This window comes from Salvelinus alpinus, chromosome 1 (assembly GCF_045679555.1).
Source record: "Salvelinus alpinus chromosome 1, SLU_Salpinus.1, whole genome shotgun sequence".
Classification (NCBI taxonomy): Eukaryota; Metazoa; Chordata; class Actinopteri; order Salmoniformes; family Salmonidae; genus Salvelinus; species Salvelinus alpinus.
This window is the reverse complement of record NC_092086.1, coordinates 56966256-57203358: the sequence shown is the minus strand read 5'-3', so window position 1 is coordinate 57203358 and position 237103 is coordinate 56966256. Positions and strand designations below refer to the sequence as shown.

Here is a 237103-nt window from a genome sequence, read left to right as displayed (position 1 = left end):
CGGGCAGTGATCGGTTGAAGAGCATGCATTTAGTTTTACTTGCATTTAAGAGCAGTTGGAGGCCACAGAAGGAGAGTTGTATGGCATTGAAGCTCGTCTGGAGGTTAGTTAACTTCTTCGGGGTAGGGGGCAGTATTCGGAAGTTTGGATGAATGAGGTTCCCAAAGTAAACTGCCGGTTACTCAGGCCAAGAAGCTAGGATATGCATAGAATTGGTAGTATTGGATAGAAAACACTCTAAAGTTGATAAAACTGTTAAAATAATGTCTGTGAGTATAACAGAACTGATTTGGAAGGCGAAAACCCGAGGAGAATCCATCCAGAATCCAGAGCTCACCACTGATTATAATGGCTCTCTATGGGAATATAAAAGGAATACCTCCCAGACTGCAGTTCCTAGGGCTTCCACTAGATGCCAACAGTCTTTAGAAAGAGTTTCTGGCTTGTTTTTTGAAAAATTTCCAAGAATTTTTTGTTTTTGTAAGTGGCTCCCATTTTGGCTGTAGTGTTTTCACGGGTGCGTGGATGAGAGCATGCACTTTGTTATTTATCTCCGGTAATGAACATACTATTCTCTGTCTTAAATTTGATCGTTTATTAACATATTAGGGTACCTGAGGATTGATTAGAAACGTTGTTTGACTTGTTTGGACGAGGTTTATTGGTAACTTACAGGATTCATTTGTATGCATTTTGAACGAGGGAAACCTGTGGATTACTGAGTCAAGCGCGCCAACTAAACTGACTTTTTGGGATATAAAGAAGGACTTTATCAAACAAAAGAACCAGATGAAGATCTTCAAAGGTAAGTGATTTATTTTATCGCTGTTTCTGACATTCGTGACACCTCTGCTTGGTTGGAAAATGTATGTAATGCTTTTGTGCGCGGGGCGCTGTCCTCAGATAATCGCATGTTGTGCTTTCGCCGTAAAGCCTTTTTTAAATCTGACAAAGCGGCTGGATTAACAAGAAGTTAAGCTTTTAAAAGACGTATGACACTTGTATTTTCATGAAAGTTTAATATTACGATTTTTGTCATTTTAATTTGGCTCTCTGCAATTTCACCGGATGTTGGCCAGGTGGGACGGTAGTGTCCCACGTACCCCAAAGAGGTTTAACACAGTGTCCAAAGAAGGTCCAGAAGAAAAATGTACCTGCTGGTCTAGTGGTAATGCTGCTGACTCTGGACCACACATGTCCCTTTGCGGCATGGATTCAAACCCTGCCTACGCCTTCATATCTTTATTCCTCTACCTTTCTGTCACCCCCCTCTCATTCATAACTTGATATCTCAATAAAGAAAGAGAAAATACTAATATATATCAAGAAATTAGTAATTTCAAGACCATGTACTACCCAGACATGGTGAAGGCAACATAAATAGAATAACGGGTTTTGACATTGGTGGTGACTTTCTGAACTGTTATAGTTAGACCAACAGCTTAAAGTAATACAGAAAAATATTGGTATTTGAGTTCTGATTGACTACATTGACAACATTTTCAGAAAAGTTGTTGTATTTTCCCTTAAATTCACCAGAAACAACCATTCACAGCTATTTGTTTAAAAATGCCTCAGTAAGTTACACAGTATATGTAAGTTACATATTATAGTATATGTTCCTGCTGTTCTATCCCTCTTCGTTTTTCCTTTTCTTCAAATCTGGTATCAGCCGGTCTTCGCCCATTCATCACCCCTCATGTTTGTTTTTGCAGTCACAAAACTGCACCTCCTTCCACCACTGGCACTGTGATAACAGAACAGAACTACATTGAGACCAAAGATGGTGGATAAATTAAGATAGTTCACTCAGGCCGTTTACCACTGTCTGCTTAAGGAGGTGGCTCCTTAAGCAGACAACAATGCGATAGTGGTCTGCTTAGTTAATTGACTTCCATTGTGGGGGGGAGGGGGTGAAGGAGTGGGCTGTCTCGCTTCCTCTTCCGTCTCTGCTTGAGACTACAGAATGCCGAGTCACAATGACAAGGCAGAAACACAGCCAGGGCAGAGCCTGAGTCTACTGTAGTAGAACCAACAGGAGGTTATGACAGGAATAATCAGGGGTGCAAATTTCACTGGGGACAGGGGGACATGCATTTTTGCCCCCCCCCCCCCCCAGCTTTATCATTGGAATGTGATACAAAACGAGGCAATTGTGTGCTTTAGGACCATGCGGATGCCTCCGAGCAGTCGGGAAGGCTGTTTGCAGTGTTTATTCAAACCCCCCAAAATATAAACATATATGTCCCCCCCACTTCTAAAACGAAGTTGTGCCCCTGGTAATAATAGTGGGAGGGAGAGACAAATAGGGAGAGAGGGGGAGGGGGAAAGAGTACAGACTAAAAACACTGTGTCACCCTTCAGAACTTCAATAGAAAGAGTTATGTAATGGTTAACCATTTACAGTATTACTTACTGTTTATAACTTTGTGCGGCTGGTCACATGATGGACCAGTTCATGACTTTTACAACTTAACACAGGTTCTCGGGGTTGAACATTACAGAAGAGATTTGCGTTAAAAAATTAAGACAATTCTTTGTCAATTTCAATTGTAATGCTATGTTTTCCCTTCTGTTGATCAAAGTAACAGAGAGCAGGGCACATACTTCACAGATTATCTATGTTGAAGACCCTTACCCCCATTTGAAGCAGCTTCATAATTTCTCAACAAACAATGAACCTAGATAGTAGCTATGACAAACTGATAAATAGTCTGTTTTGGATTACATTTGAGGAAAAAGGGGGTCCTGTTCTCAAACAATTGGAGTAGAAGCACTACCTTACATACTAGGCCAGGAAAGACCAGGGGCTGTATAAATCAGTGGAGGCTGGGGGGAGGAGCTTCCCCATCCATGTAATGTTATTCAATGTGATCTAAAAGGCAAAACTGATCCTAAATCGTCACTCTTACTCTGAGAGGCTTGATGCATACTGCCCCAAAAGACCTAAGCTATGTTCGAATACCCATACTAACATACTATATACTAAATACTTAATGAGTACATACTGCATAACATATACTATTAGTTCATAGCGCTCCCGAGTGGCGCAGCGGTCTAAGGCACTGCATCTCAGTGCAAGCGGCGTCACTATAGTACCTGGTTCAAATCCAGCATGTATCACACCCGGCTGTGATTGGGCCCAGCATAGTCTGGAATAGGCCGTCATTGAAAAAAATAATTAGTTCTTAACTGACTTGCCTACTTAAACAAAGGTTACATTTTAGTTTACTGTAAAAGAACGGTATAATTTTAGTTTACTAGCGCCTCGCCAGTGTACCAGAAGCTTATGCTGTTGATATGCAACCTCTTGCTAGCTTGTTAGCATAACAAATTACTAGCTAGACATCATACGATTTCGGGGGGTTCGTAAATTCAATCTGGAGTGCCAGAGTACGCTCTGGGCGTTCGTAAATTCAGAGCGTTGTCAGATTGTCCTTTCGTAAATTTTTACTTCGCCCAGATGTATGTAGCTACTGATTTTGTGTAGTTATTTCTAGGCTAATGTAATCAACTTTGATATACCATTTGTCAACTACAATATGTCACTTGAAACCGAAAGGTGTATCATCAAACACCATTTCTACAAAAGCCAGCCTTTCTTTCTCTGTCCACTACTGTATTCCCATACCTCATATTGAACATTGAGTTTATATGAAAAAGTGTGATAACCCTACAGTTTTTCTTTTGACTGCATTCTGGAAAAGGTAAATAATTAAGCTACATGTGCTATTGAAACATGTGCTCTTAGAGAATGAAACAGAAGTTTACAGAACTGCGTCTCAAAGTTAATTTCCTTTTATATCTTAAATCAAATGTAGACATAGATTATTTCTCAAATAGCCTAATATTAGAATGAATATTCCAATTATTCTTATTTTCTTCTAAGGATATAACACACACACATTTTTCAACCATAACCGCTGTAGTTAGACCTGCACTGTAGCATTTTGCCTGATACTACTGCTTTAGGTGTTACCAATAAAATGTTACTTTGTAATAAACAAAGTAAAAAAAAAAATAAGAACAGACCGAGATGAAGAAGTCAAGGCGAGAGCTTTTATTTCGCCCAAAATCTGTCCGCGTGAGATAAGCCAGTTTTATTTTCTAATCACTTGTGGATTTTGATTGAATAGAAGTTTCGTAATGTTTAAGCTTTTACAAATGTACTGATATATGTGGATGCACGTGGCATTTCGGCAACTTTGAGAAAAACAACGTTTAGTTGTGCATGTTGTTCACACACGTACCTGCCCTCTCATTGGCTAGAATGGTCCCCATCTGTTCCTGTCTTCAATCACTGAGGACATGTATTTCCATTGTGGTCACTCGGCTCTCTTGTCAATATAATAAATAATCTTTACCTCTGGTCATGTGTATGAGTGGGATCGTCATTTTTTTATTATTTATATATATTTATTTATTATTATGAACACAACAATACAAAAAATATACAAAGACGAGTAGATAAACCTAACAGACAGGGAGGAGTATTACATATCAAGATTCCTTTTCAATTTGTTAAACACTTTATATTTAATGTTTTTACTTCACCTTTATTTAACCAGGTAGGCCAGTTGAGAACAAGTTCTCATTTACAACTGTGACCTAGTCAAGATAAAGCAAAGCAGTGCAACACAAACAACAACACAGAGTTACACATGGAATAAACAAACATACAGTCAATAACACAATATAAAAAAATCTATATACAGTGTGTGCAAATGAGGTATGATTAGGGAGGTAGGGAAATACATTGGCCGTAGGGGCGAAGTGATTACAATTTAGCAATTAAACACTGGAGTGATAGATTTGCAGAAGATGAATGTGCAAGTAGAGATACTGGGGTGCAAAGGAGCAAAAAAATAAGTAACAATATGGGGATGAGGTAGTTGGATGGGCTACTTACAAATGGGCTATGTACAGGTGCAATGACCTGTGACCTGCTCTGACAGCTGATGTTTAAAGTTAGTGAGGGAGATATGAGTCTCTTTATGGTGCATATTGCTTCTTTGTTTTTAAATTTACTGATCTTTTCAAAATAATATTTAAATTCTATCTTAAATAATGTGAAGAGGGGTTTGTTCTCTGCCCACTTCATTTTATGCATAAAGAATCTTCCATGAAACTTAAACAATTTAACAATGAAAGTTAAATCAGGGTCCATATCATTTGGATCAAAATAAAACGTAATCTCATGGTCTCTCAAAGTAACATTAATAGTCGTTTCTTTTAAGATAAAATCTTCTAACTCACTCCAACATCTTCTGACATAAGAACATAAGTATACAATCTGGAAAAATAAAGACATAAAACACAAAAACAAGTCTTTATTTTTCCAAGACTGGTTTGACAACAACATTATTTGGATTAAACAATTATTAAATAATGATAACTATATGATTATCAAGAATTCATGAGAACACACAATGTTACATTCACTCCTGAGGAGTGGGATCGTCGTCAAATGATCCAACTAGTTCCTGTTGAAATTCTAAAGGTGATTGGCTACGCTCTGTGAGGGTGGATTTCACTGACGCGTTCCGTTCGGGAACAATAAATAGAGCGATCAAGGCTCCTTCCAGTTCACAAGTCTGAGAAGACGCATGAAGAAGTTCTTGCTTCAACAGTGATTGAACGGAACTCCTCTGCCTTCATCCCGCATTATAGAACATTCCGGATTGATAACGTAACACTTACTTGAACTATATTAGCAAAATAGTCGAAGAAACTCTATTTTGTACCGTTCATTTTGATATAAAAGAAAATCTCCCAAAATGGAGTCTCAGATCCGCCAGAACTATCACCACGATTGCGAAGCTGCAATCAACCGGATGATCAACATGGAGATGTTTGCCTCCTACACCTACACGTCAATGGTAAGGAGTCTACTATGATGACCGTTTTGTTGATCTACCTGTTATTTTGCCTGAGCCTAAATGCCACTTTTCACCTGACTTTTCTGTAGTCCTAGACAATTAATAGCCAATGAACTCAACTCCGTGAAGTACATATTTGAGTTTTACTTGGCTAGGCTATTAAGAGTTTTCAGGGAGATATAGCATCCAAATGAAGCCGGGAATCTATCCTACCTTGGACAGAGCGCATAAAGACTCATTGACAGTTTAATTGTCAGGTTACCAAGTAGACTACGGACTAGACTATACTGAATCATGCTTTTGTCATCAAGTTTAGGTGCCACAACAAGAACATAATGCTGTCATGTTTGGCATGTTTTTTTTCTTCTCTAACCACACTGTCTTGTTTATCCACCCAGGCTTTCTATTTCTCCCGTGACGATGTGGCTCTGTCTGGCTTCGCGCATTTCTTCAAGGAGAACAGCGACGAGGAGCGCGAGCACGCCGACAAGCTACTTTCTTTCCAGAACAAGAGAGGTGGACGCATTTTACTCCAGGACATCAAGGTGAGCCCCTCAGCATCGAAAACACCATTTTAGATTGTAGACATGTCTTTACTTCATGGAGGAGAGTGTCTACAGAGTTGATCTAGAGAACCTGGAGTAGTCCTGAACATACTGCCTCTAACCACTGAACTGAGTGAGGGGTGTAACTCTGTTCACTTTATCCTAACCTTAATGTCTGCTAGTAGTCCCTAACACTTCTGTGTTCATTCTGTCCTGTGTAGAAGCCAGAACGTGATGAGTGGGGCAATGGGCTGGAGGCCATGCAGTGTGCTCTGCAGCTGGAGAAGAATGTGAACCAGGCCCTACTGGACCTGCACAAGATTGCCTCTGGCAAGGTTGACCCCCATGTAAGTTGAGGAACCGCACATCACAGTTATGTATCACATAGAAGACAGGTACTGTCTCAGGAGATGATCAGGTTGTTGTAGCTCTGATTAATGACACAGGATTGTGTGACCTGCTTCTTCACACGCACACAATAGTCCACAGATGCACGCTATACACACAATGCAGCTAATGCATAATTTTGCATAAAGGGTGGCAGGTTGCCTAGTGGTTAGAGCGTTGGGCCAGTAACAAAGGTTGCTGGCTTGAATCCCCTATCTGACCAGGTAAAAATATGTTCTGCCCCTGAACGAAGCAGTTAACCCACTATTCCACGTTAGGATGTCATTGTAAATAAGAATGTGTTAAATGACTTGCCTAGTTAAAAAAAAGCTGGAAACATATTATCTGCACTTATGCCATTACCACCAGGCTCTTGTGTTACTGTATCTACAATAGTCTGTAGTCATTCTCATGTCTGACCTGTGTTTTCCCTCTTTAGCTGTGTGACTTCCTGGAGACCCATTACCTGAATGAGCAGGTGGAGGCCATTAAGAAGCTGGGAGACCACATCACCAACCTCACCAAGATGGATGCTGTCAAAAACAAGATGGCAGAGTACCTGTTTGACAAGCACACCCTGGGAGGCCAGAGCTAAACCACTTCCATCCCCAGGCTACAGCCTCAGTCCAGGACTCCTGGCTTCTCTGATAGATCCTACTGGCTTTGCATTTATAGGGAGGGGAGAGTGTTAAACTGGTGCAGTGCAACACAGCTGTAATATTGAGGTGTTTTGTTGACAACACTACTGTATTTTGGAGTCAAGGCTTCTTGTAAAAACAATGAACAATATCACTAAAGTTTATTTTCTAATTGTTGACCATGGATGTTGTATCAGTTTATTTGGGTTCTTTGCTCTGTCTTACTGAGAATCTCAAATTCCTGGTGATAAATACTGACAATTGAAGACCTATCAGTGACTGAGGGTCATAACAATAAAGAAAGTTTAACATGAGGTTTATAAAGGACATTACCTCTGACCACAGAGCGTGTCCTCTACCGTATCTTGTGAAAGTGCCATGTCAACTCCAGGGCCGTAAGAGTGAAATGGTTAACTACAGTTGACGTAGACCTTTACTCTGCATCACAAGTTTATTAGACGGCCTAGAGGTCAATCAAAGCCGTTAGCCAGCTGTTATGGCGCAATTCTCTAGTGATGGAAGTTTGTTTCTTACTGAGAAATTAATCTTTAATCATTGTGTTTATTTCAGTTAGTAATGCCCAATAGTTCCCCTACAGCAAACTATGAACTGAACACAAAAATAGTAAGGATTATACAAGCCTCTCGTTCAACATAAGGGGCTTATTGGAGCTGTCATGTGGTTGCAAAGCTACTGGTAATTTACTGAAATTACTAAACACTTTCATTTTGGTAATTAACAGGCAAGCTTAACTTTAATACTTTAACTGACAAATATTGACGTTTTTAATGTGTCCATATAGTTACTGAGTTTCTGTTTGGTTAAAGGGGAAAATGGCCTAATGAGAACAGTCTAATCAGCATTGGCATTTTCAATAACTATGCAACTATTGTCTTTTCACAACTGCCACCAACATTTGCAACCAAGAAGTATTGACATGGTAAAACAATTGAGTACATTTGTATGGTACTCAATAACTTGGTTTATATTTAGGGTAACGTTTCACAGCTTTGTCAAATTATTTGAAAATATATTTTACAGAGGGCCAGAGATTTGTAATCATATGTACCCAAAAAGTCCACTAGATGGCATCTGATTAAATTGCATATTCCTTAATTTACCAACATTTGTATTTATGGATCCCTATTAGCTGCTGTCAAGGCAGCAGTTACTACTCATGGGGTCTGACAAATTAAAGGCAGTTCTATACAATAAAACTAACATAACAATACTAAACAGATTTCACAACACATTAAGGGTTTGCACTCAGGCCACTACTCTACCACATATCTGCAACACAAAATCCATGTGTGTGTGTATCTATAGTGAATATGTTATTGTGTTTTTAAATATGATTTTACTGCTTGCATGAGTTACTTGATGTGGAATAGTAGCCATGTCATGGCTCTCTGTAGGACTGTGCACCTCCCATAGTCTGTTCTGGACTTGGGGACTGTGAAGAGACCTGGTGGCATGTCTTGTGGGGTATGCACTGGTGTCTGAGTTGTGTTTTAGTAGTTTAAACTAACAGCTCGGTGCATTCAACATGTCAATACTTCTCACAAATACAAGTTGTGATGAAGTTAATCACTCCTCTACTCTGAGCCATGAGAGATTGACATTCATAATATTAATGTTAGCTCTCTGTGTACATTTGTGAGTGAGCTGTGCTGCCCAGTTCTGGGCCAATTGTAATTTTCATAACTCCTTTTTTGTGGCACATGACCACACGACTGGACAGTAGTCCAGGGGCGACAAAACAAGGGCCTGTAGAACCTACCTTGTTGATAGTGTTGTTAAGGCCGAGCAGTGCTTTATTATGGACAGATCTATCCCCATCTTAGCTACTGTTGTATCAGTATGTTTTTACCATGACAGAAGTTTATTCTCAACTTGTTACATTTCCACATTATCCATTACAAGATGTTGTTGAGGTTGAGGGTTTAGTGTATTAATTTTATGTCCCAAATACAATTCCTTTAGTTTTTGAAATTCATGTATTTAGGACTAACTTATTTCTTGCCACCCATTCTGAAACTGACTGCAGCTCTTAAGTGTTGCAGTGATTTCACCTGCTGTGGTAGCTGATGTGTATAGTGTTGAGTCATCAGCATACATAGACACACACACAGGCTTCACTCAGCACCTGTGGCAAGTCATTAGTAAAGATTGAAAAAGTAAGGGGCCTAGACAGCTGCTCTGGGGAATGGCTAACTCTACTTAGATTAAGTTGGAGAGGATTCCATTAAAGAACACCCTCTGTGTTCTGCTAGACAGGTAACTCTAGATCCACAATATAGCAGGGGATGTAAAGCCATAACACTTACGCTTTTTCCAGCAGATTATGATCAATAATGTCAAAAGCTGCAGAGAAGTGCTTTATTTATTTGTAATCTTTATTTAACTAGGCACGTCTGTAAAGAAACATGTCTTATTCACAATGACGGCCTACCAAAAGGCAAAAGGCCTTTCACGACAAGAGAGACAACACAACACTACATAAAGAGAGACCTAAGACAACAACATAGCATGGTAGGCAGTAACAGAATTCTGTTGTAATAGATAGGCCTACATTATTCAGTGTTTATACATCCTTGGCTGAGTACCAGTGGAAAGTTTGGGACAGTCAAGTCAGCAATAGCCTATGTTGCTGGCAACAAGATAATGTTTTGAGTTTATGATCTAGCTCACTGGTTTTTCAATCCTGGTCCTGGGAACCCAAAGGGTTGCACATTTTTGTTTTTGCCCTATCTCTACACAGCTGATTCAAATGATCAACTCATCAAAAGGCTTTGATGATTTGAATCAGCTGTGTAGTGCTTGGGAAAAAACTAAAATGTGCACCCCTTTGGGTCCCCAGGACCAGGATTGAGAACCAGTGATCTAGCTAATGATTAGCACACTGGGGTAAATGTAGATGGGCAACCCCATAATACAGGGTATCATGCTTGTTGCTAAATTACACACCTGCCTGATAATATGGACCCATATGGTTATTGAGCATTTGTTTTTAGTCATTGCAGGCTAAAGGTGGCAATACCAGTTATTGAGTGTAAAGGGGCAATTACTTTTTCACACAGGGGAATTAGGTGTTGCGTAACTTGGTTAATTAAATAAATAAAATAAGTATATCTTTTTTTTGTTATTTGTAAACCTATGTTCCCTTTATCTAATATTAGGTTTTGGTTGAAGATCTGATAACAAAAATAGAGAAAACCAGAAAGGGGGAAATACTTTTTATGGGACTGTATATATATACTCTGAGAGTATAAAACATTAAGAACACCTTCCTAATATTGAATTGCAAACGCACCTTTTTCCCTCAGAACAGCCTCAATTCGTTGGGGAAAGGATTCGATCTATAAGGTGTCGAAAGCGTTCTACAGGGATGTTGGCCCATGTTGACTCCAATGCTTCCCACAGTTGTGTTAAATTGGCTGAATGTCCCTATGTGAGGTGGATCATTCTTGATACACACAGGAAACTACTGAGTGTGAAAAACCAAGGGGTTTGTTGATGATTTTCTAAACTGTTAGTTAGACCAGCAGTTTAAAGTAATATTGAAAAATATTGTTATTTGAGTTGTGATTGGGGTATATTGTCCAAATTATCAGGAAAGTTGTTGGTGTATTTTCCCTCCAACGTTCATCAGAAACAACCATATTACAGCTATTTGTTTAAAAATGCCTTAGTAAGTTACATAATATGTTACTGCTGTTCTCTCCTAGTTTTCGCCCACTCACCACCGCTCAAGTCTGTTTCCACAGTCATGAGACCTAGTTTCCTTCCAGCATTGTCACGGTGATAGCGGAAAAGAATGGCCTTCAGGCCAAAGATGGTGGGTAAATGAAGGTAATTCACTCAAGCCATTAACCACTGTCTGCTTAAGGGGGGTGGGGGGGTTGCTCTCCATAGACACCAATGCGATAGCTGTCTGCTTAGTCCTTGACTTCCATTGAAACAGAACCATTGAGGGAGTGAACATCTTGCTTCCTCTTCCGTCTCTGCTTGAGACTCCAGAATGCTGAGTCACAATGACAAGGCAGAAATACAGCCAGGGCAGAGCCTGAGTCAGTCCATACTGTATTACAACCAACAGGAGGTTATGACAGGAGAAAGAGTGGGAAGGAGGAAGAGAAATAGGAATAGAGGGGTGTCACCCTTCAGAACTTCAAACGAAAGAGTTCTGTAATGGTTAATCTTTTACAGTGTTACTATCACTTCTGTTTATAACTTTAACTTGAGAACATTCTTAGTTTTTACGATAAAATTGTAATGCTAAGAAATTGATAAAATGTACAGGCTGGGTACCTGGAGGAAAATGGGGGAGGGTCATGCATTTTTAATTTCAGTCAAGGGGAGGGATTAGTATTTTTAAAATCTAGACCAGGGGAGGGTCATGTAGTTTGTAATTGAAGAAATTTGAATATTTCTCAGTGTTTTAGAATTCGTTGCTTATTAGGCTATATATCGATGTATTCCTGATTCCACCCGATTCTCTGCTGGAAATGCAATATGAAGTGTACCTATAGGCTATTTAGCGTGGTCTCAATCAATTGATTCATAGCCTATAGGCTATAGGCTACGAAGTGCATGCTCAGAGAAGCACAGAGCAAAGTTATATTTCTAAGATAGCTGCTGGGATTGCGTAAATAAAACTAGACTGCATTACACACTGCAATGGATATTCCAACCCTGAGTCCTGCTCTGCCCTTGCTGATCAAAACCGTTTTTTTGTGCAGGCTAACCAATGCTGTGCTGTGTAGGCCTACAGTGGCAGTTCAGGAGGAGAGTCAAAGAATTCCTCAGAAAATTATTACTGATTAGGCCTAGTCCAAAAAATGCAATATCTTGCACGTGGACTAGCCTATAGCTTATGTTCTGTAAAGTTTGAGAAGGAGAGCGTGAAGATGAAGACCGGAGGTCAACTTTGATAGCTTGCTACTACTATAATTGATTTGAAGAAAAACAATATGTTTCTTGCCCATTATGTATTTATCCAACTTATTGACATCACAATAAGCCAGATTTAAGTTACTTACATTGTGGTGCTGAAACTTGAAGCAGCAGTCGTGACACAATCAATTGGAAATGGACAGCTGATGGTGCTGAAAATAGGCAAATTGGAGAAGGAATAATTCATTTAAACCGTCTTCATTTTAATTAGACTTTACTAACAACAAGAGGGCTTTGTGTTGGAGCCTATTTCTTCTTTTCTATTTAAGAAATAAGAGGTAGCTCTACCTGTTTGACAGACAGAATTAGGCTATAGGCTGCTATATCCATAGATTTGTGGTTCAATTCCTCCACCCACCATGCACTCTTTAAATAGCCTCCTCCATGTCAGTGAATGGCTGTTAAAACCAGTACTGGAATTGAGGGTGTATGAGAGGGTATGCCATAGGCCTACCTTTTATTGGAAAACTGGCAAAAATCAAGTGCCTACCCATTGTTATCTTAAGATTTGGAATAAAATTAAACAGATCCGATTACATACAGTGATCTATAACAGCACTTTGGTCCGTTATGATTTATGCAAAAAACAAGCTGAAAATACCCTGGAAAAACATGACTTCGATCCATATGGGAATATCATTGTTTAGTTTCTTTGACATTCAGAGTCTGAGCTACAATCTCTTACAGTGGAGGAGGCAAAAAAAAAATATTTGCTTGAGAAGTAATCTAATTCTGTCACTTTCCATTGATTAAGCTATTCACTTTCTGTACAACAGATGTTTAAACCCAGACAGCTTTTAGGGAAACCCTTGTGACCTGTTGTTAAAGAAGAATAGCCGTCTGTTAAATCTTACATTGTTCTGCGTCGGTAGGCCTACTGTCTGGGGTGGAAAGGTAGGCCGGACTTTTGAAAGGAAGTACCATGTTCAGATTCCTAACAGGGACAGTTCCGTTGCAAACAAGACACACTGATTTGGCATTCGAGAAATATGATAAGATCACTGGTGGGGCAAACTCCCCCACAAAAATGTAGATGCATGCCAGCAAAGCACTAAACAATACGTTAATTGCACTATAACGGTGCCCAAACTGTTAGGGCCTAAATAAAGCTGTTCCAATAGCAGTCTCAACACCTTACCATTGCTACACCTGGCAGCAATACAGTTAATTCAGCCTCAATTACTGCCTTTATTAAAAACAGATAGCTGGTATGGCTAACTTGCCATATCAGTTGTTTCTACTGACAATGAGAAGCACAAATGATGGCATAAGGGGACAACGAAAGTGATAAGAGGCAATGTGTAATTTCGATTAAGACATTAATATGCAAAGTAGGATGAACGTAGTCAATATAACTATTTGGTCAGCACTTTTGAAATGTACAGCGGCAGAATTCAGAACATGGGCCGTTCTTACAGTAGTCTCCCTGTGCACCAAGTCAGAACTGTAGGATAAACAAAAGGGGCATATAAGCAGACAATGAAAGCCCTTACAATATTTGTTGATGACATTTCTCTAAAACAGGCTATAGGCTACATGTGCACCACCAAGTGAGAACAGTAGGCTAAGTTATGAGGGGGAAAATGACCCAATTATTAGAGTAAGGGACATGGGCTACTAACAGCTTACGGCCCCCCTCGTGGGCAAATCTTGTCATCAAAGTCTGGCATTCTCTGGATTTATGGTGCTTTCAAGACAACTGGAAACTCTACAAAAAAAACAAGGTCGAATCATGAAGTCAGTGATCTTCAGGTCGGAGCTCTAGAAAGATGCCTGAGTTCCCGACTTGGAATTCCAAGTTGGATGACCGTTCAAAACGTATTTTCCCAGTCTGAGCTTTCTGAGTTCCCAGTTGTCTTGAACTCACTGAAGTCTGAGATTTCCCAGTTCCAAGTTTCCAGTTGTTTTGAACTCGGCCAATGGCATGGCCAATGTTGAATGTTTATCCTTTTAGGCTTGGAAAAGAGGACCTTAACCCCAGACTTGGACCACACACCAACTCAACTGAATAGTAGGCTAGTGATTGCTTTGTAATGTTTGCAGTTAGCCACTGATTCCTTCCAAACCACTCATTGTTGAATTTGCGATTACCAATTTGTTGTGCAATGTTTATGTCCAATGGCCGATTAGCACCGATACGTTTTATCTATAATTTCTCTTCACAATTTCCTTCATATGACAAGGATTGAAAAGGATTTGCCAGTAGATTGTCAACTTAATTCATGATGATGACTGCTAGCTTGCTAACTAAGATTTTGAAAGTTTGATGTTGACATGATCAGTCCAATCAAAGCTACGGTAGATATAACGTGATTTGAGGTCATTTTATCTGCAGTCAATGACCTTGAGCCTTCTTAGATGGGCACTTCTAATGTAACTATATGGCAGCACCCAAGGGGCTTGAATTTCCGAGCTCTCCCCATACATTTTTCTGTGACGTAGTGTCCCCATGAGTGACAGAACACTGAGCCAATCATGGCGCAAGTAGAGAACATTACCAACCCCTATGCTCTGTATCTTCTGGCTGCCCCACCACCACAGAAAGCACTGAGCTAGGCGGAAACACCTGCATTTTGGAGCTGCCTTACTGAAGAAAGCAAGAAAAGAGACAATGTTTGTATGTGGCTTTATTAACTCAATGCTTTTTCTTTTTTATACATTGTTTGCAAACTGATATGTGACACGTATTAATGCCAGAATAACATGCAAAACAGGTGAGGCTCAAACAAGATGAAAAACAAAGCTGCCCTGAATGACAGGTCATCACTGGATAAGATGAACACATAGGGCTATCTCCATGTCCATTCTTAGCCTGTAATTTGAGTAATTTGAGTAGTATACAAAAATATTCTGCTAATATGTAAAATTACGTAGAGTTGCATGAATTGTTTATAAAGGCACATTTTTCTCGGACCTGCAAATACAATGATAGACTCATGCAATGCTTTTACTAGGAATTAGATCTTTCCACACTTACTCTTGCCCATAGGGGTCTGTGAACACACAACCTTCTATATTTGCTGTGCTAGACCTAAGGGATAATGTTAGCTTCATAATTGTTCTTTTATGTTCAAAATCTAGAAAACCATGCCAGATTTCTAACTAAATTAGCCCTGGAGCATTTAATATAGCTATAAAACAAAACAAAAATATGTTTGGAGATTTGTATTACACATTTATGAATAATCTAAATGTTAGCATTAAACAATCAAGGCCTTTAAACACTTGTTTGACTATAATTGTACAAATGAAATGCCTTTTATGGTGTCTGACGGAGTTGACATAAATCCACTTAGTTGCATTTAATGAAAAAATAGGAGGTTGTTCCTTTACATTGTGTTAATAGCTGATACTTTGGTCTGTCAAAATATAAACTTCACATTTTGTTAATATTAAGACAAATGTTTGTAGAACAAAAGTTGACAGTCCCATCTTTTAAGAATCCCTGAGCTCTAAAACATTTTTATCTCTGCCCCATGGCAAAATAATCCATAGCTTGTAGCTACACTAGATATGATATAACAAAAGATTGTTGTTATCCAGCATTTCTGGACATTACAGGTTTGCCAAATCAAAACACTGCAGTAGATTCTACAACTAACCTGGTATTGGCAGTACTGTCTTCGTTCCCAATTCTGGAAACCAGTTATCTTACACATGTCCGTGTCCAGTTGCAGGTGGTTTTAGAAATACCAGAGAAAACGCAGATAGATAGCAAATAAAAATATATTTCTGAGTTTTCTCTAGTGTTTGTGTATTTGTCTGTTACCTTTTCTTTGTTGCCTTATACGTTTTAGTGCAGGAGTATTCAACTCGTAAAAAAAATTGCACACACCTGGTGTCCAGGTCTAAATCAGTCCCTGATTAGAGGGGAACAATTTTTAAAAAACAGTGGAACAGGCTTCTAGGTTCAGAGTTGAGTTTGAGGGATATAGTGCATTTTAGAGTTGAAGAGCACCAACCACAGATACACATGCTCTCTAGACCATCTCAAAGACTACATTTAATACAGAATCAGTGTGACGAGGTGACAAAGAGATTGTTTTACTATTGTAACATGTAGTGAATAGAATTCTGTTGTCCTCTGGTTTATAAATCAAACTCTGGTTCTCTTATTGCAGACCAAATTATATACATTTTTCCCAGCTGTTTTTTAGAGGACATTGTATTGCAAGGTATGCTACTGTATATGTGTAGGATATGCTGTGTTGGCTAATTTGCATATGCATCTTAGTTTTTAAACCTACATTCTAGCATACATGACACACACATCTTTCTAGCTATACGCTTTTATTTGGCTTTCTAACCAAACGTATATGATTGAATGTTTCTTTAAACCTGCAGTTAGCTAGTTGAAAAGAGACATATCATCAGGCCAAAACATGATTTTAAAAAATGTCACTGACAGAAAGCTAATGGAACACTAGGCTCATGAGCAGGCAAATTGACATTTACAGTAGCAGGCTAGGCTAGTCAAACTAACATTGGCTAGCTTTTTAAAAAATGGCTAAATGGTCAACGGAGTTACCTCTTCATGGGACAATTTGTAAATTACATTTTCGTCTTTTGAGCTTCTAGTCATGTAATCTATGCAGCCTACTCAATCACTTTTTATAGCCACTGTTTACAGGCATCCTGGTGCGATATACAGCCTTCCTCACTGAGTTCCCTGAATTCCTATCAGACCTTGTAGTCATAGCAGATAATATTCAAATTTTTGGTGATTTTAATATTCACATGGAAAAGTCCACAGACCCACTCCAAAAGGCTTTCGGAGCCATCATCGACTCAGTGGGTTTTGTCCAACATGTCTCTGGACCTACTCACTGCCACAGTCATACTCTGGATCTAGTTTTGTGCCATGGAATAAATGTTGTAGATCTTAATGTTTTTCCTCATAGTCCTGGACTATCGGACCACCATTTTATTACGTTTGCAATCGCAACAAATAATCTGCTCAGACCCAACCAAGGAGCATCAAAAGTCGTGCTATAAATTCTCAGACAACACAAAGATTCCTTGATGCCCTTCCAGACTCCCTCTGCCTACCCAAGGACGTCAGAGGACAAAAATCAGTTAACCACCTAACTGAGGAACTCAATTTAACCTTGCGCAATACCCTAGATGCAGTTGCACCCCTAAAAACTAAAAACATTTGTCATAAGAAACTAGCTCCCTGGTATACAGAAAATACCCGAGCTCTGAAGCAAGCTTCCAGAAAATTGGAACGGAAATGGAGCCACACCAAACTGGAAGTTTCCCGACTAGCTTGGAAAGACAGTAGCGTGCAGTATCGAAGAGCCCTCACTGCTGCTCGATCATCCTATTTTTCCAACTTAATTGAGGAAAATAAGAACAATCCGAAATTTCTTTTTGATACTGTCGCAAAGCTAACTAAAAAGCAGCATTCCCCAAGTGAGGATGGCTTTCACTTCAGCAGTAATAAATTCATGAACTTCTTTGAGGAAAAGATCATGATCATTAGAAAGCAAATTACGGACTCCTCTTTAAAGCTGCGTATTCCTCCAAAGCTCAGCTGTCCTGAGTCTGCACAACTCTGCCAGGACCTAGGATCAAGAGAGACACTCAAGTGTTTTAGTACTATATCTTTTGACACAATGATGAAAATAATCATGGCCTCTAAACCTTCAAGCTGCATACTGGACCCTATTCCAACTAAACTACTGAAAGAGCTGCTTCCTGTGCTTGGCCCTCCTATGTTGAACATAATAAACGGCTCTCTATCCACCGGATGTGTACCAAACTCACTAAAAGTGGCAGTAATAAAGCCTCTCTTGAAAAAGCCAAACCATGACCCAGAAAATATAAAAAACTATCGGCCTATATCGAATCTTCCATTCCTCTCAATATTTTTTGAAAAAGCTGTTGCGCAGCAACTCACTGCCTTCCTGAAGACAAACAATGTATACGAAATGCTTCAGTCTGGTTTTAGACCCCATCATAGCACTGAGACTGCACTTGTGTAGGTGGTAAATTACCTTTGAATGGCGTCAGACGGAGGCTCTGCATCTGTCCTCGTGCTCCTAGTCCTTAATGCTGCCTTTGATACCATCGATCACCACATTCTTTTGGAGAGATTGGAAACCCAAATTGGTCTACACAGACAAGTTCTGGCCTGGTTTAGATCTTATCTGTCGGAAAGATATCAGTTTGTCTCTGTGAATGGTATGTCCTCTGACAAATCAACTGTACATTTCGGTGTTGCTCAAGGTTCCGTTTTAGGACCACTATTGTTTTCACTATATATTTTACCTCTTGGGGATGTCATTCGAAAACATAATGTTAACTTTCACTGCTATGCGGATGACACACAGCTGTACATTTCAATGAAACATGGCATGAAGCCCCAAAATTGCCCTCGCTAGAAGCCTGTGTTTCAGACACAGAAAACGTTCTACTTTTAAACTCGGACAAAACAGAGATGCTTGTTCTAGGTCCCAAGAAACAAAGAGATCTTCTGTTGAATCTGACAATTAATCTTGATGGTTGTAAAGTTGTCTCAAATAGAACTGTGAAGGACCTTGGTGTTACTCTGGACCCTGATCTCTCTTTTGACGAACATATCAAGACTGTTTCAAGGACAGATTTTTTCCATCTACGTAACATTGCAAAATCAGAAACTTTCTGTCCAAAAATTATGCAGAAAAATTAATTCATGCTTTTGTTACTTCTAGGTTAGACTACTGCAATGCTCTACTTTCCGGCTACCCGGATAAAGCACTAAATAAACTTCAGTTAGTGCTAAATACGGCTGCTAGAATCATGACTAGAACCAAAAAAATTGATCATATTACTCCAGTGCTAGCCTCCCTACACTGGCTTCCTGTTAAGGCAAGGGCTGATTTCAAGGTTTTACTGCTAACCTACAAAGCATTACATGGGCTTGCTCCTACCTATCTTTCCGATTTGGTCCTGCCGTACATACCTACACGTACACGGTCACAAGACGCAGGCCTCCTAATTGTCCCTAGAATTTCTAAGCAAACAGCTGGAGGCAGGGCATTCTCCTATAGATCTCAATTTTTATGGAATGGTCTGCCTACCCATGTGAGAGACGCAGACTCGGTCTCAACTTTTAAGTCTTTACTGAAGACTCATCTCTTCAGTGGGTCATATGATTGAGTGTAGTCTGGCCCAGGAGTGTGAAGGTGAACGGAAAGGCTCTGGAGCAACGAACCGCCCTTGCTGTCTCTGCCTGGCCGGTTCCCCTCTCTCCACTGGGATTCTCTGCCTCTAACCCTATTACAGGGGCTGAGTCACTGGCTTACTGGTGCTCTTTCACTTGAGTGGGTTGAGTCACTGATGTGATCTTCCTGTCTGGGTTGGCGCCCCCCCTTGGGTTGTGCCGTGGCAGAGATCTTTGTGGGCTATACTCGGTCTTGTCTCAGGATGGTAAGTTGGTGGTTGAAGATATTCCTCTAGTGGTGTGGGGGCTGTGCTTTGGCAAAGTGGGTGGGGTTATATCCTTCCTGTTTTGCCCTGTCCGGGGGTATCATCGGATGGGGCCACAGTGTCTCCTGACCCCTCCTGTCTCAGCCTCCAGTATTTATGCTGCAGTAGTTTATGTGTCGGGGGGCTAGGGTCAGTTTGTTATATCTGGAGTACTTCTCCTGTCTTATCCGGTGTCCTGTGTGAATTTAAGCATGCTCTCTCTAATTCTCTCTTTCTTTCTCTCTTTCGGAGGACCTGAGCCCTAGGACCATGCCTCAGGACTACCTGGCATGATGACTCCTTGCTGTTCCCAGTCCACCTGGCCATGCTGCTGCTCCAGTTTCAACTGTTCTGCCTGCGGCTATGGAACCCTGACCTGTTCACCGGACGTGCTGCCTGTCCCAGACCTGCTGTTTTCAACTCTCTAGAGACCGCAGGAGCGGTAGAGATACTCTTCATGATCGGCTATGAAAAGCCAACTGACATTTACTCCTGAGGTGCTGACTTGCTGCACCCTCGACAACTACTGTGATTATTATTGTTTGACCATGCTGGTCATTTATGAACATTTGAACATCTTGGCCATGTTCTGTTATAATCTCCACCCGGCACAGCCAGAAGAGGACTGGCCACCCCTCATAGCCTGGTTCCGCTCTAGGTTTCTTCCTAGGTTTTGACCTTTCTAGGGAGTTTTTCCTAGCCACCGTGCTTTTACACCTGCATTGCTTGCTGTTTGGGGTTTTAGGCTGGGTTTCTGTACAGCACTTTGAGATATCAGCTGATGTAAGAAGGGCTATATAAATAAATTTGATTTTTCAAGTGCACTCAAAAACAGATGTTTATCTTATTTCACTCTTTGGGAGTTCATCAAACACATACAGCAAGCAGTTTGACTTTTCAGACCTCAATTGAGGCTGTGTTTACATCCTAGATAGAAGCCGTGTTAAACTATACTTTTATGAGACAATGTGCAAGATAAGTTATAGTTATTATAAGAATGTTTAACTGTCGTATACAAAAAATCTGCTCCTCCCTCGATGGGGATCGATCAACTTCACGTTTTTCCGGCTTCCGCCCACAACCTATAATCTACTATATATTTGAATTAATACTTGAGTGAGTAGCCCACCATTCACATTCTATTCCATATTCTGAGCCATAGGCCTATCCAAGCCTTTACACTTAATGTAGTTGGTCCAAAGTTGGCATCACGACACTCACTTTAATTGGATTGATCATGTATTTCTATCCCAGTTCACTTTCACGACAACAAAGTAATCAGCCTCTCTTTCAGGTAGACTAACACAATACTTGTTAAATTTCATTCATTATAGAATCTTCAGCTTATTAGGACTGAACATGATTTCCTTTACAACCATGTATGTATACTTTTTAATGAATTGATAGTGCAATTAAAGTGTAATCAAGTCAGCAGTTTCTTGATTTTGAGTGCCTCGACTCCTTTTAAGTTAATTGAGTATTAGACCTTATTAATTTTGTGCCATAGTCTGGTCTAGTGGTAATGCTGCTGACTCTGGACCACACGTGGACCTTTGCGGCATGGATTCAAACCCTGCCTACGCCTTCATATCTGTATTCCTCTACCTTTCTGTCACCCCCTTCTCATTTATAACTTGATATCTCAATAAAGAGAGAGAAAATACTAATATATATAAAGAAATTAGTAATTTCAAGACCATGTACTACCCAAACATGGTGAAGGGAACATAAATAGAATAATGGGTTTTGACATTGGTGGTGACATTCTGAACTGTTATAGTTATACCAACAGTTTAAAGTAATATAGAAAAATATTGGTATTTGAGTTCTGATTGACTAAATTGACAACATTTTCAGGAAAGTTGTTGTATTTTCCCTTCAATTCACCCGAAACAGCTATTTGTTTAAAAATGCCTTAGTAAGTTACACAGTATATGTAAGTTGCATAGTATAGTATATGTTCCTGCTGTTCTCTCCTTCCGTTTTTCCTTTTCTTCAAATCTGGTATCAGCCGGTCTTTGCCCAAGATAGTGAAGATAGTTCACTCAGGCCGTTTACCACTGTCTGCTTAAGGAGGTGGCTCCTTAAGCAGACAACAATGCGATAGTGGTCTGCTTAGTTAGTTGACTTCCATTGAGGGAAAAAATGAAGGAGTGGGCTGTCTCGCTTCCTCTTCCGTCTCTGCTTGAGACTCCAGAATGCTGAGTCACAATGACAAGGCAGAAATACAGCCAGGGCAGAGCCTGAGTCAGTCCATACTGTAGTAGAACCAACAGGAGGTTATGACAGGAATAAGCAGGTGTGCAAATTTCACTGGGGACAGGGGGACATGCATTTTTGTCCATCCCACCAGTTTTATCATTGGAATGTGATACAAAACGAGGCAACAGTGTGCTTTAGGACCATGCGGAAGCCTCCGAGCGGTCGGGTAGCCTGTTTGTAGTGTTTATTAGACAAAAAATATGTATACACTACCGGTCAAAAGTTTAAGACTCATTCAAGGGTTTTTCTTTAATTTTACTATTTTCTACATTGTAGAATAATAGTGAAGACATCAAAACTATGAAATAACACATATGGAATCATGTAGTAACCAAAAAAGCATATTTTATACTTGAGATTCTTCAAATAGCTACCCTTTGCCTTGATGACAGCTTTGCACACTCTTGGCTTTCTCTCAACCAGCTTCATGAGGTAGTCACCTGGAATGCATTTCAATTAACAGGTGTGTCTTCTTAAAAGTTAATTTGTGGAATTTCCTTCCTTCTTAATTAGTTTTGAGCCAATCAGTTGTGTTGTGACAAGGTAGGGGGGGTTCCGAAGATAGCCCTATTTGGTAAAACACTAGGTCCATATTATGGTAAGAACAGCTCAAATAAGTAAAGAGAAATGACAGTCCATCATTACTTTAAGACATGAAGGTCAGTCAATCCGGAAAATTTCAAGAACTTTGAGTTTCTTCAAGTGTAGTCACAGAAACCATCATGCGCTATGATGAAACTGGCTCTCATGAGGACCACCACAGGAATGGAAGACCCAGAGTTACCTCTGCTGCAGAGGATGAGTTCATTAGAGTTACCAGCCTCAAAAATTGCAGCCCAAGTAAATGCTTCAGAGTTCAAGTAACATACACATCTCAACATCAACTGTTCAGATGAGACTGTGTGAATCAGGCCTTCATGGTTGAATTGTTGCAAAGAAACCACTACTAAAAGACACCAATAATAATAAAAGACATGCTTGGGCCAAGAATCATGAGCAATGGACATTGGACCGGTGGAAATTTGTCCTTTGGTCTGGAGTCCAAATTGGAGATTTTTGGTTCCAACAGCCGTATCTTTGTGAGTGAACGGATGATCTCTGCATGTGTATTTCCCACCGTAAAGCATGGAGGAGGAGGTGTATGGTGTGGGGGTGCTGGTAACACTTAACCAGATCGGCTACCACAGCATTATGCAGCGATACACCATCCCATCTGGTTTGGGCTTACTGGGACTATCATTTGTTTTTAAAAAGGACAATGACCCAACACACCTCCAGGCTGTGTAAGGGCTATTTTACCAAGAAGGAGAGTGATGGAGTGCTGCATCAGATGAACTGGCTTCTACAATCCCCCGATCTCAACAAAATTGAGATGGTTTGGGATGAGTCGGACCGCAGAGTGAAGGAAAAGCAGCCAATAAGTGCTCAGCATATGTGAGAACTCCTTCAAGACTGTTGCAAAAGCATTCCAGGTGAAGCTGGTTGAGAGAATGCCAAGAGTGTGCAAAGCTGTCATCAAGGCAAAGGGTGGCAATTTGAAATATATTAGCTAGGTGGCTAAAGTTAGCTAGGCTAGGGGTTAAGAGTTAAGGTTAGGTCTAAGGTTAAGGTCAGGAGTTAGGAGTTGGGTTAAAGGGTTACGGTTAGGGGAAGGTTTAGCTAACACGCTAAGTAGTGGCAAAGTAACTAAAAAGTTGTAAATAGTTGCAAAGTTGCTAATTAGCAAAAATGCTAAAGTTGTCTGTGAACTGAAGCAACCTTTGGAATGCTAGACGTTCGCGTTATATGCTCACCCAAACGTATCCTTTAAAAAGGAATGCCAAGCATGTCGTAGAACAAGGTACATTTTTTAAAACAGATTAAGATGAAGAGGTCGAGGCGAGAGCATTTACTCCGCCCAAAATCTGTCCGCGTGAGATAAGCCCGTTTTTGTGTGGAGGTATATAACAAGAGTGTCAAATTACTTGAGGATTTTGATCGAAGTTTCGTATTGTTTAAGCTTTACAAATGTACTAATATATGTGGATGCACGTGGCATTCCGGCAACTTTGAGCAAAACGACGTTTAGTTCTGTGTGTTGTTCACACGCGTACCTGCACTTTCATTGGCTAGAATGGTCCCACCTGATCTTGCCTGTCTTCAATCGTTGCGCAAATGTATTTCCATTGTTAGATTGGTCACTCGGCTCTCTTGTCAATATAATAAATCATCTTCGCTTTAGGTCATGTGTATGAGTGGGATCGTCATCAAATGACCGCCTAGTTTCTGTTGAAATTCTAAAGGTGATTGGCTACGCTCTGTGAGGGTGGATTTCACTGACGCATTCCGTTTGGAACAATAAATAGAGCGAACAAGGCACCTTCCAGTTCACAAGTCTGAGAAGACGCATGAAGAAGTTCTTGCTTCAACAGTGATTGAACGGAACTCCTCTGCCTTCGTCCCGCATTATAGAACATTCCGGATTGGATAACATAACACTTACTTGAACTGTAATAGCAAAATAGTTTAAGAAACTCTATTTTTGTAACATTCATTTAGCTATAAAAGAAAATCTGCCGAGATGGAGTCTCAGATCCGCCAGAACTATCACCACGATTGCGAAACTGCCATCAACCGGATGATCAACTTGGAGATGTTTGCCTCCTACACCTACACGTCAATGGTAAGGAGTCTACCAAGATTACCGTTTTGTTGATCTACATGTATATTGTAATGCCTGGGATTAAATGGCTTTTTTTCACCTGAATTTTCTGTAGGCCTAGAAAATTAATAGCCAAGAATCTCAACTCCGTTAAGTATATAATTGAGTCTTACTTTGCTTGGCTATTAAGAGCCTCCAGGTAGATATAGCTTTCAAATGAAGCCGGGAATCTATCCTACCTTGGACAGAGCGCGTAACAACTCCTCGACAGGTTAATTGGCAGGTTACCAAGTAGACTACGGACTAGACGGATTCATGTCTATCAAGTTTAGTTGCCACAACAGAATGTGTCATGTTTGGGATGTTTTTTTCTCTCTAACCACACTGTCTTGTTTATCCACCCAGGCTTTCTATTTCTCCCGTGACGATGTGGCTCTGTCTGGCTTCGCGCATTTCTTCAAGGAGAACAGCGACGAGGAGCGCGAGCACGCCGACAAGCTACTCTCTTTCCAGAACAAGAGAGGTGGACGCATTCTACTCCAGGACATCAAGGTGAGCCCTGAGCATAGGAAACACATTTAGATTGTAGACTAATAGAAAAAAGGTTTATTCTACATAGACTAGAGTTCTCAGTTGAAGAGGTTCTTCATGGACAAATGGTTCATCTAGAGGGGCAAATGAAGAACCCTTTATGGTTCTAGATGGGTTCTTTTGTTCTCTTAACTGTTTACGTCAAGTATGTGTTATTTTGAGTGAGTAGTCATTAATGGTAATGCTAAGTGATTTCATTTTGAGGTGTGCCGTAAGTGACTGCCCTGGTATTAGAGAAAGGCGGCTGAAGATGTGGCCATACTGCTAACTGTAGGCTTATGAGTACAGGGATTTGAAATCATTGGATGGACGCCCTAAGCGTTCTTTTTTCCGAAGGAAGTCTTAAGTGGGGGGGGGTCATTTTTATTATTTTAAAATGTATATTTCTGGGATGGCGAAGCCCACATTATAAATTAAAACCACATTTTCTGTGCTGCATGGCAATATTGACTTGGCCATGTGCATACATTTTATGTATAGTTGGCCCCAGCAGGAAGTGAACCATTGGCATTGCGAACGTCATGCTCTACCGACTGAGCCACACCCTATGTGCTTAATAAACTAAAGCATATGTGGTTAAATTGACCCTATCTTTACTTTTTGTTTCATTGTTTCCAGTTTGTTTGATCCCTTAATGTGCCAGATATACTGGCTAACTGTGACTGTTAGTAGGTATGCATAGAAACATCTGCTAGTTGTCCCTAACCCTCCTGTGTTCATTCTGTCCTGTGTAGAAGCCAGATCGTGATGAGTGGGGCAATGGGCTGGAGGCCATGCAGTGTGCTCTGCAGCTGGAGAAGAATGTGAACCAGGCCCTACTGGACTTGCACAAGATTGCCTCTGACAAGGTTGACCCCCATGTAAGTTGAGGAACCGCACATCACATGTATGTATCACATAGAAGACAGGTACTGTCTCAGAAGCTGATTGGGTTGTTGTAGCTCTAATGACAAAGGATTGTGACCTGCTTCACAAGCACACAATAGTCCACAGATGAACACTACACACAATGCAGCTAATGCAGGAGTTAGACATCTGCAAACACCTCATTGAGTTGTCTGTCTGCCCTTATGCCATTACCACCAGACTCTTGTGTTACTGTATCTACAATAGTCTAGTCATTCTCTTGTCTGACCTGTGTTTTCCCTCTTTAGCTGTGTGACTTCCTGGAGACCCATTACCTGAATGAGCAGGTGGAGGCCATTAAGAAGCTGGGAGACCACATCACCAACCTCACCAAGATGGATGCTGTCAAAAACAAGATGGCAGAGTACCTGTTTGACAAGCACACCCTGGGAGGCCAGAGCTAAACTACTTCCATCCCCAGGCTACGGCCTCCAGCCTCAGTCCAGGACTCCTGGTCTTTCTGCTCTATTCTGCTGCCTTTGCATTTATAAGGAGGGGAGAGCATAACAGCTGTAATGTTGACAAATTTGTTATTGGAGGGGAGGTATATTGTAAAATGATTGAGTTTCTGATTTTGTCCTATTCTGTTGCGTTGTCTTACTGAGCATTTCAATACCTAAAACACAAGGATCCTCTTCACTAGGTGTGACTTCTCATTTTTCAAGCTGAAGAATAAAACCTTTTTTGAGCTGGATTCACTGTTTGTTACTGTGTATGAATGACACATGGGACTGATACATGTTGCGTTTATATATGTTTGTCCAATTGTCACGAGCCCAAAGTCTACCATCTGTGCATTAATTTCTCCATAGAAATGATAAATACTGACAATTTTAGGCTTACTACAGCGACTGAGGGTTAATTAGAAGTTTGACATGAGCTTTATAAGGGCTTTTACATAAAATGTAATGGTGCAATGTATATTCTGTTCCATAACAGCTGGGTCATTAACTGTGAAATGGGTAACCAACTTCACTACAGTTGCTGTAGCCTTTAACCATAGGAATTTAAAAGTCAGGTCGTTCTGTGAAATGTGCGCAAGTAAACTAGCAAGCTGTTATGACCCACGGGTTGCTGGTTGAAGGACAATATTTGCTATCAGTATATTTAAATGACACGCTACTGCTCATTTAAATTCATATTTGAGTAGCCTTTTCACATTCTTCCATGTTTTGATCCATATGCCTATGAATAAGGCACTTGGACTGTAGAGGGATACCTGGGAAAATATGACAGCCTTACTCCAACTTATTGTGGGAAGCCTGTAGAAGGCTACCTGAAACGTTTGCCCCAAGTTAAACAATTTAAAGGCAATGCTATAAAATTCTGAACTTCTGGCCCACTGGGAATAACCTGAAATCATTCTATTCTGACATTTCACCTTAAAATAAAGTGGTGATCCTAACTGAACTAAGACAATTTTTACTCTTATGTCAGGAATTGTGAAACTGATTAAACGTATTCAGCTAAAATGTATATCTATATAAATTGCAAAATAGTTGAGATTTTCGATGTACCCATTCCATGGCACATGGTTTATGAATTGATACGCAAAACAACGCCTGATTCAATACTTCGAATTTTTCCATTTAAATAACTATACAAAATTCTTGCAACTAATAGAATGTTATATATATGGGGGATACAATCTTCCCAGCTCTGCAGATTCTGCTGTGAGGAGGCAGAGTCATTAGATATTTATTTTGGTATTGTCCATATGTAGCTCGTTTTTGGTCACAGGTCCAGGAATGGCTGAAGAATTGCAACATTTGCCTAGAACTAACGCTACAGATAGCAATACTGAGTGATTTGAAAAGCCATAGTCAATCAATAATATAATTATTTTTGCAAAAATGTTTATTTTTAATTTACAATCTGTAGAAGCTATAAGAATAGGAAGGTTCAATTCTTTTGTGAAGTATCACAGCACAGTTGAAAAATATATGGCAAATAGAAATCCGAAATGGATGATGTTGAGAGATAGATGGGAGGGGTTGAATGGAGCTGAAGGGTGGGACTAATCACAAGATAAACAATGTAAAACATACGGGATCTGTAAAATGTATATAGGTTCGGAACTTTTGTGAAATAGCATAGTTACAAATAGAAATCAAACTGGATGGACAACAGAAATAGAGGAAGGACTAAGAACAAACAAGAGAGAACTATTGTAAAGTAGGCTGTGTCTGTAAAATGTGTATAAGATGTATAAGTTGAAGGTAAAAGCAGAAGTGTTTATTAGTTTACTCCAATTGGGGGATCGGTGGTAGGGTTTGCGGGGAATAATAATAAAGGTATATTCTTTAAAAAGTATGTATGTCTATATAGGTATGCGTATGTATATATGCGTATATGTATGCATGCGTGTATGGATATATATATTTACCAAAAAAATATGGGGGATTGGAAATGATGCAGACAATTACATTGGAAGCAACATTCTTTCCGAAATATTAAGCTGATCCACCCCTTTAAACATTTTTTTATAAAAAATAAAATAAAAATGTATATCTTCTTTTGGATTAACACTAAACAGCCAAAAATGCAATTTCAGAATGTGTGGGGGACATGTTCCCATTTCTCTCCCTCCTTCCCACTCGTATTCCTGTCCTAACCTCTTTGTTCTATGTGGACCGACTCAGGCTATGCACTGGCTGTATTTCTGGCTTGTCATTGTGACTCAGCATTCTGGAGTCTCAAGCAGAGAGAAGAGGAAGTGAAACATCCCACTCCCTAATGTTTTCTGTTTCAATTGTAGTCAACGCAATGGTATCTATGGGACAGGCTGTATCACAACCGGCCGTGATTGGGAGTCCCATAGGCCGGCGCACAATTGGCCCAGTGTCGTCCGGGTTTGGCCGGGGCAGTCCGTCATTGTAAATAAGAATTTGTTCTTAACTGACTTGCCTAGTTAAATAAAGGTTCAATAAAAAAAATAAAAAAATGGCCTGAGTGAACTACATTCATTATCCAACATATTTGGTTTCAAGGCCATTCTATTCTGTTATCACAGTGACAATGGTGGAAGGAGGCGGGGTCTCGTGACTGGCGGTGGTGAGAGGGTGAAGACCGGCTGATACCAGATTTGAAGAAAAGGAAAAAGGGAAGGAGAGAACAGCAGGAACATATACTATACTATGTAACTTACTCAGGCATTTTTAAACAAACAGCTCTTAAATGATTGTTTCTGTTTAAATTTGGAGGGAAAATACATCAACAACTTTAGTGATAATTTGGTCAATATACCGCAATCACAACTCAAATACCAATATTTTCTGTATTACTTTAAACTGTTGGTCTAACTCTAACAATTCAGAAAGTCACCACCAAACCCCTCATATAACATTTAAATGTCAAAACCCATTATTCTATTTGTGTCCCCGTCACCACATATACATATACCTAGTACATAGTCTTGAAATTAAATGTTTCAATTTCTGTGAAATTGCTTTCTGTGGTGGGACATGCCAGCAGAAAATACGGAGCATGCACCATGATTGGCTCAGTGTTCTGTCACTTATGGGGACACTACGTCACCGCCAAGTCTAAAGGTAGAGCTCGAAAATTCCAGCCCCTTGGGTGCTGCCATAGAGTTACATTAGAAGTGCCCATCCAAGAAGGCTCAAGGTCATTGGCCACAGATAAAATGACGTCAAATCATGTTATATCTACAGTAGCATTGATTGGACTGATCATGTCAACATCATACTTTCAAAATCTTAACTAGCAGTCATCATCATGAATCAAGTCGACAAACAACTGTTAACTCGGAACTGCAAAATCTGACTTGAGTGAGTTCAAGACAACTGGGAACTCGGGAAAAACGAGCTACGACTGGTAAATACGTTTTGAACTTTCATCCAACTCGGAATTGCAAATCGGGAACTCTGGCCTCTTTCTAGAACTATGACCTGAAGATCACTGAAGTCATCATGATTCAACATTTTTTTCCCCCGAGTTCTCAGTTGTCTTGAAAGCACCATAAATCCAGAGAAAACCAGACTTTGATGACAAAGTTTGATGACAATATTTGCTAACAAAGGACCGCTGCGCCACCTTCCTGTTCAAGTGAGCACAGCACAACAAGTCCAAAAATGTCTTGTATACTGCTGCATAAATTATGTAATATGAAGGGGAGAAACAGTTGAAGTCGGAAGTTTACATACACCTTAGCCAAATACATTTAAACTCAGTTTTTCACAATTCCTGACATTTAATCCTAGTAAAAATTCCCTGTTTTAGGTCAGTTAGGATCCCCACTTTATTTTAAGAATGTGAAATGTCAGAATATTAATAGAGAGAATGATTTATTACAGCTTTAATTTCTTTCATCACATTCCCATTGGGTCAGAAGTTTACATACACTCAATTAGTATTTGGTAGCATTGCCTTTAAATTGTTTAACTTGGGTCAAACATTTTGGGTAGCCTTCCACAAGCTTCCCACAATAAATTGGGTGAATTTTGGCCCATTCCTCCTGACTGAACTGGTGTAACTGAGTCAGGTTTGTAGGCCTCCTTGCTCACACAGGCTTTTTCAGTTCTGCTCACACATTTTCTATGGGATTGAGGTCAGGGCTTTGTGATGGCCACTTCAATATCTTGACTTTGTTGTCCTTAAGCCATTTTGCCACAACTTTGGAAGTATGCTTGGGATCATTGTCCATTTGGAAAACCCATTTACATTTACATTTACATTTAAGTCATTTAGCAGACGCTCTTATCCAGAGCGACTTACAAATTGGTGCATTCACCTTATGATATCCAGTGGAACAACCACTTTACAATAGTGCATCTAACTCTTTTAAGGGGGGGGGGGGGGGGGGGGTTAGAAGGATTACTTTATCCTATCCTAGGTATTCCTTAAAGAGGTGGGGTTTCAGGTGTCTCCGGAAGGTGGTGATTGACTCCGCTGACCTGGCGTCGTGAGGGAGTTTGTTCCACCATTGGGGTGCCAGAGCAGCGAACAGTTTTGACTGGGCTGAGCGGGAACTGTACTTCCTCAGAGGTAGGGAGGCGAGCAGGCCAGAGGTGGATGAACGCAGTGCCCTTGTTTGGGTGTAGGGCCTGATCAGAGCCTGAAGGTACGGAGGTGCCGTTCCCCTCACAGCTCCGTAGGCAAGCACCATGGTCTTGTAGCGGATGCGAGCTTCAACTGGAAGCCAGTGGAGAGAGCGGAGGAGCGGGGTGACGTGAGAGAACTTGGGAAAGTTGAACACCAGACGGGCTGCGGCGTTCTGGATGAGTTGTAGGGGTTTAATGGCACAGGCAGGGAGCCCAGCCAACAGCGAGTTGCAGTAATCCAGACGGGAGATGACAAGTGCCTGGATTAGGACCTGCGCCGCTTCCTGCGTGAGGCAGGGTTGTACTCTGCGAATGTTGTAGAGCATGAACCTACAGGAACGGGTCACCGCCTTGATGTTAGTTGAGAACGACAGGGTGTTGTCCAGGATCACGCCAAGGTTCTTAGCACTCTGGGAGGAGGACACAATGGAGTTGTCAACCGTGATGGCGAGATCATGGAACGGGCAGTCCTTCCCCGGGAGGAAGAGCAGCTCCGTCTTGCCGAGGTTCAGCTTGAGGTGGTGATCCGTCATCCACACTGATATGTCTGCCAGACATGCAGAGATGCGATTCACCACCTGGTTATCAGAGGGGGGAAAGGAGAAGATTAATTGTGTGTCGTCTGCATAGCAATGATAGGAGAGACCATGTGAGGATATGACAGAGCCAAGTGACTTGGTGTATAGCGAGAATAGGAGAGGGCCTAGAACAGAGCCCTGGGGGACACCAGTGGTGAGAGCACGTGGTGCGGAGACAGATTCTCGCCACGCCACCTGGTAGGAGCGACCTGTCAGGTAGGACGCAATCCAAGCGTTGGCCGCGCCGGAGATGCCCAACTCGGAGAGGGTGGAGAGGAGGATCTGATGGTTCACAGTATCAAAGGCAGCCGATAGGTCTAGAAGGATGAGAGCAGAGGAGAGAGAGTTAGCTTTAGCAGTGCGGAGCGCCTCCGTGACACAGAGAAGAGCAGTCTCAGTTGAATGACTAGTCTTGAAACCTGACTGATTTGGATCAAGAAGGTCATTCTGAGAGAGATAGCAGGAGAGCTGGCCAAGGACGGCACGTTCAAGAGTTTTGGAGAGAAAAGAAAGAAGGGATACTGGTCTGTAGTTATTGACATCGGAGGGATCGAGTGTAGGTTTTTTCAGAAGGGGTGCAACTCTCGCTCTCTTGAAGACGGAAGGGACGTAGCCAGCGGTCAAGGATGAGTTGATGAGCGAGGTGAGGTAAGGGAGAAGGTCTCCGGAAATGGTCTGGAGAAGAGAGGAGGGGATAGGGTCAAGCGGGCAGGTTGTTGGGCGGCCGGCCGTCACAAGACGCGAGATTTCATCTGGAGAGAGAGGGGAGAAAGAGGTCAAAGCACAGGGTAGGGCAGTGTGAGCAGAACCAGCGGTGTCGTTTGACTTAGCAAACGAGGATCGGATGTCGTCGACCTTCTTTTCAAAATGGTTGACGAAGTCATCCGCAGAGAGGGAGGAGGGGGGAGGAGGGGGAGGAGGATTCAGGAGGGAGGAGAAGGTGGCAAAGAGCTTCCTAGGGTTAGAGGCAGATGCTTGGAATTTAGAGTGGTAGAAATTGGCTTTAGCAGCAGAGACAGAAGAGGAGAATGTAGAGAGGAGGGAGTGAAAGGATGCCAGGTCCACAGGGAGGCGAGTTTTCCTCCATTTCCGCTCGGCTGCCCGGAGCCCTGTTCTGTGAGCTCGCAATGAGTCGTCGAGCCACGGAGCAGGAGGGGAGGACCGAGCCGGCCTGGAGGATAGGGGACATAGAGAGTCAAAGGATGCAGAAAGGGAGGAGAGGAGGGTTGAGGAGGCAGAATCAGGAGATAGGTTGGAGAAGGTTTGAGCAGAGGGAAGAGATGATAGGATGGAAGAGGAGAGAGTAGCGGGGGAGAGAGAGCGAAGGTTGGGACAGCGCGATACCATCCGAGTAGGGGCAGTGTGGGAAGTGTTGGATGAGAGCGAGAGGGAAAAGGATACAAGGTAGTGGTCGGAGACTTGGAGGGGAGTTGCAATGAGATTAGTGGAAGAACAGCATCTAGTAAAGATGAGGTCAAGCGTATTGCCTGCCTTGTGAGTAGGGGGGGAAGGTGAGAGGGTGAGGTCAAAAGAGGAGAGGAGTGGAAAGAAGGAGGCAGAGAGGAATGAGTCAAAGGTAGACGTGGGGAGGTTAAAGTCACCCAGAACTGTGAGAGGTGAGCCATCCTCAGGAAAGGAACTTATCAGGGCGTCAAGCTCATTGATGAACTCTCCAAGGGAACCTGGAGGGCGATAAATGATAAGGATGTTAAGCTTGAAAGGGCTGGTAACTGTGACAGCATGGAATTCAAAGGAGGCGATAGACAGATGGGTCAGGGGAGAAAGAGAAAATGTCCACTTGGGAGAGATGAGGATCCCAGTGCCACCACCCCGCTGACCAGAAGCTCTCGGGGTGTGCGAGAACACGTGGGCAGACGAGGAGAGAGCAGTAGGAGTAGCAGTGTTATCATTGGTAATCCATGTTTCCGTCAGTGCCAAGAAGTCGAGGGACTGGAGGGAAGCATAGGCTGAGATGAACTCTGCCTTGTTGGCCGCAGATCGGCAGTTCCAGAGGCTGCCTGAGACCTGGAACTCCACGTGGGTCGTGCGCGCTGGTACCACCAGGTTAGAGTAGCAGCGGCCACGCGGTGTGAAGCGTTTGTATGGTCTGTGCAGAGAGGAGAGAACAGGGATAGACAGACACATAGTTGACAGGCTACAGAAGAGGCTACGCTAATGCAAAGGAGATTGGAATGACAAGTGGACTACACGTCTCGAATGTTCAGAAAGTTAAGCTTACGTTGCAAAAAATCTTATTGACTAAAATGATATAGTACTGCTGGCTGGTGAAATAGGCTAGCTAGCAGTGGCTGCGTTGTTGACTTTGTTTGAAAGTGTAGCTGGCTAGGTAACCTCGACAATTACTCTAGACTACACAATTATCTTGGATACAAAGACGGCTATGTAGCCAGCTAAGATCAAACAAATCAAACTGTTGTACTGTAATGAAATGAAATGTAATACTACCTGTGGAGCGAAGCGGAATGCAACTACTCGCTCCAACCCGGAAGTGCGTATCGTAGAGGGAGAGGCAATTTGCGACCAAGCTTTAACTTGCTGACTGATGTCTTGAGATGTTGCTTCAATATATCCACATAATTGTCCTCCCTCATGATGCCATCTATTTTGTAAAGTGCACCAGTCCCTCCTGCAGCAATGCACCTCCACAACATGATGCTGCCACCCCCGTGCTGCATGGTTGGGATGTGGTTCTTCGGCTTGCAAGCTTCCCCCCTTTTCCTCCAAACATAACGAGGGTCATTATGGCCAAACAGTTCTATTTTTGTTTCATCAGACCAGAGGACATTTCCCCAAAAAGTATGAGCTTTGTCCCAATGTGCAGTTGCAAACCGTAGTCTGGCTTTTTTATGGCGGTTTTGGAGCAGTGGCTTCTTCCTTGCTGAGCGGCCTTTCGGGTTACGTCGATATAGGACTCGTTTTACTGTGGATATAGATAATTTTGTACCTGTTTCCTCCAGCATCTTCACAAGGTCCTTTGCTGTTGTTCTGGGATTGGTTTGCACTTTTTGCACCAAAGTACGTTCATCTATAGGAGACAGAATGCGTCTCCTTCCTGAGCGGTATGACGGCTGCGTGGTCCCATGGTGTTTATACTTGCGTACTATGATGTCAAGCAAAGAAGCACTGAGTTTGAAGGTAGGCCTTGAAATACATCCACAGGCACACCTCCAATTGACTCAAATAATGTCAATTAGCCTACCAGAAGCTTCTAAAGCCATGACATCATTTTCTGGAATTTTCATAGCTGTTTAAAGGCACAGTCTACTTAGTGTATGTAAACTTTTGACCCACTGGAATTGTGATACAGTGAATTATAAGTGAAAAAATCTGTCTGTAAACAATTGTTGGAAAAATTACTTGTGTCATGCACAAAGTACATGTCCTAACCGACTTGCCAAAACTATAGTTTGTTAACAAGAAATTTGTGGAGTGGTTGAAAAACGAGTTTTAATGACTCCAACCTAAGTGTATGTAAACTTCTGACTTCAACTGTATATGTCCCCACCACTTCTAAAACCAAAGTTGCGCCCCTGGGAATAATAGTGGGATGGAGGGAGCAATAGGAAGAGAAGGGGGAAAAGTACAGACTAAAAACGCTGTCTCACCCTTCAGAACTTCAACAGAAAGAGTTATGTAATGGTTAATCATTTACAGTATTACTTACTGTTTATTACTTTGTGTGGCTGGTCACATGATGGACCCGGTCATGACTTTAACAACTAAACACAGGTCACGGGGGTTTTAATACTATGTTTGGTCTTCTGCTAAAACAAAGGTAACTTAGAATGAGTGAGGGTTGCTGCTGACTAACAACAGTTCATAAGGGTTGCTGCTGACTAACAACAGTTCATAAGGGTTGCTGCTGACTAACAACAGTTCATAAGGGTTGCTGCTGACTAACAACAGTTCATAAGGGTTGCTGCTGACTAACAACAGTTCATAAGGGTTGCTGCTGACTAACAACAGTTCATAAGGGTTGCTGCTGACTAACAACAGTTCATAAGGGTTGCTGCTGACTAACAACAGTTCATAAGGGTTGCTGCTGACTAACAACAGTTCATAAGGGTTGCTGCTGACTAACAACAGTTCATAAGGGTTGCTGCTGACTAACAACAGTTCATTAAGGTTGCTGCTGACTAACAACAGTTCATAAGGGTTGCTACTGACTAGCAACAGTTCATAAAGGTTGCAGCTGACTAACAACAGTTCATAAGGGTTGCTGCTGACTAACAACACTTCATAAGGGTTGCTGCTGACTAACAACAGTTCATAAGGGTTGCTGCTGACTAACAACAGTTCATAAGGGTTGCAGCTGACTAACAACAGTTCATAAGGGTTGCAGCTGACTAGCAACAGTTCATAAGGGTTGCTGCTGACTAACAACAGTTCATAAGAGTTGCTGCTGACTAACAACAGTTCATAAGGGTTGCTGCTGACTAACAACAGTTCATAAGGGTTGCAGCTGACTAACAACAGTTCATAAGGGTTGCTGCTGACTAACAACAGTTGAGATGACAGAAATGACAGAGACATTTGTCCTTTTGTGATACTATGAAACTGACTCAAAATCTCAATCCTCCTGATCTGAATCATGGATTACTATCTCTCCTGGCCCACAGACTAGGCCTACTGTCAGTGTATGGATTTATAACTAGGCCTATATGCTTGACTTTTCACAACAACAAAAAAGGAATGCCAAGTATGTCACAGCCCTTTTTGTAGCACCGGTTTAAGCATAAGTCTACTGTCACTCCCAACAGTCTGAACAGGCTTCGACTCATTGTCTCCAAAACTTTGTTTGCACTAATAATGAAAACATTACGCTATGAAGGGAGGTTCAGCCTAGAAGAGTTGGTCAAACGGAGAGCACACATTTCAAGGATTATCTATGTTCAAAGACCCTTACCCCCATTTGAAGCAACTTTATAATTTTTCAACAAACAATAAACCTAGATAGTAGCGCCAGATAGATAGAGCCTGTTTTGGGTTACATGTTAGGGAAAAGGCAGTTCTGTTCTCAAACAATTGGAGTAGAGGTGCTACCTTACATATTAGGCCAGTACAGACCAGGGGCCGTATACAATTTAGCAAGCCTGTTGTCAGAGTAGGAGTGATGATCTAGGATCAGGTCCTCCCTGTCCACGTACTCTTGGGTCCATTACCTGTAAAAAAAAATCTAAGGCAATGTTTATATGACACCATTTCAAACAGCCCCTTATTTACCACATTCTTGCAGTTATACACTTTTTATACATGTCAGTGGGTAACTGGCAAATTGGGAGGGGTGGGAGCATGGGGGTGTTGTTAAACCATGGGGGCTGTTTGCATCAAATTAGGGATGTGTTAAACAATGGACATGTTAATGAATTTAACTACAAATAATCAGAGAACCATTCACACAGACCTGATACCTGTCATTTGGTTACAGGGTCTGTATAAATGCAGTTATAATGACTAGGTCTTTAGGTGGGTTTTGTTCTTCTTCGTTTTTTTACCACCTACCCCTTTCACAAAAAATCTGGCAAAAAGAAGCAGGCATGGTCAATTAGAGGGAATCTGTCTTTGTATGAAAGGGATATTATTCATTAAGATCTAAAAGGCAAAACTGATCCTAACTCAGCAATCTTAGTCTGAGACGCTTCATACATACTGCCCCAGAAGACCTAGTTCTTATGAATACCAATGATGTTTCAACTACATGTATGTATTGAGCAATATCCCAGCACCCTGAAAGCACCCTGTCAACAGTTGTGGAAGATCAGGTCATGTGAACTGAAGTTGTTAGGAAGGTTACTTTATTACTGTAGTCTTTGACTTTCATTAGCTGTAAAAAGTTTTCCACTTCACAGTTTTAGCTTAATAACCTATGTATGGTTAGATGTATGTAGCTGCTGATTTTGTGGAGGCTTTATTTTTAGGCTAATGTGAGCAACTTTGATAGGCCACTTGTCAACTACAATATGTCATTTCAAACCGAAAGGTGTATTGTGAAATAAAATGCAACAAAAGCCATCATATCTGTCTCTGTCCACGTACTGTATTCCCATACCTCATACTGCAAATTGAGTTTATATGAAAAAGTGTGATAAACCCAACAGTTTTTCTTTTGACTGCCTTCTGAAAAAGGTAAATAATTAAGCTACATGTGCTATTGCAGTTTACAGAACTGCGTCACAACCATAGAGGAGTAAAGTTCAATTCCTTTAATAGCCTAAATAAAATGTAGACCTAGGCTATTTCTCAATTAGCCTGTTATCAGAAATAATTGTCAAATTAGCACTATTTTCTTCTAAGGATATAATACACACATTTTGCAACAATAACAGCTGTATTTAAACTGTAGCACTGCTTTTGGTTGATACTGTTTTAGATGTTGCCAATAAAATGTTACTTTGTAACAAACATTGATTTCTTCAGGTCAATGTGTATGAGCGAGATCATCAAATGATCCGCCTATTTCCTGAGGGTGGATTTCACTGACGCATTCCGTTTGGAACTATAAATGCAGCGAACAAGACTCCTTACATTTCACAACTAGTGATGGGCATTCCGGCTCTTTTGGCTCCCAAACGGCTCTTTAAAAAATATATGTTTTGTATTTTTTCAAGTCAAACAGTTTTGTGATAGTTTGACTATGATTGGTGTTAAAACAATTCTAATTCAATTATTAGATGAAATAATACTCTACCTTAACCACAATGTAGTTAAAAATGCATTGGTTTGTTATTAAAAAGAATGCCGTTAAACATTTGCATTTACTGTATAACTTTTTTAATGCTTCCGACTCATTTTCCAGCTGTTGTTTTCACAGCTGTCCTTCCTCTCTGTCCTCGGCTGCTAAGTGTGTGACAGTGAGTGAGTTGGCTCTGTCCTCCCTCACGTATCTTTGGTTCATTGGTTGACACTGCGTGTCTGATGGACAGGAACAACAGATGAGGCTGTTAGTCTGAGCAGACAGTCAGAACGAATGTGTGTGCGCTTGAGCATTTAGGCCTATATTATTGTATATATTTTTTCATTCTTTGAATTAGTTATTCATTTAAATCTTTTGATTATTCGTATCTTTATTTTATTGTTTTTTTTTTTTAAATAGAGCCGGCTCCCAACGTTTACCTACAAGAGCCGACTCGTTTGCGAACGACCCGTCACTATTCACATCTGTGGGTAGACGCATCTAGAAGTTCTTGCTTCAACAGTGATTGAACGGAACTCCTCTGCCTTCGTCCCGCATTATAGAACATTCTGGATTCATAACTTAACACGTACCCGAACTGTAATAGTAAAATGGTCTAAGAAACTCTATTTTTTGTTCCGTTCAGTTTGATATAAAAAATAAAAAATCTGCCAAGATGCAGTCTCAGATCTGCCAGAACTACCACAGCGGCTGCGAAACTGCCATCGACCTGATGATCAACATGTTGATGTTTTCCTCTTATACATACACTTCAATGGTAAGGAGACTGCAATTGGCTACCAAGGGGACAATTGTCTTGCTCTACACAGTAGTGTATGATTATGCCAGATCGTGATGAGTGGGGCAATGGGCTGGAGGCCATGCAGTGTGCTCTGCAGCTGGAGAAGAATGTGAACCAGGCCCTGCTGGACCTGCACAAGATTGCCTCTGACAAGGTTGACCCCCATGTAAGTTATGAGGAACCGCACATCACATGTATGTATCACATAGAAGACAGGTACTGTCTCAGGAGATGATCAGGTTGTTGTAGCTCTGATGACTAATGACACAGGATTGTGTGACCTGCTGCTTCACACAAACACAATAGTCCACAGATGCATGGATGCACACTATACACACAATGCAGCTCATGCAGGAGCTGGACAGCTGCCAACACCTCATTGAGTTAGCTGCCCTTTTGCCATTACCCCCAGGCTCTTGTGTGTTACTGTATCTACAATAGTCTGTAGTCATTCTCTTGTCTGACCTGTGTTTTCCCTCTTTAGCTGTGTGACTTCCTGGAGACCCATTACCTGAACGAGCAGGTGGAGGCCATTAAGAAGCTGGGAGACCACATCACCAACCTCACCAAGATGGATGCTGTCAACAACAAGATGGCAGAGTACCTGTTTGACAAGCACACCCTGGGAGGCCAGAGCTAAACCACTTCCATCCCCAGGCTACGGCCTCCAGCCTCTGACCAGGACTCCTGGCTATTCTGCTCTATCCTGCTGCCTTTGCATCTTTAAGGAGGGCGAGTGTTGAACTGGTACAGAGCAACACAGCTGTTTCAGTTTGACAACACTGTACTAGATTAGGGAGGGAATGCACCTTGTGAAACAATTAAGTAAAAAGATCATAAAAGTTGTTGCTTTTGAGTAATGCATGTATCAGTTTATTCTGGTGTTTGCGCTTACTGAGTAGCTCAATACCAAACAAGGGTCCTCTTCACTAAGTGTATAACTGGTCATTTTTAATCTGCACTGAATCTGAAGAATGAAACATTTTGAGCTGGATTTACTTTGTTTAACTCAAATGCTGGTTGCCCAAAGTCTACATCTACATCTATTTATATATATTTTAAATGATAATACGGACAATTGTAGGCCTACAGTGACTTCGAGGGTCATAAAATGGGGAAAGGTTGACTTGCGGTTTAAAGGACACTACCTCTGATGAACACAGAGTGGCGCCATTACCGTATCTTGTCACGGTGCCTTAATGCGTGGCCGATAAAACAACCGTCAACTCTAGGGCCATAACGGAGTGAAATGAGAGCCACATTTACTAGATCAAATGGTGGTCTGTGGAGACGTATGTTATATGCATAATAAAATTTAAATATGTACATGATAGCAGACATCCTTTGAAATTGTGTATCAATAAGTTGGGCTCTTTACGGTATTCACTGGCTCCCCTCCCACAGTCTGAAGATGAACCAGAACACAGGATGACAATAGACCAAGGGGGAAAAAATCCCAGACTGACAAATGGCCTTCAAAGTAGTTTTCTCTTTCACAGCAATGGATAGTTTTTTCCAGGCATTGCACAAGAGAAATAATAGCCAAACAGATGGGGATGGAAAGATTAATTTGAGTGAAGTCGGGTTTTGGTGTTTCACACGCGTTTCGAGAGCGAGTGACCAATGGCTTATAAAGTGGATGATAAGTAGTTGGCACAGCGATATTAAGGAAGATTAACGGACGGGGGAGGGAGAACGCGACTGGGGGATGGGGTGGTGCGGCAGCGCAACAGTTCTGTCAACACGGAGTCCATAATTCATCGTTAACAAAAGGAAGACGTTTGGGTTTAAATTGGGGATTGCAATCGGGTGAGTTCTGTTGGTGTATGTTCACGTGGTAGCCTTTACTCCACACTGCATTTTAAAAGTGTATAATTAGACAGCCTAGAGGTCATTCAAACTCTTGTGCTATGCTCGGTAAATCTGCTAGCGAGAGCGCCTATGGTGAATGGGACGTCCAGTGTTACCGGTTGATGGGCACAATATTTGCCATATCTTATTAACATATTTCTTGACATACGTATGTCTGACATACGCTATTCCTGCTTTGAATTAATACTTGAGAGAGTAGCCTGCCATTCACATTCTATTCCATATTCTGAGCCATCGCCTATCCACGCCTTTACGCATAAGGTGCTTAGCCGTTTCCACTGGTCCAAAGTTGGCGACACTTATTTAATTGGATTGATAATGTATTTTTATCCGTTTACTTTCATTAGGTGAAAAGCAACTATTTTACTGTCGCTACCTCACCTCTGATTTTCTGTGTGTGCATATGTCTAATGTCCACCCCTCTCCCTCCCCTCCAAAGCTCCCTGCGTGCGTGACAACCAGCCCATATGAAATATCGAAGTTGGAGCTTATTTTGGGTTAAAATAATTTTTCGACGGGTACATTTGTGTCTTGTGCCATGTTTGCTTGGTAAGCCGTTAAATCCTGTAGTTGTATCTGTTAGTGGAGCCAAAAGTACCAAATTGGAGGAGACGTACTTCTATGATGTTGGTTACAGTGTGCACCACGCATGCGCATTGCACGAGGCAGGCTTGATGATGATGACAATGGTGATGATGAAGATGAGACAGTGCACTCCAGTCTCAGATGGTCAACTTCCTTTTTTTTACTGACTCGCACAATAGAGAGGGCCGTACAGTCAGCCATAAGCACCACATAGCTGCTAAGCCTTGAACCCGCTCAAAATCCCGCTGCCAGCTGTTCACCTCTCCTGTCATCTCTTTACCACCGCTAGCGCGCTACTCTGTCCTCAGTTCCCATGTTTGTACCTACTTGTTTTGCATTGTGTCTGGTCGCCTACTTGTTTTGCATTGTGTCTGGTCTGTGCTCCCATGGAAATATGAGCCAAATCACCAATCCCAAAACTAGTCCCTCCCCCTACAGTTTTGGGGCGGAAGGTAGCCTAGTGGTTGGGACGTTGGGCCAGTATAACCGAAAGGTTGCTGGATCGAATCCCCGCGCTGACACGGTCAAAATCTGTCGTTCTTCCCCTCAAGTTAACCCACTGTTCCTCAGTAGGCTGTCATTGTAACTAAGAATTTGTTCTTAACTGACTTGTCTGGTAAAATATGTATATTTTTTAAAGACAGCTGGATGGGTGTAAACAATAGTAGCTTGTTCTGTCTAACCCACAAAACAGACAGGTGTGATGATGATGTGTGCCATGATTGTTTCCTACATACTCTTGTTGTTCAGGATCTAAACATAGAAGGCAGATAAATGGCATGTTTTCCAGAGGAAGTCAGAAACAATTCAGATGATCAAGGTCTCATTTTGTGATGGACACTCAAGAATTTGGGTTGATGAAGTCATGTTGGAAAGTTCCGGCCTGGATTCAGCTGTAATCTTTTCTCCTTTTCAAATCATTTAACACCTGCTTTACTTGAAGTCCTACTCCAGTCTCCTTTGCAGCTAATTTACCACACAATTTACTTAACAAAAGGCACAACTCAATAGATGGTTCAGGTAAGTCATGACATGGTACAAGGTGGGGATGCGGGGCTTTCCTCTTTTGTTCTTTATTGCTCCTCTATTGTTCCTCAAGCAAAAGGGGAGGACGATGACATCACAACTTCCCATCAAACCAAATCAAACCTTGAATGCCCTACTCCTTGAAGTTTTCAATTGTGTCTAAGAAACACTATTTTGCTCAAAACATGTTTTTTTACCAATAGTGTGTGTACTTTTCAAAAGTAAAAAAAATCTATGGAGGACGTCTTTAAGGCTAGGATCGATTGGGGATGGAGTACTGATGTTGTGACAAATAAGGAGGGAACTGTCACAGGTATTGATCACAGGAAATGCACAACTATTGTATATATACAGAACCAAAATATAAACGCAACATGCAAAAGCTTCAAAGATTTTACTGAGTTAAAGTTCATGTAAGGAAATCAGTCAATTGAAATAAATTCATTAGGCCCTAGTCTATGGATTTCAAATGACCGGGAATACAGAAATGCATATTTTGGTCACAGATACCTTAAAAATAGTTAGGGGCGTGGATCAGAACACCGATCAGTATCTGGTGTGACCAACATTTGCCTCATGCAGCGCGACACGTTTCCTTCGCATAGAGTTGATCAGGCTGTTGATTGTGGCCTGTGGAATGTTGTCCCCACTCCTCTTCAATAGCTGTGCGAAGTTGCTGGATATTGGCGAGAACTGGAACAAGCTGTCGTACACGTCGATCCAGAGCATCCCAAACATGCTCAATGGGTGTCATGTCTGGTGAGTATACAGGCCATGGAAGAACTGGGACATTTTCAGCTTCCAGGAATTGTATACAGATCCTTGCGACATGGGGCCGTGCATTATCATGCTGAAACGTGAGGTGATGGCGCAACAATGGGCCTCAGGATCTCATCACGGTATCTCCGTGCATTCAAAATGCAATTGTGTTCATTGTCTGTAGCTTATGCCTGCCCATACAATTAAACCCACTGTTACCATGGGGCACTCTGTTCAAAACGTTGACGTCAGAAAACCATTCGCCTTTCACGACGCCACCCATGGAGTGTGCGGTTGTGAGGCAGGTTGGACGTACTGCCAAATTCTCTAAAGTGACGTTAGTGGCGGCCTATGGTAGAGAAATGAACATTCAATTCCAATTCAGTGCCAATTGCACACTCCCTCAAAGCTTGAGACATCTGTGGCATCATGTTGTGTGACAAACTGCACATTTTAGAGTGGCCTTTTATTGCACCTGTGTAATGATCATGCTGTTTAATCAGCTTCTTGATATGCCACAGATGGTTGGATTATCTTTGCAAAGGAGAAATGTCTTCTAACAGGGATGTAAACAAATTTGTGCACAAAATTTGAGAGAAATAAGCTTTTTGTGCATATGGAACATTTCTGGGATATTTTATTTCAGCTCATGAAACATGGGATCAACACTTTACATGTTGCGTTTATATTTTTGTTCTGTTATTTGATCGATTTTTCTGTTATTCCAAGGGTTTTATACAGTACCAGTCAAAAGTTTGGACACACCTACCCATTCAAGGGTTTTTCTTTATTTGTACTATTTTCTACATGGTAGAATAATAGTGAAGACATCAAAACTATGAAATAACACATATGGATTCATGTAGTAACCAAAAAATTCTTCATCAAATAAAATAAAGTAGCCACCCTTTGCCTTGATGACAGCTTTGCACACTCTTGGCATTCTCTCAACCAGCTTCACCTAGAATGCTTTTCCAACACTTGAAGGAGTTCCCACATATGCTGAGCATATGCTTTTCCTTCACTCTGCGGTCCAACTCATCCCAAACCATCTCAATCGGGTTGAGGTCAGGTGAGTGTGGAGGCCAGGTCATCTGATGCAACACTCCATCACTCTCCTTCTTGGTCAAATAGCCCTTACACAGCCTGGAGGTGTGTTGGGTCATTGTCCTGTTGAAAAACAAATGATCGTCCCACTAAGCACAAACCAGATGGGATGGAGTATCGCTGCAGAATGCTGTGGTAGCCATGCTGGTTAGTGTACCTTGAATTCTGAATAAATCACCAACAGTGTCACCATCACACCTCCTCCTCCATGCTTAACGGTGGGAACCAGACATGCGGAGATCCGTTCACCTGGCTGTATCACAACCAGCTGTGATTGAGAGTCCCATAGGGGGTCTCACAATTGGCCCAGCGTCGTCCGGGTTTGGCCGGGGTAGGCCGTCATTGTAAATAAGAATTTGTTCTTAACTGACTTGCCTAGTTATATAAAAAAAGTCCTCGCATCCCTGACCTTTGCGAACTGCAAATGTATAACTGAATCTAGATAGGCACTTTCCAACATGAGTTCATCCATACAAATTCTTCAGGATATTATTTCATCTGGACTTCACTGCAGAATAACTTGAACTGCCAATGGCCCAATAGAATCAACCAGGAGCCTGTTTAGCTAGGCCTATTCCACTGACCTTGGCCAGCACAAACCAATCCAAAGGCTTATACTATTATGTGACCATAAAACCCTTGGAATAACAGTGACTTTCGCCAAGACCGGAAGCGAAAAAAGAACCCTCCAACAGAGTGGTCAGTCAGGCATGAAAACCCTAACCACTGACACAGTGATCTACCTGTCAACCAGTATCTAATCAGCAAGGCCCTGCCCTTAATCCCTGCATTCAGCCACCATGACCAGCTTAAGGGAGCGTACCACGGTGAGTGAGAAGTGGCGGCCGACCCTATGCTACTCAACCAAGCTAGCCTCCGTCTCACCGCACTGTGCGTGTGCTTGTGTGTGTGTGTGTGTGTTAGCGTGCGTGCGCGTACGTGTGTGATCTTGACTGGTGAAGTCACAAGCCTATTAGCCAGCAGTCTATAACCTCTTATGTTTGCCTCCCCTCACTCACCATCACATAGCTGTGCTTACTAATCCTGCGCCGTTCACTCTACCTGTTGGGATTTAACGGGTTGATTTGACAAGCCCCAAATTAGATATTGTCATGGAAATGTGATTATTGGTTTGGATAACTAGGTGGGATCTGTCTGTGTGACAGCAGGTGATGTTGTGGGGGTTAATGGTAGTGGCTTAGGGTGGATAAGGGATAGTAGGGAATAGGACAGGAACGGGAGCAGAGAGCGAACTGACCTGTCCCTAATTTAGTTAAGCTCTGGGATTTGGGGATTACCTTTGGCAATTAATCTTGTTACGTGTCTGTGCACAGTGAGAGGAGGACAGCAGATGTTGGAGGGTCAGAGTGTGTGTGTGGCATAATGCAGCCTTGCAGGGAGGTATTCATATGCATATGTAACAGAGCTGGTCTTGTGTGCATGTTAGTATGTGTGTGTGTGTGTGTGTGTGTGTGTATGTGCTTGTGCATGCATGTGTGTGTGTCAACAGCCAGCCTGTGATGGAGTCAGGGGGATTAGTGATGGACACTATGAACCAAGATAGGAAGGAGGGAGGGAGAGGAGGAAGGGAGGGAGAACGACATAGGGGGATATGGAAGGGAGGAGAGAGAGAGATAGAGAAAGGGTTGGTGAGAGGGAGGCAGCGGGTGAGGAGGGAGGGGATACCGGACACAGACGGGATGAGAGCGAGGGAGTAGATAGAGAGATTCACTGATGAGAGGAAGGGGTGGAGTGAGAGGGAGGCAGGGGGTGATGATGGGGGAAGAAAGTCTCAAGAGGAGAGTGGGATTTAGAAGAGTCAGGAATAGAGGGATGAGTAGGAAGTTTAGTATCGGAGGGGGGGAGAGAGTGTATAGGAAGTAAAGGGAGAGGGAGTGTGAGGAAAAATAGACATATGGAGAGAGATATATTGATGAACTGGATAATGGGTGCTAGAAAGGGAAAAGCAGACAAAAAAATCATAGAGAGAGAAGGAGAGAGAGACAGACAGGGAGATTTTATTTGATTTAGGATCTCCATTAGCTGAAGCCAATGAAAAAGACATTACAGACAAAAATACTTTACAATCTACATACATTTAAAACCATTAATATGTAGACATTCCAGACGTGTGTGTGTGTGTGTGTGTGTGTGTGTGTATCTATCAGTTACACAGACATGTCAGTACATACACACACAAAGTAGGAGAGAGAGAGAAAGAGAGCTAGAGGGAGACAGATTGGGAGCCAAGGCAAAGCCTTATCCCTTAGGCTTTGTTTTAAATGAAGGGACAACACGAGAGCGAGAGATGGTTGCCTTCCAATTGTACGTTGAATCAACGTCAATGCCATTTTGTTCAGCAAACTCACAATCCTGTTGCAGCTGGTTGCCTTACAATTGTACGTTGATTCAAACCTCAATGCTGACTTGCAAAGTGATGTGTAATTCCTAATGAAATCCAGAGTGAGGTTATCCAACAATTGGAATGTTTAATCACCAGCAAACCTGCATTGAGAATGACTGTAAGGAAGATTGATTATTGAGACTACCAAAATCAGATAAACTGGAACAGCCACCCCAGTGACAGGTGCAAAAAGTCCAACTACTAACAGATTGAATTAGATTGGAAAATGTATCTTATTTATGTTTGTGTAATCAACCAATTAATGTACATGCAACATTTTTTTTTTTTAAACAATTCTGAAAATCAACCTGCAATAGAGCATGCTGGGAAATATAACGACGGCCGTGGTTTTGAGCAAACATACTGTACATTTGTAGTCTTACCTAACAAGCTTGTTCAAATTCAGGTCACTTCGAGCAGTTTGTTGATACAACGTAGAATTATGAGGCAACCCAGCTGCAGTAGGATTGTGAGTACACAAAACTTTGGGCATACAGCTGACCCAACATACAGTGTTGCCTACCGAAGGCAAACATGGATTTGTAAATTTACCCAAGCTTTTTCAAATTCAGCTCACTTCGAGAAAAGTTTGTAGAGTGAACAAACGTTCACACATTAGCTACATTTCTTGTCCTTCTGAAGTCCACCCAGTTCACAGAACAATGCTGATTAAGTTAAGTTGGCTTTTTTACAGTGAAGACAAACATGAATTTGTATTTTGACTCAACAATTTTTTATACATTCAGCTTATGCAAACTTTGTTGAGTGAACACATTAGCTCAATCTATTGTCTTATGTCCACCAAACTCACAGAATAATGCTGATTAAGCAATTGGTTAAGTTGGCGCTATTCTATCACAGGGCCTTACCTACCAATCTGTCTCTTTAAAGCTGACTGTCAAGCGAAGGTGCATTGACTCGGTTCTTACTTACCATGTTTCGGGAAAAATGGTATGACTCAGCAGGATACACTCTAAAATAAAGGTGCAATTTGAATCCAAATAAGGTTATTGAGAGCAATTTCATAGGGTAACCATTTTAGGATCTCTAGAGAACCATGAATGGGATGGTTGTTTGAAGAATCATACAAAAATCCTAAACCAGAAATGTTTCGGCCCTCCAGGACCGCAATTTAATAGCCCTGCTGTAGGGTTTAAGCCTTATTTGCACATTTCCCAGGGTGCCTTTCCAGTTCATTTTAGTTTTACAGTACCACCTATGACTGTGTTTGCTGGTGACAGAGACATGGTTGTTGCATTCATTCATTTTCAATCCTGTGGCAAAGTGAGAGTAGGGACATCCAACATATATTGAAAAAATCACCCTCAACCTGCATTCAGAATGACTGCCACGGTTGGGAAGACTAAGATATGAGACTACCTTAAACATATCTAAACTGGAACAATCATTTCAGTAACGGGCGAAGTAAATCCAAGTAACAGATTGGAATAGTTTAGGAAAATGTATGTTATTTATATTTGAGTAGCATGAGATTAATTAATGAATCAATGTTCATGCAAAGATTTACCTGCAATAGAGCATGCTGGGGAATATGATAATAATACCAACACTGAGGTTCCTTTATACCAATGAGTGCTAATTTAACTCTTGAATCAACACTAGAAATGTTACATTGGAAAATAAACAGTTAGCACTGGCCAATTTCCTATGAATGGGACACATCTGCAGGCTTCCACACATTTCAAGAACCTTTTAGAATTGTGAAGAACCGTAGATGCCAGGTCAAGGACCCCACACTTAACTCAAAGGTTCTTTAACGGGCATAAGTTCTCCAAGGAACCTTAAGAGCTGAGGAAGAACCATTTAAGAACGTTCAGTCACCGGGCCGACACTCAAACCACAAGGCCACTGAGTTGGTTAAGCTGCAACCCTAACCCTATCTAGTCGACTTACCTACCAGGATGTTTAAAATTCATGGCATATTAAAATATTTCTTACACAGCTCTTAATGATTGCTCTTTTGTCTCCTCTGCCGTTTAGTTGAGCTGCGATGCGATCGGCCAGTGTGCAAGCGCGGGCTCGTCGGGCGGCTGAGGAGAGAGAAGAGCCGCCCCCAGGCCCCGCCCCTCCCTCCACCCACCACTCTGATCACCAGTTCAAGAACATGAAGAGCAAGTTCTTCAACGAACTCACCCACATGCCAAGTGAGCCCTGAACACAATGAGCACACACACACACACACACACACACACACACACACACACACACACACACACACACACACACACACACACACACACACACACACACACACACACACACACACACACACACACACACACACACACACACTGCTAATTCTCTGTAATTTTGTTTCACATAATGTCCTCTCATCATTTCTTCTCTTTCATTCCATCCCCTGCTTTTCCTCCACTTATCCCAGATCATAAACTCAAAAGTAAGTTCATATTGTTTTCCCATCGCCTGTGCTCTCCTTTCCATCCCTCCTCACAATAACATGTCAGATGTTATTATTCCATAGCCTAAGGCCACACGAGGCCTATGTATGTTGTGTTATACACTATGTGTACAAAACATTAAGGACACTTTCCATGACATACACAGACCAGGTGAATCCAGGATGACAGCTAGGATCCATTAGAATGTTTGTTTTATAAAGTCTTTATATAATGTATAGTCTGTATTCCCCTGACTGTTGTTTGTAATGTTTGGAGAGAAAAAAAGCCATGATGCCTTATTGATGTAACTTGTTAAATCCACTTCAACCAGTGTAGATTAAGGGGAGGAGACAAGTTAAACAAGTTATTTTTAAGCCTTCAGACAATTGAGACATGGATTGTGTAGGTGTGCCATTCAGAGGGTGAATGGGCAAGACAAAAGATTTAAGTGCCTTTGAACAGGCTATTGTAGTAGGTGTCAGGTGCAACAGTTTGTGTCAAGACCTGCAATGCTGCTGGATTTTTCCACACTTAACGGTTTCCCGTGTGTATCAACAATGGTCCACCACCCAAAGGACATCCAGCCAATTTGACACAACTGTTGGAAGCATTGGAGTCAAGATAGGCCAGCATCCCTGTGGAATGCTGTCGACGCCTTGTAGAGTCCATGCCCCGACGTATTGAAGCTGTTCTGAGGGCAAAAGGGGGTGGGTGCAACTCAATATTAGGAAGGTGTCCTTAATGTTTTGTACACTCATTGTATATGTCATAACCCTACATAAGGCCTATGTACAGTATGTTGTATAATAGATGTCATAAAGGCTACATAAGTATTCTATGTATGTTATATGTATGTTGTTATGTATGTTGTATTATAGATGTCATAAGGCTACATAAGGCCTATGTTTGTCTATCCTCCAGTGCCCATGTGGGCAATAGGAGCCATAGTGGTGGTGGTGCTGGCTCTGGTGGCCTGTCTAGGTTTCTGTATCTGGAAGAAGTGCATCAACAAGGGCAAGAAGCCCAAGAAAGTACGCGAGAGGAAAGGAGGCCGAGGCAGAAGAAAGAAGGAGGGAGCCGGAGAAGGAGAGGAGGGCAAGGTGAGAGGAGACGGAGGGAGGGAGGGCAATATAGTGTGTGGTGTAATGCGTTCAAGTACCTCATTCGCAACTGGTTTTGAAATGATCTGAAGTGATTTCCAGATGTAGCGTCAGTAACTGTGTGAAGGGAGAGACTAAAGCAGTGGCTGTGTAATGATACCTGTGATAAATGATTGATGTGATGTTCTCTCTCATTAAGGAAGGAGAGGGTAAGGAAGGAGAGGAGGAGGAAAAAGAGAATTTCGGAAAACTGGAGTTCACCCTGGACTACAACTTCACTGACAACCAGGTGTGTGTGTGTGTGTGTCCGTGTGTGTGTTTGTGTGCATGTGTGTCTTGTCCTCCCTGACATTTGACCTAATTGATGTGAAGTGTCTGACTAATGACACATCTAAAGGCTCTCTGACCACAGCTTTAACCTCTGACCTCTTATTTGTGTCTTCAGTGACCGTTTCCTCTTAACGGCTCAGCATTAAGCTGTGGCCTTTAGAGGGGACATTGTCTATCCACTAAACCACTCTTACATTTAAAAGTCAGTTTAAGTGCACCGCGCTATTATGCAGCTTGAATTGAATCCCGGTAAACATTGCATATATGTGACAAATGAGATGTGTACTGCAGAAGCACTCCAAAATCATTTTTGGGGATGAAGTGCTGTGCCATTGTTTTGAAGTGTTATGTTTGAGTTTGGTCAAATCTCAGGTATGTTATCGCAATAGCCCTATATGGATTGAATCCCGGCCTAAATCCGCCTGAATCATCACCGCGTTCAGTTCCTACGGACGTTGTTAAAAATATTTTGACGGCCATTGCTTACCTCTGACCTTTTCCCCCTCTCTGCCCCCTCTTCCAGCTGATCGTGGGCATCCTGCAGGCTGAAAACCTGGCAGCCATGGACATGGGCGGCACCTCAGACCCCTATGTCAAGGTATACATGCTGCCAGACAAGAAGAAGAAGTTTGAGACCAAAGTCCAGCGCAAGAACCTCTGCCCCGTGTTCAACGAGACCTTCATCTTCAAGGTCAGTCTGTGGTGCTGGAGAACAGATGGCGATAGAGAGATGTGGTATTCATTCATGTGTACATGTATAACCCTTAGAAAAGCGCTTACAGTACTGAGGTTTCTGTAGTCGAGAACGCTCTGTCCTGACCGTCTCCTCCCTGTTCTGTGTGTCCCTCCACAGATCCCCTACCAGGAGCTGGGCGGTCAGACTCTGGTCCTGCAGGTCTTTGACTTTGATCGCTTTGGTAAACATGACGTGATTGGACAGATCTCCATCTCCATGAACAGTGTGGACCTGGCTCAGCCACTCCACGAATGGAGGGATCTGGTTGGAGGAGAGAAAGAGGAGGTGAGGAAGGGTGTATACAGTCTGTTTGGGTTTTGGGTGCATGTTTTCTTTACGTCTACCTGTATGTGTCTGTCTGTCTGTCTGTGCATATCAAACTGTATCGAACTGTTTGTTTTAATACATATTTCTGTCTTTGTGCCTGTGTGTGTTTGTCTGGTCACACAGGTAGAGAAGCTAGGGGACATCTGTATCTCTCTGCGCTACGTCCCCACGGCCGGTAAATTGACCATCAACATCATGGAGGCCAAGCACCTGAAGGCGATGGACTGTGGAGGCTTGTCAGGTGACCTTCTATTAGTCCTTACACTCTCCTAACCAATACCAGCCATGCTGTGGCTTTACACTCAACTAGTTAATACTAGCCATGCTGCGACATTACACTCGCCTAACCAATATTAGCCAGTTGTGACCTGTTAATGACATCTGGTTGCCTAAATGTTGTTGAAGTGATTCAACATGAACCACTGGGCAGCATTACAGAGTTGCAGACACTACACATGACTCTACTGCACAATCATGTGTCCTCAGTGTTCTTCATCCTGGCTCACCCTCTGTTTGACCTCTGTTTTCCTTTAACTGACATGCCTTTCTGCCACGTGCCTCCTCCTACCAGATCCCTTCGTTAAAGTGGTGCTGCAGCACCAAGGCAAGCGGCTGAAGAAGAAGAAGACGACAGTCAAACAGAACACTCTGAACCCTTACTTCAACGAAAGCTTCAGCTTCGAGATCCCCTTTGGCCAAATACAGGTATGCAAACGTCCCGTAAGGAAGACATCTTGGGGTCGTTATAACAGGTTTTCCTGTGTGTTGAACAACACTGTACGTGTGGTGGTATTTTGATTTCACCTGACGCTTTTTAACTTGATGCTTTTTCCACTCTTCCCTTTCCTCTCGCAGAAAGTCCAAGTGTTGATCACGGTGTACGATTACGACAAGCTGGGCAGCAACGACGCCATCGGGAAGGTTTGGATCGGCTTCGGCGCCTCTGGAGTGGGCCTCCGCCATTGGTCAGACATGCTGGCCAATCCAAGACGTCCCGTGGCCCAGTGGCACGCCCTGTGTCCTGAGGAGGAGGTGGATGAGGCCCTGAAGAAACCCCTCCGCTAAACACACACACACACGTACGTCACTGAACATTCCCGTACATGTTAAAACAAAACAGCATAAGACCTGAAAATGTACACAACAGTGAATAAGCTCAATAGTGGTGATCATGACACAACGCACTACTCAAATAGAAACTCCCAAGAAAACCAAATTGAACTACCACTCAAACACTACAACCCACCTGTACATCGCTGCAGTGCTGGATTGCCATTTCGGATCATTTTGTGTACTCTCTCCTTCCTTATTATTCTTTCGTAACTTTTTTTTGCGTATTAACTAGTTGTGCAGTATGATGTTAAGTTATTATCGTGTGTACGAATGCGCGCGCGCGTGTGTGTGTGTGTGTGTGTGTGTGTGTGTGTGTGTGTGTGTGTGTGTGTGTGTGTGTGTGTGTGTGTGTGTGTGTGTGTGTGTGTGTGTGTGTGTGTGTGTGTGTGTGTGTGTGTGTGTGTGTGTGTGTGTGTGTCTGTGTGTGTCTGTGTGTGTCTGTGTGTGTCTCTGTGTGTCTGTGTTCGTGTTAAACCGTAGTACATGAAAGCTTTCTCTGGTTTATTTCCTGAATGTAATGTGAGTGGTTGTAAATAACGGAAATAAATCATTCCCAAAATGACCAGATGGATGGTCAGATAGATTTGCCAGCTGGAGTATTTATTTATTGAACCTTTATTACAGAGGAGCCCTGAGTTGCGTCAATTACAGAAAGTACACACATCAAAATATCAAATCAAAATGCAAGCAGGAAGAGAAACAGTATGAGTATGAACACACGCCCCTTACGGAAAAACCACATGAATTTCACATGTGATCTTGAGTGACAACATGCGAAAAGAGGATCTCATGTGAAATAAATGTGACAACATGGGAACGCAACATTTGAGCATAAGTGAAAACCCAGATGTAAAATATTCTCAATGACATTTGACATTAAAAGGCATAATTTACATTCATTCAATCAGTCATGGTCCCCCATCATATTTTGTCTAGCTCACATTCTGTTCCAGGGCTAGAGGCATCACTACAGACCCTGGTTTGATTCCAGGCTGTATCACAACTGGCTGTGATTGGGAGTCCCATAGGGTGGCACACAATCGGCCCAGCGTCATCCGGGTTTGGCCGGGGTAGGCCGTCATCGTAAATAATACGTTTTTAACTGACATGCCTAGTTAAATAAAGGTATAAAATAACATTGCGTCATGGTTCCCTAGATTACATAGGACTCAAATTCATTTGGGATTTGAACTCACAACCTTTTAGTTGCCAGATATGTGAAGTTCCTGTGCACCACCAGGTCTGTAAAAACAACAGTGATTGGCTATACATATATTGCCATGAATATATTTTTACACTTTGCCTAAAGTATATACAACTTGAAGGTGTTACTGTATGTACTTGGTAACAAATAACCATCTATAGGCACTGCTGAGACATTAATGCAGGGACCAAAAGGTTACAAGTTCAGATCCCGAGAGCATTTGTGCACAGTTAATATCAAGTCTCTCTGAGCACTGCAAAAATGTTGTTGGTGTTGTCAGATAATCACACAATTATTGTCTTGATTCTGGGCATCTTTTAGAAGTGCAGAAATGCATTCTTGCCAATAAATATGTGGCCAATCTCTGTCATGGCCTAAGAGCTGAAATTCAGATGGCTGGCATCCACTTTAAGGAAAAACCACATGATTTCACATGGGAAATTACACATGTGAAATCATATGAAATGTGGTTTGGAACACTTCACATGTGATTTTCCACATGTGAAATCATGTGGTTTTGGAACACTTCAAATGTGAAAATTCATATGTGAAAACGTGTTTTTGGAATACATCACGTGACATTTCACATGTGAAAACGTGATTTTGGAACACTTCACATATAAAATTATGTTACAAAGTGGTTTTGGAGCACTTCACATGTGACGTGATCATGTAAAATTCATGTAGCTTTTCCGTAAGGATTAGGAACATGTTACGATGATTGATTTACCAGGAACATGTTACGATGATTGATTTACCATACACAGACATGACCTTAGGTAATTGACCTATAATACATCTCAGCGCTTTGCAAACGAGTGACATCAGCACTGCTATTTTAGTTATCAATTAATCTGACTCTCTCATAATTTAATTTACTTGTTATTTCAGCAATTTGAGAGTTTTCTGTATTGTCTAAAGTCAGTGGGGCATATTAATTTGTTTAAATGTTACTCCTGAATCAGTATGATAATTATATTCGTTTTTCTTGAGTTTATTTTTAACAAAACTGAGATTCACTTTGAGGCCCAAAATATAGGAATAAAGGTGTAATCAGTTATTAGCAGGGCGTTGTGGTTTAGCAGAAAGATTGGAATGTTGGGAGATCAAATCCCGGGTGAGGACACGTTGAATAATTTTTACTCTATAAATAAACGTACACAATGTAGTCCTGTACGTCAAATGGGTAAATTGAAAACACTGTATGTTACAAGCACGTTGTGTATCACAATAACAATTTTTTTTTTCATGTGTAGCGTTCCAAAAACATGTTTTTCAGATGTGAAATGTCATATGAAGTGTTCTAAAAACAAGTGAAAGAATGTGTTTTTTTCTGCAAGGGGACACACACGCACACACTCGCAGCCACACATACACGCTACACTGACATTGGACCAATCGCTAAAACACGGGAACGTTGCCTTCAAAAGAAATTCACGCTGTAACGCTGATTTTCTGCGATACGGATTGATTAGAGCCCTAATTTTCATGGATGGTTCAATCCGTATCGCAGAAGTATCGCGGAAGATGAACATTTTAAGATCGTTTCATATTGAGCCGATATATGCAGCCTTTACCATGAATGCAATCTCCGCGAATGTGGGAACGTTTCCTTTAAATTTCAATCAAACTATAACGCAGACCTTCCGTGATACGGATTACGATACGGACTGAACCCATCCCTTAAACACACTGAAATAGAAATGGCGTTCAAATTTAAATTTAATCCAATCCCATATCATCATACTATTACTATATATCCAATCCCACTTAGATTAAAAGAGTAGGGATACCTCACCCAAAATGACCGCATACACATTGATGGTCATTAATTAAAACAATTTAGAAAGTGTGTTCAGTACTGTATCTTGTAGTATTTTCTATCTTGTTAAAAATGGGTGGTGAATTTTCCACAGTGGTCGAGTTGTATTTACAATTTGAGTTTCTGAGCGACATCTGTGGGATGGTTGCATGTGAGAGGGAAAAGACTGGATTATTTCTGTGTCCTCTTTCCTCCCTCTCTGTCTGTCTGACGCACTGGACTGGACTGGACTGGCCTCAGCCAAACATGTGAGCAGGGATTTAGAGAGAGAGGGAAAGAGAGGGGGGAGAGGGGAGGAGGAGCTGGGGAAGATATACAGTACCAGTCAAAAGTTTGGACTCACCTGCTCATTGAAGGGTTTTTCTTAATTTTTACTATTTTCTACATTCTAGAATAATCGTGAAGACATTAAAACTATGAAATAACACATGTGGAATCATGTAGTAACCAAAAAAGTGTTAAACAAATCAAAATATATTTTATATTTGAGAATCTTCAAAGTAGCTACCCTTTGCCTTGGTGACAGCTTTGCACACTCTTGGCATTCTCTCAACCAGCTTCGGTAAACGCTGCTCATTCGGAAATTACCATTACATTTCTATCGCAGAATCTGTTACGCTTCAGCGATACAAATTAAATGGGGCGTGTGTGTGTTTATGTGTTCCTCAACACATGAGACAGACAGTGTCATTACTGAGCTCTCTGCAAGTAGATCAGGCCTATAATTCCCTTCTGCCTGTCGAGTAACGTTATGTGTTGATGATTACTAGTGTGTGCTGTAATAATGGTTTATAGTGTCAGCTAATATGTGTGTTTAAACCAATGAGTGTGTCTAATTAGTGGTCACCCGGGTGTACAGGGTATTGTATGTAGCTCTACTGTATGTAGCTCTACAGAGGGTGTTACACATCTCTCCAGCAGAGGGCAGTGTTTCCCTAGTTCAGTAATGTGGGAGTAGGATGATGTTGGCCAGTCTAGACACTGATCTAAGGTCGATTTTGAGTCATTATACTTTCTCCCACGCTCCCAATAAAGTAATAAAAGTGTGTGTGTGTGTGTGTGTGTGTGACAATTTCCAGAGGCACATCAAACTAGCAATCTCAGCGAGTGTGCACCGTTTTATTATCAATACATTTTATTATAACTTGTATTTTGCAATGAAACACATGAGGACATGCCAATGAAGAGGGTGGCCACAACAAGAGAGGAAATATGGAAGAGGGGATGGTGGGATCTCCCTCCTTTCTTGTTCCCTCCAAAGTCGTCTTCTCCCTTCTGCTCTATGAGAGCGGGAGCTTCTTTTACTTCCACCGACCGCCAACCTTCCCCTTACCATGGACCTTTTTACTACAGGGGAGAGAGATAGGGAGAAAGAGAGCAATTACTTGTAGATAAATGCACATACCATACAAACACATGTTACCGAAAAAAGTGGCTAAAATGTTCATATAAAGAAACCACGAAATTGAATAGGGTTACTGTACTTACAATTTCTGGGCACTCGTGATTCTATTCAAGAGAACGATAATCTGCACACACAAAAAAAAATGACACGAGATCACATTGCATCAGTGACTTCGCGAATACTACACGACAGACGTACACAGTCGCTCACACACGAGCCTAAACATCTACGGATTCTGCCTTCGGTACATGCGTCCAGGTCTTCCCACCTGATATTTCTGTTTCTTCATGTGGTCAATGAAGTCAAACTTATCCGACTCCAGCGCGTAGATCCAGTTCCACATCTCCTGAGCTTGTTGCCTGGGAGACCAAGAGAAGGTGGTGGGGGGGTTACAGGTGGTAACCATAGCAACACAGTTGGCAGCCAGCTGTGTGGGCTTTGGACGTGAATTGTAGAAAACTCCAATGTGGTGGTGTAAGGAAGATTTTGGCCCATGTGTATTTGGCTCGGGGATAAGGTGAGGTGTGTGTGATCGGCCCGGGACTCACTTCAGGGCGTCCTCTCTCAGGTTGTCGATCTCCAGTGTGGGTCGTCTCTCGGACAAGGTCTTCTTCTTGATCTCTCTCCCCGTTAGACGCTTCCCTCTCCCGCGATGCTCCGCCTGAAACATGTCAAGCACGCCTAGAACTTCACAAACTCCAAAACTACATCGAATGTTCTGATTCTCTCTGTATGCTCACAACAGTCTGACAGAACATTTGACCCGCAACTGTAAGTTGACCAACAACGTAGATATTTTTCTTAATGAAACACATTTACTGTATGAATCGAAATAAATCTGTTCCTAAAGCTAACAAGCGAATGACAGTGGACATAAGTACCTTTTGCAGGAAGCCCCCAAAGTTGGCCCCCATGTTGGAAAGAACTTTCTTCTTCTTGGCCTCGTCTTCGTTCTTCTTTTTAGCCTCCTCGTCTTCCTTTCTCTGCCGTTCTTCCTGAGCACGAGAGAACGATGAAGTTAGAAAGGAAAAGTACATTCCGAACACGACACAAGTCTATCTGTTGCTTAAAACCAGGAGTACCACAGTGGTGTCTGTTTGTCCCTACCACAATCCTGGTGTACCGCAATAGTGTGTTTTGGCCTACCGCAATCCTGTTCTGCCGGTCCCGCTCCTTCTCCGCTCGAACTCGCTGCACCTCTGCCCTCTCAAACCGACGCCTCTCCTGTGGGGATGAGAGAGGGAAAGGATGAGAGGAAAGGACATTGGACTTTTTCATATCAACTTTTTTTTTTATCATGAGCTTGTGCGCTCCTTGACCAGGGTCGTGTTCTGTTGGGACCAAACTTAATAAAAAAAAACAAAACATGAGCATTGTTATTGGACAAGTTCATGTAGTTAAGGTTGTACTTCCTCTGTTCCATTTCAACATGAAGTATACATTAAGTTGACTCACAATTCGGTCCTTCAGCCCAATGAGCTCCTCCTCCTCCTTCTTCCTCTGGTCAAAGTGGACATCAATCAGACTCTGCAACTCAATGAGGTCCTTCTCCATCCTCTTCCTGTGGATGTCCTGAGAGAGGGAAAGAGAGGGGATTGAGATGAAATAGATTCTTATTCAGAGATGGGGTGGAATGCGGAGCTGCATCAAACTAACATCAATATTACTGTTCAGTGGTGAATTTGGGCCAATTCCTTAATGGGCCAATTCCTTAATATGAGATGACATCACTCACATCAAAGTCCACCCTATCCCCCTCTGGAATCTTGGGAGGGGCTAGCTGGGGCACCATGGGCCTGAGCGAGGGGGGGAATAAGTGAAATAGAGGATGAACAGAGAAATAAATGTTTTAACCTATTTGTCACACAACACAAAGCAAAATTGCCACAAACAAAAGTCAACATACTTGGGTATGGGGAGTTTCTCCTCTGTAGAGAGAGAGAGAGAAAGAAGTATTAACACATGAAAGCATGGAAATATATATTCTTGCTCTCATTCTGAAGATGTCATATGAAATCCATCTTCCTGAAGACAATAGAGGACACAAATCTCAAAAACAGGACAAAACGACAAGGCCATATGTTTTGCGTAAATCACACATTGATATCAAAAGGGTGCACAAAAAAAAGATTTGAGTTATGCCTGCAGATCTGAAGTTAGTATTTGACCTCCAGAGTACAACAGGAGCAACAGCATGCACTATCATCATCATCATCATCATCATCATGTGTCTGTGTGTGTAGCTACAGCAACAGTACAGCTTTGTTGATGAGGTCATGAGTTAAAGAGTTAGAACATGCGATTCCTTCTTCTTACAGGCATTTCAAATGTAGGTTGGATTTAATGTGATTTTTTTATTTTTTATTAAAAAAATCTATGTGTGCGTCGGGTGTGTTAGAATCACTCCCACAATCACTCTCACCTTCCTCCTCCTGAGCTTCCTGCTCTGATGTGCCAAAGGCAGAGAGAGAGCGAGAGAGAGAGAGCGAGAGAGAGAGAAAAAAGAGAGAGAGATATACAGTAGATATTGAGAGAGAGAAAGAGAAAGGGAGAGAGAAAGAGAAAGAGCGATAGACAGAGAGAGAGAGAAAAAGAGAGAGATATACAATAGATTTTGAGAGAGAGAGAGAGATGGGATAAAAGATTGAAGCAGAAAATGTATAAGAAAGGAGGAAAATAAGGAGAAACAGAGGGAAGGAGGGAGGTGCAAGAAGAGAGATATGGAACGATTGAAGAGAGAGTAAGTTTAATGCAGTGGTGCCGACAGACTTAGGAAAACTCACATTTCCCATCATGCACTGAGGGCAACATCATTGACTACAATTGTGTGACCCCAACAGCTACTAGAGGGAAATGTAGTTTTCTGAGACTTGAACTGTACAAGCATTCATAATTACTTATATGCACACGTTCACACATGTACATACAATAAGTAATTGCAAATGTTCTACATATGAGCATATACACAGTGTACAAAACATCAGGAACCCCTACTCTTTCCATGACACAGACTGACCAGGTGAATCCAGGTGAAAGCTATGATCCCTTATTGATGTCACTTGTTAAATCTACTTCAAGCAGTGTAGATAAAGGGGAGGTTACAGGTTAAAGAATGATTTTTAAGCCTTGAGACATGGATTGTGTATGCGTGCCATTGAGAGGGTGAATGGGCAAGACAAAATATTGAAGTGCCTTTGGTAGTAGGTGCTAGGCGCACAGGTTTGAGTGTGTCAAGAACTGCAACACTGCTGGGTTTTTCACGCTCAACAGTTTCCTGTGTGTATCAAGAATGGTCGACCACCCAAAAGACAGCCAGCCTGTGTAACACTTAACACCTTGTAAAGTGCATGCCCCTACGAATGTTTTATTTTTTATTATTTTTTATTTAACTAGACAAGGCAGCTAAGAACAAATTCTTATTTACAATAACGGCCTAGGAACAGTGGGTTCAGTGGGTTCCTAGGCCGTTCCTAGGCCTTGTTCAGGTGCAAAACGACAGATTTTTACCTTGTCAGCACGGGGATTTGATCTTGCAACTTTTCAGTTACTAGTCCAATGCTCTAGGCTACCTGCCTAGGCTACTAGCTACTAGTAGGCAGCCTAGTACGCAGGTAGCCTACCTGCCGCCCAAGTCTAAAGTAGTGTTGTGTTGTAGGGGATATACGAATAGAGGCTGTTCTGTGGACAAAAGGGTTGCAACGTAATATTAAGAAGGTGTTCCTAATGTTTTGTTCACTCCATGTATATTGTCTCCACATAAGGAAGTGCAGAGCATAAAAAAAGTCGAAAACTAAGCAGCGAGCAACAAAAACAAGCAGTTAAACACTGAAAAGTACTGCAGCGATAACAACAACTGTAAAACCCATACCGAAAATAGATTGAGGCTAAATAGAACGGAATAACCCTGTATGTAATCTGTAGATATAGATCATATCATAATTTTTTTTTGGATTGGCATTTATTTATTTAATATTTTTGTTGATATAATGTGTTCTCACCCTACCTGTGTACTCTTATTTCTCTGATAGCCAGGACCAGCACAGGGTCAGCCAATGGAAGCGGGACATAAGGGATATTGACAGGTCAGAGTGCATCACCCACTAGTCCGGCATTATACACAGAATACCTTGCTCATTAAGATACTAATGTCATCCGTATCTCATCTGAGTGACCTCGGCTCTGAAGTCAGTCTGATTGGACAGACAGGTTCTGTCGCTGATGATGATTTGTGAGGTCTGTTCATCTCTAGATTCTGATTGGCTATTTCTACACAGTGGGCTAATCATCATTTGGCATGACATCCTAGGCAATTCCCATGTAATCAAATCAAATCAAAGTTGATTGGTCACGCACACAGTTTAGCAGATTTTATAGCTGGTGCAGCGAAATGCTTATGTTACTAGCCCCTAACAATGCAGTAAAATGTCAAACAAGTACACAAATGATTTAAAATATATATATATATATATGTAGAAACACAACAAGAAATCAGGAAATGTCCGAACGAATCCAATTAAGAACCCAAATAGCATCAATGCACTACCTCTAGCCAACGTCACATAGAGCAAGTCACATGGTTCTAGTCTAAAGTGTTATACAGGATCTGAGGTGTCATTTGAGACAGCCATTGCTAAGTTAAAGTAGTAGAGTGTTGTCGGGGATTTAGGGTGTAATTTGGGACACAGCCAGTCTAAAGTAGTGTTGTGTTGTAGGGGATATAGATTGTCATTTGAGACACAGCCAAAAGTAGTGCAGTGTTATTGTACATATAGTGTGTCATTCGAGAGACAACTACTCTCACCTCCTTCATCCTCCTCCTGCGGATCTTCTTCTGGCTCCTCCTCTGGCTCCTCCTCGGCCTCCTCTGGAGAGAGAGAAAGCGAAAGAGAGAGAGAGAGCGAGGAGAGGAGAGGGGGGGTGCAAATGGAGAGAGAGAAAGTCAGAAAGCAGTTTAGAGGACACGAGAAGGGACATGGGGCAATGAAGAAATCCAGGCAACGCGGCAGACATAGGGGAAAAAAACTAAGAAAGACAAGTGTGGAGAGGAAAAAGACACATACGAGACAAGGGGATGGGGAGAGACATTAGAATGATGACTAAAGAGATAGAAGATGAAAGGAACGGAGGGAGATGAAAAGAGAGAGGGAGAGTGTGTGGCTAATAGAGGTCAGAGGCTTGGGGCTTTAAAAGACATTTGTCAGCAGTGTGCTGAAAGCAAAAGGAGCTGAGAGAATAGGCTAATAATAACAGGGCCATGGACTGCCACATGCAAGGCCAAGTGTGGTCCAACATGAATGACAACACTAACACCTCAGCTCAGCAACCCACTCACCTTCCGCCTGCTCCCCCCTACCAGAGAGAGAGAGAGAGGGGGAGAGAGAGCAAAAGTGTGTGTGTGAGAGAGAGAGAGAGAGAGAGAGAGAGAGAGAGAGAGAGAGAGAGAGAGAGAGATTCAGTTACCAATTCAGTTGGCAATAAATTCCAAATTTAAACCAGGAAAGTGGCCATCACAGCATTACATCGGTAATGTATATTATTTCCATACTCACTCGTATTCCTCCTCTACATCAGACATGGCTGCACTAGGAGAAAACCGAAAAGATAGTCGATATACATTTCATACGTAATCACCAACCTCTTTACAATACAATTGTCTAGTAAACTATCACGCATTACCACGACACAAAAATAAAATAGGTGATCTCCTTCCTCTTTTGACAGGCAATTTGATGGCTTAACCATCCCCCCTTGCTCAGTTAGGTTTAATTCAGTTCAAAGTCTTGCACAGAATTCACTACATCAAAGCAAAACGTAATAATTTTTTCGCCCCCCATACACACATGATATGTGTGACGGACACCACATTTCTCCCCGCTGATCACACTCATATATTTCATCCGTGCTCTAAGCTGTCAGAGTATTGGTCATCCTTTGTCACGAGCCTCTCTAAAGTTCTTGGTCTTGACCTGTGACCTTGCCCTTTGACAGCAACGGTTGGAGTTCCATCCGTGCTGCGGTCTCACCAAAAGTAAAGCAGACGTTGCAGCATGCTGTAGCCCTCCGACAGATCTTACTTCACCGGATGTCCTCCAAACCACCCACTGTATCAGCCTGGTTGAAAGACCTAATGTCTTTTCTTCGTTTAAGAAAAAAAAAAAAACACTCAGAGGACGTACTGATAACTTTTTTCCTGAGATGTTGACCTTTCGTTTCCTTTCTTAAACAATTACCCTCTATCGGTCAGGAGTAAGAACTAGGGCCGACAGGGGACAGGGGACAAGATGTTGTGATATATTTTAATATTATTTTCATACTGTATGTTTTATTCCGTGTGAGCCTTTTGTTTGTTTTCACGTTGCTGTTTGGCATTATATGTCCAATAAAAATGTAAGAAAATAATGGTTGTTCAGATGACATAGAGAAAGACACACACACTCACAAGGGGATTATGCATGTTGGACCATGGGGGTTTCTGCTATAAATTGTCCCATGTCGCTGACATCTTCCTGGCTGACAAGCAGAGAGATTGACAGTGTGAACAGGTGAGAATGTTACGGCCCTAAACACAGAGGGAGATACAGTTTCTATCACTTTCTTCAGTTCCCCTTCTTTGTTTCTCTCCTCTAATATCCATTCCTATTTGTCATCTTGAACAATAGACCAATAGATGACTTGTGTGAAGGAGTAGAGAGTAAACTTGATTGTACACAGCAAATTTGCCAGTGTTGATTGTTCAATGTCACATTTCTAGTGTTGATTCAGGAACTAAATTAACTTTGTAAGAGTGAAATTAACACTCAGTTGTGTAAAAGAATCCCCAGCGTTGGTGTTAATAGCCAAAATGATTGTTTTACACTTTGAAGAGTAAAACAGTCCCGTCAAAACCACACCCACCGTTATCATATTTCCCAGCATGCTTTACTGCAGGTAGATTTTTTTAGGACTGTTTTTAGTATCTGTGTTTTTGCATGTACATTGATTGATTGATGAATCTTATGCTGCACAAATATAACTAACATATTTTTCTGAACTAATCCAATCAGTTAGTAAGATTTATTGCACTCGTTACTGAAACGGTTGTTCTGGTTTAAATGGTTTACGTAGTCTTTTTTTTAAATCAACGCTGAATGCAGGTTAATAAAAATGACAACTGTATGACATCCTAACTCTGGCTGGATTCCAATAGGAATTACTCATTACTTTACCAGCCAGCATAATATGACCAGGAATGTCCTAACTTCACTGTGTTGGAGTAAAACTAGGCCATCAAAGCAAGGCCTTATGATATATGTAATGCAGTGTCATAAAGTTTAATGATAACATTCACCTAGGTACTCATTTGGTGAAAGCCACAGGTCTTAAAATAGAAAGAATTCAAAAATTGCCTCGGTAAATAACAAATACAGTCATGTGTGGTATCTCTACAATTGTATTTCATTTTATTTAACTAGGCAAGTCAGTTAAGAACACATTTTTATTTACAATGACGGCCTGCCACGGCCAAACCCTAACAACGCTGGGCTAATTGTGTGCCGTCCTATGGGATTCCCAATCACGGCCGGTTGTGATGCAGCCTGGAATCAAACCAGGGTCTGTAGTGACGCCTCTAGCACTGAGATGCAGTGCCTTAGACCGCTGCACCACTCGGGAGTGGCTTCATTCGAAAAGAAAAGGCACCATGGGAAATATGCAAATTGGGATTTAGACCATAGTGTTAAAACAACACTCAAAAGGACTGTTTAACACTAATAGGACTTAACTCTAGATTAAAACTAGAGTTGAATATAAATAACACAGTGTTAATTAACCCTGTTAAATTTGCATAACACTGGCAAGTGTAATGCAGAGTACATTTTTTACACTACCAAGTGTTACATTAACACGCAAAATGTAACACTATAATCAGAGTACCTTTTACACTCTGTAGAGTGGGCCCATGTGTTATCCGTGGCAGTGTTAAAATGTACTTTAAGTGTTGATTTAATACTGCAAAAATGTACTGCGATAGCCGTGGTTGGTTATACTTGGGTTTGTATAATCAAAACCTATAGGTCTAGTCCTCAGCAATACATGTTGTCATTGAATAGAAGGGCTTTATAAAACTTCACACGTGTGGCATGGGGTTGGTTTCAGCACATTAGACAATTAGATTGACTCCTGGTCCTTCTTTCCCCAGTCCTTCTTTCTCATCTTCCTCTTATGTCTATCAACCCGTATTCTTTGTTGTGTCTATAAACCCCTATTCTCTTTTCCCGGTGACGTCTCTCTACAATGGTGTCAGCTGAAACAATTTATAGCATAGCATTGCCCAGGAAATATTTATAGGGCACATAGGTGTTGTCGCGTCTCTCCCTCACTTGGTTTTGTGCCTGAAACAATGTCGGCCATCCTAAAATGCCATCGGCGCCTCGCGGAGATTAATCCATCCCTCTTTCCAACGGGTGTCACGGCTAATGAGTTACTCAGCGTGTTTACCTAGCCAACGGAGGGGCCAATGAGACGCACTGACGGATGGACGAAGGGACACATGGTGGGTGACAACATCGGTGGAGGTCCAGTGCTGATAGAGTTGGTCCTGTCATTACCTTGCTTCCAAAGCTCCACTGTGTTGTGTTTGACTTCTCATGCTCGTTTGTGGTACTACATTGTCATGAGTTGATTGACGTTTTTAATTTTTTTCATTCAGTAGACTGTATTTTTCCAACGTATTGGGTTAGTTAAATGATGTGCTCCTAAAAGCTAGTCATGGATCTGCTTCCCTCTCCCTAACCATTGCCACATTCACTTTCAGACAATTATCAACGCTAGATCAGTTCTCCCTGTTTTTACCGGCCAAACATCTGAAATCCACCATTGTTTAAGACCTGACTCTAGGCCTGTACCCAAGCTTATTCCACTCCAACCAGGAACAGGGTCATGGTCATTAGGCACTAAGGTAAAAAAAAAAAAACAGACAAACGGGGAGAGACAACCTGGAATTGTCCAATAAGATGGTGCAAAACATTAAAACATTTTATTGCATGCCCCAATGACCAACCCAGGAGAAGCCAGCATGGATATGGAAAAAGGGTGTGAACTCCAGCTGAGGGAGGGAGGGTTAAGAATGCCGGCCTAGCAGTAGGCCTACCAGGCGAGGCAGCAGAAGCCCACCAGTTGTAGCTAAATGGCAGTTGGTTGGTAAGCGGTCCGGCAAGACAGCCAGGATTTGAGGCAGGTGTAAAGTTTCTCCGGGACATCAGCGGAGGGAGCATTAACGGTGGAATTCTGATGGGTTAATTTTAGTCGAGGACGCGGTGGGATGGGAGGCAGGGTGGGGAGACGGTGGGAGATTAGAGTGAGTCACACCGGCTCGTTATCACTGCTATAGGGTAGAGGACCGTATTAATAGTCCTAGGGAGGGAGGGAGAACGGGGATCACTGCTCCTAGCTATCTGTCTGTCAGAATGTCTATCTAACCCGGTGGGAACGAGGAGGAGGGAGGAAGAAGAGGGCTGACATTAGGGCTGGCTACAAGAGCTACAAGGTCAATGACGGTCCTGGACTTATCCCTGGACTTATCCCAGCCACTGCTATTAAAGTACAATCCATAATCATCCACAGGAGACAATATATCCAAAACACAAACCATCATACATGACCAGGCCTACATTGATCAGTACAGGCAATACATACAGTTGAAGTCAGAAGTTTACATACACCTTAGCCAAATACATTTAAACTCAGTTTTTTACAATTCCTGACATTTAATCAGAGTAAAAATTCCCCGTTATAGGTCAGTTAGGATCACCACTTTATTTTAAGAAAGTGAAATGTCAGAATAATAGTAGAGAGAATGATTTATTTCAGCTTTTATTTCTTTCATCACATTCCCAGTGGGTCAGAAGTTTACATACACTCAATTATTATTTGGTAGCATTGCCTTTAAATTGTTGAACTTGGGTCAAACGTTTCGGGTAGCCTTCCACAAGCTTCCCACAATAAGTTGGGTGAATTTTGGCCCATTCCTCCTGACAGCGCTGGTGTAACTGAGTCAGGTTTGTAGGCCTCCTTGCTCGCACATGCTTTTTCAGTTCTGCCCACAAATGTTCTATAGGATTGAGGTCAGGGCTTTGTGATGGCCACACCAATACCTTGACTTGGTTGTCCTTAAGCCATTTTGCCACAACTTTGGAAGTATGCTTGGGATCATTGTCCATTTGGAAGATCCATTTGCGACCAAGCTTTAACTTCCTGACTGATGTCTTGAGATGATGCTTCAATATATCCACATACTTTTCCTGCCTCACGATGCCATCTATTTTGTGAAGTGCACCAGTCCCGTCCCTTTGTGAAGTGCACCCCCACAACATGATGCTGCCACCCCCATGCTTCACGGTTGGGATGGTGTTCTTCGGCTTGCTAGCCTCCCCCTTTATCCTCCAAACATAACGATGGTCATTATGGCCAAACAGTTATATTTTTGTTTCTTTAGACCAGAGGACATTTTTCCAAAACGTACAATCTTTTTCCCCATGTGCATTTGCCAATTGTAATCTGTCTTTTTTATGGCGGTTTTAGAGCAGTGGCTTCTTCCTTGCTGAGCGGCCTTTCAGGTTATTTCGATATAGAACTCGTTTTACTGTGGACATAGATACTTTTGTACCGGTTTCCTCCAACATCTTCACAAGGTCCTTTGCTGTTGTTCTGGGATTGAATTGCACTTTTCGCACCAAAGTACGTTCATCTCTAGGAGACAGAACGCGTCTCCTTCCTGAGCGGTATGACAGCTGCGTGGTCCCATGGTGTTTATACTTGCGTACTATTGTTTGTACAGATGAACGTGGTACCTTCAGACGTTTGGAAATTGCTCCCAAGGATGAACAAGACTTGTGGAGGTCTACAATTTTTTTTCTGAGGTCTTGGCTGATTTATTTTGTTTTTCCCATGATGTCAAGCAAAGAGGCACTGAGTTTGAAGGTATGGCCTTGAAATACATCCACAGGTACACCTCCAATTGACTCAAATTATCAGAAGCTTCTAAAGCCATGACATAATTTTCTGGAATTTTCCAAGCTGTTCAAAGGCACAGTCAACTTAGTGTATGTAAACTTCTGACCCACTGGAATTGTGACACAGTAAGTGAAATAATCTGTCTGTAAACAATTGTTGGGAAAATTACTTGGGTCATGCACAAAGTAGATGTCCTAAAAACTCTGTTTTTTTAACAAGAAATTTGTGGAGTGGTTGAAAAACAAGTTTTAATGATTCCAACCTAAGTGTATGTAAACTTCCGACTTCCAACTGTATGTGCACCAACTAAAAACAATGACAGGGTGTAGGTTTGATCTAACAGGTACAAAAACTGATGCCACAGACAGATAAGTATATTTTTGTTAGGAATATCTTAAGATGCCAGTTTCCCAGACACAGCTTAAACTGAGTCTTGGACAAAAAAAAAACTTTAGTCCAAGACTAAGCTTAATCTGTCTGAGAAATTGACCCTACATGACCAAAACTGAGAGAGCAGCATCAGGAGGTGAAAGGTCATTCAGAACCTGGATGTACAGAAGGAAAGTTGGAGAAAGACTTACCGAGAGCAAGGTGAGGTTTCAACGGTGTGACAGGCAGATAGACAGAGGAGCCCGGGAGAATGACAATTGTAGTAAGAGACAATGGGAGTTTTATACAAGGGAGGGGTGGTGATGGGCAGTGTGTGTATGTGTAGGGCAGAGGGCCATGGGCGGATTAGGAAAGAACTTTGGGAGAAAGACAACCGCCTACTGGGATTAAGAGAACGAGGGAATGACCTCACTGAACAAAAGAGGGGCAGGTGGACGAGAGAGAGAGACAGAGACACACAGAGAACGAAAGAGAGAGAGAAAGGGGAGACAAAAGAGGGATGGATGAGAGGAGCATACCAGGGCCAGAAATAAATGGCCAGAAATAGGTGGGATGAGTATTTTCTTCCATCCCTTTCCACGAATAGGGTCTTCCGTTCATAGAGGGACTCCCGGAAACAAGTAGTAAAAAAAAGTCAAACCCATACTAAAGAGACAGTTGAATGGGGTATTGTTGGGATACATGTCGACTAACTGCAAGAGTGTTCGAAGGACTGTTATGGCTAAATATGGCTGGTGTGATAATGAGAATGCATGGCTAATGTTTCGTGTGATAACGCTTCATTTATCAAAGATGAACTGAAGCGATTTGAACGTAAGCACTCACAGACCGTGATTAAAAATAACAGGTTTATTTTCATACACAACAAAAACGGATAGATATCTGACATTCAGTGTCTTCACGAAGACACCACCGGCATTGTCACTGTGAGAATCTGTGCAGAGAGAAAGGGGAGGCGGAGAGAGCGAGAGAGGAAAAAGAAAAGAAAAGAGTATCAATATCAGACACCGTGTGTCAGTAAATAGGTGTACTGTGTTTTAGAATGTGTGTGTATGTGTACCTGTGTGTTGGTGTTGTACTGTGCTACGCTGTCCTCCTGGTCAATGAAGAAGGGAATGAAACAGTCCAGATGAAAGAGGGAGGGCCGGACATTCAGGACAAGCCTGTCCTCCCCAAGGTCCAGAACGAGGGAGAGAGAGGAGGCCTGGAGAAGGGAGGGAGTGAAGGAGAGAGGACAAGGGAAACGTTGCTGGCTTACGTATTAATGTCATAACAAGCACCCAAAGTTGACCAGTAAAAAACTCTGTGTCCTATTAATCACTGCCACGTATGTTGATTGGATAGTTATTTGAAAAAGGTGTGTTGGTGCTGGGCTGGAACAAACCCCAACACATCCTGTGGGTCCCCAGGACCAGCTAAGAAGAACACTGGCATTGGGAGGGAGTGAGGAAGCAGTTTAACACATTGATAATATGAAATTAAGAATGGGTTGAACAATAGTATATAGATTATACATCTAGGGTTGAGGAAACAGTTTGAGTATAAGTGGTAAAGGATGGGTTTAGGACCTAGTCTATAGGGCAGGGGTGTCGAAACTGTATAAATCATAATGATATGATATGGCTTGCGAGGGGGTATAATCCGGCCCCCGGGTTAAATAAAAAAAACACACTCAATATACTTTAAAATAACTAAATAATGGACAGTCATACAGTTTCTCGACTGTGTCCAGCTCGCTAATAATCACTAAATAGTCAGAGAGCATCGAACATTCCAAAAAACAATGGATAGAGAACTATTCGTTGCAAATCTTGAAGGTGAAGAAATAACCGATTTTTAGTGCGGCCCTCCGAATGCAGCCCCCGAGACAAAATGACTGACACCCCTGCTATAGGGGAAGAGGTTAAACACAGAGTATAGGGGGAGAGGGATGTGTTCAGGACTAGGCTTGTGTCTCACCACTCCAGGCAGCTGTATCTCTGCTATCAGAAACTCTGGATCACCTACAGGGGGCTCCACCAGTAGACAGAACTCTGGCCTGGAGATGGGTGAAGAGAAGAGACGAGAGGGAGAGAGGTGGGTTAGTGCAAGAGAGTGAGAAAGAAGGAGACAATATGTTCCAGTTTGGTATGTGACAATCAAATCCACAGCGGACAATTCAGACAGACCTACCGTTTGGCTGGTTCTGGTGCTGTGCAAGTATCCCTGTGGAGAGAGAGAGCGAGAGAGAGATTGAAGGGGGAGAGAGGGAGAGAGAGGAGATTGAACTTTTCCACATACAGACTGTAGTTAAGTCTACACCACCCTCTAGTGGTGAATTACTGATAACAGAAGTGAGTTTTGTGTGGTGTGTGTGTGAGAGAGAGTGAGATTACAAGAAGAAAAAAAAGAGAGCGTGAGAAAGAAAGAAAGAGCAAGCAAAAACATACTTGGGGTCTATTTCCTGAATCACAGGTTTGCTCTTGGTGCGAATATTCTGTTCGTTCACAGAGCCCAGAAACTTCCTGTTCTTCAGAACCTTCCAGTCTGGGAGGGAAGGAGAGAAAAACACAGGAATTAAGGAGAAACAGATGGATATTACCTAATCTGCAGCAGAACACACAGAACATGGGTCTGATTAATGCTTACTCACACGAAACAAATCCATATGGAAGCTTACATGCACACTGAAGATACAGGCATACATACCTCGGCTGAGCTCCAGGTTGTATTTGTTCTCCAGCCCCTCTAATGACACAGCGATCAGAAACTGCTGGAATAGAGGATCCTTCTACAAACACAGAGAGAAGTTACACACACACACCCCCGCGCACACACACACACCAGCGTGCACACACACACACACACACACCTGGCATTTCTGGAAGAACTCTTCACTGATGACCACGTCGTAGGCTGTGCAGCCTTGGGAGTCTGAGGGTACAGGACAGAACCAAGTCACTATTTCTCGAGTCACAAGCAAGTCTTAAGGTCCGAGTCTCAAGTCGAGTCCCAAGTAGAACAGGTAGTCTCTCGAGTCAAGCCCAAGTCATTCATTCTATGAGTTAGTCAAGTCACAAGTTTGTTCAAGTCAAGCTAATAAATGATCTATACATGCAATGACTGAAAATCTTTGATTAGCCTATGTAATTGTAAAATAGGGACCTTGTAGCAGTGGTAGGAGAATGAAATCAGCAGAAGGCAAGGCAGGTTGACGTGCTGAGTGTATATTATTTACAGGTCTTGGTGATCCAATGGTAAAAACGCCATTATTACAAAATATACAACTCGATTGACCAAATATACACGTTCATAAAAGATTGCTTCTGTATCAGGCGTGACCTGTCCTATCTAAACGGACACAGGTAGAGGGCAAGACTGCACAGCCTCTCCTTGAGAAACCAAATCGAATCTGTCTAACAGGAGCTCAAACAGGTACAGTGCATTCGGAAATTATTCACACCCCTTGCCTTTTTCTACATTTTGTTGTGTTACAAGGTGGGATTAAAATGGATTTAACTGTAATTTTTTGTCAATGATGTACACAGAAAAATGTATATATCTATCTATCTTGATTACATAAGTAGTCAACCCCCAAGTCAATACATGTTACGATCACCTTTGGCAGCGATTACAGCTTTGAGTCTTTCTGGGTAAGTCACTAAGAGCTTTGCACACCTGGATTATACAATATTTGCACATTTTTCTTTTAAATTATTCAAGCTCTGTCAAGTTGGTTGTTGATCATTGCTAGACAGCCATTTTCAGGTCTTGCTATAGATTTTCAAGCCGATTTAATTCAAAACGTTAAATTAGGCCACTCAGGAACATTTTTATTCATAAAAACAACCCAACTCCTTGCCGATGACAAGCATACCCATCACATGATGCAGCCACCACCATGCTTGAAAATATGAAGAGTGGTACTCAATGAGGTGTTTTGTTTAATTTGCCCCAACATAACACTTTGCATTCAGGATATAAAGTTCATTTCTTTGCCACATTTTTTTCAGTTTCACATTAGTGCATTATTGCAAACAGGATGCATGTTTTGGAATATTTTTTATTCTGTACAGGCTTCCTTCTGTTCACTGTCATTTAGATTAGTATTGTGGAGTAACTACAATGTTGTTGATCCATCCTCAGTTTTCCCCCCATCACTGCCAATAAACTCTGTTTAAAAAAAGTTACCATTGGGAACCTTACATATAATTCTGTGTGGGGTACAGAGACGAGGTAGTCATTCAAAAAATCATGTTAAACACTATTGCACGCAGTGCGAGTCCATGCAACTTATTATGTGACTTGTTAAGGACATTTTTACTACTGAACTTATTTAGGAATGCCTTAACAAAGGTGTTGAATACTTACTGACTCAATATACACTGCTCAAAAAAATAAAGGGAACACTAAAATAACACATCCTAGATCTGAATGAATGAAATATTCTTATTAAATACTTTTTTCTTTACATAGTTGAATGTGCTGACAACAAAATCACACAAAAATTATCAATGGAAATCAAATTTATCAACCCATGGAGGTCTGGATTTGGAGTCACACTCAAAATTAAAGTAGAAAACCGCACTACAGGCTGATCCAACTGATGTAATGTCCTTAAAACAAGTCAAAATGAGGCTCAGTAGTGTGTATGGCCTCCACGTGCCTGTATGACCTCCCTACAACGCCTGGGCATGCTCCTGATGAGGTGGCGGATGGTCTCCTGAGGGATCTCCTCCCAGACCTGGACTAAAGCATCCGCCAACTCCTGGACAGTCTGTGGTGCAACGTGGCGTTGGTGGATGGAGCGAGACATGATGTCCCAGATGTGCTCAATTGGATTCAGGTCTGGGGAACGGGCGGGCCAGTCCATAGCATCAATGCCTTCCTCTTGCAGGAACTGCTGACACACTCCAGCCACATGAGGTCTAGCATTGTCTTGCATTAGGAGGAACCCAGGGCCAACCGCACCAGCATATGGTCTCACAAGGGGTCTGAGGATCTCATCTCGGTACCTAATGGCAGTCAGGCTACCTCTGGCGAGCACATGGAGGGCTGTGCAGCCCCCCAAAGAAATGCCACCCCACACCATGACTGACCCACCGCCAAACCGGTCATGCTGGAGGATGTTGCAGGCAGCAGAACGTTCTCCACGGCGTCTCCAGACTCTGTCACGTCTGTCACATGTGCTCAGTGTGAACCTGCTTTCATCTGTGAAGAGCACAGGGCGCCAGTGGCGAATTTGCCAATCTTGGTGTTCTCTGGCAAATGCCAAACGTCCTGCACGGTGTTGGGCTGTAAGCACAACCCCCACCTGTGGACGTCGGGCCCTCATACCACCCTCATGGAGTCTGTTTCTGACCGTTTGAGCAGACACATGCACATTTGTGGCCTGCTGGAGGTCATTTTGCAGGGCTCTGGCAGTGCTCCTCCTGCTCAAAGGCGGAGGTAGCGGTCCTGCTGCTGGGTTGTTGCCCTCCTACGGCCTCCTCCACGTCTCCTGATGTACTGGCCTGTCTCCTGGTAGCGCCTCCATGCTCTGGACACTACGCTGACAGACACAGCAAACCTTCTTGCCACAGCTCGCATTGATGTGCCATCCTGGATGAGCTGCACTACCTGAGCCACTTGTGTGGGTTGTAGACTCCGTCTCATGCTACCACTAGAGTGAAAGCACCGCCAGCATTCAAAAGTGACCAAAACATCAGCCAGGAAGCATAGGAACTGAGAAGTGGTCTGTGGTCACCACCTGCAGAACCACTCCTTTATTGGGGGTGTCTTGCTAATTGCCTATAATTTCCACCTGTTGTGTATTCCATTTGCACAACAGCATGTGAAATGTATTGTCAATCAGTGTTGCTTCCTAAGTGGACAGTTTGATTTCACAGAAGTGTGATTGACTTGGAGTTACATTGTGTTGTTTAAGTGTTCCCTTTATTTTTTTGAGCAGTGTATTTCAGCTTTCCATTTTTAATTAATTTGTAAAAACATAATTCTACGTTGACATTATAGGGTATTGTGAGTAGGCCCCAGTCAAAGGTTGTTTGCACTATGAAGCGAGTCCCCATCAAGGATTTGCCTGTATTTGGCTCCATTCATTGTTCCCTCTATCCTTACCAGTCTTCCAGTTCCTGCCGCTGAAAAGCATCCCCATAGAATGATGCTGCCACCACCATGCTTCACGGTAGGGATGGTGTTACACGGGTGATGAGCTGTGCCTGATCTTCTCCAGACATTTGCATTCAAGACAAAATGTTCAATTTGTCTCATCTGACCACATAATCTTATGCGCTGAGTCTTTCACGTGCCTTTTTGCAAACTCCAGGCGTACTGTCATGTGCCTTTTTCTCAGGAGTGGCTTCTGCCTGGCCACTCTCCCAAAAACGCCAAATTGGTGAAGTGCTGTAGAGACTGTTGCCCTTTTGGCAGGTTCTCCCATCTCAGCCAATGAACTCTGTAGCTCTGTAGGAGTGGTCATTGGGTTCTTGTTCACCTACCTGACCAAGATCCTTCTTGTCCGGTTGCTCAGTTTGGTCATATGGCCAGCTCTAGGCAGTTTCATATTTTTTCAATTTCCCACTGTGCTCTTGGAAACACTCCAGAAATAGTTTTATACCGTTCCCCAGATATATGCCTCATCACAAATCTATCTCAGCGCTCTGACAACTGTGGGACCTTATATAGACTTTAAGTCTTTTTCTAAATCATGTCCAAACAATTGAATTGGCCACAAGTGGACTCCAATCAAGTTGTAGTGACATCAAGGATGATCAAAGGAAATTGTTTGCACATGAACTCAATTTGGAGTGTCATAGCAAAGGGGTGTGAATATTTATGTAAATGAGACATTTTCACATTTCGTTTTCAATAAATTAGCAACAATAAATAAATAAAATGTTTTCACTTTGTCATTATGGGGTATTATGTGTATATGGGTGAGATACATCTATTTCATCCATTTTGAATTCAGGATGTATCACAAGAAAATGTGGAATAAGTCAAGGGGGTTGAATATGTATAGCAAACGGGTACTTTTTCCACCACCAAACATTTCAACAAGAGAACAAGCGCTCTCCACTGGTGGGAGTTTGGAGAGCGCAAATGGAGAGACGCGCCAACGGCAATTTTGACATACCAAAAGACCAGTAGGCCTATGATAGTAGGCCTAATTGTTGCTTGATGCTCCATTGCTGGTGAGCCTGCTAAGTACACAGTTAATATTCTTGATCATCAAACTATTTTTGGAACTGCATATTACTTTATATATGGCAATCCTCTCTCCCTACAATTTGACGTTTGCACTGCACCCAATCCTATAGCTGTGCAGCAAATCAGTAATCTGTTCGCTAGCTCACCCGACCTGTGTTTATTGACAGTTTGCTGATCCAATCAGAGGGTCATATGTGCGTTTCACTAGCCAATCTGTTGCAAGTTTTTTTCGCAAGGGAGATGCTGCAGCTACTGTCTCTGGCTGCGTGGAGAGTAATCCGTAGAGACACAGTGCCACAGAATACATGACAATATCAGGCCAGATAATTACAAGTCATCAGTCTCAAGTCAAAGATGAGTCCCGAGTCTTGAGGCTCCAAGCCCAAGTCTCAAATTATTTTATATCAAGTCGAGTCTCAAGTCATCAAATGTATGACCCGAGTCCAAGTCATGTGACTCAAGTCCACAACTCTAACATAAACCAGGTTTCCATCAAACCATTTCATGCGGATGACTTACCTGACGCATGAAAAAAGTCACGACCTTGCTGATTGAAACAGGAAATGCAGGTACAATTTTATAAATGTCAACAAACTATTTGTTGGTTCGATACGGTGGGATCTTTGTCTGTAAAATGAATTATGTGAGAAATGACAGTGGAAACGCACCTATGCGCAAATTAGGCCTGACCCCATTTAGTCGACCAAGATTTTTTTAGTCTAGTAATCACAAATCGATTTTTTTTTTCATGGCACACAAAACACCTGTCTGATTCACGCCTGTCTCAGTGGACTAATCCATCATGGAGGCCGTGGGGATGACATGGTCCAAGAACAAGGGGAGTGTGGCTAAGATGCACAAGGCACGTCTCTCTCCACAATGCACTCTCTCCCGCCATTTTGTGCGCATTCATTGTTTCATAACTTAATTGTGTGAATTGTATGCCCTTTGATTGTTAGTGGTTATCAATTTCCCATTACATATCACCAGTAGTACATTTACCGTTAATTCCCATAATTTATCATTTACAATGTTTGTTTGGTTATGGTTATTTCTGTTGATGCATTCAATATATTATTATTACAGTTGTTTACCAGACTCATTGTCGAAGTGGACACGTTGTTTGCAGAGCTATACTTGTGAGAAACAAGTTTTGGTTTATTTCACTCCATTTACGAATTTTGTCAATTGATTGTCTTTTGTTTGGTATGCTTCTGTCAATGTTGAGTAAGGACACGTACCTGATTTTGCATATAGAAGTAGGCCTAGGCTACCTGGCCTGCACGCAAATATAGGCCTATAAATGTGCCCATTTGGGGATGTCTAACAGTATTTCTGATTGTCTTAACTCACCACCACTAATGAGCTGTGGAGCTTCTCAAAAGTAATTTTTCTTCACGTCAAACAACAAGTAAACAAAGTCTGTTTTTAGAATACATTGAGAATGACAATAGTTCCTTAATGTATTTTTTAAATATTTGAATCTCTCTCCCTTTCGATAACCATTCGTAATGAAAGGGGAAAAAGTAATGCTCTGATCCAGTGGAAACGTCTTAAAATACCTGATATCGCTTGCCCAGAAACCCAGAGGGCCCCAGAATATTTTATGCAATGTTGTAAGTTAGCTAGGGCGAGCTTAGGGCCAGATCCATTTGATATTTGATTAAAAAACATTTTGTTGCAGACATTGGCGTAGCCAATTAGATTTATAGGATATTTAAATCAGGATATTCACTACCTGCAGGATGCAATGTTTTTATTTGTTGGCTTTATGTAGGCTATTTTTATATAGTTGCCAATTGCAATAGAAGTTACTTTTAGATTTGTATAATTATCATTTAGATAGAATTCAGATTGTCATGTGGTTAATGATAAAAAAAAAAAAAAAAGGAAACTTAAGGAAAATCAGAACTGGCACACAAATGGAAAAGGATTGCCGACCCCTGGTGTAGCCTATTACCGGCAACTTCAGGAGCATAAAGCAGAATCTGCGAAGACAAGCAGCAGTGGGAGGGGGGGGGGGGGGGTCGAGAACAGTTTTTTTAAATTCTGGTTAAGAGACACAAATGACTCTCCTCAAGTAATTTGTGTCTCTTAATTATTTAATCAAACAGTGTGCTTAAAGCATCAGACAAGCACAGTACATACCGTATAGGTAGGTGAAAAACACACCTTTTAAAATTTCAACCAAACTTTCTTTGGTCGAAAGAACAGACAGCTCTCGGTCCACCAAGATATTTTTTAGTCGTGGACAGCCATACCGCAAATATTTATATGGCATATATCATTATTGATATAACCATCATATCAAAGTAAACTTGGAAGTGACGTGATGATATGTTGTGTGGTCCTCCCACTACAACTCAGGAAAGCATGCAGTTTTTTTAGGCTACACATTAAATAAGTTATAATAAATATAGAGGGGTCTTATTCTGGTGACATGATTGATGCTTGGCTGCCGTTTGACAAAAAAAATACAATCTCACTCTTATCCTTAATGATCTCATCATGTAGGTAGACTACCCATGCCAGGACCAGAATGGGCATTATTGTGTATATAATGCAACAGTTGTTGTGACAAAACCATCAGTAGAGTTGAAAACTTGATGGAAACCGATTTAACTTGGATTTTTTATTAGGTACATGAGAACTTACATGCAAAAGTTCTTACGTGCCTGAAACTAACTTTTTGGTCCACCGGACACAGATTTTTTACTAGACAAAATATTTGACATAAAAAAAAAGATAAATGCTTTGTAATGTTTCTAAAACAATAAATGTGTTACTAGTTAAAAGTGGTATATTGCTCAATTTTATAAAACATTTTGTGACCCGACGAGGCAAACATTTTCAGCTACTCCTTTAAGGGCAGGTTACCGTGGCGATAAGGGGCACTCGGTTGCTCTAGTCATCAGTGACAGTGTGCCTGTGAGATTCTGACTAGTAGCAGTTTAAGTAAATCCCAAACTTGGAAAACAACCTAAGTAATGTATTATTGGACAAAGTCTCACTTTAGCAGACTTTCAAGTAAATTAGACCAACTTTTATGCCTGTGCACAGCGCTTCTAAAAATTAATCTTCAGCACCTCAATCACGGTGAGCACAGCTCCCCTGCCAGGCAGTGTGTTGCTGCGGTGGGATATATTGTAGGATTCGTAGTTCTTTGTGTGATTATCTACCAACTATGAAACAAAATGACAGAAAAACTTTGAAAACAGCTACTGCAGCATTTATTTTGCTATAGTGTATATAGTGTAGCCGATTGAATACCCCCGATTTAGGGTAAAGGTTTGGGGGGTGAAAAAACGAATGGTTGGGAAGAACTGCTCTGGTACAAGTACACACTTCAGGGATAAGTGAATCGGGTTGAAGGAGAGTATTAAACAAGGAGAGGAAGTCATGCCGGAATATTGGGATACATGGCTGAGTTCCAATTCTCTACTGTTCTCCAGATGTGTGCACTCCTTCCCTCCCTCTCTTCCCTCCCTCTCTCTCCTGCCGTCTTCATCGACCTGGCCAAGGCTTTCGACTCTGTCAATCACCATATTCTTATCGGCAGACTCAGTAGCCTCAGTTTTTCTAATGACTGCCTTGCCTGGTTCACCAACTACTTTGCAGACAGAGTTCAGTGTGTCAAATCGGAGGGCATGTTGTCCGGTCCTCTGGCAGTCTCTATGGGGGTACCACAGGGTTCAATTCTCGGGCCGACTCTTTTCTCTGTATACATCAATGATGTTGCTCTTGCTGCGGGCGATTCCCTGATCCACCTCTACGCAGACGACACCATTCTATATACTTCCGGCCCTTCCTTGGACACTGTGCTATCTAACCTCCAAACGAGCTTCAATGCCATACAACACTCCTTCCGTGGCCTCCAACTGCTCTTAAACGCTAGTAAAACCAAATGCATGCTTTTCAACCGTTCGCTGCCTGCACCCGCACGCCCGACTAGCATCACCACCCTGGACGGTTCCGACCTAGAATATGTGGACATCTATAAGTACCTAGGTGTCTGGCTAGACTGCAAACTCTCCTTCCAGACTCATATCAAACATCTCCAATCCAAAATCAAATCAAGAATCGGCTTTCTATTCCGCAACAAAGCCTCCTTCACTCACGCCGCCAAACTTACCCTAGTAAAACTGACTATCCTGCCGATCCTCGACTTCGGCGATGTCATCTACAAAATAGCTTCCAACACTCTACTCAGCAAACTGGATGCAGTTTATCACAGTGCCATTCGTTTTGTTACTAAAGCACCTTATACGACCCACCACTGCGACCTGTATGCCCTAGTCGGCTGGCCCTCGCTACATGTTCGTCGTCAGACCCACTGGCTCCAGGTCATCTACAAGGCTATGCTAGGTAAAGTGCCGCCTTATCTCAGTTCACTGGTCACGATGGCTACACCCACCCGCAGCACGCGCTCCAGCAGGTGTATCTCACTGATCATCCCTAAAGCTAAAACCTCATTTGGACGCCTTTCCTTCCAGTTCTCTGCTGCCTGCGACTGGAACGAATTGCAAAAATCTCTGAAGTTGGAGACTTTTATCTCCCTCAACAACTTTAAAAATCTGCTATCCGAGCAGCTAACCGATCGCTGCAGCTGTACATAGTCCATCTGTAAACTACCCACCCAATTTACCTACCTCACCCCCCATACTGCTTTTATTTATTTACTTTTCTGCTCTTTTGCACACCAGTATCTCTTCTTGCACATGATCATCTGATGATTTATCACTCGTGTTAATCTGCTAAATTGTAATTATTCGATTTATTGCCTACCTCATGCCTTTTGCACACATTGTATATAGATTATCTTTTTTTTCTACCATGTTATTGACTTGTTTATTGTTTACTCCATGTGTAACTCTGTGTTGTCTGTTCACACTGCTATGCTTTATCTTGGCCAGGTCGCAGTTGCAAATGAGAACTTGTTCTCAACTAGCCTACCTGGTTAAATAAAGGTGAAATAAAAAAATATATAAAAAAAATAAAATAAAAAAAAAGGTGCACAATGTGTTCGGAACTCCATGATCAGAATAGAAAAACTGCATTAACTGTCAAGTCAAGACATCCTCAGAAAGTAGCCTCACTCACTGTTGTCCACCTCTGTGTGGGCCTCTCCGATGCTCATGGGTACTCTGTATCCTGTGGGGTCTTCTGATTCGAGGAGCTCCACTAGTGCCTCCTTGGAGAGGGGGGGCGGGGGCGGGACAGCAGCAGACTGACAGATGTTGACAAATACCTTCCGTTTATCAGGCAAGGTGAAAGTCTTCACACACAGACCTACGGATTCAACAAACACACAACTGTTGTTTACACGCGTGTGTGTGTGTGTGTGTGTGTGTGTGTGTGCCAAAGGGAGACTGACCAGGCTGTGGCCGAATGACTCTAGAATCACGAGGATTTTCACTTTGCATTTTTCCCATTGTCTAAAAGAGAAAGAGAGAAAGAGTAAGACGAGCGAGAGAGAAAAAGAGAGAGAAGCAAATTGATTCAATGCCAGGCACATTCTCAGTACAGATTTATAACAGCTCTTAGCTTTGCGTTGCAGAGGCAGTTGCAGTCAGGTGCATACTTTGGATTTGCATCAAATTCGTGCAGATTGCTTGGCAGAAATGGCATCAGAAGAGGAATATGAATCTTTTCTTGCACACATATCCAGATGATGCCGTGCACCATTTTGCACAATGACACTGTAGGTCTGATCAGGGCTTAACGGTGAGGATGAATAGATACATGCAGGGATAAATGTTCACACAGTTGACTTTTGAACAGAAAATTGGATTGGGACCAGGATTATGTGCCAGGGGTATGTGTATGATACTAAAATTACAAACGGATGTTTTTCTAATTTCAAGAGCTACAGCTCAATTACAAAATCTTCATCCTTCCTACGCTCATGGTTGAAGAACAATTGGAATGGCCACAAACGCATTTAACCTAGGCCCTCATATCCAGCTTCATTGAGAGCCAAAGCCAAAGTCATAATCTTGATAGAAGCTGTCAAAACAACATCATAAATGGCAATATATACAGTGCCATCAGAAAGTATTCACATCCCTTGACTTTTTCCACATTTTAAATTAATCAAAAGCTGAAATGTCTTGAGTCAATAAGTATTCAATCCCTTTGTTATGGCAAGCCTAAATAAGTGCAATAAAAGTGTTTAACATGACTACCTCCTCTCTGTACCCCACACACAATTATCTGTAAGGTCCCTCAGTTGAGCAGTGCATTTCAAACAGAGATTCAATCAAATGCATAGCAAAGAAGGGCACCTATTGGTAGATGGGTAAAAACAAGAAAAAAACAGAAAAAAATATTGAATATGCCTTTGAGCATCGTGAAGATATTAATTACACTTTGGATGGTGTATCACTACACCCAGTCACTACAAAGATACAGGCATCCTTTCTAACTCAGTTGCCGGGGGGGAAGGAAACCACTCAGGGATTTCACCATGAGGCCAATGGTGACTATAAAACAGTTACAGAGTTGAATGGCTGTGATTGGAGACAACTGGGGATGGATCAACAACGTTGTAGTTACTCCACAATACTAACCTAAATGACAATGAAAAGAAGGAAGCCTGTACAGAATAAAAATGTGTTATGGGTATGCTTGTCACCAGCAAGGAGTATGGAGTTTTTTAAAGATAAAAATAAACGGAATAGAGCTAAGCACAGGCTAAATACTAGAGGAAAACCTTCAGTCTGCTTTCCAACAGAATTCACCTTTCAGCAGGACAATTTATTTTTATTAAAATAACCTAAAACACGAGGACAAATATACACTGGAGTTGCTTACCAAGATGACATTGAATGTTCCTGAGTGGCCTGGTTAGTTTTGAATTAAATATATGGAAAGACTTAAAATGGCTGTCTAGCAATAATCAACAACCAACTTCACAGAGCTTGAAGAATTTTTAGACTAATGTGCAAATATTGTACAATCCAGGTGTGCGTCGCTCTTAAAAGACTTACCCAGAAAGACTCAATGCTGTAATCGTTGCTGAAGGTGATTCAAACGTGTATTGATTCAGAGGGTTGAATACTTACAGTTGAAGTCTAGAAGTTTACATACACCTTAGCCAAATAAATTTAAACTCAGTTTCACAATTCCTGACATTTAGTCAATTTAGTAAAAATTCCCTGTCTTAGGTCAGTTAGGATCATCACTTTATTTTAAAAATGTGAAATAATAATAGTAGAGAGAATGATTTATGATTTATTTCAGCTTTTATTTCTTTCATCACATTCCCAACGGGTCAGAAGTTTACATAAACTCAATGAGTATTTGGTAGCATTGCCTTTTGTTGAACTTGGGGCAAACGTTTTGGGTAGCCTTCCACAAGCTTCCCACAATAAGTTGGGTCAATTTTGGCCCATCCTCCTGACAGAGCTGGTGTAACTGAGTCAGGTATGTAGGCCTCCTTACTCGCACATGTTTTTTCAGTTCTAACCCACAAATATTCTATAGGATTGAGGTCATGGATTTGTGATGGCCACACCAATACCTTGACTTTGTTGTCCTTAAGCCATTTTGACACAACTTTGGAAGTATGCTTGGGGTCATTGTCCATTTGGAAGACCAAGCTTTAACTTCCTGACTGATGTATTGAGATGTTGCTTCAATATATCCACATAATTTTCCTCCCTCATGATGCCATCTAGTTTGTGAAGTGCACCAGTCCCTCCTGGTGTTCTTCGGCTTGCAAGCCTCCCCCTTTTTCCTCCAAACATATGGTCATTATGGCCAAACAGTTATATTTTTGTTTCATCAGATCAGATGACATTTCTCCAAAAAGTACGATCTTTGTCCCCAGGCGCAGTTGCAAACTGTCACAAGCCGGCTCATAGCCTGTGACAAAAATGAGGGGACACGAACAACAGGTATAGGCCAATTTAAAAGTGTTCTTTATTATAAACAAACTATTAACTTAAACTAAGAAAAATGAATGAGGTGTGGAAGTATCATGATGTAAGGTGTATGTAAAGTGCATGGATGCGTGAATATGTGTGTGTGAACATGACTGAGTGAAAACTATGCAAAACTACAAAGGAACAAACAAATCATGAGCATACCTGGAGGAGCAGAGAGAGAGAGAGAGAGGTGATTAGTAAGCAGTTTTATACCCTGAGCCCAGGTGGCTCCAATCACTAACGACCCTCCTCTGCCTGCAGGAGGAACCGCCCCCTGCACTGCAGAGGAGGAGCCGTGACACAAACCGTAGTCTGGCTTTTTTAAATGGCAGTTTTGGAGCAGTTGCTTCTTCCTTGCTGGGCGGCCTTTCAGGTTATGTCGATATAGGACTCGTTTTACTGTGGATATAGATACTTCTGTACCTGTTTCCTCCAGCATCTTCACAAGGTCCTTTGCTGCTGTTCTGGGATTGATTTGCACTTTTCGCGCCAAAGTACGTTCAGCTCTAGGAGACAGAACGTGACTCCTTCCTGAGCTGTATGACGGCTGCGTGGTCCCATGGCGTTTATACTTGCGTACTATTGTTTGTACAGACAAACGTTGTACCTTCAGGCGTTTGGAAATTCCTCCCAACGATGAGCCAGACTTGTGGAGGTCTACAATTTGTTCTCTGAGGTCTTGGCTGATTTATTTTGTTTTTCCCATGATGTCAAGCAAAGAGGCACTGAGTTTGAAGGTAGGCCTTGAAATATATCCACAGGTACACCTCCAATTGACTCAAATTATGTCAATTAACCTATCAGAAGCTTCTAAAGCCATGACATAATTTCCTGGAATTTTCCAAGCTGTTTAAAAGGCACAGTCAAATTAGTGTATGTAAACCTCTGACCCACTGGAATTAAAAGTGAAATAATCTGTCTGTTAACAATTGTTGGAAAAATGACTCGTGTCATGCACAAAGTAGATGTCCTAACTGACTTGCCAAAACTATAGTTTATTAACAAGAAATTTGTGGAGTGGTTGAAAAACAAGTTTTAATGACTCCAACATACGTGTAAGTAAACTTCCGACTCCAACTGTGTGTGTATATATATATATATATATTTTAAATAAATGTTTGAATTTTTCTTCCACTTTGACAGAGTATTTTGTGTAGATCGTTGACAAAAAATGACAATTAAACATTTGAATCCTATTTTGTAACACAACAAAATGTGGAAAAAAGTCAAGGTGTGAGAATACTTTCTAAAGGCACTGTAGGCCAGAGTCACATATGACTTTGGGCATACCCAATGTGTATGCCCACTTGGCAGGCAATTGGATGTCAATGGTGTTCATCTTTAATAAAGCGCACACTTCAAATTTCTTTTAACACATTCATCCAAACCTGTAGCAAAAGCTGTTGGTAGAGCTCCTCTTGCTGCTGCAGTTCCATTTCCGAGCTCAGGAGAGACGAATCTGCCTCCATCTTCTGTTCTACGAGAGAAAGTGCGAGAGATTAATCCGGAAGAATCTTCACCAGATCCCAAAGGCTACTTCTTAGGGCCAAACACTGATACTAGAAGATATGGCATTATATGTTCTCTCTGCTATCGCATGGCAAGCAGTACTGGAACGCCAAGTCTGGGAGACCAAAAGGCACCTGAACAGCCCCCCCCACCAAAGCCATAAGACTGCTGAACAGTTAATTAAACGGCTACCCGGACGTTCTGCTCTTCTGAACAGCCCCCCCCCCACCAAAGCCATAAGACTGCTGAACAGTTAATTAAACGGCTACCCGGACGTTCTGCTCTTCTGAACAGCCCCCCCCCCACCAAAGCCATAAGACTGCTGAACAGTTAATTAAACGGCTACCCGGACGTTCTGCTCTTCACCCCCTACCTACATGTACATAGTATTTCAATTAATCACCTTACCAAAACTACAAGCACATATTACCTCAATCAATCACCCCAACTACCTCGTACCCCAACACTGACCCGGAACCTCCTTGTATACCTCCTTGTATATAACCTGTATATAGCCTTCCCTGGAACTAAGGGACCTAGCCCGAACCATGAAAAACAGCCCCAGACCATTATTCCTCCTCCACCAAATTTTACAGTTCGCACTATGCATTGGGGCAGGTAGCGTTCTCCTGGCATCTGCCAAACCCAGAGTCGTCTGTCGGACTGCCAGATGGTGAAGTGTGATTCATCAATCCAGGGAACGCGATTCCACTGTTCTAGAGTCCAATGGCGGCGAGCTTCACAACACTCCAGCCAACGCTTGGCATTGGGAATGGTGATCTTAGGCTTGTGTTCGGATGTGATACAGCCTGGAATTGAACCAGGGACTGTAGTGACGCCTCTTGCACTGAGATGCAGTGGCTTTGACCGCTGCGCCACTCGGGTTACCGACGTAATTACAAATGTTTTGTCATACGTATGGTATATGGTTTGATATACCACGGCTTTCAGCCAATCAGCACTCAAAGCTCGAACCACTCAGTTTATAATTAAGCAATAAGGCCCGAGGGGGTGTGGTATACGGCCAATACACCACTGCTAAGGGCTGTTCCAATACACGAATCAACGCGGAGTGCCTGGATACAGCTCTTAGCCGTGGTATATTGGCAATTAACCACAAACACCTGAGGTGCCTTATTGCTGTTATAAACTGGTTACCAACGTAATTACTGTAGAGCAGTAAAAATACATGTTTTGTCATACCCAGTCTGATACATCACAGCTTTCAGCCAATCAGCATTCAGGGCTCGAACCACCCAGTTTATGATTCAGAATGCATTGTTTTGAATTATAAATGACCCAACCGAAACCGGGTGGGCGGTTTGTCACCTTTGACTCCTCGGTCAAAAAGTTTTTGTCATGAGTTCATTTGAATTGGAAGACTCTGACGCTTTACCATACATGAATTAGACCAATTCATCCACTTATGGAAACTTAACATCGCTATCACGTCTATAAATCTCATTATAAACTGGGTGGTTCGAGCCCTGAATGTTGATTGGCTGACAGCCGTGGTATACCACGGGTATGACAGAACTGCTCTAATTACGCGGGTAACCAGTTTATAATAGCAATAAGGAACCTCTGGGGTTTGTGGTACATTGGAAATATACCTGGGCTAAGAGCTGTGTCCAGGCACTTCGCGTTACGTTGTGATTATGAACAGTCCTTGGCAGTGGTATATTGGCCATATACCACACCCACTCGGGCCTTGTTGTTCAAATATTTGTGTGCGTGCACAGTCTTTTCAGAAATTGCGCGAGCTGATTACTGTAACATTTACTCAACTGTTATAAATGAGGACCACAGGAGAGCGTTGCTAGGGACAAGTTAGCAATGTACGTTAGCTAGCTAGCCCAGCTAGCATTAGCTAGCTATGTAACAGCTGTCGAACAACAAGTATTTAAACGTCAGTAACGTTATACACATGTGTGAACACTAAGAAATGCATTCGAGTTAGTTCGTTTTCAATGAGGATAACACTTACATTATTTCACGTCCTGCTTGATTTCAGCAACTAGCTACAACTTCTTCTTCGATGGGGTTTATCAGCGGTTGGCATCCAACGTTATGGTACATTACCGCCACCTACTGTACTGGAGTGTGGGCCAGAGACAGGGACAAACTAAATCCTACCTGTCAGCCCCGTTGCTCTTAAAAAATATAACAACATATTTTAGAATATATCTAAATGACGTTCTCCTCAATATATTCTAAACTAATTTCCTGTATCCCCTTCTCCCTCATACTAGATCTCAGACTCTCTCTTTCCCTCTGATACTGCCCACACTGTAGCAATACATGCTCCATGGTGTCACGTTCTGACCTTAGTTCCTTTTTTATGTCTTTATTTTAGTTTGGTCAGGGCGTGAGTTGGGGTGGGCATTCTATGTTTTGTAGTCTAGGTTTTGTATTTCTGTATTTGGCCTGGTATGGTTCTCAATCAGAGGCAGGTGTCAATCGTTGTCTCTGATTGAGAATCATACTTAGGTTGCCTGTTTTCCCACTATGGGTTGTGGGAAGTTGTTTTCTGTGTCTGTCCATACAGAACTGTTTCAGTCTCGGTCATTCGCTTTTTGTTTTGTCATTCAGTGTTCAGTTGTTTTCATTAAAATGTACACTTACCACGCTGCACATTGGTCTGATCTTTCATACTCGTCATCAGACGAGTACGAGTACCGTTACACACGGCCTCTCTTTCCTGGCAATAATCACACTTTCCTGTTGGATGCTTTCCTATCACATTTAAGGACTTATTCAACTTGCTGTGCCCCACCCTTAAACTTCTGTCCTTTCTGTTATGTTTGTTCCTTATATAATGACAAACCGGGGCGTAGGTTTAACTACTTTTAATGAACATATACTTCAGCTAGAAAACTCCATGTTTAGCCATGCAAGGCATTCTTTAACCATCTCCCGCGCCCGCATAGCCTGCTGCGTAACGTAGTCTAAATGTTATTAACACATAACACACATTCCTGCCGTCCTTCCCTCCCCAACTTTCCTCTGTACTTGAAATAAATGCCTGCCCTTAGTATCCCGGAAGTTTAGCGTTACAGCATGATTGAGATTTAAAGGCAATGTTCCCACATTAGCGAAGACTGCATTCACGGTAAATGTTGTATATGTCGACTCAATCTGAAATTACCTTAACATTTCTATTGTGCAATCTGTAACGCTTCAGTGATACAGATTGAATAGAGCTGCGAGTACAGATGCTGGGAGACGAGAAGCAAATACAGGGAGTGAAGAATTAATGGATAAACGGACATGTAACAAAACAAGAACAGCGTCTGGACAGGGGGAACAAAACATTAATGCAGACACAGGTAATAAACTGGGGAAGTGACAGATATAAGGGTGGTAATCAATAAAGTAATAGAGTCCAAGTGAGTCCAATGAAGCGCTAATGCGCGTAACGATGGGCCGCATTGTTCCCTCGAGCGCCAGAGATGGGGAGCGTGAGCAGGCATGACAAGAGCCCTTAGTCTGTGAAATCTTACCCTGTAAACAGACTATGGACAAGGTATGACAGCAATCAATCCTTTGTTTTTGTTTACTTTGAGACTGTTTCAAATGAACATTTTGTAACATTTGTTGCACAAATCCAATGCAAGTCAATGGGAACAACATTAGCATTTTCAAGCTTCATATCCAAATCATCTTCCTAAAGTATAATCACCATGATACTGGGAAAATTCCCCCTGATTAACTCTTTAGTCATATCCCAGTTCACCTACTTGCTTATGGCCCTGCCTACACCTAACGACCTTTTTTTAAATGTATTATATGAACCAAAAATATTCAATTTTATTTGGAATGGCAAACCAGACATAATTAAACAGTCCTGTTTATATAATGAATATGAATTCGGAGGGCAGAAAGGATTAAATATTAAAGCATTAGACCTCTCAATAAAAGCTGCAGTCATACAAAAGCAATACTTAAATCCAAACTGGTTCTCTAGCAGATTAGTAACAGTGGCTTTTCCCCTTTATTCAGATTACAACCTCTCACTTTCAGTTATTTGAAAATGAAATCATCTCCAAATTGCGATTTACATTTTTTTTTTTTTAAGTTGGTTGCAATTTCAGTTTAAGCCACCAGAAAACAGAACAGAACAAATATTACAACAGATATTATGGTTAAACTCAAATATAATAATTGATTTAAAAATAGTAAAATATAAAAAACATTATCAACTTTGTAAATTATATCATGAATAGGACTGGTGGAGTTATGTCAAACATGCAGCTAACAAAATATATGGAAATGTCTGTCCTATCCAAAATTACAACCAACTAATTTCAGCATTTCAGCAAAAATTAAAGAGGAAACGGCGTTAAAGACCAAAACTGGTTAAAGAAAAGTGTGATAAATAAAAAAGTATACTAGCTTCATTTAAGGACCAAAAAATTTACAGCTGTGCTATACAGGTTGTAAATAGTTGGGAAGAGATTTTCGATTTACCGATTCCATGGCACATGGTTTATGAACTGATACACAAATAAACATCGGATTCAAAACTTTATATCCTTCAATTTGCAGCCATATGACTGGTTTCACATTTGTCTCCAGCGATAATCATGTAAAAGAGATCGAAAACAAGTGTAATTTGTATTTACAATTCCCTTATCCAAAATGATTATTCATTTACCTAGCTCTTATCAAGTTTAAATTACAGTGCATGGAGAACGGTGTTATTTATATCGTAAAAAATAAAGTTCCACTTGGAATCAGTAGGTTCACTAGACCTTATTCATGGTTTCCTCGCGCGTAAAGGTGGTGGAATTATTAGGGTATTAAATAAAAGTCGGAATACGGCATATCTGTGGATACACCTCCGCAGGTTATATGAAAAACCACATTGATATGGTCTATAACCAACACAGTTACAATACCAGAGCTAGTGTTACGTCTTGTAAAATCCCAAGAGTAAACAGTACTGCGAGGAGAACGTTTTTCTATACAGGCATTTGTCTATGGAATAGCCTTCCCTTAGAGATCAAGCAAAGAAAAAGTAGAAATAGATTTAAAAAGGTCATGGTTTTCATTTGGACAAGGTTGAATATAGCTCTAAACCTAGTCCTGGAGTAAAAAGCATGCTCAATGGAGAATATCCATGGAAGTAAATGTTTAGTTTTGGATTAGACTTAATTTGTGTCAGGGAAACCAGACCAGAAAGTATGTTAAACAGATCCTGTATATAAAATACTTATTAACAAGCTATTTAGATGTAAAGATTCTTTACAAATGGCATACAGCACAACAATAACATCCCCTTTCAATAAAAAATTGTTGGGGCTTTTGAGTCCCGCCAAAAAAAAAATATGTCTTGGGAAAACACTGATAAGGAAAAAACAGCATCTCTCACTGCTCCAAAAGAGAACATAGGCCATTTAAACAGTGTTCACACACACACACACACACACACACACACACACACACACACACACACACACACACACACACACACACACACACACACACACACACACACACACACACACTCTCTGTACAGTCTCTGCAACACATAGACATGGTACAAACGTTTTATGTTGCTCGTAATGCTTATGACAAGGTGCAGATATCAAAGCAAATAGTTAAATAGAAAAAATATATATATACACACATTACCATTCAAAAGTTTGGCATCACTTAGAAATGTCCTTGTTTTTGTCCATTAAAATAATATCAAATTGATCAGAAATACAGTGTAGACATTAGTAATGTTGTAAATAACTATTGTAGCTGGAAACGGCAGATTTTTTATGGAATATCTACATAGGCGTACAGAGGTCCATTATCAGCAACCATCACTCCTTTGTTCCAATGGCACGTTGTGTTAGCTAATCCAAGTTTATAATTTTAAAAGACTAATTGATCATTAGAAAACCCTTTTGCAATTATGTTAGCACAGATTAAAACTGTTGTTCTGATTAAAGAAGCAATAAAACTGGCCTTTAAGCTAGTTGAGTATCTGAAGCATCAGCATTTGTGGTTTTGATTACGGGCTCAAAATGGGCAGAAACAAAGAACTTTCTTCTGAAAGTAATCAGTCTATTCTTGTTCTGCGAAATGAAGGCTATTCCATTTCCATGAAAAATTGCCAAGAAACTGAAGATTTTGTACAACGCTGTGTACTACTCCCTTCACAGAACAGCGCAAACTGTCTCTAACCAGAATAGAAAGAGGAGTGGGAGGCCCCGGTGCACAACTGAGCAAGAGGACAAGTACATTAAAGTGTCTAGTTTGAGAAACAGACGCCTCCCAAGTCCTCAACTGGCAGTTTCATTAAATATTACCTGCAAAACACTAGTCTCAACGTCAACAGTGAAGAGGCGACTCCAGGATGCTGGCCTTCTAGGCAGAGTTGCAAAGAAAAAGCCATATCTCAGACTGGCCAATAAAAATAAAAGATTAAGATCAAAATCAAAATGCATTTTATATTTGAGATTCTTCAAAGTAGCCACCCTTTGCCTTAATGACAGCTTTGCACACTCTTGGCATTCTCTCACAACCAGCTACATGAGGTAGTCACCTGGAATGCATTTCAATTAAAAGGTTCAATTAAAAGGTGTGCCTTGTTAAAAGTTAATTTGTGGAATTTCTTTCCTTCTTAGCATGTTTGAGACAATCAGTTGTGTTGTGACAAGGTAGGGGTGGTATACAGATGATAGCCCTATTTGGTAAATAAATTGCTCAAATAAGCAAAGAGAAACGACAGTCCATCATTACTTTAAGACATGAAGGTCAGGCAATGTGGAAAATTTCAAGAACTTTGAAAGTGTCTTCAAGTGCAGTTGCAAAAACCCATCAGCGCTGAAACTGGGTCTCATGAGGACCGCCACAGGAAAGGAAGACCCAGAGTTACCTCTGCTGCAGAGGATAAGTTAGAGCTAACTGCACCTCAGATTGCAGCCCAAATAAATGCTTCACAGAGTTCAAGTAACAGACACATCTCAACATCAACTGTTCAGAGGAGACTGTGTGAATCAGGCCTTCATGGTTGAATTGCTGCAAAGAAACACCTACTAAAGGACACCAATAAGAAGAAGAGACTTGCTTGTGCCAAGAAACACGAACAATGGACAATAGACCGGTGGAAATCTGTCCTTTGGTCTGACGAGTCCAAATTTGAGATTTTTGGTTCCAACCGCCTTGTCTTTGTGAGACGCAGAGTAGGTGAACAGATGATCTCCGCATGTGTGGTTCCCACCGTGAAGCATGGAGGAGGTGGTGTGATGGTGCATTGCTGGTGACACTGTCTGCGCTTTATTTAAAATTCAAGGCACCGTTAACCAGCATGGCTACCACAGCATTCTGTAGCGATACACCATCCCATCTGGTTTGCTCTTAATGGGACCATAATTTGATTTTCAACAGGACAATGACCCAACACACCTCCAGGCTGTGTAAGGGCTATTGACCAAGGAGAGTGATGGATTATTGCATCAGATGACCTGGCCTCCACAATCACTGACCTCAACCCAATTGAGATGGTTTGGGATGAGTTGGACCGCAGAGTGAAGGAAAAGCAGCCAACAAGTGCTCAGCATATGTGAGATCTCCTTCAAGACTGTTGGAATAGCATTCCTCATGGAGCTGCTTGAGATAATCCCAAGAGTGTGCAAAGCTGTCATCAAGGCAAAGGGTGGCTACTTTGAAGAATCTCAAATATAAAACATATTTTGATTTGGTTAACACTTCTTTGGGTACTACATGATTCCATATGTGTTATTTCATAGTTTTGATGTTTTCACTATTATTCTACAATGTAGAAAATTGTCAAATAAAAAAAATGAATTAGTAGGTGTGTCCAAAAGTTGACTAGTACTCTAAATATATACACACTTTGTACATAAAATGGCCTTCACTTTATTTCTTTCATCTTTTATTCTTCACTGATTTACTCCTTTGATATTTTTCTTTCCCTCTGCGTCATAAAATCCCCTTTCATCAAGTAACACAGCCACATCATCCAAACACAGTCAGGAATGGATGCAGGTTTTGTTCGTAAAGTACTGTACTACAGCAAAGTACAATAATACTCAATATCGGCCCATCTTAGTTCTAATGTATGCCCCTAAAGGGTCCATCTTATTGTTCATCTCACTGTTTTCTTCCCATTCACATGAACATATTATCTTTGGGCTGAACGGACAGCTGAAGGCAAGGGGTGACATTCAAGACCACCGTGTTCCCTTAATCCAAGTCTTGTTTTTAGAGACTCTTGACAGACGGACATTTATTAGTTCTCCCATTCTCCTCATTAAAACACAAGGAGGGGAGCTTTTATTCATGTCTGCAACAGTAACTCCAGAATGCCAGTGGCAGGAGAAGAAGAGTTGTGGCCTCAGCCCTGGAAGTGTGAAGTGTGAAGTGTGAGTGAGGGTGAGAGTGAGAGTGAGAGTGAGTGTGAGAGTGAGAGAGAGAGAGAAAGAGAGGACTGTTGGCTCCTTTTCTTTGGCTCAGGATATATATTTGTCCGTTGTCATCTGGTAAAGTGAGGGGAAAATGGTGGCAGATGGAAGAGAGCTGGATTATTCCTCTGAACGGGGTCAGTGCTGCAGAGCATCTCCGTTGTCGTTCTGAGAGAGAGAGAGTGACAGAGAGAGACTTTGTTGACTACATGCAAATCCAAACGCTCTTGGGTTCAATTGAATAGTGCTCTAAGTCATCGATCCGTAGCATTCTGAGAATATTACCTGCATCAGATGATGTACCTCTACTGCGTTCAATACTGTCAGTTCAGGCATTGCAAGAGACTAAAAAATACAAGAAGCACTTTAGCCACAGAAAGCACACACTCATGTACGCGCGCACACGCACACACACACACACACACACACGCACACACACACACACACACACACACACACACACACACACACACACACACACACACACACACACACACACACACACACACACACACACACACACACACACACCACACTCACCACGCCCTCATGCTGGCGTCTCCCCCGGGTCCGCAAGATCAAGATGACAACACCCAAGAGGAGGACATTAGCTATCAGAGAGATAGCTAACAACGTACTGACTGATATGACCTTCCCTAGGAGAAAGCAAAGCGGAGAGAGATGAGTATACAGTATCTATCTATTTATAGTATCTTAGTATGTACAGTGCATTCGGAAAGTATTCAGACCCTTTGCTATGAGACTCGTAATTGAGCTCCGGTGCATCCTGTTTCCATTGATCATCCTTGAGATGTTTCTACAACTTGACTGGAGTCCACCTGCTGTAAATTCAATTGATTGGACATAATTTGGAAAGGCACGCAGCTGTCTATATAAGGTTCCACAGTTGACAGTGCATGTCAGAGCAAAAACCAAGCCATGAGGTCAAAGGAATTGTCCGTAGAGCTCTGAGACAGGATTGTGTCGAGGCATAGATCCGGGGAAGGGTACCAAAACATTTCTGCATCATTGAAGGTGCCCAAGAACACAGTTGCCTCCATCATTCTTAAATGGAAGAAGTTTGGAACCACCAAGACTTCCTAGAGCTGGCTGCTTGGCCAAAATGAGCAATCGGGGGAGAAGGGCCTTGGTCAGCGAGGTGACCAAGAACCCGATGGTCATGGAGATGGGAGAACCTTCCAGATGGACAACCATCTCTGCAGCACTCCACCAATCAGGCCTTTATGGTAGAGTGGCCAGACGGAAGCCACTCCTCAGCTAATGGCACCTGACAGCCCACTTGGAGTTTGCCAAAAGGCACCTTAAGACTCTCAGACCATGAAAAACATGAATCTCTGGTCTGATGAAACCAAGATTCAACTCTTTGGCCTGAATGCGTCACATCTGGAGGAAACCTGGTTTTTCAGCGACAAGGACTGGGAGACTAGTCTGGATCGAGGGAAAGATGAACGGAGCAAAGTACAGAGAGATCCTTGATGAAAACCTGCTCCCGGCGCTCAGGACCTCAGACTGGGGCGAAGGACCTGAACCTGATCAAACATCACCAGAGAGACCTGAAAATAGCTGTGCAGCGACGCTCCCCATCCAACCTGACAGAGCTTGAGAGGATCTGCAGAGAAGAATGGGAGAAACTCCCCAAATACAGGTGTGCCAAGCTTGTAGCGTCATACCCAAGAAGACACAAGGCTGTAATCTCTGCCAAAACTGCTTCAACAAAGTACTGAGTAAAGGGTCTGCATACTTTCAGAATGCACTGTACCTACAGTATCTATCTACTGTACCTTAGTATCTGTCTACAGTATCTATCTACAGTATCTTAGTATCCGTCTACAGTATCTATCTACAGTATCTATCTACAGTATCTTAGTATCCATCTACAGTATCTATCTATAGTATCTTAGTATCCATCTACAGTATCTATCTATAGTATCTTAGTATCCATCTACAGTATCTATCTACAGTATCTTAGTATCTATCTACATTATCTTAGTATCTATCTACAGTATATATCTACAGTATCTATCTATAGTATCTTAGTATCTATCTACAGTATCTTAGTATCAGTATCTACAGTATCTATCTACAGTTTCCACATACTTTTGGTAATGTAGCGTATCTATAAACAAGGCTAAAACACTTACTTTGTAATCGCTGCTCTTGTGACTCTAGAAAAAAAGGAAAGCGATAATATCATGTCATAATGCACCACATTATTCATTTGGACTCAAAATCTGAGACGAGGTAAGCGGAGGTTTTAACTTGGCTGGCACAATGTCAGACATTCTTCACACTAACTGAGCTCTAATAATCATTAAAGGATTAAGGAAACATTGCAAAGTGTCCTACCCATGTTGCCGCTGTTTGATATTGTTGACAATGGTGGTAGTGTTGTTGATGATGACGTTTTGGGCGGGATCGATGATGTTTCTAAAACAAATGTCAGAAAAAATATTGACTTTCACCTAAAATATTATTTTATCAAGATTTTGAATTCAGATTTTGAATAAAGAAGGTACAGCATTGTATGACAAAATAGAGAGAGATGCCTCCTGTAATTTATGGTGGGTAACGTGGTTGTCTATATTGTTGGAGTTTTTGTATCTAAAAAGATGTAAAGAAAAAGGTTTGTATACTGAAGAAAAAAACATAAATGCAACATGCAACAATTTAATTGATTTTAATGAGTTCCAGTTCATACGGGGAAATCAGTCAATTGAAATAAATTTGTTAGGCCCTGATCTATAGATTTCACGACTGGTCCCCATGGTATTTCTATGCTTTTCTAATTGCCATCAATAAAATGCAATTGTGTTCATTGTCCATAGCTTATGCCTGCCTATACCATAACCCCACATGATGCCATACACGTGTCTGCGGTTGTGAAGCCGGTTGGACATACTGTCAAATTCTCTGAAACGACATTGGAAGCGACTTATGGTAGAGAAATGGACATTCGATTCTCTGGCAAAAGCTCTGGTGGAGTCAGCAGGCCAACTGCACGCTCCCTCAAAACTTGAGACATATGTGGCATTGTGTTTGTGCAGTTTTGTCTTACATTTTATTTCAGCTCATGAAACCAACACTTGACATGTTGCGTTTCTATTTTGGTTCAGTGTAGTTATTCACTAATCATTGATGCCTTTGAAACTGAGATCAGACAGCAGGAAATATCAAACAATTGACCTCCACCACACACACCCCAATGTCCACAGATTCCACACCCACTGCTTCCATACACCCACACAGCGGATACCCACTGTTACGGATACAAGTGTTCTGTGTGTATCCTGTGTTTCTTTTCTCTCCTTCTCCCCTACTCACAGGTGACCCTCATCATTCCCCAATCAGTCATCAATCAGTCGCTAATCAGAAGACACCTGCTCCTTTTCCCTTACCCAATCACAGTCCCTTTCCCTTGGTTTAAAACCCCTGTCAGTTGTTTTCTCCCCAGCTCAATCTCTTTTGTAAATGCCTTCTGTCTGTAGGTCGCTTGTGTGTTTTGCATCTACATGTCACTTGGTCCCCGTCTGTGAGTATTGTTTTTAGTTATGGTGTTTGAGTGTTTGTTTGATGGTGGGAAAAGGGGGTAACCAGACAAGTTGCCCTTGGGCTACACTACCCGTAGTTAAACAATTGTTAAAAACACTAGTTAGAACTGGGCGGACCACCCCCTGTATTTTTGGTTAGTTAGTTAGCTGTTTGTGAAGTAGGCTAGTCTAGCTTAGGGGTGTTTTGAATTATTATTCTTTCATTCCTTGGGTCCCGCTCAGCCCCTTTTCCTGCTCCCCCCATTTACCGTGTGTTTATAAATAAACATTTAGTGTTTGACGGTAATTAAGTTGTCTGTGGTTATTTTTGTTCTCACTGTTACGTTGTCACGATAATAATTTGCATGAGTTGTGTTACGGGTCCCATTACCATCACTCTTAGCTTGTCGGGCCAAAGGGATTCGTAACACCCACACACAATGCCAGTACACACACATGGTGGCGGGCCCTCTGGCCATAGAAGCAGTGAAGAATTCCCAGCCCAGCCAAGAGAATACTGTAACTAACCACAGAGAGAGCGAGACAGAAATAGCAAGTAAGCGAGAGTGCAAGAGAGAGAGAGAGAGAGAGATGTATGTGACAGGATGAGGATGGCATGATGGTTAATAATACAGTCCTTTGATAATGCTTGGCCCCTGGGTGTCACACACACAATGACAGTACACACACATAGTGGCGGGCCTTCTGGCCATAGAAGCAGTGAAGAATTCCCAGCCCAGCCAAGAGAATACTGTAACTAACCACAGAGAGAGCGAGACAGAGAAATAGCAAGTAAGCGAGAGTGCAAGAGAGAGAGATGTATGTGACAGGATGAGGATGGCATGATGGTTAATAATACAGTCCTTTGATAATGCTTGGCCCCTGGGTGTCACACACACAATGACAGTACACACACATAGTGGCGGGCCTTCTGGCCACGAAAGCAGGGATTCCCAGCCCAGCCAAGAGAATACTGTAACGAGCGAGACAGAGAGAGCGAGACAGAGAGAGAGAGCAAAGAGAGAGAGAGAGAGAGAGAGACAGCAGGCAGACAGAGAGAGAGCAGGCAGACAGAGAGAGAGAGAGAGCAGGCAGATAGAGCTCGAGAGAAAGAGAGACTCAGTGAGCATAGCCTTGCTATTGAGAAAGGCTAGACCTGGCTCTCAAGAGAAGACAGGCTATTTGCAAACTGCCCAACAAAATGAGGTGGAAACTGAGCTGCACTTCCTAACCTCCTGCCTAAAGTCGGACCATAATAGAGACACATATTTCCCTCAGATTTCACAGATCAGCAAAGAATTCGAAAACCAAAGTTGATAAACTCCCAAATCTACTGGGTGAAATACCACAGTTTGCCATCACAGCAATATGTGTGACCTGTTGCCACAAGAAAAGGTCAACAAGTGAAGAACAAACAACATTGTAAATACAACCCTTATTTATGCTTATTTTTTCCCCCTTTTGTACTTCAACCATTTGCACATCGTTACAACGCTGTATATATACATAATATGACATTTGTAATGTCTTTATTCTTTTGGAACTTCTGTGTGTAATGTTTACTGTTCATTTTTATGGTTTATTTCACTTTTGTATATTATCTATTTCACTTGCTTTGGCAATGTTAAAACTTCTTATGGCTGCAGGGGCAGTATTGAGGGGCAGTATTGAGTAGCTTGGATGAAAGGTGCACAGAGGTGCCCAGAGTAAACGGCCTGCTCATCAGTCATAGTTGCTAATATATGCATATTATTATTAGTATTGGATAGAAAACACTGAAGTTTCTAAAACTGTTTGAATTATGTCTGTGAGTATAACAGAACTCATATGGCAGGCAAAAACCTGAGAAGAAATCCAACCAGGAAGTGAGAAATCTGAGGTTGGTTGATTTTCAACTCATCGCCTATTGAAAACACAGTAGGATATGGATCTGTTTGCACTTTCTACGGCTTCCACTAGATGTCAACAGTATGTAGAACGTTGAATGAAGCTTCTACTGTGATGTTGAGCCGGATGGGAGCTGTTTGAGTCAGTGGTCTGGCAGAGAGCCAAGTCCTGGTCCCGCGCATTTCACATGATAGGGACTTGCGTTCCATTACTTCTATAGACACAAAGGAATTCTCCGGTTGGAACGTTATTGAATATTTATGATAACAACATCCTAAAGATTGATTCTATACTTAGTTTGACAAGTTTATTCGAGTTTTAACTTTTTGAAGTTTTCGTCCGACATTAGGCGGTACCTGCACGAGCGTTTGGATTTGTGTACTAAACGCGCTAACAAAAGTAGCTACTTGGACATAAATGATGGACATTACCGAACAAAACAAACATTTCTTGTGGAAGTGGGAGTCCTGGGACTCCATTCCGACGAAGATCAGCAAAGGTAAGTAAAAATGTATAATGCTTTTTATGAGTTTTGTTGACTGCACAATTTGGCGGGTAACTGTATGGCTTCCTTTTGTGGCTGAACGCTGTTCTCAGATTATTGAATATTGTGCTTTTGCCGAAAAGATTTTGAAATCTGACACAGCGGTTGCATTAAGAACAAGTGTATCTTTAATTCTATGTAAAACATGTATCTTTCATCAAAGTTTATGATGAGTATTTATGTTATTTGACATGGCTCTCTGCAATTTCTCTGGATATTTTGGAGGCATTTCTGAACATGGCGCCAATGTCAACTGAGGTTTTTGGATATAAATATGAACTTAATCGAACAAAACATATATGTATTGTGTAACATGAAGTCCTATGAGTGTCATCTGATGAAGATCATCAAAGGTTAGTGATTCATTTTATCTCTATTTCTGCTTTTTGTGACTCCTGTCTTTGGCTGGAAAAATGGCTGTGTTTTTCTGTGATTTTGCGGTGACCTAACATAATCGTTTGGGGTGCTTTCGCTGTAAATCCTATTTGAAATCGGACACTTTGGTGGGATTAACAACAATATTACCTTTAAAATGGTATAAGATACATGTATGTTTGAGGAATTTTAATTATGAGATTTCTGTTGTTTGAATTTGGCGCCCTGCACTTTCACTGGCTGTTGTTATATCATCCTGTTAACGGGATTGCAGCCATAAGAAGTTGTTTAACATACAGTGGGGAGAACAAGTATTTGATACACTGCCGATTTTGCAGGTTTTTCGACTTACAAAGCATGTAGAGGTCTCTAATTGTTATCATAGGTACACTTCAACTGTGAGAGACGGAATCTAAAACAAAAATCCAGAAAATCACATTGTATGATTTTTAAGTAATGAATTTACATTTTATTGCATGACATAAGTATTTGATCACCTACCAACCAGTAAAAATTCCGGCTCTCACAGACCTGTTAGTTTTTCTTTAAGAAGCCTTCCTGTTCTCCACTCATTACCTGTATTAACTGCACCTGTTTGAACTCGTTACCTGTATAAAAGACACCTGTCCACACACTCAATCAAATAGACTCCAACCTCTCTACAATGGCCAAGACCAGAGAGCTGTGTAAGGACATCAGGGATAAAATTGCACAAGGCTGGGATGGGCTACAGGACAATAGGCAAGCAGCTTGGTGAGAAGGCAACAACTGTTGGCGCAATTATTAGAAAATGGAAGAAGTTGAAGATGACGGTCAATCACCCTCGGTCTGGGGCTCCATGCAAGATCTCACCTCGTGGGGCATCAATGATCATGAGGAAGGTGAGGGATCAGCCCAGAACTACATGGCAGGACCTGGTCAATGACCTGAAGAGAGCTGGGACCACAGTCTCAAAGAAAACCATTAGTAACACACTACGCTGTCATGGATTAAAATCCTGCAGCGCACGCAAGGTCCCCCTGCTCAAGCCAGCGCATGTCCAGGCCCGTCTGAAGTTTGCCAATGACCATCTGGATGATCCAGAGGAGGAATGGGAGAAGGTCATGTGGTCTGATGAGACAAAAATAGAGCTTTTTGGTCTAAACTCCACTCGCCGTGTTTGGAGGAAGAAGAAGGATGAGTACAACCCCAAGAACACCATCCCAAATGTGAAGTATGGAGGTGGAAACATCATTCTTTGGGGATGCTTTTCTGCAAAGGGGACAGGACGACTGCACCGTATTGAGGGGAGGATGGATGGGGCCATGTATCGCGAGATCTTGGCCAACAACCTCCTTCCCTCAGTAAGAGCATTGAAGATGGGTCGTGGCTGGGTCTTCCAGCACGACAACGACCTGAAACACACAGCCAGGGCAACTAAGGAGTGGCTCCGTAAGAAGCATCTCAAGGTCCTGGAGTGGCCTAGCCCCGAAACCTGAAGGATCTGGAGAAGGTCTGTATGGAGGAGTGGGCCAAAATCCCTGCTGCAGTGTGTGCAAACCTGGTCAAGAACTACAGGAAACGTATGATCTCTGTAATTGCAAACAAAGGTTTCTGTACCAAATATTAAGTTTTGCTTTTCTGATGTATCAAATACTTATGTCATGCAATAAAATGCAAATGAATTACTTAAAAATCATACAATGTGATTTTCTGGATTTTTGTTGAAGTGTACCTATGATAAAAATTACAGACCTCTACATGCTTTGTAAGTAGGAAAACCTGCAAAATCGGCAGTGTCTCAAATATTTGTTCTCCCCACTGTATGTTTCCCATGCCAAAAAGACCATTGAATTGAATAGAGAGAGAGAGATGCATAAGAATGTCATGATGGTTAACAATACAGTCCTTTGATAATGTTTGGCCCCTGGTCATCACACACACACCCCAATGTCCACAGATTCCACACCCATTGCTTCCATACACACACACAGCGGCTACACACACACAATGACAGTACACACACATGGTGGCGGGCCCTCTGGCCATGGAAGCAGTGAAGAATTCCCAGCCCAGCCAAGAGAATACTGTAACTAACCACAGAGAGAGCGAGACAGAGAGAAAGTGAGAGCAGAGAGACAGAGAGAGCAGGCAGACAGAGAGAGACAGAGAGAGACATGGAGAGCAGGCAGACAGAGAGAGACAGAGAGAGCAGGCAGACAGAGAGAGAGAGAGAGAACAGAGCAACGGACACCCCGCCGAGACCTGCAAGACCCCCCCTGAAGGACTTGCACCGAGAGAACCCACGCCAAGAGGACCTACACACAGCATCACCAGCCACACCCCAAACAAACCCTGGCCACATACTATATAGGCCCCCCCATATCAGACCTATACCCCTTCTGCCCTCACCATGCCCCCGCCCCTGCGGCACGGACCTCAACATGACAGCAGGACAACATGACAGCAGCCCAACCCCCACTATAACACACCCACGCAAGCCCCATCCTGTGACCTAAGAGGTATGTATCAGATGCTCAACATGCTCTGCTGTGATGGTCCGGGCCTAAACCACACAAAAACAACACTAGACACTATGGAACACAAAGATTTTACCATCTCATCCTAGAATATACAAGGTCTGAGATCATCTGCCTTTGGCCTAAAGAGCAGGAACCCAGACTTCATCAAAGAAATTGGAAATACAGACATTGTCATCCTACAAGAAACATGGTATAAAGGAGATGGACCCACTGGTTGCCCTCCAGGTTACAGAGAGCTGGTTGTCCAATCCACCAAACGACCAGGTGTGAAACAGGGAAGAGACTCAGGGGGTATGCTAATTTGGTATAGAGCAGACCTAACCCACTCTATTAAATTAGTCAAATCAGGAACATTTTACATCTGGCTAGAAATGAATAAGGAAATGATCTCAACAGAGAAAAATGTGTCATGTGTGCTACCTATATCCCCCCCAATAGAATCCCCATACTTTAACGATGACAGCTTCTCCATCCTAGAGGGGAGATCAACAATTTCCAGGCCCAGGGACATGCACTAGTCTGTGGTGACCTAAATTCCAGAACTGGACAATAACCTAACACCCTCAGCACACAGGGGGACAAACACCTACCTGGAGGGGACAGCATTCTATCCCCCACATGCCCCCCTAGGCACAACTATGACAACATAAGCAAAAAAAAACGGGTCACAACTCCTGCAGCTCTGTCGCACGCTGGGTATGTACATAGTCAATGGTAGGCTTCGAGAGGACTCCTATGGTAGGTACACATATAGCTCATCTCTTGGCAGTAGTACTTGTAGACTACTTTATCACTGACCTCAACCCAGAGTCTCTCAGAGCATTCACTGACACCCTTATCAGATCACAGCAAAATCACACTACTTGAACAGAGCTTTGCTCAATCATGAGGAATCAAAGCCAAATGAGCTGAATAATATTAACAAATACTATAGATGGAAGGAGAGTAGTGTGGAAATCTACCAAAAAACCATTGGGCAACAACAAATTCAATCCCTTCTAGACAATTTCCTGGACAAAATGTTTCACTGTAATACTGAAGGTGTAAACCTGGCAGTAGAAAACCTAAAGAGTATATTTGACCTCTCAGCTTCCCTCTCAAATCTAAAAATTTCAAACAGAAAACCGAAGAAAATGAACAACAATGACAAACGGTTTGATGAAGAATGCAAAATACTAAGAATGAAACTGAGAAACCTGTTCAACCAAAAACATAGAGACCCGGAAAAACTGAGTCTACGCCTTCACTATGGTGAATCACTAAAATAATACAGAAAAACACTACAGAAAAAGAAGGAACAGCACGTCAGAAATCAGCTCTATGTAATTGAAGAATCCATAGACTCTAACCACTTCTGGTAAAATTGGAAAACACTAAACAACACAAATAATTATCTTTCCAAAATGGAGATGTATGGGTAAACCACTTCTCCAATCTTTTTGGCTCTATAACAAAGAACAAAGAACAAAGAACAAAGAGCAAAAACATATACAGTTGAAGTCGGAAGTTTACACACACCTTGGCCAAATACATTTAAACTCAGTTTTTCACAACTCCTGACATTTAATCCTAGTAAAACCTCAGTTAGGATCACCACTTTTTTTAAGAACTTGAAATGTCAGAATAATAGTAGAGAGAATTATTTCTTTCAGATTTTATTTCTTTCATCACATTCCAAGTGGGTCAGAAGTTTACATACACTCAATTAGTATTTGGTAGCATTGCCTTTAAATTGTTGAACTTGGGTCAAACGTTTTGGGAAGCCTTCCACAAGCTTCCCACAATAAGTTGGGTGAATTTTGGCCCATTCCTCCTGACAGAGCTGGTGTAACTGAGTCAGGTGTGTAGGCCTCCTTGCTCGCACACGCTTTTTCAGTTCTGCCCACAAATTTTCAATGGGATTGAGGTCAAGGATTTGTGATGGACACTCCAATACCTTGACTTAGTTGTCAACTTTGGAAGTATGCTTGCGGTCATTTTCCATTTGGAAGACCCATTTGCGACCAAGCTTTAACTTCCTGACTGATGTCTTGAGATGTTGCTTCAATATATCCACATAATGTCACGCCCTGACCTGAGATATCTCTGTTATCTTTATATTTTGGTTAGGTCAGGGTGTGACTAGGGTGGGTACGTTAGTTTTTGTATTGTCTAGTTTTTTTTTTGTATGTCTATGGTGGCCTGATATGGTTCCCAATCAGAGGCTGGTTATCGTTGTCTCTGATTGGGGATCATATTTAGGTAGCCATTTACCCTTTGGTGTTTGTGGGTTCTTGTCTATGTGTAGTTGCAATCAAAGGAGATGATTGTGGACTTCAGGAAACAGCAGAGGGAGCTCCCCCCTATCCACATCGACGGGTCAGTAGTGGAGAAGGTGGAAAGTTTTAAGTTCCTCGGTGTACACATCACGGACAAACTGAATTGGTCCACCCACACAGACAGCGTTGTGAAGAAGGCGCAGCAGCGCCTCTTCAACCTCAGGAGGCTGAAGAAATTCGGCTTGTCACCAAAAGCACTCACAAACTTCTACAGATGCACAATCGAGAGCATCCTGTCGGGCTGTATCACCGCCTGGTACGGCAACTGCTCCGCACACAACCGTAAGGCTCTCCAGAGGGTAGTGAGGTCGGCAGAACGCATCACCCGGGGCAAACTACCTGCCCTCCAGGACACCTACACCACCCGATGTCACAGGAAGGCCATAAAGATCATCAAGGACAACAACCACCCAAGCCACTACCTGTTCACCCCGCTATCATCCAGAAGGCGAGGTCAGTACAGGTGCATCCAAGCAGGGACCGAGAGACTGAAAAACAGCTTCTATCTCAAGGCCATCAGACTGTTAAACAGCCACCACTAACATTTAGCGGCCGCTGCCAACAAACTGACTCAGCTCCAGCCACCTTAAAAATGGGAATTGATGGAAATTATGTAAAAATGTACCACCAGCCACTTTAAACAATGCCACCTAATATAATGTTTACATACCCTACATTACACATCTCTTATGTATATGTATATACTGTACTCTATATCATCTACTGCATCTTGCCATCTTATGTAATACATGGACCACTAGCCACTTTAAACTATGCCACTTTATGTTTACATACCCTACAGTACTCATCTCATAGGTATATACCGTACTCTATACCATCTACTGCACCTTGCCTATGCCGTCTGTACCATCACTCATTCATATATCTTTATGTACATATTCTTTATCCCTTTACACTTGCGTGTATAAGGTAGTAGTTGCGGAATTGTTAGGTTAGATTACTTGTTGTTATTACTGCATTGTCGGAACTAGAAGCACAAGCATTTCGCTACACTCGCATTAACATCTGCTAACCATGTGAATGTGACTAATAAATTTGATTTGATTTGACCTTGGTCCGATTCATACGACGAACGTGACACATAATTGTCCTTCCTCATGATGCCATCTATTTTGTGAAGTGCACCAGTCCTTCCTGTCACGTTCCTGACCTGTTTTCTGTTAGTTTTGTATGTGTTAGTTGGTCAGGACGTGAGTTTGGGTGGGCAGTCTATGTTTTCTGTTTCTATGTTGGTTTTGGGTACCTGATATGGTTCTCAATTAGAGGCAGGTGGTTTTCATCTCCTCTGATTGAGAATCATATTAAGGTAGGTGTTTTCACATTGTTTGTCGTGGGTGGGTGTCTCCTGTGTCTGTGTCTATGTTGCACCATACGGGACTGTTTTCGGTTTGTTTGTTCGTTTCGTTTTATGTAGTCATTTTTCCTGTTCGTGCGTTCTTCGAGTTACATGTAAGTTCTTACGTTCAGGTTTGTCTACTCCGTTTGTTGTTTTGTTTAGATTCAAGTGAAGTTCGTGTTTGTCGTCTTTACTTAAATAAATCATGTCAAATCGCAACGCTGCAGTTTGGTTCAATCCCTGCTCCTCCTCTTCGGATGAAGAGGAGGAGGAACGCCGTTACACTTCCTGCAGCAAAGCACCCCCACAACATGATGCTGCCACCCCCGTGCTGCCACCCCTTTTTCCTCCAAACATAACGATGGTCATTATGGCGAAACAGTTCTATTTTTGTCATCTGACCAGAGAACATTTTTCCAAAAAGTACAATCTTTGTCCCCATGTGCAGTTTCAAACCGTAGTCTGGCTTCTTTATGGCGGTTTTGGAGCAGTGGCTCCTTCCTTGCTGAGCGGCCTTTCAGGTTATGTGGATATAGGACTCGTTTTACTGTGGATATAGATACTTTGTACCTGTTTTCTCCAGCATCTTCACAAGGTCCTTTGCTGTTGTTCTGGGATTGATTTGCACTTTTCGCACCAAAGTACGTTCATCTCTAGGAGACAGAACTCCTAGAGTTCAGAACTCCTTCCTGAGCGGTATGACGGCTGCGTGGTCCCATGGTGTTTATACTTGTGTACTATTGTTTGTACAGATGAATGTGGTACCTTCAGGCGTTTGGAAATTGCTCCCAAGGATGAACCAGACTTGTGGAGGTCTAAAAAAAATTCTCTGAGGTCTTGGCTGATTTCTTTTTATTTTCCCATGATGTTAAGCAAAGAGGCACTGCGTTGAAGGTAGGCCTTTAAATACATCTCCAGGTAAACCTCCAATTAACTAAAAGTATGTCAATTAGCCTATCAGAAGCTTCTATAGCCATGACATCATTTTCTGGAATTTTCAAGCTGTTAAAAGGCACAGTCAACTTAGCGCATGTAAACTTCTGACCCACTGGAATTGTGATACAGTGAATTATAAGTGAAATAATCTGTCTGTAAACAATTGTTGGAAAAATTACTTGGGTCATGCACAAAGTAGATGTCCTAATCGACATGCCAAAACTATAGTTGGTTAACAAGAAATGTATGGAGTGGTTGAAAAACGAGTTTTAATGACTCCAACCTAAGTGTATGCAAACTTTCGACTACAACTGTACATGATCAAATACAAATCTTAGAATCAACTATTAAAGACTACCAGAACCTACTGGATTCTCCAATTACCTTGAATGAACTACAGGACAAAATAAAAACCCTCCAACCCAAAAAGGCCTGTGTTGTTGATGGTATCCTCAATGAAATTATAAAATATACAGACCACAAAATCCAATTGGCTATACTAAAACTCTTTAACATCATCCTTAGCTCTGGCATCTTCCCCAATATTTGGAACCAAGTACTTATCACCCCAATCCACAAAATTGGAGACAAATTTGACCCCAATAACTACCGTGGGATATGCGTCAACAGCAACCGTGGGAAAATCCTCTGCATTATCATTAACAGCAGACTTGTACATTTCCTCAGTGAAAACAATGTACTAGGCAAATGTGAAATTGGCTTTTTACCAAATTATCGTACGACAGACCAAGTATTCACCCTGCACACCCTAATTCACAAACAAACACACCAAAACAAAGGCAAAGTCTTCTCATGGTTTGTTGATTTCAAAAAAGCCTTCGACTCAATTTGGCATGAGGGTCTGCTATACAAATTGATGGAAAGTGGTGTTTTGGTGGAAAAACATACGACATTATAAAATCCATGTACACAAACAACAAGTGTGCGGTTAAAATAGGCAAAAAACGCACATTTCTTCCCACAGGGCCGTGGGGTGAGACAGGGATGCAGCTTAAGCCCCACCCTCTTCAACATATATATCAACGAATTGGCGAGGGCACAGAACAGTCTGCAGCACCCTACTAGAATCTGAAGTCAAATGTCTACTGTTTGCTGATGATCTGGTGCTTCTGTCACCAACCAAGGAGCGCCTACAGCGGTACCTAGATCTTCTGTACAGATTCTTCCAGACCTGGGCACTGACAGTAAATCTCAGTAAGACCAAAATAATGGGGTTACAAAAAAGGTCCAGTCGCCAGGACCACAAATACAAATTCCATCTAGACACCGTTGCCCTAGAACACACAAGAAACTATACATACCTTGGCCTAAACATCAGCGCCACAGGTAACTTCCACAACGCTGTGAACGATCTGAGAGACAAGGCGAGAAGGGCCTTCTATGCCATCAAAAGGAACATCAAATTTGACATACCAATTAGGATCTGGCTAAAAATGCTTGAATCAGTTATAGAACCCATTGCCCGTCATGGTTGTGAGGTTTGGGGTCCGCTCACCAACCAAGAATTCACAAAATGGGACAAACACCAAATTGAGACTCTGCATGCAGAATTCTGCTAAAATATCCTCCTCATACAATGTAAAACACCAAATAATGCACGCAGAGCAGAATTAGGCCGATACCCGCTAATTATCAAAATCCAGAAAAGAGCCGTTAAATTCTACAACCACCTAAAAGAAAGTGATTTCAAAACCTCCCATAACAAAGCCATCACCTACAGAGAGATGAACCTGGAGAAGAGTCCCCTAAGCAAGCTGGTCCTGGGGCTCTGTTAACAAACACAAACAGACCCAACAGAGCCCCAGGACTGCAACACAATTAGACCCAACCAAATCATGAGAAAACAAAAAGATAATTACTTGACACATTGGAAAGAATTAACAAAAAACAGAGCAAACTACAATGTTATTTGGCCCTTAACAGAGAGTACACAGTGGCAGAATACCTGACCACTGTGACTGACCCAAACTTAAGGAAAGCTTTGACTATGTACAGACTCAATGAGCATAGCCTTGCTATTGAGAAAGGTCGCCGTAGGCAGACCTGGCTCTCAAGAGAAGACAGGCTTTGTGCACACTGCCCACAAAATGGAGGTGGAAACTGAGCTGCACTTCCTAACCTCCTGCCAAATGTATGACCATAATAGAGACGCATATTTCCCTCAGATTACAAAGACACACAAAGAATTCAAAAACAAACCCGATGTTGATAAACTTCCAAATCTACTGGGTGAAATACCAGTGTGCCGTCACAGCAGCAAGATTTGTGACCTGTTGCCACAAGAAAAGGGCAACCAGTGAAGAACAAACACCATTGTAAATACAACCCATACTTATTTATTTTCCCTTTTGTAATTTAACCATTTGCACATCATTACAACACTGTATATATACATAATATGACATTTGCAATGTCTTTATTCTTCTGGAACTTCTATGAGTGTAATGTTTACTGTTCATTTTTATTGTTTATTTCACTTTTGTATATTATCTACTTCACTTGCTTTGGCAATGTTAACATATGTTTCCCATGCCAATAAAGACCCTTGAATTGAATTAAATTGAGAGAGAGAGAGAGAGAGATGTATGTGACAGTCTGAGGATGTCAAGATGGTTAACAATATACAGTCCTTTGATAATGTTTGGCCCCTGAGAGGGATAGGAAACAGTTGCTTTGCGAGGTATCTCTACCTGAAAATACATGATCTAAGTGATTGGTAGTTGGTATTCAGAAATCATAAAAGTCTGCCTTATTTACTTTAAAGAACTATTAAAATTGTGATATTTATCAGACAGCATAGGCAGCAGCTCTATAGAGATGAGATGATGACTTGGATTGAAATAATAAAGACATCAAATATTTTATTAAAGTAATGTGAATAAATTATGGTTAATAAGTGATAAGCAATAATGGTCGTCACTACCATCATGGGACTTTTATGAATTGCTTTATTTGTGTTGTTACAGCATTCAACCCACATAACGCATGTGCATCTAATGTCTAAAAATAAAATCGAAACGCCCAAAACTGAAACTGACCTCAAAAAGCCATAATCACGGGGCCTCCCCAGCGACGCAGCGGTCTAAGACACTCTTCGCAGTGCTAGCGGCGTCAATGCAGGCCCTGGTTCGATCCCAGGCTGTGGACGCGACCGGGAGACCCATGAGGAGGCGCACAATTGGCTCAGTGTCGTTCGGGTTAGGGGAGGGTTTGGCCGGCCGGGATGTCCTTGTCCCATCGCATTCTAGCGACTCCTGTGGCGGGCCGGGCGCATGCACGCTGACATGGTCGCCAGTTGTACGGTGTGTTTCCTCCGACACATTGGTGCGGCTGGCTTCCGGGTTAAGCGACCAGTGTGTCAAGAAGCAGTGCGGCTTGGTAGGTTCGTGTTTCGGAGGACACATGGCTCTTCGCCTCTCCCGAGTGCGTACGGGAGTAGCAGCAATGTGACAAGACTGTATTGGATATCACGAAATTGGGGGTAAAAAGTACAAAAAAAGGATTTAAAAAAAAAACGCTAATCGCTCGGCACTGATGGTTGATAGGGTAAGGGTTACATCTAGGGTTAGTTGAAATGTTATTGATCGTCTGTAGAGCATCTATAGATGGACAATCCAAATAAAGTGTTACCACACACACACACTTACCAAGTGTAGTTGCTTTTTGGCATCTCACTGCATCAACTAGAGAGGAAAAGAGAGAGGTGAAGAACAATGGGTTAAAACTACTAGTTATTGAAAATAAGCATATTTCCCACAAAGTGTTACCACACACACACACACTTACCAAGTGTAGTTGCTTTTTGGCATCTCACTGCATCAACTAGAGAGGAAAAGAGAGAGGTGAAGAACAATGGGTTAAAACTACTACTTATTGTAAATAAGCACAATTCATAAAAGTCCCATGATGGTAGTGACGACCATTATTGCTTGTACAGAAGGCACACACACGTGCATACGTACGCATGCACACAAGCGCACACACTTAACCGGTGTAGTTGCTTTTGGCCATCTATCTGGATCACATAGAGAAGGAAAGGTAAAAACCATCCATCTTTTTAATAAGCATATTTCACACACACACAGACGCGCGCGCACACACGCATGCACACACAAATGCTTACCAAAAACATCAGCACATTCTGTAAACAAAACACAGGGCATATAGTAAGAATGGAGATGCGTTGACAATATACAATATACAGTGCTTTCGGAAAGTATTCAGACCTCTTGACTTTTCCCACATTTTTTCAATCTACACACAATACCCCATAATGACAAAGCAAAAACAGGTTTTTAGAAATGTTTGCTAATTTATATATATATAAAAAAACATAAATATCACATTTATATAAGTATTCAGACCCATTACTAAGATGCATATTGGGCAGCGATGACAGCCTCGAGTCTTCTTGGGTATGACGATACAAGCTTGGCACACCTGTATTTGGGGAGATGCTCCCATTCTTCTGTCTTCTTCAAGCTCTGTCAGGTTGTATGGGAGCGTTGATGCACAGCTAACATCAAGTCTTTCCAGAGATGTTCGATTGGGTCCAAGCCCGGGCTCTGGCTGGGCCACTCAAGGACATTCAGAGACTTGTCCTGAAGCTACTCCTGCATTGTCTTGGCTGTGTGCTTAGGGTCGTTGTCCTGTTGGAACGTGAACCTTCGCCCCAGTCTGAGGTCCTGAGCGCTCTGGAGCAGGTTTTCATCAAGGATCTCTCTGTACTTTGCTCTGTTCAGCTTTCCCTCGACCCTGACTAGTGTCCCAGTCCCTGTCTCTGAAAAACATCCCCACAGCATGATGCTGCCACCACCATGCTTCACCGTAGGGATGATGCCAGGTTTCCCCCAGACGTGACATGACGCTTGGCATTCAGGCCAAAGATTTCAATCTTGGTTTCATCAGACCAGAGAATCTTGTTTCTCATGGTCTGAGAGTCTTTGGGTGCCTTTTGGCAAACTCCAAGTGGGCTGTCATGTGCCTTTTACTGAGGAGTGGCTTCTATCTGGCCACTCTACCATAAAGGCCTAATTGGTGGAGTGCTGCAGGGATGGTTGTCCTTCTGGAAGGTTCTCCCATCTCCGTAGAGGAACTCTAGAGCTCTGTCAGAATGACCATCGGGTTCTTGGTCACCGCTTACCAAGGCCCTTCTCCCCCGATTGCTCAGTTTGGCCGGGCAGCCAGCTCTAGGAAGTCTTGGTGGTTCCAAACTTCTTCCATTGAAGAATGATAGAGGCAACTGTGTTCTTTGGGACCTTCAATGCTGTAGAAATGTTTTGGTACCCTTCCCCAGATCTGTGTCTCGACACAATCCTGTCTCGGAGCTCTACGGACAATTCCTTCGACCTCATGGCAGGGTTTTTGCTCTGACATACACTGTCAACTGTGGGACCTTATATAGACAGGTGTGTGCCTTTCCAAATCATGTCCAATCAATTGAATTTACCAAAGGTTGATTCCAATCAAGTTGTAGAAACAATAAACAAACAAAAAAAACAAATCTCATAGCAAAGGATCTGAATACTGATGTAAATAAGGTATTTATCTTTTAATTATTTTTATACATTTGCAAAAGAAAATCAAAACCTGTTTTTGCTTAGTCATTATGGGGTATTGTGTGTAGATTTCTGAGGATTTAATCCATTTTAGAATAAGGCTCTAACGTAACAAAATGTGGAAAAATCCAAGGGGTCTGAATACTTTCCGAAGGCACTATCGATGTACTTCATGTAATATTATTATTTTATGCACTAGAGGTCACGGAACCAAAGGTATTTTAAACATACCGTCCTCTTGTTCTTGTGATGAATTATATTTGTGATTGAATGCATCTTCAACCAGACACTTGAAGCCTTTCAAACTGACCAACTCCACCTCAGCTAGACTGTATGTGACATTGGAGACACACTCAGGTTCCTGTTATAGAGGGGGAGGAAGAAGAAGAGGCTCAGTACTGGAGGAACACACACACACACACACACACACACACACACACACACACACACACACACACACACACACACACACACACACACACACACACACACACACACACACACACACACACACACACACACACACACACACACACACACACACACAGTGACATAGACCTACCTCCTCATGCAGACAGTTCAGTAAGTAACATACAGCAGAATTTGTTGTGTCTTCAGGGTAATCTTTGCATTCAAAGTCCTTCTCACAGTTCTCCCAATAGAACCTGCTAAGGGCTTTTGCAACTCTTTCAAATGTTTCCTGTAATAAACATGTGGAAATGACAGAAGTTAAGTTTCTAATCCTTTACGGCCAAATCATAGCTTGAGATAAGCTTGCATAACATTGACCTTTTCATAACATTTTGCCTGTACGTCAATGGATTCAAGTTCAATTTACACTTGCAGATTTCAAGTTAGGAGTCAGGCTTTACAGATAGAATGTACAGAAATGGAATGGAACCCATACCTCACTTTTGTTCACTCTGAACAAATAGTCCTTTGGCAGACGGTCTACCTTGAAGGTAAAAAGGCAACCAGTTACTTAAAGGTTCAACATCATATTATGGGGTGGCAGTGTAGCCTAGTGGTTAGAGCGTTGGACTAGTATTCGCAAGATCGAATCCCGAGCTGACAAGGTACAAATCTGTCGTTCTGCCCCTGAACAAGGCAGTTAACCCACTGTTCCTAGGCCGTCATTGAAAATAAGAATTTGTTCTTAACTGACTTACCTAGTCAAATAAAGGTTAACATTTTTTTCTAAAGAATTGTGATGAGTAACTAGTGACTATCATTTACCATTTCTGTCAAATATTCGTTATACATGCCGTCAGACCCTTCACACAGACAGGCTCTCCACAGGCACACCTGTTGAGGAGAGGAGAGAGAGAGAGAGGAGAGGAGAGGAAAGCAGAGGAGAGGAAAGGAGAGAATCAGTTCGAGTACACTATTTATCTGTTAATAACCTGAAGAGTGCAATTTGCATGGTTAAATAATCATTAAATACTAGTGAATACCTAATTGAATTATAGGCATTTTCACTACAACCACATCAGATAGAATTCAAACTTTGTTTCGTTCATATACAGCTAAACAACGTGCACATAAGTAGTAGGAGCTGTGTGTGTTTCAGGGTTGCGGTCAAACCTTTTCCAGTCAATTCAGGGTATCAAAGATTCATGGCGGACTGTTTTATATGATAATGTGAGCGAAACCCAGATGGGTACTGGTATCTCCAGCTGCAGGTGTGCCTGTCAGTGGTGTGACAGCTTGAATAGTGTCGGTGAGAAATGATGAGGCAATATAGAGTCTAGAACTCACAAAGAGACAAGCTCTGATGATCCATGCCAAGTCACTTGTCATGTTGCCTTGGTAACCATTAGGATTCCCCCTGGGCAGAAAGAGATGGGGGAGGGGAGGGTGAGGGAGAGAAAATAAATATTCTTCCTTCAACAATTCTCCCTGCAAAACTTCCTCAACTGTGAGTTAGTACTGGTTTATCCTGACAGAAACATTAATGACAGACAATTTTTTTGCCTGCCCTTAATTTGAGGAACAGAATGTTTTTCAAGTGTCACTTCCATTCTTTGTGTGTGTCATCAGTGTGATTGTCTATACCGTTAAGCACATTTCATGTGTTGTATTGGTCATGATCAAATACTGTAGATATTTCAGGATATTTCAGGAGGTAAGATAGGTCTACTAGTGGCATAACAGTAGGAATGGATTTATCTAACTTTTAATGTGTAACCAAGCAGTTAATATCCTACCAACTGAACATGATATTTACTCATGCATGACCAGTGGTGGAACAAGTACCCAATTGTCATACTTGAGTAAAATTATAGATCACATGGTGGAAATTACAACATTATGTTATTCACATTACTTTATATTAGAATGTATTCTTGTATTAGTACTTTCACACTCTGTCTGTTCACCTGAGAGGAGCCTCTGATGCTTAACGCTGACAATTGATTTTCGATGCCGTTGGTGATAAAACCTAGACTGCATTCCATTCCATGATTAAACCCTCCCTGCAGTGTATTTCTCCCACATCGCAGATGAATACTGGACTTCATCATTTGAGGGAAGGACCTAGTGTCCTGTGTTACATTAGTATTTCTGTATAAGCAATAACCTAGAGACAGAAACCTGGTGCAATGTAAATCTTACTGTCTGTTGCTTGATATCACAATGTACCTTTGTATAATTCTACACATCTGTTATTTGTCATGAACATTCAGGAGGATGCACTTTGCTATAAAGAGCAGTTACCCAAATCTGCTCATTGGGCTCTCAACAATTACCGATGGGTGGTCGCTGATCAGCTCCATGATTGCAATTCTTAATCGATAATAAAGTTGGATTGTTTTGAAGAAATCTAAAAGTCTCTCTCCTTTGAATCCGAAACATTCCACGGCAATAAATGTATAGAACGTTACTCAAGTAAAAGTGAAAGACAGCCAGTAAAAAACTACTAGAGTAAAAGTCTAAAAGTATTTGGTTTTACATATACTTAAGTATAAAAAGTAAATGTAATTTGCAAATTACAAATTACATGTAATTAAGCAAAGAAGATGGCACCATTGTTCTTGTTTTAAAATGTCCGGATAGCCAGGGACACACTCCAACACTCAGACATTATTTACAAAATATACATTTGTTTTTAGTGAGTCCACCAGACCAGAGGCAGTAGGGATGACCACGTGTTCTCTTGATAAGTGTGTAAATTAGACCATTTTCCCATCCTGCAAAGCATTCAAAATGTAATGAGTACTTTGAAAGTACAATATTTTCTTTAGGAATCTAGTAAAAGTTATCAAAAACATAAATAGTAAAGTACAAATACTACAAAAAATTACATAAGTAGTACTTTCAAGTATTTTTTACTTAAAGTACTTTACACCACTGTGCATTACAAAGTTGTCTTGAAGACCAAACTCAGGATCATATACTGTACATCCCTGTCACAAGGCACTATTCCTTGTCAGATCAATTGACTTATGTTATGACCTGTTTTACTCAAGAGAGGGGAAAGTAATGTATCTGTATTTAAATAAAGAGATTTATTGGTTGCTAAAGTCGTCACTTAGTCGTCACTCAGTCGGAACAGCTTTGGTGACAGTTGCAAAACGCATGCCCTACCCAAGTCTGTAGCCTGTACACAACAGCCATTGTGATACTTTGCCACAAGCGTTTGTTGACTGAGTGTGGGCTGGACTAAGTCCAGGATTAAATCCCATTATGCTTTTAAGCTAAGCACCTTTTAATTGCAACGTTCTCAAGCTCATGTGAAAGACAAAGGGTCAAGGCGTCAGAGAGAAGAAAGGCCCTGAAAAAGGTCACCAAGTTTCAAAGGCCATTAAAATGGGCCTGTGTCACCTAGGGGGTTGAATCAACATGGAAAACTAATTGGATTTGCAAAAAGTCATCAACGTAAGGGCATTTCGTCTTTTTTTCACCCAACTTTTACCCTAAATCCAATGACATGGTGACATTTGTTTTGTTGATTTCACGTTGAATTCACATTAGTTGACAACTCAACCAAATGTGAATCCAAACTAGACGTTGAACTGACGTCTGTGCCCAGTGGTTACCTTGATTACTATGGAGATACATTTACAGTGTACAATGTACTTGGCAGATGTTGCATTTCACAACTGCTCACTCATTGAGCTTAGTGGCTTTGAGTTGGAGAACCAGCTGCAGTGGCTTAAATGTTCCAGCAAAAGCCCACGGTGTGACTGTCTCAATGAATCCAAGTGAAACATACCGCCAAGAACATCCAATTGTACATCAAATTTAGCACGTGAGATGGTTGCGTCCTCTTCCAGGAAATATATGCATTTTTCTAATAAACAAGAGACAATGGAGGGCTTGTCTGTGATGTCATTCACCATACTCAAACGGACAACTTCCACCAGAGTCTCTGGGTTCGCGCCCAGGCTCTGTCGCAGCCGGCCGCGACCGGGAGGTCCGTGGTGCGACGCACAATTGGCCTAGCGTCATCCGGGTTAGGGAGGGTTTGGCCGGTAGGGATATCCTTGTCTCATCGCGCTCCAGCGACTCCTGTGGCGGGCCGGGCGCAGTGGCGCTAACCAAGGGGGCCAGGTGCACGGTGTTTCCTCCGACACATTGGTCGGAGGCCAGGTGCACGGTGTTTCCTCCAACACATTGGTGCGGCTGGCTTCCGGGTTGGAGGCGCGCTGTGTTAAGAAGCAGTGCGGCTTGGTTGGGTTGTGCTTCGGAGGACGCATGGCTTTCGACCTTCGTCTCTCCCGAGCCCGTACGGGAGTTGTAGCGATGAGACAAGATAGTAATTACTAGCGATTGGATACCACGAAAATTGGGGAGAAAAGGGGGTAAAATAAAAAAATAAAAAATAACATTTTTTTTTTTTTTTTAAATGGACAACTTCTTCATTTTCCCACGTGCCTCCAAAGACTTCCACATCGCAAGTAGCTCAAATATCCACAAAACGCAAAATAAATAAAATATTTCTCCCGAGGACCTCATCAGCAAGGCTGTGTCTGCAAACTATTGGAATAGTTTGGTTTGCAATTATGGCTTATATTATATTGTATATGTAACGGCTTTCGTCGGTGGAAGGAGAGGACCAAAACGCAGCGTACTTAGTGTTCATCTTAATTTAATAAAATTCAAAAAACAGAACACTTCAAAATACAAAACAACAAAAGTGAAAACCGAAACAGTTCTATCTGGTGCAAACACACAAAGACTGAAGACAACCACCCACAAAACCCAACAGAAAACAGGCTACCAAAATATGGTTCCCAATCAGCGACAACGATTGACAGCTGCCTCTGATTGAGAACCATATCAGACCAAACACAGAAAACCAACACAGAAATAGAAAACATAGATTACCCACCCAACTCACGCCCTGACCACACTAAAACAAAGAAAATACAAAAGAACTATGGTCAGAATGTGACAGTATAATAATGTATATTTCCCCAGGTTTTAATCTCAGAGGATGTGGGCCAGAGCAGTGTGGATGGAAAATGAGAAGGAAGTACATGTTAATCCAGAATACTGGATCAAAGACCAAACAGTGTGGTGGCTCCCAAATAAATATGACAACACAATAAAGGATTGGCTCACACCCCTCTCTGAAATGGAAGTCATTTCAGCTTCCAAGAATCTGGTACATAGCAGATACATTACACTTAGTAAAAACAACTGCTGGTTGTTAAAAATGACTGTTAAATTATTCAAACCCTCACCCCACCATTCAGAATCAAAATAGCAATGTTGAAATCACAGAAGCCAGTGAAACAGAGGAGATTTTCGAAGAGAAACTGAAAGAATTTAGAACTGGTACGTTTTAACACACATTGACAGTTTGTGTACATTCAATTTACTTGGCATGGTGTTTATTTCTGTATACTGTCGTGTGTTTAGAATTGCATGAGGAATGTAATCTGCCACCTCTAGCCACTACAGCCCCCAAGTTATGAAGGTATGTTAGCCTGCAATGCTGATTAGTAAATTGACCCCTTGTCCCTAAACCATAGCCACTGAACAACCACCTTGCCTTTTGATAGACTGGGGGTACATTGTACCGTATTACTTTTGCTGATCTGTTCAAATCTACAAGTACGTGGGTAGCGGGAAGGTAGCCTCAACCCAGACAGAATCCCTCCACGTTTCACCATTGTTGGACTAGCGAAACAAACATGACACTGAGCTGAAATCCTTCTGGATTTCCAGGCTAAGGACCAGGGAGGTTAACTTTGGCATGTTGTCGAATTTTGTTTTAAAGTCTGGTCATGTGTTAAGGTTGTTTTCATATGACAAATGTGAGTAGAAAAGGGCTGGATGTTATTTTACACTTGCATGTTTATTTTCAGGCAAATGCCTACCCAAGCCCCACAACAAAATATGCCCCGAAGCACTGTGCCACTGCTTACAAGATACAAAAGGCTAAAACGCAGTAATGACGGTGAGGACGACCCAACTCCTTATTCTTCATCATTATATTTGAGAAAGGTATTCTAATTGTAAAAACAATTGGCATGATGTTGTCCAATCTTTTATTCCAAAGAATCATCTTGGTCTCTGACATGGCTTAAACCTGGAGCATGAGGCCTCGAGGTCTCCTTTTGCCTTCTTAATTGAGGGATTTCCCCACACTAAGTTGCTGCAAATGGACGCAAGTATGAAACGCTCCATTTCGAATTTTGGTTTAAAGTTTGGTAAACATTTGATTGTGTTTAGGTTGTGTAGAAAAAAGCGGGACGTTATTTTACACTTGCATGTGTTCTGTTTTTAGGCCTACCCAAGCCGCCACTAAAATCTGCTCCAAGGCGCCAGGAAACATGTGCCAGAGCCACTAAGAAGCAAAAGGTTAAAATGCCGGGTAAACAACCCCTGATTCTCATTCTTGAACGATGTATTTGGGAAAGGTATTCTAATTGTACCAATAATTGCCATTATGTGGTCGAATATTTTACTGCAGAGAATCTTGAGCCTTCATGCTCCAAGAAGGAGACTGAGGTCTCCTTCTGCCTCTTCAGATGAGAGACCCCCCCCCCCCCCCCCACCAAAGTGCTGCAAAGGCTCAGACCCTTGACTTATGCCAGAAGCAAGTATGACACATCATTTTTTAACTATTTGAATGATATAGAAATGAGGTTGTTATATTTGGATGGGAACAAATGTAAAACTATATTCAGTACTTTGAACTCCTTTATGAGATCTGTGACCTTTTTAAAAGGACAGTCACTCGAGTCCGGTTGAGGAATTCGACTTCAACCTGAACAAGACGGAGGAAGATATACTAAAGACTGGGTATTTTATTAGAAACCCCAAACCCCTGTTATGAAAGCAGCAGCTACTCTTCCTGGGGTCCACACAAAACATGAAACAGAACATTATTAGACAAGAATAGCTCAAATAGGGGAGAGGCGTTGTGACGTGAAGTGTGGCTTTATCTGTTTGTTTTTTAAACCAGGTTTGCTGTTCATTTGAGCAATATGAGATTGAAGGGAGTTCTATATATAATACTGTACACTTTCTTTAATTTGTTCTGGATTTTGGGATTGTGATGGGGTAAGTGGGTGTCAAAGCTGTGTGTAAGTTGACGACGCAAACAATTTTGAATTTTCAACACATTAATTATAAAAAGAAGAAGTGATGCAGTCAGTCTCTCCTTAAATCTTAGCCAAGAGAGACTGGCATGCATAGTATTTACTAGAGGTCGACCGATTATGATTTTTCAACGCCGATACCGATACTGATTATTGGAGGACCAAAAAAGCCGATACCGATTAATCGGACGATTTTTTAAAATGTATTTGTAATAATGACAATTACAACAATACTGAATGAACACTTATTTTAACTTAATATAATACATCAATAAAATCAATGTAGCCTCAAATAAATAATGAAACATGTTCAATTTGGTTTAAATAATGCAAAAACAAAGTGTTGGAGAAGAAAGTAAAAGTGCAATATGTGCCATGTAAGAAAACTAACGTTTAAGTTCCTTGCTCAGAACATGAGAACATATGAAAGCTGGTGGTTCCTTTTAACATGGGTCTTCAATATTCCCAGGTAAGAAGTTTTAGGTTGTAGTTATTATAGGAATTATAGGACTATTTCTCTCTATACGATTTGTATTTCATATACCTTTGACTATTGGATGTTCTTATAGGCACTTTAGTATTGCCAGTGTAACAGTATAGCTTCCATCCCTCTCCTCGCCGCTACCTGGGCTCGAACCAGGAACACATCGACAACAGCCACCCTCGAAGCAGCATTACCCATGCAGAGCAAGGGGAACAACTATTCCAAGTCTCAGAGCGAGTGATGTTTGAAACGCTATTGGCGCGCACCCTACTAACTAGCTAGCCATTTCACATCGGTTACACCAGCCTAATCTCGGGAGTTGATAGGCTTGAAGTCATAAACAGCGCAATGCTTGAAGCATTGCGAAGAGCTGCTGGCAAAACCCACGAAAGTGCTGTTTGAATGAATGCTTACGAGCCTGCTGGTGCCTACCATCGCTCAGTCAGACTGCTCTATCAAATCATAGACTTAATTATAACATAATAACACACAGAAATACGAGCCTTATGTCATTAATATGGTCGAATCCGGAAACTATCATCTCGAAAACAAAACGTTTATTCTTTCAGTGAAATACGGAACCTTTCCGTATTTTATCTAACGGGTGGCATCCATAAGTCTAAATATTCCTGTTACATTGCACAACCTTCAATGTTATGTCATAATTACGTAGAATTCTGGCAAATTAGTTCGCAATGACCCAGGCGGCCCAAACTGTTGCATATACCCTGACTCTGCGTGCAATGAACGCAAGAGAAGTGACACAATTTCACCTGGTTAATATTGCCTGCTAACCTGGATTTCTTTTAGCTAAATATGCAGGTTTTAGCTAAAAGAAAAATATATACTTCTGTGTATTGATTTTAAGAAAGGCATTGATGTTTATGGTTAGGTACACGTTGGAGCAACGACAGTCCTTTTTCCGTGAATGCTCACCGCATCGATTAAATGCAACGCAGGACACGCTAGATAAACTAGTAATATCATCAACCATGTGTAGTTATAACTAGTGATTATGATTGATTGATTGTTTTTTATAAGATAAGTTTAATGCTAGCTAGCAACTTACCTTGGCTTCTTACTGCATTCGCGTAACAGGCAGGCTCCTCGTGAGGCAGGTGGTTAGAGCGTTGGACTAGTTAACCGTAAGGTTGCAAGATTGAATCCCTGAGCTGACAAGGTAAAAATCTGTCGTTCTGCCCCTGAACAAGGCAGTTAACCCACCGTTCCTAGGCCATCATTGAAAATAAGAATGTGTTCTTACCTTTATTTAACTAGGTAAGTCAGTTGTCAAAAATATATATAAAAAAATAAAAAATAAACGGCTAAATCGGCGTCCAAAAATACCGAATGTTTCCGAATGTTATGAAAACTTGAAATCAGCCATTCCGATTAATCGGTCAACCTCTAGTATTTACATTAGTCCACTGATTACAATTAAGAGTAAGACGTGCCGCTCTGTTCTTCGCCCTCTGGTGTTCATCCGGTGTCTTCTTGACCTGCAGTTACTCCCCCGTACACTCTCTCTCTCCCTCTCTGTGTGATTGTGTGATTGGAGACAGGTGTGCCGGAGTCAGAGCAGATCCCTACCAGCTGCAACTCGTTCCATAATCAAGACCTCTACAAATACTCAGTCCTGCCACTTCTACTCTGCCAGATTGTAATCTCTGCTCAGTCAGTTCATGATTCTAGCCATCTATGATTATTCAAGATCCTGTTACTGTGCTGTGCCTGTTTCCCTGCCTGACACTGTTTATCCTCTCATTGCAGTTACTACTCTGTCTCCTGTTCCACATCTCACCACCCAACTACCTTGCTCTGGATTTCACTCATCACCACTACCTTGGATTCCCCTCAGGATGTGTTTACCCTGTTCTACTAAGCAAACTCCAACCTCAGTCTCCACATCTGTTATTTCTGCAACTCATCTGAGCTTCCCCGGACCTGCACTCCATATCTCTCTATGTAACAAATATTTTGGTTCATTCATCCCTGTTTCCTCATCTGAGTCTGCTCTTGTGTTCCCCTGTGTCGCTCCGCCTAACAGTGTCACCAGCAAAGCACACCCACACCATAACACCTCCTCCTACATGCTTTACAGTGGGAAATACAAATGCGGAGATCATCCGTTCACCCACACAGCATCTCACAAAAATCTCAAATTTGGATTCCAGACCAAAGGACAAATTTCAACCGGTCTAATGTACATTGCTCGTGTTTCTTGGCCCAAGCAAGTCTCTTCCTCTTATTGGTGTCCTTTAGTAGTGGTTTCTTTGCAGCAATTCACAATTTTCCGGATTGACCGACCTTCATGTCTTAAGGTAATGATGGACTGTCGTTTCTCTTTGCTTATTTGAGCTGTTCTTGCCATAATATGGACTTGGTATTTTACCATATAGGGCTATCTTGTCACAACACAACTGATTGGCTGAAACACATTAAAACAAATACATTTCACAAATTAACTTTTAGCAAGGCACATCGGTTAATTGAAATGCATTCCAGGTGACTACCTCATGTAGCTGGTTGAGAGAATGCCAAGAGTGTGCAAAGCTGTCATCAAGGCACAGGGTGGCTACTTTGAAGAATCTCAAATATATTTAGATTTTTTAAACACTTTTGGTTACAACATGATTCCATTTGTGTTATTTCATAGTTTTGATATATTCACTATTATTCTACAATTTAGAACCTTTTTAAAAAATAAAGAAAAACCCTAGAATGACCTGGTGTTCTAAAACTTTTGACCGGTAGTGTACCTCTGCTGCAGAGGATACGTTCATTAGAGTTACCAGCCTAAGAAATTACAGCCCAAATAAATGCTTCACAGAGTTCAAGTAACAGACACATCTCAACAACTGTTCAGAGGAGACATCGTGAATCAGGCCTTCATGGTCGAATTGCTGCAAAGAAACAACTACTAAAGGACACCCATAAGAAGATACTTGCTTGGGCCAAGAAACACGAGCAATGGACATTAGCCTGGTGGAAGAGTGCGATTTTTTGTTCCAACCGCAATGTGTTTGTGAGAAGCAGAGTAGATGAACGGATGATCTCTGCATGTGTGGTTCCCACCGTGAAAAATGGAGAAGGAGGTGTTACGGTGTGGGGGTGCTTTGCTGGTTACACTGTCTGTGATTTATTTAGAGTTCAAGGCCCACTTAACCAGCATGGCTACCACAGCATTCTGCAGCAATACGCCATCCCATCTGGTTTGCGCTTAATGGGACTATCCTTTTTTTTTTTTTAAACAGGATAATGACCCAACACAACTCCAGGCTATGTAAGGGCTATTTGACCAAGAAGGTGAGTGACGGAGTGCTGCATCAGATGACCTGGCCTCCACAATCACCCGACCTCAACCCAATTGAGATGGTTAGGGATGAGTTGAACCGCAGAATGAAGCAAAAGCAGCGAACAAATGCTCAGCACATGTGGGAACTCCTTCAAGACTGTTGGAAAAGCATTCCAGATGAAGCTGGTTGAGAGAATGTGCAAAGCTGTCAAGAGTGTGCAAAGCTGCCATCAAGGCAAAGGGTGGCTCCTTTGAAGATTCTAAAATAATAAATATATTTGATTTGTTTAACACTATTTTGGTTACTACATGATTCCATATGTGTTATTTCATTGTTTTGATGTCTTCACTATTATTCTACAATATTGAAAATAGAAAAAATAAAGAAAAACCCTTGAATGAGTAGGTGTGTCCAAACATTTGACAGGTACTGTAAGTATTCAGACCCTTTACTCAGTACTTTGTTGAAGCACCTTTGGCAGCGATTGAAGCCTCGAGTCTTCCTGGGTATGACGCTACAAGCTTGGCACACCTGTATCTGGGGAGTTTCTTCCATTCTTCTCTGCAGATCCTCTCAAGCTCTGTCTGTTTGGATGGGGAGCGTTGCTGCACAGCTATTTTCAGGTCTCTCCAGAGATGTTTGATCGGGTTCATGTCCGGGCTCTGGCTGGGCCACTCAAGGACATTCAGAGACTTGTCCCAAAGCCACTCCTGTGTTGTGTGGTTAGGGTTGTTGTCCTGTTGGAAGGTGAACCATCGCCCCAGTCTTAGGTCCTGAGCGTTGTGGAGCAGGTTTCCATCAAGGATCTCGCTGTACTTTGCTCCGTTCATCTTTCCCTCTGTTCTGACTAGTGTCCCAGTCCCTGCCGCTGAAAAACATCCACACAGCATCCCCTTTACAGCAGGTGTGAGTCTTGGCGAATCAAAGGCTACAGGGGCAGAAATACTACAGGCAATGTCAGCCTGCCTGAAATATGCACCTGACCGCAAGGGAGGGAGTGGGAGGTCCAATGAGTAAGAGGATGAAAGTTCTTAATAAGTTAAAAGCATCAAAGCCTGTTCCAACAGTGCCTTTTTTGTTTATTGTATATCTAATTTGTGTTTCCAGAAGCCTGTTCCAGAAATGCATTTCTTTGCTTATGAATAATTGTTTGGCTTGTACATCTATTTTGTGATGCAATACATTTTCATTTCAACCGTTCTTGACTTTAATAAAAAACTAAAAGTTTACCAGTGGAAGCTGCTAAGGGGAGGACGGCTCATAATAATGGCTGGAACGGAGCGAAGGGAATGGCATCAAATTATGTGTTTGATGTATTTGAAACTATTCGACTCATTCCGCCCCAGCCATTACCACAAGCACATCCTCCCCAATTAAGGTGCCACCAACCTCCTGTGAGGTTTACACAATGCTGTCCCAAGTTACTGCTCTAATTGTGTTACACAGAATGACAATAGCCAACAGTAGTATAGACCCAAAATCTGGAAGATACAATTCTACTCATGGTGCAAAATGTATTATACTTATCAGGGTGCTTTTCAAGAGTGTGCAACATCAGAAAGGTCCTGGTTGATACAGTTTGTTTTCCTTTTCTTAACTGAGGGTCTTATTCTTATTTAATGTAAAGAAGCCTACATCATAAAATGGCAACTACTTCTAAACATCTCATCAACACACATCATGGATTGGTGATAATCCCTGTTGAATTCGTGATGTGTCTTGGTCAAAGCACAACAGATCGGTGAGGACACAGACTGAACAACAAGACAGATATTTCACAGGATGTATAAATGTGAAGCATCTGCTTGGCGTTGACAGTCACTACTAAATATTGTTGTTCGAGTAAGCCCAGTGGTTGGCAATGGGAGAAGATGGAAGGAGATGGATTTTGGCCGACATTCTGCACATTATCTCATTGATGAAACATTTGATCTCAATACAATTTTCTGTTCCCAAAACTACAATATGTTATGAACAGCGTGGACTACGTTTTGTACACTTTACCCTTTGCCAAAGTTTTTTTTATTGTGTTGTTTAGGAATATAAAGGTGAATTGAGTTATTGCACACGAGCACTTCACAGAGTAGGCGTTCCGTAACGGAATTATGCCGATACAAGCTAGAACGGACCAATAGGATCTCGCTAACTTGTGCATGGCTCTGCCCACCTCCTTGTTTGTTCTGCCCACTATGACTCAATTGTTCCCATTGGAATCGACAGGCTGTGGTGTATCTTGGTTTAGTTATAAAAATATTTGGGGAGGAGCAGCTCTGTGGACCCTTAGTGTCCGGAAGTAATTTAGCCATTCATTGTAGTCATTGCGTTCTGTAGAGTTACAGTGGGGAGAACAAGTATTTGATACACTGCCGATTTTGCAGGTTTTCCTACTTACAAAGCATGTAGAGGTCTGTAATTTTTATCATAGGTACACTTCAACTGTGAGAGATGGAATCTAAAATCCAGAAAATCACATTGTATGATTTTTAAGTAATTAATTTGCATTTTATTGCATGACATAAGTATTTGATCACCTACCAACCAGTAAGAATTCCGGCTCTCACAGACCTGTTAGTTTTTCTTTAAGAAGCCCTCCTGTTCTCCACTCATTACCTGTATTTACTGCACCTGTTTGAACTCGTTACCTGTATAAAAGACACCTGTCCACACACTCAATCAAACAGACTCCAACCTCTCCACAATGGCCAAGACCAGAGAGCTGTGTAAGGACATCAGGGATAAAATTGTAGACCTGCACAAGGCTGGGATGGGCTACAGGACAATAGGCAAGTAGCTTGGTGAGAAGGCAACAACTGTTGGCGCAATTATTAGAAAATGAAAGAAGTTGAAGATGACGGTCAATCACCCTCGGTCTGGGGCTCCATGCAAGATCTCACCTCGTGGGGCATCAATGATCATGAGGAAGGTGAGGGATCAGCCCAGAACTACACGGCAGGACCTGGTCAATGACCTGAAGAGAGCTGGGACCACAGTCTCAAAGAAAACCATTAGTAACACACTACGCCGTCATGGATTAAAATCCTGCAGCGCACGCAAGCTCCCCCTGCTCAAGCCAGCGCATGTCCAGGCCCGTCTGAAGTTTGCCAATGACCATCTGGATGATCCAGAGGAGGAATGGGAGATGGTCATGTGGTCTGATGAGACAAAAATAGAGCTTTTTGGTCTAAACTCCACTCGCCGTGTTTGGAGGAAGAAGAAGGATGAGTACAACCACAAGAACACAATCCTAAATGTGAAGCATGGAGGTGGAAACATCATTCTTTGTGGATGCTTTTCTGCAAAGGGGACAGGACGACTGCACCGTATTGAGGGGAGGATGGATGGGGCCATGTATCCCGAGATCTTGGCCAACAACCTCCTTCCCTCAATAAGAGCATTGAAGATGGGTCGTGGCTGGGTCTTCCAGCATGACAACGACCCGAAACACACAGCCAGGGCAACTAAGGAGTGGCTCCATAAGAAGCATCTCAAAGTCCTGGAGTGGCCTAGCCAGTCTCCAGACCTGAACCCAATTGAAAATCTTTGGAGGGAGCTGAAAGTCCGTATTGCCCAGCGACAGCCCCGAAACCTGAAGGATCTGGAGAAGGTCTGTATGGAGGAGTGGAGGAATTATTCCACCTCTTTCCTTTCTCGGCTCATTCCAGAGAGGATTCACTTGGTTAGACCTCTATGTTATAGTGTATAAGCGCAGAAATAAACCCGCAACTATTCAGTAGCTTGGAGTAGCTAGCTAGCCTCTCCATCAGGGTGCTCTGCTGTCCCCTCACTCGTTTTGACAAGTGCCATCTCATTTGGGTTTCATCCTTGTTTGTATTACTTGAGACAGTGTACCAACCTGGGCGATACTTGGTTTGGTCTACCAGTATTGCAGCACTGACGGTTTGTCTTAGTTCAGTATATTACACTGTTGGATGAATTGTTTCCACAAGGAAAATGTACAGACATTTACGTCTCCTCTCCTTCAGATAGTGTATGAGACTAAGGCTGATAGTGTAGGTCCCATTCTATAATATCATACAGTATTACGCAGTGTATACTATAGACACAGTAATATTACACTGTTGGCTTAATTTTCCAGTATTGGGCTGAGTTTATGGTAGCCACACCATAGTGAGATTACACTGGTGTTTTTTTCACACAGTGTGTAGCTGGATTTACTATAGTTGTTCTGTTGCACTACTTTACAGTAACTATCTTAGTTTCCCTTGGAAACTCACTTTTCAGCTATTACACTGCAGTCTTGCACAGCGTGACACTGGGCTTACTAGTTTTCTGTTGTACTTAAAATTAAGACAGTAACTATCCTAGTTTCCCCTGGAAACATACATCTCAGATCTATTACACTAAGGGTTTCAGTATATAGCTGGGTTTACTATGGTTTTGTTACTTTAGTTTACAGTACAGACAGTAACTGTGCTCGTTTTCCTTAGAAACTCACACAACAGCTAGATTACACTGCTGGTCTTACGTAGTGTGTCGCTGGGGTTCGCATATTCTTTTGTTATACTGCAGGTTATACACTACCCATCTCTTCTTCCCACAAAGAGAAAGTACCATTTCCAGTATGGCTTTTCGCCTTCAGAAATGCAACGTGTCCCCAGGGGCGAAAATCTGATATCAACTTTGGAGGGGACAATAACATGACATTTTCTCAAGAGCAATTCCTGAGGGGGACACCAAAAGTAGTGCTGTAACACATAGCCTACATTGTAATATGTTAAATGTATATCGAGGAACCATAATCACTACTACTGGATAATTGATAGGTAGTTAACTGAAGGGTTGTCCCAACTTGTTCAAATGTTTAAATCATTATAATACTACTACTAATAATAGTTATAGCAGTGTTCCTTATCAGTCCAGTATGTATGCAGGTATTTGTACTTACAACCAGCAATACCAAGAAAGGCCAGTAGGTGGCAATGGTACTGTACACTGTATGGGTGCAGTTTTCGTAAATACAATGAACATGGTGTGATCTAGTCTAAAATAATCTCCATTGAGAACCATCACAAAGTTGGTCTCCACTGGCCTGAGTCTACTACAATAGTTTTACAAGAACAAAAAGATACAAATAAGTACAGTTCTAAAAGCAAAATAACTACTTCAATGAATAACCAAAATAAATCAACCAAAATATCCTTCAGTCAGTGTCTCAACTCTTCAAACAGCAGCTATGTAAGTATGTCACACAAAGTATGCAATTTTAAATAAAATAACATTAAATAAATAATTAGTAAGTGTACTGTCATGTACTAAAAACTACTAAACAAAAGAACAAATATCATACTATACACCAGGGGTTCCCAAACAGGGGTAATTGCAAGGGGTCCGTGAAATAAAAAAGTGTAATGAACGTATTCAGCACAAGGTTTCCAGTAAGTTTACATATAATATAGAGGGGGTGGAGGTCCCTGAGGACCGCTCAAAACCTTTCCTGCCTTGCCTCAAAATATGCAGGGGTTCCAGTACCCCAAAAAAGGTTGAGAAACACTGCTATACACATTACTGAACAAAAGAACTGAACATATGTTTGTGGGTTTCAATGGATCTAACAAATTGCTGGCAGATATTTTCCCTCTTGAGACTGTCCAGCCTGTCTTTATGTACATTACAGACAACTACGCCGTTCAGTCTCAAAACCTCCCCTGGAAGCCTCCTGAGGACCTCTGCTGCCTCTCCACTGCTGCTACAGGGGTATTTGTTGTGAAAGAGAGGGATCTGCACTGAAAGAGAATCTATGTTCAGCTCAGGGTACTGATCTAGAGACTCAGCCAACTCCCCCGTGAGAAGCGCTCTTTCCAACTTTTGCAGGACGTTTAGACTGTCCTGGTCAAAACGGTCGCCAAACTGAAACTCCACACCATCCAACACTTAAAGAAATTCTGCCCTATAGTGATCCACTGCTTTCCCAGCAAATTGTCTTGAGTGCGTCTCAATGGATTCAATAGAGTCAATCAATGTTGTTGCTTTCTCATACAGTCAAAGGTAGCTTTCGTCATTTCTCTTGCCCCTAAGAGATGACCGCACACACTCGACTGCAGCCTGCATACCAGAGACAGTCTGAGTTTTCTTCTGCAGTGAAATGTTTAGACATTCAAGCTTAGACACACAGTCTTAGACACACAAACTTAGACAGTCTTGCCTTTGTTGATGTGCTCGAATAAGCCACTGGCAGTTGAAGCTGTCTTGGATGCAGTTTTTGCCATCTCCTCTAGGCTGCTTAGTACCCGCTCATACTGCCCTAGCACAGCTCTAATAGCAGTATTCCGCACAGTCCACCTTGTTGGACATAGGGGTTTCAGGGTGGTCAGATTTGTATCTTTGGATGTGGCAATTGATTCAAAACATGCTCTTAAACTTTCCTGACTGGCCATAGAGGACACCTAACTGATGGACCCAAGAAAGGGAATCCCGGATCCGTGGGGAGGCTGAGCAGCCAGCCTGTGTAATCAGATTTACTGTGTGCTCCACAATGTACATAGAGGGCTAAAGGCTGCTGCCTCCTCACAATTGCCTGTGCACCTGTGTATTTTCCTGCCATGTTTGAGGCACCATCGTAACTCTGCCCACGTAAGCCAGACATGGGCAAATTGAGCCTCCATAACACATCAGTTGCCACTTTCGCAATGCCCTCGCCTGTTGTCTCCGAACACCCTGTATAGCCCAATAAACTCCTTGTGAGGGACAAGGTCATGGTCAACATAACGCAGACAGACACTCTCCTGTTCAGCACCAGAGACATCTTGAGTACCATCAACAATTACTGAAAATTGTACAATCGGAAGAGACCTAATCTCAGCTGCAATGGCTCGAATGACTGTATTGGCCATGATGTTCAGAATTTCATTCCGTGCTTTGGGGCCTTTGTACATTGTGGTACGCTCTGTTAACCACTTCAGTAAAATGGGATCATCCTCTTCTGCCCTAAGTTTCAAAAGCTGGTATAAATTCCCACTGTCATCCGTGTGGCCTCTAAAGGCTTGTCCCTGTCTTACTACATGCCGCACCGAACTAATAATTTTCATCAAGCAATGCCTTGCGTCCTCCTGCTGTTTACCCCACACGCTGGATAACCGGAAACTGATTGGATTTAGCTGGTGTGCTGTTACAGTTACAAAGTGGCGGTGGGTTTGGCAGTTTTGATGTGCTGTGAATTTTTCAATGGCTTTTCTCCAGTTCCTAAATCCTGCACTAATGAAGGCAGCATCTGCTCTTTGGCCAAAAGATGGCTGGCTTGAAAACCCTTGGCTCCAGTGAAAACACAACACTCCTTTTATTGATGGATTATAATGTAGCCAGGGGAAATCGCGAAACCATCTCTCTTGAAACATCAACACTCTGTTGGCAAGAGTTTGCGGTTCTATAAATTGTGGGTGTGGCTGATATAGTTTTGTGCCATCACTGAGGTAACTGGACATTGCTGTGCCACTGTCCCCTATACTGTTGCTGCTGGCAACAAGGGTGACACCTGGTCCTGCTGTGGCTGTGACATTGTTCTCTGAAGTCTCTCTCCCTGGCTCTTTCCCTTTTACCACCCTCACTGACTCAGTCTGTCTCCTAGAAAATAAATAAGGCGTTTGCCGTACTCGTAACTACCGGTACCCAAAACTACACAATTAATCACAACAGCAATACCATTGCCTTAAACAAATCTTAGTTCAGTCACCAGTTTAAGTTGAGAGTGGGGGTATCCAAGGCATTTTCCAATTATGTCCCTATTTTACAAAAAAAAAATTTGAGAACCTTTCATAATGTTGCAAAACAAAGATTCAACAAACTTACCAGAGACTCCCTGTCTCTGCCAGTCTGTCCCTGCATATCTGTCCCCAACTCTGCTGTCTGTGTGCCATCTGTTGCCTGCTCTGCCTAATGACATCATTGTGAAACATTACCATTAGCATTTCACTTCTTTCTTATGAACATTTTATCAACTAGTCTTTGAGATATTAGGCTACAAGAATTCTTACTTTGCATTTTGGTGTACTGAAAAATACTCTGATGTCCGCCATTTTTCTACCTGGCTGGCTGGCTACACACACATTTACAGTAGGAGATGGGCTTCTATCATCTTATCTTCTATCATTCTATATGGGCTTCGATCTAAAAGGTAGCTAGCAAATGTGAAACGAATTGCAGTGACAAGAGATAACAGGTGTATGAGTTCACCATTTACACAACATATGCTGCAACCTTTCGTAATTTTAATATGCACTGCTCAAAAGAATAAAGGGAACACTAAAATAACACATCCTAGATCTGAATGAATGAAATATTCTTATTAAATACTTTTTTCTTTACATAGTTGAATGTGCTGACAACAAAATCACACAAAAATGATCAATGGAAATCAAATTTATCAACCCATGGAGGTCTGGATTTGGAGTCACACTCAAAATTAAAGTGGAAAACCACACTACAGGCTGATCCAACTTTGATGTAATGTCCTTAAAACAAGTCAAAATGAGGCTCAGTAGTGTGTGTGGCCTCCACGTGCCTGTATGACCTCCCTACACAACGCCTGATCAGGTGGCGGATGGTCTCCTGAGGGATCTCCTCCCAGACCTGGACTAAAGCATCCGCCAACTCCTGGACAGTCTGTGGTGCAACGTGGCGTTGGTGGATGGAGTGAGACATGATGTCCCAGATGTGCTCAATTGGATTCAGGTCTGGGGAACGAGCGGGCCAGTCCATAGCATCAATGCCTTCCTCTTGCAGGAACTGCTGACACACTCCAGCCACATGAGGTCTAGCATTGTCTTGCATTAGGAGGAACCCAGGGCCAACCGCACCAGCATATGGTCTCACAAGGGGTCTGAGCTGTGCAGCCCCCCAAAGAAATGCCACCCCACACCATGACTGACCCACCGCCAAACCGGTCATGCTGGAGGATGTTGCAGGCAGCAGAATGTTCTCCACGGCGTCTCCAGACTCTGTCACGTCTGTCACATGTGCTCATGTGCTCAGTGTGAACCTGCTTTCATCTGTGAAGAGCACAGGGCGCCAGTGGCGAATTTGCCAATCTTGGTGTTCTCTGGCAAATGCCAAACGTCCTGCACGGTGTTGGGCTGTAAGCACAACCCCCACCTGTGGATGTCGGGCCCTCATACCACCCTCATGGAGTCTGTTTCTGACCGTTTGAGCAGACACATGCACATTTGTGGCCTGCTGGAGGTCATTTTGCAGGGCTCTGGCAGTGCTCCTCCTTGCACAAAGGCGGATGTAGCGGTCCTCCTGCTGGGTTGTTGCCCTCCTACGGCCTCCTCCACGTCTCCTGATGTACTGGCCTGTCTCCTGGTAGCGCCTCCATGCTCTGGACACTACGCTGACAGACACAGCAAACCTTCTTGCCACAGCTCGCATTGATGTGCCATCCTGGATGAGCTGCACTACCTGAGCCACTTGTGTGGGTTGTAGACTCCGTCTCATGCTACCACTAGAGTGAAAGCACCGCCAGCATTCAAAAGTGACCAAAACATCAGCCAGGACGCATAGGAACTGATAAGTGGTCTGTGGTCACCACCTGCAGAACCACTCCTTTATTGGGGGTGTCTTGCTAATTGCCTATAATTTCCACCTGTTGTCTATTCCATTTGCACAACAGCATGTGACATTTATTGTCAATCAGTGTTGCTTCCTAAGTGGACAGTTTGATTTCACAGAAGTGTGATTGACTTGGAGTTACATTGTGTTGTTTAAGTGTTCCCTTTATTTTTTGAGCAGTGTAGTTTGTTTCATATTGGCTGGCTTCCAACAATAGCTGAATTTGCAAAGCTAGCGAGAACCAATTCCGTTTCTGTGGTGTTTGCTATAATCTTTGCTACCTGGTTAAATAAAGGTGAAATAAAAAAAATAAAAAAAAGTTCACTAGCGACAATTTAGCTTTTACAACGAGACCATTAAATATATTTAAGACAATGGTAGAAGAGAGTGTAGTTCTGTTCTGTTCAGTTTGGACTTCAGTTTATCGCTAACCTTATCACAGGGACTTTGAAGCACTCCAGCTGCATGCTGATCTTGGAATAAACTGACGATAGCAAAGATTCCATCTTTGACGACGCCACATAAATGGAATAGGTACTAGCTAGCTTGATGGTTAATGTTTGCTTTAGTTTGCGTGCTAGCTCTGCAAATTCAGCTAGTGTGTGTTTGTGTGAACCCTGACAACATAAAAAATGGCCGATTGACTAGATAAACCTCACGTCAGTTACGTGCATTGAGTGCCTTTCACACAGTAGATACGAACCCTGTTTTACCTTGCCAGCTAAGGAACTGGCAGTGAATCAAACCATTGTGAGGAAAAGGGGGTCGCAATCTTTTGAAACTTAAAAACGCACTATTAAGTGTCTATAATCAGCATAAGTGCTTTCATTGCGTATTATTAATATTATTGAAATTACATAGTTATGTTTACAGTGATATATTGGGGGGGACAAATCATATTTTTCCCAGGATGGGGGGGTCGTGTCCCCCCTGTCCCCCCTGGGATTTCCGCCTATGCGTGTCCCTGCCCACAGGACGGGCTGCATCTAAGATGGGTGGCGCTCTGCGGTCACCCTAAAATGGCGTAGCAGTCCGGCGTCTTTGTCTTCGTCTTGTCGTGTCCCGTGTATATATATTTTTTTCTTTGCATATATATTTGTTTTTATTTTATTTTTCAACATACTCTCCTGCAACCCGCTGTTATGGGTGTAAGATGGCACAGTGATGCCATCTGTTGGTAAATGTTCATTACTGCAACTCATGTGTTTATACCGGGGTGCTTGAGATACCCGGATGTATTGTGATGTACAGAACAAGGCTGGTTACTCGCATCAATGTCTCTGTCTCGAGATTTAACATTCAAACACCCACCTCACCCAATGTGGTATGGATCTGCTATTTTCTTTACTTTAGAACTGGAACCCCCAACAGAAGCTAGCCAGCTAACTAGCTAGCCACTGCTCGAAGTCATCAGCTAACCTTTAGCCCGGACAACTCCTGACAGTCTGCACAGCGCGATTCAACCCAGAACATATATCGGACTTCTTCTTCTCCATATCGCCGGATTCCTACCGCAAGCTCTGAGCTTTTTCACCTGGATCATCGCAGCTAGATAGCTGCTATCGAAGTGGCTACTCCTGGCTAATGTCTCTGTCCCGTAGCAAGCACCAATTAGCCTGGAGCTAGCCTATGCTAGGCCCATCTACCATCTAGCTAAAGAGATCCATCAGCCACTCCTTGGGCTACAATACCTATTTTGCCAATTGGCCTGGACCACTTTTACTGCCGATACGGAGCCCCGCCGATTCATCACGACTGGACTACCGACGTAATCCGCCCGAGGGCCCGCTAGCTGTCTAGAGCATATCGGACTGTTAGCTCAAGAGGTCCATCAGCCAATTTCTTCGGCTCTATACATATTTTGCCAATTGGCCTGGACCCTTTTACTACACGGAGCCCTGCTGATCCATCACGACTGGTCTGCCGACGTAACCGCACGAGGGGGCTAGAATAGACTTCTTCCGTCGCGACGTCCCTCTAAGGCCCTTCTGCTAGCCTGCTAGCCCCGGCCCGCTAGCTGTCTGAATTGCCATGTCTCCAGCCCGCCTAGCTACTCACTGGACCTTATGATCACTCAGCTACGCATGCCTCTCCCAAATGTCAATATGCCTTGTCCATTGCTGTTTTGGTTAGTGATTATTGTCTTATTTGACTGTAGAGCCTCCAGCCCTGCTCAATATGCCCTTTTGTTCCACCTCCCACACATGCGGTGACCTCACCTGGTTTAAATGGTGTCTCTAGAGACACTACCTCTCTCATCATCACTCAATGCCTAGGTTTACCTCCACTGTATTCTCATCCTACCATAACTTTGTCTGTACATTATGCCTAGAATCTATTCTACCACATCCAGAAACCTCTTCTCTTTACTCTCTGTTCCAAACGTACTAGACGACCAGTTCTTATAGCCTTTAGCCGTACCCTTAGCCTACTCCCTCTGCTCCTCTGGTGATGTAGAGGTTAATCCAGGCCCTGCAGCGCCTAGCTCCACTCCCATTCCCCAGGCGCTCTCATTTGTTGACTTCTGTAACCGTAAAAGCTTTGGTTTCATGCATGTTAACATTAGAAGCCTCCTCCCAAAGTTTGTTTTATTCACTGCTTTAGCACACTCTGCCAACCCGTATGTCCTAGCTGTGTCTGAATCCTGGCTTAGGAAGGCCACCAAAAACCCTGAAATTTCCATCGCTAACTATAACATTTTCTGACAAGATAGAACTGCCAAAGGGGGCGGAGTTGCAATCTACAGCAGAGATAGCCTGCAGAGTTCTGTCTTACTATCCAGGTCTGTGCCCAAACCATTTGAGCTTCTACTTTTAAAAATCCACCTTTCCAGAAACAAGTCTCTCACCGTTGTCGCTTGCTATAGACCACCCTCAGCCCCCGGCTGTGCCCTGGACACCATATGTGAATTGATTGCCCATCATCTATCTTCAGAGCTCGTGCTGTTAGGTGACCTAAACTGGGACACACTTAACACCCCGGCCATCCTACAATCTAAGCTTGATGCCCTCAATCTCACACAAATTATCAATGAACCTACCAGGTACAACCCCAAATCCGTAAACACGGTCACCCTCATAGATATTATCCTAACCAACCTGCCCTCCAAATACACCTCTGCTGTCTTTAACCAGGATCTCAGCGATCACTGCCTCATTGCCTGCGTCCGTAATGGGTCTGTGGTTAAACGACCACCCCTCATCACTGTCAAACACTCCCTAAAACACTTCAGCGAGCAGGCCTTTCTAATCGACCTGGCCTGGGTATCCTGGAAGGATATTGACCTCATTCCGTCAGTAGAGGATGCCTGGATATTCTTTATTCTCTTCAACAGCCTGAACCAGAGAAGGAGCACATGAATATATGACTGTATCATCTGCATATAGATGTAACTTTGCTGGTTGCATCCCATTTCCAAAATCATTCATAAAAATTGAGAACATCACAGGTGTTAAAATGGAACACTGGGGCACACCTCTATTAATCTCAAGAAAGCGATACTTATGATTGTCAGTATATACACATTGTGTTCTGTCAGAAAGATAGTTCCTAAACCAATTTACTGCCCCTTCGCTGAGACCATTGTTTCTGAGTCTAGCTAGCAACAATTCATGGTCAACTGAATCAAAGGCCTTTGATAAATCCACAAACAGAGCAGCACGATGTTGCTTTTTATCAAGTGCATTAATGATGTCGTTTGCCACTGCCATAGCTGCAGTTGTGGTGCTGTGCCCCGATCTAAAGCCAGACTGAACCCCGCTCAGTATGTTCTTTTCAATTAAGACGTTTTTTAACTGTGAGTTCACTAGGGATTCATAGACTTTGGCCAGGATAGGGAGTTTAGAGATAGGAGTATAGTTATTAGCATCTGAGGGCTCTCCACTCTTTAGCTGTGGGAGGACATAAGCTGATTTCCAAATGCTGGGTATGGAATTGTTAATGAGACTCAAGTTGAAAATGTGAGCCACAGGTTCAGTAATAATACCAGCTGCTATCTTTAAGAGGTAGGGGTCCAGGTTGTCTTGACATGCAGACTTGTTAGTGTGTATTGCCTTTAGTGCTTTATAGACCTCAGTATAAGTAACAGGCTCAAAGTTAAAATGGTTTCACATGAGGGCCTATATCATAGTTGACTGGAACAGAGCTTACATTAGAGGCCTGGGCCCCACCATTATCAAAAACTGAACCAGCAGATATGAAGTGCTTACAGCTTTAGGACAGGTTCGGGAAAGCACAGGTGGACCTATTTGCATTTCAGGAGAACACTCATTGCCCCAGATGGTTCTCGATGTCGGACCCTATCGGTCTGCACGCCCTCGCTCAAGGTTAGCCGGCAACATCGCTTTACGCTTTCCCACCATTTCCCCTGATCACAGCTACGCTAGACAGGGTTATCTTGATTGGCCACCAGCTGCTCTTGATAGCTCCATGCTGGCCGAGACCACCGTGGTTCAGTCTTCTGTTGTCTCTCCTCTCTGGGACCCCATGGCAGCTGTCCCTAAGGTGTTAGTGGACCAGTCTAGGCCTGCAGGACAATGTGGTGAGCGAAGCGCCAATCAAATGTGGTGGGGCATGACATTTGCGCCTCTGTGAGTTGGGCATCGTCTAGCACCTTTTTCTAGGTACTATATAGTCATTGTCGCCCCCCGCCAATGAGGTTGGAACAGCTATGCTGGGTGTTGCCTCCGCTTCCCTGAGTGGGGACTGAGGGACATAACAGCTATGACTGCCCTGAGCTCAGTCCTACGTCACTTTGTTTTCTGTCTGGCCCTTACCTAGTATTGTGATACCATTTTGGAGTGATTAAATTTAGTACTACATAATGAAAATGATGTATGTAACCACGGTTATGTAAGCTATTGGATCACTCCAATCCTCTTTGTCAGTGATCTACAGCGCCTCGAAAAGGACACAAGATGGAAGTAGTGCGGCGGCAGCTAGGGTCAGCCGCAGCACTACCCGGTACTAGGACTAATCTGAAATTCTTACTCGGAATGTATCCTGCGCGTGGAAGGATACCCTATTGGAGTGATCCAATAGCTTACATAACCATGGTTACATAAGTAAGCTTCATTACTATTTTCTCAGGGAAAACTAGCTCGGGCCTAGTGCGCATGATCGCCCGCGCCAGGAGGGCCCACATCCACACTGGGCTACTTCAGGAGACAAGTTTTTATGCACCGATATCAGGAACCGGTGGCGAAAAGTTTGATTAAACAATTCACAGACTGAAACGAATAAATCAGATGACATATTTGAGAACAAATCAATATATAATCCCGAAATCAGTTTAAACTGTAAATAGTAAAACTATGTTTGAGTGAAGCATGAATACAGAAAATGAGTGGGGAATTCACTTCCGGACACGGTAGACTCCTCTTCACCACCACTATGGGCTTGTTCGACATTGCAGCACTAGAATGCAGGCAACTGCCGACTGACTGATCTACAATTAACCTTGCGTCATAAATAATGACTCATTATTATTTGTAGATCAGTCAATCAGTCACAATGTATTAATGATAGCCTACATCACGGTTTTGATGCTGTCGAACACGGTCTATTTGTTCTCAAAATGTAGTTGATTAATCGAGTATAGTTTTCATTCTCGATACTACCGAAATTAAAAAATAACTGTCGTCTTTCTTTTTGCGAGGGTGAATAAAGGTTGAAATCACATTGAACAACATCACAACTAAATATGATCCACATGTCGATGTTGAAATGACAGGGTGGCCCTGTGGGTGGGTAGATATGCTGGGCTACATTATTAATTTATTATGGTTAAGAGCGAGAATATGTGCATTGGTCTAACAGCAGTCAAGCATCGATCATCATGTCACCAGAATAAGTGATATTTTTTGGAAAGGAGCATCGAGCTCATCACCATACACTTTCACCACCCTGTGAAGTTCATTCCGAGCTAGCAATGAGGAATCGGCCCGGAAGCGGCCAACTGATTGAATCGGGCCGGAAACGGGTATCGGACTCGGCCCGGAATCAAAATGAATGAATCGGCCAAAGTACATCGGGCCGTTTCCGTCTACCGGAATTCAGCCGACTTTGCCGGCATCTTACCAGAATCCCTCCAGAAGCGTCCCGATGGAAATGTAAATAAATGTATACGAAATTACTAGTATACATTTTATACACACAAATTATACCCACCGACAAAAAAACATTTAGTGTCGGAGGAAACACCTGCTGACCGTGTCCGCGTGCATGCACCTGGCCCGCCACGGGAGTCACTACAGCGCGATGGGTCAAGGACTTCCCGGCCGGCCAAACCCTGCCCTAACTCGAACGACGCTGGGCCAATTGTGCGTTGCCTCATGGGTCTCGCGGACGCGGCCGACACAGGTGTCGAACCAGCATCTGTAGCAATGCAGTTTGCACTACGATGCAGTGTCTTAGACCGCTGCGCCAGAGAGTAGCCTCAATCGGTCTGTGCCCCCAAGTAATACATTTGGGCCAGACAACTCACACCGGAATCGGCCCGAGCTCCATCCCCGCATCCTTGCCATAAGTAATACTGCCGAAGGTGACCCAGACTCGAGCCACATGACGTCGGACGAGTCTGACTCTGTGCTAGCTGGGTAATTTATTTAAATTTGTAGCCTAATAAACTGCACGGTTTCCCAGTCTTAGTGGGAGTACCACACAAGTTAACTTCGATGGGGTTATTATATCAATATTAGCGCATAAAGGAATTTCCACCGCAATTTCTCGCATAATTAATTTTACCGACACAAACTGATCACACAATGTGATGAACACATTTTCTGTCTGCATCTATCAAATTTAACCAAAATTTCCTGTTTCCATCACAACTGTCGTGTCTTTACTTGCATTAAAACTGTGGATGGAAACCTGGTTAGCAATATTGATATAATAACCATCGTAGCGAAGTAAACTTGTCCCTCGATGACATATTGTGTGGTCCTCCCACACCGAGATAAAAACAGTTTCAGGTTGGATATTCGTGCTTTCAAACCTCAATAGCTTTCAAACCACTTGAGCCACAGAACATTGCTAGGCCTAGGCTTCTTCTGTCCGTTTTATGGTTCCACAGCAAATCAGTGGCCGTGGATGGTACTACCCACCCATATCAGATGTAGGCCTCCCTCTCCAGACAAGCTGGAGATACCTCTCCCCACTTCGTAGGTCATGAGCCAGATCCATGCAATGCCCTATCACTGTGGGGCCAATAGGTTTAGACTCTGCCTCAAGTCTAGTGAGCGTAGAGGAGACCTCTCCACCTACAATGTGTGGGGCCGGCGAGCGCCATAGCTGGGGAGATCTGCGAGAAGGGCCCGGCGCGCATCCAGAGTTGCCACCGCCAACCGCCGGACCCAACCCCCCACCCGCCGACGGACACCACCCCGCGTAGCCCCTTGCGAGACCATGCACGAGAGACTGCAAGATGGGCCACACAACGAACTTCCAATGGTGGTGAGAGGAGGGCGACAGAGCGACTGCTCCCCCAACCGTGGCTCGAGACCAGCCTCGCTTCGCACCCCAGACCGACTGACTCAGCTCTTAGAGCCAATCCTTATCCCGAAGTTACGGATCTTTTTTTGCCAACTTCCCTTATCTACATTGTTATAACATGCCAGAGGCTGTTCACCTTGGAGACCTGCTGCGGATATGGGTACGGCCCGGCGTGAGATTTACACCCTCTCCCCCAGATTTTCAAGGGTCAGGGAGAGCTCACCGTATACCACCGAAACCGCAATTCTTTCCAGGGCTTGGGCCCCTCTCTAGGGGCGAACCCATTCCAGGGTGCACTGCCCTTCACAAAGAAAAGAGAACTCTCCCCAGGGGCTCCCGCCAGCTTCTCCGGGATCGGTCGCATTACAGCACTGGATGCCTCGTGGCGCTGTCTCCGCCAGTCCGTGGACATTCTGAAAGTAGTTTGAGGCCAGTAGTTCACATGACCAAGGAGATTTTGACATTTTAAATATAAAAAAATGTATGTAAAAATATGTTAGATGAAAATGGAGAAACTAAATGGTGTGCAATGTGTAGGCCCACTGATGTACATTCTGAACCTTGTTTGAGGCTCGTAGGTCACATGACCAAGGAGCTATTGAAATTAGAAAGTTTAAAAAAGTTGTGTGATATGTGTGTGTGATATGTGATATGAAAATTGACAAAATAAAGGGTGTGCAATGTATAGGCCCACTGAGTGTACATTCTGAACATTGTTTGAGGTCAGTAGGTCACATGACCAAGGAGCTATTGAAATTCTAAAGTTTACAAAATTAATGTAAAATTGTGTGAGATGAAAATGGACAAACTAAAGGGTGTCCAATATAGAAGGGTAGTCAGTTGACATTCTGAACCTTATTTGAGGTCAGTAGGTCACATGACCAAGGAGATATTGAAATTAGAAACATTGAAAAACATAGAAAATTAATGTAAAATTGCATGAGATAAAAATGGACAAACTAAAGGGTGTGCAATGTATAGGCCCACTGAGTGTTCATTATGAACCTTGTTTTAAGTCAGTAGGTCACATGACCAAGGAGCTATTGAAATTCAAACATTTTAATAAGTAATTTAAATTAGTGCAAGATATAAATCAACAAAAAAAGTGTGTGCAATGTGTGTCTAAGCCATCGGGTTAGCTAGAACCCGTTTTAAAAGTTTTATGAGTAATGGTTAAAGAGCTATTGAAATTTGTTGGTGGACGTAAGGAAAACTACAGGCGAATATCCGTTTAATATCCAACCTGAATCTGTCTTTACCTCGGTTCCTCCCACTGTGACTCAGGGAAAGCATGCAGTTTAGGGTACAGATGAAATAGGCCTAAATGTGCAGTTTTACAGCTAATATCCTGCAATTCTACACATATTGCCATAGGATGGAGGCAAATGCTTTCTGTTTTTAATATGATAACTGATGATCATGGTATTCGACCATGCCTGCAAGTTTACATAGCTGGACTAATTTACCAATAAAAATGTTTTTGGTGACATTGGCTAATTGAGTGACTGCTGATGCACAACCAAATTTCGAAATTGCACCTTGTGTATTCTATTATTCTAACTCAACAGTAAATTGCGACCCTGGGTGAGATACAGCCTGGAATCTATAAAAAATATATCACATCCGGCCGTGATTGGGGGTCCCTTTGGGTGGGGCACAATTGGCCCAGCGCCATCCGAGTTTGGCCGGGGTAGGCCGTCATTGTTCAGATAATTTTGTGAATTTTAAAATGTACTGTATCTGCATACACATCAGTGTGTGTGTGTGTGTGTGTGTTGTTTCTGACAAAAATAAGAGACGAGAGTTTATCTGCATGTATGCATGAACGCTTGTGTATGTGCATGTGTACAACAGTGAGTTTGTGTGTATGTTTGTTTTTTATGCTGATGTGAATCTTGTGTCATCTGTTTCTCTGTTTTTGCAGCAGCAGCAGAGGTAACGGAGCATGAATTCTACATACCACTTGGCTGACTAGACAAGGCAGATAGCAGCACAGACTATCCACAGAGTAGAACACTATAGAGATGAGATGCCTTGTCAACCACCCATTTCCCTCTCCTCTCTCTCTCTCCTCCCACACGGTCACCGTCTCCCACACTGTCACAGTTGGATGTATCTGCTAGGTGTTGGCTAGAGTGCATGTGCCAATCTCAGAGTGGGTACATTGGCTATCTAAAGCAACATTTTCACATCAGTAGAGTTGTATTTTTTATTCCGTACATGGGAATATAACCCCCGCCCCAACAAAAAAAACAGGCGGCCTGCAGCCCAAAACCGTCCTGTATGTGATTCTTTTGACCCCCAAAACAGACAATCACCAGGAATTCAGCTAAACATGTGTGTAATTTAGGAAATCTGTTCCCAAGTATTCCCACGAATAAAAATAGACGTGGTCGTGTCTCAATGTAATCAAGGTTTGAAATTATTGTTCTTTTCAAATACAATCTCTTTTGGCGCTTAGATGGTCAGTTTGCATTGTAGGATTACCTATAAATTATTATAATTACGTTCCAGCCCCCCGACCATTCACTCAAACAAAAACCGACCTGCGTCTTAATCTAGTTGCCTAAATGCCTACCCCTGGTATAAAAACTATTACATTTAGGTTATGTGTATAAATGTTATTATTAACAAGCCTGTAACAATTACAAAGATTTTGGCATGGGAAAACAGAAATAGATCGAATATCAGCAACACCTTACCTTTTAGTGTCTGCTCTAGACGTCGTGCAAGCATGCATTTTGACATTACTTTCACTTTGGTAGACTACAGCGCTTTTGTAGTTTAAACTGCAACCCCCGCCCTCCTCTTCCCCCTAAATGTGAAAAAAAGGTCCCTGTACCACTTGGACAATCTAGGGGCATGTTATGCCCCCCGGGCAGTCTGCATTGAAACCTTAACGAACCTTTATAGCCCCACTAGGCTACATTCACATATCGCGGAAGGAATATGATGTTATTGGAGTTCTAATCCAGCGTTATAAACTGATGTAGACATTTCGAACCTCCCCGCAAATAAATCAACGAGTGGAAATAATAATCTAAAAATGCCTGCTTAAATGTCATTCTCGGAATCGCAGTTCAGGTCTTTTGCGGCCAGTGCTGGTGGCTGTAAATTCAGAGCTGAAAAATAAGATAAATTCCCTTTACACTGTGGACACTCAAAGCCTATACATGGAGGCCTCGATTGCGTTAGTAAATTTCCGCAGGGGTGCATAATGCGTGAAAACCACACGGAATTATGATGAAATATGAATGTCTTTGAATGGAAATTATTCATCTGCAATACAAATACGCTCATGTATTTTGTATCCCATTGTTACAACCTAATTCCTTTTTTTTAAATCCCTATTGACTATGGATTATGTCATCTGTCTGGGGAGCAACTTCTCTGGTGACAGAAATTAACAAAGAGATCTTCACAGAGTAGAGGAAGATTTGGAGTAGAGCTGCATGGGTGCCCTTTGATATCACAGCATCTACCCAAATCACTTCGAAATCATTTTAGGTTGGAGCGGCTGTGTCCATGGTAGCTCGTGCATGCTCAAGGAATGACACACACACACGGAAAAGCACAACACAGAACCAATTAATTTGTTGCATTGTTGTTTATAGGCAGAATGGCAACATTTTGATCCATAGATTTTTTTATTGCCTACATGTGCCTTTGGATACACCATTGCTACTGCCAGAACCAGCACTTGGCTCTAGACACAATAGTGTGCACATGGTTCTCTTTCTTTTTTTACCTGCAAAGCTTAGGGTCAATTCCTCCAACAATATCACCACCGGTGACTGCTGTAAATTCAAGGGAATTGATTCAGGCCTATATCTGGTTGGTAAACGTCGACCATTCATTCAACTAGGCCACTGGGCTGTTCAATTCCGGTCCTGGAGGACCAAAACGCTTCTGGTTTTTATTGCACTCACCTGGTGTCCCAGGTCTGAATCAGTCCCTGATTAGAAGGAGAAGATGAAACCCAGAAGTGATTTGGCCCTCCAGGACCAACACTGAATAGCCCTGATCGGGCATTGCTCCAATCAAAGACTTGAAACTCAGCCCGTCTCCTGAGCTGAAATTGCCTTCCAACCAATAATTTCTGGATGTTCTTAAAAATCAGCAGCCAAGACAGCAGTCAACCTTGTCAACTTTGTCACAAACAGTACCTACTAGGCCATGAAAAGTATTCAATTCATACTACCATTACCATTGGTTAAAGGCATTTTTACAGTCACGTTTACATTTAAATAATTCTTAATATGCAAAATGACCGACAATAATATGAGCATCCTACTTACTATACATACAACAGACAAAAAACGTAAACATGGATTAGGTTCCATCCACCTAGGTTCTGAGCATCACATAGTTTCCCAATCCTAGTCCTGGGGATTGAGGAACATTTAGTTTCTTTGGCCTAGCACTGACACACTTGACTCAACGAATCATCAAGTGATTAATTGAATCAGGTGTGTTAATGCCAGGGCAAGAACACTTTTTTTGCGCCCTTTTTGGGTCCCCAGAACCAGGATTGGGAAACACTGACATATACATTAAACCAGTGCTGCTGGGTCGGCTGGAGCGGACAACTATAGACAGAGATCTATATATAATGATGAGATACTCATGTCTCCACCCCAACAATGGGAGTCGTTGTCCCAAAGGCGGGAAGGCAGGCGACAAGCGTAGGGCCAAAATAAGCCCATAGCAACACATTGGCTTGTTTTGGAAAGATTTTGGCGTGAGTGAAACGTTGTGCTTTGCCTCTTCCTCTCTGCTATTGATGATCCCATTCTGGAGAACTTAAAGGACCCCCCCCCCCCCCCCAGAGGAAGTTGCCGCCACTATTTTGACATAATCATCAACAAATAGGGCAGTCAGTGTAGCTAGCTAGCATGCTAACATTATCTAGCTATCTATCTTCTATCTTGCTAACATTATCTAGCTAGCCATCTTGCTAACCTTATCTTGCTAGTAAATGTTACCTGTTGCTGTTTTCTTTACTACACCAGTAGCCAGCTACTGTAGCTCTATGGCTGGTTCTGGAGCTGGATTTGTCATAAGCATTGATTTAGGGAAAACTCCACCACAGATGGAAAACACTGGCCTATCTGACACCACCATCTATCGTTATCTCCAAAGTTTTGGCATCTTCCACAAATTATGGCCTCGACTCAACCATAAAAAACAATTAGAGAATAATATGAAGCTCCGGTAATATTTATAACTATTGACTGCTGATATGCGTTTTCGACATTGTAGTGCAACCTTTGGTACAGTAGGTAGGCTGCTGGCAGTTTTTGGCTGGGGTACAGCAAAGCCAAGTCATCTTATGGTTCTCACAGGGGAATTGAAATGATAGGCTACAATGACTTTGCTTACATTAACTATAAATTCCTTGAATTTTCTTTCGCTGGTGCCTTTTCATTATCTGAATAGACACTTGTGGTTTCTAGCTAACCTTACACCAATCAAAACAGTGGAGCCTGTAGTAAAGCATAACTTTAGTTGTCAAAACCATTCAGAAACAGGGGGGGAAGCGGGTTTGCAAAATGCCATATCACGCATTTATACCATTTATAAAATTGTCAAATATATATATATTTTTAATACAGACTAGCAAAAAAAATAAGTAAACATTTACAAATGATCCAATCGCGAAGAAGAATAACTTTGCTGCGGATTCTGAGGAATAAACAATGCCATGCTGGTGGGTGGTAACATTGAAATAAAACCCAGCCCTGAAACAAAACGTAGGCTCTGGCCATTGTCTTTCAACTCGAAAAAGTGGATTTCTACTGGTGAGGGTGTTTAAAAACAAAAATGGACCTCGCCCGTAATCAAAAAGCATCTCAGAGTAGCTGTGCTGATCTAGGATTCACCCCTGTCCATATAATCTTATTAATTATGATCTAAAAAGGCAAAACTGTCCCTACATCAACACACCTAATCTGAGATGCTTTATGAATACGAGCCCTGGAGAAGATCCCGAGCCAAATAATTAAGAAGATATCCTGGACAGGGTTGGGATCAATTACATTTCAATAAAGTAATTTTTATTAAAATAGAAAAAGAGAAAATTAAATAAGTGTTTCTCCTTCTCTTATGTATTGAGAAATCATTGAAAAATCGAATTCAATTGTTTTTAAATCACTGATTTTGAATTTACTTCCTGGATTGATTGAATTGAATTGAAATGGAATTGACCCCAGTCCTGCCCCTGATATCTTATCCTAATGATTGATGTTCACTGCAGCTGACCCATTCAGTTAGTGATCTACATTCACGTGAGAATAGAGTTAAACCAAAATTACAAGTTAGTCCCGCTTCTTTAAAACTTCCACTGCTTCTCCTATAGCTTTATTTTTAACTAGGGAAGTCTTTTTGAGGCCAACTTAAAAGGACTTTTCAATAAAATATTACAACTCTTTCCAACAGTAGTTCACATTCAAGATGATAAAATAGAAAAGAAAGCCATAATGGTGGGTTCACAAAGAAAGAAAAACAAGAAAAAAAAGTTATTGCCTACCTCTGACCTATGTGGGGGTTACCTCCACTCATTCTCTTCTCTTTTTGTGGAGATTTCTCTTTCACTTTCCCATCCCTCCTTCCCTAGCTCTCTGACTCGTCCTTGTTAGTTCCCTTGCTTCCTATTGCACTTCTCCATCTCTTCACCTCTCTCTCCCTCCATCCACCCCTCCATCTCTGAGCAGAAGGGAACATCTCTCATCATTCCACCACACTGAATCTCTTTGGGCTTTCTTTATACACAACCACGCTCAATAGAACATTATCCCAGTATCAAAAGACAAAGCAAACCCCTACCCCCATCCCACCCCATGGTCCCTTCTTTCCCTGTAAGTGTTCACTGCTGTTTCTTGTCCTGGGCCTGTGGGTTCTCTGTCTTAGCTGGGGTAAGCACAGAGAGGAGATCCAATAGAGCCCGACTGATCTGGGCCCCGAACCGGTGTGAGTCCTGAGAGAGAGAGAAATAGGAGATACAATGATTTAACTTGGTTTATTTCTTGGGGAGAAATATGATGGAAAAAGATGGAGAGAGAGAGAGACAGATTTCAATTTGGCTTTACTTATTGGGAGGGGGGGTTAAAGACTTGTACAGATAGAAGGTAGGGATAGATACAGTAGATAGAGAAAGGGAGATGGGGGGGGGGGACACTAACCGTCTCAGAGAAGGAGTGCTTGCAGGATACATGGTAGTTGATCATGTCCTCTCCTACGATAATGTACGACACCCCGTAGCCATCGTCTGCCACCTGGAACAGAGGTAAGAAGTGGGAAAAGTAGCAAAAGGGTATGTGTACACACAGGGCCAAAGCTTCCCCAGGTAGTTGAAGTCTGGGTAGAGGTGTGTGTGTGTGTGTGTGTGTGTGTGTGTGTGTGTGTGTGTGTGTGTGTGTGTGCCTGCGTCGAGGTGTGTGTTTACTCACAGGGCCGAAGCCTCCCCCCAGAGATATAAAGTCTGGGTGGTTCTTCATGTCAAACAGCTCCAACTGCTGAACCGGAGTCTGACTGGTGGAGAGACGCCAGGGCTCCGACAGCACCTAGATGGACAGACACACGGAAGGATCTAGGTGTTGTCGGAGCCCTAGCAGACGGCTTTTAACCAAAGTGACTTACAGTCATGCGTGTATACATTTTATTTGTTGTTGAAGTATGGGTAGTCCGGGAATTGAACCCACTATCTTATTTCAGACCCTACAGGATATTAACAGAACCTGACACACAAACACCAGGGCCTGATTAAAGCAGGGGCTTACAGGGGCTGAAGTTAAGGAACCTCTTTACTTGGCAATTTGACTGTTAAGCTCAAGGGTACACTAGCAATACACTAGCCAGTCCTGAATTGAATGGGAACTGCCATCTATGGATTATATTTCTATGGTTGTTTGCAGCTGTCAAGTTTACCTTTCTCAAACTTCCAATTACAATGTGGGAAAAACACATTTTGGAAAGTAAATGCGTACTGGTGAAAAGAGAAAAATAATTTGTCTGTGGAACCAATAGAAATGTTTTTTTTTCTCAACAATTTCCAATTTTGAGCAAATAGCAGCACTGTTTTTCAAAGTAGCTTATCTTGAGCTTATCTTGAGTAGCCTTCATCTTCATCATTGGGTGAGTCAGTGCTACTGGAAAGTTTCCTTAGTATCCTACTGTTGCCTAGTGCATTCGGAAAGTATTCAGACCCCTTCACTTTTTCCAGGTTATGTTACATTACAGCCTTATTCTAAAATGGATTAAATTAGTTGTTTTCCTCATCAATCACACACAATACCCCATAATGACAAAGCAAAAAAACAGGTTTAGAAATTATAGCAAATGCATTCCAAATAAATAAAAAATAGAAATTATTGACATAAGTGTTCAGACCGTTTGCTATGAGACTCAAAATTGAGCTTAAGTGCATCCTGTTTCCATTGATCAACCTTGAGACGTTTCCAGAACTTGATTGGAGTTCACTTGTTGTAAATTCAATTGATTGGACATGATTTGGAAAGGCACACACCTGTCTATATAAGGTCCCATTGTTGACAGTGCATGTCAGAGCAAAAACCAAGCCGTGAGGTTGAAGGATTTGTCCATAGAGTTCTGAGACAGGATTGTGTCGAGGCACAGATCTGGGGAAGGGTACCAAAACATTTCTGCAGCATTGAAGGTCCCCAACAACACAGTGGCCTCCATCATTCTTAAATGGAAACAGTTTGGAACCACCAAGACTCTTCATAGAGCTGACCGCCCGGCCAAACTGAGCGATCGGGGGAGAAGGGCCTTGGTCACCTCACTGACCAAGACCACAACGGTCACTCTGACAGAGTGCCAGAGTTCCTCTGCGGAGATGGGAGAAACTTCCAGAAGGACGACCATCTCTGCAGCACACCACCAATCAGGCCTTTATGGTAGAGTGGCCAGACAGAAGCCACTCCTCAGTAAAAGGCACATGACAGCCCACTTGGAGTTTGAAAAAATGCACCTAAAAGACTCTCAGACCATGAAAAAGATTGAACTCTTTCGCGTGAATGCCAAGCGTCACGTCTGGAGGAAACCTGGCACCATCCTTACAGTGAAACATGGTATTGGCAGCATCATGCTGTGTGGATGTTTTTCAGCGGCAGGGACTGAGAGACTAGTCAGGTTTGAAGGAAAAATGAACAGAGCAAAGTACAGAGAGATCCTTGATGAAAACCTGCTCCAGAGCGCTCAGGATCTCAGACTGAACAGAACAACGACCCTAAGCACACAGCCAAGACAACGCAGGAGTGGCTTTGGGACAAGTCTCTGAATGTCCTTGAGTGGCCCAGCCAGAGCCTGGACTTGAACCCAATCTAACATCTCTGGAGAGACCTGAAAATAGCTGTGCAGCAACGCTCCCCCTCCAACCTGACAGAGTTTGAGAGGATCTGCAGAGAAGAATGGTAGAAATTCCCCAAATACAGGTTTGCCAAGCTTGTAGCGTCATAGCCAAGAAGACTCGAGGCTGTAATCGCTGCCAAAGGTGCTTCAACAAAGTACTGAGTAAAGGGCCTGAATGATGTAAATGTGATAAATTTTGTACTTTTAATACATTTGCAAAAATTTGTAAAAACAGTTTTTGCTTTGTCGTTATGGGGCATTGTATGTAGATTGATGAGGGAAAAAAACAATTTAATCGACTTTAGAATAAGGCTGTCTCCTAATATTGTACTCTCTGTGTGTCTCTTCATTGGCCTGGCCTGGACTATTGTTTGCATTCAAGACCAGGTCGTTTTTATTGATCTCCGTTTGTCAGTGTCAGAGTAGCCACTCATTTTGGTCATTTGTGTAGTATTAAAAAAGATTCTGCTAATAATGTCTTATGCCATGTAAATGATGTATAATTGCATGAAATGCGTTTATCATAGGCCAATTTTTTGGGGACCCTGCTAAAAACATTTCCCCATGTGTGGAAATTCTAAAAACAATTCTTGCTAGCATGTAGCACCTACCTCTGTTAGGAACGGTGACTCCACCCCCAGGTATTTAGACACCACGTACAGGCAGAAGAGGTGCCTGTCAATGCCGGACCCTGTCATGGCCAATCGGTAGAGGTGCTGGTGCTTCTCAGCAGCCAATCGGAACAGCCGCCTGCAGTGCTCCGGCCCCTGTAATAAAATAACCTGTCTGTTAGAAGTGAGATAGGATGAATTATGATTACAGTTGATGGTAGTAGTGGGGCGAAAGAGGTTACTAAAAAAATGAAAAGACAATTGTAATATGAGAGTGACACCCCCATAAGAGGTTAATGTACATATTTATGGCGTGAAACTGGTTCCGCTAGGCTAGGAGATTATTATAGAGTTAATCCTCATTATGTTAATGGGTATGTGCTAATTACTGTTGGAGTATTTTATTTCTTTAGTTGAGAATGTAGTAGTTTAACTCTGTGAGGTGCAGATAATGGAGTTAAGTGCAGTTATCCATCAGGTATGAGCAAATCTGTCATAAACCTGGAGCTAGATATTGCAAATGAGATTATGACTTGCAATTTTCAAACATTTGGTGAAAACTTGATCGTTCCATGAGACAAGTGTCAAGGTAGAGAACAGAACTTCTAAAATGAGCTAATAGGACTTAATACCTGCTGTGCTAACTGGACATAATCATTAGCTAGATCCCAAATGTGATATTTTAAATTATTAGCATCCTATTGATGAAATGTACAGTACCAGTCAAAAACTTGGACACACATACTCATTCATAAAAAATCTAAAAAAAACTTTTTGGGTTACAACATGATTACACGTGTTATTTCATAGTTTTGATGTCTTCACTATTATTCTACAATGTAGAAAATAGCACAAATAAAGAAAGACCATTGAATGAGTAGGTGTGTCCAAACTTTTGACTAGTAATGTACAGTCGTGGCCAAAAGTTTTGAGAATGACACAAATATTAATTTTCACAAAGTCTGCTGCCTCAGTTTGTATGATGGCAATGTGCATATACTCCAGAATGTTATGAAGAGTGATCAGATGAATTGCAAATAATTAAAGTCCCTCTTTGCCATGCAAATTAACTGAATCCCCAAAAAACATTTCCACTGCATTCCAGCCCTGCCAAAAAAGGACCAGCTGACATGTCAGTGATTCTCTCGTTAACACAGGTGTGAGTGTTGACGAGGACAAGGCTGGAGATCACTCTTTCATGCTGATTGAGTTTGAATAACAGACTGGAAGCTTCAAAAGGAGGGTGGTGCTTGGAATCATTGTTCTTCCTCTGTCAACCATGGTTATCTGTAAGGAAACACATGCCTTCATCATTGCTTTGCACAAAAAGGGCTTCACAGGCAAGGATATTGCTGCCAGTAAGATTACACCTAAATCAACCATTTATCGGATCATCAACAACTTCAAGGAGAGTGGTTCAATTGTTGTGAAGAAGGCTTCAGGGTGCCCAAGAAAGTCCAGCAAGCACCAGGACCGTCTCCTAAAGTTGATTCAGCTGCGGGATCGGGGCACCACCAGTACAGAGCTTGCTCAGGAATGGCAGCAGGCGTGTGTGAGTGCATCTGCGCGCACAGTGAGGCAAAGACTTTTGGAGGATGGCCTGGTGTCAAGAAGGGCAGCAAAGAAGCTATTTCTCTCCAGGAATAACATCAGGGACAGACTGATATTCTGCAAAAGGTACAGGGATTGGACTACTGAGGACTGGGATAAAGTAATTTTCTCTGATGAATCCCCTTTCCGATTGTTTGGGGCATCCGGAAAAAAGCTTGTCCAGAGAAGACAAGGTGAGCGCTACCATCAGTCCTGTGTCATGCCAACAGTAAAGCATCCTGAGACCATTCATGTGTGGGGTTGCTTCTCAGCCAAGGGAGTGGGCTCACTCACAATTTTGTCTAAGAATAAATAAAGAATGGTACCAACACATCCTCTGAGAGCAACTTCTCCCAACCATCCAGGAACAGTTTGGTGGCGAACAATGCCTTTTCCAGCATGATGGAGCACCTTGCCATAAGGCAAAAGTGATAACTAAGTGGCTCGGGGAACAAAACATCAATATTTTGGGTCCATGGCCAGGAAACTCCCCAGACCTTAATCCCATTGACAACTTGTGGTCAATCCTCAAGAGGCGGATGGACAAGCAAAAACCCACAAATTCTGACAAACTCCAATCATTGATTATGCAAGAATGGGCTGCCACCTGTCAGGATGTGACCCAGAAGTTAATTGACAGCATGCCAGGGCGGATAGCAGAGGTCTTGAAAAAGAAGGGTCAACACTGCAAATATAGACTCTTTGCATCAACTTCATGTAATTGTCAATAAAAGCCTTTGACACTTATTAAATGCTTGTAATTATACTTCGGTATTCCATAGTAACATCTGACAAAAATATCCAAAGACACTGAAGCAGCAAACTTTGTGGAAATTAATATTTGTGTCATTCTCAAAACTTTTAGCCATGACTGTATGTCCCAAAAAACATGTGACAACACAGTGAACATAATGTAGGCCTACCTGTTAGGGTAACATGGGGTTACCTGCCAACTGCGAAATGACGGCAATGATTTTGCACTGGCGCATCGCCACAGTTAAATGACTGCAGAGGAAACACTGGTGTGAAGCACAAATGTCTTGCATCGCTCTCATCTCAATATCTGTGTCTAGGTGCTAATATTTATTGCCTCTTGACATATGGATATTGCATATGTCAATATCACAATTTCAATTGGAATTCAATTAATCTTATTGACAAGCATACCCATAACATGATGCAGCCACCACCACGCGTGAAAATATGAGGAGTGGTACTCAGTGATGTGTTGTTTTGGATTTTCCCCAAACATAATCCTTTGTATTCAGGATATACAGTTAATTTCTTTGTGTTATTTTTTAAGAGTCATCAGTGTCTGAAGAAAGAATGCAAAACCCTTTGAGTGAAACCCGTTTCTTCCTAAATGACCTTATTTATACTGGAGTGAAATCTGTTTCACTATCAAGTGTGAACACATTCATTCCGAAGTGAATGCGACTCCGCATCAATAACACAGTAAAACCTGTGAAATCTATTTTCACTGAGCCACTGGGAAGGTTCTAGAAGAACTTATGAGCACCATTAAAACATCCCCAACCAGTAAGCCTACCTCTCCGCTCTCCACAGCTTTAACAAAGGCACAGCCCTCAGTGGAGCAGGATCGTACAGTCTCAGTCCTCCCCTCTCGGAACAGCCGTGTCATGGAGGCCTCGTAGGTGAGGCAAAACGTCTTACGATCCTGGGAGACAAAAAAGATAAAAGGGAACATTATTAGTATAATTATCTGAAATGATCAGTATTCTTCTCAATGTTCATGGATGGTAATAATGTTTTATGTATGTTTTTTCAAACCTTGTACAGCTCAGCATATTGCACAATTTCATTATACAGCAATAGCCAATTTCCGTGGTAGCCTACTCTAATTCTATTCCTAGTTGCAAGATGTTATTGTAAAATAATGTTATTGTATTATGACACATTTTATTCAGTTGTAGTAGTCTAGTAATGTCAACAACCTCTTAAACAAACACCTGTGTACTATGTAAGCGTAGGAGAGGAATGATCGTTTCCTTGTCAGAGGGAATGAAAGAGACCTTTACTGGAGGTCACTGACGCCAGTGGCATGACTCAACTAGTCCCTGGTCTTTCCAAAAATTCCTAACAGTTTGGCATGCCAACAGTAAAGCATCCTGAGACCATTCATGTGTAGGGAAACAGGCAGTTGTAATAACAGGCAGCTGTAATAATGTCAGCTAGATACTAATGTAGCAATAGAAGCTAGCTAGCTTTTGTTGGGAGAATTCAACATTGTGTGTGACGCACTGGGTTAGCTGCATCCCTTTTGTTTCATATGAAGTATGACGGCTGGCTCTCTTGCTAGTTAGCTAATGTTGGACAAATCATGCTAGCTTTCATGACATTGTCAAACTTCATAAACACTGCTCATCGGTGCACAAAACACCTTAGCTAGATGTAAAATGGTACGACTAAGACAGATTTCTTGTTTTAGCTTTGATTAATTCAGTGATTTAGGCAATGGGCCGCAATGGAAGACGGACTTCTAAAGAACTTAAGAACACTTGTAATCTATGAATAGGCATAGAGGGTCTTCTCAATGTTGTATATATAGTGCATTTGGTAAAATATTCAGACCCCTTGACTTTTTCCACATTTTGTTAGCTCACAGCCTTATTCTAAAATTGATCTACACACAATACCCCGTAATGACACAGCAAAAACTGTTGAGCCATTTTTGCTAATTTATTACAACCAGAAATATCACATTTACATAAGTATTCAGACCCTTTACTCAGTACTTTGTTGAAGCACCTTTGGCAGCGATTACAGCCTCGAGTCTTCTTGGGTATGACACTACAAGCTTGGCACACCTGTACTTGGGGAGTTTCTACCATTCTTATCTGCAGATCCTCTCAAGCTCTGTCAAGTTTGATGGGGAGCATTGATGCACAGCTATTTTCAGGTATCTCCAGAGATGTTAGATTGGGTTCAAGTCCGGGCTCTGGCTGGGCCACTCAAGGACATTCAAGGAGACTTGCCCCAAAGCCACTCCTGCATTATCTTGGCGGTGTGCTTAGGGTCTTTGTTCTGTTGGAAGGTGAACCTTCGCCCAGTCTGAGGTCCGGAGCGTTTGGGAGCAAGGATCTCTCTGTACTTTGCTCTGTTCATCTCTCTGTTCTTTGCCTCGATTCTGACTAGTCTCCCAGTCCCGGCCGCTGAAAAACATTCACACAGCATGATGCTGCCACCACCATGCTTCACCGTAGGGATGGTGCCAGGTTTCCTCCAGACCTGACTCTTGGCATTCAGGCCAAAGAGTTCAATCTTGGTTCATCAGACCAGAGAATCTCGTCTTTTTAGCAAACTCCAAGTGGGCTGTCATGTGCCTTTTACTGATGAGTGGCTTCCGTCTGTCTGGTCACTCTACCATAAAGGCCTGATTGGTGGAGTGCTGTAGAGATGTTTGCCCTTCTGTACTATACTCCCATCTTCACTGAGAAACACTAGAGCTCTGTCAGAGTAAACATCGGGTTCTTGGTCACTTCCTTGACAAAGGCCCTTCTCCCCCAATTGCTCAGTTTGGCTGGGCGACCAGCTCTAGGAAGATTCTTGGTAGTTCTAAATTTCTTCCATTTAAGACTGATGGAGGCCACTGTGTTCTTGGGGACCTTCAATGCTGCAGACATTTTTTGGTACCCTTCCCCAGATCTTGGAGCTCTACGGACAATTCATTCGCCGTTATGGCTCGGTTTTTGCTCTGATATGCACTGTCAACTGTGGGACCTTATCTAGACAGGTGTGTGCCTTCAATGGGTCTGAAAACTTTCCGAAGGCACTGTATGTTCTAGGAATGTCCTGCTTACCCTGTAGTAAGCTAGCTGCAGAGCCAGCTGAATGAAGGATGTCCCCTTTAACTCACCCTGTAGTAAGCTAGCCAGGCACGTGCACAGATTGAGCTCAACCAGTGCCCGAGCACCTGCCCTTTTGCCCGCCTGTGAAAAGGTGCCCTCGTTGCCTGGTAGAATTTTTTATTTTATTAAATACTTTTTACATTTTATTTAGAGTCTCATTTACATTTTTTGTTTTAATTTTAAAATGTAAAGAATTGCACATCAACATAGCTAATTTCATAAGCTGCTTGAATCCCAGCAAATACCCCCTCCGCTGCCCCCAAGAGCACCAGCACCCCCAATGATCTGTGCACGGCCCTGAAGCTAGCTGCAGAGCCAACTGGTTTAAGGACATTCCCTTTAACTCACCCTGTAGTAAGCTAGCTGCAGAGCCAATTGAATGAAGGCATCTGGGCTGATCTTCAGCTTTTTGATGCGTCCCTTCCCAAAGTCCCTGAAGGGGAAGACATGACAGTCCACATCGTCAGCTAGGGCCTGTGCCACAGACAGAGAGATGGACACCTGCTCCTGAACCTGAAGAGAGAAAGATGGAGGGGTGAGGGGAGGAAACACTTAAAAGCTTGTTAATTTGTATTAGTTATTTTTCATTAAGACCTCTTTCATAACGAAATTATATCTAGACACATATTGGTAACTCATTGGCCAGATAATCCTTTCAGATCTAGTGCCTAGTTAATCTCTCTGTCGAACCATCTGGTTTCCAAGTGCCTCAGAACGGGATTTGACTGGAAGCCTGTGGCAGGAGCGGACAAAAAAAAACTGCTGGTTTTAATTGGCTAATCTCTATCCATCACCATTTAGCGCAACCCTTAAAACCTCCCCATAAGTGTCCTGCATACAGGGGCCAGTGTTGTTTCGGTGTTCTTGCGCAACAAAGAGAACTGGGTTAGCTTGTGCAACATGGATATTTTCTTTCTGAAAATGTAGATCATTTCCAATTCACAGCTGCTTTTGTAGTATCTTCTATGAAGCGTTCAACACATCTCAAACTGCCAGCGGCAAGCCATCTCCCACAGAGACGGATCCAACAATCTCCTCTAGTGCTTTGCAATAGTCGTAGCGTTCTACATCATTGTCATTGGTACGGAAAAGACTGCGCTTGTACTTTTTACTGGGATAGTGTTCTGTACAACCACGACATCGTCAACTGCCTTTGATGGCGTATCCTTTTTCTACTTGAAGAGAGTGTACACTGCACATCATATGTTACAGGACGGCTAACAGAGGTACGCTCGCTAGTTATTAGAATGAACAGAGATATGTTCCTACTACCTCGGGTTACGGGGAATTATTTATGTGGTGCACCATAGCAAAACACTTTTCTGCCTCGATTTGGCCCCATGCCTCATAGTCGTGTGATTCGCTCAGAATTTGAATTGATTATCATGTCACTCAGTAAATCGACCCCCCCATAAAGTCCCAAACAGTCCCAGGCTCTACGCGCCAGCAATTCGAGCCTGGGCACGAGATTAGTGCGTAGTAATTCAGAGGGGTTGGGTTAAATATGGAAGATACATTTCGGTTGAATGCATTCAGTTGTGCAACCGTCTAGGTATTCACTTTCCCTAGTAGGCTGTAAGGGTTAAAGGGCGGGGGTGACAACAGATGTGGAAGTGCCACTAAAAGATTGCTTCCCCAGTCTCTCCCCGTCTGACAACATCTGGTTGAGATCATGGGAAGTCATGGCAGAGCGAGAGAGAGCACATATTGATGGGAGGGTACTTCTCCCTTTATCTAAATCTTCCGTCACCATCTCAGGTATTCAATAATAAGGCCAAAGAGGACCGAGAGAGAAAGGAAGAGAGAGAAAGAACCACAAGAGATGAAGAAAGATAGAGGATAGAGAGGACGCAGAAAACTAACCCATGCTTCTGTCACTTCTAGATTAGGCTACTGCAATGCTCTACTCTCCAGCTACCTAGATAAAACACTAAACAAACTTCAGTTAGTGCTAAATACAGCTGCTAGATTCTTGGATTGAACCCCCAAAAATGTGACTGATGGGCTTGATTCGGTCTTATGTAGCAAAATTTGAAATGTTTTTATTTTATTTTTTAAATTGGATAAAAGTAGAGACTCTGGTATATCATACACTACAGTTGAAGAACAATGGGAAAGTAATTCTGCTTTGAAAGTTGACAAACTTGTAACCCCACTTGAGAAAATGGACCTTGAATGTTTTGGTACACCTACTGGAGCGCTCTTCTTTGTCTACACCCATTCAGCATCGTTCACACCCACTTAAGCCTTAGCCCCACCCATCTCTTTAAGGATTCACATGTGAGGCCATGTGCTAAACATAGTGAGTACGGTAGTGTATTAAACAACCAAAGATTTCAAGACTAAAGCCTGGTTTATACTACGTCTATCGACATGTCTGTATACAGTTTCCGCAGTGACATCATGAACTTCCTATTGTCGTCAGATATCAAACTTATTATGAAAAAGTATAAATACAAAAACATCAGGTTGCATGACATCAGCAGCCTGGTGGTCCAAAATAGCATAACTGGTGTATTTTAACACCAATAAACCCATCAGTTTAAAAATGAATTTAGCACATACTGATGGGAGAGTACTTCTCCCTTTATCTAAACTCAGCAAAAAAAGAAGCGTCCTCTCACTGTCAACTGCGTTTATTTTCAGCAAACTTAACGTGTAAATATGTGTAAGTACATAACAAGATTCAACAACTGAGACAAACTGAACAAGTTCCACAGACATGTGACTAACAGAAATGGAATAATGTGTCCCTGAACAAAGGGGGGGGGTCAAAATCAAAAGTAACAGTCGGTATCTGGTGTGGCCACCAGCTGCATTTAGTACTGCAGTGCATCTCATCCTCATGGACTGCACCAGATTTGCCAGTTCTTGCTGTGAGATGTTACCCCACTCTTCCACCAAGGCACCTGCCCTGTTCCCGGACATTTCTGGTGGGAATGGCCCCAGCCCTCACCCTCCAATCTAATAGGTTGTCTTGCAGAAAATCACGCACAGAACGAGCCGTATGGCTGGTGGCATTGTCATGCTGGAGGCTCATGTCAGGATGAGCCTGCAGGAAGGGTACCACATGAGGGAGGAGGATGTCTTCCCTGTAATGCAGTGTTGAGATTGCCTGCAATGACAACAAGCTCAGTCCGATGATGCTGTGACATACCACCCCAGACCATGACGGACCCTCCACCTCCAAATCGATCCCGCTCTAGAGTACAGGCCTCGGTGTAACGCTCATTCCTTCGACGATAAACGCGAATCCGACCATCACCCCTGGTGAGACAAAACCGCGACTCGTCAGTGAAGAGCACTTTTTGCCAGTCCTGTCTGGTCCAGCGACGGTGGGTTTGTGCCCATAGGCGACGTTGTTTCCGGTGATGTCTGGTAAGGACCTGCCTTACAACAGGCCTACAAGCCCTCAGTCCAGCCTCTCAGCCTATTGCGGACAGTCTGAGCACTGATGGAGGTAATGTGCGTTCCTGGTGCAACTCGGGCAGTTGTTGCCGCCATCCTGTACCTGTCCTGCAGGTGTGATGTTCGGATGTACCGATCCTGTGCAGGTGTTGTTACACGTGGTCTGCAACTGCGAGGATGATCAGCTGTCCGTCCTGTCTTCCTGTAGCGCTGTCTTAAACATCTCACAGTACGGACATGCCTCCTTGCAGCATGCCTAAGGCACATTCACACAGATGAGCAGGGACTCTGGGCATCTTTCGTTTGGTGTTTTTCCAGTCAGTAGAAAGGCCTCTTTAGTGTCCTAAGTTTTCATAACTGTGACCTTAATTGCCTACCGTTTGTAAGCTGTTAGTGTCTTAACGACTGTTCCACAGGTGCATGTTCATTAATTGTTTATGGTTCATTGAACAAGCATGGCAAACAGTGTTTAAACCCTTTACAATGAAGATCTGTGAAGTTATTTGGATTTTTACGAATTATCTTTGAAAGACAGGGTCCTGAAAAAGGGACGTTCATTTTTTACATTACATTTTTTACATTTACATTACATATTATCCAGAGCGATTTACAGTCGTGAGTGCATACATGTCATACTTTTTTCTCCGTACTGGTCCTAATCTTCTGCTTCTGTCTCAGCTCTTCAATAATAAGGCCAAAGAGGCCTGAGTTAGAGAGAAAGACAGTGAGAGATCAAGAAAGATGAGAGAATACAGAAAAACTTATCCATGCTTTAGTCACTTCTAGATTAGACTACTGCAATGCTCTACGGCTACCTGGATAAAGCACTAAATAAACTTCAGTTAGTGCTAAATACAGCTGCTAGAATCTTGCCTAGAACCCCAAAAAATTATCATATTAATCCAGTGCTAGCATCTCTACACTGGCTTCCTGTTAAGGCTAGGGCTGATTTCAAGATTATACTGCTAACCTACAAAGCATTACATGGACTTGCTCCTACCCATCTCTCTGATTTGGTCCTGCCGTACATACCTACACGTACGCTACGGTCACAAGACGCAGGCCTCCTTATTGTCCATAGAATTTCTAAGCAAACAGCTGGAGTCAGGGCTTTCTCCTATTGCACTCCATTTGTATGGAATGGTCTGCCTATCCATGTGAGAGACGCATCCTCGGTCTCAACCTTTAAGTCTTTATTGAAGACTCATCATTTCAGTAGGTCCTATGATTGAGTGAACGGCAAGGTGAACGGCAAGGCACTGAAATGACGTACCGCCCTTGCCGTCTCTGACCTGGCCAGCTCCCATCTTTCCACTGGGATTCTCTGACCCTATTATAGGGGCTCGTGCGGTGAGGGACATCTTCGTGGGCTATACTCATCCTTGTCTCAGGGTAGTAAGTTGGTCTGTTGCTATCCCTCTAGTGGTGATGGGGGCTGTGCTTTGTCAAAATGGATGGGGTTATATCCTGCCTGGTTGGCCCTGTCTGGTGGTATCGTCGGACAGGGCCAGTGTCCCCCCGACCCCCCGTCTCAGTCTGCAGTATCTATGCTGCAATAGTCTATGTGCCGGGGGTAAAGGGTCAGTCTGTCCTATCTGGTGTAATTCTCCTGTATTAAGTATGCACCCTCAAACCCCCCCCCAATATACGGCATCTGTATAAATAGATCGCGACAAGATGCATATATTTCATTCTAGTGGGAGAGGGCTCAACTGATTTTTCTGACTAGCGAATTGAAACTTTTAAATTAAAAAAAGCCTAGTTAATTTATGAAGTGGAAAAAGTAGCTAGCTGAAAATGTGGGTTGGGCTAATGACTAACTAGATGCGTCAGGCCAGCTGGCACAGATCTTCCCATGGAAGTCTGGTTCCCAGGGGTTGAATCAATCCCAAACCTGGTTCTCGGCCTTTCTAGACAAACACTCACTTGTTAACTTTCTATAAATGAATTTGTTCAAGGATGGAAAACCACCCACGACACCCTGGCCTAAACCTGTTACATGAGCAGTAATGGAAACCCCCCTGAGAGTTTGAGAAGAACCACACGTCCTTCCGCTTTGCATACAGTAATATTTACATTATGATAGTTTTGATGTTTTAATGACGGCCCGTGTTAGTTAGTGGTCCAGAGAGACTGTCACTGACGGTAACTTATCACTGCTGTTAGAGGACATAGATTACCTTGTAGGCTTTTTGAAGTGGCGTCTTTATTTGATAACTCATAGCTAATGCCGTCTTATTTGGCCGACCCCGGTGCAGGTTAGCTCTGAAGAATTCGTTGTCATTGAAATTTACCTGGCTAAAAAAGGTGAGCCACATTCGTATGACTGGTTATCCAGAGTTGAACTGGGAGTTGAATAAAGTTACCTCACTAACTCCTCAAACCTGATTTGTAGGATACCCCTCCTGTTCTTTTCTTGGGTTGAAAACTGTCAGCCACTCTTGAAGAGCAATGGAACTCAAACAAAGTGGAGTAGACCTGAGCATGAACAACAACATTCAGTAAAGCCAATGCTTCAGTCTGTAGCATCGTAGACATTACTATTGAGAGTAGTTTGCTGTGGAGTGGCATGACACACAAGTACTTAAGAGTTCGATCCAACCAGCCAGGGCAGAGTAGACCAGTTAACCACATGTGATTTCTATTTTCAGTTCAGAGACAGAGGCCTCTTCCAACGAGAGAGAGACAGAGGCCTCTTCCAACGAGAGAGACAGAGGCCTCTTCCAACGAGAGAGAGACAGAGGCCTCTTCCAACGAGAGAGAGACAGAGGCCTCTTCCAACGAGAGAGAGACAGAGGCCTCTTCCAACGAGAGAGAGACAGAGGCCTCTTCCAACGAGAGAGAGACAGAGGCCTCTTCCAACGAGAGAGAGACAGAGGCCTCTTCCAACGAGAGAGAGACAGAGGCCTCTTCCAACGAGAGAGAGACAGAGGCCTCTTCCAACGAGAGAGAGACAGAGGCCTCTTCCAACGAGAGAGAGACAGAGGCCTCTTCCAACGAGAGAGAGACAGAGAGAGAGAGAAGGAAGGAAACAGGGAGATGAAGAGGAAAGCATACTGTAGGGAGAGGAAGAAGCGGTAAGAGGAAGGAATAAGAGAATGAGCGGTACTAATAAGGGGAATTTGGGAAAGGCAAGCCCTCATGAAGCAGACAGTTTGAGAGTTGAGGCAACAGAGAGGGAGAGAGAGAAAAAAACAGCTAAAGATTTGGTAGTGACATAATTTCCAGGTGAGTGAGCGAGTGGGTGAGCGAAAGAGAAAATGTCTCATCTCAGTGGGGAGAAGCAATGCGACACGAATAGACCTTTGAGCCTTTGTGATGTACGGAGGCACCTGTGTATGTGTGTGCTGTTATCAATGTGAAGGCTTCACTATTCTAATAAGCATAGAAATACTGCAAGTAAGTTGGCGCATGTAATAAGTAACAGGGGCAAAGTCCCCGGTCATTAGGCGACCAGGCTGTGTGTGTATATTATGTACTTTGTGTTAGGGCACACCTACTCATTCAAGGGTTTTTCTTTATTTGTACTATTTTCTACATTATAAAATAATAGTGAAGATATCAAAACTATGAAATCTGGAATCTGGAATCATGTTGTAACCAAAAAAAGTGTTAAAGAAATCCAAAAATATTTTATATTTGTGATTCTTCAAATAGCCACCCTTTGCCTTGATGACAGCTTTGCACACGCTTGGCATTTTCTCAACCAGCTTCACCTGGAATGCTTTTCCAAAAGTCTTGAAGGAGTTCCCACATATGCTGAGCACTTGTTGGCTGCTTATCCTTCACTCTGCGGTCCGACTCATCCCAAACCATCTCAATTTGCTTGAGCTTGGGGAATTGTGGAGGCCAGGTCATCTGATGAAGCACTCCATTACTTTCCTTCTTGGTTAAACAGCCCTTACACAGCCTGGATGTGTGCTGGGTCATTGTCCTGTTGAAAAACAATTGATAGTCCCACTAAGCTCAAAGCAGATGGGATGGCATATCGCTGCAGAATGCTGTGGTAGCCATGCTGGTTAAGTGTGCCTTGAAATCTAACTAAATCACAGACAGTGTCACCAGCAAAGCACCCCCACACCGTAACACCTCCTCCTCCTCCATGCTTTATGGTGGGAAATACAGATGCGGAGTAGTGTTTTTTTGCAGCAATTCGACCATGAAGGCCTGATTCACGCAGTCTTCTCTGAACAGTTGATGTTGAGATGTGTCTGTTACTGGAACTATGTGAAGCATTTATTTGGGCTGCAATTTCTGAGGCTGGTAACTCTAATGAACTTATCCTCTGCAGCAGAGGTATCTTAGGGTCTTCCATTCCTGTGACGGTCCTCATGAGAGCCAGTTTCATGACAGCGCTTGACGATTTTTGCGACTGCACTTTAAGAAACTTTCAAAGTTCTTGAAATCTTCCGGATTGACTGACCTTCATGTCTTAAGGAAATGATGGACTGTCATCTCTCTTTGCTTATTTGAGCTGTTCTTGCCAAGTCCATAATACGGACTTGGTATTTTACCAAATAGGGCTATCTTCTGAACACCACCCCTACCTTGTCACAACACAACTGATTGAGTCAAATGCATTAAGAAGGAAAGAAATTCCACAAATCAACTTTAAGAAGGCACACCTATTAATTGAAATGCATTCCAATGCATTCCACCTCATGAAGCTGGTTGAGAGCATGCCAAGAGTGTTCAAAGCTGTCATTAAGGCAAAGGGTGGCTATTTGAAGAATCTCAAATATATTTTCATTCGTTTAACCAAAAACAAGTGTTACTACATGATTCCATATGTGTTATTTCATAGTTTTGATGTCTTCACTATTATTCTACAATGTAAAAAGAAGTACAAATAAAGAAAAACCCTTGAATGAGTAGGTGTTCTAAAACTTTTGACCAGTTGTGTACGCAAAATTCTGAGCTCTGTAACTGTCAACCAGTCAGTCAACCAGCCAGCCAGTCAGTCATAGCAGTACATTGAGGTAATTTCCAGGAGTGGAACTCCCCAGCGGTCCCACAGACAGGCAGTTAACACAGTAGAGGCCAGGGGAAGAGAGCACTGCACTGCTGAGGTAGAAGTAGGGAGAGAAGGTGGAGAACATTTTGTTACGTTACAGCCTTGTTCTAAAATGTATTAAATATTCATTTTTTCCTCAGAAATCTACACACAATACCCAATAATGACAAAGCAAAAACAGAGTCTCATAGCAAAGGGTCTGAATACATCCGTAAATAATAATAAAAAATATATTATTTACATATGTGTTCAGACCGTTTGCTATGAGACTCGAAATTGAGCTCAGGTGCATCCTGTTTCCAATTCAATTGAATTCACCTGTGGTAAATTCAATTGATTGGACATAATTTGGAAAAGAACACACCTGTCTATAAGGTCCCACTTATATAAGGTCATAGCAAAGGTCCCACAGCAAAAACCAAGCCATGAGCTCAGAGACAGGATTGTGTCGAGTCACAGATCTGGGGAAGGGTACAAAAAAAATGTCTGAAGCCATGAAGGTCCCTAAGAACACAGTTGCCTCCATCATTCCTAAATGGAAGAAGTTTGGAAACACCAAGATTATTCCTAGAGCTGGCCGTCCGGCCAAACTGAGCAATCGGGGGAGAAGGGCCTTGGTCAGGGAAGTGTCCAAGAAGCCGATGGTCACTCTGACAGAGTTCTAGAGTTCTTCTGTAGAGATGGGAGAACCTTCCGGAAGGACAACCATCTCTACAGCACTCCACCAATCAGGCCTTTATGGTAGAGTGACCAGACGGAAGCCACTCCTCAGTAAAAGGCACATGACAGCCAGCTTTGAGTTTGCCAAAAGGCACCTAAAGACTCTCAGACCATAAGAAACAAGATTCTCTGGTCTGATAAAACCAAGATTGATCTCTTTGGCCTGAATGCCAAGAGTCACGTCTGGAGGAAACCTGGCACCATCCCTACGGTGAAGCATGGTGGTGGTCGCATCATGCTGTGGGAAAGTTTTTCAGCGGCAGGTGCTGGGAGACTAGTCAGGATCAAGGCAAAGATGAACGGAGCAAAATACAGAGAGATCCTTGATGAAAATCTGCTCCAGAGCGCTCAGGGCGAAGGTTCACCTTTCAACAGGACAACGACCCTAAGCACACAGCCAATACAACGCAGGAGTGGCATCGGGACAAGTCTCTGAATGTCCTTGAGTGGCCCAGCCAGAGCCTGGACTTGAACCCGATCTAACATCTCTGGAGAGACCTGAAAATAGCTGTGCAGCAATGCTCCCCATCCAACCTGACAGAGCTTGAGAGGATCTGCAGAGAGGAATGGGAGAAACTACCCAAATATAGGTGTGCCAACCTTGTATCGTCATACCCAAGGAGACTCAAGGCTGTAATCACTGCCAAAGGTGCTTCAAGAAAGTACTGAGTATAGGGTCTGAATACTTATGTAAATGTGATATTTCAGTTATTTATATTTAATACATTTACAAAAATTTCTCAGAACTTGTTTTTGCTTTGTTATTATGGGGTATTGTGTGCAGATTAATGTGGAAAATAACAATTTAATACATTTTATAATAAGGCTGTAATGTAACAAAATGTGGAAAAAGTCAAGGGGTCTGAATACTTTCCGAATGCAGTGTAGGTGGTAGAGATAGAGTGGAGGGAATTTCCCCCGATTGTCTGACTGTTGTGGGTCGGTAGAAACAGAGGAGGAAACGGAAAACTCCAACCGCAACAAACAGACAGAGAGAAAGCGCGAGAGAGATGCCACTTCTCTCAGATGAAAGAGAAAAAAAACTGATGTAAGACAAAAAGAGAAGGCCTGTCATCTAGGGCTGTGGTGGTCATGACATTTTGTCAGCCGGTTATTGTTATGCAATCATCACCTCGGAAAGCACTGTCCATTTTGCTGTGTTAGGATTTGAAACAACATCCACAACGACCATGTTTTCCACTCGGTTTCAACCTGTTCATGAACTTTTGTCTTCAAATTGATCAATCGCAGTGAGGTGACTTTTAAAAGCACATACTGTTTTCATGATGTGTTCGATGTGATTTTGGGTTGCATCTGAATTGATGTCAGAGTGGTTGAAGGGAAAAGAACCCCGAGTACCAGGCCATTAGCAACCTGGTTCATTCCGGCGCCGGAAAGAGATGGCTGCCTCGCTTCGCGTTCCTTGGAAAATATGCAGTATTTTGTTTTTTTACGTGTTATTTCTTACATCGGTACCCCGGGTAATCTTAGGTTTCATTACATACAGTCGGGAGGAACTACTGAATATACGATTAACGTCAACTCATCATCGTTCCTACCAGGAATATGACTTTCCCGAAACGGATCCAGTGTCTTGCCTTCCACACAATACAATGGATCTGATCCCAGCCGGCGACCCTGTGCGACGCCGAAAAAGGGGAAAACGTGGCGGTCTCGTGGTCAGGCTTCGGAGACGGGCACATCGCGCTCCACTCCCTAGCATACTACTCGCCAATGTCCAGTCTCTTGACAATAAGGTTGATGAAATCCGAGCACGGGTAGCATTCCAGAGAGACATCAGGGATTGCAACGTGCTCTGCTTCACGGAAACATGGCTAACTCAAGGGACGCTAACGGAGTCGGTGCAGCCAGCTGGTTTCTCCATGCATCGCGCCGACAGAAACAAACATCTTTCCGGTAAGAAGAGGGGCGGGGGGGTATGCCTTATGATTAACGAGAAGTGGTGTGATCATCATAACAACACACAAGAACTCAAGTCGTTCTGTTCACCTGATCTAGAACTCCTCACAATCAAATGTCGACCGCATTATCTACCAAGGGAATTCTCGTCAATCATAATCACAGCCGTATACATTCCCCCCCAAGCAGACACATCGATGGCCCTGAACGAACTTTATCTGACTCTTTGTAAACTGGAAACCACACACCCTGAGGCTGCATTCATCGTAGCTGGGGATTTTAACAAGGCTAATCTAAAAACAAAACTCCCTAAATTCTATCAGCATATCGATTGTGCTACCAGGGCTGGAAAAACACTAGACCATTGTTACACTAATTTCCGCGACGCTTATAAGGCCCTCCCCCGCCCCCCTTTCGGAAAAGCTGACCACGACTCCATTTTGTTGATTCCAGCCTACAAACAAAAACTCAAACAACAAGCTCCCGCGCTCAGGTCTGTTCAACGCTGGTCCGACCAATCTGAATCCACGCTTCAAGACTGCTTCGATCACGCAGATTGGAATATGTTCCGCATCGCGTCCAACAACAATATTGACGAATATGCTGATTCGGTGAGCGAGTTCATTAGGAAGTGCATTGACGATGTCGTACCCACAGCAACGATAAAAACATTCCCAAACCAGAAACCGTGGATTGACGGCAGCATTCGCGTGAAACTGAAAGCGCGAACCACTGCTTTTAACCAGGGCAAGGTGACCGGAAGCATGACCGAATACAAACAGTGTAGCTATTCTCTCCGCAAGGCAATCAAACAGGCCAAGTCTCAGTACAGAGACAAAATCGAGTCGAAATTCAACAGCTCAGACACAAGAGGTATGTGGCAGGGTCTACAGTCAATCACGGATTACAAAAAGAAAACCAGCCCCGTCGAGGACCAGGATGTCTTGCTCCCAGACAGGCTAAACAACTTTTTTGCCCGCTTTGAGGACAATACAGTGCCACTGACACGGCCCCCTACCAAAACCTGCGGGCTCTCCTTCACTGCAGCCGAGGTGAGTAAAACATTTAAACGTGTTAACCCTCGCAAGGCTGCAGGCCCAGACGGCATTCCCAGCCGCGTCCTCAGAGCATGCGCAGACCAGCTGGCTGGTGTGTTTACGGACATATTCAATCAATCCTTATCCCAGTCTGCTGTTCCCACATGCTTCAAGAGGGCCACCATTGTTCCTGTTCCCAAGAAAGCTAAGGTAACTGAGCTAAACGACTACCGCCCCGTAGCACTCACTTCCGTCATCATGAAGTGCTTTGAGAGACTAGTCAAGGACCATATCACCTCCACCCTACCGGACACCCTAGACCCACTCCAATTTGCTTACCGACCCAATAGGTCCACAGACGACGCAATCGCAACCACACTGCACACTGCCCTAACCCATCTGGACAAGAGGAATACCCATGTGAGAATGCTGTTCATCGATTACAGCTCAGCATTTAACACCATAGTACCCTCCAAACTCGTCATCAAGCTCGAGACCCTGGGTCTCGACCCCGCCCTGTGCAACTGGGTCCTGGACTTCCTGACGGGCCGCCCCCAGGTGGTGAGGGTAGGTAACAACATCTCCACCCCGCTGATCCTCAACACTGGGGCCCCACAAGGGTGCGTTCTGAGCCCTCTCCTGTACTCCCTGTTCACCCACGACTGCGTGGCCATGCACGCCTCCAACTCAATCATCAAGTTTGCGGATGACACTACAGTGGTAGGCTTGATCACCAACAACGACGAGACGGCCTACAGGGAGGAGGTGAGGGCCCTCGGAGTGTGGTGTCAGGAAAATAACCTCATACTCAACGTCAACAAAACAAAGGAGATGATTGTGGACTTCAGGAAACAGCAGAGGGAGCACCCCCCTATCCACATCGACGGGTCAGTAGTGGAGAAGGTGGAAAGTTTTAAGTTCCTCGGTGTACACATCACGGACAAACTGAACTGGTCCACCCACACAGACAGCGTTGTGAAGAAGGCGCAGCAGCGCCTCTTCAACCTCAGGAGGCTGAAGAAATTCGGCTTGTCACCAAAAGCACTCACAAACTTCTACAGATGCACAATCGAGAGCATCCTGTCGGGCTGTATCACCGCCTGGTACGGCAACTGCTCCGCCCACAACCGTAAGGCTCTCCAGAGGGTAGTGAGGTCTGCAGAACGCATCACCAGGGGCAAACTACCTGCCCTCCAGGACACCTACACCACCCGATGTCACAGGAAGGCCATAAAGATCATCAAGGACAACAACCACCCAAGCCACTGCCTGTTCACCCCGCTATCATCCAGAAGGCGAGGTCAGTACAGGTGCATCAAAGCAGGGACCGAGAGACTGAAAAACAGCTTCTATCTCAAGGCCATCAGACTGTTAAACAGCCACCACTAACATTTAGCGGCCGCTGCCAACATACTGACTCAACTCCAGCCACTTTAAAAATGGGAATTGATGGAAATTATGTAAAAATGTACCACTAGCCACTTTAAGCAATGCCACTTAATACAATGTTTACATACCCTACATTACCCATCTCATATGTATATATACTGTACTCTATATCATCTACTGCATCTTGCCATCTTTATGCAATACATGTACCACTAGCCACTTTAAACTATGCCACTTTATGTTTACATACCCTACAGTACTCATCTCATATGTATATACCGTACTCTATACCATCTACTGCATCTGCCATGCCGTTCTGTACCACCACTCATCCATATATCTTTATGTACATATTCTTTATCCCTTACACTTGTGTGTGTGTGTAAGGTAGTAGTGTGGAATTGTTAGGTTAGATTACTGTTGGTTATTACTGCATTGTCGGAACTAGAAGCACAAGCATTTCGCTACACTCGCATTAACATCTGCTAACCATGTGTATGTGACTAATAAAATTTGATTTGATTTGATTTGATAATCATTTGTGAGTTGGGTACTACCAACGTATGTCCAGAGTGCATAAAAGGAGATTACCGTGACTCAACGGCCACATAGAATTTTACTGCGGTCATGACTCATGATTGCCGGTGTGGCGGTAATACAGTCACTGCAACAGCCCTACTTTCACCCAATCGTGGCTCACGGAGGTCATGCTAACATTGTGCCCCATACTTTGACTGAAATATTAAACTTAAGCCACTGAATTGGTTCCTCAACATATATTAATTGTGGTTCAGGACTGTCAATGGACATTAAGTCGTGGAATGAAACAGAGAGAGGAACTGATCCAAGCCTTAAAGAAAGAGGATAGAGGGAGCTGGACAATGTTTTACAGGGTGTTTCAAGTGACACTAAACACGGACACACTCCCCTCCCAAAGGATATCTGAGACAAGGTTTCCATTAGCCGGCAAACCACCTGAAAAAAAGAAATCCCATTGCAAAATTATGCTTTTTATCCATTAATCGAAAAAGCAGTCAAAGGAAATACTTTTGACAGGTAAAGAGTAGTGGTCGATAGGTTCATTTGCCTTATTTTGTGGAATTAAAATTGGCCTGTGTAGTTTTTGTTAGTCAGCATAGAGCCTATTTTGAGCGGGATTTCTCCTGCACGATTAAAAAGAGCTACTGGTAATTGAAGCATGCCTCCCATTCACCATTCAAGTGCAGGCAACAGGCTATCAGTGCTTTACCCACCACTTTACAATGTGAGCTGGAGGCAGTAGGCATTTTGAAAACATACTTAATAAAGCTGAATGTTTTATTTCATATTATGAGGCATCGTTTACCTTGCTTCAAATTAGCATATAGGAAAAATCAGACCATGAAAACGTGGAGGCAATTTAATAGGCGTCGTGTGAGTTGCAAGTTTGGGGACGCTTACAATTTATCCTACCATTTTTACCGTTCTGAGTGACAGTTATGATGTACATATGCAGATTTGCGTGGAACAGCTTCATTTCAATACTGTTTTCGTTTCTTAAAACCATAACAAAAAAACAAAAAAGTCAACTAATGAAAGATCACTAGCCTCTGCCATTTGATACACCGTGATCCATTGGCGGCTAAAGAAATGAACGCATGGAACTCATAGCTAATACAGCAGTAGGCCTTTAACTTCCATTTCTCTTTCACACTGAGGATTGGGGATTATCGAGGGGGAGATTTGGAAGATTTTTCAAATAGCTTACTGTGAGGACTATATTTTTAATATATCATCATTCGCAATGATGTAAAAAAAAAAAAAAAACACACTTTCCTACATTTCCGTGCAGCAGGTCAGGTACATCTATGCGTGCTCACGCGTTCCCTCAACATTATCAGGACATAGAAACCAGATACATACTCATCGCTCACATGGAGCATTCAAAACAAAAGTGTAGCGGGTTGTGAACTACACAAAGAATGTTTCCACTCCGAGAATGAGAAGGGTAAATGTAAGCAAATGAAGGGGATTAATGGTACATTTACTACTGGTGTAAGGGGAATAAAAAAAAATATATATGTTTAAAGGACAAACAATTCACACAATGACATAATGAATGTGCAAGAACTGGCGGGAGATTCACCTGTATCGTCACCAGACACCCCTCCCCTTCTTATTGTCTCAACACATTATCTTCACACGTATTTTTTGCTTTTCACTGTCAGCCGAAACTCAATAATCAGCTAGGCCTACCACACGTGCTGCCCAAATTGCGGGCTTCCCAAATAAGCATAGGCCTACAAGCATTTTTTTTTGAAGAAGCTAATTATCCTTGATTCCTCTGTGGCCAAGTCATGCTTTCTGGTGAAGTATTTTGAACGATTTTAATTATTTCTATATAAACAGGAGTAATTATATAATGTCGGCGAAAGTATTTCCATTTACCTCCCTATTGGACCCACCGCTTTGCCATTTCTCCCCTGTTCTATTGGTTTTCATATAAATTTTATTTTGTTGTCCAGAAGCCAAAGGCACAATCCTAGTCATATTAGCAGCACATCCTAGTTGTTGTATCTTAAGAGTCCCCCTCTTTCTAAGATTCTAACAGAGATTTCTCATCTCTGTCACATGTGGAACCGCTATCAGGTGCGCTGTTTAGAATGTCGTTTCCCCAGGTGGGCTGTTTAGAATGTCGTTTCCCCAGGTGGGCTGTTTAGAATGTCGTTTCCCCAGGTGGGCTGTTTAGAATGTCGTTTCCCCAGGTGGGCTGTTTAGAATGTCGTTTCCCCAGGTGGGCTGTTTAGAATGTCGTTTCCCCAGGTGGGCTGTTTAGAATGTCGTTTCCCCAGGTGGGCTGTTTAGAATGTCGTTTCCCCAGGTGGGCTGTTTAGAATGTCGTTTCCCCAGGTGGGCTGTTTAGAATGTCGTTTCCCCAGGTGGGCTGTTTAGAATGTCGTTTCCCCAGGTGGGCTGTTTAGAATGTCGTTTCCCCAGGTGGGCTGATTAGAATGTCGTTTCCCCAGGTGGGCTGATTAGAATGTTTTTTCCCCAGGTGGGCTGTTTAGAATGTTGTTTCCCCAGGTGGGCTGTTTAGAATGTTGTTTCCCCAGGTGGGCTGTTTAGAATGTTGTTTCCCCAGGTGGGCTGTTTAGAATGTTGTTTCCCCAGGTGGGCTGTTTAGAATGTTGTTTCCCCAGGTGGGCTGTTTAGAATGTTGTTTCCCCAGGTGGGCTGTTTAGAATGTCGTTTCCCCAGGTGGGCTGTTTAGAATGTTGTTTCCCCAGGTGGGCTGTTTAGAATGTTGTTTCCCCAGGTGGGCTGTTTAGAAAGGTTTCCCGCGAATTGCATTTTGGCAAATGTTTGAAAATGACGTTTTATTAGCTGTTTCATTACGAGTTACATGCTCTGAATTACCATAATGTAAATGTGATTTCTGTTATTCTGATCACCGTGGGTGGATGCCCTAATGGGTTACGCACCCAATGTATATGTGTCCGGTAAATTTCTCAAATGGCCGGTAAATTTGAATCTTCCCTGTCATGTTGTCCGGCGCCACATTTTCCTAATGGAAACCCTGGTCTGAGGGTGTGTTAGGGAACGATGCACACACCCAGCACTCTCACCTCCACGGGGATGTCCCAGGTGAGTCTCTGAGGGGGCGGTAAGGAGCGCTCCACCTCTCCCTTACAGTGACCGTCCTCTGTGTAACCCAGTTGGAAGGCATCTGTGGCCAGGGTGAACTGAGGACAGACAGAGAGCAGTTGTTACACACACACACATAGACACACATAGACACACATAGACACACATGCAAACACACAAAGTTCAGTGGCTTCACCATTCACAAAGAGTATAAAACACACAGAAACTTGACCTGCCAAAAACTGATAACAAACATGTTTATCCTCTTTCTGATTGAGCAAATCCTGAGAATATCCAGTTTGGATAATAACTGGAAGATCCTGATCTGGGCTATGCTCTATTTAACCACAGGCACTTTTAGCCACATATCTTGCCATATGTAGTCTACCTCACACATACACTAAAATCTGCAAGATCGGATTATTCTAAATAAAACCAAGTGCTTGATCGCCATTGAGGACAGGTAATTTGGGCTGTCAAGGGGAATCTCCCCCCCATATTTTAACCTCATTAGCTCCAGCACCATACTAGTGTCTACACAATGTGAAAACGGCACATTTCTATGTTATGTAGCTAAAGAGAGAAGAAAAAGGCCCTAATAAAATGCTATTTGATTATGCCTGTTTGACAGATAAACACACACACACCTCCCACAGGTGTGCCACTGTCGGGGCGTCGGCCCAGGAGTGCTCTGCATTCAGCCCATTCTTCCCATTCTTGTACACCACCACAGAGAAGGACTTATCAAACCACCTGAGAGACCGAGAGAGGGGGGGGGGGGGGGGGGGGGAGGAGAGAGGAGAGAGAGAGGGGGGGCAAGAGAGAGACACATATATATATATATATATAGAGAGAGAGAGATCAATTAGCTCAGTGTTTTCCGTTTTGAGAGTTGACCACACACTATCAAAGCAGAATGTATACATCCCTTGACCACCCACCACTGTCCTGTTCCAGCCAAAACATCAGACTAAAATGTACTCATTATTCATCAATCTCATTGAGAGTTCAATACTGTATTGTATGAGAATGCCATACAGACAGGAATCCACTGGAACTCAGACACAGATGTGAAGCACTTGATTTGGAGGAGGGAGAGAAGAGTGTGTACAAGAGGAACTTCGGCCTAGTGCCGATGATTCTGAACAACCAGAACCATGTCCATGGATGGGATATATCCCTCAATTACTTCACTAAAGCAACTGGTGCTCTTGGACTTATACAACATTTGCTGCTAATTCAATCAGGTTGTCACATACCATGTGTGTGTGTGTGTGTGTGTGTGTAGCCCTACAGTACAGCACGTGTGAAAGGAAGAGGGGATAAAATGGACCAGATGAAGACCATCTGCTAACAAAGACATCCTGCTCTCTTCATTGCGCACAATTCAACTCAATCTAGATAACCGGTAAACTATGATAGAGGTGGCACCCTTTTAACTATATGGTGCACTACTTTGGCTCAGAGCCCTATGGGCCCACGCCCTGGTCAAAGGTAGTGCACTACAGTATATAAGGAATAGGGTGCCATTTGGTACATGCTTAGTACCATACCAGACCCCCTTGTAGAAGAGTGTAATGGATTGAATGTTCTTTCGTTGCGTGGTAACTGGGGAAAGGCAGAGTTGGACACTCTATAAAACTGGTCCTAATTCACTCCCATAGCCCTTCCAGTTGGCTCCATCCTGTCAATGTTGACAGATCTGTAAGGTGTTAGCAATGAGGTGGAAGCTCCGCCACGATTCTACATTGACTAAATAGAAGCTCATCTTAACACACCTGCGCCACACAGTCACACACCTGTCATAACATTTCCCGTGGAGGAGGGACTTGGCGTAGCGGTCCAGGTTTCCCACGGGGTCTTCTCCCATCATTCCCTGCTCCTCGTCGTCCAGGGTGACAAAGAAGGCAGCTCTCTCGATGCAGTCCAGCGAGCGCTTGTTCACCCCTGAGCTGAAGTACTGCTTTCTTACGGCACACCACGGCACCCTGGGACAAAACGCATCCAAACCACACCAAAACTTCATTTCAAAAAGGTAGACTCAACAAGATGACATCATCAACACAGAGTCTACTCTACTTCTTACTTACAGAAAGACATCAATATCAACAGCAACCAAAACGGGCAAGAATCCTCCATTGTCACTGAACATAGGGGAACATGTTTCCCTTCTGCAACCCACTCCCTGCAGAACAGTGTGCATGGTGATAATGAGCACGATAGAATACTTGACAGTAGAGTGAAAGTGATCCCACGGGACATGCCAGGACAGAACACCCCATAATCAGACTAATTCAACCGTGTGGTTGTAACTGTTCCTTGCTCAAAGGCAGAACCCTGTCAGCAGTCATGACGAGCTGAAGATGACTAAAGATACAAAGGCGAGAGGAAAAATGTTCTGCTACTGTACCACACCCGCACCCCCAGGACAGAAGGTGAGTTTTTAACTCCGTGTGTAAAGTCCTACAGAAACAGACGGGAGCGCCACAGTGTACCAACATTTGTGACATGAACAGAGTTGTTTTACGCGTCTGCACGGGTGTCGTGTTTCAAGTGTGTTTGAGAGAGAGTGAGAGAGTGCGAGGGAGAGAATCCTACTCATGATTATTGTTCCAACTTACCACAATCAAAGCCCAGAATAGCTCTGTTGGTGTACATAGACAATAACTGCACAGATCATTAACTACATTCAGTATAATTGCCCTTAATCCTAGGATAATGCTTGTGTTTGTGTTATGAGAGCAGTAGTGGCCCGGTTTAGCAGGTTTTAACTAATAGTGCTTTAGTTGTTTTATCTTATCATAAACACACACCCAAACAGCAAATGGCAAATATCGTTTTATGCATTCTCCTTATAGATGAACTCGTCTTTTCCCCCCTTTTTTTTTACGTCCCCCAAGCATCTACTCGATCATCTTCTTTCTATTATATTCCTCTGACCGCTGTCCCTCCTCTCCTCTTTCACTTCATCTCACTTTTAGCCTCACTCCTTCCCCTCTCCCTCAGTTCAGTTCCCTTCCCTCCAGGCATTCTCAACCAACACACTCTCCATTTCGCTTTTACATCCCCCCTCTCGTTTGCTTGCTCTTCCTTTAAAAATGTTTAGACCCTTTGTCTTCTCTTCCTCTTTGTGACTTCTCCATCTCTCGGTTGACTCCGCTCTGCACCCTTCCTTTCCACCATTTTGTCCAAGTTGTGATCAGACCACTTAAGACTCTTGTGGCCATTGAGGTAACCGACAGAAGCTCTTACTTGTCTGTGGTATCCTGCAGACCTGGGTTCAAATACTATCAGAAATCCTTTCAAATACTTGAGTTGTGCTTGATTGAGCGTGCTTGGCTCAATGGACCAATACAATAGACCGGAAAACAAAAACCCTGCCCACTTGGCACTCCAGGCTGGCTAGAGTGAACGGTGAAAGATTTCAAATCATATTTGAACCCATGTCTGTTATCCTGCAGTGCAATCCTTGTCTGATGTCTCAAGCCAAAGTCTGCACATCCACAGCCGTCTCAGGCATAATGAACATGAAGCTCCGTAGGGCCATCTAGTAGCCATAGATCGGATCATGCAAAACACTGCACTGTCATATTTAGGGGGATATCCGGGTGGTGGAAAATGCAGAGAACTGTATTTGCAGTGTAAACATACACCTACAGTGGGGAGAACAAGTATTTGATACACTGCCGATTTTGCAGGTTTTCCTACTTACAAAGCATGTAGAGGTCTGTAATTTTTTATCATAGGTACACTTCAACTGTGAGAGACGGAATCTAAAACAAAAATCCAGAAAATCACATTGTATGATTTTTAAGTAATTAATTTGCATTTTATTGCATGACATAAGTATTTGATACATCAGAAAAGCAGATCTTAATATTTGGTACAGAAACCTTTGTTTGCAATTACAGAGATCATACGTTTCCTGTAGTTCTTGACCAGGTTTGCACACACTGCAGCAGGGATTTTGGCCCACTCCTCCATACAGATCTTCTCCAGATCCTTCAGGTTTCGGGGCTGTCGCGGGGCTATACGGACTTTCAGCTCCCTCCAAAGATTTTCTATTGGGTTCAGGTCTGGAGACTGGCTAGGCCACTCCAGGACCTTGAGATGCTTCTTACGGCGCCACTCCTTAGTTGCCCTGGCTGTGTGTTTCGGGTCGTTGTCATGCTGGAAGACCCAGCCACGACCCATCTTCAATGCTCTTACTGAGGGAAGGAGGTTGTTGGCCAAGATCTCGCGATACATGGCCCCATCCATCCTCCCCTCAATACGGTGCAGTCATCCTGTACCCTTTGCAGAAAAGCATCCCCAAAGAATGATGTTTCCACCTCCATGCTTCACGGTTGGGATGGTGTTCTTGGGGTTGTACTCATCCTTCTTCTTCCTCCAAACACGGCGAGTGGAGTTTAGACCAAAAAGCTCTATTTTTGTCTCATCAGACCACATGACCTGCTCCCATTCCTCCTCTGGATCATCCAGATGGTCATTGGCAAACTTCAGACGGGCCTGGACATGCGCTGGCTTGAGCAGGTGGACCTTGCGTGCGCTGCAGGATTTTAATCCATGACGGTGTAGTGTGTTACTAATGGTTTTCTTTGAGACTGTGGTCCCAGCTCTCTTCAGGTCATTGACCAGGTCCTGCCGTGTAGTTCTGGGCTGATAACTCACCTTCCTCATGATCATTGATGCCCCACGAGGTGAGATCTTGCATGGAGCCCCAGACCGAGGGTGATTGACCGTCATCTTGAACTTCTTCCATTTTCTAATAATTGCGCCAACAGTTGTTGCCTTCTCACCAAGCTGCTTGCCTATTGTCCTGTAGCCCATCCCAGCCTGTTGCATGTCTACAATTTTATCCCTGATGTCCTTATACAGCTCTCTGGTCTTGGCCATTGTGGAGAGGTTGGAGTCTGTTTGATTGAGTGTGTGGACAGGTGTTTTTTATACAGGTAACGAGTTCAAACAGGTGCAGTTAATACAGGTAATGAGTGGAGAACAGGAGGGCTTCTTAAAGAAAAACTAACAGGTCTGTGAGAGCCGGAATTCTTACTGGTTGGTAGGTGATCAAATACTTATGTCATGCAATAAAATACAAATTAATTACTTAAAAATCATACAATGTGATTTTCTGGATTTTTGTTTTAGATTCCGTCTCTCACAGTTGAAGTGTACCTATGATAAAAATTACAGACCTCTACATGCTTTGTAAGTAGGAAAACCTGCAAAATCGGCAGTGTATCAAATACTTGTTCTCCCCACTGTATGTGTACAGATGCTCACGCACACAAACACACCCCTCTTCCCCCCACCACTATAGACACCTGTCTCCAGCAGTCAGTGCTCCCAGCCTGTCCTCTCCAGGTCCGGGGGGTGAAGGGTCATCTAGGATCCTCTGGATCTGGTACTCTATCTCTCTAGGCGAGAGGAGACGCCCCACCTTGTACACCCACAGCCTGAAGTAGCGCCCCCGGTGGTAGACAGCCACAAATTCACTGTCCTGCCAGTGCTGCAGCACATCTGGAGAGGAGACACACGTCGAGAGAGAGAGAGAGATGCAGAACACTAGGCATTTTTATTTAATTTTATTTCACCTTTATTTAACCAGGTAAGCTAGTTGAGAACAAGTTCTCATTTACAACTGCGACCTGGCCAAGATAAAGCAAAACAATTTAGCAGATTAACACTGGAGTGATAGACGAGCAGATGATAATGTGCAAGTAGAGATACTGGTGTGCAAAAGAGCAGAAAAGTAAATCAAAACAATATGGGGATGAGGTTGGTAGATTGGGTGGGCTATTTACAGATGGACTATGTACAGCTGCAGCGATCGGTTAGCTGCTCAGATAGCTGATATTTAAAGTTAGTGAGGGAAATATAAGTCTCCAGCTTCAGCGATTTTTGCAAATTGTTCCAGTCACTGGCAGCAGAGAACTGGAAGGAAAGGCGGCCAAAGGAGGTGTTGGCTTTGGGGATGACCAGTGAGATATACCTGCTAGAGCGCGTGCTACGGGTGGGTGTTGCTATCATGACCAGTGAGCTGAGATAAGGCGGAGCTTTACCTAGCATAGACTTATAGATGAACTGGAGCCAGTGGGTCTGGCGACGAATATGTAGCGAGGGCCAGCCGACTAGAGCATACAGGTCGCAGTGGTGGCTGGTATAAGGGGCTTTGGTAACAAAACGGATGGCACTGTGATAGCAAACTGGATGCAGTCTGAGTAGAGTATTGGAAGCTATTTTGTAGAAGTCGAAGGATCGGTAGGATAGTCAGTTTTACTAGGGTAAGTTTTGCGGCGAGAGTGAAGGAGGCTTTGTTGCGAAATAGAAAGACGATTCTAGATGTTTGATATGAGTCTAGAAGGAGAGTTTACAGTCTAGCCAGACACCTAGGTATTTGTAGTTGTCCACATATTCTAGGTCAGAACCGTCCAGAGTAGTGATGCTAGTCGGGCGGACGGGTGCGGGCAGCGAACGGTTGAAAAGCATGCATTTGGTTTTAGTAGCATTTAGGAGCAGTTGGAGGCCACGGAAGGAGTGTTGTATGGCATTGAAGCTTGTTTGGTGGTTAGTTAACACAGTGTCCAAAGAAGGGCCAGATGTATACAGAATGTTGTCGTCTGCGTAGAGGTGGATCAGGGAATCACCAGCAGCAAGAGCGACATCGTTGATTTATACAGAGAAACGAGTCTGCCCGAGAATTGAACCCTGTGGTATCCCCATAGAGACTGCCAGAGGTCCGGACAACAGGCCCTCCGATTTGACACACTGAACTCTGTCTGTGAAGTAGTTGGTGAACCAGGCGAGGCAGTCATTTGAGAAACCTGTTGAGGCTGAAACCTCAAGGGTGTTGAGTCTGCCAATAAGAATACGGTGATTGACAGAGTCGAAAGCCTTGACCAGGTCGATGAAGACGGCTGCACAGTACTGTCTTTTATCGATGGCGGTTATGATATCGTTTAATACCTTGAGCGAGGCTGAGGTACACCCGTGACCAGCTCAGAAACCGGATTGCACAGCGGAGAAGCTACGGTGGGATTCGAAATGGTCAGTGATCGGTTTGTTAACTTGGCTTTCGAAGACTTTAGAAAGGCAGGGCAGGATGGATATAGGTCTATAACAGTCTGGGTCTAGAGTGTCACCCTCTTTGAAGAGGGGGATTACAGCGGCAGCTTTCCAATCTTTAGGGATCTAGGAATATACGAAAGAGAGGTTGAACAGACTGGTAATCGGGGTTCCAACAATGGCGGCGGATAATTTTAGAAAGAGAGGGTCCAGATTGTCTAGCCGAGCTGATTTGTACGGGTCCAGGTTTTGCAGCTCTCTCAGAACATCTGCTATCTGGATTTGGGTGAAGGAGAAGCTGGGGAGGCTCGGGCAAGTAGCTGCGGGGTGTGCAGAGCTGTTGGCCGGGGTTGGGGTAGCCAGGAGGAAAGCATGGCCAGCCGTAGAGAAATGCTTATTGAAATTTTCGATTATTATGGATTTATCGGTGGTGACCGTGTTACCTAGCCTCAGTGCAGTGGGCAGCTGGGAGGAGGTGCTCTTGTTCTTCATGGACTTTACAGTGTCCCAAAACGTTTTGTAGCTACAGGATGCAAATTTCTGTTTGAAAAAGCTAGCCTTTGCTTTCCTGACTGACTGAGTGTATTGGTTCCTGACTTCCCTGAACAGTTGCATATCGCGGGGACTATTTGATGCTGTTGCAGTCCGCCACAGGATGTTTTTGTGCTGGTCAAAGGCAGTCAAGTCTGGGGTGAACCAAGGGCTCTATCTGATCTTAGTTCTACATTTTTTGAAAGGGGCATGCTTATTTAAGATGAGAAAATTACTTTTAAAGAACGATCAGGCATCCTCGACTGACAGGATGAGGTCAAATCCTTCCAGGATACCCCGGCTAGGTTGATTAGAAAGGCCTGCTCGCAGAAGTGTTTTAGGGAGCGTTTGACAGTGATGAGGGGTGGTCGTTTGACCGCGGACCCATAGTGGATGCAGGCAATGAGGCAGTGATATCTGAGATCCTGATTGAAAACGGCAGAGGTGTATTTGGAGGGCAAGTTGGTCGTACTGTTGCCTAATTTCCTTTATGGTCAATGCTAACAAATAAAGATTCCAAAACTGACTTTTTTGTGTGTGTGTGTGTGTGTGTGTGTGTGTGTGTGTGTGTGTGTGTGTGTGTGTGTGTGTGTGTGTGTGTGTGTATTACCAGTCTCCTCTCCTGGAGTGCGAGTAGTGTTGAACATTCTCTCACACTGAGCTGCACACAGAGGGATGACTGTACCTGGAACACGACTCTGAGAGAGTGAGTGAGTGAGAGAGAGAGAGAGAGAAAAAAACTGTTCTGTAGTTACAGTATCTTCGCATTGTTTAACCTCAAATGCAAATTCATTTCATCCATGACAATATGAATTTAAGAATGAGAGAGAAAGAGAGAGGAAGTGAAATATTCATTGACGACAGTCAGATGCACAGTTCCTTAAAAAAAAAGACCACATCAGCAGAAAAAAACGAGAACTCGATTAACGGTCCTTCAAATGACACTTTCACACAGCTACTTCGATGAAATAGCCAGCTAATATGAGTAAATATACCAAAACAACCCATGTTCAATTTCAGTATCCTTCATAAAGTAGGAATTGAGAAAAGGAGGACAATGAGCAACTAAAAGAAAAGGGTGTTTAACAAAGTTGGCTGGCTATTATTCATTCATTTATTTGACATTTTAAAGTACTAACTATAGAGATTAATTATAATAATTATTATTATCATCTATTATTAATGTATATATGTGTTGTTATTATTATCTGACTCATAACTCAGTGCTCCAGTTTGGTAAAATACTGTAGCATTCCTGTCACCGATGTCAACAACACCAAAGATTATGGATATACTAACAAGATGCATGTCTCTCCACCCTAACAATGGGAGTCGTTTTCCACAAAGCTGCACGCTGGGCTTTCTAGCTTTCACCTATCCTTTCTTTTGATTGGTGGATACATCTCATTATTGCAATCCTTTTTTGAATATTCAATGAGGGTTGTTGACGTCAACCGCATGTATTCAACGGAGAGAGATGTTATGCTACTAGCCTCACACCATGAATATGCATAGCCATCGAGACAAGTCTGATATAAAGTGTTTTTTTTCTCAAAGTTGCCGGGATGTCACGTGTCCTACTTATATCAATACACTCGTCACAACTTAAGCGTCACAAAACTTCTATTCGTTTTAATAAACCTCAAGTAGCAAATATGCCATACATTTGTTCGTTGACCAAATTCGACACGCTCTCATTGACCTCCATACAAAAATCCCTTGCTTGGTGGGCGAAACAATGACAAAAGGCGCCATCTGCTGGAGGGAGACAGATGTTGCGTCGAGTTGGGTTTCTCCTCCTCTCTGACAACACCCACCCACATCTACAAACTGACACAGTGCTGTAAAACGACAGTTAGACAGAATCAGGTTTGACCAGCCACATAATGACTTCAGTTCCATTCATATAAACTATGTCTGCAGCAACAGCAGTCCAATAGAGACAGTTAGGCGAGTCTCACTACTATACCAACAGGTTCCTTGGATCGTTAACTTGATACATTTTCACTGAATAATAACGGGCATAACCAGGTCAGCTCAGTACAGCTCGGCTTAGTAGTTAGAAAAAGGGTATAGCTCTTCACTGGTGGTGGTCTAGTACAGTGTACAGGGGGTATAGAAAGTCACCACCCTCTTTCAAAATGTTCACCTTTTGTTGCCCTTACAGCCTGAAATGAAAACACATAAAATCAGACTTTTTCCGGCTGTGAATTATACTTTTTTTTTTTTTTTTACTCTGAAAATGTATTAAAAGTAAAACAGTAAAATATCCAATTTGGATAAGTGAACACCCTCCCCTGAGTTAATACTTGGTGGAACCACCTTTTGCTTGAATTACAGCCATGGGTCTCGTTGAATACGTCTCTACTAACTTTGCACACCTGGACTGTGCAATTTTTCCCCATCTTTCCTTGCAGAATTGTTCAAGCTCAGTCAAATTGCATGGTGACCGCTCATTGACTGCAAGTCATTCCACAGATTCAATGGGATTTAGGTCGGGCTCTGACTAGGCCACTCAAGGACATTTACCTTCTTGTCCTTCAGCCACTGTACGGTTGCTTTGGTGATGTGCTTTGTGTCATTATCATGTTGAATTATCCTGACAAGTGCTCCTGTCCCTGCTGAAGAGAAACACCCCCACAACAGGATGCTGCCACTGCCGTGCTTTACTGTAGGCGTGGTGTTCTTTACCGTAGGCGTGGTGTTCTTTACCGTAGGCGTGGTGTTCTTTACCGTAGGCGTGGTGTTCTTTGGGTGGAAATATGTATTGGGTTTTCGGCAGACATATATATCGTTTTGCGTTCAGGCCAAAAAGTTCAATTTTGGTCTCATCTGACCACAGCACCTTTTGCCACTTGGCCTCGGAATCTACAATGCTCTTTTTGGCAAAGCTCAAACGAGACTTGATGTGGCATTTTTAGAGGAGTGGTTTTTTTCTTGCCACCCTCCCACAGAGGCCAGATTTGTGGAGCGCTTGTGATATTTTGGTCACATGCACACATTGGTCACATGCACAGTCTTTGCCATAAAGGCCTGAAGTGCCTTCAAAGTAGCCTCTCTGACTCCTCCTTGCCCGGTCATCCAGTTTGGAGGGACGGCCTGATCTATGCAGGGTCTGAGTTGTGCCATACGCCTTCCACTTCTTAATAATGGTGTTAACTGTGCTCCGAGGGATAGACAAAGCCTTTGAAATCTTTTTATATCCATCACCTGACTTTCCACAACTTTATCTCATAGATCTTTTGAAAGTACCTTTTCTGCCCAGTTGCACTACTAAATAGTGGAGTCCTCTATGAACAACTGGTTTTATTCTGAACTAATCAAAGTCACTACAATTGATCACAGATGTAGGCCAATTAGCTTGATTCGTGATCAGGAAGTTGGTTGGTTAAACCTCAGAAAGTTTGCAATTCTAATGGGGGGAGGTGGGGGTGTTCACTTATCCAAATAGGGTATTTTTTATTTATTTATTGTTTATTGTTTTATTTATTGTTTTACTTTTAATTAATTTTCAGAATTTTTATTTATTTTATTCCCCATTGGACATCGTGGGTTAAATAAAGCTGTAAAAAGTCACATTTTATGTGTTTTCATTTCAGGCTGTAAGGCAACAAAAGGTGAACATTTTGAAAGGGGGTGGTGACTTTCTATACCCACTGTATGTGTGTACTAGTACTGGTAGCAGGACTCACAGGCGTTAGCTGCTCACTGTTGACCTTGCGTCGGTAGAGCAGCAGAGCAGTGATGGTGTTGCCGGCCCTCGCTGCCTGGATGGGCGTGGGAGTCACATACAGAAAGTCCTAGTGGAGAAGAGGGGTCAGAGATGGAGGTGAGAGCGAGACAAAAATAAAATAGAAAAGGGAGTGTGAGCCAGAGACAGACAAGAGTCAGCGGGAGGGAGAGTCAGAGGGAGGGAGAGTCAGCGGGAGGGAGAGTCAGCGGGAGGGAGAGTCAGAGGGAGGGAGAGTCAGAGGGAGGGAAACAGACAAAGGTAAGGACATGTGGCACTACAGCAAGTTTCTGGGGGAAACATTCCCAGCATTTCTGGAAGTCGAGGAATTCCTGCCCCAGCCCTGTCTCTGGAATGTCACAATAAGCAAATAGAGAGGGGGCAGGTGAGGGAGAGAGCGCTCTAGGGTTTTGGACGGTTGGAAGGAGAAAGGCAGTGAAGGTCTGAGAACTGAAGGCATGAAGGAGGGAAGGAGGGTGGTATATGTTGTGGGAGAGAGAAAGAGTGTATCACATAGACAGTATGCCGCACTGCTTCTTGACACACTGCTCGCTCAGAAGCCAGCCGCACCAACGTGTCGGTGGAAACACCATACAACTGACCACCAAAGTCAGCGTGCATGCGCCCGGCCCGCCACAAGGGGTCGCTAGAGCGCGATGGAACAAGGACATCCCGGCCAGCCAAACCCTCCCCTAACCCGGACGACGCTGGGCCAATTGTGCGCCACCTCATGGGTCTCCCGGTCGCTGGGTCTGTAGTGACGCCTCAAGCACTGCCGTGCAGTGCCTTAGACCTCTGTGCCACTCGAGATGCCCTAAAAATCCTTCTTTAACCTGTATCCTGCCCTTCATCTACACATACTGCAGTGGATTTAACAAGTGACATCAATCATGGATAATGGATGGATAATGCTTTCACCTGGATTCACCTGGTCTGTCTATGTCACGGAAAGAGCAGGTGTTCTTAATGTGTTGTATACCCAGTGTATATCTATAGTGTATCGTGGGAAGAGCAGTACCATGCCATAGTAGTTGCTGTTGACCATGATGGGGCCTCGTCCTCTCAGGTAGATGTACTCCTCCCACCAGTCACTCACCTGACAGACAGACAGAGACACGGAGAGAGAGAGAGATTAGAAGTGAAATCATCACACTTCAACAGCTATGAGCCTAAGTGAGTGAGCGAACTGTGTATGTGTTTGTGGGAGTGAACAAACAGTGTGTGCAGCAGTGAGTCTACTCACATAGTTGGTAGCCCACAGAGCTTTGAGTTTGAGATAGCGCTGCAGCCGGTTCCCCAGACTGTTCTCAAACTGAGCCGCCAACACAGTCATCCGCTGGAACTCCGGACCACTCAGCAACGGACGCACTGACTCCAGGTACTAAGTGAGAGAGACCCGCCACACACCTCGGATCAAAACAGTGTACTGTGGTGTCTTCATTAGTTGTACGCCATAGCAGAACGTATAGCACCTTAGCGAAACATTCTGCAACGGAAACCGTTTACTCCGAGCTTCAATTTTTTTGCAACAAAAACAAGAGTTTCTATTGGAAAAATTCAGCTAGGTCCCTCCCGGTTTCATTCTGTTTGCCTCCGTTTGATTTCTAGTGAATACACCCCAGGTATGAATGTTGCACCCTTTCCACTCTGATTCAGTCCATTCTATTTAAAATGACCAAGATAAAATGGATGTTCAATCGTTGTCAGTTTTCAGGTGACAACCAGCCATTTCAATTCTTCAAACTCTGTCAGGTTGGTTGTTAATCATCGCTAGACAGCCATTTTCAAGCAGATTTAAGTCAAAACTGTAACTATGCCATTCAGGAACATTCAATGTCGTCTTGGTAAGCAACTCCAGTGTATATTTGGCCTTGTGTTTTAGGTTATTTTCCTGCTGAAAAGGTGAATATGTCTCCCAGTAACCACTATCCATCCACATTTTTTATGTGAGTAAAGTCATACCGTATAAAACTAAATCCCGACAGCTGTGATAGAAACAGGAAGTTTCCCAAAAATTGTATAAACGCTGATACAATTTGTTCGTTCGACACGGCGACATCTTTTTGTGTCTGTAAAATGAATTACGCGAGAAATGGCGGTGCATGTGTTGTGTTGGATTTGCCCCAAACATAATGCTTTGTATTCGATAAAAAGTACATTTCTTTGACACATTTTTTGCAGTTTTACTTTAGTGGAAACGGAGTTAGGAAGGACTCCTGTATCTTTGTAGTGACTGGGTATATTGATACACCATCCAAAGTGTAATTGATAACTTCAACATGTTCAAAGGGATATTCAATGTCTGCCTTTTTTCCCTTTTCACCCATCTACCAATAAGTGCCCTTCTTTGCGAGGCATTGGAAATCCTCTGTGGTCTTTGTGGTTGAATCTGTGCTTGAAATTCACTTCGACTAATTTAATAAAACATTTTATTTAACCTTAATTTAACTAGGCAAGTCACTTCTCGACTAAGGGACCTTACAGATAATTGTGTGTGGTACAGAGATAGGGTAGTCATTCAAAAATCCTGTTAACCACTATTATTGTACACACAATGAGTCCATGCAACTTATTATGTGACTTGTTAAGCACATTTTTACTCCTGTACTTATTTAGGCTTGCCATAACAAAGGGGTTTGATCATATTACTCCAGTGCTAGCCTCTCTCTACCGCACCTGCTGTCTCTAACTCTGAATGCTCAGCTATGAAAAGTGTTGGGGATGAATCAGAATTAGTTGGGTAACATAGATAAATAAGATGTTTTATATACATAATATGCTTATGTGAAAAACTTGTCATTAGAATGTCTCCCTTTGGACTATACTGTTGACAGTTGCACTTTTCCCTTCTCAGCTAGGGCTCAGTCACTTGGGGTCCAGAGAGGGGAGAGGTCAGGCTTGTCTTTTACATGTCTGGTAATATGCAGAATATTAGAAAGGAAGAGGTCAGAATGGAACATTGTCTTCATATGTGAATGTATCTGTTAAACCATGTGAAGGGATGATTAAGGGGGAACCAATTATCTCTTGATTCCACAATGTCTGTGCACAAGTCACTCCCCTCAGTGAGCTTGTCCAGGAGTGGGGAGAAGAGGGGGTGTATTTGAGATGGGGGTATCTAGAGTTGACAATTGATATAAGCCATTGGATGAGGTAATGTTTTGGTACTATGAAGTACCAAGAACGAGATTAGAACCTTGTCTTAGAGACCAAACTGAACGATAATTTATAGCTAATGCTATCTGGCTATGGGATACTCCTCTCTCAAGTAAAAGGCCCTTTGTGAAGTTCCTGAGACCTGTAGTTCGTCATATGAGTTGAGAGGGGTGTATCTTAGCTATAAAAGATACTAGTATTCTTTTATAAGCACTCTCGGAATTCATTTATAGACACTGAATTGATCTGAGAGTCAAAGGGCTATGGTGAAACTCATATAATTAAAGATAAAGTTTAAGTATAACTCTGACTGGTGTGTGGTTTGTAAACTCTCCTCATTTAGTAATACAGGAAATGACCACGACAAAAGCCAGCTGACATTTTCTCATGAGGTGCTGACCTGTTGCACTCTCTACAACCACAGTGATTATTATTATTATTATTATTTGACCCTGCTGGTCATCTATGAATGTTTGAACATCTTGGCCGTGTACTGTTATAATCTCAACCCGGACAGCCAGAAGAGGACTGGCCACCCCTCAGAGCCTGGTTCCAACTCTAGGTTTCTTCCTAGGTTCCTGCCTTTCTAGGGAGTTTTTCCTAGCCACCGTGCTTCTACATCTGCATTGCTTGTTGTTTGGGGTTTTAGGCTGGGTTTCTGTATAGCACTTTGTGACATCGGCTGATGTAAAATGGGCTTTATAAATACATTTGACTGATACATTTGATTGGTTTAATAGTTATTGACTCAAGACATTTCAGCTTTTCATTTTTAATTCTTTTTTTTTTTAATCCCGTTTGACACTATTGGGTATTGTGTGTAGATCAGTGACACAAAATCTAAATGTAATACATTTTCAATTCAGGCTGTAACACAACAACATTTGGAAAAATTCAAGGGGTGTGAATACTTTCTGAAGCCACTATATCTCCGCCACTAGGGTGAACTGGGCACTCTTAGGTTGGTTATGCGTTTGGGGGAAGCGAATCCTGGATCTGTGCACACTCACCCTCTCCAGTGTGTCTTTGATGGGCGGGACGGGCAGGCAAGGAAGAGAGGTCTGATAGCTGTACAGGAGAGGCTTCCTGCCAGACAGCAGACGCACCAGGGTCTGGGGGGGGGGGGGGGTGGAAGAGTGGGAGAAAGAACATCAATGAATCTACTAAAACTACAACCACAGTACAACCAAAGATTTTTTATAACTAAACCAAGATAGACCACAGCCTGTCGGTTCCAATGGCAACAAATTAGTCATAGTGGGCAGAACAAGCAAGGAGGTAGCGAGATCCTATTGCCGTTTTCTAGCATTCGTCTGCCTATTTCCGTTAGGGAACGCCTACTCTGTGAAGTGCACGTGTGCAATAACTCAATTTGCCTTAGCACTCCTAAACAATGCGATTTTTTAAAAACTTTGGCAAAGGTTAAAGTCCACAAAACTTAGTCCGCTCTGTTCATAAGAGATTTTACTTTTGGGGATAGAAAACTGTATTGAGATCAATTGTTTCATCGATGAGAAAATGTGCAGAATGTCAGTACGGCTGCAGGTCTGCAAGAGACTAAGAAAACATCACTGGATAAAAGAAAAACAAGTAACATGAGGACCTCTGTTGGTCAAACGTAGATGACAGCTCTGTACTGGCATGAATTTGAAGAACAAGCACCTACCCACGTCAGCCGGTTATTGTCATGAAAGAGACTGCCAGTCTCACGGTGATTGACTGTTAATATAATCCACTCACCACCGTATTTGGCAGGTGAGCGGACACGCCAAGAGGATGCTTCACATTTATACATCCTGTGAAATATCTGTCACATTGTTCCCATCTGTGGTACAACTGCAGCTGCCTCTCCTGTTCATGCTTTGGCCACTGCGTGTACTATTGCCACAACCAATACCATGACCGGCGATTACAATATCACTATTATTCCATCCATCCATATACTACAGAAAAACGCAAAAACAGTGCTAGAGTGAGAAGTACAAAGAGGGTTTCCTCATTAAGGTTTCCACCGTCTCTGGCATAGCATGCATACCACCCAGACTTTGGTGGTGGTGGAGATGTGTCCGTGCTGCTCGAACATCCAGCGGTGGTAGGAGAGCAGCAGCTTGAGACAGAACCTCAGGGTCAGGATGAGCGACAGCCACAGCAGGGTACTGAACACCAGCACTGACAGCATGGTCTGGCCCTGGACACTCAGAGAAAGACTACTGGTGGGGGAGAGGAGAGAGGCGAGAGGAGAGAGAGAATACCAACAATGAATACATTATAGTAGTAGACTGGTTGTCAGTACGGCTGCAGGTCTGCGAGAGACTCTAAGAAAACATCACTGAATAAAAGAAAAACAACTAACATGAGGACCTCTGTTGGTCAAACGTAGAAGATTACAGCCCTGTACTGGCATGAATTTTAAGAACAAGTCCTACCCACGTCAGCCGGTTATTGTCATGAAAGAGACTGCCAGTCTCACGGTGATTGACTGTTAATTAATATAAATCACGTTTAGCATCTCCAGGCCTCCATTACAAGCCACTGATGCGCGCCTCGAACACCTAGATCTAATTAACGAATTGAATATACAACATCACAGTAAATCCATTACTTATTTTAGTCAGGTCTAAAGAAACATTATGATGTGAAGAAAATGTATTTCTGAAGAACAGAATATGATCTGTACTGTATGTGATCTGGCTATGCTCCATGCCATAGGCTGTAGGCTTGTTCATTAAATCAGACAAGACACGCTTATAAGTCCCGTGCCATTATTATACATTACATGATTTTATAGTAAGAAGAATAGAATTTAACTTAGCTGAATAAAATAGAAAGGATATTTTTCCCGTTCCGGAGCGCGTGTGCATGTGAAGCGGCTATCTCGAGCGTAAAAGTGATCATTTGAAACAGGTCCTATACACTATATTTAGAGTTATTTGGCAACTTCAGTTGTGAATGATACAAACCTCAGAATGTCTTAAAAATCAAAAAATGTATGGGCTGCATGGTGCGACTATAGGCTATTGATGATTTGAGAAAGTAGCAACAAAAAAAGAAACTTGCGCTCTGTTCCTTGCCTCAGGCTGCATGTGCTGTTCTCTCAAGTGAACATATTTTCACCTATCACCCTATTCTCAATTGAATCTTGTCTTTTCTAATACGTAAAATATGTTTCGATTTAGAATGGCCATTATTAAATGTGCAGGAACAGGGGGGAAAATGATCCACACGCACACGCGCACACGCACACGCACACACAATGAATGTTATCATGGGAGGAGAGCGCAGGAATGTGAGTATACATAAATGGTCCAGTGAGTCAGCCATGACTATAGCCAACTAAGCCCAGGATGTCGCTTTAATAAGGGCATAGGTCATGTGTAGTATAACATTAATTATAAACTGGGTGGCTCTACTCTTCCTCCCTAGGACAGTGTATGATGTAGTTACCTCACAGGGAGAGGTAGTGAGTAATATAGCTAGTTACCTGACGGGCAGGTGCTCCTGGATTTTGGCAATGAGGCCCATGGAGGGGTCAGAGCGCATGTACATGGTGGCCAGGATGGCTATGACAACAAACAGCCAGGAGGAAGGGCTGGCGGGGTACACCCCTTTGATCACCCTGTTCTGTCACCACAGAAGAAGAAGACCACGGTGTGAATATACTGTACATAGAATATGAAACGGTAGGACTGGTAGAAAATACAGAGGTCAGTGTACAGGATACTTAAAGACCAGTAGAAAAACATAGTGTCAGTATATAGGATGAATTGGATATGGTTACCTGAGGAATAGCAAAGAAAGTAGTAAATATGCATAACGATGAAAGTGAAGGTGATATACTGTATATTCATATGAATATACTCTACGTACACACATTCAAGGGTTTTTCATTATTTTTTACTATTTTCTACATTGCGAGCTGCATCAGATGACCTGGCCTCTACAATCACCTGACCTCAACCCAATTAAGATGGTTTGGGATGAGTTGGACTGCAGAGTGAAGGAAAAGCAGCCAACAAGTGCTCAGCATACGTGGGAAATCCTTCAAGACTGTTGGAAAAGCATTCCAGGTGAAGAGAGAATTCCAAGAGTGTGCAAAGCTGTCATCAAGGCAAAGGGTGGCTACTTGAAAGAATCTCAAATATATTTTGATTTGTTTATCACTTTTTTTGGTTACTATATGATTCCATGTGTGTTATTTTATAGTTTTGATGTCTTCACTATTATTCTACAATGTAGAATATAGCAAAAACAAAGAAAAACCCTTGAATGAGTAGTTGTGACCAGACTTTTGACTGGTACTGTATATAAAAGTAAAGGACTGGTGTAGAGGAACATGTCATCTCAACATCACCCAATTCAAACTCTTAAACATGCCCGAGGCAGGAGTCTGAAGAGGAACTGTTGCACACAAAAGGAAACACTCCAACGTTGGAGTTGAAACAAAAACTTGAAGAACGGGTGTGGCTACGCTTCAAGTCAACGTCTCATGACAATGTCTGAGCATGCACAGGGACACCATAGCAACCCGGTTGGGAAGTGTGTCGGATTGAACACGAGTTCAATACTTTTAACGTCCATGAAGGCCTAGCCATTATTGAGCCTTCTTTGCTTGTAAATATCCTTTGATATCGGTAGTTTTAAAATGTGATTTTGTCTATGTACTGATTGCTGCAAAATGAATTGCCTCAGAGGACATTAAAGTTAACTAAACTAGTTGAGCACTACAGCATAGACAACTTGAGGGAAGTGACATTGCATTAAAAAAAGCCATGCGACACAAGTTCACACAAAAAACACTTATCTGCACAGCTGTACAGTGAGCAGAGCAAAATACTGTAAGTAATGTACTAACAAAAAGGTATTTGTTGACATATCTATACATCAAAGTCCAGCTCGTTTCCCTCTGCATCAGGCTCTGTAGCACCTACATATTGCATTTCACAGAACATGAACACACACATGCATATATTCTCTCATACATAGACACACACGCACTCATGTTGTCCTATATACAGTATCAGTGTATATAGACACACCTACTCATTCAAGGGTTTTTCTTTATTTTTACTATTTTCTACATTGTAGAATAATAGTGAAGAAATCAAAACTATGAAATAATGCAAAAAATAACCAAAAAAAGTGTTAAACAAATCAAAATATATTTTAAATTCTTCAAAGTAACCACTCTTTGCCTTGACAGCTTTGCACACTCTTGGCATTCTCTCAACCAGCTTCACCTGGAATGCTTTTCTAACAGTCTTGAAGGAGTTACCACATATGCTGAGCACTTGTTGGCTGCTTTTCCTTCAATCTGCGGTCAAACTCATCCTAAACCATCTTAATTTGCTTGAGCTTAGGGGATTGTGGAGGCCAGGTCATCTGATGCAGCACTCTGCTTCTTGGTCAAATAGCCCTTACACAGCCTGGAGGTGTGTTGGGTCATTGTCCTGTTGAAAAACAAATGATAGTGCCACTAAGCTCAAAGCAGATGGGATAGTGTATCGCTGCAATGTTGTGGTAGCCATGCTGGTTAAGTGTGCCTTGAATTCTAAATAAATCAGACAGTGTCACCAGAAAAGCACCATCACACCTCCTCCATGCTTCACGGTGGGTACCACACATGCGGAGATCATCCGTTCACTTACTCTGCATCTCACAAAGACAAAAAAAAAGATAAAAAATTTGGACTAATCAGACCAAAGGACAGATTTCCACCGGTCTAATGTCCATTGCTCGCGTTTCTTGGCCCAAGCAAGTCTCTTCTTCTTATTGGTGTCCATTAGTAGTGGTTTCTTTGCAGCAATTCGACCATGAAGGCCTGATTCATGCAGTCTCCTCTGAACAGTTGACGTTGAGATGTATCTGTTCCTTGAACTCTGTGAAGCATTTATTTGGGCTGCAATCAGAGGTGCAGTTAACTCTAATGAACTTATCCTCTGCAGCAGAGGTAACTCTGGGTCTTCCTTTCCTGTGGCGGTCCTCATGAGAGCCAGTTTCATCATAGCGCTTGATGGTTTTTGCGACTGCACTCTTTACATTTTCCGGATTGACTGATTTTCATGTCTTAAAGTAATGATGGACTGTCGTTTCTCTTTGCTTATTTGAGCTGTTCTTGCCATAATATGGACTTGGTCTTTTACCAAATAGGGTTATCTTCTGTATACCACCCCTACCTTGTCACAACACAACTGATTGGCTCAAATGCATTCAGGAAAGAAATTCCACGAATGAACTTTTAACAAGGCACACCTGATAATTGAAACGCATTCCATGAAGCTGGTTGAGAGAATGCCAAGAGTGTGGCTATTGTGAAGAATCTCAAATAGAAAATATATTTTGATTTGTTCAACACTTTTTTGGTTATTCCATGATTCCATGTGTGTTATTTCATATTTTTGATGTCTTCACTATTATTCTAGAATGTAGAAAATAGTAAACAATAAAGAAAAACCCTTGAATGAGTGAACCATTATCATGCACCTGTTTCTGCACAGGGACAGGGGGGAAAATACATGTCATCTATGCACTTAAATAGCAAATGGAGGCTTTTTCCGTGGTTCATTTTCATGCCAGCCAGGCAGGCTATACTCCTGTTGTAAAGTGGCTGTAGGTAATAACGCAAGATACGTTCTGAGCAAATAATGTAAGAAATATCACACACTAAAAAAATACTGCAAAGTTGTATTTGCACCATTTTGTTATCAAACACAAACACACACACACCCCCAACTACCCTCACCCCCCTTGGTCCTTCTTTACCCTCATGCGGCTGATCCTCTTCTTCCAGGAGCGCAGGCCAGAGAGGTAGATCTGGAACAGGGCCTGGTAGGAAAGGCGCAGGTCGATCCCCTCGGGGGTGATGGTGAACTGGAAAGCCACTGCCTGGTGGGCCTCTGCCATCGCTACGGAAACAGGACCAGAGTCACATACAATCATCTATTAAACAGGAAAATGCAGTTATAACTACAGCACCATCACTATAGAAACAGGACCATACAGTTGCATAAAATATTGTACTGATGGTCTACCTCAGGGCTCTCCAACCATGTTCCTGGAGATCTACTGTTCTCTAGGTTTTCACTCCAACCCTGTTCCTGGAGATCTACTGTCCTCTAGGTTTTCACTCCAACCCTGTTCCTGGAGATCTACTGTCCTCCAGGTTTTCACTCTAACACTAATTTAGCACACCTGATTCTAATAATTAGCTGCTGGATAAGCTGAATCAGTTTAATTACAACTGGGGTTGGAGAGAAAACCTACAGGAAGGTAACCTACAGGAAGGTAGCTCTCCAGGAACAGGGTAGGGGAGCCCTGGTCTACATCTTCAAGTTTCAGTCCCGACCGAGGTACTGCAGACAATGTATTCAGAAAGCAGGATTCCCCATTATAGTCAATGGGAGTATGCCAGTCATAGTGGTCAATATTCATGGTTATTAAAAAATATATATATATAAAAAAATGTCATAACGCAATCATTGTACCAATACTTGCTTCTACTTCACCAGAAGTTAATCTTTGAACTGATAAAAAAAAAAATATCGCACACAGAAGAAGTTATAATGTTAATTTGCAGCCTGCAGTACCCTGTCGGCCTTCAACGTGAGACACTCAATGAAAGGGGGCCACACCGAGCTAGCCCGCAAAGTCACTTCCTGGAGTAGCTCAAACTGCACATGCAACATTTCCCAAAAATTCCTCCATGAAGCAAGATGGCGACGCGCTAAAACGACACTTTCCGATGTTCAAATGCGCCACTGAGGCTTCACATAGGAAACAATGGGGCGACGTCATCAATGGCTCCGTCCATTGAGTCCGCTGACAATCCCTGACAACAAAGATCCACAGATGATGAGATGATCTGTCTGTGACATTTCAACCATAATATTAACATCTATTCAATATAGGGCCGGGGACGATACTTGTTAGTATCGTGGTGAGGAAACAACACACGAAGCAGATGTCACTTCATGAGGAAAACAGCCCTGATGTTGGAAACGAACATCATTATGTTGTCATCCAGAGTCACATGTATTTATTTTCCAAGCTATAGCACACTATTTTACAGGCAGCAGGTTTTTAAAGGACCAAAGAGTTTGGTCTGCTTCGTGTTCACATTTTTGCCGTGTAAAAAATACTGTGACGCTGGTATCGTCACAGCCTTTATAGAAGAGAAAGAAAAAACATTGGCATGTTCAATCAGGTGCGCACGGATTGAATCAAGTTCTGGTGAACGGCAATGTGCCACTGTTCAGTATTAGTCTATTATCCAATACTTTCAGATCTACATAAAGAGCCTGGGTAGATTAGGTCTACATGACTGACTACCTGTCGGTTCAGTTCTAGTCTCAGTCATTCCTCACATAGTTGAAATGGATCATTTCCCAATGTCAAAGCTATAAGTGTAGCCTATACTCTAACTGTGCCGTGAAAAAAAGATGCACAGGTGCGTGGGGGCACACACACACACACACACACACCAGGGGTAAAGTTCACCGGTACAGCTTGCCACTGTTGTGTGACGGTTCACATCACACCGACGCGACTGAACCGATTCCAGTTGTAATAGCTACACACACACACCTGCCATGTACACACTGACACACACAACATTGGCCCAGGATGTGATGGTTGACCTATACACCCACATTTAAAACCGCACACAGAAGGAACTATAAAGATCATTTGCAGCCTGCAGTACCCCGTTGGCCTTCAACTTGGGCTACTCAATGAGAGAGGGCAGCACTGAGCTAGCTTGCAAAGTCACTTGCTAGAGTAGCTCAAACTGCGAGCGAGAGAGAGATATAGAGAGAGAGAGATAGAGAGAGAGATAGAGAGAGAGAGAGAATATATGTGTGTGTGTGTTGGAATGAGCAATGCATATTTCTCCTTTCACCCTGATGGGGCTTGCATCTCTCCCTTTCTCTTCCCATCTGACTCTCTCACAACCAGAGAGAAAGAGACAGTAAGAAGAGCGAGAGAAAGAGAGAGAGAGGAAGTAAGAAGATCGAGAGAAAGAGAGAGAGGAAGTAAGAAACGCAAGAGCGAGAGAGATTGAGAGAGATTGAAAGAGATTGAAAGTGTGGGTTTAAACTAGGTGACAGTAAATTACAAAGAATCCATGCACACACACACACCAAATGTGGAGGTGTGCACACAGTCAGAAATACACAAAGAATGTGCAAGTGACACACACATACAGAGAATAACAACAATCGAGGTATTGTGAGAATGAAGGAGAGGATTGTTGTTCAGAGTAAGAGTCTTCCATGCTCAGGGTAAGGCAGCTGCCATGCCTCCCGCTCCTCAAGTGAAAGACTACATGCCTGCCCTGCATCCACAAATCCTGAACAGGTTCAAACATTGACTTCTACAGCGTGCAAACAATCCAGATGAGTTACTGAGTTATTCATCTACATTCGCAGAGTCATTGGGAATAGTTTCAGAGAACACTGGTTCAATACGGTGTGTATAGCCCCCCCCCAGCTATAGCTCTCTAGGTGGGGTCTTAAAAGCTTTACATGGTAAACAGCACTGAATGAAACTATGGAAATACAACTATTAAGTAGGCTACTTTCCTCGCAAGGTGGTGAAACAAGTTTCAAGTTGACAAATAACCTTTGCACTCAGTAACCTGCAAACGGGCGTCTTGGAAATGAAACACTATGTGGTAAAGCAGGTTTGGCGTGATCATTGTGAGCAACGAAAGAACTCGCTCTGGGAGTTCACTTGCACGTGAACACGATGGTACAAATACGCAATGTTACGAATTCACAATGCGCAGACTCCAAAACTGCGGGAACATGTGGTGCGCCCACATACAGTTGTTTATACTGCATGTTAATTGATAATAAATGAAATCAATTAACTAATTAACTGTCTGTGTGTGTAGATCTGTATTATACAGAATATAAAAGGTAGGTATACTTTCTCCACCTATATCTGATTGCAGTGACATGAATTGTGCACGAAACATTTATTTGACCATTTAGGGCTAAACAGTCGCCCATCCACTTCCTGCCTGTGTGTAGGCCTATCAGCAAAGACATTTCAGCTACGTTAAGACGTTTCTACAGGACAACTACAGGCCTACTTAGGCCCTAGCCTACTTGTAGCCAATAGTCTAATCGTATGCAACATTCCTACAAACTAGGGAATTATCATATGTTTTAGCCAAAAAAACAACTTGTTGCAAACAGTGGTGGAAAAAATACCCAATTGTCATACTTGAGTAAAAGTAAAGATGCCTTAATAGAAAATGACTCAAGTAAATGTAAAAGTCACCCAGTAAAATTCTACTTGAGTAAAAGTCTAAAAGTATTTGGTTTTAAATATACTTAAGTATCAAAAGTAAGTGTAATTGTTAAAATATACTTAAGTAACCTATCAAACGTATAAATCAATTCAAATTCCTTATATTAAGCAAATCAGATGGCATGAATATAAAATATATATGCTTTTTTTTTTACAGATAGCCAGGGGCACACTCCAGCACAGACATAATTTACAAACAAAGCATGTGTTTAGTGAGTCCGCCAGATCAGAGGCAGTAGGGATGATCAGGGATGTTCTCTTGATAAGTGCGTGAATTTGACCGTTTTCCTGTCCTGCTAAGCACTCAACATGTAACAAGTACTTTTGGGTGTCAGGGAAAATGTATGGAATAAAAAGTACATGATTTTCTTCAGGAATGTAGAGGAGTAAGAGTAAAAGTATTCAAAAATATGAATAGTCAATTAAAGTACAGGTACACAAAAAAATACTTTAGTACTTTAAAGTATTTTTACTTAAGTAGCCTATATTATAGGCCCACGTAGACAAATGAAAAGTAGGCCTATAACAAAGCAATTAAAAGTTATGTTTTTACCTAACGACTCTATAATTCTTTCACCTGGCTGTTAGAGGTCCAGAAGCATGCAACACTCATGATGCACTGACAAAGTAGCCTACTGTTCCATTGGAATAAAATATTTTCTTTAATTACTGTATCGTATATTCGTCAGAAACTGTTATGTTCCGCGCGGGGTTGGTTAGGTTACTTTCTAAATGTAATCCGTTACAGTTACATGTCCAAAGTTGTAACCAGTAACGTAACTTTTGGATTACTCAAACTCAGTAATGTAATCGGATTACATTCAGTTACTTTTAGATTACTTTCCCCTTAAGAGGCATTAGAAGAAGACAAACATGTATGTTACCAATTGAACGACATCTATTGAAGGATAAATCCATGTTAAAGTTTGACTTTATAGGTTGGTTATGTAGGCTTCTTCTAACCCACCGCTTTTTACTACATATACTAATATGATTAAATTATAACTTTACATTAAAAACCAAAGTCTATCAGAATTCCAGTCATTCCTTGATCTTCAAGAAGAGGACTTGGAAATACAGATTAGCCTAATTGTTTTACCTGAGAATAACCTCATAACGAATGACTTATTAGCCAGCCCTACTCTGTTGTTTACGATTTTGTTGTCATGGAGGACTGATGGCTCATTGATTCAAGTTGAAAAATAAATGCTGCGCTCATGGAATGCACTACTGAAAAGTGCTATTTACATGTGAAAAATGAATGCTATTTGCTATAGGCCTATTGTTTACCTTTTTGTTGGTGACACTTTGATATCTTGATAATATGCAACTGTTTAAAGGGCAAGGCACAAATAGCTAAATGAGAGGCATTGTGATTCACATTGGGACGGCAGGTAGCCTAGTGGTTAAAGTGTTGCTGGATCGAATCCCCGAGCGGACAAGGTAAAAATCTGTCGTTCTGCCCCTGAATAGGGGGCAGTCATTGTTATTGTTAATTAGAATTTGTTCTTAACTGACTTGCCTAGTTAAATAAAGGTTAACATTTAAAAAATGCGCCGTAGACTGCTGTCATCGTAGACTGCTACCTCCAAGTGTCTTTTCAAATTGGATAATCTTTGGATGCCGATAGTTTGGCCTACACAGGTGGGCAGCGGCGCCTACTCTTTTCCAGCGATCCATCAAACACATTTGGTGTGTCATCATAATGGTCTCTGACTTGTGGTCAAGTGGCCCAAATGTAAACCTTTTTTCAATGCTGATTTCAATGTCATTGAGAAAACAGAAGTGTCAAATATAATTTTTTCGCAACATCCTTTCTGAAATTAAAAGTAATCGCCGAAGTAATCATCTACTTTTTCAAAAGTATATGTAATCCGATTACAATAGTTTTGCTGGTAACGGATTAGATTTACCCTTTTTGTGTAATCCCTTACATGTAATCCGTTACTCCCCAACCCTGGTTCCGCATCCCTCGAACGAATGGTGGGTTCATTCAATATCGCACATCCATCGCTTGCTACACACAAAAGTCAACACACTAGCAGCAGCGCAGTGAAAACCACGCCCAAGGAAAACCCCAACGAGTAGACAATAATGTAATAGAAATACCTGTATTAGTCTTGAAATGTCTTTCCGTAAAAGCAGCCCAAAGGAGTTATTCAAACGCCGAATCTCTTCTTCTTTTTTGTTACATCCAACCTCTCCTCTCACTCCCAGTGAAGACAGACTGGAGTAGGTGGACAGCGGCGCCAGAGAGCCACATACATGGATGACATCACTCTCACAACCCCGACTCTTTTTTTTTTGTCACATGGGACGCGGTGAACACCCTTTCCGAGCGCATTTACCGATAGAATCAATACAGTAAATTATCAATCAATTTACACATCCAAAAAACAGACCCGGGATCTGTCGTGTTGCTACACAGTGTAGTCTACATTTGGCAATATATATATATAACAAACATTTAATACTATTTTTGCTAAAGAAAATGCAGATGTTGAGCACAATTTATGGTCAGTAATCCTAATTAATAGAAGAGTAGGAATTGAGGCACAGTTTCTTAACTTCTGATGTAGTTTATTGTTCTTTATTTATCACAGGCAATAATAATAATCATAATAGTGCACTTAAATTTTTTTATATATAATACAGACATTTCTTATTTAATCCTCCTCATCATGTTGTTTCCCCCCAAATTTCTGTTTAGAATTTTTACGAATTGTTTTGTTCTACTGTGTATGAAGTGGGGGGGAATAACAGTTTTACAATCTTGGAATGATCAATAATGATGACAACAATAATCATATTGTGAGTACGGTGTGAAAAAAGAATCAAGACATGGTTTCATACTGTATACAATGGACAGAGACATGGGGAGGGGTGTGATTTTATAAGGATGGGCTGGGGTTGAGGTATTTTCATCTGGATGAGAGGATGGGGGGGGGGGGGGTTCAAGAAGAGATACAAAGAGATAATGAGGGTGTAGGAAGGGGGCAAGGAGGGGGTTGAGGTGGTTGGAGAGAGAGGGGGCCTTTCGTTGTAAGATTCACCCGCAATGGGGGTCAAACGTCTCCCCCTCATCCCGTCATTTACTTTGAACGGTTATTTACACATAATGTCTAAGAAGGGTTTCGCTCTAGTTGTGTCTCCAGACAGTTTTCCCCCTAGTTTTTGTTTTCAGGCGAGACAAGGCGGGGCGTCAAAGCTCCCAGTAACAGCAACGTCCAGGCCCTCTGGCCTCGACAACGCCAATTGAAACCAATAGAAGCCAAACTCTTTTAGACGTGGAGCAACAGCAATAGCCAGGGAGAGGACTACCCCACCTATACAAAAGGTAGGGGTAACGCTGTCTCCCACTATCCCTCCCCGGTTTTTAGCACAGGGTAATGGAGAATGAAAGACTGTGGGGTCGTCATGTGTCACATCTCGCTCCCATTCACATGACCCCTGACCTCTGACCTAGCATTAGAATGTGGCGGGGAGTAGGATGAGGGCTCGGACAGGACACACAAACGGACAGGTCGAGCAAATATAACAGGCATGTACCTCCCTCCGTACGCATCATCTTAAGGCGCCCAAACTCATTCCTGGCTATGCAAACTCTTACTACTACTATTCTGTGCAGGACGGTGCTAGATTCATATGCCACCTATATTAATGCAGTAAAAAAACAAACATTCCGTCATCATCCCCTACATTGCTTTCCAGTAGTGTCATGCAGCATTTCATTGGCGACTAGCTCGGCTAGCATGGTTACACATCCACCATGCTGGAAAGGACAATGTGAAAGGAAAATATCCAAGACATATCCGCACAGTACGGTTCGAGTCGGCACGATATTAGGAAAATGGGTACATGATTCCTGCCAAAAGGCCTTGAGTGAAGGGTGTGAGCTACAATGAGAGGTGAGCTACTAAAAGTCAACAAGCCATAATCATGTTCTTTGCTGTGTGGAAGGGGAGCAAGACGAGCCCCAGGTAAGGAAATAGAGGAAGACTGCCTCCCACTCTTTTCCTATTTCATGGTAAATGTCCGTTTCACCCCAGTGAAGTATACAGTACAGCCGTAATAGACAGAGAGTACGCTAAGTAAAGAGTTACAATAACCTACTGTTCTGCATCTCCTAGCTACAGAATCGCCCTGTTTGCTGTACGAGGAGTTGTGTGCTATGGGTAGCAGTGTGTTGACTTTGACTGATATGAAGTGTGATGATGGCTGATGGGGACGTGGTACTGCGGTGAGTCTTAGTTACTGTGTCGTGGCCACAGCCATCACGTGAGGCAGAGTGAGACTGATAATAGGGGCTTAATGGCGGGGGCATGAAACAACAAGGTGTCGACTGACGACGAGGGACTAGGGAGGGACTAGAACGGAACCTGCGTTCTCTTTTGGTGCTCTGTGCAAGGGGTATGAGGGGGGTCGTAATGAAGGAAGTGGGGGGCAGTGCAGTGGCCAAGGGCGAAGGGATGGTAGGGGGAAACCACTATTTGTTTTGTGTTTTTTAGGACAGTGCGTTCCAATGTTAAGGTCCAGTTTTTAATTGTTGTTTTTTCTCTGAAAGAACAGGAGGGTTTCTGTTTTTGAAGGGTCCGTGTGTGTGTGTGAATACTGTTTGTGTTCTGCACGTGGGGTTGGGCCCTCAGTCAGTGTTTTTATGTGGCGTGTCCATATCTTTGTACACTTAAGTAACAACATTCTATCAGAATATGACAGAGAAGGAATTGGAGATTACTATCCCCACCCTTTCCTGTTCTCCTCTGCTTTTTCAAGTGTCTATGAGATCATTTTTTATTTACTTCATGGAAGATTTTCCTATTTTTTGCCATCCCAGAAATTCCCAAAGCATCAAATCTATCCTTGGTTCATTTCTTAAAATGTGTTTTGTTTTTGCTTTGTGTTGTTGCTTAAAATTGGAAATGATCTTCATTATACCAAACAAAGACAAATCAACAATAAAGACACAACATCAGAAGGATCTGGAAGGATTTTTGCAGCATTGGTTTCTAAAACATTGAGGAACGAATGGACAAGAGGTTGTTTTCTGTCCTGCTCTGGAAAAGAGGGTTCAATCTGGTTTCAACTGCAGCAGCCATTTTTGTCAGTTTCAATGCTGTTCCAATATTCCAACAGAACTTTTCCCTCTGTTCTTGTCAGCATCTTCCCTTTCCACTATCTTTCCACTTTACAATATATAAATCAACAAATAAACACATCAATAAATATTAAATAAATCTATGACATAAATAAAATAAAATACTTTTACAATAGTGTTTTTTGTTTTTGACATTCACTTGGTTAGCGCTATCCTCCATTTTGTTGGCGGCAAACATCCAACTCATTTGCGCTCAAATCACATTAACAAAAGGAAAAAGGAAACAAAAAACTAAATGGAATTCATTATTTTTGTGTGTGGTCTGTTTCTTTCCTGTCCTGGGAATGAGTGTGCAGCAGTTTCAATGTCTTTCTCTCTGTCATCCTTAAGACAAAGTCTCTCTTTTTGTTTCTTGAAATGAGCTTTTCCACCTCCTCTCTCTTTCTGCTCTCTTAACAGAACAAATCCGTTTAGGTGTCTAGGGCCTTTTCAAAAGCCGCATCATTCAGTGCCCCATGTCGGCCATATTGGGAACGTAAGGGAGTTGGTTGTTTTCTGTAGAAGACAATAATGGATGTGGAGGGCTTGGTTCAGTCCTCTTGGAATGAACACAACTGAACTACAATGTTGAACTACAACATCTTCATCTGAGCACATCATTCAGCGGATCTTAGTAGTATTAGAATTACTCGAACGATTCCAATTATATCGTTCCATTATCTGTTTGAAATCTCTCCGTGTTCCAGATGTCAGTTGTAGTGGGGGCGTTGAGACTTTCTTCTGTGCCTTGTCTGTTCTTTTTCTTCAGCTCGTGTGATATCCGTAGAGATATCCGTTTGCTTAATCCTCATTCCAAGGCAAGATGGTTTTCATAAGTTTGTTTCAATTGTATTTTCTGGAATCATACAATTGTCCTGCTGAGTTATAGAGAAAACAGATATTTGTCTTTTATTTTGTTCAAATAGCTGTATTGACGTCTTTGGAGCTACTTGGATGCAAAGATGCATTTGGACGCTTCACTCTGATTTTGATGCGGTCTTCCTCATCCTTATCTCAAATTCGACCATGTTTCTGTTCTCGTAACTTATCGTTACTGAGAATCCAGTGAAAGGACCCGACCCGTCCGTTTCCTTGACAGCCACTAAATTGACTTGACCCGTAATATTTCACTCTCACTGACCCAAAAAACGACGTTAGGTAAAACTTAAAAGTGGATCCGCGTCAACTGGGAAACACTGTTATAATTCGTGATATTATTTCTGAAATTCCACAAAGGTATTCATCTTATTGGTTGTAGACCGGATAACTTTAAAAAAAAAATCTATTTATCCTTTAACCATTCAGAGCCTGCCTTTCCCCATATAAGTCTGCCTGATTATTTTACTAGCTCCATATTGTTGTTGACAGTTGCATGATGTGTTGTACTTCAAATGTACAATTAGACATTTTTCTGATCTTGGCTTCTCTTCTGAAGCAAGTCTATGAGTGACACTGCATTTTCCTCTCGTCCGCTCTTTTCTTGGTGGCCAACTATCTCGTCGGGCCCGTTTCAGGTTGAAGCAGTGGTTTGTGACGATGATTGCTGGGTCAGGTGGTTCGGGAGATGTGACGGTGGTAGTGGTGATGGCGGTAGTGGTAGTCTGAGGGGGTTTGTCTGTGTTGTTCTCTAATGTCATCCCTCTCTAACGGTTTGCCCTATCCTGTTCTGTTGATGTCTGTTTCCACAATGTTCCCTCAGGGCTGAGACTGTGTCCCGTTGGAGGAAAGGAGTCTGGTCTTGTCTTTGCCCGAGCCCTTCCTCTGAAGCACGCTCCCGCTGCCCCCTATCCCTGCGTCACCACGCTCACACTTCTCGCCCCGGTCCCCGCCTCCTTCCGAACGTCGGGAGTTTTGCCGGGTCGGGGTGCCGGGCGGACGCGAGGTCAGCTGCCCATTCTTCTCATCTGGGGAGAAAAAGATAAAAAGACATGAGTTTGATGAAGACAGAGATATAAATAGTGTGTGTGTGTGTGTGTGTGTGTGTGTGTGTGTGTGTGTGTGTGTGTGTGTGTGTGTGTGTGTGTGTGTGTGTGTGTGTGTGTGTGTGTGTGTGAGGGGACCAACCAGCCAGTGCCAGCACAGATGGCTGATCATGAGTACTAAGTAGCTGGGCTTGAATTGTTTCCACCACTCTCTTGAACCTGCGACTTGGACCTAAGGAGTCAGACAAATACTCAGTCAAGGTATACACTGCCCCGCATCAATATGGGGATGACTTTAAGATGAATTACCTACATGTATAATGAGTTCTGTTAACTGTCTCCTGACAGTTTTGTGGTATATGTCGGGGATATATTACAGGATAAAATATAGGACAAAATCATGCCAAACATTGGTTACCAAACACTGACTACACATTTTTGCAAATAAAAGTCTGAGACAAAATTAAACTGTAACTTCAAGCGAATCATAACTTCCACTTAAGTCACATTTTCACTTGAGAATCCTACTCCCATTGACATCAATGCATAACTAAGTGACAATTTGCCTTAAAGTGGGTAGCAAGAACGCGACACGACAAACAAGTCTGAGAACCAATACCTGATATGAGAGTGAACGTCACGCTGTAGATGCCAGTTTCCCTCTTTCCTTCCCTCTCGGCTCGCTCCCTCTCTCTCTCCCTCTCTACCTCAGAGAAGGCGATGTCCACCTGAAATTTAACAGGCTTCTGGAAGACGGAGGGGCCACCAGAGGACTTATACTCTGCTCTGAAGCTGGTCTGGGAGATGACGCTGTGACTCAGGGACGGGATCTGAACAGATGCAATGTAACAACACAGCATTGGAAACGAGAGGTGGAAACCGCTTTACACACCTTACAAGACTTTCCATCTATTGTTTATGTGTTCATGTTTTACGAAGGTGGTTGGTGTATCTTTGTATCATGGCTGTGCAGGCCTTTCACTGAAAGTAGGGGAAGGTACAGAGTTAAAGAGAAGGAGTTAGAGAGAGGGAGAGAGAGAGAGGATATATAAAAAGAGAGAGAGGATATATAGAGAGAGAAAGAGAGATAGATAAAGAGAGAGGATATATAAAGAGAGAGAGTATAGATAAAGAGAGAGAGAGGATAGATAAAGAGAGAGAGAGAGAAAGAGAGAGGATAGATAGAGAGAGGATAGATAGAGAGAGGATAGAGAGAGAGAGGATAGATAAAGAGAGAGAGAGAGAGAGGGGATAGATAAAGAGAGAGAGAGAGGATAGATAGAGAGGGAGGATAGATAAAGAGAGAGAGAGGATAGATAGAGAGAGATGATAGATAAAGAGAGAGAGAGAGAGAGAGGATAGATAAAGAGAGAAAGAGAGAGAGGATAGATAGAGAAAGAGAGAGAGGATAGAGAAAGAGAGGATAGATAAAGAGAGAGAGAGAGGATAGATAAAGAAAGAGAGAGAGGATAGATAAAGAGAGAGAGAGAGAAAGAGAGAGAGAGGATAGATAAAGAGAGAGAGAGAAAGAGAGAGTTGTCCGAGAGAGATAGAGAGGAAGAATGAGTGAGGATTTTCGGATAGACAGAGATACTCACAGACAAGAAGGCATGGACTATATCAGCTTTGATGGAACTAAGCGGTTTGTCTCTAATGACAACAAATATCTGTTCCTCCTTTTCCAGGCTGATGAAGTTCCCAAACCACGACTTCTTGGCCAGCCTGCCATTCAGAAGCATTTTTAACAGTCATATATTCATATTTCTGCTATGTTAAATAGAGGTGCTTATAATCATGTATGAACACTTATAAGCATGTAGAGTGACTTATTCAAGGACGTTGATATAAAGTGTTCCCGAAACATGCGGCATCGAAACGTGTTACAGGCTAGCAGATACGATAGCATTTTACATGACAGGCAGGACAGTCATTCCGATGGATATAGATAGACTAACTGTGTATGTCTAGGATTATCTACTTACTCCGGGCTTGATTCTGGAGTTAGACTTGACATGTCCTCCGGTGTTGGAACTACAGGAGAGCAAAAGGAGAGAGATGGAGAGAAAGAAAGAGAGAAAGAAAGAAAGACGAGAATCAGAGGGAGAGGGAGAGAGATGTTGAGTTATATATCGAGGGGAAGATAGAAAAAGAGAGAGAGGGTGAGGAGGGAGGGAGTAGAGCGGAGAGAAGGAGAACTTGACGACATCACTTGATGAGGTTCAGTTTCATTGACTTAATGACCAATCTGTCTAATATATTTGAGCACCGTATAGTACAGTACGGTCCTTCTGCAATGGTAGAAGAGACTGTGGCTACTTTGAGAACAGAATATTCACATACAATGTCACTTTAATAATGTTTGCATACTGTTTTACCCAATTCATATGTATATACTGTATTCTAGTTATGGCTCATCCTATATACAGTGCCTTCAGAAAGTATTCACACCCCTTGACTTTTTCCACATTTTGTTGTGTCACAGCCTGAATTTAAAATTTATTATATTGATTTTTTTTCACTGGCCGACACACAATACCCCATATTGTCAAAGTGGAATTATGTTTTTAGACATTTTTTCCAATTAATAAAAAATGTAAAGCTGAAATGTCTCGACTCAGTAAGTAATCAACCCCCTTTGATATGGCAAGCCTAAATAAGTTCATGAGTAAAAATGTAAAACGTGAGTAAAAACCCACATAATAAGTTGCATGGACTCACACTGTGTGCAGAAATAGTGTTTAACATGATTTTTGAATGACTACCTCATCTCTGTACCCCACACATACAATTATCTGTAAGGTCCCACAGTCGAGCAGTGAATTTCAAACACAGATTCAACCACAAAGACCAGGGAGGTTTTCCAATGTCTCGCAAAGAAAGGCACCTATTGGTAGATGGGTTTAAAAAAAGCAGACATTGAATATCCCTTCGAGCAAGGTGAAGTTATTAATTACACTTTGGATGGCGTATCAATACACCGATTGACTACAAAGATACAGGCGTCCTTCCAAACTCAATTGCCGGATATGAAGGAAATCGCTTAGGGGATTTCACCATGAGGCCAATGGTGACTTTAAAACAGTTACAGAGTTCAATGGCTGTGATAGGAGAAAAATGGGGATGGATCAACAACATTGTAGTTACTACACAATACTAACCTAATTGAAGCCTGTACAGAATAAAAAATATTCCAAAACATGCATCCTGTTTGCAACAAGGAACTAAAGTAATACTGCTAAAATTTTGGTAAAGCAATTCACTTTTCAACCTGAATACAAAGTGTTGTTTGGGGCAAATCCAATTCAACACATTACTGAGTACCACTCTCCATATTTTCAAGCATAGTGATGGCTGCATCATGTTATGGGTATGCTCGTAATCGTTAAGGATTGGAGAGTTTTTCAGGATGAAAAAAAGAAACGGAATGGAGCGAAGCACAGGCAAAATCCTAGAGGAAAACCTGGTTCAGTCTGCTTTTCACCAGACACTGGGAAATTAATTCACCTTTCAGAAGGACAATAACTTGAAACAGAAAAGAAACACAAATCTAAACTGCAGTTGCTTACCGAAGAAGACAGTGAATGTTCTTGAGTGGGCGGGTTATAGTTTTGACTTAAATCTGCTTGAAAATCTATGGCAAGACTTGAAAATGGTTGTCTAGCAATGATCAACAATTAATTGGACAGAGCTTAAAGAAATGAGAAAATAATGATTTACAAAAATGTCTAAAAACATGTAATCACTTTGTCATTATGTGTTATTATTGGTAGATGGGTGCGCAAATAAATATATTTACTACATTTTGAATTCAGGCCTTAACACAACAAAATGTAAGTCAAGGGGTATGAACTGCTAATATACACACCTTTCCTATTCCTATACTGTCCATACTGTCTATACACACATATATATTCATATTACGGGCTCTAACATTGCTCGTTCTGAAATTATTTCTTTCTTACACACACTCCCCCCCTCTCTCTCACCCTGCAGTTTGCGTCGGTGGAAGCGTGGCGAACCCAGCAGGTTGTTCTTGAAGGAGTTGAGGCGTGTCCTCCAGTGGGCGGAGCTACTGGCGGCCATCCCCCCGCTGCCTCCGGGGCTGGAGGGTGGAGTTAGGGAGAGGGATCCGCCCCCGCCCCCTCCCTCCGCCCGTGAGGAGGAGGAGGAAGAGGAGGAGGAGGGAGGGGTGGGCTGGGGGTGGTGGACGGGGGTGCCTAGGGGGGTGGGGAGTGGAGACCCCTGAGGGGTGACCTGTGGCACAGGGGCAGAGTTAGGATAGACGCTCTTAGTGACCGACTTAAAGACAGAGGGGGCGGGGAAAAAGAAGAAGCGAGGGATGGGGGAGAGAATGGGTGAGGGGGACGGCGAGGGGGGAGCTTGGAGAGGTAGTGACTTCATGGATAGGAGGTGAGTGCGATCGGAGAGCCCTTTGGAGGGCAGGGTCTGGGTTTTGGGGTCGGGCACAGTCATCCGTTGTGACGGCCGGGGAGTGGTGGCACTTCCTGGTTTGGGGTCTTTGGAGTGGGTGGTGGAGGCGGAAGTGACTTCTGATTGGCTGAAAGTGAAAACTGGGCTCTGATGGGTGGGAAGAGAAAGGACGGAGGGACGGAGAGGAGGGAAGGAAAGATGAAGAGAGCAATGGTCATGAGTTATGATTTATGAATTTCCTGTAGTCTGATTGTACTTACATTTCTAATTGTAGAGATTTATATTCTGTTATTTCTCTTATTATGTTAATTTAATAGGGTCCGTTTTGAATAAAGGTCCAGAGACCCTTTCAATTTGAGGGCTAATATGTGATCCTATCGGTCTGTATCTCTTGTGTGCCTCTAGGCCCTTACTATTGGTGTGTGAGAGTGAGTGTGTGTGTGTGTGTGTGTGTGCGTGCGTGCGTGTATGGGATGGTATCTATGGTATGGGTAATGGCTCAGAATGGGACAGTATGAGGGCGATGGACAGTCAGGACAAATGACAGTCTCAGAAGAACAGTTACAGTTACAATTACACTTCAGTTCATTACAGAGAAACACAATCAGATCACAGTAGCTGTGCAGTAGCACATTTCACCATGAACACAGGTAGTCTCATCTGAATGTGAGTTCGGCATATCACAGATATACTTATGTACAAAAATATACTGATATTACAGGTATGGTATTTTATAAATTCTACAGTAGAACAACCTCTATAATAAATCATCAGGTAGTGTAAATATGTGTCTTTTTGTAAAAGAGTTGGCCAAGCGTGACTTACCCTGGGACTGCTGAGAGGACTTGACGAGAGCCCTGTTGAAGCTCCACTGACTGAACGAGACCTGGAGGACAAAAATACCAGTATCAGACAACACCGGTACAGTGGAAAAATCACATGAATTTCACGTGGTCACATGTGATCTTATGTCAAGTCAATGTGATAACCTGTGACTACATGTAAAAGCAACACGTGATCACATGAAACGACACGTCACAACCTTTCAACGTTTTTTTTCACGTGAAAGCGCAAAACCGATTTTCAGCCCGAAAGTTTTTTTTTTACATGTGAAAGTGCAAATTCCGCATGTGAGGTGAAAACATGTTATTCTCCTCACATGTGAAAAGGTGGTGTTAACACGTGAACTCTATGTCGAACACATGTGAACGACTGACCTAATGTGTCTCTTACGTTTCCGATGTAAAAATGTCAGCTCAATTTCAGCTTCACATTTTTTTGTTCAAGGGAAGCAATGAAATGGTATGGGGGTTTAAAAAAGGTGGAAAAATCTTTCATCAATGACAATATGATTATATTTGACAAGAATCACTTAGTACTGACTTATCAATACGTCCCCCGATTGGATTTGAACTCACAACCTCTGGATTTGGGGTACAGCTGATCTTGCTGCTGCGTCACAAACTTTGTAGCATTCTAAGAAGTCACATACACATTCATTACCTATAATACATCTCTGCACATAGAAAAAATAGTGCCATCTGCACTGCTATTTTAGCTAAGGAGGACCGAGCTCGCCCCAATTCACATCGACGGGGCCGTGGTAGAGCAGGTTGAGAGCTTCAAGATCCTTGGTGTCCACATCACCAACAAACTAACATGGTCCAAGCACACCAAGACAGTCGTGAAGAGGGCACGACAAAACATATTCCCCCTTTGGAGACCGAAAAGATTTGGCATGGGTCCTCAGATCCTCTAAAGGTTCTACAGCTGCACCATCGAGAGCATCCTGACGGTTTGCATCACTGCCTGGTATGGCAAATGCTCAGCCTCCGACCGCAAGGCACTACAGAGGGTAGTGCGTATGGCCCAGTACATCACTGGGGCCAAGCTTCCTGCCATCCAGGACCTCTATACCAGGCAGTGTCAGAGGAAGGCCCTTAAAATTGGCAAAGACTCCAGCCACCCTAGTCATAGACTGTTCTCTCTTGTACTGCACGGCAAGCGGTACCGGAGCGGCAAGTCTAGGTCCAAGAGGCTTCTAAACAGCTTCTATCCCCAAGCCATAAGACTCCTGAACATCTAATCAAATGGCTACCAAGACTATTTGGATTGATTCCCCCCTTATTTTACGCTGCTGCTACTCTCTGTTGTTATCATCTATGCATAGTCACTTTAATAACTCTACCTACATGTACATATTACCTAAATTACCTCGACTAACCGGTGCCCCTGCACATTGACTCTGTACGGGTACCCCCCTGTATACAGCCTCCCTATTGTTATTTTACAGCTGCTCTTTAATTATTTGTTACTTTTATTATTATTTTTGGGGTATTTTTCTTAAAACTGTATTGTTGGTTAAGGGCTTGCAAGTAAGCATTTCACTGTAAGGTCTACCACCTGTTGTATTCAGCGCATGTGACAAATACAATTTGATTTGATTTGATTGATAAGTTAATATGACTATTCTCTCATCCTTAATTTAATTGATTTATTTCAGTAATTTGAGGGTTTTCTGTATAGTTGTCTACTGTTGGTGGTACATATTATTCTGTTTTAAGGTTACTCCTGAATATAAATATTATCGTTTTTCTTGAGTACAAAGCTGAGATTTACTTTGAAGTCCAGTGTAGGAATACAGGTGAAATCAGTCATTCACACAGACATGGTGGAGTAGCAGGAAGATAGTAATGCCATGAACCAAGAGGTTGTGAGTTCAAATCCCAGGTGAGGACCTAATGAATAATAATTACTGTATAAATAAACATACACAATGTAATCAAGTGTGTCAAATATCTAAGTGGAAAACACTGCAGCAATTTTGTCACATTCCGGGGACATCCTGTCCTGTTTGCAGGGCATCATGTGAAAATTTGAATCCACATGTGAAAGGTTATGTGATCATGTGAAACTTCACGTGAAATATCATCACATGTGAAGTGTTCCAAGTGTTGCATATTCGGTGTGCGTGTGTGTTTATGTGTGTATATATCTATGTCTAACCTCTGGCTGTGTGCGGAGGTGTCCAGCGCCCTGCGCGTGGGTGTTGGGGAGCCCTGCTCCGTCACACTCAGCACCTCCAAACTCTTCCTCTCCGGCCGGCACCGGCCATGACGGGTCAGCATGGGAGAGTCCACCCGCTTCCTAGGGGGATCTGCTGGGAGACCTTAGAAAGGTTAGAATCCAGGTCTCAGAGGTACACAGAAAGGTTAAAGCACCTCTAACCTACGTTAGACGTGTCGGACAAAGAAACTGCAGACCAACATGAACTTGTTGTAAAGTTTTGTCACGGGACTTTTATTTTGAAAAGTTTCATGGCAGGACTTTTATTTTGAAACAGACTCGCCAGATGTTGCTTACTGTCGCTAGCTTCACAGATACTTGTCAGTAAGTCAGGGTTGGCTAGAAATAGAATGTTCCAAATTATTTCTGAGAATGTTATGTTAGAATAGAATATGAATCGAATGTCTCTGGGAGTGATCAGAGTGTCCAATAAGTGTCGGCTAGGTGAGCTTGTTGATTCTTTCTAATATATGTTGTCTAATGTTGTCTCAAGGTTTTCTTTCCAACCTGTGTTGTCTAATGTTGTCTAAAGTTTTTATTGCTAACCTATGTTGTCTAAAGGTTTTCTTTCTAACCTATATCGTTCCTGGGCGGCAGGTCTTCGTCCTCACAGCTGGGGTAACGCTCTTTCCTGTCCAAGAGGAGGTAGTAGATCATCTTCTCCTGGTTGTCTCTGAGAAAACGAGAGAGAGAAAGAGAGCGAGAGCGAGAAAGAGAGCGAGAGCGAGAGCGAGAGCGAGAGAGAGAGAGAGAGAGAGAGAGAGATCAATAGTTCATTTCCACAGCAACCAGTGAACGGTGACACTACAGGGGCCACATCAAGGGACACTCACACTGCAGGTCCCAGGTCAGCTATCCCCTGGTCTCTAAAAGCAGCCCAGACAGTACTCACTCCTCACACTGCAGGTCCTGGGTCAGTTTCCCCCGGTCTCTGAAGCAGCCCAGCGAGTGCATGCTGTCCAGTACATCAGGGTCCAGCTCGGTCAGCGACACAATCCTCTTCACACACACACGCCTGGGAGGAGGCTGCTCCGGACACGGCTCGTTACGACCACCACTGGCAGGGGAGAGATACGGAAAGGGGGAAAGCGAGAGATAGAGAGAAAGACAGACGGAGGGGAGAAAGTTCGGATGAGTAGAGAGTTCCGTGAAAACGGCCACATACACGAGCAACATGTAGAACTATTCAACTGACTGTCTTGGTTTTATTCGTCTGTTCAGAGAGAAGGAGACAATGATAAGTTGTGAGAGAAAACAGAGTACAACGGGATGAGTGTACTTACAGATACCAGGAGTGTTTTTGTATTGCTTCTAGCTGTAAGAGAACACAGACGCAGCCAGTTAGTTACCCACACAGTACTCCTACTACGTCTAGTCAGTACCGTGAGTCGCTCTCTTCCTCACCCCTCTCTCTCTACCCCTCTCCTCTCCTCCCCCGTACCGTGAGTCTCTCTCTTCCTCACCCCTCTCTCTCTACCCCATCCCTCCTCCTCCCCTCTCCCACCCCTCTCCTCCTTCGTACCGCGAGTCTCCGGTCAGGGTTGACCTGGATCATGCCTTTGAGCGGGGCCTGGCTCTCCTTCGCCCCGTCATCATCCTCCCTCGCTCCATATCCCCCCCCCCTTCCCTCTCCTCTCTCCCTTCCACCATCCTCCCCCTCTCCTCCCCCCGTACCGTGAGTCTCTTGTCAGGGTTGACCTGGATCATTCCTTTGAGCAGGGCCTGGCAGTCTGGGGGGATGAAGTGGGGCATGTGGAACACCCCGCTCTTCACCTTCTCAAGGAGCTGACGCAGGTTGTCATGGTCAAAGGGTAGAGCTCCCTACACACACACACACACACACACACACACACACACACACACACACACACACACACACACACACACACACACACACACACACACACACACACACACACACACACACACGCGCGAGAGGAGAGAGGGGAGTTACAGAGCGAGAGACATAGAGGGGAAGAAAGAGACGGAGGGAGAGGAAGAGGATCTTACCACCAGCAGTGCAAAGAGGATGACGCCACAGCTCCACACATCTGCCCTGCGACCGTCATACTTCTCCCCCTGCAATGCAAGAGGACGGCAGGACACTCACTGAGAATACAATCGATTCACTGTTCATTCATACAGTACAGACACACAGACAAAAGACAAAAGCCACAGACGTACAGAGAGAAAAGTTTAACTTACCCTGATAACTTCTGGACACGCGTAGTGAGGAGATCTGTCATCGTTCAGAAGAAAGATAACATGAAAGATAACATAACATGTTTTATTTATTTAACCAGGTAAGTCAGTTAAGAACAAATTCTTATTTACAAAGACGGCCTAGGAACAGTGGGTTAACGGCCGTGTTCAGGGGCAGAACGACGGATTTTTACCTTGTCAGCTCGGGGATTCGATCCAGCAACCTTTCGGTTACTGGCCCAACGCTCTAACCACTAGGCAACCTGCCGCCCCAAAATACTGTACGTCAGTAAGGACGCCCGCCTCTCCACGCACACACACTCAGGAACACACACACACTGTACTCACCCACAGCTGGTCTCTAGCAGGCTGTCCCCCACCTGTAGGGAGGCCATGCCGAAGTCAGCGATGCGGATGTTGTTCTTCTCATCCAGGAGCAGGTTCTCAGGCTTCAGGTCTCTATGACTACAAGCACGCACGCACACACACACACACACGCACACACACAGACACACACACAGGTTAGAGAAACAGGTCTGTTCTCTTCTTTCACGTCTTCTTTTTCGCCCCTCTAGAGTTTAAACTTGATTGATTTGACATAGTGGCTGTATATATATTGCTCTGACCATATAGAGTGACTGTGTATATATTGCTGTAGTGTCTGACCATATAGAGTGACTGTGTATATATTGCTGTAGTGTCTGACCATATAGAGTGACTGTGTATATATTGCTGTAGTGTCTGACCATATAGTGACTGTGTATATATTGCTGTAGTGTCTGACCATATAGAGTGACAGTGTATATATTGCTGTAGTGTCTGACCATATAGAGTGACAGTGTGCACACAGACTGACCAGGTGAATCCGGGTGAAATCTATGATCCCTTATTGAGGTCACTTGTTAAATCCACTACAATCCGTGTAGAGGAAGGGGAGGAGACGGGTTAAAGAAGAATTGTTAAGTCTTGAGACAATTGAGACATGGATTGTGTATGTGTGCCATTCAGAGGCTGAATAATGGGCAAGACAAACTATTTAAGTGCCCTTGAACAGGTTATGGTAGTAGGTGCCAGTTGCAACAGTTTCAGTGTGTCAAGAACTGCAAAGATGCTGGGTTTTTCACACTCAACAGTTTCCCATGTGTGTCAAGAATGGTCAACCATCCTAAGGACATCCAGCCAACGAGACAACTGTGGGAAGCATTGGAGTCAACATGGGCCAACATCCCTGTGGAATGCATTCAACACCTTGTAGAGTCCATACCCTGATGAACTGAGGCTGCTCTGAGGGAAAAAGGATGGTAACTCAATATTAGGAAGGTGTTCCTAATGTTTGGTATACTCAGTGTATATACTGCATTGCTGTAGTGTCTGACCATATAGAGTGACTGTGTATATATTGCTGTAGTGTCCGACCATATAGAGTGACTGTGTATATATTACTGTAGTGTCCGACCATATAGTGACTGTGTATATATTGCTGTAGTGTCTGACCATATAGAGTGACTGTGTATATATTGCTGTAGTGTCCGACCATATAGAGTGACTGTGTATATATTACTGTAGTGTCCGACCATATAGAGTGACTGTGTATATATTGCTGTAGAGTCTGACCATATAGAGTGACTGTGTATATATTGCTGTAGTGTCCGACCATATAGAGTGACTGTGTATATATTACTGTAGTGTCCGACCATATAGAGTGACTGTGTATATATTGCTGTAGTGTCCGACCATATAGAGTGACTGTGTATATATTGCTGTAGTGTCTGACCATATAGAGTGACTGTGTACATATTGCTGTATACAGTATATTTCTGTAGTGTCTGACCATATTTACATTTACATTACATTTAAGTCATTTAGCAGACGCTCTTATCCAGAGCGACTTACAAATTGGTGCATTCACCTTATGATATCCAGTGGAACAACCACTTTACAATAGTGCATCTAACTCTTTTAAGGGGGGGGGGTTAGAAGGATTACTTTATCCTATCCTAGGTATTCCTTAAAGAGGTGGGGTTTCAGGTGTCTCCGGAAGGTGGTGATTGACTCCGCTGACCTGGCGTCGTGAGGGAGTTTGTTCCACCATTGGGGTGCCAGAGCAGCGAACAGTTTTGACTGGGCTGAGCGGGAACTGTACTTCCTCAGAGGTAGGGAGGCGAGCAGGCCAGAGGTGGATGAACGCAGTGCCCTTGTTTGGGTGTAGGGCCTGATCAGAGCCTGAAGGTACGGAGGTGCCGTTCCCCTCACAGCTCCGTAGGCAAGCACCATGGTCTTGTAGCGGATGCGAGCTTCAACTGGAAGCCAGTGGAGAGAGCGGAGGAGCAGGGTGACGTGAGAGAACTTGGGAAAGTTGAACACCAGACGGGCTGCGGCGTTCTGGATGAGTTGTAGGGGTTTAATGGCACAGGCAGGGAGCCCAGCCAACAGCGAGTTGCAGTAATCCAGACGGGAGATGACAAGTGCCTGGATTAGGACCTGCGCCGCTTCCTGCGTGAGGCAGGGTCGTACTCTGCGAATGTTGTAAAGCATGAACCTACAGGAACGGGTCACCGCCTTGATGTTAGTTGAGAACGACAGGGTGTTGTCCAGGATCACGCCAAGGTTCTTAGCACTCTGGGAGGAGGACACAATGGAGTTGTCAACCGTGATGGCGAGATCATGGAACGGGCAGTCCTTCCCCGGGAGGAAGAGCAGCTCCGTCTTGCCGAGGTTCAGCTTGAGGTGGTGATCCGTCATCCACACTGATATGTCTGCCAGACATGCAGAGATGCGATTCGCCACCTGGTTATCAGAGGGGGGAAAGGAGAAGATTAATTGTGTGTCGTCTGCATAGCAATGATAGGAGAGACCATGTGAGGATATGACAGAGCCAAGTGACTTGGTGTATAGCGAGAATAGGAGAGGGCCTAGAACAGAGCCCTGGGGGACACCAGTGGTGAGAGCACGTGGTGCGGAGACAGATTCTCGCCACGCCACCTGGTAGGAGCGACCTGTCAGGTAGGACGCAATCCAAGCGTGGGCCGCACCGGAGATGCCCAGCTCGGAGAGGGTGGAGAGGAGGATCTGATGGTTCACAGTATCAAAGGCAGCCGATAGGTCTAGAAGGATGAGAGCAGAGGAGAGAGAGTTAGCTTTAGCAGTGCGGAGTGCCTCCGTGACACAGAGAAGAGCAGTCTCAGTTGAATGACTAGTCTTGAAACCTGACTGATTTGGATCAAGAAGGTCATTCTGAGAGAGATAGCAGGAGAGCTGGCCAAGGACGGCACGTTCAAGAGTTTTGGAGAGAAAAGAAAGAAGGGATACTGGTCTGTAGTTGTTGACATCGGAGGGATCGAGTGTAGGATTTTTCAGAAGGGGTGCAACTCTCGCTCTCTTGAAGACGGAAGGGACGTAGCCAGCGGTCAAGGATGAGTTGATGAGCGAGGTGAGGTAAGGGAGAAGGTCTCCGGAAATGGTCTGGAGAAGAGAGGAGGGGATAGGGTCAAGCGGGCAGGTTGTTGGGCGGCCAGCCGTCACAAGACGCGAGATTTCATCTGGAGAGAGAGGGGAGAAAGAGGTCAAAGCACAGGGTAGGGCAGTGTGAGCAGAACCAGCGGTGTCGTTTGACTTAGCAAACGAGGATCGGATGTCGTCGACCTTCTTTTCAAAATGGTTGACGAAGTCATCAGCAGAGAGGGAGGAGGGGGGAGGAGGGGGAGGAGGATTCAGGAGGGAGGAGAAGGTGGCAAAGAGCTTCCTAGGGTTAGAGGCAGATGCTTGGAATTTAGAGTGGTAGAAATTGGCTTTAGCAGCAGAGACAGAAGAGGAGAATGTAGAGAGGAGGGAGTGAAAGGATGCCAGGTCCGCAGGGAGGCGAGTTTTCCTCCATTTCCGCTCGGCTGCCCGGAGCCCTGTTCTGTGAGCTCGCAATGAGTCGTCGAGCCACGGAGCAGGAGGGGAGGACCGAGCCGGCCTGGAGGATAGGGGACATAGAGAGTCAAAGGATGCAGAAAGGGAGGAGAGGAGGGTTGAGCAGAGGGAAGAGATGATAGGATGGAAGAGGAGAGAGTAGCGGGGGAGAGAGAGCGAAGGTTGGGACGGCGCGATACCATCCGAGTAGGGGCAGTGTGGGAAGTGTTGGATGAGAGCGAGAGGGAAAAGGATACAAGGTAGTGGTCGGAGACTTGGAGGGGAGTTGCAATGAGATTAGTGGAAGAACAGCATCTAGTAAAGATGAGGTCAAGCGTATTGCCTGCCTTGTGAGTAGGGGGGGAAGGTGAGATGGTGAGGTCAAAAGAGGAGAGGAGTGGAAAGAAGGAGGCAGAGAGGAATGAGTCAAAGGTAGACGTGGGGAGGTTAAAGTCACCCAGAACTGTGAGAGGTGAGCCATCCTCAGGAAAGGAACTTATCAGGGCGTCAAGCTCATTGATGAACTCTCCAAGGGAACCTGGAGGGCGATAAATGATAAGGATGTTAAGCTTGAAAGGGCTGGTAACTGTGACAGCATGGAATTCAAAGGAGGCGATAGACAGATGGGTCAGGGGAGAAAGAGAGAATGTCCACTTGGGAGAGATGAGGATCCCAGTGCCACCACCCCGCTGACCAGAAGCTCTCGGGGTGTGCGAGAACACGTGGGCAGACGAGGAGAGAGCAGTAGGAGTAGCAGTGTTATCAGTGGTAATCCATGTTTCCGTCAGTGCCAAGAAGTCGAGGGACTGGAGGGAAGCATAGGCTGAGATGAACTCTGCCTTGTTGGCCGCAGATCGGCAGTTCCAGAGGCTGCCTGAGACCTGGAACTCCACGTGGGTCGTGCACACTGGGACCACCAGGTTAGAGTAGCAGCGGCCACGCGGTGTGAAGCGTTTGTATGGTCTGTGCAGAGAGGAGAGAACAGGGATAGACAGACACATAGTTGACAGGCTACAGAAGAGGCTACGCTAATGCAAAGGAGATTGGAATGACAAGTGGACTACACGTCTCGAATGTTCAGAAAGTTAAGCTTACGTTGCAAAAAATCTTATTGACTAAAATTATATAGTACTGCTGGCTGGTGAAATAGGCTAGCTAGCAGTGGCTGCGTTGTTGACTTTGTTTGAAAGTGTAGCTGGCTAGGTAACCTCTAACTGGCTAGGTAACCTCGACAATTACTCTAGACTACACAATTATCTTGGATACAAAGACGGCTATGTAGCCAGCTAAGATCAAACAAATCAAACTGTTGTACTGTAATGAAATGAAATGTAATACTACCTGTAATACTACCTGTGGAGCAAAGCGGAATGCAACTACTCGCTCCAAACCAAACCGGAAGTGCGTATCGTAGAGGGAGAGGCAATAGAAGTGTTGTTTCTTGTATTATTGTCTTTTGTGTCTTTAGAGGACTGCTTCACCTTAATGTCCCCTTTCCCTTTTCTTCTGTCCTTATTTTGTCCCACTTTGTCCCTTCTTTGTCCCTTCTTCTCTTCTGCCAACTAGACACTCCTTGTTAGCTAGCTAGCTTCTTTCAGGAATGTCCCTAGCAACTGCCTAGCAACAGGTAAACAACTTAGCTAGCTAAGAAAACGGTATAATTTTATGAAAAATTGTTACTTTTTCAAAAGCCTTTCTTCTTTGTTTGCTGCTTGTTTGGTCTCCTATTCAGTTTGCAGTTTTCTTTTGATTTTTTTTCGATGTACTTTACTCTAAAAAAACATTTAAATTTCAATATTTGTAGGAGCTCATCTTTTCAGCTGCTGCTGCTTAATTTGGAACTCCGGAACAATATATAGATATACATATAGACATATATATATATACATATATAACATATAGAGTGACTGTGTACATATTGCTATAGTGTCTGACCATATAGAGCGACTGTGTACATGTTGCTGTATACAGTATATTACTGTAGTGTCGGACCATATAGAGTGACTGTGTATTTTTGCTGTATACAGTATATTACTGTAGTGTCTGACCATATAGAGTGACTGTGTACATGTTGCTGTATACAGTATATTGCTGTAGTGTCTGACCATATAGAGTGACTGTGTGCATATTGCTGTAGTGTCTGACCATATAGAGTGACTGTGTATATATTGCTGTAGTGTCTGACCATATAGAGTGACTGTGTACATATTGCTGTATACAGTGAATTACTGTAGTGTCTGACCATATAGAGTGACTGTGTATATATTGCTGTAGTGTCCGACCATATAGAGTGACTGTGTATATATTGCTGTAGTGCCTGACCATATAGAGTGACTGTGTATATATTGCTGTAGTGTCTGACCATATAGAGTGACTGTGTATATATTGCTGTAGTGTCTGACCATATGGAGTGACTGTGTATATATTGCTGTAGTGTCTGACCATATAGAGTGACTGTGTATATATTGCTATAGTGTCTTACCAAATAGTGACTGTGTATATATTGCTGTAGTGTCTGACCATATAGAGTGACTGTGTATATATTGCTGTCGTGTCTGACCATATAGAGTGACTGTGTATATATTGCTGTCGTGTCTGACCAAATAGAGTGACTGTGTATATATTTCTGTAGTGTCTGACCATATAGAGTGACTGTGTATATATTGCTGTCGTGTCTGAACATATAGAGTGACTGTGTATATATTGCTGTCGTGTCTGACCATATAGAGTGACTGTGTATATATTGCTGTCGTGTCTGACCATATAGAGTGACTGTGTATATATTGCTGTAGTGTCTGACCATATAGAGTGACTGTGTATATATTACTGTAGTGTCTGACTATATAGAGTGACTGTGTATATATTGCTGTAGTGTCTGACCATATAGAGTGACTGTGTATATATTGCTGTAGTGTCTGACCATATAGAGTGACTGTGTATATATTGCTGTAGTGTCTGACCATATAGAGTGACTGTGTATATATCGCTGTAGTGTCTGACCATATAGATTGACTGTGTACATATTGCTGTAGTGTCCGACCATATAGAGTGACTGTGTACATATTGCTGTAGTGTCCGACCATATAGAGTGACTGTGTATATATTACTGTAGTGTCTGACCATATAGAGTGACTGTGTATATATTGCTGTAGTGTCTGACCATATAGAGTGACTGTGGCAGAAGTCCAGCGCTGAGATGATCTGTCTGAAGAACTTCCTGGCCTCTTTAGGCGTCAGTCTGCCCTTCTTCACCAGGTAGTCAAATAACTCTCCTCCTGAGACGTGCTCCAACACCAGATACCTGGGAGAGGGAGGGAGGGAGGGAGGGAGGGAGGGAGGGAGGGAGGGAGGGAGGGAGGGAGGGAGGGAGGGAGGGAGGGAGGGAGGGAGGGAGGGAGGGAGGGATCAAATACTGTATGTTTAAGCATATAATAATACCAAACTAATTCCCCCACTGTACATGGTCATACATACAGTACATACTCTCACACACTTTGATGTGTACATGCTTAAACATGTATAGGCCTGTTCATGATGTCACACGTTCAGTACAGCACCAATTATCACACACACACACACATTTGTGCGCGCACACACATACACACACACACATGCATACACATGCATGCACACACTCACGCACATACACACAGTATATTAGTATATTAGTATATTATTGAGTTTTGGTACAGTAGAAGAGACGGGCAGAAAGAGAGGGAGAAAGAGGATAATATACTTACAGGTACTTGTTATTCTCATAAACATCATGCAGCTTCAGCACATGAGGGTGCTCTATTAGTTTTAGTATAGCTATCTCCCTCTCCACCTGGAGACAGAGAGAGAGGTGTTAGAAACAGAGAGGAGAGAGAGAGAGAGAGGAGTTACGAACAGAGAGGGGAGAGAGAGAGAGAGAGAGGAGTTATGAACAGAGAGGAGAGAGAGAGAGAGAGAGAGAGAGAGAGAGAGAGAGAGAGAGAGAGAGAGGCAGTACGAACAGAGAGGAGAGAGAGAGAGGAGTTACGAACAGAGAGGAGAGAGAGAGAGAGAGAGAGAGAGAGAGAGAGAGAGAGAGAGAGAGAGAGAGAGAGAGAGAGAGAGAGAGAGAGAGAGAGAGAGAGAGAGAGAGAGAGAGAGAGAGAGAGAGAGAGAGAGAGAGAGAGAGAGAGAGAGAGAGAGAGAGAGAGAGAGAGAGAGAGAATTGGCGCGGGCACTAGAACAGTCTGCAGCACCCGGTCTCACCCTACTAGAATCCGAAGTCAAATGTCTACTGTTTGCTGATGATCTGGTGCTTCTGTCACCAACCAAGGAGGGCCTACAGCAGCACCTAGATCTTCTGCACAGATTCTGTCAGACCTGGGCCCTGACAGTAAATCTCAGTAAGACCAAAATAATGGTGTTCCAAAAAAGGTCCAGGTAACAGGTAACTTCCACAAAGCTGTGAACGATCTGAGAGACAAGGCAAGAAGGGCCTTCTATGCCATCAAAAGGAACATAAATTTCAACATACCAATTAGGATCTGGCTAAAAATACTTGAATCAGTCATAGAGCCCATTGCCCTTTATGGTTGTGAGGTCTGGGGTCCGCTCACCAACCAAGATTTCACAAAATGGGACAAACACCAAATTGAGACTCTGCATGCAGAATTCTGCAAAAATATCCTCCGTGTACAACGTAGAACACCAAATAATGCATGCAGAGCAGAATTAGGCCGATACCCACTAATTATCAAAATCCAGAAAAGAGCCGTTAAATTCTACAACCACCTAAAAGGAAGCGATTCCCAAACCTTCCATAACAAAGCCATCACCTACAGAGAGATGAACCTGGAGAAGAGTCCCCTAAGCAAGCTGGTCCTAGGGCTCTGTTCACAAACACAAACACACCCCACAGAGCCCCAGGACAACAGCACAATTAGACCCAACCAAATCATGAGAAAACAAAAAGATAATTACTTGACACATTGGAAAGAATTAACAAAAAAACAAAGCAAACTGGAATGCTATTTGGCCCTAAACAGAGAGTACACAGTGGCAGAATACCTGACCACTGTGACTGACCCAAACTTAAGGAAAGCTTTGACTATGTACAGACTCAGTGAGCATAGCCTTGCTATTGAGAAAGGCCGCCGTAGGCAGACCTGGCTCTCAAGAGAAGACAGGCTATGTGCACACTGCCCACAAAATGAGGTGGAAACTGAGCTGCACTTCCTAACCTCCTGCCCAATGTATGACCATATTAGAGAGACATATTTCCCTCAGATTACACAGATCCACAAAGAATTCGAAAACAAATTCAATTTTGATAAACTCCCATATCTACTGGGAGAAATTCCACAGTGTGCCATCACAGCAGCAAGATTTGTGACCTGTTGCCACAAGAAAAGGGCAACCAGTGAAGAACAAACACCATTGTAAATACAACCCATATTTATGCTTATTTATTTTAACTTGTGTGCTTTAACCATTTGTACATTGTTACAACACTGTATATATATAATATAACATTTGTAATGTCTTTATTGTTTTGAAACTTCTGTATGTGTAATGTTTACTGTTAATTTGTATTGTTTATTTCACTTTTGTATAATATCTACCTCACTTGCTTTGGCAATGTTAACACATGTTTCCCATGCCAATAAAGCCCCTTGAATTGAATTGAATTGAATTGAATTGAGAGAGAGAGAGGAAGTACAAACAGAGCGGAGAGAGAGAGAGAGAAAGAGAGGAGGTACGAACAGAGAGGAGAGAGAGAGAGAAAAAGAGGCGGTACGAACAGAGAGGAGAGAGAGAGAGAGAGAGAGAGAGAGAGAGAGAGAGAGAGAGAGAGAGAGAGAGAGAGAGAGAGGAGGTACAAACAGAGAGGAGAGAGAGAGAGAGAGAGAGAGAGAGAGAGAGAGAGAGAGAGAGAGAGAAAAGTCCTATTTTAATGGTTCTTCTTGGATTGTGAGTGTTTGTCTCATTTTGAAAGGTAAAGAAAAGAAAAGAAAAAAAGTTATGAAGTCTTTTTACGTTGCATGTTGGAATTTACAAGGATTGAAGTCCTCTGCTTTTGGGCTAAAGAGCAGAAACCCAGACTTCCTGAAAGAAATTGATGATGTTGATATTGTAGTACTACAGGAAACATGGTGCAGAGGTGATGTTTCCACTGGCTGTCCACTAGGTTATAGGGAGATAATCATACCATCCACTAAATTAAAAGGAATCAAACAGGGCAGAGACTCAGGGGGAATGCTAATATGGTATAAATCTGAACTAATTAATTCAATCGAATTGATCAAAACAGGAGAATTCTTTATCTGGTTAAAAATCAACAAGGAGGCTATCTTGACAGATAAAAACGTCTTCCTCTGTGCCACATACATTCCCCCCTCAGAGTCACCCTACTTCAACGAAGAGAGCTTCTCCATTCTAGAGAGGGAGATTAGTCACTTTCAGGCCCAAGGCAACGTACTGGTCTGTGGAGACCTGAATGCTAGAACAGCAGAAGAACAAGACACTATTAACAGTCATGGGGATAAACACCTACCAGGAAGCAATAACCTTTCCCTCCCCACATACCCCCACAGAAACAACTATGACAAAGTGAAAAACAAAAATGGAGTACAGCTCCTGAGGCTCTGTCGAACACTGGGTCTGTACATAGTCAATGGCAGGCTGAGAGGAGACTCTTTTGGTAGGTACACCTACAGCTCATCCCTTGGCAGCAGCACTGTAGACTACTTCCTCACCGACCTAAACCCAGAGTCTCTCAGAGCCTTCACAGTCAGCCCACTAACACCTCTCTCAGACCACAGTAAAATCACAGTGTATCTGAGAAGAGCAGAACCCAACCATGAAGCATCACGGCCCAATAAATTACATGGTACTAAACAAGCCTATAGATGGAGTGCAAACAGTACAGACATCTACCAAAAAGCAATTAGTAGCCAAAAAATACAATCTCTCCTGGACAACTTTTTAGCCTTAACATTCTCCTTCAGCAATGAAGGTGTCAATTTGGCCGTTAGGAACATAAACTTTATATTTGACAAATTAGCCTCCTTGGCTAATCTAAAGAAGCATAAGAGCAAACCAAAAATAACAGATAATGAAAAATGGTTTGATAATGATTGCAAAAATCTAAGAAAGTCATTGAGAAATATATCTAATCAAAAACACAGAGAACCAGACAACAAAAATATACGCCTTCAATATGGGGAAACACTGAAGCAATACAAACGCACCCTAAGAACAAAAAAGGAACAGCACATTAGAAATCAGCTGGATGGAATTGAGGAATCCATAGAATCAAACCACTTCTGGGAGAATTGGAATAAATTAAACAAACCTCATCATGAGGAATTGGCTATCCAAAATGGGGATATGTGGAGAAATCACTTTGCAGACCTCTACAGCAATATAACAAAGAGCCCAGAACAAAAAGATATACAAGAAACATTACAAATCCTTGAATTAGCAGTCAAAGACTATCAGAATCCTGTGGATACCCCAATTACAGAAGAAGAATTATTGGAAAAACTATGCAATCTCCAACCCAAAAAGGCCTGTGGTGCTGATGGTATTTTAAATGAAATGATCAAATATACAGACCACAAATTCAAATTGGCTATACTCAAACTCTTCAACATTATCCTCACTGCAGGTATTTTCCCCGATATTTGGAACCAGGGATTGATCACACCAATCTATAAAAATGGAGACAAATTTGACCCAAATAATTACAGAGGAATTTGCGTTAACAGCAACTTGGGGAAAATTCTCTGCAGTATTATAAATAGCAGACTACATCATTTCCTTGACGAACACAACGTCCTGAGCAGAAGCCAGATTGGATTTCAAAAAAATTATCGTACAACAGACCACATTTACACCCTCCACACTCTAATTGATAAACAAGTTAACCAAAACGAAGGCAAAATCTACTCGTGTTTTGTAGATTTCAAGAAAGCATTTGATTCAATTTGGCACGAAGGTCTTTTTTATAAACTAATAGAAAGTGGTATTGGAGGGAAAACATATGATTTTATTAAATCAATGTACACTAAAAACAAATGTGCGGTTAAAATTGGCAACAAGCAAACAGACTTCTTCTCTCAGGGGCGTGGAGTGAAACAGGGCTGCCCAATAAGTCCAACATTATTTAACATCTACATTAATGAATTGGCAAAAACATTAGAAGAATCGGCAGCACCTGGTATCACCCTACACAACACTGAAATCAAGTGTCTTCTGTACGCAGATGACCTGGTGCTGCTGTCTCCCACTAAAGAGGGGTTACAGCAGCACCTAGATCGTCTTCACAGGTTCTGTCAGACCTGGGCTCTGACCGTTAACCTAAAAAAAACAAATATAATGATATTCCAAAAAAGGTCGGGAAATAAGGATGACAAATATAAATTCTATTTGGACACAGTTCTATTAGAACACACCAAAAACTACACATATCTAGGACTAAATATCAGCAACACAGGTAGCTTTCACATGGCTGTGAATGAGCTGAGAGACAAAGCAAGAAGAGCATTCTATGCCATTAAAAGGAACATCAAAATTGAAATTCCAATTAGAATCTGGCTCAAAATTTTTCTATCAGTTATAGAACCAATTGCTCTATATGGCAGTGAAGTATGGGGTACACTCTCTAATAATGAATTTACCAAATGGGACAAACATCCAATTGAAATATTGCATGCAGAGTTTTGCAAGACTGTATTGCAAGTACAAAGAAAAACTCCAAATAACGCATGTAGGGCAGAATTGGGCCAATACCCCCTCCTCATTCGAATAGAAAAAAGAGCCATCAAATTTTACAATCATCTAAAAACAAGTGACCCAAAAACATTCCATCACACAGCTCTACAATGTCAAGAGATGAAACCAGAGAAGAGTCCCCTCAGCCAGCTAGTTCTGAGGCTCAGTTCACCAACCCAAACCAACCCCATAGAGCCTCGGGACAGCCCTCAGAAAATCTGGCCCAACCAAATCATCACAAAACAAAAAGAAAAATATATAACCTATTGGAAAGACACCACAAAAAATCAAAGTAAACTTCAATGCTATTTGGCTCTAAACAGACAGTACATGGTGGCAGACTATCTGACCACTGTGACTGATAGAAAACTGAGGAAAACATTGACTAGGTACAGACTCAGTGAGCACAGTCTGGCTATAGAGACCGGTCGTCACAGACAAACCTGGCTGCCCAGAGAGGACAGGCTGTGCTCACTCTGCTCCAGGGGAGAGGTAGAGACAGAGGTGCATTTCCTACTACACTGTGACAAATACTCAGACCTAAGAGCATATTTCTTTCCCAAAATTATAACTCAATACAAAGAATTTGAAACTATAAAAGATGAAGAAAAAATCTAATATTTATTGGGTGAAAAGCCAAAATGTGCAGTTTTGGCAGCCAAATATGTGTCCTCCTGCCACAACCTGAGGGACAGCCAGTGAAAAATGCAAAGTAATGTTGATAATATTTCCCATTTAGCTTAGTTTTGTTTTGTCGTTCATACCAGGTCATATGTCTTCTCAAGTCATGTTGACACTGGTCTACTACCATTGATTTAATGTATTGTTGTTCTGATTAATATTGTTGTTGTAGTTGCTGTTAATGGTAATCCCATGTCCACTACTACTATTATTATTACTGTTGGTTCCACCATTTATTTATATATAAATATATATATATTTTGTATATATATACATATATATTTTATTTTTATTTTTCGATATGTATACTTTGACAATGTAAGTAATAATGAACTTGCCATGTCAATAAAGTCAATTGAATTGAATTGAATTGAGAGAGAGAGAGAGAGAGAGAGAGAGAGAGAGAGAGAGAGAGAGAGAGAGAGATTTGATGTTGAGGTTTGATAAAGAATGCAAAAATCTAAGAAATAAATTGAGGAACCTGTCCAACCAAAAACATAGAGACCCGGAAAACCTGAGTCTACGCCTTCACTATGGCGAATCACTAAAACAATACAGAAATACACTACGGAAAAAGAAGGAACAGCACGTCAGAAATCAGCTCAATGTAATTGAAGACTCCATAGACTCTAACCAATTCTGGGAAAATTGGAAAACACTAAACAAACAACAACACGAAGAATTATCTATCCAAAATGGAGATGTATGGGTAAACCACTTCTCCAATCTTTTTGGCTCTATAACAAAGAATGAAGAACAAAAACATATACATGATCAAATACAAATCCTAGAATCAACTATTAAAGACTACCAGAACCCATTGGATTCTCCAATTACCTTGAATGAGTTACAGGACAAAATAAAAACCCTCAAACCCAAAAAGGCCTGTGGTGTTGATGGTATCCTTAATGAAATGATCAAATATACAGACAACAAATTCCAATTGGCTATACTAAAACTCTTTAACATCGTCCTTAGCTCTGGCATCTTCCCCAATATTTGGAACCAAGGACTGATCACCCCAATCCACAAAAGTGGAGACAAATTTGACCCCAATAACTACCGTGGAATATGCGTCAACAGTAACCTTGGGAAAATACTCTGCATTATCATTAACAGCAGACTCGTACATTTCCTCAATGAAAACAATGTACTGAGCAAATGTCAAATTGGCTTTTTACCAAATTACCGTACAACAGACCATGTATTCACCCTACACACCCTAATTGACAACCAAACAAACCAAAACAAAGGCAAAGTCTTCTCATGCTTTGTTGATTTCAAAAAAGCCTTCGACTCAATTTGGCATGAGGGTCTGCTATACAAATTGATGGAAAGTGGTGTTGTGGGTAAAACATACGACATTATAAAATCCATGTACACAAACAACAAGTGTGCGGTTAAAATTGGCAAAAAACACACACATTTCTTCACACAGGGTCGTGGGGTGAGACAGGGATGCAGCTTAAGCCCCACCCTCTTCAACATATATATCAACGAATTGGCGCGGGCACTAGAACAGTCTGCAGCACCCGGTCTCACCCTACTAGAATCCGAAGTCAAATGTCTACTGTTTGCTGATGATCTGGTGCTTCTGTCACCAACCAAGGAGGGCCTACAGCAGCACCTAGATCTTCTGCACAGATTCTGTCAGACCTGGGCCCTGACAGTAAATCTCAGTAAGACCAAAATAATGGTGTTCCAAAAAAGGTCCAGTCACCAGGACCACAAATTCCATCTAGACACCGTTGCCCTAGAGCACACAAAAAACTATACATACCTCGGCCTAAACATCAGCACCACAGGTAACTTCCACAAAGCTGTGAACGATCTGAGAGACAAGGCAAGAAGGGCCTTCTATGCCATCAAAAGGAACATAAATTTCAACATACCAATTAGGATCTGGCTAAAAATACTTGAATCAGTCATAGAGCCCATTGCCCTTTATGGTTGTGAGGTCTGGGGTCCGCTCACCAACCAAGATTTCACAAAATGGGACAAACACCAAATTGAGACTCTGCATGCAGAATTCTGCAAAAATATCCTCCGTGTACAACGTAGAACACCAAATAATGCATGCAGAGCAGAATTAGGCCGATACCCACTAATTATCAAAATCCAGAAAAGAGCCGTTAAATTCTACAACCACCTAAAATGAAGCGATTCCCAAACCTTCCATAACAAAGCCATCACCTACAGAGAGATGAACCTGGAGAAGAGTCCCCTAAGCAAGCTGGTCCTAGGGCTCTGTTCACAAACACAAACACACCCCACAGAGCCCCAGGACAACAGCACAATTAGACCCAACCAAATCATGAGAAAACAAAAAGATAATTACTTGACACATTGGAAAGAATTAACAAAAAAACAGAGCAAACTAGAATGCTATTTGGCCCTAAACAGAGAGTACACAGTGGCAGAATACCTGACCACTGTGACTGACCCAAACTTAAGGAAAGCTTTGACTATGTACAGACTCAGTGAGCATAGCCTTGCTATTGAGAAAGGCCGCCGTAGGCAGACATGGCTCTCAAGAGAAGACAGGCTATGTGCACACTGCCCACAAAATGAGGTGGAAACTGAGCTGCACTTCCTAACCTCCTGCCCAATGTATGACCATATTAGAGAGACATATTTCCCTCGGATTACACAGATCCACAAAGAATTCGAAAACAAATCCAATTTTGATAAACTCCCATATCTACTGGGAGAAATTCCACAGTGTGCCATCACAGCAGCAAGATTTGTGACCTGTTGCCACAAGAAAAGGGCAACCAGTGAAGAACAAACACCACTCTAAATACAACCCATATTTATGTTTATTTATTTTAACTTGTGTGCTTTAACCATTTGTACATTGTTACAACACTGCATATATATAATATGACATTTGTAATGTCTTTATTGTTTTGAAACTTCTGTATGTGTAATGTTTACTGTTCATTTTTATTGTTTATTTGACTTTTGTATATTACCTACCTCACTTGCTTTGGCAATGTTAACACATGTTTCCCATGCCAATAAAGCCCCTTGAATTGAATTGAATTGAATTGAGAGAGAGAGAGAGAGAGAGAGGGGGGAGGTAAAAACAGAGAGGAGAGAGAGAGAGAGAGAGAGAGAGAGAGAGAGAGAGAGAGAGAGAGAGAGAGAGAGAGAGAGAGAGAGAGAGAGAGAGAGAGAGAGAGAGAGAGAGAGAGAGAGAGAGGAGGTACGAACAGAGAGGAGAGAGAGAGAGAAAAAGAGGCGGTACGAACAGAGAGGAGAGAGAGAGAGAGAGAGAGAGAGAGAGAGAGAGAGAGAGAGAGAGAGAGAGAGAGAGAGAGAGAGAGAGAGAGAGAGGAGGTACAAACAGAGAGGAGAGAGAGAGAGAGGGAGAGAGAGGGAGAGAGAGGGAGATAGAGGGAGAGAGAGGGAGAGAGAGAGGAGTTACGAACAGAGAGGAGAGAGAGAGAGAGAAAGAGAGGCAGTACGGACAGAGAGAGAGAGAGAGAGAGAGAGAGAGAGAGAGAGAGAGAGAGAGAGAGAGAGAGGAGGTACAAACAGAGAGGAGAGAGAGAAAGAGAGGTACAAACAGAGAGGAGAGAGAGAGGAGGTACGGAGAGAGAGAGAGAGAGAGAGAGAGAGAGAGAGAGAGAGAGAGGAGAGAGGAGGTACAAACAGAGAGGAGAGAGAGAGAGAGAAAGGAGGTACGAACAGAGAGGAGAGAGAGAGAGAGAGAGAGAGAGAGAGAGAGAGAGAGAGAGAGAGAGAGAGAGAGAGAGAGAGAGAGAGAGATGAGGTACAAACAGAGAGGAGAGAGAGGAGGTATGAACAGAGAGAAGGTAGAGAGAGAGAGAGAGAGAGAGAGGAGTTAGAGAGAGGAGGTACGAACAGAGAGGAGGTAGAGAGAGAGCGAAAGAGAGGAGGTACAAACAGAGAGGAGAGAGAGAAAGAGAGGTACAAACAGAGAGGAGAGAGAGAGGAGGTACGGCGAGAGAGAGAGAGAGAGAGAGAGAGAGAGAGAGAGAGAGAGAGAGAGAGAGAGGAGGTACAAACAGAGAGGAGAGAGAGAGGAGGTACGAACAGAGAGGAGAGCGCGAAAGAGAGGAGGTACAAACAGAGAGGAGAGAGAGGAGGTACGAACAGAGAGGAGGTAGAGAGAGAGAGAGAGAGAGAGAGAGAGAGAGAGAGAGAGAGAGAGAGAGAGAGAGAGAGAGAGAGAGAGAGAGAGAGAGAGAGAGAGAGAGAGAGAGAGAGAGAGAGAGAGAGAGAGAGAGAGAGAGAGAGAGAGAGAGAGAGAGAGAGAGAGAGAGATTGAGAGGAGATAAAGATAGCAGGAACAAGTACGGAAGTGAGAGATAGCAAAAGATCGATAGAGAGAGCGAGAGAATGCGAGCGAGCGAGAGTGAGCGAATGTGACAGAGTTTGTGAACACACAGTGCATAGCCTATACACACACCTCCTCTACCCCAGAAGTAGAATACAAAAGAAGAACCAAAGAGGAAGAAAAAGCTGATGACATATTGTATGTCAAAATACATTCATTATTAACGACAGCACGCTGGCTGTCTATATAATGTGCTCCTACAAATGCCTAATAGCAGGCTCATGGCTCTCTCTGTAGGCTACTGGACCTTCAGAAGGACAGACTCAGAGAGCGTCTGAGTCCCAATTGGCACCTTATTCCCCGTGAAGTGCACTACTTTTGACCAGGGCCCATGCTCTGGTCGGAAGTAGCCCACGCTGTAGGGAATAAGGGTGCCATTTGGGACCCAGGCAGCTTCTTCGGGTTCATACCTTCATGAGGACAGACTCGGACAGCTTCTCTCGGTTCACAATCTTTATGGCCACCTTCTGTCCCGTGATACAGTGCACTCCCAGCTTCACCAATCCTGGGAGAGAGAGAGAGGACGGAGGAGGCGAGGAGATAGTGGGGAGAGAGAGAGAAAGAGAGAGAAAGAGAAAGAGAGAGGGCGGAGGAGGCGAGGAGATAGGGGGGAGAGAGAGGGAAAGAGAGAGAGAAAGAGGGCGGAGGAGGCGAGGATATGGGGGGGGGAGAGAGAGAGAGAGAGAGAGAGAGAGAGAGAGAGAGAGAGAGAGAGAGAGAGAGAGAGAGAGAGAGAGAGAGAGAGAGAGAGAGAGAGAGAGAGAGAGAGAGCGGAAAGTGAGAAAAGAAAGAGAGAGAAAAGCTTTGAGTTTGTCTTGTTCATTTTAGTTCCCTATATTATCAACACCAATCCATTCCCATTCTCAACAAGTGAACCAGAACCACACAGGAGACACGGATGGAGCATGACCTCGCCCATGCCATATCGACTTGACTAGGCAGAACCCAACGGCCTAATTCAGCGACTGCAGTCTACATCAATCTGTTTACAGTTCAACCAGTTCAATCCACTAAGGCTACACCGGCCTGTTTCCAGCCCTGACATCTGACACTCACCAAAACCTCTATAATAAACCAGGCAATTTCAGTCTTCTCTATCGATTTCCATTCATGTCAGCTGGTCACAGGTCTAAACAAGTCTACCGAGGGACAGATTCCCAGACCAGGATTAAGTCGACTCCTAGATTAAAAAGCAGGCTCAGTGGGGAGAAAGTGTTGTTTAGTCCAGGAATAGAGAACAGGCTTCATCTGAGAGTGGTACATCTGCCCTTATTAGATCAGTTCAATCTGCAAGTCCAGTCTCCGCCGTCTAGGAGCCTACTTTACTATGGTGGAGGGTCACTTAGCTCCAATATAAAGGTTCGGGTTTCCCCAGACACAAATGAAACCTAATCCTGGATTTAAAAAAGACGTTTCAATGGAGAATGAAGATTCACTTTAGCCCTGGACTCGGCTTAATCTGTGACCGGTTAGTTAGTTAGTTAGTTAGTTAGTTAGTTAGTTAGTTAGTTAGACTTCAGAGCACCAGGAGATGAAATATACCGAGATCGGCCCGACTGGGTCCACGACTCTACTGTTACTGTCAATGAGACGCACACCTCAGAGACACATGGATTCATTCGTAAAGGACACAAACAAGCAGACACGCGCACACAGCTACTCTCACAACAATATTACCTGCAACATCATACACATGTAAAAGCTGTGACCGCATGCTTGACATTACTGACCCCAGATATTTGCAAATAGCAATGCTATCGGACATATTGGCCCGTCCGTGTGAGTTGCTAGCACTACTGTGACATTCATCACATACACACACATATTAATACTGAGGACATAATGTCCAGGTGCACATAGAGCGGACTCTTTAGACAACCAATTGTATTTCTCGGCCTAATATATATCAATAGTTACAGATATGACTATTTTCATCTACCATGCATTCATAATAGCAGCTTTTGCGCTTGGTGATGAGTTTAAAGGGAGCGGTGGAAGTATGCTTACCCGTCTGCCCCTTTCCAAGGGTTTTCTCCAACCGGTAAGGCCCGACGTATTGGGCCGACTGGCCTACGGACAGCTCCTTGCTTGTCATGGTGTCCGTGCGTTGAAAGCGAAATGATATGTTGATAAGGAGATCAACTCACTGTTTTTTTCAGGAGGAATTTATAGCTGTCGGTCCTGGCGGCAGAACGGCTCCGCCGTAATAACATTACAGGCGCCTAGCGATGTTGTCACAGGGAGGAATGGAGAGAGCGGTTGTAGTCGTGATGACAATTTCGTGGCCTATAGTCTCGGCTAGGCTACTCCCATGCACTTGCCTTTTTCTATGCGGCTATTGCATACATTTTCCGTCATATATTTTCGGTAAACTCGGTTTATTATCAAGGGCCGTGAATTGACTAAACAGGAATGAAACAAGGGGACGTTAGAAAGTGGAAGAGGGAAACTCGTATGGAGATTTTGACAGGTGCATATTTGAGAAGTCCAAAATAACGGAAGTTATTATGAATTACAATTATTATTAACAATAGACGAAATAAATGTGTCCTAGTGTTAATATTGGTATAGACAGATAGAGGTAAGCAGCTGGAATAGCCTATCAAAAACTATTTAATCAGATAGGCTCAATTTAACGGCTAGATTGCACACAATTCTGCACCTCATAGCCTACACCCGATACTGTCATAAGTGATCCCTATAATAACATAATAATGACATTTGTAAAGAATCTTATCATCGTAACATATTTTTGTCTTCCTCCACCTCTTTTTGTTCCATTTTGGTATGTAGCCTATCTCTGCTCCGTCCTTCCGGCTATATGAATAGTAATTTTCCGTTATAGCCTCAGAGGGGTTGTTTTCCCAATATCCGGTGCACTCTTCGGATTATCCCAGGGCCTGGTAATCAGGAAATAGAGGGGAACAGAGCGTCAAAACAGCCACCCTGCTATCCGCACCCGTTCGGACTAGCCTACACTTCTCTCAATCTGTATTCCCCTGTCAACGTCTGTCAACAATTTCGCCTTGCGTTTCTGTTTAGACCAAAATGTATTTTTCTTTCGAGAAATAATAGTTTTCTCTATTATGTGAAACGCTCGAGTTGATGGTTGTAATACATCGTGGTTCTACAACAAAAAAAGCATCTTTAGCTGGCGTAGTACTCTCCTCCCTCCCTCCTCTTTCTTTCCCTTGCTCTCTCCCCTCCCTCCCTCGCCGTCTATGGACATATTACACCATCCCGGCTCGCGCTCCTGCAGCCGCTGGTTCCAAGATTCATCCTTCACCGGCGTCCTTGTGCAGAAAGATGTAGCTTCAGAAGCGATTCGAAAAATATCTGCTTGTCTGTCGAAGTTTTTTGCATCCACAATCCGTCACGGGATAGCCTCCCTTCTGGCCGCAAAAAAAAACGTTATTTTTTCTCTCTCCCCCTCTTCTTCTCCTCCTCATCCGATACGGCAACATCAGCATCCGGGTTCCGTTCCGTCCCCCACCCCCTTTTCTCTCCTCCACCCCATCCTTTCCCCGTCTGCCTCTACTTAAAATATGCTCTCCGTCACCTCCTGTTCGCTCACCTACTTCTGTATTCAAACACACCAACTTTTGAAGGGCTGAGGGACACGCACATGAAAATACCCTTTCCAACATCTAATGGTGTAAAGAAAAGAAGATACATTTGTTGTTGAATCTTCTTGTAGAATAGAATAGTATAGAATAACAAACCGATTAATTTACTATCTTTTAATAGTATTCGCACGTCCCTCTTTGGTCAATTTCCACGTCTTTCTTATTTCATCCCAGGCAACACAAAATGTAATACAGTCCTTTACAAGT

At 42.7% G+C, this 237103-nt stretch overlaps 8 protein-coding genes and 1 pseudogene across 23 annotated transcripts; 4 read left to right on the top strand and 5 right to left on the bottom strand.

Moving 5' to 3' along the window:
• The first annotated feature begins 5481 nt into the window (after nt 1-5481).
• On the top strand, nt 5482-7626 carry LOC139542082 (ferritin, middle subunit-like). Its single transcript, XM_071347147.1, has 4 exons — nt 5482-5879; nt 6278-6424; nt 6646-6771; nt 7251-7626. Exons 1-4 carry the CDS (start codon nt 5778-5780, stop codon nt 7404-7406), a joined length of 531 nt encoding a protein of 176 aa, XP_071203248.1. The 5' UTR covers nt 5482-5777; the 3' UTR covers nt 7407-7626.
• Nucleotides 7627-23969: 16343 nt separating this feature from the next.
• Nucleotides 23970-26951, top strand: LOC139541749 (ferritin, middle subunit-like). The gene is made up of 4 exons (XM_071346732.1): nt 23970-24781; nt 25166-25312; nt 26086-26211; nt 26506-26951. The coding sequence occupies exons 1-4, from the start codon at nt 24680-24682 to the stop codon at nt 26659-26661; spliced, it is 531 nt and encodes a 176-aa protein (XP_071202833.1). The 5' UTR covers nt 23970-24679; the 3' UTR covers nt 26662-26951.
• A 12134-nt stretch (nt 26952-39085) lies between these two features.
• On the top strand, nt 39086-40725 carry LOC139542382 (ferritin, middle subunit-like; annotated as a pseudogene).
• A 372-nt stretch (nt 40726-41097) lies between these two features.
• Nucleotides 41098-53271, top strand: syt5a (synaptotagmin Va). Its single transcript, XM_071411461.1, has 9 exons — nt 41098-41203; nt 49149-49312; nt 50489-50667; nt 50867-50956; nt 51521-51688; nt 51851-52018; nt 52184-52301; nt 52632-52765; nt 52916-53271. Exons 2-9 carry the CDS (start codon nt 49159-49161, stop codon nt 53123-53125), a joined length of 1221 nt encoding a protein of 406 aa, XP_071267562.1. The 5' UTR covers nt 41098-41203; nt 49149-49158; the 3' UTR covers nt 53126-53271.
• A 4033-nt stretch (nt 53272-57304) lies between these two features.
• On the bottom strand, nt 57305-69258 carry tnnt1 (troponin T type 1 (skeletal, slow)). 5 transcript variants are annotated; one of them, XM_071411423.1, is made up of 14 exons: nt 69175-69237; nt 63154-63181; nt 62937-62953; nt 62406-62468; nt 60027-60050; nt 59511-59532; nt 59340-59400; nt 59060-59176; nt 58751-58828; nt 58486-58599; nt 58153-58265; nt 57873-57963; nt 57688-57728; nt 57305-57546 (listed from the first exon to the last, which is right to left on the bottom strand). In XM_071411423.1, exons 2-14 carry the CDS (start codon nt 63177-63179, stop codon nt 57501-57503), a joined length of 813 nt encoding a protein of 270 aa, XP_071267524.1. In that variant the 5' UTR covers nt 63180-63181; nt 69175-69237; the 3' UTR covers nt 57305-57500. The 5 variants fall into 5 exon arrangements, with proteins under 5 accessions (XP_071267524.1, XP_071267486.1, XP_071267514.1 ...); XM_071411385.1 differs by having other exon boundaries at nt 63154-63186; nt 69175-69235; XM_071411413.1 differs by lacking the exon at nt 62937-62953 and having other exon boundaries at nt 63150-63181; nt 69175-69258.
• A 559-nt stretch (nt 69259-69817) lies between these two features.
• On the bottom strand, nt 69818-87722 carry pih1d1 (PIH1 domain containing 1). Of its 2 annotated transcripts, none has more exons than XM_071411437.1 (11): nt 87596-87722; nt 85488-85576; nt 81546-81606; nt 81272-81460; nt 71835-71896; nt 71672-71753; nt 71413-71509; nt 71156-71188; nt 70943-71021; nt 70044-70187; nt 69818-69917 (listed from the first exon to the last, which is right to left on the bottom strand). In XM_071411437.1, the coding sequence occupies exons 2-11, from the start codon at nt 85566-85568 to the stop codon at nt 69882-69884; spliced, it is 864 nt and encodes a 287-aa protein (XP_071267538.1). In that variant the 5' UTR covers nt 85569-85576; nt 87596-87722; the 3' UTR covers nt 69818-69881. The 2 variants fall into 2 exon arrangements, with proteins under 2 accessions (XP_071267538.1, XP_071267549.1); XM_071411448.1 differs by having other exon boundaries at nt 85488-85571; nt 87596-87692.
• Nucleotides 87723-89148: 1426 nt separating this feature from the next.
• On the bottom strand, nt 89149-144279 carry LOC139541458 (uncharacterized). The gene is made up of 14 exons (XM_071346163.1): nt 144185-144279; nt 114856-114925; nt 114334-114402; nt 114005-114052; nt 113660-113797; nt 113329-113458; nt 111663-111680; nt 111326-111361; nt 111187-111222; nt 96399-96479; nt 96194-96217; nt 94572-94687; nt 94317-94376; nt 89149-94199 (listed from the first exon to the last, which is right to left on the bottom strand). Exons 1-14 carry the CDS (start codon nt 144220-144222, stop codon nt 94170-94172), a joined length of 894 nt encoding a protein of 297 aa, XP_071202264.1. The 5' UTR covers nt 144223-144279; the 3' UTR covers nt 89149-94169.
• A 795-nt stretch (nt 144280-145074) lies between these two features.
• cpt1a2b (carnitine palmitoyltransferase 1A2b) lies at nt 145075-201095 on the bottom strand. Of its 4 annotated transcripts, none has more exons than XM_071411345.1 (19): nt 200936-201095; nt 195275-195417; nt 191997-192136; nt 190551-190725; nt 189526-189627; nt 186603-186740; nt 186378-186455; nt 185322-185429; nt 182240-182327; nt 179358-179553; nt 175833-176021; nt 174681-174786; nt 174015-174131; nt 157270-157434; nt 154602-154730; nt 151463-151618; nt 148931-149044; nt 148664-148756; nt 145075-148458 (listed from the first exon to the last, which is right to left on the bottom strand). In XM_071411345.1, the coding sequence occupies exons 2-19, from the start codon at nt 195413-195415 to the stop codon at nt 148348-148350; spliced, it is 2346 nt and encodes a 781-aa protein (XP_071267446.1). In that variant the 5' UTR covers nt 195416-195417; nt 200936-201095; the 3' UTR covers nt 145075-148347. The 4 variants fall into 4 exon arrangements, with proteins under 4 accessions (XP_071267446.1, XP_071267456.1, XP_071267473.1 ...); XM_071411355.1 differs by having other exon boundaries at nt 190551-190722; XM_071411372.1 differs by lacking the exons at nt 191997-192136; nt 200936-201095 and having other exon boundaries at nt 190551-190722; nt 195275-195411.
• A 290-nt stretch (nt 201096-201385) lies between these two features.
• On the bottom strand, nt 201386-236737 carry LOC139581479 (serine/threonine-protein kinase BRSK2-like). 8 transcript variants are annotated; one of them, XM_071411285.1, is made up of 20 exons: nt 236037-236737; nt 235278-235492; nt 233681-233775; nt 223216-223301; nt 222636-222776; nt 215930-216046; nt 215585-215618; nt 215390-215458; nt 215054-215200; nt 214663-214694; nt 214272-214436; nt 213955-214052; nt 213320-213482; nt 211139-211199; nt 209869-210460; nt 207865-207913; nt 207481-207604; nt 206502-206712; nt 206025-206114; nt 201386-205864 (listed from the first exon to the last, which is right to left on the bottom strand). In XM_071411285.1, the coding sequence occupies exons 2-20, from the start codon at nt 235363-235365 to the stop codon at nt 205656-205658; spliced, it is 2571 nt and encodes an 856-aa protein (XP_071267386.1). In that variant the 5' UTR covers nt 235366-235492; nt 236037-236737; the 3' UTR covers nt 201386-205655. The 8 variants fall into 8 exon arrangements, with proteins under 8 accessions (XP_071267386.1, XP_071267379.1, XP_071267409.1 ...); XM_071411278.1 differs by having other exon boundaries at nt 235278-236737; XM_071411308.1 differs by having other exon boundaries at nt 209869-210136; nt 235278-236737.
• Nucleotides 236738-237103: the final 366 nt, after the last annotated feature.

Excerpts from the sequence above, each read along its gene's own strand:
- pih1d1 (XM_071411437.1), bottom strand. The coding sequence starts at position 85,568 with ATGGAGGCAGATTCGTCTCTCCTGAGCTCGGAAATGGAACTGCAGCAG. Across the intron at positions 71,754-71,834 it reads AGTTCTTCCAGAAATGCCAG|AAGGATCCTCTATTCCAGCA; the intron begins GTGTGTGTGTGT and ends CTGTGTTTGTAG. Across the intron at positions 70,188-70,942 it reads AGATACAGCTGCCTGGAGTG|GCCTCCTCTCTCTCCCTCGT; the intron begins GTGAGACACAAG and ends TCCCTTCTCCAG.
- cpt1a2b (XM_071411345.1), bottom strand. The coding sequence starts at position 195,415 with ATGGCAGAGGCCCACCAGGCAGTGGCTTTCCAGTTCACCATCACCCCC. Across the intron at positions 185,430-186,377 it reads ACAGCAACTACTATGGCATG|GACTTTCTGTATGTGACTCC; the intron begins GTACTGCTCTTC and ends CTTCTCCACTAG. Across the intron at positions 174,787-175,832 it reads CACGGGAAATGTTATGACAG|GTGGTTTGATAAGTCCTTCT; the intron begins GTGTGTGACTGT and ends TCGGTCTCTCAG.
- LOC139581479 (XM_071411278.1), bottom strand. The coding sequence starts at position 235,365 with ATGACAAGCAAGGAGCTGTCCGTAGGCCAGTCGGCCCAATACGTCGGG. Across the intron at positions 233,776-235,277 it reads CCTTGGAAAGGGGCAGACGG|GATTGGTGAAGCTGGGAGTG; the intron begins GTAAGCATACTT and ends TCTCTCTCCCAG. Across the intron at positions 223,302-233,680 it reads CCGAGTCTGTCCTCATGAAG|GTGGAGAGGGAGATAGCTAT; the intron begins GTATGAACCCGA and ends CTCTGTCTCCAG.
- LOC139541749 (XM_071346732.1), top strand. The coding sequence starts at position 24,680 with ATGGAGTCTCAGATCCGCCAGAACTATCACCACGATTGCGAAACTGCC. Across the intron at positions 24,782-25,165 it reads CCTACACCTACACGTCAATG|GCTTTCTATTTCTCCCGTGA; the intron begins GTAAGGAGTCTA and ends TTATCCACCCAG. Across the intron at positions 26,212-26,505 it reads CTGACAAGGTTGACCCCCAT|CTGTGTGACTTCCTGGAGAC; the intron begins GTAAGTTGAGGA and ends TTCCCTCTTTAG.
- tnnt1 (XM_071411423.1), bottom strand. The coding sequence starts at position 63,179 with ATGTCTGATGTAGAGGAGGAATACGA. Across the intron at positions 58,600-58,750 it reads ACCGGCAGAACAGGATTGCG|GAAGAACGGCAGAGAAAGGA; the intron begins GTAGGCCAAAAC and ends TCTCGTGCTCAG. Across the intron at positions 57,547-57,687 it reads ATCACGAGTGCCCAGAAATT|TAAAAAGGTCCATGGTAAGG; the intron begins GTAAGTACAGTA and ends TCTCCCCTGTAG.
- LOC139541458 (XM_071346163.1), bottom strand. The coding sequence starts at position 144,222 with ATGCATGCTTGCACGACGTCTAGAGCAGACACTAAAAG. Across the intron at positions 114,053-114,333 it reads ACGAATATTTGACAGAAATG|GTAGACCGTCTGCCAAAGGA; the intron begins GTAAATGATAGT and ends TTTACCTTCAAG. Across the intron at positions 94,377-94,571 it reads GACGCCAGCATGAGGGCGTG|TCTCTTGCAATGCCTGAACT; the intron begins GTGAGTGTGGTG and ends TGTATTTTTTAG.
- LOC139542082 (XM_071347147.1), top strand. The coding sequence starts at position 5,778 with ATGGAGTCTCAGATCCGCCAGAACTATCACCACGATTGCGAAGCTGCA. Across the intron at positions 5,880-6,277 it reads CCTACACCTACACGTCAATG|GCTTTCTATTTCTCCCGTGA; the intron begins GTAAGGAGTCTA and ends TTATCCACCCAG. Across the intron at positions 6,425-6,645 it reads TTTTACTCCAGGACATCAAG|AAGCCAGAACGTGATGAGTG; the intron begins GTGAGCCCCTCA and ends TGTCCTGTGTAG.
- syt5a (XM_071411461.1), top strand. The coding sequence starts at position 49,159 with ATGCGATCGGCCAGTGTGCAAGCGCGGGCTCGTCGGGCGGCTGAGGAG. Across the intron at positions 50,957-51,520 it reads ACAACTTCACTGACAACCAG|CTGATCGTGGGCATCCTGCA; the intron begins GTGTGTGTGTGT and ends CCCCTCTTCCAG. Across the intron at positions 52,302-52,631 it reads GGACTGTGGAGGCTTGTCAG|ATCCCTTCGTTAAAGTGGTG; the intron begins GTGACCTTCTAT and ends TCCTCCTACCAG.